This window comes from Maniola hyperantus, chromosome 18, assembly GCF_902806685.2.
Source record: "Maniola hyperantus chromosome 18, iAphHyp1.2, whole genome shotgun sequence".
NCBI lineage: Eukaryota > Metazoa > Arthropoda > Insecta > Lepidoptera > Nymphalidae > Maniola > Maniola hyperantus.
This window is the reverse complement of record NC_048553.1, coordinates 11,667,675-11,911,467: the sequence shown is the minus strand read 5'-3', so window position 1 is coordinate 11,911,467 and position 243,793 is coordinate 11,667,675. Positions and strand designations below refer to the sequence as shown.

At 40.0% G+C, this 243,793-nt stretch overlaps 12 protein-coding genes and 1 pseudogene across 63 annotated transcripts; 6 read left to right on the top strand and 7 right to left on the bottom strand.

Moving 5' to 3' along the window:
* The first annotated feature begins 540 nt into the window (after positions 1-540).
* On the top strand, positions 541-7,895 carry LOC117990872 (CLIP domain-containing serine protease B4-like). Its single transcript, XM_034978367.2, has 7 exons — positions 541-680; positions 2,558-2,736; positions 3,504-3,819; positions 4,732-4,828; positions 5,570-5,754; positions 6,260-6,364; positions 6,912-7,895. The coding sequence occupies exons 1-7, from the start codon at positions 623-625 to the stop codon at positions 7,226-7,228; spliced, it is 1,257 nt and encodes a 418-aa protein (XP_034834258.1). The 5' UTR covers positions 541-622; the 3' UTR covers positions 7,229-7,895.
* Positions 7,896-15,031: 7,136 nt separating this feature from the next.
* LOC117990487 (protein FAM161A) lies at positions 15,032-24,028 on the bottom strand. Its single transcript, XM_034977938.2, has 6 exons — positions 23,220-24,028; positions 21,451-21,615; positions 18,020-18,241; positions 16,813-17,089; positions 15,864-16,159; positions 15,032-15,359 (listed from the first exon to the last, which is right to left on the bottom strand). Exons 1-6 carry the CDS (start codon positions 24,014-24,016, stop codon positions 15,032-15,034), a joined length of 2,085 nt encoding a protein of 694 aa, XP_034833829.1. The 5' UTR covers positions 24,017-24,028.
* Positions 24,029-26,040: 2,012 nt separating this feature from the next.
* Positions 26,041-73,343, top strand: Coq6 (ubiquinone biosynthesis protein COQ6, mitochondrial). 2 transcript variants are annotated; one of them, XM_069504691.1, is made up of 9 exons: positions 26,041-26,415; positions 26,709-26,899; positions 27,754-28,011; positions 67,565-67,675; positions 68,463-68,630; positions 70,131-70,333; positions 70,868-70,983; positions 71,961-72,127; positions 72,831-73,343. In XM_069504691.1, the coding sequence occupies exons 1-9, from the start codon at positions 26,235-26,237 to the stop codon at positions 72,858-72,860; spliced, it is 1,425 nt and encodes a 474-aa protein (XP_069360792.1). In that variant the 5' UTR covers positions 26,041-26,234; the 3' UTR covers positions 72,861-73,343. The 2 variants fall into 2 exon arrangements, with proteins under 2 accessions (XP_069360792.1, XP_034833848.1); XM_034977957.2 differs by having other exon boundaries at positions 26,042-26,415; positions 67,565-67,672; positions 68,460-68,630.
* On the bottom strand, positions 28,479-62,563 carry pyx (transient receptor potential channel pyrexia). Its single transcript, XM_034977956.2, has 14 exons — positions 62,427-62,563; positions 60,048-60,210; positions 46,256-46,472; positions 45,386-45,542; positions 39,049-39,183; positions 37,104-37,332; positions 35,425-35,670; positions 34,815-35,044; positions 34,097-34,235; positions 33,123-33,316; positions 32,517-32,676; positions 31,110-31,405; positions 30,395-30,592; positions 28,479-29,662 (listed from the first exon to the last, which is right to left on the bottom strand). The coding sequence occupies exons 1-14, from the start codon at positions 62,466-62,468 to the stop codon at positions 29,270-29,272; spliced, it is 2,799 nt and encodes a 932-aa protein (XP_034833847.1). The 5' UTR covers positions 62,469-62,563; the 3' UTR covers positions 28,479-29,269.
* Positions 73,344-93,168: 19,825 nt separating the features above from the next.
* LOC138403560 (uncharacterized) lies at positions 93,169-104,507 on the top strand. Of its 50 annotated transcripts, XR_011237817.1 has the most exons (11): positions 93,528-94,650; positions 95,114-95,340; positions 95,752-96,359; positions 96,569-97,427; positions 97,532-97,589; positions 97,858-97,959; positions 98,166-98,419; positions 98,611-99,082; positions 99,185-103,222; positions 103,473-103,585; positions 103,757-104,507. XR_011237817.1 is itself a non-coding variant. In XM_069504651.1 (10 exons), exons 1-10 carry the CDS (start codon positions 93,528-93,530, stop codon positions 99,226-99,228), a joined length of 3,606 nt encoding a protein of 1,201 aa, XP_069360752.1. In that variant the 3' UTR covers positions 99,229-104,507. The 50 variants fall into 50 exon arrangements, 40 of the variants coding, with proteins under 40 accessions (XP_069360740.1, XP_069360752.1, XP_069360749.1 ...); XR_011237812.1 differs by having other exon boundaries at positions 99,185-100,411; positions 100,487-104,507; XR_011237811.1 differs by having other exon boundaries at positions 99,185-101,822; positions 101,930-104,507.
* LOC138403595 (uncharacterized) lies at positions 103,799-107,118 on the bottom strand (the record flags this gene model as incomplete). Its single annotated transcript, XM_069504772.1, has 1 exon — positions 103,799-107,118. A coding segment is annotated over one exon (1,074 nt), but the record flags the coding sequence as incomplete, so codon positions are not given.
* Positions 107,119-112,713: 5,595 nt separating this feature from the next.
* LOC117990870 (zinc finger protein 420-like) lies at positions 112,714-125,372 on the top strand (annotated as a pseudogene).
* Positions 125,373-128,039: 2,667 nt separating this feature from the next.
* Gnpnat (glucosamine 6-phosphate N-acetyltransferase) lies at positions 128,040-144,451 on the top strand. 2 transcript variants are annotated; one of them, XM_034978133.2, is made up of 7 exons: positions 128,040-128,290; positions 129,409-129,625; positions 134,429-134,556; positions 138,853-138,914; positions 139,522-139,662; positions 140,918-140,974; positions 144,174-144,451. In XM_034978133.2, the coding sequence occupies exons 1-6, from the start codon at positions 128,261-128,263 to the stop codon at positions 140,934-140,936; spliced, it is 597 nt and encodes a 198-aa protein (XP_034834024.1). In that variant the 5' UTR covers positions 128,040-128,260; the 3' UTR covers positions 140,937-140,974; positions 144,174-144,451. The 2 variants fall into 2 exon arrangements, with proteins under 2 accessions (XP_034834024.1, XP_034834023.1); XM_034978132.2 differs by lacking the exon at positions 144,174-144,451 and having other exon boundaries at positions 140,918-143,950.
* Positions 144,452-148,813: 4,362 nt separating this feature from the next.
* yata (N-terminal kinase-like protein yata) lies at positions 148,814-164,872 on the bottom strand. Its single transcript, XM_034978129.2, has 13 exons — positions 164,259-164,872; positions 163,504-163,733; positions 161,664-161,840; positions 161,204-161,432; positions 160,631-160,774; positions 159,645-159,826; positions 158,434-158,662; positions 157,681-157,768; positions 156,170-156,331; positions 152,867-153,007; positions 151,582-151,706; positions 150,696-150,909; positions 148,814-150,149 (listed from the first exon to the last, which is right to left on the bottom strand). Exons 1-13 carry the CDS (start codon positions 164,634-164,636, stop codon positions 150,001-150,003), a joined length of 2,448 nt encoding a protein of 815 aa, XP_034834020.1. The 5' UTR covers positions 164,637-164,872; the 3' UTR covers positions 148,814-150,000.
* Positions 164,873-165,333: 461 nt separating this feature from the next.
* mRpL11 (mitochondrial ribosomal protein L11) lies at positions 165,334-167,487 on the top strand. The gene is made up of 4 exons (XM_034978134.2): positions 165,334-165,599; positions 165,848-166,037; positions 166,755-166,921; positions 167,340-167,487. The coding sequence occupies exons 1-4, from the start codon at positions 165,465-165,467 to the stop codon at positions 167,436-167,438; spliced, it is 591 nt and encodes a 196-aa protein (XP_034834025.1). The 5' UTR covers positions 165,334-165,464; the 3' UTR covers positions 167,439-167,487.
* A 783-nt stretch (positions 167,488-168,270) lies between these two features.
* On the bottom strand, positions 168,271-175,581 carry LOC117990662 (N-acylneuraminate-9-phosphatase). Its single transcript, XM_034978131.2, has 2 exons — positions 173,450-175,581; positions 168,271-172,768 (listed from the first exon to the last, which is right to left on the bottom strand). Exons 1-2 carry the CDS (start codon positions 173,681-173,683, stop codon positions 172,601-172,603), a joined length of 402 nt encoding a protein of 133 aa, XP_034834022.2. The 5' UTR covers positions 173,684-175,581; the 3' UTR covers positions 168,271-172,600.
* Positions 175,582-179,757: 4,176 nt separating this feature from the next.
* On the bottom strand, positions 179,758-182,709 carry Neurochondrin (neurochondrin). Its single transcript, XM_069504690.1, has 2 exons — positions 182,529-182,709; positions 179,758-182,414 (listed from the first exon to the last, which is right to left on the bottom strand). Exon 2 carries the CDS (start codon positions 182,200-182,202, stop codon positions 179,989-179,991), a length of 2,214 nt encoding a protein of 737 aa, XP_069360791.1. The 5' UTR covers positions 182,203-182,414; positions 182,529-182,709; the 3' UTR covers positions 179,758-179,988.
* A 5,149-nt stretch (positions 182,710-187,858) lies between these two features.
* Positions 187,859-189,256, bottom strand: LOC138403527 (ommochrome-binding protein-like). The gene is made up of 2 exons (XM_069504448.1): positions 189,170-189,256; positions 187,859-188,742 (listed from the first exon to the last, which is right to left on the bottom strand). The coding sequence occupies exons 1-2, from the start codon at positions 189,170-189,172 to the stop codon at positions 187,897-187,899; spliced, it is 849 nt and encodes a 282-aa protein (XP_069360549.1). The 5' UTR covers positions 189,173-189,256; the 3' UTR covers positions 187,859-187,896.
* Between the last annotated feature and the right edge of the window lie 54,537 nt (positions 189,257-243,793).

The window sequence follows — 243,793 nt, the reverse complement described above, 5'->3', positions numbered from 1 at the left end:
ATCTGTAATTTGGCATGGGTTTAATTAATATTAATCACGCCGACAAAGTGGTGAAAAAAAATTGTGATAAATATTTTTTTTAGGGTAGCTCCCTCCCCTACATGTGAAGTAGGGATGAATTTTTTTCTCGTTTACCCCATATTGTGGGGCATCGTTGAATAGGTCTTTTGAAAATACTGTGGGTGTGCCGAACATCATTTTTCGATTTCTAGATCCATTTGTAAAATATGATGTTTTAAAGTGCTAATTTTTATTAGAGTCAAGTGTCGTCGTGCCCCCCCCCCCCCCTCACGTGAAAAAATTCGCAGCAGTAGCATAAACATCAATTTTAAAGGAAAACTATCATGGCTAAGTTGTGATTACGGAACCCTACACTGCGCGTGGCCCGCCAAGCACTTGGCCGGTTTTTTTTATTATGTACTTTCCAGAGCCACACACATACGCAAAAAGTTGCCGTACGAACACAGTCATGATTCAACACAAACGTAGAATATAATAAGCTTTTGACATCGCAAAACCAGTCAGTAACTTCCTGTCATCGTACAGAGCGGCAGTGAATTATAAACTAGTTTATTTGTGGTTAATTATAATAAAATTTACGATAAATATTTCAGTTACTATCATGGATTACGTAACTAGATCAATAATATTACTCGTCATACTCTCATCTGTAGCATCTCGTAAGTTATTATTTATATTCATAATAACAATTCCATTAATAGAGTTAGTTGTTCTTAAATCTTAACAGGTTTCGCCTTCATGTCGCAAATGCATTTATTTATGAACGATTCACACGTATTAAGTTATTCTATTTCTTATTGTGTTAATGTTAAGGTACAGTTTAACGGTAGGTATTAACGCGATTGTTTACCTACGTCAACTGTTTTGTGTTGTGAGTGTTACGGAAAATCGCGGGATATTCAAAACTTGTGTTTTCTATACCATATTATTAAGCAGCATCACAATCCAGACAACCTTCGGAAAATCAAAGGACGTTTTAACGACGTACCTACCTTTTAAAATTATTCATATAGGTACCTAGGTACTTATATAAATAAATAAATAAAGCCTTTATTGCTGAATTTACAATTAACAATTACATAATTTAAATCTACAACCTACTTAGTTATATAGGTAGGTATACGTAAATATTGATACTTGATAGCAATATAAAAGGAAATGAAAATCAGAATATTTTAGTTATCACAATATATAACATACACAATAATAGGTATAATTATTAATATAGTAAAACAAAACAAAAAGACCTAGGCAGTTAATTTGAAACTTAATCCGCGTGGACTAGGTAGGTACACAAATTTCAAACCCCTGTTTACCCACTTAGATGTTAAATTTTCAAAATCAGTCAGTCAGTCAGCCAGCTTTTCCTTTTATATTATACGTATACTTAAATATTAACACAATTATTAAGCTCTTAATTCTATAGCAACACAATCCAGATAACCTTCGGAAATCCAAAGGACATTTCAACGACGTATTTAAAAATATTGATAGCAATAAAAATAAAAGAAAATGAAGATCAGATATTTTAGTCATAGCAATAATAGAAATAAATGAGAAAATTAAATTTATAGGTAGAAATTTAAAGATTTTTGTTCAAGTTTTTTTTTTCAAAAGTATCTACATTTGAATCGTCAAATAGGTATACTAAACAAAAATTATTACTGAGAAGAACCAAGAAAAAACTCTTGCTCTAACTAACTAGGAATTAAAAATTTCATTCTTGAGAGTAAGAGCCCATTCCCACTTGTCGCCTGTCGGGTCTGGATTTTAATCGGATGTTCCAGCAGAGCATTATTTTTATATGAAGCTATTCATCACATTTGGCTGAAACTGAAATTTTGTGTCGGCGCCGACAAGAAATCATATAAAATGTTTAGCCACTGGAACATCCGATAAAAATCCGAGCGCAACAGCCGATAAGTGGCAACGTTCGGGAATTTCAAAGTGGTATAGCCATCGATATAAATGACAAGATATGGTCAAGCGAACACAATTTCTCACAGGAACCAAATAAATCAGCGCCACCTCTTAGATACTAATGAACGACCCGTTTGAAATCCAGACGTCACTGAGGTTGCCATTTTGTTTGTTCAATAACCCTGTCCATACGAAGTATCTCTACATAGTAAGTATAAAAGAAAGTCGCTTCCCGCGTCTGTATGTATGTATGAACGCGTAGATCTTTTAAACTACGCAACGGATTTTAATGCAGTTTTCACCAATAGATAGAGTGATTCAAGAGGAAGGTTTATAGGTATAGTTCAATTCTCAAAAAACTAGAAATCCCTAGGGAAATTGAAAAAATGTGAATTAGTTCGGAAAAAATCCTCTCATTTGAGAGTTTCCGAGTCGTGCGCTGCCTAAATGGTCAAGGTTACACGAAAACAATGTATTACACCATATTAGTATCTACGTTGCACCCATGCGAAGCCGGGGCGGGTCGCTAGTATTATATAAGTCAATGGGTATAGCTCATAACATTGAAGATGAATAATCAGAAAGAAACTTGATGTAGGTAATTGTCTTGTTTCAGAATCGACATTCAACATAATGGAGTGCATTAAACGTAATGGAACGTGCAAAGTTATTTCGGATTGTGAATATGTCTTGAAGTTAATTAATAGCTTAGCATCAGCCAATGACACGAGGAACCACAACACAACAACACAGCTACGAAGTATGCTTTGTGGATTCCAAAACCAGCTCCCAGTGGTGAGTTGCAAATAATTTTTTTTGGTTCGTCCAATGCATTTTTATTCTTTAATACTACAGTAGAAAATCGATTATCCGGCCCTCAGATACTTACTGCAATGGATTTTTGAAACAAGAATACCATAAATTAAGCCAATCACAACAATTGAGATTGCAATATGACTGATGCAGTTTTTCCGCAATCGACCAGCCGGTCAAGGTGTACTTGGTTTTCAAGTATTCGTCAGATCTTTACTAAAAGCGTAGACATTTATGTATGTATAGAAAAGTAGTCTTACTAAATTATACTATTACTTAGAAACTGCAAAAATGTTGTCTCAATATTTTGTATATATATATAGTAATAATTACTAGAAATTATTAACACACAAAAAGCTGTGATAGCCTAGTGGTTAGGACGTCCGCCTTCTAATCGGAGGTCGGGGGTTCGATCCCGGGAACGCACCTCTAACTTTTCAGAGTTATGTGCGTTTTAATTAAATATCACTTGCTTTAACGGTGAAGGAAAACATCGTGAGGAAACCTGCATGCCTGAGAGATCTCCATAATGTTCTCAAAGGTGTGTGAAGTCTACCAATCCGCACATGGCCAGCGTGGTAGGCTATGGCCAAAACCCTTCTCACTCTGAGAAGAGACCCGTGCTCTGTAGTGAGCCGGTGACTGGTTGATCATTATGATGATTGACACACACAAACAATGCGTAAAGTTTCTAGTAAATTCTAAGCAAATGTGACGTTTGGCACAGCATAATAAAATTATTTATTCAGGTTTGCTGTCCCGATACTCCACCAAACTCTGGCTTCATCGTGTACAACAAATCCGAAGAAACCGCCACGAACAGACCGAAGACTTCCACCACTCCCCTTGACGACCTTCTCCAAAAGATCACGTCAACGGCACGGACTCCAGAAGCAGCAGCCATGACTGAAATACCAATAGAAACGGAACCTCCAATGGAGAAGGCTGACCCTTTCCCTGATAGGACGATATGTGGCCAATCAGCAGGTTCTGACAAAATCATTGGTGGAACCATTGCTGCTATTGATGAGTTCCCATGGATGGCCCTCGTGAAATACATAGATAGTAAGTTTACATTCAGCATTATCATCATCATCGTCAACATATAGACGTTCACTGCTGGATATAGGTCTCGTATAGGGTCTTGCTCCGCTTGAATCCAGCGCAAGCGGCTCCCTGTAACTCGTTCGATGTCGTCCGTCAATATAGTGGGAGGTCTGCCTACGCCGCGTTTTTCGGTGTGACCACGCCATTTAGCACGATGGAACCCAAACGACCATGTGCCCTGTTCAACTGTATCGATTATTCTGGTTCTCCTGTGATCTCCTCATTCCTGATTTGATCACACAAAGAAACTCCAAGCATAAATATCTGACTGAGTGACTCTGAGCTTTCTTAAGAGGCCCTTAGCGACCACGTTTCCATTGATATCACTATTGTTTACTGAGAACTTCGCATTCTTCCCAACTCTTCTTCAAATTCTTCGAAACCGTAACATTTTATAAAAAATTTAACGATCGCTGATGCTCCAAACGCCTGCTGCACAAAGCTGATATTCCAAAATAAGGATATCATGATAGCACCTCCTAAGATTGCTTCCATCTTAGACTACCTCGTTTTTAACTTCTAGTCCCTGGACGAAACCTGTCTCGCAGCCCAATCTAGGTCATAGAAACACGAAGTCGGGCATATGCTAGCAAACGATATCCATGAGAATTTTCTTCCTCCAAAAAAAGGTCTCGCAATCTAGAGCTAACCCATCATGCAATAAAAATATTTAGTTATAAGTCCCGCAAATTCCAACCATGTCTCATTTACATCGAAATGACGTTAATGCGATGTTAATGAGAGCGAAACGATCAGTCGAAATAAAATTATACCATCAGCTCGAAACTTCACTTGCTGACGTCACTGGCGACCATGCGCATTAGCAATTTGCGGGACGTATAACTACAATTTAGTGCGTTTATTTTCCAGATGAGAATAAATCCGAGTCAGCTTGTTTAGCCACTCTCATCACAGACCGCCATCTTGTATCTGCCGCGCACTGCTTTGTGAGCCATTCTCGAACACCGTAAGTCACGTAACATCTTACTTCCTTCGAGACTCTATAGAGACGCCAATGGAATAAATAGTATTAGAATGTATGTTTGTATGTATATACTTTATTGCACTACAAAAACACAAATGACAGGTTACAAAAAGAAATCTTTAAAAGTAGGTACAAAAAGGCGGTCTTATCGCTAAATAGCGATCTCTTCCAGACAACCTTAACGCTAGAGAGAAAACGAACAAATGGACAATGGGATAGAATTCACGTCATGCATTTCCAGAGAGTACCACGGCTTCCAGATTTTTCCCCTCAAGTCTGCTATATAAGACTTACCTTCCTGCCAAATTTCATGATTCTAGGTCAACGGGAAGTACCCTATAGGTTTCTAGACAGACAGACAACAAAGTGATCCTATAATATAGAGCTACTTTAGTATTACCTGCGTCAAAACTACTAACATTTGAAGCCTGCCAGTGACGTCGAAGCCTCGACGTTTTGTTAAAAGTGGTTAAAAGTTTTTAAAACCATTAAAACTGTCGTGAAGTGTGCAACTTCACCTCGATTGCGGAAAACCTGCATCAATCATTATTACAATCTCAATTGTTCTGATTGGCTGAATTTGTGTGCGATTCTTGTTGCAACAATGCGTGTAGCCAATGTGTCGAGCGTCAACCAATCGGAGGTGATTGCGATCGTGACATTGTAGCTGTCAATCTCCCGCAATCGCGCAGCTGGTAAACTTATCCTCGAATTTGTTTACAGTGTCAGCGTTCGCCTGGGTGAGTGGAATACTCAGTCGCCAAATGAGTGCTTCGACGGGGCATGTGCTGACCCGCCGGTTGAGGTTGACATAGAGAAAGTATCCGTCTACCCCAAGTACAACAGAGGAGAGCTGACTTTTGGGGACATTGCCGTAATAAAACTCAAGCAGCCAGTAACTTTTACAGGTATGCCTTTTCAAATTTTTCTAGACTTCTGTTTTTTTATTTATACAAGTTAGCCCTTGACTGCAATCTCACCTGGTGGTAAATTATGATGTAATCTAAGATGGATGCGGGCTAACCTGGAATGGGTATGGCAGTTATTATTAAACCCATACGTCAGCGTTCGCCTGGGTGAGTGGAATATACTCAGTCGCCAAATGAGTGCTTCGACGGGGTAAGAATGCAATGCAATCTAAGATGAATCAAAATAAAAAAATCATCAAAAAAAATCAAAATAATTATCAAATTAAGTATTTTGGAGTTGAGTATCGTTTTAATCTCTTTGGGTTTGACGCTAATATAATCGCTTTATAGAAATACATACGATGTAATATATACTAGTATGTAACATAAAGATCCTGTTAAAACCTATTACAATTTTGGACCTCAACCGAATAGAGACCCTAATCTGGAACTTTTCAGGAAACTCTTCAAAACAAAGTTGCTAAACGCTGCTTGTTATTTACAGATTTCATACAACCTATCTGCCTGCCTACAACCGAATACGTGAAAATGCAGGACTACACGCGAGATATCTCCTACTGGACTGCTGGCTGGGGAGTAACTGAGTTTGGTAAGCTTTTTTTGGAAATAGATGATGCCCGCGACTTCATCCGCGTGAATTTAGGTTTTTCAAAATCCTGTGGGAACTCTTCAATTTTCCGGGATAAAAAGTAGCCTATGTCCTTCCCCGGGATGCAAACTATATCTGTACCAAATTTTGTTAAAATCGGTTGAACGGTTGAGCCGTGAAAAGCTAGCAGACAGACAGACAGACACACTTTCGCATTTATAATATTTAGTATGGATGAATCGCTGAATGTGTTGCTTATCGCAAATCTCGACAACAGCTGAACCGATTTCGCTAATTCTTTTTTAATAATGTTCCTTGAAGTACGAGGATGGTTCTTACGGAGAGAAAAATTTAAAAAAAATCCTGAAAAAGAATCGGCTCGGAAAGAAGAAAAAGGTTCGCCGGGTCAGCTAGTCAAGGATAAAAACAAATCTTAACCACAGAATAATATAATAGTACTAACGTATCTTAACCAAAATGTGGGGTTTAGCTAAACTTCAGGATTATTTTAAAAATAACGTATTCTCATAAGTTATTATTGTTCTAGGTGAAGTATCCATGGTAAAACGGAAAGTGGATGTCGAAACCGTGCCAATAGACATCTGTCGAGCTGCCATACCCTATATCCCAGAATCATCCTCGCAGGTCTTGATATGTGCTGGAGGTAGAGGGGGCAAGGACTCGTGTAGGGGAGACTCCGGAGGTCCTTTGATGAGGGAGGTCAGAGAAAACTACAAATCAAACTGGTTCCTCTATGGCATTACCAGTTTTGGGCCTAGGATGTGCGGGCAAGCAGGCGTACCTGGGGTCTACACAAGGGTCTCGGCATACATGGATTGGATACGCGACGCTGTTCAGACTTGATTCCTTCTTCCCCTGTTCAAACAAATTTGACCCAGCTTTTGAATCATCGATGGCAGAGTGAGAAAACTCCCGTGGGTGATTACGTAAAACTTTGCAGTAGCGACAGCAACGCGACAGCAGTAGCAATGTGATAGTTCACTAATATTCCCCTTTCCCCTCCAATTAAGCGTAAAGCTTGTGCTAGGAGTAGGTACGACAATAGTGCAACGGGTGGGATTTGAACCGGCGACCTTTCGGTTTTCAGTCCACACCTTTAACCGTTGAGCTATCGAGGCTCTTTCTTCTTCTTATTTTGCTTTGTGGCTATTGCTGTCTCTCTCTAGTGTGACGTTTGACAGGAATGATCGCGAGATTTGCGCCTGTCGCAAGCCTGTCGCGAGATACGTAATCACCCCATCGGATTGATCCTGAATCGACATCTGTCGAATATTAGGCTAGGGGTGACATGAAATCGAATATAGGTACCTATCTAGCGTACCTACATTCGACGCCTGCCAGTGTAGGCGAAGCCCTGACGTTTTGTTACAAGTTTCATATTTGTCGTGAACCATAAATGGTTTATACAGAGTGTAACTAGAACGCTAGCAAAAACGAAGACAGGCGACAGTAGTGATGATTGATATCACAAAAAAACGCGAAAAATATTTAAAAATCCTATCTATATTTTTAGGTACAGAAGTAAAATTCAATTTAAAAAAACACAATTTATTAACACAAAACCAAATACTTTTACAATTATCAAACTTTTAATGATTGGAACAAAATTTAACACGAAAGACACAAAAAGTAAAAGTCAGTAATAAAGAAAAACATAATTCAAACCAGACCACGATGAATACAGCACAAAAATCAGTAGCGAAATGAGCCTCGTACTTGGGCGCACCTCGCTTTTATAGGCGACTACCGCCTACAATCTAAGACGGCCTCTCCTGACTATGCGGCGTCCTCGTCCGCCGTCATAGCCAGAAAAGGTCGTGAGATCTTCTCTGCGGAGACTTGCAGCTGGTGCCGCAACGCTGTCGGCGTGCGGTGCGCGAGGGGAGACCGGTGAGGAGCTCGCCGAATGGAGCGATGCCTCTGCCTCTACCGCTGGAGGTGCCGGGGCAGACTCAGGTGCGAAAGGGGGGACCAGCACCTGGGCCTACTACTTCATAGTCATCACCTGAAATTAGTTTCGATATAGCACAACTCCATAGCTACAAATGTTAACACAATGGGTAAGCAATTCGAAATGCGACTTAGCATTAGCTGGACATGTAGATAAATCATTTTGTTTTATGGGGTGTCCCTATCACCCAGAGGAGGTGACACCTATCAACCTATGAGACGTCTCAAACCTAGCGCGCGCTTCTTCTCGTCATCTTCAGACCGCCAGACTCGGGGAACGGTCTCAGACCGCCAGACTCGGGGAACGGTCTCAGACCGCCAGACTCGGGCAACGGTCTATGGAGCAGGAACTTGAGATGACCTTCATCAGACCACCAGACTCGGGCAACGGTCTCAGACCACCAGACTCGGGCAACGGTCTATGGAGCAGGAACTTGAGATGAACTTCATCAGACCACCAGACTCGGGCAACGGTCTCAGACCACCAGACTCGGGCAACGGTCTATGGAGCAGGAACTTGAGATGACCATCATCAGACCACCGGGCTCGGGCAACAGTCTATGAAAGTGCATCTCAACCAGCCACCGTTGAACTTCCCTTGAGGAGTAAAGCATTACCGTGATTTGTTTAGTCATAGCACAAAAATAGATGTCGTGGATCAGTCCGTCAGTAGATAAGTACGTAAGGGAGCAAGCAAGGCCTTTTTAGTAAGGAGGGTGAGAGTTTTGGGGCTATGATTAACAAAATCACGACTTTCATCTTCACCACCACAAAGTAGTCAACAAGCTGAACTTACATTCGAAGAAGGCACCACACGCATCCGGGCACCACTCTCCTTGCCAGGGCACCATGCCCTCCGCCGCCACCTGAGCGGTCTTGCCATACGACCCACTCAGCAGCTCCAGCTCGTAGCAGCCGATTCAGGACCTTGTATGGACCTCACATGCCAGAGTCAAACTTCCCCGTTGACTGGGAATACTTGATCACCAACACCATGCCTCCAGCCTTCAACACGCGAGGCGGACGACGATTCTGGTTAGCATAGGCATCCTGCCGGGACTGATTTTACCTCAGCAGCTTACTTGCCCTGGAGCGTCACATTTCACGCCATGCCGCTCGATCAAGCCGTGCAGTTTCTGCAACCACATTGTTGTGTGCTGGTGAGGAACTCTGGAGACCTGCTTGTTTGATATACAAACCAGGCAGTGAACCACATGCTTGACTACGAACTCACGTAGCCCAAGAAACCAGAAGTACTTCAGGGTCAGGTCCAGAGTCTTTTCGACAAAGACTTGCAGCAGACTAAGACGGTATCACGAAAACCACGCTTCCGCTCCTACTGCTGAGTAGCGGTAATAGAGCGTAACACTTTAGTACACATACCGATGAGAGTCTAGCTGTCCCACTTACAGATACTCGACGAGGGTGTCCTGATCTGCGACCTGCACCATCTAAACCCAGTTGCTCGGCTTGGCGATGCCGTTGACTTAAAGGGTTGCAGATAGTCGCCACAACACATCATCGTGCGCTTTTAGTACTCAAAGGCGAAGATGAAGTCATAAATCCACTTACGGGTAACGCGCAGTAGCAGCAGCGCTCGGTGGCTGTGAAAGCGTTGTAGACGGTCACACCCTTAAACTGAAGACAAACCAAATGGTGGCGGAAGTGTTGACTGCCAACGCTTCTAGCACGTAGGAGTACTACCTACTCACTGCACCCTGGGTAAACGTTGCTAAAACAGGCGACCACACGCTTCTTGCCGTCGTTGTGGATCCACCTCAGCGCCGGGCCATAGCCGATGCTGCTGAAGTCAGTGTGCACCTCTGTTTGGCAAATCTGTCAAGATACCTTGCTACCTTCTGCTCTGGCCTCAATCAAAAGGAACCTCTTTTTCCGACAGACGTGCAAGGCAGGCTGTCTGGATAGCATACTCCTCAACGTAGCGCCTAAAGTACTGGGTACTAGACTACTAGTAGATCTTAGATTGCCAGATTTGTTTAATGTACTCAAGGGGTAAGGACTTTAGGTAATGGCCTTGTCTTTAAGACTCGGCCCCGCCTGACCCTAACAAATGAATCTAATCAAAATGGCAAAATCGGAAACAATCGGTAACGGGAATTATCAGATTTTCTAAAAGAGTTGAATCTACCCACGTTACATAATTTACGAACGCACTACAGTGCGTCACTGACTCGCATAATATACGAAACACCTTTAAGTCCAAGACGGTATGCGTAGGTAACGTGATTTACTACAACACATAGGTACCTATCGAAATCATGGACACTAACTTTAAAAAAGAACATTCTCACCAATCAGCTCGTACAAGGGCTCGGCAGCACTTATGTTGCCCCACGATGCGCGCGGCATCGTGTCACAATACCAGTGAGCTGCAACGTTTGCGAAGGGCGCCGAAGCTTGGAGCAGGATGCGCGGTTTGGTGCCGCGACACCAGTGAGCCCCATGCTCGCGAGAGGCACTATAGCCCACAGCGGCGCACGCAGCGCAGTACCACCAGCGCGCCGTCACGCTCGTGCAGAGCGCAGAGAGGCGCAGCAGCTGCGCGACACGTCGCAGCAACGCCAGCGCAGCGTCACGCTCATGCAGAGCGCAGAAAGGCGCGGCGGCGGCGCGGCACGGCGCAGCAACGCCAGCGCACCGTCACGCTCGTGCAGAGCGCAGAAAGGCGTGGCGGCGGCGCGGCACGGCGCAGCAACGCCAGCGCACCGTCACGCTCGTGCAGAGCGCAGAAAGGCGCGGCGGCGGCGCGGCACGGCGCAGCAACGCCAGCGCACCGTCACGCTCGTGCAGAGCGCAGAAAGGCACAGCAGCGGCGCGGCACGGCGCAGCAACGCCAGCGCAGCGTCACGCTCGTGCAGAGTTCCAAAGCCCGCAGCCAAGCGTGCAGCATTGCGTCGGAACATTCGAGAAAAGAAAGATAAATGTGAGCACTATGTTCGACTATGTTCGACTATGTTCGAATCGTGTTCGAATATAAGTATTTCCCAGTTGGTTTAGTACAGTCCTTATTACGACAGATCCACCTATTCATACAACGATCTAACACCACATGAAGACTGATTTCTAATCTTGTGGAAACTCAATTTGTTATCTCGTGGCAAAAATAATTGTTTAGCAAAAACTCATCTACCTACATTACGGTTACTCTTTTTACAAAAAGAACAAACTGCATCAAAACCGATGTTTTTGGTTTTCGATAAGTTTTAAGTTTTCGTACAGTAGGTACACTCTGTGATCCTAATTTTCACTCAGAAAACAGCGTGATTGGAAAGTACTAGACTAAAACTTTAGACTTTCGCAGTTTAAGACTACGCTTTCTAGTCTTAAACTGCGAATTTAAATTGCGGATATCTTGGTGAGATACTTCATGAAGTGACTAATGGACCGACATAGACGTGTTCTTAATCTCAATATCAACCTTTCGTGGGCACAGCGGAATAAATTCCGTTTTAAAATTGATCTAAGACTGATCATAACAAAACCCTTTTGTACAAGTTCCAATACACGAGACTACCTCCCGGCTATGCCATCGGTTGAGGTTATGAACATGATTAACTTTTTCTACACCATGCATCAACATCATTAAAAATCGAGACCAAAAATAAAGACATGGTTATTACCATGACTTCATCTTGTGCGGAACAAGGTGCGGAAACGGGAGTGTTGCATTCTGTTTGAACGGTCATAGTGTTACAGAGACGTTTAATATTACACTCGCGTGTAGTTACTACCGAGGTTAAACTATTTTCGACAAGTCTCGACGTGTTTTTCCTATCGCGGAGTATTGATTCATTATTGAGTGTAACGTTTGGATAAAAACACGACTAGGTGCGTGATCTCGCGACCTATATCTAGGCCCTGCTGGTTCACATCAACGTGGTCTGCTTCGAGAACTTCGAGTTTGATCACGGCACATCACGGCTACGATCGCGGTTACGATACCCGCGATCCGACATTGTACAAGAAAAACAACAAAAATTTAAAGGTTAGAATTTTGTTCCAATTTAAGCAAACTGATTGTCAGTGACTAGATTTTAACTATAGTGGGCTATTGAATAGGAATCCCACTTCTGATTTTAGGTACAGAAGTAAAATTCAATTTAAAAAAACACAATTTATTAACACAAAACCAAATACTTTTACAATTATCAAACTTTTAATGATTGGAACAAAATTTAACACGAAAGACACAAAAAGTAAAAGTCAGTAATAAAGAAAAACATAATTCAAACCAGACCACGATGAATACAGCACAAAAATCAGTAGCGAAATGAGCCTCGTACTTGGGCGCACCTCGCTTTTATAGGCGACTACCGCCTACAATCTAAGAATATTTTAAATAAAACATCTGACTGACGCTAGAGGTCAATGATGTAGGTGGGGCATTGACCCAAATTGTGCACATTGCGAGTTTTGAAAAATGCTAAATCGCTAAAACTACAAAATGAGGCAATGATATTCGTATTGGATTGTGTTTAGACTAGTATAACAATAACGCTAAGTTTTTGCTAGCGTTCTGGTTACACCCTGTATAGAGCGACAGATTTATGGCAGACACAAATCTGTCTTGTTTTTACTCTAAGGTTGAGATCTATAGAGCGCACTTTGACTTTGCTCAGACTTATGATTGAGTTAATACGAGACAGATTTATGTGAGAGATATAGCTCTGTCTTAAGTCTAAGCTAAGTCAGAGTGGGCTCTATAGATTACACCCTAAGTAATGAAAGTTTGAGCAAAGTCAAAGTACGCTTAAGCTGTGCTAAAGATTTAAAGGGCAACGATTTACTCAAAGAAGAAACTACAAATCTGGATGCCCTTTGATATGGGAGGGTAGAGAACATGGTAGATCACACTGGTTCCATGATAAAAAAATGGAACCTCAATATTTCAAATGAGATAAATATTTGTAACGGTAACTAGATTTCGTCCGTAAAAGTATAAAAGAGAATTAACTAAAAATATTTAAATACTTAAATACTAAAATAATTCTCCAGCAGAAATTTTATGTTAAATAGGTAGGTAGTTGAAAAATATTTGTCGTTTACGGATTGTGACGTCATTATTCGCTTTCCGTACAGCGTAATTTTAATAATTAATTATGTTAAAAAATCATGTTTTTTTAAATTATTCTCTTTAATATTTAATTCTAGCCCCACAAATTACCGCTATACAAAAAAAACGCATCATTTTATTACTACCTACAGCCCAAGACCATATTATTACCACTTCAATATTCAGGCACCAATCCATACTACCTAGTTAATATTATAAATGCGAAAGTGTGTCTGTCTGTCTGTCCGTCTGTCTGTCTGCTAGCTTTTCACGGCCCATCTGTTCACCCGATTTTGATGTTTTATATAGATAGCTTTCATCCCGGGGAAGGACATAGGCTACTTTTTATCCCAGAAAATCAAAGAGTTCCCACGGTATTTTTAAAAACTTAAATCCACGCGGACGAAGTCGCGGGCATCATCTAGTACAATATAAGGTCAGATTTTTGAGAAATGATGTGATAAAATTATTACGTCATTTATCATTGTCAATTAAATTATCGCTTTGTGGACAGGCACCCTAAAAGGGCAACTAGTTTTAGTACATGAACGTGAGTAGGTGTTACTATTATTATATTTAAGTCATCAGTCAGTATTATTTGTTTTGTAATTGTAAGCGAATTGTAGGGTACCTATGTCATATGAAATAAAATAAAACTTTTATCGAATATAGTTTTTGTTTTATTCAATTTCAATCATAATCTGAGCACTACCTAATTTTAGAGTATTCGCACCCTTTTCTTACTAATGTAATATGAAAAGGACAGACGCAGTTTGACAGTTTTAAATTTAATTTTTAGATGGTAAAACCCTTCGATGAATGGTGAACCCCTGATTTTAGCGCACAGTCGCGAGCCTACTGTTTTAGCGTGCACTAAAATTTAGAGTCTTTAAATATAAAAGTTAAAAAGAAAAGGATGCAGATATTCTAAATTTAGTTTAGAGAAAGATAACGGAATCGGTGCCCATGAAGAAGGGCAATTTTTCTACTATAAATTCTCTATACTAAAGACTAGATTAAAATAATTGTAAATTGTAAATCTAATGAATTGAAGATAATATTACAATTTTAAAAATACTAGGTACTTTTTAATTTGATAAATATTATTACTTCATTATAAACTAGGATAAAAAAAATTACGTACCTACACTGAAAAAAATATTAAAATCCAACAAAGATTTACAAAGTTACAGGCATTTTAATTTTGGAGTGGGAGGGTCTTCTATCCGTTACAACTTTTTGTTATTTGATCGATTTAATTGGTTTCATTTTTTTTATCCTATGAATGAATGAATGAATGTTTTATTCAAAAAAATGCAGGTACAATAGGTTGGAACAATGTCTGTTGAGCCTTATACATTTTACCTAGTTTTACCTAGTTTATAATAAAGTAATAAAAAAATTGGAGTCAAATACCCAATTTTGTTATGTACCTACCTACTTAAAAATTATTTTCTTAGTGGTTTTTTTACGATTATTGTATGAAGTCTATAGAATGTGGTGTGCACCTTTAATAGGTGTATAGCTACTCTTTTGAATCTTTAACTTTCGTAGAGCATCTAGTTCCAATAGTATTTTCTCTAACTTCATTCCAAATTGTCAAATTATTGACTGCCTAATCATCATACATCATCATCATCGGTTAGACTGGATTTTTTGTCTGAATATTTTATGAAATCTCCACGCAACTCCGGCGATAGACAAGGACTTCCTAATCGATATGTTTTACTCTTTCTACTGCCCCGTTTCTTGGTAGGGCTCTTTCTTGGGGACAGTTGTATGGAGTCCACGGTGGTGGCGCCAGATCGCGGTGCGTAGTACCTTTCGAATAGCATCGGTTGTTGCTGGACCCTACCGTACATCAGCTCCATCTCGTGGAGAAACTCTTCCCGTCTCATTCTTTCTTCATCGCGTCTTGTTTGTAACCGCATTGCTATGTCCTCTTCATGGCTATAGTAAAATTGTTAACACATTAATAATGTCACGTAGGCGAAGGTAGGTACTGCGTGGCCTTTTCTCAATTTTGACAAAATTTTAGCCAAATAATATGTTCATTCGGTTATCACTTTCTACCACAGCAGCAAATAAGCCAGGGTCCACAACAAGCGTGGGGCAACTTTGTAAGGTTTGCTTTGATTTGATCGTCTACGTCTGCAAACTATTGATTACTAGTCTTCTCTCAGAATGAGAAGGTTTCGTCACGGTCCACGCTGTCCAAGTGTGGTTTAGAAGACTTCACACACCTTGGGGAACATTATGGTAAACTCTCAGACTTGCAGGTTTCCTCACGATGTTTTCCTTCGCCGTTAAATCAAGTGATATAATCCACATAACTCAGAATAATAAGAGGTGCGTGCCCAGAATCGAACCATTGACTCCTGAACTTACCGCCGAAGTCCTAATCATTAGGAAATTGCCGTAAAAGATTTGCTACTGCACAATGTGTAAGCTTACTTGTTCTTAACAAGATGCCAAGCGGGTTTAGACCTGAGCAATCGATCCCGGTGCCTATTATCAGCTCTTCTACGCTGCTCCATTAATCTTCTAGCTGATTCCATTTCAAACTTCTGTCTGACTGCCTCAGCTCGCAACAGTGCAGCTAAGTTGGACCTTCCAGCTGCTATGCCCTTTAAGTCTAGGGCAGAGTATGCTTGCGTTTTGTTGAAGATATCTTCTGGTTTACTGCTTGTGCCATTCCTGCTGTCGCTACTTTTGCTGCCTTGGTAGATTTTCTTTGTTATGTCGTTCATCTAAAATTAATAAATTATGTGTGACTAAAAAATTTAGGCCTCCCTACTGTTGTTGTTATCCAGGTACATATTTTATGTTAATGTACCTAGATTCCCCCCGTCTCGCCTTCACACCAGAGTCCTAATTATTTAAGTTTTGTTTCCTCATTTCTGATTCGCACTGCCAGGTGACTAGTATATTCTCTTTGACTAGGATATGGAATGCCCTTTAGGCTGCCGTTTTCTTCTCTACTTATAACACGAGTGCCTCAAGCGCGCTCTACCTTATACTGCATCATCACTCAGTCATCACTTACTCGTAAGTAGGTATGTTTGTCTGATTGCAGCCAAGCGCTAAAAAATTAAATCAAACACACAAGAGTTTCAAACCATACATCATCATCAACAATAACCCATGGCCAGGTCACTACATTGAGCAGGGGTCTCCTCTCAGAATGAGATGGGGTTGGCCATAGACCACGCTGGTCAAGTGCGAATCGGCAGACTTCACACACCTTTGAGCATATTTATGGAGAACTCTCAGGCATGCAGTCTCCTTCAGTCTCACGGTGTTTTCATTCACAGTAGTCCTAAAACAAGGCCACCGCGTTTTTTATAGAAAAATTAATAAGTAGGTATGGGTAATTATCTAACCCTGTAACTTTAAGACAAACCTTTTTCGACGCTCTTTCAGCAGTATTAAACCTGAATGGCTGAGGGCTTGTAGTAATAAAATCCTCTTTGTCCTTCGACTTCCTTGCATCCTTTGTTGGGCTAGAGCAGCGATGCCTATCCGAGGAGGTACTTGAGGGCACTGCCGGGGATGGGTCTATAGGCAGATCGCTGTGGGCTGCAGGGGTGGACAGGCGGCTTCGGTCGCGTACCGCCATGGTGCCTGGGAAGCTAGAGGTCCGTAGCAGTTCTTCTGCCCTGACACGACGATTCATAGAGCTGAAATAAAGGTATTCACGATACTGGAACTGAAGAGTCTTATAGGATGCTTGAGCTAAGGTTATGGTCATGTCATCTAACTCTATGACAGAAAAAAGTCCGATAGTAGGTAAGCAATCCGGTGATAAGATTGTACTGAAAAGTTGTTTACCAGCCAATATGCTAAAGAAGCCAAATAGGAGTATAGTTATCTTAACTTAGGTTAGAATGCTTAGGTCAGCATCCTTGGAGAAGCAGAGAACAAGTAACCGACATACAGAGTGTAACGAACTCTAGCAAAAACGAAGACAGGTGATAGTACTGATGATTACTGATGATATGATACCACAATAAAATGCAAAAAAGAAAATAAGAAAAATCCTGTATTTTTTAAAAGTTCACAATGTTTAAATAAAACATCTGATTCACGTTAGAGGTCAACGAACGTTCCGTAAATAGGCCATTCGGAGGCAACGCCGCGTGATGCCGCCTCGTAGGTGGGGCACTGATTTGAGTTTTGCACGCCATACATTGCGAGTATGAAAAATACTAATTCACTAAAACTACAAGATAAGGCAAATGCATGGCATTGGATTGTGTTTAGGTTGAATAATAATGAAGCAAGGTTTTTGCTAGGTACCATTCTAGTTACACCCTGTTTATCTCAACAAGTTGCGGACATAGAGTCGCGAAGCGAGCCTCAATAGCCCAACGGGTAAAGGAGTGGACTGAAAACCGAAAGGTTGACGGTTCAAACCCCGCCCGTTGCACTATTGTCGTAGTAGGGGAATATTAGGTACCTAGTCATTTAACATGGCTAATATTCTTTAAAAAAAAAACTATTATGACAAAGGGTGGGGCACATAGCTCGAAGAACCCAGGCAACTTAACCAGCATACCATACATACTTACCTAGAGATAGTAAAAAATATGAAAATGCTAAGATTTTACCGAAAAAAGTTGTCCTCCTTCATTTTATCGTAGAAATAGTTGGAGAAGAGGTTCTTCGGCACCGGGCGGGCTCGGAAGCGCTTCTTCTTCTTGCTCTTCGGCAACGCGTTGACGGCTCTCTCGCACACTCCAGCTATGGAGCCTTCCTCGCGCTTCGTGAAGCTGAACGGCTTCATCTGCGCTCTTAGCTCTGCTTCGCTGTTTATCTTTGTTATTGCTCGTCTGTAAACCAATAATAGCTGTAATAGCCTAGTGGTTAGGACCTCCGCCTTCTAATCGGAGGTCAGGGGTTCGATTCCGGGCACGCACCTCTAACTTTTGGAGTTATGTGCGTTTTAAGTACCTAATTAAATATCACTTGCTTTAACGGTGAAGGCAAACATCGTGAGGAAACCTGCATGCCTGAGAGTTCTCCATAATGTTCTCAAAGGTGTGTGAAGTCTACCAATCCGCACATGGCCAGCGTGGTAGACTATGACCAAAACCCTGAGAGGAGACCCGTGCTCTGTAGTGAGCCGGCGATGGGTTGATCATGATGATGATGATGAAACCAATAATCGTTTACTAACTGACACGGGTATTCTCCAAAAAAGATATTGTGTTATTATAAGTTTGACATGTGTTCATCTGTTTGTCTGTGTATCTGTCTATGGCATCGTAGCTCCTAAACGATTGAACCGATTTTGATTTAGTTTTTTTTGTTTGAAAAGTGAATTGATCGAGAGTGTTTTATTTTTCATGTACCACAATTGTATGTATAACTACAATTAAGTAAGAAGGGCTGGCTCATTTTTTGCGCAGCGGATCAGCCTGGCTGTCCAGCGCGGAAATGCAGCCAGTATTCTTGGCACCATTCCACGCGGTCATGATTTATATAGTAATTAGATAAGGCTAGCTTTAAGTTTTATTGTATTAAAAAAAAAAAAAAAAATATAAAAACCTTAAAAAAAAAAAAAAAAAAGTAAGTGTAGTAATAAATTTAGTTACATTGGAAATGCTTATCTTTGCTATGATCCAAACGATATCATATCCTATTGCTTTGGTCCTGATAAAGCTCAAAAATCATACCAATATTCTTACTTATTACAAAAGCAGGATTCTTGCTAACGGTGACAGATTAGCAGTTTAACACTTCGGCCTCCTGTTCGGAGGGTCCAGGCTTCGGTCTTGGGCACGCACCTCTTAACTTTTTTCGGAGTTACGTGCGTTTTAAGCAATTAAATATCACTAAACTCGCTTTAACAGTGCAGAAACATGTCGTGAGTAAACCTGTAGGTACGTGTGTGCCTGAGAGTTCTCCATAATGTTCTCAAAGGTGGGTGAAGTCTGTTAATTCGCACATGGTTAACGTAGTGGACAATGTCCTAGACCCAAGCTCAGTAGTCAGCGGGCGATGGTTTAAGTAAGTTGATGATGATAATGATTGAATGATGAGATTCATAGTACCTACTACATTATAGTTGTCTTTAGCAGTCATTGCAAAAACCTAAAAAAATTAGGTACCTATTATTATGTCCATATCTGGTTCTCACGGCCAAAATGGCGAAAACAAACACAATATAAAATAACTTTTTTTAATTACTGCACGATAACAGTAGAATATGGATGTAGATATTGGGTTTTTCCAAGTCAGTATCAATAACGACCACGCGGGTCGTCTGGTGACATAATATTTAGCGTGACCAGATGACCTGGATATAGAAGGACTGTCCTGGAGTTTAGGTTCCTGGAAAACAGTCAAATTGCTAAAAATATGCTGCGACCTGTCTTCTTCTTTTCTCGTTTGGTGGCTTTTTGTAGTGCTCGACCAGCACAATGCACTTTGGGAATGTCAAGTAGCACATAGGAGATTGGCCGATTTCGGGCATATAAGACTGCCGTTCTGCCAGATAATATGTCAAAATCACAGTCAAAGCCTTTTATTCAGATTGGGTACCATTGCACGTACCTACCATGTACCTAATATAGGCATAATTGCCGCAAATTGCTAATGCGCGTGGCCGCCATTTTCGTCTCACCAAACGTTGCTAGAATTCGAGAATCGAAACACAATAACATCAAAGTAAAATGGACCTAAAGAGCCTTGAATTGAAGTCAAAAATTCAATGCCACTGATTTTAATTTCGCAAGGTTTCCGCATGGAGCGCTGGCTGTAGATGTGTAGACAAACTTGAGCTTTAAAACAAGGCTCTTAAGATCTAGTTTACTATAAGGCAGAAGTGTTTCGACTCTCGAATTCTAGCAACGTTTGGTGTGACGTAAAATCTTATGACTACAGGTACAGCACTAGACTGAAGTTTCAAGCTGTTTGTTTTGAAGTTTCCCTAGATTTAGAGAGGCTCTTCAAGAATCTAGATGAGGAATCCTCCCTTAAACGAGTGTCCTGCATTATGCTGATAAAAACCTGGTCGTATTAGTATGTTAAAACAGGATGTACTGGTATGTATCCACTTGGCATCGATTATATTATTATCATCTAACATTGAACTTCTGTCGGAAGTTGTGAATGCCCTGCCAACTTCGAACTGAAGTTTGAAACGTTGTGTACTTACCTACAAAAATGTATAGATATAAGTCCCGCAAATTGCTAATGCGCGTGGCCGCATTAGCAATTTGCTTTTGAAATTCTCTGTTACGTAATCAGTACCCTTATTATAAATGCGAAAGTGTGTTTGTTTGTTGGTTTGTTGGTTTATTGGTTTGTTGGTTTGTCCTTCAATCACGTCGCAACGGTGCAACGGATTGACGTGATTTTTTGCATGGGTATAGATAAAGACCTGGAGAGTGACATAGGCTTACTTTTCATCCCGGAAAATCAAAGAGTTCCCACGGGATTTTTGAAAATCTAATTCCACGCGGATGAAGTCGCGGGCGTCAGCTAGTGGAGAATAAAAAGGTATGACTTTGGCGATTAAGGCGCAACGCACACTGCCGGTAGTGGCGAGTGGACTGTAGAACAGAGGCCTAGTCCTATATAATTAATGAAAAGGGACAAAAAAGTCAGCGGGCGTTAGCCATTTTGAGGCACCAACTAATCACAAACCAAACTTATGTTTTCGAATTGAATTTCGAATAAAAACATTGTTTGCGATTGGTCGGTGTATCAAAATGGTTAACGCCCACTGACTTTTCGTTTCTGTCATTTATATGGGACTAGCTTATGCTCGCGACTTCGTCCGCGTGGACTACAAACCCCTATTTCACCCCCTTAGGGGTTAAATTGTCAAAAATTCTTTCTTAGCGGATGTCTATGTCATAATAGCTATCTGCATGCCAAATTTCAGCCCGATCCGTCCAGTAGTTTGAGCTGTGCGTTGATAGATCAGTCAGTCAGTCAGTCAGTCACCTTTTCCTTTTATGTATTTAGAAGATTAGGTAACAGACAGAGCCCCATACGAACCTCTCTTCGCGGGTAGAGTATAAGTTGTTACCTCATAGCTTGATCTTCGAGTATTTTGTCGTATAATGGTATACGGGACTCAATGGGCACCGGCCTGGCTCGGAACCGCTTCCTCTCCCTCTTCTGATGAAGCATGTCCTCGGACAAGGACTTCTGTAGGCCTCGGAGTTCACTCATTATCCGGTCTTCTTTGTCTCTACAATAAGACATTAAGAAGATGCTTATAAGCAGTGGCGTGCAGCAGTGGCGTAGCTAGGTAACCAAGGGCCCTGGGGCAAATCAAAAATGGGGCCCCACTGCTCTCTAAACTGAGGTTTTATCAAGTAAAAATATTAAATATACAAATACATTCACAGAAAGAATTTAGGGGAATTCCCTAGTAAGTTTCGAATTATAATATTTAGGTATTTTGAAAATGGGAGAAATTTTTAAAAATTTAGTTCGATCGAGAATATCTGGTACCTAAGGATTCGAGGGCCCCCTGAGCTTTAGGGCCCCGGGGCACTGCCACGCCTAGCCTCTAGGTAGCTACGCCACTGGCGTGCAAGTCACAGGCATAAATGCACTGCTTACCCCAGTTGTAATAGCTCAATGCATATTTTTCATTATGACCTGCCAGTAAACAGATTCCTAGCTAACTAATGCCTACCCTGGCTTCAAACCCTGTGCACGCAACTGCTTATAAGTCCCGCAAATTGCTTATGCGCGTGGCCGCCATTTTAGTGCCGTCAGCTGCACTAGACTGAAGTTTCGAGCTGATGGTATATTTTTATTTCGGCTGACGTCAAAATGACGTCATTTCGATGTTAATGAGACATGGTTCCAGCTCAATAGCAATTTGCGGGACTTATACCCACTATGCACTTCAAATGAATGTAAAGTAATCTTCTCGACGGTTAGTGAAGTCTGCCAATCCGCACTTAGTCAGCGTGGTGGACAACTACCATTCTTATTCTAGAGGAAAACCGTGCTCAGTAGTGGGCGGCTATGAGTTGAGATATTGAAGATAATGAATACAATTTACGAGTATTTTTCACATTTCTCTACTGTTTCAATAAACAGCTAATTTAGACTCTTGGTTTACAGAAAGGGCATTATTTTTAACTAGTTGATGCCCGCGACTTCGTACGCTTGGATTTAGGTTTTTAAAAATCTCGTGGATACTCTTTGATTTTTCGGGATAAACATGAGCGACATAGGCTACTTTAGCCTATGTCGCTCATGTTCTCTCTCAAGGTCTTAAACTATACCCATGCAAAAAATCACGTCGGTCCGTTGCTCCGTTGCGACGTGATTAAAGGACAAACCTACAAACAAACCAATAAACCAACAAACCAACAAACAAACACACTTTCGCATTTATAATATGCGTAGGTACTTAGTGATTTTGAATAATAAAATTACCTAATAGGTACCTACTATCAGTGTTGACATTTTTTTTAGGAAACGCGTTCCATCTTAGGCCGCATCATCACTTTCCATCACGTGTGATTGCGGTCAAGCGTTTGCCTCCTAATGAATAAAAAAAATTAAAAAAAAACCGTAAAAAATAGGCATACCTAGCTGTACTTCACTAAATATAAATAATATTAAAAATTAATGAAGAAACATAAGAGCATAACAATAAACAAATCATCAATCTTACCTAGGTACCTGCTGAATCAAATAATAATTTGACATTCCGCAATAGGTAAAGGAAGAAAAATATATAAAACAAAAATTCAATTAAGTACGGTTTTACCAGTTTGAATGGGTAAAACCCAATATATTTTCTCTCGTGAGACGTGACCATACACTTACCTTTCTGTCATCTTAAAAGGCTTAGGTATCGTAATACTTTTCCGTCGCCTCAACGAACCAGTTCGCCTCGTCCGTAGAGGACTAGACGGCATACTTTGCGTTTTAAACAGCCCATCGTCATTTATATCATTTGAGTATTTATCCCCTTCGAAAAACTTATCGAATTTATCGTCCACTTCATTTTTAGTTTCCACTTTATCATCATGCCAAGAAATAGAACACGCTGAATGATTCCTTTTAGGTCTATCCAATTTAGATCCTACACCTTTTACCGTTAAACTACTGATTTTTATAGGATCTACTTGTCCATTGTCTAATCCATCATTCTCTATTTTACTGAAAGATCTATTAGCGGATGCTTTAACGACATTAACTTGAGGAATTTTTTGTTTATCTATCACAGTAAGAGATTTTCTTCTATTGTAAGATCTTCTTTTAACGGTTGAAACGATTTCTTCCTTATCAAATCTACTAGTATCATCGCAAACTTTACAGTCGTCTATGTGTTCGACCGCTAAACCGAGCATTAGTTTCTTTTTGTCTCTCAAACTTCTTAAAGTAGAATAAAATTCTGCTTCTGACAAATGGTTTATATCGTTATAATCAGGGATGCTTCTGTAGAATTCCTTTAGTTTCTCTGCTTCGATATCACCAGCCACAGAGCCACAAGACGATTCTATGGAACACTGTTCTACTAAATTCTTTTCGGTACGTTCGTATGCAGTCCTCGGCATTTTACTAATAGGGTCTACTGGTACATTAATACACGCGTTTTTAAACACACTACAGCGATGCATAACTTAATGATATCATCGTTAATCACTTAAAATACAGTGGTCTAAAGCAAAACAAGTGAGATTCGTAGATTGTGTTATGATTCTTGGTCTCCATGGTGATACTGTCGGTAATATGGCTTTGACTCGAGTCATTATGTTGCTGAATTCGGTTTAGATCAAAAATTAAATCCATACTAATATTATAAATGCGAAAGTGTGCCTGTCTGTCTGTCTGTCTGTTTGTCTGCTAGCTTTTCACGGCCCAGCAGTTTAACCGATTTTGATGAAATTTGGTACAGAGTTAGCTTACGTCCCGGGGAAGGACATAGGCTACTTTTTATCCCGGAAAAAATATCCCGGGATTTTTAAAAACCTTAATCCACGCGGACGAAGTCGCGGGCATGTAAGACGTGTTCCTACGTAAGTAAGATACCTATATAAAACAGAAGGAAGCTATGTTTGCCAATCTACCTAAATCCTCATAGTTTATACGCACTGAAGACCATGGTCCGTAATGGGTCTAGAAATATTACAACATATTGACGTTGGAGAAGATGCTGTAGTCATCATAATATTATGTATTATCGAGGAAATGTGGAAATATTTCGAGGGTTTCAGCACGCACGCCACAACATTCAAATGGCACGGCGGAATAGAGCGAGATACGATGTCTTCTTAAAATAAGCAACAGCCAGAAATCGAACCCCAACCCCTCTGGTAGCAATTGAGAGCAGGTCAAAATAATAATAATCCTAATTCCAAATCCTAATAATATTATAAATGTGAAAGTGTGGATCTGGAATCACGCAAAAACTGATTTGGATGAAATTCGGAATGGAGATAGATTAACTTACTGACAAGTCGCAGGGAGTCGCTAGATTCAGGCGGCGCAGGACCGTGGCGTGTGGAAGTCCCTACAAGATACATATTATGTTATGTGCAGCAGTAGACGTCTATCGGTTGATGATGATGATGATGACGACATATCTCCGCTAGTGGACAGACATCTTAACTCCGCACTTTATTAAATTAAAACACGCGTCAGGTTTTTCCAAACCACAATTTATTATTACCGTCTACCGATCAACCTTTGAGAATAAATCGTTACCAGATGCAACACTCAATTCTCTGTTTTTGTACATAGACACATCTATACCTACCAACCTGTTTTATTGGGTCATTCATTGATATAATTGTAGCCTCAATAGCTCAACGGTTAAAGGAGTGGACTGAAAACCGAAAGATCGGCGGTTCAAACCCCGCCCGTTGCACTATTGCCATACCTACACCTAGCACAAGTGTAATGTTTAGTTGCTGGGGAAAAGAGAATATTAGTCATTTGGCTACTTGACTAATATTCTTTAAAAAATACAGCGAAATAGTAGGTATAGTACGTGACCTAGGTCGAGATGGCCATCAGGGTATGAGGCGGAGGAACGTCCGGCGCACCCGCACGTCAGCCGCGCTATCCCGCCCCGGGTTAGCTCGGGGGCTGTGCGGGTGTGCGGGGCGTCCCCACACCGATTACCATCTCGACCTGTCGCGTACTATAGGTACTGAGATAGCTGCCATCTTGACTTTGGAGATATTCGATATTAGACTAAGGATTGGACTCCTTTGCGGAGCGTAGTTGTGGAAACCAATCCTTAATCTAAGCCAAGATACTTTTTATCCCGGAAAATCAACGCAACTGGCTTATAACTAAACATGTTAATCGGTCCTAACTTGTACCTATCCTACGGTCTACTTCAAAGTTTTTAATTACCTATAGGAAATAAGTTGAGTAAAACCCAAGACCATGCGGAAGAAGCAAACAAAAACAAGGCAAAACCTCAAGTATCAACTCAACAGTGAACATCTACTGATCTACCCATATGGAATATTGAGATAATTTAATTAGCTAGAGAAAGTTTAGCTGAAGTTATAAAAATAGCAAGACATAGTATAAATCGCTAGAGGCCTTAAAAGACTTGTATCCAGGGCCGCAAAAAAGTATTACAAAAATTTTCATTGACATTGACATTTATCAAAGTTGAAGTTGTTCGTCTGTGGACCAAAACAATAATTTTAATTTTTCCATGTCCGAAAAATCGAAAAATTCGATAACAAAAATTGTATTACAGCAAAATCCTAGATAAGTAAAATGGTAAAATAGCTTGTGAAAATAATACGGTACTTATTTGCACTCTATAAAAAATACATAGATGTTTATTAGTGGTTCAAACTGAAGAGTATCACAATGTTTATAACCAAAACATCTTCCCTAAATAACTTTATATTAGCGCGAATTTCGACTCATGTGAGATATGCCTCGACTATCCGGGTGTCTAGTGAACAAAAACATGAGAAGTCTAAAGGAAAGTACGATGTTATTATCGCTGGTGGAGGCATGGTTGGTTGCACCTTAGCCTGTGCTATGGGTAGGTCTAAATTCTATTTATATAATGTTACGTTCACAGACTGAAAAAGCTCATTGAGCAAAAAACAGCTGACGCGCGTTGTGGCAGCCGCAGGAAGGCCACGACCTGAAATTCTTGTTATGACTTATGAAAATCCGACCTTTCGGTTTTCAGCCCGCTCCTGAGCTATTGAGCTATTGAGGCTCTATCAGTTGGTAATGATGATGATGATGATGATGATGATTAAATAGACAGGCTGTTATACCCAGCTGGCTATCTTCGTGCTTACTAAATTTTCTTTGACTACTTGTCAGGTAAAAACTCATTACTATCAAAGATGAAGATCCTCCTGCTGGAAGGCAGCGCAGACAAGAAGTTTGTTTTAACACCCGACTACAGCAACAGAGTGGTAGCTTTGAACCCAAATACTAAGTCTCTTATGGAGTCTTTGGATGTGTGGCAGAATGTGGAGAAGATGAGGCTGCAACCCGTTAGGCATATGCAGGTAAGAAACTCTTTGATTTGTAGGGTTTCATATCTTCACAGAAAAGAAGGAACCCTCAGAGCGGTTACGCACTGCATCCGATCGGAGTCAGTCAAAATACGTTCTTTTTTTAGGGTTCCGTACCTCAAAAAGAAAAACAACCCTTATAGGATCACTTTGTTGTCTGTCTGTCTGTCTGTCAAGAAACCTACAGGGTAGTACCCGTTGACATAGAATCATGAAATTTGGCAGGTAGGTAGGTCTTATAGCAGACATTAGGGGAAAAATCTGAAAACCATGTAGTTACATCACACAAAAAAAATTTAATTGTTGTCATAAACTAAAAATTGATATTTTCAATTTTCGAAGTAAGATAACTATATCAAGTGGGGTATCATATGAAAGGGCTTCACCTGTGCATTCTTAATCAGATTTTTATTTATTTTTATGCATCATAGTTTTTGAATTATCGTGCAAAATGACGAAAAATACGACTGTAGTATGGAACCGTCGTTGAGCGAGCCTGACTCGCACTTGCCCAGTTTTTTGTTTTGTATGGGAGCTTATGACATGTCATAGATAAGCGCTGGTATTCTCACGGATAGAACTCGGATGACGGAAGTGTAGTGTGTAATCGCCGTTATAAGATCACTTCGTTGTCTGTTATATCTCTCAAGATCAAGATAATTAGAACCTGTAGGGTACTTTCCGTTGAACTGGAATTGTGAGGCAGGTAGCAATTTTGTTATAGCTCAAGTAAAGTCAAAAATCAAAACCAAAGTTTTTTAAAAATCATGTAGGAACTCTTTGATTTTCTGAGATAATACAAATGAGTCTAGCTCAACCTTACACTCAAGAATGGCTTTATTTTTCAGGTCTGGGATGCCTGTTCTGAAGCACTTATATCATTCAGCAGTTCCGACATCTTGGATGATGACGTAGCATACATTGTTGAGAATGACGTCCTTATGGAAGCCATTATCACTGAGCTGAAGTCCGATGCAGTGAAGAATGTTGACATAGTGTACGGAGCTAAGATAGCGGGATATGTCCTACCGAAGTCTGTGCAAAGTGCTGGAACGGGCAGTGTAGTGCAGATGGAAAATGGTGATAGCTATATCTGTGATTTATTGGTAAGTACAAACCTTAATATAACTAACTAGATGTAGAAGAAGAAGAAGAATCATCATCATCAACCGATAGAAAATCACAGATTTTACCATCTAAAGATTAAATTTAAAACTGTCAAACTGCGTCTGTCCTTTTCATATTACATTAGTAAGAAGAGGATGCGAATACTCTAAAATTAGGTTGTGCTCAGAATCAGTACTTACTCATTTATACCTTTAATATGAGTAACATTTCGTTTGCCAGGCTTGGTTTTTTTCCCATACATTTTGAGCATTATCCTTTAGGTTTTTTTTTAAATAGCATAAGATTATCCTATGTTCTCGTCCAAAGTGCAAGTTATATCTGTGCCAAACGTCAATGTCAGTTAAGTGGATGGACCATAGGTAATGTATTTTTCCTTAGTGAAATCAAAGATTAAATTAATTACGGGTCTAATAAATTCTTAGTTGAAAGTTAATGAAAAAAATCTTTTCACTCTTATTTTTATTAATAAATAGAACATTAAAAAATCTTTACAAACTAAAATAATACAGTCTTAAACTAATCTCCAAATTAAAGCTTCCTCAAGGAGGCTGCCTGTCATCTAATTTTGAATTTTGCATCTGTGGTTTCTATCAACTTATTAACTCTCTTCGTCAATTGTGCCAACTTAGTTTTTATATCAACTGTGCATATCTCTTATATAGCATTATTATTGAAAGATATGTATACTTAAACCTTCCTGAAGGTAATCTAGGTTATTATGATAGTGAAAAATGATCTAAATCAGTTCATTAGTATTTGAGATGATTGCAAACCCATACGTAAATATGGGTTGAATACAGAACTTTCTTTTTTAAGATCTGTTAAAAAACCTTTTCACTCTTATTTTTATTTAAAAAAAATTGCAAACTAAAATAATACAGTCTTAAACTAATCTCCAAATTAAAACTCCCTCAAGGAGGCTGCCTGTCATCTAATTTATTTTCAATTGAACTTAACTTTGCATCGGTGGTTTCAATCAACTTATTGACTCTCTTCGTCAATTCGGCCAACTGAGTTTTAATATCAACCATACATATCTCTTATATAGTATTATTATTGATAAACTTAACCTTCCTGAAAGTAATGTAGATTATTATGATACTGGAAAATGATCAAAATCAGTCCATTAGTATTTGAGATGATGATGATTGCAAACCCATACGTAAATATGGGTTGAATACAGGTTTACAAACTAAAATAATACAGTCTTAAACTAATCTCCAAATTAAAACTCCCTCAAGGAGGCTGCCTGTCATCTAATTTCTTTTCAATTGAACTTAACTTTGCATCTGTGGTTTCAATCAACTTATTAACTCTCTTCGTCAATTCAGTCAACTGAGTTTTAATATCAACCATACATATTTCTTGTATGGCGTTAATATTGAACGACATTGGTCTGGTTCTGGTTTCTACGGTTGCCGAAGTGGTTCGTTTCCTCCGTTCGACATTTTCGTTTGAGAACCGGTCGTACAAATAGCTCTTTCTCTTCACGACTTGTCTCTCTAGGTCTTCTTCGCCTTTGCACTGTTTTATTCGGCATTCGTAGTTGTTGTTCTTTCGTACGCTCTTCTTTTTCGCTTTGCGGCTGACCACCATTTTGTATATTGATGCTATTAATTCTCTTGGTATCTGAAAAAATGTTTTGGTTCTACAAGAAACTGATAAAAAGGCAAGAGTTATTTTCTTGCAGTTGTCAGTTAAACTCTGCTTTATTTAATTTAACATACAGTTGAAATATGTAAAATGACAATGCCTTTTGATGCCACGTGGCATCGTCAAAATAGGGTCTTGGACTGTAGTAATAAAATGAAGTGGTTTTTGTATAACGGTAGTTTATGTGGCTAGGATTCATTATTAAAGAAAATAATTTTAAAAAATCACGATTTTTATTTATTTTTAACATGAACGTCACGCGCGCCGCTGTACGGAAAGCGAATAATGACGTCACAATCCGTAAACGACATTTTTTTTCAACTTTTAACATAAAAATAGATTAATTTCTGCGGGAAAATATTTTTAATGTTAAAAATTTAAAAATATTTGTCGTTTACGCCTTGTGACGTCAATAATCAATGAGTGTTTACTTTAGCGTTTAAACTATCGGGAGTGATTTCATATATAGTATATTTCTACGGCCATACTCACGTATCAAGTCGACGTTAGCCCGACTAGTTTCGAACCCATCCGGGGTCCTTTATCAAGGGGGTCAGTCTTAAACGCGACGCGTGCGTGGTCTGACCCCCTTGATAAAGGACCCCGGATGGGTTCGAAACTAGTCGGGCTAACGTCGACTTGATACGTGAGTATAGCCGTAGAAATATACTATTTAAATATATATAAAGGGAGTGTTAATTTCCTTACCCTGTTTTCCCTGGGGTCGTTGGGCCTTATGTTGAGCGTGCGCATATGCGAGGCGGCCAGCAAGGCTCCCCAGCGCAACACCGACATCAACTGCTGCGGAGCGCATGATAGCAACGAGCTGAACAGCATGCTTTCCAAATGGGCTACCAGTTGCGTTTGACGCACCAGGCGGTCCAAGCCTGCGCTTTCTTGTAGTGCCTTGAATTGGGAAAATATCGTTATGGACAGTCAATTTTAGTGAAGATATCCTGTGAAAAACTACTGAATACAGTTAAACCATGATTCAAGTCAAGACGTCGGGCGAGTTTCCATCCTTATGTCGTCGACATCACATCTACACGCACGAAACGTTTTGCGTCATCATTCCTCATACGTATATAATTGGCAGGAAACATTGATCTCGGAAGAGTATTCTAGACCCTAGCCATGCATATAAGGAACTAGCTGATCCCCGCGGCTTCGCCCGCGTGTATATAATATAGCCTATGTCACTCAGGAATAATGTAACTTTCTATTGGTGAAAGAATTTTCAAAATCGGTTCAGTAGTTCCAGAGATTACCCCCTACAAACAAACTTAACGACATTACCCCTTTATAATTTATTAGTATAGATGATGACGCAAAGCGTTTCGTACTTTAGACTAAACCAACAAACTCCATTCGTTTGATATAGTCAGGAGCAAGTTATTATAAAAAATTGAAGTTATTTATTTACCTGGATATCACTGACAGCCAATCCCACCAGCAAATTCGTCAATATAACAGTCACAAGCAACACAAATATCAGAAACATTGCGTGCGCTGTCAACGGGTAGTATATCTCTGAATTGGTGCAGTTGTTGTAGAAGATGTCCTCGTACTCCAGTTCACCAGACATCATCATGACAGTCTTGACCAGACCAGCTGGTAAATGAAAGGCTGGATAGTTACTGAACAGCACGCTAAATGCTAGACCGAATGCTATGAGCAGACAGCTGTAGGCCAGGAGAAATGTTGCAAAGTTCACCGTCACTGTAAAGAAATAATTGGGTGAGGTAGCGATGCCAATCTAAATATATAAAAGGAAACGGTGACTGACTGACTGACTGACTGATCGATAACGCACAGCTCAAACTACTGGACGAATCGGGCTGAAAGGACAATGACAGAATTTCTATAGAACCGTGACCCATTTTATTATATAAAAGTCGTTTACACGTATGCTTTATGGAGCACCGCTGGATTTAACACCTCTAGAACTTGCGGTTTTTCATTAAATCTAAGTTTAAGTCACAATGATTCTAGGTCATATACAATTTACCTATAATATTGTGAAACTAAATGGAAACTAATAAAAACATCCGCGTTATTTGAATACTAGGATAATTATCATTAATTTATATTGTGTGTAAATTGGTGGGTCAGGATCTGTCTTTCTCACATTGTAGCCAATAGTGATCGAGCGTCAACCAATATGTGGGGCGATTTCTTAAAACCTGCATCAATCATTATTACAATCTCAATTGTTGTGATTGGCTGAATTTGTGCTTGTTGCAACAATGCATTGTAGCCAATAGTGAGCGAGCGTCAACCAATGAGAAGTGATTGCGATCGTGACATTTAAGCTGTCATTCTACCGCAGTCGTGCAGCAGAGGCGATTTCGATCGTGACATTGTAGCTGTCATTTTTCCGCAATCGCCTGCACGAGTCTGGTGACATATCCTCCCTCCTAAAATTCACCCGTCCTCTAAATGGTGAATGTGTCTTAATGTTAGTGTATAGTTCTTATATTAAGTATCTATGTAATTTTTTTTAAAATGAACAAACTAAAGCTATAATTTGTGTATTTATGTTTCATTATTGTCTTTTCCGTGTGTGTGTGTCTGTCTCTGTGATTCCAGTTGTAATATTTTATGTAATGGTATATTATGTCACTAACAATAAATTAACCCTTCTATTACAGTAAACAGTTTAAGATTTTAACTGCTCATTTTTACCGGCCAATCTCCTCTGTGTCTCCTTCAAGCTACTTGAGACAGGCAAAGTGCATTGTGCTGACATGGCACTGAAAAAAGCCATATACCTATTAAGAAAAGAAGAAGAAGAAGAGTCTGGTGACGGATTGATGACGACATAACGTACCTGTAGTAAACATTTGCACGTACAACCCAAAAGTTGGGAATCGTCCAATGATCATCATCAACTCGAACCAACAAAAGAAAATAGTAATGGCCGCCACATCGTGTTGCCAGTTCGACGTGTTGGAATTTGTCACACCATTATCTCGATACCACGTTGGTATCTGAAAAAGAAACACACATTGTCATTGATGAAAAAGTTTAAAAAGAATAAAAAAAACCGGTCAAGTGCGAGTCAGGCTCGCGCAACGAGAGTTCCGTACTGCAGTCGTATTTTTGCGACATTTTGCACGATAATTCAAAAACTATGATGCATAAAAATAAATAAAAACCTGTTTTAGAATGTACAGGTGAAGACCTTTCATATGATACCCCACTTAATATAGCTATCTTATATTGAAAATTGAAAATACTAATTATTAGTTCATGACCACAATTTTTTTTGTGTGATGTAACCACAAATTACCCTGTAGATTTCTTGACAGACAGTGAGACAGACAAAGTGATCCTATCCGTTTTTGCTTTTGAGGTACGGAACCCTAAAAAGGTTCCAGCTCAGCATATTTCTTGTACTTACATGCACAAAAATATCTTTCTATTTTTTACATACCGTACATAAGAAAACTCCTATAACTATGAGCAGTTGTAACCAATTTTCCCATTGTCGGATGTAGGCGGAATAGTCGAGGCACGCTTGAAATATTTCTTTGATCATAAAGCATATATTCAAGAGTACTATGACGTATTGTACTGGTCGTAGGTAACTTGGCACGCCGCAAGTCGCGTCTTCACATAGGAATATCTCTAAAACCACACAAAAAATGTTTAAAAAATTAACAGCATTTGCAATACAGAAAAAAAGTATTTAAAATTGCTTGAAAACTTAATATGGAAAATGAAACATTTTAAAAAACGCAAAAAATAGCTTTTTTGATTGCAAAATTTTTGCAACACTTTTTTTCCTAAAAGTTACCCTATTATGGTTGATAAAATGCATACGCTTACTGCGTAGACCGTATTTATTTAAGTCTGATCTTGTTTTAATATTATTCTCAAAAAATATTTTTCTAAGTTGACTAATTAAAACATCGTTAAACTTGTGTGATATACCTACTTGATTAATTTCAGAAAAATAAATCTGACTAGGTAGACTAGGTATATTGGCTATAAAAAGTACAGAGTGTAACCAGAACAATAGAAAAAAAATTAAAACAGGTGATAGTACTGATGAATACTGATAACGTAGGTACCACAAAAAAACGTGAAAAAAATAACCCTGTATGTTTTAAAAGTTCACAATATTTGTATTTCAAATAAAAGATCTGACTGACGCTAGAACGTTACGTAAATAAGCCTCTCGGAGTCAATGCCACGTCGTAAGTGGGACATTGACCCAAGTTTTGCACGCTATACATTGCGGGTTTGAAAAATACCAAATCACTAAAACTACAAGATAAGGCAAATAGTAATTCGCATTGGATTGTGTTTAGGTAGTAGGTATAATCATAATAATCCTAAGTTTTTGCTAGCGTTCTGGTTACGCCTTGTATAGGTGCCATATAAATAAATAAAAAGAATACATACGCAGAATATAAAGGCTGTACAACGTGATGAATATCGCGTGGTAAACGAAACTCAAAACGAAGAACTTTCTTATTCTCCGCCACTTCAGAAAAAGGAATGTCTCTGCTACCGGATGCTTCAAAAGGTCTTTTCGACCCACCTATTAATAAAAACCTTTTATTAAATGTATGAAATCTAATTATATAAAAGGAAAAGGTGACTGACTGACTGACTGACTGATCTATCAACGCACAGCTCAAACTACTAGACGGATCGTGCTGAAATTTGGGATGCAGATAGCTATTATGACGTAGGCATCCGCCAAGAAAGGATTTTTGAAAATTCAACCTCTAAGGGGGTGAAATAGGGGTTTGAAATTCCACGTCCAAGCGGACGAAGTCGCGGGCATACGCTAGTGTATCAATACGGGCAGACCCACATCTAACTTTTCGGAGTTATGCGCGTTTTAAGTATTTGAACATCACTTGCTTTAACGCTGAAGGAAAACATTGTGAGGAAACCTGCGTGTCTGAGAGTTCTCCATAATGTTCTTAAAGGTGTGTGAAGTCTGCCAATCCGCACTTGGCTTGGGTAGTAGACCCTAGCCAAGTAGGGTGGTAGATCCGCACTTGACTTGGGTAGGGTGGTGGCCAAAACCCTTTTCATTCTGAGAGGAGACCCGTATTCTGTAGTGAGCCGGCGATGGGTTGATCATGTTGATGATGATGATGACCATTACCTCAACAAAAGCGAGCAGCAACTCAGCCTCTCCTCGCGACAGACAAGGCACCAACGGTCGGAAGTCGATAGTCAGTTCGCAATCAACATCGCCTATCTCGTGCTCGCTGACATGCACGGCGTCGTCCAGCTTGCTGATGTATCGCGGGATCACATCCGGCACTCGTCGCACTATGAACGATAGAACTGATACTCCGCCGTTGGTGCGCAAGGTCACGTCGCCTCCGTAATCTGTAATTATAACGTTCATCGGATTTACTATCTCAAAATGAACCAGGCCGTATATGTGAACTAACGATATTCTGGTGTCATCAAATTACATGAACTATCCTCAATTACAAGCATTGTAATTCTCATGTATTGCACAGGGAAAACCATCAACGTAGCGCAACTGGATAAACCTAACCTAACTCTACCTAAGTCGCCTCCAACCACCCCTTACAGCGACCCCTCACCTCACTCTAACCTAGCTATCCTAAGCTAAACACACACTTTTAGGGCGCAATTGCTATTGCAACCTCTAAATCATGTTACAGGTCATTTCTTTATTTGAACATCTAACGACAATCTACCAAAGTGAGGAAAAGCGATTTCCTCACTTTAAATCTTACCTAGAAGCAGCAAAACACACGCAGAAAACTCATTTAAAGCGGCAATATGGAGTGGAGTATATCCAAAGTTGTCCGGCGCATTAGGGTCCGCGCCCACCGACAGTAACAGCCTCGCAACGTCACACGCTCTCGCGCCCCGTACGATCGCTCCGTGTAGTGGGGTCCTTCCGTCAACGTCTCTTGCTCGAACATCGGCTCGCTTGGCCACTAGTAGTTCGACTACCTCCACTGATTGGGCTAATGCCGCTGTAAGAAATAGTTTTACTATAATTATTTAATGTAGATAACAGATACATATAAGTCCCGCAAACCATTGCAATGTCTAAAACCTGACTTCTTGTCTTTGTCATTTTTATGGGATTACGTAACAGAGAGAGCCCTATACAGGATGTAACCAGAACGCTAGCAAAAACTTAGCGTTACTGTTATACTATACCTACACACAATCCAATACCAATAACTATTTGCCTCATTTTGTAGTTTTAGTAATTTAGTATTGTACGGGAGCGGTGTGCAGGCTCGACCGTACCAAAGGGGAGATCTCCCACCGAGCGGTTGGTTGTGCTCGGTAGCGCCAGCTGGGCCGACGGTTATGTCTTGAAACTTCTATATATAGTCCAGATTGCAGAAAACTCCGTTAGTGCGATTACTATCGGCGGTACATTTGTTCGGGACTACGTCATCGATTGAACAGCGCCATCTAGTTTCTATTGTGGTAACCGCCACATCACTCCCCTCCGAGACGAACGCGTAGTGTGAAGCAGTGAAGAGAGGTGGCGTTGTAGCGTGAAGGCGTGTGAAGGGCAATGGCTGCTAACCATCCAGAGAAGCGGTAGACCAGGACGCTTGTAGCTGGTGATGGAGTGCAGAGCCATTGTGCCCCGAAGCGGTGCTACATCCGTCTTACAGGCCTCGATCTGATTGCTGTTGCTGCTTGTAGACTTGGAGTTTGGAGGAGACGTCGGCTTGCGGTGTGTGATCCAAAGGTGTTGCGGTGTATGCGATCACCCTTGATCACGTTGAGTGCGGTGCGGAGTGCGGCGGTATGCGGTTGATCTTCGATGACGTCGGCTGTTGTAGTGTGCGACCATTCTTGTTTTCGTCGGTTGTTGAGGTGTGCGACCGTTCTTGATCACGTCGGGGTCACCAATGTACGGGAGCGGTGTGCAGGCTCGACCGTACCAAAGGGGAGATCTCCCACCGAGCGGTTGGTTGTGCTCGGTAGCGCCAGCTGGGCCGACGGTTATGTCTTGAAACTTCTATATATAGTCCAGATTGCAGAAAACTCCGTTAGTGCGATTACTATCGGCGGTACATTTGTTCGGGACTACGTCATCGATTGAACAGCGCCATCTAGTTTCTATTGTGGTAACCGCCACAGTATTTTTCAAACCCTCAATGTATAGCGTGCAAAACTCGGGTCAATGCCCCGCCTACGACACGGCATTGATTCCGAGTGGCCTACTTCTGGAATGTTTGTTGACCTCTAGAGTCATTCAGATGTTTTATTTGCAATTTATCGTGAAATCTTACAAAATATAGGATTTTTTAAATTTTTTAAGCGTTTTTTTTGTGGTATCACATTACTGATCATCAGTACTATCACCTTCATTAACTTATCTTTGTGGAGAGAGATGCAAGGCTCAGTATTTACGAATACCTTCTAATAAATGCCTTACCTAGATGAAGACTAGTCTGTCCTCTCGAATTCGGGCAGTCAATATGTGCCCCGTGTTCCAGTAAAAGGCCCGCGCACTCCGCATGGCCGTCCACTGCTGCTAAATGCAAGGCCGTTGCTCGCCCCGGCCCTAAAGCTGCACGCACATCTGCTCCTGCGTCTAACAGTAACTTCATACATGCCGGTGAGCCTAACGATGCTGCTACGTGTAGTGGCGTTTCTGTGAATACCTGCAAATACGATATTTGACTAGGTCAACAATAAATTATTTCTCAGTGATTATTAAATAAAAGGTCTTCCAAAATACGTAAGATCCACGTTCTTTATTAGTTTTATGTGTGATAACCATTTTAAAATATTGATTTAAGTAAAAAAGGACGTCAAATGATTGTGACATCACATACCGGTATCTCATAGAATCTCGCATACTAAGCGCGCGTTTTGACGTTTGATAAAAAGTTACTGATTTGACTAGTTGGCAAATACCGGATTGTAAAAAATAGCCTTCACGGACACAAAGACAAGAGACATTTCTTCTTATCTATACCACAGAATACAGGATGTAACCAGAACGCTAGCAAAAACTTAGCGTTATTGTTATACTACCTAAACAAAATCCAATACCAATAACCATTTGCCTCATTTGGTAGTTTTAGTGATTTAGTATTTTTCAAACCCGCAATGTATAGCGTGCAAAACTGGTGTCAATGGCCCCACCTACGACGCGGCATTGACTCCGAGTAGCCTACTTACGCAACGTTCGTTGACCTCTAGCGTCAGTCACATGTTTTATTTGCAATATATCGTAAACTTTTACAAAAATTTAAATATCAAGCTAATTCCCTAACAAAAACACATTGAAGTCGAACACATGGACAGAACAGGTTAAATAGTTGCCTGTAGTCATTATAATTCTAGTAATGTCTAAAACCTTAAAACCTTAATCCTAACAAGATCTACTAATCTCAATGAAGGACAAAACCAGTTTATTTCATGCCGTAATGACGCATCTTTTGTTTGAATTTGATTCTACAACAATGATTTTCAGTTTTTTGGTGTATTTTTTGTTCGCCGCAGGTCGGTCGGTCATTGTCATTATCAATAACTAGCTTATTCTCGCAACGTCGTCCGCGTGGACCACACAAATTTCAAACCCCTATATTACCCCCTCAGGGGTTAAATTTTCGAAAATCCTTTCTTAGTAGTTGTCTACGTCATATAAGTACCTAATTGAATTATGCATCCCAAATTTCAGCCCGATCTGTCCAGTAGTTAGAGCTGTGCGTTGATAGGTCAGTCAGTCAGTCAGCTTTTCCATATATTGATTGAGGGGTAAATCATCAGCCTTTGACTTCGGGTTTGTTAGTATTGTCTGTCAAGGTGATGATGTATGCTATAAAGCAGACACACTTCTGGGTGTCTGTGGGTAATGCGCGGGCTTCTAAAAGGGCGCTTACGACTTCCGGTGTACCTATAGACGACTAATAGCCGGACACCCGCGATCGCCCTTGCAGCTGCTTAGCATAAACGTCGGCCCACGCTCGTTCGGTACCCTCATTCCGCACATTGTCTTGATAACGTGACTTCCGAGTCCACCAATCACAACAAAGCATTCTCCCCTGTCCCCCGCCGCCCTCACAAGCGTGGACCAGTGGGTGCTTGAGATGAAGAAAGGATCCGGACCGCAGGGCACGCGGGGATCTGCGGAAGACTCATAGGGACAAGGATCAGATAGAAAGAGTTTGTAAGGAGTCAAGAAGAAAGAGCCTCTGAGCAAGTACCGAACGGGAGCCCTCCCGCACTTCGGCCCATATAACTGCAAGGTTGGTGGAGCCATGGGATGTGGAGGGTTGTCCCCCGCCAACATTTTACGATTTTTTTTTCATGCCAAACCTTGGATATGCGTACTCTTGAGGGTAAATAATGTATGACTGTGTATGACGCACCTGCGGAGTATCAGGACACGCGCCAGCTTCCAACAAGGCGCTTACGACTTCCGGCGCGTCGCTTAGCACCGCGTAGTGTAGTGGGGAATGCTCGTTCAGACCTGCGTTGACATCCGCGCCGTAGCATATCAATAACTGAAAATAATTTTTAACCAACTTCAAAAAAGGAGGAGGTTCTCAATTCGTCTGGATCTTTGGTTTTAGGGTTCCGTACCTCAAAAGGAAAAAAGGAACCCTTATAGGATTAGTCTGTTGTCTGTCTTACCGTCTGTCCGTTGTGTCTGTCAAGAAAACCTGTAGGGTACTTCTGAGTCAGGCTCTCGCAACGAGGGTTCCGTACTACAGTCGTATTTTTTCGACATTTTGCACGATAATTCAAAAACTGTGATGCATAAAAATAAATAAAAATCTGTTTTAGAATGCACAGGTGAAGCCCTTTCATTTATGATACCCGACTTGCTATAATATAAATAAATTAAATAAATTATCTAATAAATTTTAGTTCATGACCACAATTTTTTTTGTGTGATGTAACCACAAATTCACGGTTTTCAGATTTTTTCCCCTAATGTCTGCTTATAACACCTACCTACCTGCTAAATTTCATGATTCTAGTCAACGGGAAGTACCCTGTAGGTTGTCTCGACAGACAGACAACAAAGTGAGGTGAGTGAGTGAGTGATAAGGGTTCCGTTTTTCCTTTTGAGGTACGGAACCCTAAAAATTATCTAAAAGTTTAAGTTTCAAACGAGCTTTCATCACATGGCCTTGACTAATATTTCCTCGAGTTCCCCATTGCCTAAAATAAAAACTCATTGGTACGCACACCGTTTCTAAAGTACTAACACTTTGCACGTTTCCACATAAATAATCGTGAGTAAACAAATGTCACTCCGATACAAAGTTTACCTTACCTCGCGAAAACAAGTTGTAGGAAGAAAAATATTTAAATGCCAGTTTCCGATAGAAGCGAGGTTTTTTTTTTTTTTTTTTTTTTTCCTACCATAAAGCACCATTATAAAATGGCAGCTTTATTACTACTACCATCTAGCCTATGGGCTAATAAGTAATATTATTCTAGCTTAAACTTCTACTTATGATTAATTTTTAAATCTAATTTACAGTCCAATAACTGTCCTTAGTTTATTCTAACACGTACTTACAGTTCACTATGTTCTTGTGACCTAGAAAAATAAAGTAGCACAAGCACTATTACACAAACGCTGCACTTTTTTTTTTTTTTTTTTAAAAGAATATTAGCCATGTTAAATGACTAATATTCCCCTTTCCTCTCCAATTAAGCGTCAAGCTTGTGCTAGGAGTAGGTACGACAATAGTGCAACGGGCGGGGTTTGAACCGTCGACCTTTCGGTTTTCAGTCCACTCCTTTACCGGTTGAGCTATTGAGGCTTTTAAAGTATGTACTTATGTACTTTTTAACACTAATTCGAACGGCTTGGTTCTTTTGAGCCTCCTTTTGATATCCATGTTATCTAGAAGCTTCACAGCCTCCAAATTAACATGATGGCGAAGTCGATGTTGGTGAGCTTCTGCGTACTTTTGGATGATTTTGTTTACGAACTCTATCTTAAGGTCCCTGTGGAGATCGTGATTTCTTACATACCAGGGTGCATTTGTTATTTCCCTGAGTACTTTGTTCTGGAATCTCTGTATTACTTGAACATTGGTCGGTTTAGTACACCCCCAGAGTTGTATACCATACGTCCATACAGGCATCAGAACTTGCTTGTATAGCATAAGTTTATTATGTAATGAGAGCGTGGAATGCCTTCCAAGCAGCCAATACATTTTTTTGTAGCGTAATTCTAACTCCTCACGTTTCTTTTTAACATGAGCTTTCCACCGAAGCTTTGCGTCAAGCGTCATACCCAAGTACTTCGCTGTATTTACGTAGGGAATAAGTTGCCGATTTAGATAAATTGGGTGATATTTTGGTAACTTATTGGTAAAATCTATATGCATAGATTTCGACTCATTTAGCTTAATTCGCCACTTTATAGTCCAATCGTTGACTTTATTTATGGCAGCTTGAACTTTTTCTACTGCTTCTTCGTGACTTTCTCCAGTTGCTATTATGGCAGTATCATCAGCGAATGTTGCAATAGTGTTATTTTCTAGTGCTGGAATATCACAGGTGTATAATAAGTACAGGACCGGACCTAAGACACTTCCTTGTGGTACCCCAGCTTTAATTTCCTTGAGTTCAGAATACGCATCTTCTTGACGAACTCTAAACCATCTATTTGAGATGTATGATTCAAGAATATCTGCAAATGACTTTGGTAGCATATTTCTGAGTTTATAGATAAGCCCTTCGTGCCACACTTTATCGAAAGCTTGCGCTACGTCTAAAAAGACTGTAGAACACACTTTCTTATTTTCTAATGATTTCTCTATTATGTCAGTAATTCTGTGGACTTGATCTATCGTTGAGTGTTTTTCACGGAATCCAAATTGGTGATCTGGTATTAATTTTCTCTCCGCTAGTATAGGTTTTATTCTTTTGAGTAACAGTTTTTCAAATAATTTTGAAATAACTGGTAATAAAGAGATTGGTCTGTATGTTGTTGTTTCATGGGGTGGTTTCCCCGGTTTAGCGATCATTATAACTTCAGCAACTTTCCATAACTCAGGTACATGTCTTAGTCTAAATGATGCATTTATGAGATTGGTAAGTTTCACTAAAGCTTTCCGAGGTAGGTTTTTTAAAATTTCTCCGGTAATGAGATCATATCCTGGAGATTTTTTTTTGCTTAAATTGAACTTTATTTCTTCAGATACTTCCTTTGGTGTCACAAGTCTGATATTTTGCAGGTCATCTTGTCTTTCTTCATTCTCACTGAAATCAATTGTATGGCCCTCATTTGGTTGGAATATATCTTCCAGATGCTGAGCGAATCTATTAGCTTTTTGAATGTTATTGATAGCCCATTTTCCATTTGATTCTTTAATAGGTGGTATATGTGTGATAGGTCTTTTTAGATTACCTGTTACTTTCCAAAGAGAATAGTCAGTTTCTCGGTCATTGGTCAAGCTTCGTAGGTAATCATTTAACTTAGTGTCATTATGACTTTTGATTGCTTTCTTGATTGTTTTCGCGAGTTTGTTCAGTATTCTTTTGTCTTGTGGCGATCTCGAGGCATGCCATTTTTTTCTCTGCTTTCTCTTTGTTCTAATGAGCTGTATAATTTCCTTAGGATAGGTGGTACCCTTACTCCTTTTTTTTATCGATGGCGTATTATTCCAGGCTGATTTTTGTATGTCTGTTATAAATTTAGCTACTTCCATATTGAGCTGGTCTTGGCATTTTAAGGGGACCTTTAGGTTTATAGTACTGTCTAACTCTATTTTAAAGCTTTCCCAGTCTGTATTGTTATTCACTAGAGTTATCTTGGTTTCTTTGAATGCAATGTTATGTTTATTCAATATTAACAATATTGGTGAATGGTCCGAATTCATGTCATATTTTCCTTCAATATTTAGGTACCTTGGTGAGATGTTCTTAGTTATAAAGAAGTCTATCAGATCTGGGGTTTTTTGAGGATCAGTAGGCCAATAGGTCGGCATACCTGTACTGATCGCGTCGCATCCCAAGTCTTTGATCGCACTCAGCAATTCTTTACCTTTTGTTGTTGTTAGTCTGGAGCCCCAGAAAATATTTTTGGCGTTAAAATCTCCACCAATTATAAATCTGTGTCCATATTGTCTCAAGAAACGCACGTATTCATATTTTTTTAGAGAATGCCTTGGTGGGCAGTATATGGCTACAATTGTAATTGGGTATCGTTCTGTTTTAATATTTACTGCCACTGCTTGGATTTCAGACTCTTCGTATTTACTTTCTTCGTAGTGACAAATACTCTCTTTTATTATAACAGCACTACCTCCTCTGGCTGAATTATTAGGATGTAGGGCGTGATATACTTTATATCCATTAAATTTGATGTAGGATTCTTTTGTGAAATGTGTTTCGGAGATCAAACATATGTCGATATTTTCAGTATCTAGGACTACTTGTAGCTCATGTTGATGTTGGAATAGTCCATTAGAATTCCATGCCAATAGTTTTAGTTCTTTTTCCATTATTTGGTTTTAAAAGGGGCTTTGTTAGTGCCATTTTCAAGTTTTCGCAGGCGATCATCGAATGATGACATAAATTTCAAGATCTCATCTAGTTTATTTAAGGTAGGATCGCTCGTGTTATTACTGTTGGACATTTTGTTTGAGGCTACTTGTGCATATGTTACCTTTTTACTAGGATTTTCTTTGTTAATTTCGGGAAGTCGCACATTTTTAGCAACTGGAGTTTGTTTTGTAATACCACTTGTTGCTTGAGTGTTTTGAGAAGATGGTTTTTTGTATTTCCTGTTCCTGATGGATTGCATTTCCTTGGCTACTATGCAGCCTCTATAGTTAGCTGGATGAGCTTCCCCACAGTGTACACATTTAGGTTTCTGCTCAGCTGGTTTTTTGCATTCAACACTTAGATGTTTTCCAGTGCATTTGACACATCTTGGCTCTCTGGAGCAATACTTCTGGGTGTGCCCATACGTTTGACATTTTTTACACTGTGGTATGAGCTTCGATGATCTCAGTGGATGTATTTCCACTTTGCATCCAAGAATCGAGGTGATTCCATAAATTTTGTCGATGTCTTCCCCATTCGTAAAACTTAGCAGGAACATGTTTAGTGGTTCCTTGTTTTTCCACCTTAGCTTATTGACGGCATTTTCAACCTTAAACCCTTTATTCTGAAGGTCTTCGATTATTCTTTCTGGCTTACAGGTAAAATGCAGCTTTTTGGCCATGACTTTAATGGGCCTATCTTGCTTGTTTTCAAAAGAATGCCACAGGAATTTCCCTGCAGTCAATGTTTTAGTGATTGACCGATATGTATCTTCATTGTTAGCATTTATTTTAACATTGTTGCCATTTAACATTTTAATTCGAAAAGAATCTCCAGAAGGACCTTCTGTTAATAAGTCATAGAATGACTGATAATTTGTTACGTCATCTACTATTATTGGCGGGGGTGGTGGAATTTTCTTTTTCCTTTCCTTACTAAGACTGGTCGAGGAATCATCATGCTGATTGGTGGATGTGGACTGCTCGGGGGAGGTGTTCAATTTTCTTTTCTTCCTGCTTTTAGCTCTAATCCATTCTGTCTCTCTGGCTAATTCTTCTTCATCCGTTTGATATTCCGCTGGTTGCGGTGAAGTTTCCTTGGTGGTATTATTCTGGCTAGTATCCATTGTATTTTCTTTCGACAGAAATTTTATTTTATTTTTTAGCTCCAATATTTGCTTCTCCATAGATGTAATTATGAGCTGAAGCTTCTCGTTTTCCGCCTTTTTCTCAGAGAATGCTTTAAAAAGCATATGCTCTGTTTCGGTGATTAATTTTATTTCTGAACCCATAGTTGCAGTATAATAGTAGTATAGCTGCGATTTATTATTTTACAATTTATTCTGACACGACAAAACGCAAAACTAGGTCATTATGTCGAACGCGGTCGACCATTGGCGGCCGAGACGCGGCGTCAGCAGATTACGCTGCGATGCGCGTATTGCGATTAAGACACGGTTGTTTTCGACGAAAACCAAACACGGACTGAATAGAATGAATAGAAGCGAGGTAACAAAATATATGTTGCCGTCCTATAACTAAAAAACTGTTTTGAATTTTCGTCAAAAAAGTGGGAATTTTCAAAAACTAGTTATAGTTCTTGCATTTCACGAAGGCGAGTGACTCATGCTTGTGTTTAAGTTGTATCGGTATACGTGGTACAGTAAATGTGTGCGTTTGCTCGCGACTGATTGGTCCGACATGCACGCAAACGTACGTAATGTCCGCGTATACGACGTAACCACAAGTAAAGTTCACTCGCCTTCGTGAATTGCAAGAACTGTACTAAAAAAGAATGGTTTTAGTTCGGTTCTGAGCATAGCATGCTTTTTAGGGTTTCGTACCCGTATGGGTGCCAACAGGACCACTAAGCCTCCGCTGTCCGTCCGTCCATCCGTCCGTATGTCTCTCAGCAGCAGCAGGCTGTATCTCGTAATATGTAGTGAGTTGAAATTTTCATAGAATTTGTGTTTCTATTGCCATGCTATTATATAACTACCTCTATTATAAATGCGAATGTGTGTTTGTCAAAAGTGTGAAAATCAAAGAGTTCTCACGGGATTTTTAAAAACATAAATCCACGCGTACGAACTCGTGGGTTTCAGCTAGTGTTATATATTCTGTGGCCAAAGTGAAATAATTTAAACTAACTAGATCCCACTGAACTAGACCTAGTTCTGAAAATGCTCACCTTGACACAAGACAAAGACTTAGCGCTCGCCGCGCAGTGCAGCGGCGTTGCCTTTCGGTCAGTGTTGGAGTCCCACAGGTTCGGGTCGGCCCCATGCTCTAGTAACAACTTCACACATTCCTCCTTCGCCACTAAACAGCTCAGGTGTAAGCATGACCTTAAAAATTAAAATTTGTTAAACACAAATAATTAAGAAACTTAAAAAACCGGTCAAATTAGAGTCGGGCGTCGCTTTTTTAGTTACCGAAACCGCGCCGAAACCGCACTGAAATGTTACCGAAACCTCACCGAAAGTGCATCGAAATGTTACCGAAACCACACCGAAATGTTACCGAAACTGCACCGAAATGTTACCGAAACCTCACCGAAATGTTACCGAAATATCTCTTAAACAACACTGAAACTTGCCCATCCACCATTAGGCCTAGAGTGCTGCTGTACGCATTGCCACATCTTGTGATACGAAGTCGATGGCGTTTTCATAGTGCTCTGTTTCTACTAACGCTGATATCTCATCGGATATATTGGATAATAACGCCCCTCCGGCATCCGTTTTCCCCTCCTCTTTTAAGATCTCAGCTGCGCTAGTGACGTCTAGCCCCCAAGGGGTAAGCATAAGGGACAAGGTAGAGACAAAATAATTTGTAGGGAGTCCAGAAGGCGCCCCGGGAAAATGCCAAGAGCAAGTACCGAACGGGCGCCCTCCCGCGATTCGGCCCATATAACCGAGAGGTTGGTGGGGCCATGGGAGATGGAGGGTTGTCCTCTTTTAATATGGGTACCTTTAAGTCAAGAGCAAATAGATATCACTTGCCACCAGGTCTGATTGCAGCCAAGCGCTAGTCTATAAATTAAAAAAAAGATACATACCTCCCAGCATCATCAGCGCTATTAGGATCGGCTCCGTTCTTCAGTAGCTTGGAGAGAAATGAGCATTTGCCCATCCAGCAAGCCCAGAGAGCTGCTGTGCGCATTGCCACTTCATCTTGAGATACAAAGTTGATGGCGTCTTCATAGTGCCCTGTTTCTACTAACGCTGATATCTCATCGGATAGAGGAAGCTTATGTAAGGACTGTAGAATTTCTTCTGGAATGGTAGAATATTTAGTCTTTATTTATTTATTTATTATTTAATTAGAACGGCCATAAAGCCCAATTACACTAATTAAACTACGAATACTAACTAACTATACTAACATAAATATACTTACAAAAAAATGTGAAAAATTATAAATTTTCACAAAAGTGCAAGATCTGACCCATGAGGTCAGCCCATTTGTCAGCAAATATGTCACAGCGAGGGGACTCCTTCAGCAGCGCGTTGAGCGCAGCCAAAGTGCGTGGTATGGGTGACCTGGAGCGCGCTACCGTGCGACTAAACGGACTTACGAAAAATTTGGAGCGGTGGCGGAGGTAGCTGTAATTAGAGGGTGCATAAACGCAGCAGAGCTTGTTGTGTAGTTCAGAGCAGTCTATCACACCTTATATAGTCTTGAGTTCAAATGATTAAGAATTCAATGTATAATGGGTAAGAATCCAGTTGTACTGTGCACATTGGTAGAATCACATGTAGGCATTGATATAAATGACAAGATAATAATATAAGTCAAACGAACAAAAAATTTCACGGTTTAGAAACCAAATAAATCAGCGCCACCTCTTAGATACTAACTAGCGACCCGCCCCGGCTTCGCATGGGTGCAATGTAGATACTAATGTGGTGGCAATCCTACTGTTTGTTAATTTTGGATGGAAGCTTGATTTCTTCCGACATTTTGTTCAAATATCGTCATATTTCAAAAAATTAACACAAACCAATATTAAACTATACCTATAAACCTTCCTCTTGAATCACTCTATATATTGGTGAAAACCGCATTAAAATCCGTGGCGTAGTTTGAAAGATCTACGCGTTCAAACATACAGACAAAGGGAAGCGACTTTATTTTATACTATGTAGAGATGATAATGAACGACCCGTTTGAAATCCAGACGTCACTGAGGTTGCATCGGTGCATAAGCACCAATTAATCGGTGTACGTACGTATGTATGTACGTTAGGGTGTCCCTTATATGGACGAAAAATTTTTTTTTGCAGTTATCAAAACGCATACCCTCCAATTTTGTTTATTATACTAAGCTTAACTTAAATACAAAATTTTAACTTCCTACGTTCATGTTAACCCGTGCCGACAGGGTCCCAAAGTTTATGTAAGATGGTGTCTTTGAGTACTTCTTAATAAATAGCTAGGTCGTCGTAAATATGAATGTTGTATGTAAATATTGATGAAAAGACAAATTTAAGTAACACTTTTATTTATTAAACAGTTAAAGTTACATAATTTATTCACAATACTTTCTTCTTTTTTACAGACTAGAATCATCTTTTTGTGTTCTTGAACACAGCGTAATAAAAACTGCTTTTGCTGAATTTTCAAACTCGAAAACAAATTTTGCGCTTGATGGATACGAAAGCACTCAATGATTCAGCTAAAACAATAAGTAAAATTATAGATAGTTCGATCAGTTCCCGATAATCATCACGCATAATACATTATTGGAGTTTATGCTTAAAAAAACGTCGCCAATGCGTTAATAGTTGCGTCATAAAGATATTGTTTTACAAAATCACTGCATGTTACGATAGAACTAAGGTCACTGTTTTTCCAGTTGTCTTTAAACTTTTAACTAGGTGGATTTTTGATTAAAATACACTTAAGAACCAATTCATAAACATAATAGCGGCAAAGAAGAGTATCATCTCTCTATGTAATTTTTGTTCCAAAAGTACACAAGTTCCATTCAAGCTGCCTGTATTGGATGATGTCGTATCCCAGCACATTATTTGTACCTAACTTATCATTGAGGTTCTAGTCACAAAGTGCGTTTACAACTGTTTTAGCTTGATCTTTGTCAAATGAGATGTCCAGTTTTAGTACTGCAAGAAAGTACTGCTCCTTTTCTCCAAATGAAGTAAGGATTGGCAGGCATTCTTTTTTAGAACTTCTCACAGGCCAGGAAACAGTTTTCCATCCCAGTAATGTAAGGGTGGTACATTGGGCGGAATAGAAATATACCCGGATACGGAATAATCTACCACCTTACAAAGATTAGAGGAAAAAAAAATAATTTTTAATTTACTTTACTTGATCTATCTACCTAGTAAAGAATAGAAGCTAGCCGTCGACTCCCTTGTAATGCATATGAGGTGTTATAAATGAAATTTGCTAGATGTTAGGCAAAATTGTTTTTAATGTAACTTTTACCGGGGTCGCTTAATACAGAATGATGGCTAATAATGCTTAGTTATTCTAGCTTAATGCCAAGACTTAATTTAGATACATTAGAATGACTTAGGTAGATAGTACATAAGATCTATGTTTTAAATTTAAGATGCCATTGGCATGGAATAGACAATGACACAGTAAAATTCATAAAATTGTTTCAAAATAAAAGCTCAGTAGTAAAGACAGGGTTCTTACTGTACACATACACTAAGAAGGTTCACTAAACTGTTCCAGGATACAAACATTTGCTTACTTGTAGGTGCGAAGACTGCAATGTAGCTGGACGGCATCGGCCAAGATCCAAAACTCAATTTAACTTGATTCTTCACAACCGAAATGTTTCCTTACAAAGATTTTCACCAAGTCTTATCCATAGAAATTAAGTTGCCAACGTGAATGTGCAAAAGAAATAAATACGAAAACCGAAAACTAAAAACGGAAACGCAAACGGAAACTAAACGGAAAACTGAAGCTAAACGTAAAACGTAAACGTAAAATTAAAAACGTAAACGTAAACCCTATTGAACTCCTGGCCACCAATGGTTTTCAGAAGTCCACCCACAACCCATTATCCTCATTTATTTGGGAAGTTAAAATAACTGGAACATAACTGATGAAACATTGAAAATACGTTAGGATGACTAAAATTTATGACTATTGTATTTTCCCAGGCGAAGCCATGGGCGAAAAGAAGTGAGATTTTCCTGGAACGAAAAAAATTCGTCTTCACATGTTGACTCCAGGAAAATTCTAAATCTCACCAATCGGTGTTGCCAGACGCAACCCGAGTGTAGCCGCTGTCATTTAGTTTGATCATGAAGCCAATTCATTTTTGAATATTTGCGGAACCTAAGGATATATTATAAGAACCGTTTTGTTAATGACTTAACAATAAACAAATGATATTATGGTTTTATTTAATTATTTTGTTTTATTTTTACGACAATTGACAACGAAGCAAACGCCATCTATTGTGGCTCGAATGAACTCTGAACATCGACCCACGCGTAGTTCTGCACCTTGATGCTAGGTGGCACCAACATACTTTGAACAAAATAGATTTTAATTAAAAGCGAAACGCTAATTAGTAGTTCAAAATTTACAACGTCACAATACTTCCCCTCCTACGAAAAGGTTCAACAGGTTGAACCACGCTGCCCTCAGCGTCATCCAACAACTACTAACAATTTGCCTGAAACAAACAAACAAAAAAACACAGAAGTTACGCGTGAACGCACATCTACTACTAACAAGGAAAATTGTCTAACAAAATAAATATACTGAAAACAGTGTAAGGTTTTATACATTATACTTAACTACACAACCCTAACTTCTAAAAAGAATATATACAAAAAAACTTCATGGTGTCTAAGACACTTGAGTGGAAACATCTTGGCATCATTCTTCAGCTGACTGATAGAATGCGTCTAGGCCTACGGTGGTTCACTCTTTTAAACTACCATCTTAATATTTGTTACTCAACAAATACGGAAAATCTGGTTGTGAACGGGTCCATCTGATATGGCAACCGTTCTCTATCCCATTCGGAAAAATAAAACCGAATCAAAATCGGAATATGAGAAAAAAAAAACGAAATAACTCTCCTAGAAAATAGATCTCGGAACAGAATCGGAAAAATAACAGAAATGATCCATTATCTAGAAGGAAAACGAAAACAAAACACAAAACCCCCCCCTTTTCGTTATCCCCAAAGTACGATATTTGCATTTTTACTTTCTCATCCGGTTGGTCTACCACAAGCATTCCAATCATCACATATTCATCCCTACATACATCCACTACATTCCTCCTCAACTGAACCATGGTAATGTAACTGTTAACTCAGAACATCACTACACTCATTCAAATTCCTAATTGAATATTGATAACTTAAATATTCAAGCAGTTTAGACCAAACTAAGTAATGGCAAATATCTACTTCTTAATATCCTTAATATGCCAAGTGCCTATTGGGTGGTTGTCAGCTACTCTAACTAGTTCATAAACCAAAGGTGACAAAACCTTGACAACCCTGCACTTTTCATACTTAGGTGCCAGCTTAGCTGCGAAAAAATTTGTAGCGTCGCTTTGTGGATAGGTCTTTTTCCACACTATATCCCCAACAGAATAGCTTGCAGACCTACGCCTTAAGTTGTAATGCGTTGCATACTCTGCATGAGCCTGAAACAAATTTCTCCTAACCTGACCAAATATGTCCTCCAAAGTTCCAAACTTTCCTGCGTATTCCTCCCTTGGAATTCCGGCCTCGTACTCCTTATCCGTGTCCTTATAGAAGGAACCATTTAAGACCGGTTCTCTAGCGTGGACAAGGAAGAACGGGGAGAATCCAGTGGATTCATTAACCGCACTGTTTATGGCGAACTGGACCTTGTACAGGTTTTCGTCCCAGGACCTGTGGTTATCTTTCACAAAAGCGGCTACAGCAGTCATAACAACCTTATTGTACCTCTCAACAAGGTTAACTTGCGGAGTGTACAGTGGTGTGTAGTGTAATTTCGGAATATTATAACGCTTAATGAGATTACGGAATTCAGATCCTGTAAATTGGGACCCATTGTCCACAATCACAGTCTCTGGAACACTATGGTTCAAAAATACAAAATTCTCTAGCGCTTTAACAACAGCGGCACCTGTGGCACGCCGTAACGGAAACAACATTGTATATTTCGAAAAACAACACGTCACCACAAAAAGAAATGTAAATCCTGATTTAGACCTAGGCAAAGGTCCGACTAAATCAGCCGAAATGACCTGAAAAGGTCTCTCGCAGACTTTAGGCTTCCCAAGCAGACCTGGAGTGGCTGATGTCGTGTGTTTATACGCAGAGCAAGTATCACAATTCTTAACGTACTCAACCACGTCCTTATACATACCACGCCAAAAATATCTGAGGGATAATCTGCGATGAGTTTTGAACACACCAAAATGACCTGCAGTTGCATCTGCATGGTTTTGTTGCATAATTCTAAGGATGTCGTTCTTGTGGACTACCTCTTTCCAGTCGAACTCACTGAGAAGCTGGTATTTACATTTACTGTAACGATATAGTTTATCGTTCAAAATACAAAAATTCGGAAAATTTGCTGGATTGATTTTACAGCCATTAAATGTTTTGTCATACCAGTCATCTACCAAAACTTGTTGACTAGAGTTATCATTACGATCACCAACTACATCTACGTGTATGAGTCTCGACAAGGTATCCGGAACTACATTATCACAACCCTTCCTATGTTCGATAACAAAATTATACTGTGATAATCTACAACCCCATCTGGCGAGTCGTCCTGAGGGATTTTCTAAATTTAAGAACCACTTTAGGGATGCATGGTCTGTGATAATTGTGACTGGCTTGGAACCAAAATAAGCCTGAAATTTCTCCACTGCAAAAATCACAGCTAGAGCCTCGCGTTCCGTCGCGCTGTAATTCCTTTCGTTTTTATTTAGGCTCCTACTGACATACGCAATGGGATGATCGCAACCATCGGTTTCTTGCGTCAGCATACCGCCAACACCATATGCAGAAGCATCACAATGTATTTTGAATGGTTTTTCAAAATTCGGTACCGCAAGAACAGGTGCGGTTACCAACGCATTCTTCAATGTATTAAATGCTACCTCTGCCTGTTCGCTCCACTCAAATTTAGGTGCGTTCTTTCCTTTACTCGTTAGTCTATTGAGTGGTGCAGCGATGGTTGAAAAATTCCTAATAAAGCGCCTGTACCAAGAACAAGTGCCTAGGAAAATCTTTACCTCCTGTGCAGTTTTTGGGGTCGGAAAGTTCAAAACTGCGGCAACTTTTCCAGGATCTGTGCGTAAACCAAATTCATCCACTATATACCCTAAATATTTCAAAGAGTTTCTAAAAAAATTACATTTATCAAAATTTATGGATAGTTGAGCCATTTTTAGTTTATCCAGAACTCTGTTTAATAAAATTAAATGGGTTTCAAAATCAGCAGAACAAATAACAATATCATCTATATAACAAAATACTATTCCATTTTCAATATCACTACAAAAATTTTGATTAAATAACTGGTCCATTAACCTCTGCTGTCGTGCTGGTGCACCGCATAGGCCAAACGGCATGACTTTAAATTTGAATAACCCTCTACCAGGAACTGTAAAACTGGTTTTTTCCTGAGAGTCGTTAGCTAACGGAATTTGCCAGAAACTTGAACTTAAATCAATCGATGATAAAAACCTTGCCTCTTTCAAGCTATCTAGAATTTGTGGAATGTACGGTATTGAGTATGAATCCCCCTTTGTCACTGAATTTAATTTCCTGCAATCTAGGCAAAATCTCCAGTCTCCATTTGCCTTTTTCACTAAAATTGCTGGGTTATTCCAAGGGCTTTCACTCGGAGTAACTACGTCCATTTCCAGCATCCTATCTAACTCTTTACTTAAAGCTTCCTTCTTTTCGGGAGAAAGTGGATATTGTTTTATTTTTATTGGCAAGGCATCACCGGTGTCAATAACATGTTCAATTAATTTTGTTCTACCCAATCCAATTTTCTCTGAAGAAATATCTGAAAATTTATTTACTACAGACTGGGCTAATTCTTTCTGTTGAGATGATAAGTTTTCAAAAGAAGTGATGGTATGAATTTGTTCATTATCAATCGCACAAATATTGTAAAATTGAGAAGGTGCCTTAATTAATTCTAAATTATCAAAAATGCCAGGGGCTAACTGAAATGTTTTCCAAAAGTCACAGCCAAAAATAACATCCGCTATTATAGAGGGTACTACAAAAAATTTTATTATGTGAGTTACGGAATTATAAGTAATCGGAATAAACATATAACCCATGCAATCAAGTTTGTCTCCATTTGCCACTGAAAATGTGGTATCAATACTGCTATGCAATTTATAACCGAATCTCAAAAAAACCTTGTGCGCCTGGTTACCCAAAATTGACGCGCAAGCACCGGAATCTAGTAAACCTGTAATCTCAAAACCGTCAACAAAAACCTTTAAATGTGGCCTAAAGTCTCGTTTATCCACTGAATACAGAACTGTGTCAGGTAAAAGGGATGTTTTGTTGTTAATGACCAAGTTCTTTACTTGTGTCTCTGCACAGTTCTTACTAATTAGTTTTTTGAGTTTTTGTCCGGAGCGGGTTTACTAATCGCCTTTTTACTACAACTTGGACATGTCTTTACTGTAAAGTTCTGACGTCCACACGAAAAACATCTAATAAATTTCGGAACTGTCCTGCAAAATTTAAAGGAATGGTTACCCTTGCCGCACTTGTAACATAGTTGTTTATTTGTTTTCGTAAAATCAGTGCCTTTACTTGTATCAACCTTAGGTGCAGGTGTGACTGAAAGTGTGTTTATCTGTTTTGTCACTTGTTTGTAAGCAAACTCTGAACTTAAAGTTGCCTTACTGTTAGTAGGCTCAGAAAATAAGGCGGAACGCTGCCTCGCAGCCTCTAGTTTGCGACACTTTTCCTTCAACATTGCGACAGACTTAATGTCAACAAGAGCTAATTGTTCTGAGTAAAAAGGGCGAATATTATGTAATAAAATTTGTAACTTTTGTTCTTCGGAAAGTGGTGTTGACAACCTTGAAAACATGCAAAACATTACAGCGAAATAGATAGACACAGGTTCTTCAGAGCCTTGTGTTCTTGCTCGAATTTCACCTAGCAACCTGTAGTCATAATCTACTGCATCAAATTCCTCTAAAAATAAAGTTTTCAATTCTGACCAAGACGAAACTTGACATTTGTTGCCTCTGTACCATAACAATGCTCGGCCTGTAAAAAGATGAAATGCAGAAACAAATAATTTTCCATCTGAAACGCCATAAGATCTTTTATATTCCTCAACGCGTTCGATGAAACTGCGCGGATCACCCTGTCCGTTGAAATTTAACTTCCACTTGGCAACATTTTTATCACCAGTGCAGTCAACGGCGGTACTCTCGGAATCCAGTGATTCGTCGTGAGACGACTCATTGTCAGCATCTAATCTGGAAATCAAACTCTGCAACTTTGTATGTAATTCACTCTTCCTACTTATTAAGCTGAGTTCGGAACACTGTATTCTCAAAATTCTAAAGTACAAATGTGAAGCTAAAGCTTTAGACCTACAGAGGGCATGTCTATCTTTAGTGTCAGAACACTTTTTTAATAAATCTTCTAAGTCTTGAAGTTTTTTAGTAATAACCCCTAACTCACTTTCAGAAGTGAAATCCGTCTCTAAAATTGATTCAGAAGGAATTTCCTGAATTAATTGTTTTAACTGTTTCTTTAAACCTAGCACTGTAGGTGCTGGAGTTTCGGAACGAATGGATACCTCATAACACAATTCGTCCTTCAAAAGTGAATGAAACTGGGCAAAAGTCTGTTCCATTGTGTTAAGTCAAAACACATTTAACAAAATATCGAGCTTGTGTAACTGTCTATGTTTAGCCTTATACAAATTGGTTAAACACAAACACAAAAGAAGTTATTTAAACTATTAAATATACACAAGCAAAATACACAACAAAAACAATATTCTTAAGTCTATCCTAACCTATTTTATCAATTATGTTCCTATTCCAAAATATTGTTAATAATACAAGCACATATTATTACTATAGTAAACAAAATATAACAAAATAAACTTCCCAAAATTGAATAAATGATTGTAAGGTGCAGTATCACCTTTATGAGTACACAGTGTGTTACAACCTTTACAATTACAAAAGTAAACAGGCAACAAAGTTGCAATGAACTCTGAATAGCATATTATCTTTTAAAAAAAAACAAAGAGATTGTGCAATGGTTTGATGACTGTTACTTTACACTTTTAACACATAACCTAAAATACAACAAAATCTGTTTCTAAATGTCACTTTAAACTACCAGCATTCAATTAAACTTAACATGTTTTGTGTGTGAAGTAGCTTTTATCATAACCTTAACACAGCTCTAAACAAAATTTCAACAAAATAATGAAGTATCAAGTCACTGAAAAAAAAAATTGTTCATAACTTCCTACTTGAACTTAATGTAATCTCTGAATATAGTTTATATATTTAGTTTCACAAGTTGTAACTCTTAGTATTTATAAATGTATGTGTGTAACTAGTTAACAGCACATAGCGTTTCAAAACTTTAATTATACTAAGTTACCGGAATTTTCAAACATAAGATGTACTTACTATTGAAAGCAATACCCAACAACAACTCAGTTAAGCAATGTTTATTACTAAACTGAAGGCAAACATTCACTTATACACCTCCAAGGTAAGTCAAATAACATAATTGAACGGCATAAACACCATTTATAATGTGTTATTTAAATAAGAAACAACCACTGTTGGACTATACTCAGAAAATTACTTAAACTATCAAACAAAATTTCTAACTATCAGTTATTATTTAGTTAGTTAACCATAAAAACAGCTTAGTGCTCTTTGCAATGTGTCACTACTTAGAAAATTGTACAATCAGCGGAGTACATTTCATAAAATTCACAAAATTTCTCAAAATATACTGAAATAACTATATAAAAAAACGTTCGGGCGCCATTTGTAAGGGTGGTACATTGGGCGGAATAGAAATATACCCGGATACGGAATAATCTACCACCTTACAAAGATTAGAGGAAAAAAAAATAATTTTAATTTACTTTACTTGATCTATCTACCTAGTAAAGAATAGAAGCTAGCCGTCGACTCCCTTGTAATGCATATGAGGTGTTATAAATGAAATTTGCTAGATGTTAGGCAAAATTGTTTTTAATGTAACTTTTACCGGGGTCGCTTAATACAGAATGATGGCTAATAATGCTTAGTTATTCTAGCTTAATGCCAAGACTTAATTTAGATACATTAGAATGACTTAGGTAGATAGTACATAAGATCTATGTTTTAAATTTAAGATGCCATTGGCATGGAATAGACAATGACACAGTAAAATTCATAAAATTGTTTCAAAATAAAAGCTCAGTAGTAAAGACAGGGTTCTTACTGTACACATACACTAAGAAGGTTCACTAAACTGTTCCAGGATACAAACATTTGCTTACTTGTAGGTGCGAAGACTGCAATGTAGCTGGACGGCATCGGCCAAGATCCAAAACTCAATTTAACTTGATTCTTCACAACCGAAATGTTTCCTTACAAAGATTTTCACCAAGTCTTATCCATAGAAATTAAGTTGCCAACGTGAATGTGCAAAAGAAATAAATACGAAAACCGAAAACTAAAAACGGAAACGCAAACGGAAACTAAACGGAAAACTGAAGCTAAACGTAAAACGTAAACGTAAAATTAAAAACGTAAACGTAAACCCTATTGAACTCCTGGCCACCAATGGTTTTCAGAAGTCCACCCACAACCCATTATCCTCATTTATTTGGGAAGTTAAAATAACTGGAACATAACTGATGAAACATTGAAAATACGTTAGGATGACTAAAATTTATGACTATTGTATTTTCCCAGGCGAAGCCATGGGCGAAAAGAAGTGAGATTTTCCTGGAACGAAAAAAATTCGTCTTCACATGTTGACTCCAGGAAAATTCTAAATCTCACCAATCGGTGTTGCCAGACGCAACCCGAGTGTAGCCGCTGTCATTTAGTTTGATCATGAAGCCAATTCATTTTTGAATATTTGCGGAACCTAAGGATATATTATAAGAACCGTTTTGTTAATGACTTAACAATAAACAAATGATATTATGGTTTTATTTAATTATTTTGTTTTATTTTTACGACAATTGACAACGAAGCAAACGCCATCTATTGTGGCTCGAATGAACTCTGAACATCGACCCACGCGTAGTTCTGCACCTTGATGCTAGGTGGCACCAACATACTTTGAACAAAATAGATTTTAATTAAAAGCGAAACGCTAATTAGTAGTTCAAAATTTACAACGTCACAGTAAACAGTAACAAATTCGGGCACGTTATACTGAAAATTATTTTTTATGAAATCCGCTTTATCCTTTCCCATTTGTGTTCGAATTCGTTGAATAGAAGGTCCGTTGATTGGATAATCGTGGCAATTAAGACCTATTATTGGCAGGCATATCGTGTAGTTCTACTAGTTCTTGAGGTGGTATAATGCTGTGTAAAAGGACGTCAATTACCTCTGTGAAGACGTTTGCCTGAGCCACTTTTTTCTCTTCTTCAATCTTTCTCTGTCTTGCCCTTTCATCCTTTTCATGTAACTTTTCTCTACACCCAATAAACAACCTGGACATCACCACCACACCAGTGTGAATGATATCGAATAAATTATCCAAATCTTTTTGAAAACTCTCCTCGCAGCTTTTATAAGCATGTTGTGCTTTTTTGCACCCCTCGCCAGACTTGGTAAAGATCCACAAGCTTCTTTATACAGTTAGGAAGAGCTTTGGTGGGTATTTCAGCCTTTCCTCAGAATGTAATACACTCTTGAATGATAAGATTCGTGATTTCACTAACACTTTACATGATTTCGCAAATGTTAAAACAGAACTGTGAGAACTTGACGGTTAGACGGTAATTTCGTATCAGTTATTTGGTGATTTACCTGAACAATGCAGAAAATACTTATTTACAACGCTTCTCCATTTCACTGACATCTTTAAAATATCAAACAATACGCGTTAATAATGATAGGTCGAGATAAATCGACAAATAGAGCGAGCGTGGGGCGGCACTTGCAGCGCAACTTGTATGAACATTTTTCCAACTCAAGTCGGCACGGGTTGCAGTTATCCAAATAAGGAAAAAATTGATATTAGAGTGTTTTAGGGTCAAATAAACAAAACTAGAGCCTATGCGTTAAAAAATTCAAACTTTGAAAAATAAGGGACACCCTAATGTACGTATATGTATGTATATATAGTTGTTTTATATAATATTATTACTTGGTGTTAACATTTATTTTAAGTTAATATGTATATAGGTACCTATAATATAATTATGTAGGTGTGCTTAGTCTGTTTTACTATTATTAGACATTGAAATATGTATGGTGCTAAATAACTAAGTATAGTTGTTAGTTAGTGATTTTTTTATGTTTCCGTGTATTTTATTAGTTATGTTTAGTTATCATTAGTTTAGGATTCCGTGGCGTCACCCGGTTCAGGGTACCAGCTGAAAATCAGCACTGTATGTTCTTGTGCAACAAGGCATACAGCATAATGCTGAGCTCGGACCCTTTTTTCGGGTTGTGCCATACAATATGACAGTTTGTTCCGGCGCTTCTTTTGCTTGTTCTTAGGTGGAAGAAGCGCCGGAATAACCAGCTCTTAGCTTTAAGTTGTGATGTGTGGCACAATTGTATAAATAAACGTCTTTTCTTTCTTTCGGTGCCATTTTGTTTGTACAATAACCCTGTCCATACGAAGTAGTATACATATAAGTCAATGCGTGTATGCAAGCTAATAAAGCATCTAACAAAATATGGGAGTGAATAGACAAATGGTAACTTTAAAATGATAATAAAATAGTTAGGTACTTAAGATTCTGGTTACATATTATGAACAAAGGTATTATTATAGATCTACATATAATAATCATTCTTGAGCGTGGGAGAATTTTGTTAGAACGTGGCATGGGTAAAACTTACGACATCAATATAAAGTTTGAACGAATAAACTTAAAAGCAAAAATTTTTTTTTGACAATTATAAGTTTTTTTCTAGCTCGTCTTCTCAGTGTTTGATCTAAATACTTTTATTGTTGTTTATAGACGGTTTTCTTCTACGTTGAGATTGGCTTCAGTTTTGCAGGGCTTGGTGTAAGTGTAACCTTTCGTTAGTTAAAGGTTCACCTTGAGGCCGATTTTGCGGCTAATCTCATGCCTCGAGGCTCCAAGAAATTGACGAGAAACTCATGTACAGGCACCTTAATATTTTGTATGCCATAAAAGATCTTCATCATCATGATTAACCTATCGCTGGCTCACTACTGAGCACTGGTCTCTGAGAAGTATTTAGGCCATAGTCCGCTATGCTAGCCCAGTAAATTGGCAGATTTCACTTCAGGTTTCGTCGCGATGTTTTCCTTCACCGTTAAAGCAAGTGATATTTAATTGCGTTAGAAGTGCTTGCCCGGGATAGAACCCCCGACCTCCCGAATAGGAGGCGGATGTCTTAACCACTAAGCTATCACGGCCATCAGTACCCTTATTATAATAATGCGAAAGTGTGTTTGTTTGTTTGCTGGTTTGTTGATTTGTCCTTCAATCACGTCGCAACGGATTATCGTGATTTTTTGCATGGGTATGGATAACGACCTGGAAAATGACATATGCTACTTTTTATCCCGGAAAATCAAAACCCACGGGATTTTTAAAAACCTAATTCCACGCTGACGAAGTCGCGGGCAGCTTGTAAAAGATAAGAGCACGCACCTAACTCCCAGATATCCCTCGACTTGACCCTCAGCCGGTCGCCCAGGTCGGCGGCGTGCGCGGACTCATCGCTGGAGATGTAGCCAGCCTCCACCTCGTCGGAGTCGTCTTCCGTCACCTCGCTGATCTCGTCCTGCCATCGCGCGCTGCCTTCGTGGAAACCCTACGACAATAAGGGCTCATATACACATTACACAAGCGGCACGTTACCTACTTCAGAAACAACCAGGGCCGTCTTTACCCGGGCGTTCAAGGGGTGCGGTGCACCCAGGTGCAGAGTTCTAGGCGGCGCAATGCGAACTCCATAAATTTCGATAGGTCCTTATAATTTGAAAATGTAAACAAAGTAATGTGAAAAACAATTGCAAATAGAGGCCTGGGAAGCGCTAACTAACTAATGGAATCTTGCACCGCAGGCAAAGCTGACCCGCGGGGTAATTACGTATCTCGCGACAGGCTTGCAACAGGCGTAAATCTCGCGATCATTGCTGACAAACGTCCGGCTAAAGAGAGACAGCAATAGACACAAAGCAAAATAAGAAGAAAAAGAAGAAGAGAGACATCAAATGAACTGTCGGATTGCCACTGCTGTCGCTACTGCAACATTTTACGTAATCAGCCCGCCCGCGCCGGACTACCTCTGTTATAATTTATTAAAGTTGACACTAGGAACTGTAAAATGGCCAAGACCCCCCAAAAACTTGAGCTGCAACCGCGCCTGTCCACTACGCACACCTCTGCCTTTTTTTTGTTAACAAGAGCGGGGGTGGGCGCAGGCTAACTTTCTCACCCCGGCGCCGAATATGCTTAAGCCGGCCCTGGTCAAATGACCGTCGTCGCCGGTACGTCGACTTGTAGCCATGCTTGCGGTTATAGCATGCTGCGTCCAACATTTTGTCACTAGACTGAAAGCCAAAGACGCAGATCTTTGATGCTGACTTGTCGATTGGCGACCGTTGCAGCTGCTTTTGTCGTTGGCAACGTCGTGTATATGAGCCTTAAGGACAGAAAGACTATAAGGGCCAACGCATACCCACGGAGTGATGTAGAACCTTTGATAACTACTGAAATTCAGCTCTATGTATTTTGACATGTGTTTGATAAATGAAAACAAAACACGGAAGATACACATATAGGGAAGCTTGGCCGCCTGGGTAAATAAAGCTTAGTTTGAGTTGTTTTCAGAAAGATGTTGTCTCTCATCTTACTCCACTCTGTCGGTGTGCATTGTGCGTTGTGCAAATAAAACCAGAACCATTTTAACTGAAAAAAATTATAGGTTCAATGGTAGGTAAATAAATATATAAATTTTTTGCCATTGTAGTTATAAATGATGCCTAAAATCATTATCGAGTAACTAGTATCTCTACCCTATATGTATGTACTTAGTTAATTCATACATATAAAGGTAGGTACCTACGTGTTTTTGTCACGTAAGGTATATCAATAATCAAAGTTATATTAAGGACGCAGTAATAGAATTAAATTGAAAGTCAAAAGTCAAATGATTTATTCAAAATAGGTAATAAATTACTCTTATTGATGGTCTGGTGTTAGATTTGTAAGATATAGTGGTGATAATTATTACGCAAACTTAAAACTAAAGCTACGAGGGTTCCAAACGCGCCCAGGTCTGAGAAGAGCCCACAACAAACTCAGCCGGGTATTAATTGTATTAATGTAAGTATTAATTGATGAAGAGGCAATTATTAGTTAATTGTAATGGTCATTTAAAAACCGTTAATAATTTTGTAGTTTTGTCTAATAGGGTCTTGGACTGCAGTAATAAAATGACGTGATTTCTGTATAGCGGCACTCGATGCCGTTTTGTCTGGTGGGAGGCTTCGGCCGTGGCTAGTTACCACCCTACCGGCAAAGCCGTGCCGCCAAGCGATTTAGCGTTCCGGTACGATGCCGTGTAGAAACCAAAGAGGTATGGGTTTAATAAAAACTGCCATACCCCTTCCAGGTTAGCCCGGTATCATCTTAAACTGCATCATCACTTACCACCAGGTGAGATTGCAGACTAGGGCTAACTTGTATCTGAATTAAAAAAAAAAAAATGCGCGGCACACTAAATTTTAACTTGCAAGTTGCAACTTATTACTAAATTCACTGTTTACTTGCATTATATCATTCAAAATTAAGTTAAAATTTAGTTAACTAGTTAACAACTTCATGCGTGTAAATTAGGCTAAGAGACACTAGTTGTCCTACGTGAAATAAATAAAATTTGATTTGATTTGCCGGGTAACCATATTAATTTCGTAGGACGTTGTAATAAAGCATATTGAAATATCAAACTACTTTAATTTTGAACTCTTGAGCACATTTTCTTATTCCCGAAACACACTAACATACAAGGATATTGTTTAGAACCTTTTTGCTCGTGTCACTTTTGGTAGTTTTCAGAGAAGGCATGGGGCGCGTTTAACACAAACTCCTGCGCATGATCATAACGTGATCGGGCCGCGATTCGTCGGTAACTGAAATGATCGCTTGATTCCTAAAGCGTCTCGGCCCACCAAAATATTAATCACGGACTAACGAATATACATTTAAAAATATATACAAATTAATTGTTTAAGAGAAGTAATGCTATCGCGCTCACTAGTGCTTTCCATACAATCGTATAGTTCGAGACAGGTCGACATGGCAATCGAGGTATGAGGCGGGGGGACGCCCCACACCCGCACGTCACCGGGCTATCCCGCACCGGTTTAGCGCGGGGGCTTCGTGGGTGTGCGGGTCGTCTCCACTTCAATTTCGCGAAGTTATACCTAGTTTGATTCTCATAATTTTCAGCTCAATTAAATCTTGTAGGTAAGTTGTATTGTTTTAAAGTCAAAGTCAAAGTTTATTCTACGTGTCTACTGTTTTAATCGACTGCGGCGAAGTCCAAAGGAGGATTATATGTTTGACCTATTTGCATGTATGTCCATTGGTAATATTCAATGGCTCAACCGATTTTGCATAATAAGTATACGTCATTAGATTCGTTTTGATGGCGGATTTTATGCGCTTTGATGTGCGGGCTGATAAAGATGTAGTGCAGACCGCAATCGGGGTTTTTGAAAACTTTAAAATTAAGTAAGTACATGGGTACTTAATTGTTTAAATTGAGTGTTTTCTCAAAATATTATTTCATCTAGCGTCTAGTAGTCTACGTCCTTGATGACATTCCCGCGTGTCGCTATATCTTACCTCGTTTTATTACATTCATTTCTAAGCTTCTATTTTTATTTAAGAAAACTCTAATTTGACTCATGCATCAATTTCATAATCTGGAATAACTGCGTAGAATTGGCACAGTTTACTATAGTTAGGGAACTTGTAACAAAACTTCGATGCTTCACCTATAGTTGGCGACAGGTCGGCATGGCAACCGGGGTATGTAAGTCGTGGGGGGTGGGGACGCCCCGCACACCCGCACAGCGCACGTGCGGGATAGCGCGCCCTGTCGCGAACTATGCACCGGCAGGCCTCAAATGTTACCTATAGTACGCGACAGGTCAAAATGGCAATCGGGGAGGATGCTAAGTCAGTCTCAGTCAATCAGCTTTTCCTTTTATATATTTAGACTAGCTTATGCTCGCAACTACGTCCGCGTGGACTACACAAATTTCAAACCCCTATTTCACCCCCTTAGGGGTTGAATTTTCAAAAATCCTCTCTTAGCGGATGTCTACATCATAATAGCCATCTGCATGCCAAATTTCAGCCCGATCCGTCCAGTTATTTGCGCTGTCCGTAACAATCCGTTGATAGATCAGTCAGTCGGTCAGTCAGTCAGCTTTTCTTTTTATATATTTACACTAGCTGATGCCCGCGACTTCGTTCGCGTGGAATTAGGTTTATAAAAATCCCGTGGGAACTCTTTGATTTTCCGGGGTAAAATGTAGCCTGTCACTCTCCAGGTCTTTATCTATACACATGCAAAAAATCACGTCGATCCGTTGCAAAAACCGTGATTGAAGGACAAACCAACAAACAAACACGCTTTCGCATTTATAATAAGGGTACTGATATAGCCACCTACCTATTCCGGCAATCCATGACTAGCCGATGAAATTGTATGTGAACGCCAAAGTAATTGGTTAAGCCTGTCATAATTTTACCGGAACCGTATGTGCCGGTGAAATATGCAAACAATTGCTTCCAACTCCCATTCCATTATTAGACCGGCTTAGCCGCTGCAAATAGGGCTTTCAACTGAACTTCTATATTTTATGATTTGATACCGATTTGATAAAACCGGCCAAGTGCGAGTCAGACTCGCGCATCGAGGGTTCCGTGCTACAGTCGTATTTTTTCGACATTCTGCACGATAATTCAAAAACTATGATGCATAAAAATTTGTTTTAGAATCCATAGGTGAAGACCTTTCATATGATACCCAACTTGATATAGTTATCTTACTTCGAAAATTAAAAATACTTATTAGTTCATGAGCACAATTTAAGCTGAGCTGTCTGTCTGTCTGTCTTTCGAATTTTCACCGATTTTGACGAAAGTACGACATAGGATACTTTTAATCCCGGAAAATCAAAGAGTTACTACGGGATTGTTCTATCCACGCAGATGAAATTGTTAAAGGCACTGTGAAGTGAAGTGAGTGAAGCTGTGATAGCGTAGTGGTTAGGACGTCCGCCTTCTAATCGGAGGTCGGGGGTTCGATCCCGGGCACGCACCTCTAACTTTTCGGAGTTATGTGCGTTTTCATTAATTAAATATCACTTGCTTTAACGGTGAAGGAAAACATCGTGAGGAAAGCTGCATGCCTGAGAGTTCTCCATAATGTTCTCAAAGGCGTGTGAAGTCTCCCAGTCCGCACATGAGCAGCGTGGTAGACTATGGCCAAAACCCTTCTCACTCTGAGAGGAGAGCCGTGCTCTGTAGTGAGCCGGTGATGGGTTGATCATGATGACTGTCAAGTGTCAACCCTATGAAACATGCCACAGTGTAGTTATTGCCATAGAAATAGCGTTATGAAGTGCAGATGGTCGTCCTTCATACTTTAGTACCAGTTTAACTGGAAATCATATTGTATCACAGTGTAACGATGTGCTGTATAATTCCACTAAATTCTGTTTCATTAGAATTTAGAACAGCAAACTTTTTTCCCTGACCGAAATTTGGCCACAGTGGCCAATTCAACTGAGACTAGGTATAAACAGCTATTCAGGAGATACCTAATAAGTGTTGTGCAGGCGTTATTTTGTTGTCTGGTGGTTACCACCCTACCGGCAAAGCCGTACCGCCAAGCGATTTAGCGTTCCGGTACGATGCTGTGTAGAAACCGAAGGTGTATCATAAAGACTGCCATACTCCTTCCAGATTAGCCCACTTCCATCTTAGACCGTATCATCATTCATCACTTACCACCAGGTGAGATTGCAGTCAAGGGCTACTGGATGGATCGGGCTGAAATTCGGCATGCAGATAGGTATTATGATGTAGGCATCGGCTAAGAAAGGATTATTGAAAATTCAACCCCTAACGGGGTGAAATAGGGGTTTGAAATTTGTTTAGTCCACGCGGACGAAGTCGCGAGCATAAGCTAGTTGAAAGAGGTGCATTCCCAAATCCCAACACTTCAGGATTAAGCCTCGAAACATCTCTACAATCAAACTTTTGAAGTGGATATGAGGAACAAATCCTCCCAAAAAGGTCGAAGTGCAACCTCTTAGTACATAAAAAGGTACAAAATGTACAGGTTTGTATGAATGCTAGTAAGTATGAATGTTTTTGTATGAAAGGTAAACTAACATCTAATAAGTAGGTACCTACCTAAAAACATAAATCGTGTGAGGTCAAAGATCTTTGTCAGCCCTAGCACAGACTACGGTCTATTTGGGCTGCAAATTGCAAACACCAGTCTCGGTTTTTATCTAGTGATTTGGTCTAAAAGTGTGGTGTAAAATGTTCACTGTTCATTAAGTCGAAATAAAATTAAAATTAAAAAAGTAAAAACACCAGTGATGATAAAGAGCTTGTTATTCAGCCTCGCGATACAAACACCCTCTCCCATTTATTACGCGATAATGGTGGGCGTCTGTTTTAGCCCGTGTTTAGACATGCGTCTGACTGATGAGTTCCGTGCCTCGATATTTTTCAAGTCTGTATTTAGATAAGAACCTTGAACTATAGTACCTATTATGATGTAAGATTATTATAAGTATAGATTACCCGCTGCTTCCCGTGGCTCAAGGGAAGCATAATTTTTGGCATAAAGCAAAAGGAAAAACGGAACCCTTATAGGATCACTTTGTTGTCTGTATGTCGGTCTGTCAAGAAACCCGCAGGGTACTTCCCGTTGGCCTAGAATCATGAAATTTGGCAGCTAGGTATGTCTTATAGCAGACATTAGGGGAAAAATCTAAAAAAGTTGTGGTCATGAAAATAAAAATTAGTTTTTTTCAATTTTCGAACTAAGTTAACTATGTATATCAAGTGGGGTATCATATGAAAGGGCTTCACCTGTGGATTCTAAAACAGATTTTAGTTTATTTTTATGAATCAAAGTTTTTGATTTATCGTGCAAAATGTCGAAAAAATGCGACTACGCATCGTGTGACCTCAGTCTTAAGAGGAAAAGAAAAAGGAAAATCTTTTGACCAGCTGAAGCTGAAGAGCATTCTTAAACGAGAGCGTCATTTAAAACTTTCGTCTTCCCGCAACCGAAACTAATTTGTGCTAATAATTCCTTTGATTTCGGAGAAAAATGGCGTTTAAAATATATCATTTGTGACGTAGTTCCGCCATTTGCTCATATCGAAACTGGGGCGAGATATTTGTGCCAATGGGGTTAGACAAATATTTATATGTTTGGATGCAAAGGTGCAAGTATTGGGATGAAAAATTAATACATACCATCTGTGTCGATCGACTGAAGGACACAGGAATAGCATTTAGTCTGAGTGTACTAAATTATTTGCAGCTACAAGTACCAACCATCCAATTCGGTGCTCTATATCTACAAGAAAAAACCGACCAAGTGCGAGTCAGACTCGCGCACCGAGGGTTCCGTACTACAGTGTAATTTTTTCGTCATTTTGCACGATAAATCAAAAACTATCCCTCGGTACGCGAGTCTGATTCGCACTTGGCCGGTTTTTTGTAGCGCAGTCACACTCCTTCAGAATCGACTACCCACTTGTTTTGCGTGCACTATACCCGTCCTTTTATTCGAGAGGTCGGGGGTTCGATCCCGGGCACGCACCTCTAACCTTTCGGAGTGAGCGTTTTCAGCAATTAAATAGTATCTATTATGCTTACTTTGATTGATATACTTGCTTTAGCGGTGAGGAAACCATCGTGAGGAAATCTGCATGCCTGAGAGTTTTCCATAATGTTCTTAAAAAAGTGTGTGAAGTCCGCCAGCGTGGCAGACTATGGCCTAAACCCTTCTCATATAGAGAGAAAGAGGAGAGTTCTCAATAGTGGGCCGGCAAGGGTTTATCATGATGCCAGTTTAAATGAATGTAAAATTCAAGTTTTTTTTTGTGTTTTTCCAGATTGGAGCCGATGGTGCCAACTCCAAAGTTCGGGAGGCGATGGGGGTGCAGTACATATCCTGGAACTACGACCAGATGGGCATTGTGGCAACCCTTCATTTGGCTGAGGTACTTACTTCTTATCTATATATATAAAAGGAAAAGGTGACTGACTGACTGACTGACTGACTGAATGACTGACTGACTGACTGACTGATCTATCAACGCACAGCTCAAACTACTGGACGGATCGGGCTGAAATTTGGCATGCAGATAGCTATTATGACGTAGGCATCCGCTAAGAAAGGATTTTTGAAAATTCAACTCCTAAGGTGGTGAAAAAGGATTTTGTAAATTTTGTAGTCCACGCGGACGAAGTCGCGAGCATAAGCTAGTCTAAATATATGTATAAGACTAGCTTATGCTCGCGACTACATCCGCGTGGACTATACAAATTTCAAACCCTTATTCCACCCCCTTAGGCGTTGACTTTTCAAAAATCCTTTCTTAGCGGATGCCTACGTCATAATAGCTATCTGCATACCAAATTTCAGCCCGATCCGTCCAGTAGTTTGAGCTGTGCGTTGATAGATCAGTAATTCTTAGGTGCCTTCAAGTGAAGAGTGAATATGCATCTTCTAGGCAAGCGCGCTCCATCTTAGGCTGCATCATCACTTGCCACGACGTCTGATTGCAGCCAAGCGCTAGTCTATATTTTTTTAAACGTCAATCTCCACAGGACGATACTGTCGCCGACGATAGAAGGTCGAACTCGTTGCGATTTCCTCGCCCGTAGAGATGGCGTCCTCTTCACTTGTACCACGAGGTGTTTGATGGTACTACTCCTCGTAATATGCACAAAGAACTTGGACCAATACGGGTAGTGGATAATTTCAGTAAAAACCCTTGGTTGTAGAACAGTGAGAACACGACAGCTTGGCAACGCTTTTTACCGACCGGCCCCGTGGCGCTGTTGCCGCTGGACTTGGGACACAGCTCGCTCGTGTGGTCCGTGACCAAAGCGCAGGCCAAGGACCTGCTCAGTCTACCTGAGGAGAGGTTCGTCGACGCGCTCAACGATGCTCTGGTGAGTATATAACATCTAGTAAACTAGAGGTTTACTCCGAACTAAGACCTCGCGTCTTATTTATTTATATATTTTTTAACCGACTTCAAAAAAAGGAGGAGGTTCTCAATTCGTCGGAATCTTTTTTTTTTTTTTTATGTATGATCCCCGATTACTCAAAAACGCCTGGACCGATTTTGAAAATTCTTTTTTTGTTTGAAAGGGTATACTTCAAAGTTGGTCCCATTTCAATTTGGTGAAGATCTGATGAACATCTTCGAAGATAGATACTGGAACTCCTCAACGGATAAGAGTAAATTGCTCGCGATCAGTGTAATAGCTTAGTAAACAGTAGATTTTTAACCAGTCATAGCATAATTCCATGGGGCCACTAAAAATTGTGAAATAAAAATTTTTTACAAAAAAAATAAAAACCGACTTCTTACATAAACACTAAAAATTGAAAAATTATTTAATTTATTACCGAATATATTATTTATACAAGAGTTAATATAGTTCCATAATAATATTTTTTGGGGTCGGTGCCAATGAGGTGCCATTGTGGAGTCCCATAAAAATATGAAGTCTAGACGATTCACGCAGCTAAAGCTAATTGGCACCGGCACCAAAAAGTATTATTATGGAACTATATTAACTCTTGTATACATAATATATTCGGTAATAAATTAAATTATTTTTCAATTTTTAGTGTTTATGTAAGAAGTCGGTTTTTATTTTTTTTGTAAAAATTTTTTTTCATGTACTGAAATTGTAGTTACATAGTAGTAATAAATTAAGTTACATTGGAAATGCTTATCTCTAAATAGAGATTTCTTCCAGCTTCCCATTCAAGGAACACGTCCACGTGGCCGTTCCCCTACTCGTTGCGATTCCCTCGCCCGTGGAGATGCACGGGCGAGGGAATCGGAACGAGTTCGACCTACTAGCGTCTTGTCTCATTTTAAAATAAATGTTATTGTGTGGGGTATTGTCATAGAGCAGAAACAAAGAGGAGATGTTGTATTAAGATTTCCCTATGAAATATCGAGTGACATTTTGCGGGGTGAGGGGTTGTGGAACGCCGCCCACTTCTCAATTTTCCATCTGCGGGTTAGTAGCAAAACTACTCGCTTAGCGACCTAACATCGATATATTGATGTCACTACATAGTTCAGCTATCTCACACTAGATGTCAATAATCTAGAACTATTTTAATAATTACGTATAAAATTACTTACAAATGAAATGTGATACCATTCATAGCATCAGAACGTCTGTCTGAATAACTTTGACACGATAAAACACAACACTTCATCCTTTTGTTCTTAAAAACGCGAAAACACACCGATAATACGAGTCTCAATATATGTGAACCTGACGAACGCAGACAGCATACTAACTAAGGCCCCGCCCACAGTGATGACGTCAGGACCTAGTTGAAAATCACAGTGCACAGTTGCTTAGGCCAACTCCTCTTTGTTTCTGCTCTATGGGTATTGTTATACGCATCTCTGTCCCCAGTGGAAACAACACCCTCGCAGCAGTACAGTGGACGCGTGTGTGTCGTGGGTGGGCGCCGTGCTGCGGCGGGCGGGCTTGCCGGACGGCGCACAGAGGCAGCTGCCGCCCAGTGTACGCGCTATCGCCCCCGGCTCCAGGGCGGCTTTTCCCCTGGGCTTCGGACACAGCACCAGATATGTGGCACCAGGAGTCGCTCTTATAGGGTAAGTTTTTTGAAGCAAAACTTCTTTAGGTGTGACTTATGAGTAATTCAGCGGGGCGATTGTCTAAAACCTGCATCAATCATTATTACAATCTCAATTGTTTTAATTGGCTGAATTTGTGCGATTCTTGTTGCAACAATGTATTGTGGCCAATAGTGAGCGAGCGTCAACCAATCAGAGGTGATTGCGATCGTCACATTGTAGCTGTCATTCTACCGCAATCGCGCTGCAGATCTTTTTCGGACGGAAGTAACGTTCGCGTTTCGTCCGTATTTAAAATGGTAGCCAAACAAAACAGCTGTTTTGAGGTCGCCATCTTTTCTCGAAGTTTTCGAGCATTAGAAAAAGCACCTAAAGTCGCGAGGTTTGACAGTTCTAAATTAAGATAAGTTTGTCTGTACACTTTTCTTGTTACACTGGTGAGAAAAAGATGCAAATACTCTAAAATTTAGTTCCCATGAGAATCAGTACCAATATTTAGAATTATTTCAATTAATTTGATTATGTATTTTTACGATAGTGTTTTTTATATAGGGACGCCGCTCATCGAGTGCATCCACTGGCGGGTCAAGGGGTTAACCTTGGGTTCGGAGACATCAAAGACCTTACGCAGTTCCTGTCAGACGCTCTTTACACTGGATTAGATATTAGTAAGTTTACATTATATTTCAGCATATTTTAGTTAAATCGATAATTTAAAAAAGTTAAAACTAGCAGCGAATGTAGATTTTTCGAAATTTGGAAGACCCTCTATTTAATAATTACTAAGAAATAATTTATTTTTGACATATTCATCATCCCCACATGCCACAATTTTTAAAAAAAACCGCCACAATTAAAAAAAACCGGTTCAAGTGCGAGTCTGACTCGCGCATCGAGGGTTCCGTATTACAGTCGTATTTTTTCGACATTTTGCATGATAAATCAAAAACTATCATGCATAAAAATAAAGAAAAATCTAAATAATATTTATTCTTGAACACATTTAATTCTGTTATGTAACTAAAAATTCACGGTTTTCGGATTTATTTCTTTAATTGTGCTATAAGACCTACCTACCTACTAAATTTCATGATTTTAGGTTAACGGGGAGTACCCTATAGGCTTGACAGACGACGGACGGACAGACAGACAATAAAGTGATCCTATAAGGGTTCCTTTTTTCTTTTTGGGGTACAGAACCCTAAAAAATCTATTCTGTTGTATCGTTGGCACTTCCTTTAATTAAAAGACAGAAAGAAAGTTTTAATTTAACTAATTTTATTATTTATTAAAATATCCTCATATAAAGCCTGCACGTGGATATACATAGATCACAACGAGTAGAGGCTTATCGAGAGTGTTAATCTTTATAATAACCTAACTGCAATATTAACTTGATTAGGGCACAATTGCTATTGCAACCACATAATCAAAATAGCGAGCGAAACACAAAATTATTTAATAGTTGTCGAGTCTCGAGTCGGAACGAGACTGGAGTAAAAACCGTCAAACACCCGTATTTATACAAATCGATTCAAGATGGCTGCCCCACCGCATATTGCGTGACATCGGATGAGTCAAATATTGTCTAATTCATTAAAATACCTTCAATAAGCTAACATTTCTAAAACCATTATATTTCCAGCGCACTCCAGCTGGTTGCAGCAGTACGAGAGTTCCCGGCAGCGCCACAACGTGCCCACGCAGCTAGCCGTGGACGCGCTGTACCGGCTGTACGGCGTCGAGCTGCCCCCTATCGTGCTGGCGCGCAGCGTCGGCCTGCAGATCACCAATGCGTTACATCCCATCAAGGTACAACCCACCACCCCCCATGCCCCCACCAACCTGCGGTTATATGGGCTGAAGCGCTGAGGGCACCCGTTCAGTACTTCCTCGATGGCTCTTTCCCGGGGTGCTTTCTTGACTTCCTACAAATTCTTTTTATCTAAAGTAGATATCCTTTTTAGTGCATTTTCCAAATTAAAACATCGTTAGAAATGTTATGTCGGAAATTGGAACTGTTTCATCAAGCGATCTATAGATCTTTCAGCGCCATCTATCGGGACATGGCCGAACGAACAACGATTCCCGCTTCGCAAAACTCTATAAGCACCATAGATGGCGCCACTAACGAAATATATATTTTAGTTTCATCATCATCATCATCATCATCAACCAATAGACGTCCACTGTTGGACATAGGTCTCTTGTAGGGACTTCCACATGCCACGGTCATGCGCAGCCTGAATCCAGCGGCTCCCTGCGACTCGTCTGATGTCGTCCGTCCACCTAGTGGGGGGGTCTTTCAACGCTGCGTCTTCCGGTGCGAGGTCGCCATTCCAGCACCTTGGGACCCCGCGGTCTATCGGTTGTACGAATCGGTTGTATCTTAGTTTACTGAAATAAATACCTATCAGCCTGCGTTATCAGTACCATGATAAGAATAATCGTCAGTTCTAACACAGTTGATCTCTTATCTCAATTTTAATTGTAATAATAATATTGTTTGTTTCAGAAATTGATAATGTCTCACGCAACTACATGAATGCGATGGAAAATTGTAACATCGGAGTTTTTTTTTAAATCCTGTTGCGTAGTTTGATTTTGTGCTGAGTATTATAATGTAGGTACCCTAATTAGGGTTCCGTAGCCGAATGGCAAAAGACGGAACCCTTATAGATTCGTCATGTCTGTCTGTCGTCCGTCCGTATGTCACAGCCACTTTTTTCCGAAACTATAAGAGCTATACTGTTGAAACTTGGTAAGTAGATGTATTCTGTAAACCGCATTAAGATTTTTACTCAAAAATAGAAATAAAACAATAAATTTTGGGGTTCCCCATACTTAGAACTGAAACTCAAATATTTTTTTTATCAAAATGTCGATAAAATACGATTGTAGTAGGTACGGAACCCTCAGTGCGCGAGTCTGATTCGCACTTGGCCGGTTTTTTTTATTTTTAAGGCTGATTGTTACAACTGTAAATATGTTATTTTTTCGTAAATAAAAACTTATTTTTTAATTCGCATTGATTTATTTCATCTCCAAAGTTTTGAAGAGCAGCTGTTATCACTTTAAATTACAACAATAACAAGTCAAATCAAATCATCTACTTATTTGGAATGCAGATTCTACTGAGAAGAGCCGGTAAGAAACTCGACAGTAGCTCTTGTTAAATTTTAAAAAGTTACTATGTAACAAAACTAGGTGCATAATATACAATGACTTCTATGTATATACCATTTTGTGGGCAACTGAAAGCTCAGCCGGTTGCTTCCACGCATCAACTGTACCAACAATATTATATAGGAATGATCTATATCCATACTAATATTATAAATGCGAAAGTGTGTCTGTCTGCTCACCTTTCACGGCCCATCCGTTCAACCGATTTTGACGAAATTTGCGATAGCTTTCATCCCGGAAAATCAAAGAGTTCCCACGGGATTTTTAAAAACCTAAATCCACGCCGACGAAGTCGCGGGCGTCATCTAGTCATCTATATGAAAACAATTCAGACTATTTGACGACCTCCCTGGCGCAGTGGAGAGCGCTGTGGTCTTAATAGTGGGAGGTCCCGGGTTCGATTCCTGGCAGGGGTTTGGAATTTTATAATTTCTAAATTTCTGGTCTGGTCTGGTGGGAGGCTTTGGCCGTGGCTTGTTACCACCCTACCGACAAAGCCGTGCCGCCAAGCGATTTAGCGTTCCGGTACGATGCCGTGTAGAAACCAAAGGGGTATGGGTTTAATAAAAACTGCCATACCCCTTCCAGGTTAGCCCGCTATCATCTTAGACTGCATCATCACTTACCACCAGGTGAGATTGCAGTCAAGGGCTCACTTGTATCTGAATAAAAAAAAAAAAAAAAAAATTTAGAGGAAGTGTGATTGGTCTCGAACGGCATGGAAACGCCGGCTATGAAAGTTCCTTAACCGACGTTCTATTTCCGTAAATAAAGATGGCGGTCGCATGAAACAAAAATGTCGAAATTCTATAGTCGGTTGTTGGATTTATATTTCCGGGAGTAATGGATTCTCAAAGGTTGGTCTTGGACCATTTTATTATTTGTCTTGGACTAATTGGTCGATTTGCCCGATTTGGGTCATTGACTCATTGAATGTCACTTCTTGATAGAAGCAATGTCTGTATAGGTACCTACCAGTAATATAATCGTAATCGCTACAATTTCAACAGAAGGTACAATATCTGTACCTGTTTTACCTATTTTACCTATACTTATTACTTTAGTAAGAAGTAGTTACATAATCTATCCTATGAAATATGAATAGAACAGGATTCAAAATAGCTATTTTTCTGAAAAACATGAATCATTCCTTATCACTTAGGTATCAATTTAATTTATGAAGTTATGTGGATACTTATAAGACCAGCGGAAAGACCAGGCTACCTAAAATCAGTCTACCTATACCTACTCCGTAGGAGAACTAGAGTGACCGACATAGCTCAACGGGTTGAAGTGGCAATCGGCAGGGCACATAGTTCGTAAAACCGATAGACGTTGGTGCCTCAAGGTGCTGGGATGGCGACCTCGCACCGGAAGACTCCCCACTAGGTAGACGGGCACCGAGTAGTAAGCATAGACGGGCGACATCCATCAGACGAGTCGCAGGGAGTCGCTGGTTTCAGGCGGCGCAGGGTCGTGGCGTCTGGAAGTCCCTACAAGAGACCTATGTCCAGCAGTGGACGTCTATCGGTTGATGATATATTCCCCGTACCGTGGGTAGATATACATATGAAATGGTAGGTAACTATAAAATAGCAACTTTTCAAAACACATTAGGTACCTATATTATTCAAAACAGGTAGGTAGTAAAGACGTTAAACGTATTTTTCAACAACAAATAATACGGATGTGAGAAAGTTCGTTACTTCCTATCGACACGTGCGTCGAGATACCTTACAAACGAGGCCGTTCACGCTACAGAAAACGCCCCTCATGCGTCGGGTGTAGGGTGACCACCCGTAGCGATGAAACGGGAATGTCCATTACTTTGGTATCAACAATCAACGCACAGCTGAAGCGACGGACAGATCGGGCTGAAATTTGGCATGTAGATAGCTATAATGATGACGTAACTAGATCTAAGAAAGGATTTTTTTGGAAATTTAAAATAATATAGTTTGCGTGGTTTAGGTTGAAACAATCCCGTGAGACCTCTTTGATCTTCGATTTTCCGGAAAAAAGCAACCTAGGTCACTCTCAGTCTCTAGGTACCTACCTACTTGAAGTATCCAAAAAAAACTGATCCTTCTTTCTTCACTCTGGGCTGGTTTCCGCACTTAAACTTTTCCGTCTGTTGTGCGTGCATCGCCCGTCCCCGCCGAAGTTTTCACTCCAGCCATCCAAGCTCGCTCCAGAAGCCAAGAAGACCGCCCAGGTTGCCAAAGGCTTCATGGAGTGAGGTCGGGGAACCCAAATGGCGTTCGCGTTGTTCTGCCACGCCCGTGCACTCTAATAGGAGCACGTGCGTCGGTGTTTCATCGACCTCTATGCAGGCCCTGCACAGAGGAATGTCGGTGACACCTAAGTAGGTATAACGAAAAGGTGTTTGTTTACAACAAAAACTGATATCCGACATCCGTGTTTCTGCCAAGTTCAATACCTACCTTCAAGGCAAAAGTGAATAGGCATCTTCTAGGCAAGCGCGCTCCAACCTAGACCTCATCATTGCTCTGTTTCTCAGGCATGATTGTCGTCAACCGCAAGCCATTAATATTAATAAAAAATCGCAGGCGTTACTTTGTGGAAATCTATGAACAATGAACCAAACGATTGATTTGCTATAATCCGCTGAAACAGGTCGAATCTGTATGGTGCAACATGCAGCATGCGACATGCACCGCCCGCCCTCCCACTGATAAACATGCAGGAACACACCGGAGCATGTACATCATCTCCACATCTCCTGATGATACTCCAGAGTCGAGACGAAACGTGCGTCGAGTGTGTTTTTGGATTTGTGTGGTGGTGCGTATTGCTTGCCTGGTGGCTGCTTTTCTTACATGTTCAGCTGTGGGAGGGCGGGTGGTGCATGTTGCATGCTGCGTGTTGCACCATACAGATTCGACCTGTTTCAGCGGATTATAGCAAATTAAGCTTTTGGTTCATTGTATAAAAAATCCTGTTATGAGTGGAAATTAAATGGTCAGGTTAGTTTTGCAGCTGGCTTGAAATATCGACCGCGCTAGCATATTGCGCGCGCCGCGGAGGGTTGACGTCACTAATAACAATGGCCGTTTACGGCAGCCATTTTGTTTTCAAAGCTTGTCTTAAGCAATTATAGACTTTAGGAGTATTGAAATAAAATTGATATTCAAACGGCTTAGTTTAGAGGTTATTACTGGTTTTACAAAGACGTAGCATCTGCGTCTGTGTTTTTTTTTAATTCTTTGAAGGGGACGCCTCGAAACTGTAAAATGTACATAAGTACCTAGAGCTACCTGATGGGAATTATTCGTGATACCTATCTAAACAATGATTTTCTATTGAAATGAGTGTTTAAATCTTTAGGTAGGTATCTGGTATCCACTAATGACTTCATTTGATATTAATGAGTAGTTTACCTATTTGTAGTTTGGGCTAATGAGTTTTGGTAATTTGGAATTCCAATTAGGTACCTACTAATTAGGTAAGTACCTAGGTACCTATACCTAGGTACCTATACCGACTTACCTAGGTTTTTCTTCTTATAATTATTTATGAATCGTTCTTATTTTGCTAATCGGGCAAAATCTGCTAAGTACTTACCTACCTAGCTACCTACTAACCTAATGAAAGTACCTACCTACCTATTGCTATTTTATTGATGTATGGTAGGTAGGTAGGTACTAACGTAAACTTAAGTAGATACCTACCTATAATAAAAAGAACAAGGAGAATAAAGAAGATCCCAAGTTTAGAACTATTTAGGTATGCTGAGCACGGTGGCCCTACCGCGGTTGTTTGACAGCTACAATGTCACGATCGCAATATCTCTGATTGGTTAATGCTCGCTCACTATTGGCCATAATGCATTGTTGCAACAAGAATCGCACAAATTCAGCCAATCAGAACAATTGAGATTGTAATAATGATTGATACAGGTTTTAGACACTCGCCCTACGGGTCTTCTCTCAGAATGCGAAGGGTTTGGCCATAGTCTACTAAGCTGGCCAAGTGCAAATTGGCAGAATCAATTTTAGGTTTGGTTTAGGTAAACACCTAACAAACAATGCTACTTAATGGAATGACTAATGTATGAGTCATCTCATTGAGGAATCATCGTGATGACTAAAACATACAGCAATGAGCAACGCCTTCCTACCTACATATTTATCTCTCTAGCCTTTAGATAGAGGTAATGGAATGATTCTGAGTGAAACGAGCCGTACTGAGAACCACCTTCTTTTTGGAAGTCGGTTAATAATGCATACCGACCTAGCTTATGTGCATTCAGCCAACTCTCACGTATGGTGCTTGGTCCCTGAACAACTCTCAAAAGTCCAAGCTCAAGGTTTGCCAAAGAGTGGAACGCAGCATACTTGGTATAAAACTAGCAGATCGCGTAAGGAATTCTGCTAGGCATACGTTCCAAAACGCGAGTAGCTGACGTTGGCCTTGCAGCCGCTTTACTCAAATGGGACTGGGCAGGTCATGTGTGCCGTATGCCAGATGAGTTATGGGCAAAATATGCTTCTTTTTGGACGCCCCAGAATCATCAACGCCAGCGTGGTCGGCCGAGGCGACGTTGGCGTGATGAATTAGATAACTTTACTGTTACGTGGCCTGAGCCCTGAAGAGGCACGAAATAGGAAATGGTGGAAGGATCGGAGGGAGGCCTTTGCCCAGACGTGGTACAGCACAGGCTGATTTAGATTTAATAGATTTAGACCTAGCTTAGATTAATATAATAATTAATCTAAGCAATCTAGGCAGACTACCTGCTAAACGGGATCCTAAAATACCGTTAAATGCACGGCCCGCACATTCTTTGTGTAACTGAACATAGGCACACATAGGTAGGTTTTATTACATTTATTGTCTGGGTCTACTACCTGAGGGTCCTTCCAAAGACATAATAATATTTTACTTGTAAAATGTCTTTGGGCTCTTCCTATAAGGTAAGCTTTTGACCACATATAGGGTTGCCAGGTCTTAAAATCGAAAAGCAAGACAGACCAGCCAGTTTAGCCGGACATTTGGGTAAAAAGGCCGGACAACCTTTTAGTCTTAATTTTTTACACTTAACACGACAAATTTTTTTCACACTAATAAAATAAGGCTTTTTTATCATTTAGTACCTACTATAAAATGTTCTTAGATTCTTATGAAAAACCAGTAAAATTGATTGAATCAGTCTTCTTTTTCAATAATAATGATAATCATTCATTACTTAACTAAGTACTAGTTACTATCTATCAATTTTCGCAATGAAATAGAATATTAAACACAACTATAAGTAGGTACCTACTTAATTAATTTTCTTAGATTTTTATAAAATAACAATAGAATTTAATAAACCGTCTTATTTTAATTATCGTTCTTTACTTTAGTTGGGTAGGTACGGTTACAGAAAAATTTAAAAATATTATTATCTTTAAAAAGCCTCGGTCACCGTCTAATTTTGGTCGCACATGCAACCAAAAAGCCCGACTGTGTCCGACTTTATGCAGACGCCTTACATATCATTACCTATACAGACCTAATTACCTACGGTATACCTACCTAATACTATTATACCTACTGTTTGTATTGGGCTTCTTCTCAGAACAGGGCGCGTTTGGAACCTAAACTAAAACTAGGTAGGTACCTACCTACCTAGTTTTAGCACACGAGGTGGTTTTAGTATGGTTTAATTACTTCTTATCTTATCACCTAGGTACCTACTTACCAATGTACCTACCTACTTTGACTAAATTCTAAAAAGTAGCTGATATTTACAGTAGATATAGAATAGATCTAAATATATAAAATGAAAAGGTGACTGACTGACTAACTGATCTATCAATGCACACCTCAAACTACTGGACGGATCGGGCTGAAATAGCTATTATGACGTAGGCATCCGCTAAGAAAGGATTTTTGAAAATTCAACCCCTAAGGGGTGAAATAGAGGTTTGAAATTTGTGTAGTCCACGCGGACGAAGTCGCGAGCATAAGCTAGTATTGTCTCATATTTTAATCTTCGAAGCCCCGGTCGGTCGGTCGGTGGCATGTCCCCCTCCCTCCCCGCTCCAGTCTCCGATCGATGACGCGGCGGCGCGGCGGACGGACGGTTGGAATTCCTTCCCCCCTGCCCCTCTAAACCCAGCTTCCCCCCTCCCCCTCTATACCCAGCTTCCCCCTTTCACTCCGCTCGTCGACGTGCTTATCCAAGAACACGAGTAAACGTTTAGTTTAACTAGCCTCTGCCTGCGACTTCGCCTGCTTGTCGTTTACATTTTTGTTTCCCATAAAATCAGTACCTAAATAAGTAAGTAGGTACCTACCTATACATTTATTAATTTATATAAATATTATTTAGGCAAGACAATATGAATGAATATTTTGAACTCAATATAGGTAATATGAAGCATAATTGACGGAATATAAATTATACCTATTATAGTCGTCAATGTTCGCGTTTCCAACATAATGTTGGGAACGCGAAATTGGTACGAATGTTGCCAACATTCGTACCAATTTATAGGAATAAGTTTCAAATTGATGCTGACCAAACAGATCTATCGCAGTGAATTTAATAATGGTTAACTATGTATCTTAACTTTTCCTTTTTGTCAAACAAGAGTATCAAACTGTAGAATTTTATGCCTACTATACGACCCGCCCCGGCATCGCCCGTATGGTTTAACTGTTTCATAGAAAGAAAAGAAAACACGTTTATTTATAATTGTGGCCACACACAGAGGCGGATTATCCCTAAGACAAACTAGGCACATGCCTAGGGGCGCCAGGTTACGAAGGGGCGCGTGGGTCCAAAGTCCAAACTATATCTGAATAGTAAGAATATGAACTGTGAAAAGGTAACAGGTAGATAGAAACTATCGCATTTAGAAGTTATAAGGCGCTGACAGATAAACTGACGGACAATAATTATTGCAATTTCACTCAAGTAGATTCGGAGTCCTCGCTTCGCTCGGCCAATAGATTCAGGGAAAATATCTACGAATACACATAACCAAGCAAATAGTAGGTATCTGTAACAATGACTTGTAATGTAGGTATAATGACCGTTTGCAACAGAATTAATTCTCAGTCAATAATTATTCTTCCTCCGATAAAAAAGTAGGAGACATCGTCCTGTGGCTGTGATTCGTCTAGTACAGTTTTTTAAGAAGGTATTAACGAAGATAGTAAAGACTTTTTGCTGATTTAAATGCAATATCTTTTATTTTTTAAATCATGACATAATTATAATATATATAAAGTATCAATCATAATTTGATGATGAACTCAAACAATAGCACGATTTTATAATAACTTTTGATATCCTATCTAGTTACAGAGTACAGAAAGAAAGAAAGAAGAAAAACGTTTATATTTCTTAGATTGTAGGTACAGTACAGTACAGACAGATATTTTATATAGTCATAATTCAATAGCGAGTTTTCCTGGGAATATCATTGGAACTACGCCATTTTGTGCCACAACTGCGCAGTTGCGCGACCCCGATAGCGTCGGGTATATAAAGCGGGTATGACGTCATGCGCAGCTCAATAGATTTCTCATCGTGGTGCAGTGCGGACGTCTGTGATGTGATGTGTTGAAGAAGTTCTACAAAGTTCTATTGTGCCTGATCTGATACAGGTGTGTAATCTCTCCGCTCGCATTGCGAGTCGCAATATCTAAAACCCTTATTCTTAGAAATGGGCTACAGTGTGCAAGAAAAGTCAGTTGTCGACTTTTGTGAAAGCAAAACGGAATCTTTGTCCAGTTGGGTCCGCAAAGTTAAATGTAAGTCATTAAATGCTAAGACAAAGAGAAAGCGCGACCTCAGAATAATCGCCATATTGAGCAACTCCCTGTCCCGCGCGGAAAGCGAGCTCCTTACTAAACAAAGAGAACGCGCTAGAAGGTGGGCTCAGATGCAAGCCGATCTCGGATTAAATAATAAAGAAGAGGAGGTCGCCAAGCAGCAGCGCGAGACTATCGATAATTTATGGAAGAATGATCTCAGCGGCCTAGATAATTTTTTCAAAGAATTAGACAATGTCAAACCTATACTCAATCAACCTATTTGTGTTAACCAAGTAGCGTAAATATTTAGGTAAAGTAATTGTATTTGAATCTGTGATATATGTAGGATATTTTCTAAATTACAGTCCCATTGCGTTTCGCGTGGGTCTGCATCAGACGGCCGCCATCTTGGCCGCCATGTCGGGGCGCGGACGCGGCTAGCCACAAAATGGGTTTGTAAAACGGTATCATGCATTTATTTAGTTGAATTTCATTTTTAAAATATTGTGTTCACTGTTAAATTAATTATTTCAGTTTTCTATTGAAAGATAGGCTATTGGAATTAAAGTTTTATTCATATTGAATAAGAAATTGTAACATATGTTTAAGTATGATAATAAAAAGAATTTCAAAAGAATTACATTCACGGATTTTATTTCATCTCTTCTTATTTTTTTTGTTTGTTGGTATTTCACCCGCCCGTGTATTATTCCATGAGTCACCACCGACTTCATGAAGAAGACCTACGTAGCGACGGCGTGACGCGTTGGAGTTTCCAGAGCTGCAGCGACGCGTCGACGGTTCCTGGTTTGCGAGACTGCCAAGTCGGCCGCGCACCGAAATAGCTGCGAAATGCGCTTCCAATCCGGTATCAGCCCACATTAGGTAAAAGTTAGGATGTTGCGTCATGATTTCATAACCTATAACCAATACTTGGCCCTACGCGGGCATTTGGCATGTTTGTTGTTCTTTTCGAGCCTCAGATCATCGGTCCAAACCGCTGACGCGAGTCGGCAGCGCACGGACCCCCGCTGACTCTGCTAACTCGTGGAGTTAGCACCGAACACGATCGCCCAAGCCTGTGGCGTGGCTGACGAGTGGTGGAGTTAGCACCGCGCACGATGCCCAGCGAGTTTGGGCCTGTGGCCTGGCTCTGACGACTGGTGGAGGTAGCACACGTTCGCCCAGCGAGTTTGGGCCTGTGGCCTGACTGACGACAGACTTGTGGTGAAAGGCGTGTCGTGGCCGTTCCGGTTCATGCATAGGTGGTTTGTTCGCACGGTTAGCGTCGGTGAGTCAACTGTTGTTCAGACTAACTTACGATTTCATTGTTGCCCTTGAAATTAAACTATTGGCTTTTAAGGTCAAAAGGCAATAATGTACCTATCTAAAACAATAATTTTTTGCATTTTATCATTGTTGCCAATATGCATAAAATTTTTTTTAGTAGGTACAAAAAGCATTTGCAATAGCGGGACATGTACCTATAAAGTATAAACTTTTATTATTAATTGCTGCCCATTTAGAGATTTATTTGCGAATACCTACTCAATACACTGTCTATAAAGTAACTGTATATCAAATAAAGGGCAATGTTGTGCAATAACATTGATTTGAACAGGCTCCAAACTATGACATGAACCTTGGAACAGGCTACGATTCTGCGAGGTTATAAACTATAATCTGCTGATGGAGGACAACGCAACGTCATCCGACTTTGATCATCTCCTCTAATCTTAATAGGTAACTCGCCTAGTCATACTTGGAATTTATACTATGAAAGCTAATCTTAAAAACTTAGGAAACCATCTTCAAACTTGAGGACATGTTTTGATGTGTGGGCTGATTTATCCTGGAAGCATTTCGGACGTACAACTAGTCAGTATACAAATATTATACTTACCTAAATATCTGCTTAGCTATCTATTGAAAAATTTGAATATGATGTTGAAGAATATTACTTTACCTATAACTTTATCTACAAAATATTTAAACTTATGCAATAAGATATACCTATCTACTACGTATTATACCTAAGGGTATGAGTTAGCTATCTAACCAAACTTCTCAAAAATAAAGTTGAAAGCAAACATATAAGTAATGATAGATGTAAACTTCACAGCTATCGTCTGGGTGCAGTGAAGGTGAATAGGCGAGATCGAATAAAGTTATATGGTGGAACCTTCGAGAGGGCCGACCTATGGCTTTGTAACAACCTGTCACCGACACTTCATGGGCGAATTGTACCAAAAATATCTTCGAAATAGAATTTAGGGACTCCCCAAACAAGACAATCGGACCTGCATCGACTGGGTATCTACCTAAGCGAGAGATCCAGGCGTCTAGAACGAGTTTAAGTTACCTGAGAGGCAGGTAAGTGGTCAAGGGATGCTGCTGATTTTGATGATTGATCACTTAATTTTCTAAAACAACTGAACCGATTTATAATTTTTCGTATTAAAAACTTTATTTTACGCTTTTAAAAATTTACGCTGAAGTTCTTATAACATTGAACTGAGTTTTATACTTGATGATTCAAATATCTCGTCAACTTTTAGATATTTTCTTACTCTATTCGTACTGCACTCCATGCAAACATACGTTGGCTTTCATTTGAATAGGTAATAACCAATTAAACTTTGTAGATGTGGTTTTTCAGATTTTCAGTAAAATATTCAGTAACACGGTCCCAAGAATTTACATTCAAATCTTTCAACCCGTGTAACTTTCCCTCATTCCCACTATTATACCTACCTACAAATTTCCCAGTAGCTCAACTGCATCTAAAGAGTTGAACTACTGTGACTAAATAGTTGAACTTGGGATACAGGTAGCGCAGGGAATTCAAGGAAATTGATTAAATTAAATCAAAGTTATAATTATTTTAAAACTAGTTATTTTTACGGAAAATCTAGCAATCTCAGACGAATACTACTTTCTAAATTGTATACATCGAGTTTTATTGGTTATTATCCAAATGAAATCCAAACTACGTGTGTATGGAGGAGTTACGGAGAGACTACCGTTAAATGAACCTATCACCACCTGCCTAGAGGTAGGTTAGGATAATAATCGTTTGAAAGTTGAAATTTCAGATCTTTACAATCTCAAATGCGCGATATTAAATGAGGTGACCTAAAAACCTACTTAATATCACTCACTCTCTTATTATTTTCACTTTTCATTTAACTTATAATCAATGAAGCTGTTTTTGGTGACGAGGTCGGTGCAAACTTTGATAAAACTTCGACAATTTTAATTTAAGTAGGAATACGTCTAACAATAATTGCAAACCGACTAAGGTCAATGGAAGGACAAAGGTATTAATTATATTTTATACTGTAAGCTATTATAAATTCAATTCGTATATCTAAAGAATGCTTAATGATTGTACCTACATTGATAGAATTGCATGTTTTTGTGGCGAGGATTCGCCTTTGTTTTTTAAGTACCTATGTTCAGGAATCCTAAAGCGGGTTGCATCGGGTGGCAAATTTACTGAGAGCGGTCAACCTACTGAGCACATTAGCAATACCCTTCTCCTTTCACCTATGGTTGCAATCTCATAAATATTGGAAACCAGCACAAGACAGCTTCTTATAAACTGCACCTATGGTTGCAATCTCAAAAATATTGGAAACCAGCGCAAGACAGCTTCTTATATAAAATATTATCCATGACGTATCCTGAAGACTATAAATTTTCCAAACTAGCTGAGCCCAATTCAAGTGGATCAACCAAAGTGTAACATACAGGCTTTGCAACATACTTATATTGTTTGCTAATTATCGTGTACTCTTCATGTATACAAGTATAATATGGACTCTGCTTACGTAATCGTAAAACTTGAAACTGTCGACAACGCAAGACTTAATATGGCGTAACGTACGTTCGACTTTCTCAACATGAGCGAAACCACATCGAAAACAAAAGGCAATAATAGGAACGCGTTTGATGTAATAATTTGATATGTTCACAACACTCTATAAATGATGCAAGCCACAATATTTGAACTGGAATATTTTGTTTCAAAACGTCTTTATTCTCTGAAAACTTGGATCGCTGCATTACCAATATATAATTAATAACAAAAATGTTCCTGCCGCATACATCAAAATATATTAGAGACAAAAATTTACTCAAAATAGGAAAAACGTAGGCTTGAAAACCGTGGACGTCACACGAATTAGGTAAGTGGGGACTTGTGAGGAAAATAGAAACCAAACAATCATTTTTTTTTGATTAAATGATGAAACTGACTGATACTTATTAACGTTATGTACATTTCACAGCTGTCATTGAATATCATGGTGAAAACGATCCTATGCGAACACTCGTAGTGGAAACCTTCTGGAAGAAGCGTTGCCACGTCTCCAAGTTGCGACAATCATTTATTAACCTCGCTGACAGTAAGAACGGATCGTGAAACTATTGAATTATAATCCGGTGTAGAAGTTTAAAATCTTCGTGATAATACACAAGATTCTCCCAACGCCCAAGCGCAAGGTAAAATTATTCGGGTTGTGATGGGAGGTAAGTGGATTAATATGAAAATTTCCAAAATAGATGACGCTCCGTCAGTCGTTCCATTTAAAAGCAGTTTAATTCTTTTTTGAATACCAAGCAATCAAAGTCAATGCATTTTTGTAGACACGTTTTAGAACTTTAATATAATTATTTTGTGTCTGGTTTGTCAAATTTCTGCAAAAATGTATAGTAGGTAGTTACCAACTTATTCTAATTTCATTGTTCGCTCTGCCTTTTAGGCGGGCTGCCTATACATACGATGTTCAGGTTTTTCAGATCTATTAATCATTTTGTACAATCAATATTATTACAAATAGATACGGACAACAAAATGTTTATCAAAAGTTAGGAGAAAAATTTAAAATTCATATAACTACTTGGAAATGAACACCGACAGACGAAAATGGAGGGAGGCTAGCCAACTTTTTCAGCATTTGCAGATTAATTTATCAAATTCATACTTACTAAAGTCGCATCGGCAAAATTCGTTTGCGCAGAAAAGCGTAACGCTTACTAAAACCGAATGTACACCAGTGAAATACAGACCTTATTGCTTGACCTTATGGTTTTAAACACAAGGACAACAGAGACTCGTGCTATCTCGCTCATAATTCGCGCGTACAAAACATGGCGCGTAAGCAACAACCAATAGCGGACGGACGCGTGCTGTGATGACGACTGAAATATTTTCGCGCCTTCATAAACTTCAAAAATGAGATTTTTGCGCGCAGATACATCGGTAACTTGGAAAAGTGGTAGTGCCTACTGTAAATATGATTATTGTATTGTATCAATAAATGAGGACCACTGTGAAAAATGTAAAAATTCGAACAGGCAGCTCAACAAAAACTGGAAATAATTAGTTCTTAGTTCATAAAGCCGAATATGAAAAATAAGTTAACCACAAGTATTTTGAACGACCGCGATGAATCAAATTAATGGACAAATCAACAAAATTAGTAAGAAAAGAAATAGGTAGGTACCTACATAATCCTTTTCAGCGTTTCAGGTTTTTTTTTTTTTCAAAACTAGGTACGTGCCTAACAAAAAACTGCTCATTAGAAATATTTACTTGAAATTTTTTTTCTGGTTGGATAGCCACTACAAGAGAAAATTCTAAGTTTTAATGTTTAAATCGATCAATTTAAAAAGCATTACTTATTTATGTACCTACATACGTATTAAACAATCATAACATAATTAAATGAAAGACAATGCGAGGAACAAAGCGGGGAATCGTCGATGAAAACTATAAAAGGTACTTATCTAAGCTTACCACTCCACTTTAAATTTCTGTAAAGACCTCAATTCTTTGAAAATTAAAACCCAAAACTTTGCATACTTAATATTTTTGGGACAGTTCTGTATAAAATATGAATACGATAACCCTCTAAATGTATCGTACCTATTGGCTGTGCCACTGAACTTCATGAATTATTTTCTCTTATTTATTTTTAGATGACTACATGCGTAAGGACGAGAAATGTTTCCTATATATACACCCACCCTTATGACTCCACTTATACAAGAAATACAACTACAACCTACAATGATAGCTCATCTTATTCAACCAAGATTGAAAATAAAAATTCATCAAACCCATCATCCTACTATGATCTAGCTCAGGTTACATATTCCGAAGAATATATCAAAGGTACCTATACCTATCTAATTTATAGGCCAATATCTACTCGACTTTAAGAATCTACGAAGAACTACAAAACTACTACTATATTTCAACCACATTCTATGATCATATCGAAAATAAGAAGCCGAGAAAGAACCGAGGAGAAATCTAAGGTAAGTACGTATAAATAATAAATATATAGGTAGGTACATGGTCTCAGCACAAAAACTTAAACAAGGTTTAAAACTTTAAACGAACGTTAAACACGCGTTTGTACTAAACGAATTTAACGTTGGTTTAAAATAAACCGCGTCAAAGTTTTGTGGTAAGCCAGTCAAAACTTATAGGCAGATTTTTCGACCGTTAATTATAATCTTTAGCTGGTTAATAATTGTTGTATTGTTGAAGATTTCCTATAAATCTGTCAAAAGTTCTCAGTTATCTAACGATTGAAAAATTTGCCCTAAGATCCAGTTGCTTGACATATGGTTTAAAAAATTAGCTTACAGTTACGGTTAAACTTTGACCGTCATATAAAGCAAAAATTAGGATTTGTTAACTTAGGACCAATTTAGACATCATAATATTATTAAATTGTTCAACCGAGTTTGCTTTTTATTGGTGGTCAAAGTTTAACACGAACTAACGTAACTTTAACAACCTGTCATGTACTGGACTGACAAGCGATGAGTTGATTGCGCAAGCGCACAAAATAAATATATTTTCTAGTACCTCATCGTGTCAGTTTGGTATTGGCTAGATCACGTAACTTTTGATATATCTATTTCAATGGTGGCAACCGTTATTATTGAGAGATTTTGCGATATTTTTTTTGAGAAATTACCTATATCCGCTAGCAAAATCACCAATAAGATCGTTTGCAACGACTGAATTATAGGTACCTACCACATTAGGTATAGTTTGCGACAGGTCGAGATCGCAATCTGAGAGGGAACGCCACGCACAGCCCCCGATTTAACCCCGTGCAGGTGTACGGGGCGTCTCCCGCCGCCTCATACCATCGCAACCTGTCGCAGAAGTAAAGTTGAAACAAATCTTTTTAGGATAGATAGTTAAACTGCGATTACTTTTAATAATGGCTAGAGAAAACAACCCAATCTAAAAATCAAACTGATTTGGATGCTGCAAACTGCAATAAGTACGGGAATTATTGCGAATGTGTTATGAAGCAATGACAGAACTATACTTTTGTATTTAACTAGCTAAATACTCATACTAATCTATCTATATGAAACTCAACTATGATTAAGACTTGGACGATTTAACCTAGATTAAGATGAATGAATTCATGCGAGCCTTGTACAATAATTTTTAGATGTTTGTTTGCTTAGAATTGATCTTGCTTTAGCTCTATTTTAATTTACCGATTTTTTTGACGCCGCAAAATTATCTTTTGGATGTTTGTGTGTTCTGTGTATTTATCTAGTTGCCTATTTGCGAATCTTCTATGGAACCCATAAAGAGGAGTGCCATATATACGAAAATGAAGAATGCTAACGCGACCTCCCTGAATTCCGATTGTGATAATATGATGGTGATGGGAAAAAGTCTTATCAGCTAACAATTTGATACACACTTGAATTTTTTGGATGCTTACTGCTGAGGTAGAAAGAAAGCGATTAGCGTTGTCACGTCGAATCGTCGAAGTATTGCATGATAATAAATGTCCCAATGGTTCAAGTCAACGGTATACCTACCTATTGAACATTCAGTAAGTATTGGCAGTGATAAATCATCGAGAAATCCAAGGTACAAATACACAGGTTCAAAGCTGAGAAGTACCTACCTATCTGCGAATAGTCAATAGTAATAGAACAGTACGAGGTTTCATGAAAGCGAGTAAGACTGAAAGGTATTCAAATAAGACAGTGGCAGCAAAAACCATGCCATTCGTTCACACACCATATAAACACATTCACCATCAAACGGGATCCTGCAAAAAACTGGACGCATTGTGAAAGGGCTGTAAGGCAAACATTTTTTCAATAGGTACCTACCTACATATCTGGGTTCGTGTCATGGCCGTGCACCTGCAATGCTTGTCTTCTGGCGCTACTTTGACTCGACATCTTTGACGCGCAGAGCATCGAAGATGGCAAGTCAAAGTGCTGTCTACAGAGCCTCGAGAAACGTCTGCATACAACCTGCCGAATCACCCATACTTCAAGCCTGGTGCCTGCCAACCTGCCTAATGCATGCTTTAGCGAGCCATCCTGAACAATATCATATTGCCTGACTGAATTGTGCAAGTTAAAAGCCTTATCTGTACAAACCACATCTCTACACCTCAAGGTCTTCGAGCCCTGCTGAGCTTCGAGCTGCCAGTCTATTTTCTGCAGTCTTACGGCGTCTTCGAACTACTGAAGAGCTGCCTGTATCTAAGCCATGCAATGCATTTCAAGGTCTTCATGCCTAGCTGAGTTGCCTTCCTGCTTGCGGGCTTTCATTCGTCTTTAGCTGTCATTCTTCGCAAGTCTCTTGGTCTAAGTATCTGGTCAAGCTGCCTACCAGTCCCCTGCAGACGTCTCATCCTGCCGACTGCATGCCCGGGAAAACTGACTGCCAGTCCTTTGCAGGCTTTTCACGCTGCCGCCTTTCTGCCAGAGAGAGCTGCCTGCCCTCTGCAGGCTTCCCATCCAACCGACTTCGTGGCCAGGAGAGCTGCCTTCCAGTCTTGTCACCCTGCCCACTTCGTGCCCAGGAGAGCTGTTTTCCGCTCTTGTCACCCTGCGGAGTGTGTGCCCAGGTGAGCTGCCTGCCATTCCTCTGCGGGCTTTGCACTCTTGCCGACTTCATGTCCGGGAGAACTGCAGGCTTTTCACGCTGCCAACTTTCTGCCAGAGAGAGCTGCCTGATGCCAGTTCTCTGAAAGCTTTTCACCCTGCCAAATGCGTGTCTGAGAGCGCTGCCTACTAATTCTATTCGGGCTTCTCACCCTGCTGACTTCGTGCCTAGGGAGCTGCCTGCCAGTCCTCTGAGCGCTTCTCCCACTGCTGACTTCATGTCTGGGAGAGCTGCCTGCCAATCCTGTGCAGGCTTTCCCCCTGCAGACTGCGTGCCTGGGTGGGCTGCCTGCCGGTCCTCTGCAAGCTACTCACTTTACCAACTTGGTGCCCGGGTGAGTGCCTGCCAGCCCTGCGCAGATTCATCAAGTTAACGTCTTCGAGCCCGAGAAAACTGCCTGCCAGCCCTCTGCAGGCTTCTTACCCTGGCGACTTCGTTTCCGGGAGAGCTGCCTGCCAAACCTCCGCAGCTTTCTCACCCTGCCGACTTCCTGCCTGGGGAGGTGCCTGCCGGTCCTCTGCAGGCTTCTCACCCTGTCAACTTCCTGCCTGGAGAGCTGTCTGCCAGTCCTCCGCAGGCTTTTCACCCTACCGACTTGGCGCCCGGGTGAGCTGCCTGCCAGCCCTGTGTAGATTCATCACGCAGCCGTCTTCGAGCGCGGGAGAGCTGCCTGCCAGTCCTCTGCAGGCTTCTCACCCTGCCGATTCCTTGCATGGGAAGTTGCCTGCCAGTCCTCTGCAGGCTTCTCACCCTGCTGACTTCTTCGTGCCTGGAAGAGCTGCCTGCTGGTCCTATGCAGGCTTCTCACCCTGCCGTCTGCGTGCCCAGAAGAGTTGCCAGCCAGTCCTTTGCAAGCTACTCACCCTATTGAATTGGTGCCCGGGTAAGCTGCCTGCCAGCCCTGTGCAGATTCATCACGCAGTCGTCTTCGAGCCCGGTAGAGCTGCCTGCCAGTCCTCTGCAGGCTTCTCACCTTGCCGACTTCGTGTCTGGAAGAGCTGCCTGCCAGTCCTCTACAGGCTTCTCATCCTACAGACTTCGTGCCTGGAGAGTTGCCTGCCAGTCCTGTGCAGGCTTCTCACCCTGCCGAATTCGTGCCTGGGGGACTTCCTGCCAGTCCTCTGCAGGCTTCTCACCCTGCCGACTCTGTGCCTGGGGAGCTGCCTGCCAGTCCTCTGCAGGCATCTCACCCTGCCGATTTCGTGCCTGGGGAGCTGCCTGCCAGTCCTCTGCAGGCTTTTCACCCTTCCGACTTCGTGCCTGAGGAGCTACCTGCTAGTCCTCTGCAGGCTTCTCACCTAGCCGACTTCGTGTTTGGAAGAGCCGCCTGCCAGTCCTCTACAGGCTTCTCATCCTACAGACTTCGTGCCTGGAGAGTTGCCTGCCAGTCCTGTGCAGGCTTCTCACCCTGCCGACTTCGTGCCTGGGGAACTGCCTGCCAGTCTTCTGCAGACTTCTCACCCTGCCGACTTCGTGCCTGGGGAGTTGCCTGCCAGTCCTCTGCAGGCTTCTCATCCTGCCGACTTCGTGCCTGGGGAGTTGCCTACCAGTCCTGTGAAGGCTACTCAACCTGCCGACTTCGTGCTTGGAGAACTGCCTGTGCGTCCTCTGCAGGCTTCTCACCCTGCCGACTTCGTGCCCGGATGAGCTGCCAGCCCTTTGCAGATTCATCACGCAGCCGTCTTCGAGCCCGGGAGAGCTGCCTGCCAGTCCTCTGCAGGCTTCTCACCCTGCTGACTTCGTGCCTGGGGAACTTCCTGCCAGTCCTCTGCAGGCTTCTCACCCTGCCGAATTCGTGCCTGGGGAACTTCCTGCCAGTCCTCTGCAGGCTTCTCAACCTGCCGGCTTTGTGCCTGGGGAGCTGCCTGCCAGTCCTCTGCAGGCTTCTCACCCTGCCGACTTCGTGCCTGGGGAGCTGCCTGCCAGTCCTCTGCAGGCTTCTCACCCTGCCGACTTCGCGTCTGGGAGAGCTGCCTGTCAGTCCTGTGCAGCCTCCTTGTCCTGGAGACATCGTGCCTAGAGCGCTGCCTGCCAGTCCTCTGCAGGATCTCACCCTGCTGACTTCGAGCCTGGGAGAGCTGCCTGCCAGTCTGCAGGCTTCTTGCCTTGCAGACATCGTGCCCGGGAGAGCTGCCTGCCAGTCCTCTGCAGGCTTCTTGCCTTGCAGACATCGTGCCCGGGAGAGCTGCCTGCCAGTCCTCTGCAGGCTTTTCGCCCTGCAGACATCGTGCCTAGGGTGCTGCCTGCCAGTCCTCTGCAGGCTTCTCATCCTGCTGACTGCCTAAATTCTGCCTTCTGCCAGCCGTGCAACGCATCTGAAGAGTCACATGTCCGGTCGATCTGCTTACCTGTAACTTCGGCCTGCCTCCAGCGTCCAAGACTTTCGAGCCAGTGGTGTACGAGGCAAGTCAGCTTGCCAGCTATCGTGTGTCCAGGTCTACGTAACGGATCGACCTGCCTTCCATCTTCGTGCAATGCGTCCCCAAAAATTTACGAGGTTGCTGCCTGCAATCTGACCAGTCTGATTCTTAATGCTAGCGAAGGTGCTGCCTGCCTTGCTTGTACTAGCGTATAATGTAATAATTTGTGTTCCTCTTGCAGCAAGTTTAAAATAACTATTACAATGCGCATAATATTTCTAATAATCTAAATATATAAAATTTTATATAATATGAAAATAAAGTGTCACATCATCGAGACCACGGGGCACCTGTCAGCAAATTAAACTATTCTTACAGGATTCACTATCGCAAAAATGAATCACTGGGCTTACACCAGCTGCCTTCCTCGGCGCACACACCAAGGTATTTGTACCTGCCTATCTTCCTGCCTGCCAGTGCCCGCCTGTCTTGAGGTTAACTACGAGCCGGGGTTGAGAGCCGTCGGGTCTCCAGCACACAGCGCGTTTCAAGGTGTACGAGCTGGATTCAGCTGCCATCCAGCCCGACAAGCCATCGTGTCTCCAGGTCTACGAGACGGATTGAACCGCCTGCTAGCTCAACAGCCATCGCGTATCCAGTGTGCAACGTGTCTCAAGATTTACAAGGTTAGAGTTGCTTGCCGGCCTTCGGTAATTTGACTATTCTAATTTCTATGAGGCGAGCGAAGTATGTGCCTCCCTAGATTTTAAACGTACGAGCTTAAAAATTACAATTTTTTCCTTCCAGCACTAATTAAAATTCGCATACTATTTTCTAATACTTTTAAGAAAAAGTTCAGTGTTCATCATGAAGACAACGAGACACCTGCATGTGAGCTTTTAAGTATTTCTTACAGGATTATATCAATCGCTAAATGGATTATGTGCCTACACCAGCTGCTGCCTTCCAGTCTTCGGCGCAACGCATCTCAAGGGTCTTCGCCTGCCTTCAGTCTTCAATCTCTAGCATGCACCACATTACAAGGTCTACATGCCTAGGCGAGCTGCCTGCCAGTCTCTGCCATTGCGCATCGCAAAAGTCTTGTCGTCCCTGGTCGAGCTGGCCAGCCTGCCAGTATTCTGCAGGCATCCGTTCGTTGCCGAGGCGAGCTGCGTGCCATCTCCTTTCATCGCGAGGTCTCCGTCCCTGGTCGAGCTGCCAGCCTGCTTGCATTCTGCAGGCATCCGTTCGTGCCGGGGCGAGCTGTGTACCATCTCCTTGTCATCGCGAGATCTTCGTGCCTGGTCGAGCTGCCAGCCTGCCTGCATTCTGCAGGCATCCGTTCGTGCCGGGACGAGCTTCGGTGCCATCTCCTTCCATCGCAAGGTCTTCGTGCCTGGTCGAGCTGCCAGCCTGCCTGCAAGTCTGCAAGCGTCCGTTCGTGCCGAGGCGAGCTTCGTGCCATCTCCTGTCCTCGCGAGGTCTTCGTGCCTGTTCGAGCTACAAGCCTGCCTGCATTCTGCATGCATCCGTTCGTGACAGGGCGAGCTGCGTGCCACACTTCTGCCATCGTGCATCACAAAGTCTCCGTGCTTCGTCAAGCTGCCCAGCCTGCCTGCATTCTGCAGGCATCAGTTCGTGCCGGGCGAGTTGCGTGCCATCTCCTGTCATCGCAAGGTGTTTCGTGCCTGGTCGAGCTGCCAGCCTGCCTTGCATTCTGCAGGCAACCGGTTGGTGCTGGGGTGAGCTTCGTGCCATCTCCTATCATCGCGAGATCTTCGTGCCTGGTCGAGCTGCCAGCCTGCCTGCATTCTGCAGCATCCGCTCGTGCTGTGGCGAGCTGCGTGCCAGAATCCTGCCATCGCGCATCGCAAGGTCTCTGTGCCTGGTCGAGCTGCCAGCCTGCCTGCATTCTGCAGGGCATCCGTTCGTGCCAGGGCGAGCTGCGTGCCTGAATCCTGCCATCGCGCATCGGAAAGTCTCCGTGCCTGGTCGAGCTTCCAGCCTGCCCGCATTCTGCAGGCATCCGTTCGTGCCATGGCGAGCTGCGTGCCAGACTCCTGCCTCGCGCATCGAAAGTCTCCGTGCCTGGTCGAGCTTCCAGCCTGCCTGCATTCTGCAGGCAATCCGTTCGTGCCAGGGCGAGCTGCGTGCCATCACCTGTCATCGCGAGATCTTCGTAATCTGGTCGAGCTGTCCAGCCTGCCTGGCATTCTGCAGTCATCCGCTCGTGCTGTGGTGAGCTGCGTGCCAGACTCCTGCCATCACGCATCGCAAAGTCTCCGTGCCTGGTCAAGCTACCAGCCTGCCTGCATTCGCAGGCATCCGCTCGTGCTGTGGCGAGCTGCGTGCCAGAATCCTGCCATCGCGCACGCAAGGTCTCCATGCCTGGTCTAGCTGCCAGCCTGCCTGCAGACATCCTGCCATCACGCATCGCAAAGTCTCCTGCCTGGTCAAGCTACCAGCCTGCCTGCATTCTGCAGGCATCCGCCTCGTGCTGTGGCGAGCTGCGTGCCAGACTCCTGCCAATCGCGCATCGCAAGGTCTCCGTGCCTGGTCGAGCTGCCAGCCTGCCTGCATTCTGCAGGCATCCGTTCGTGCCAGGGCGAGCTGCGTGCCAGAATCCTGCCATCGCGCATAGCAAGATCTCCGCGCCTGGTCAAGCTGCCAGCCTGCCTGCATTCTGCAGGCATCCGCTCGTGCTGTGGCGAGCTGCGTGCCAGAATCCTGCCATCGCGCATCGCAAGGTCACATGCCTGCTGGGCCGAGCTGCCAGCCTGCCTGCATTCTGCAGGCATCCGTCGTGCCAGGGCGAGCTGCGTGCCAGAATCCTGCCATCGCGCATCGCAAGATCTCCGTGCCTGGTCAGCTGCCAGCCTGCCTGCATTCTGCAGGCATCCGTTCTGCGCTGGGGCAAACTGCGTGGCAGAATCCTGCCATCGCGCATCGCAAGATCTCCGTGCCTGGTCAAGCTGCCAGCCTGCCTGCATTCTGCAGGCATCCGCTCGTGCTGTGGCGAGCTGCGTGCCAGAATCCTGCCATCGCGCATCGCAAGGTCTCCGTGCCTGGTCGAGCTGCCAGCCTGCCTGCATTCTGCAGGCATCCGTTCGTGCCAGGGCGAGCTGCGTGCCAGAAATCCTGCCATCGCGCATCGCAAGATCTCCGTGCCTGGTCAAGCTGCCAGCCTGCCTGCATTCTGCAGGCATCCGTTCGCGCTGGGGCAAACTGCGTGGCAGACTCCTGCCATCGCGCATCGCAAGGTCCTCCGTGCCTGGTCGAGCTGCCAGCCTGCCTGCATTCTGCAGGCATCCGTTCGTGCCAGGGCGAGCTGCGTGCCATCACCTGTCATCGCGAGATCTTCGTATCTGGTCGAGCTGTCAGCCTGCCTGCATTCTGCAGTCATCCGCTCGTGCTGTGGTGAGCTGCGTGCCAGACTCCTGCCATCACGCATCGCAAAGTCTCCGTGCCTGGTCAAGCTACCAGCCTGCCTGCATTCTGCAGGCATCCGCTCGTGCTGTGGCGAGCTGCGTGCCAGACTCCTGCCATCACGCATCGCAAGGTCTCCGTGCCTGGTCAAGCTACCAGCCTGCCTGCATTCTGCAGGCATCCGCTCGTGCTGTGGCGAGCGGCGTGCCAGAATCCTGCCATCGCGCATCGCAAGGTCTCCATGCCTGGTCGAGCTGCCAGCCTGCCTGCAGACTCCTGCCATCACGCATCGCAAAGTCTCCGTGCCTGGTCAAGCTACCAGCCTGCCTGCATTCTGCAGGCATCCGCTCGTGGCTGTGGCGAACTGCGTGCCAGACTTCTTGCCATCGCGCATCGCAAGATCTCCGTGCCTGGTCGAGCTTCCAGCCTGCCTGCATTCTGCAGGCATCCGTTCGTGCCAGGGCGAGCCTGCGTGCCAGAATCCTGCCCATCGCGCATAGCAAGATCTCCGCGTCCTGGTCAAGCTGCAAGCCTGCCTGCATTCTGCAGGCATCCGCTCGTGCTGTGGCGAGCTGCGTGCCAGAATCCTCTGCCATCGCGCATCGCAAGGTCTCCATGCCTGGTCGAGCTGCCAGCCTGCCTGCATTCTGCAGGCATCCGTTCGTGCCAGGGCGAGCTGCGTGCCAGAATCCTGCCATCGCGCATCGCAAGATCTCCGTGCCTGGTCAAGCTGCCAGCCTGCCTGCATTCTGCAGGCATCCGTTCGCGCTGGGGCAAACTGCGTGGCAGACTCCTGCCATCGCGCATCGCAAGGTCTCCGTGCCTGGTCGAGCTGCCAGCCTGCCTGCATTCTGCAGGCATCCGTTCGTGCCAGGGCGAGCTGCGTGCCATCACCTGTCATCGCGAGATCTTCGTATCTGGTCGAGCTGTCAGCCTGCCTGCATTCTGCAGTCATCCATCCGTGCCGGGGCGAGCGTCGTGCCATCTCCTATCATCGCGAGGTCTTCGTGCCTGGTCGAGCTGCCAGCCTGCCTGCATTCTGCAGGCATCCGTTCGTGCCAGGGCGAGCTGCGTGCCATCACCTGTCATCGCGAGGATCTTCGTATCTGGTTCGAGCTGTCAGCCTGCCTGCATTCCTGCAGTCATCCGCTCGTGCTGTGGCGAGCTGCGTGCCAGACTCCTGCCATCACGCATCGCAAAGTCTCCGTGCACTGGTCAAGCTACCAGCCTGCCTGCATTCTGCAGGCATCCGCTCGTGCTGTGGCGAGCTGCGTGCCAGAATCCTGCCATCGCGCATCGCACGGTCTCCATGCCTGGTCGAGCTGCCAGCCTGCCTGCAGACTCCTGCCATCACGCATCGCAAAGTCTCCGTGCCTGGTCAAGCTACCAGCCTGCCTGCATTCTGCAGGCATCCGCTCGTGGCTGTGGCGAGCTGCGTGCCAGGACTCCTGCCATCACGCATCGCAAAGTCTCCGTGCCTGGTCAAGCTACCAGCCTGCCTGCATTCTGCAGGCATCCGCTCGTGCTGTGGCGAGCTGCGTGCCAGACTCCTGCCATCGCGCATCGCAAGGTCTCACATGCCTGGTCGAGCTGCCAGCCTGCCTGCAGACTCCTGCCATCACGCATCGCAAAGTCTCCGTGCCTGGTCAAGCTACCAGCCTGCCTGCATTCTGCAGGCATCCGCTCGTGTCTGTGGCGAGCTGCGTGCCAGACTCCTGCATCGCGCATCGCAAGGTCTCCGTGCCTGGTCGAGCTGCCAGCCTGCCTGCATTCTTGCAGGCATCCGTTCGTGCCAGGGCGAGCTGCGTGCCAGAATCCTGCCATCGCGCAATAGCAAGATCTCCGCGCCTGGTCAAGCTGCCAGCCTGCCTGCATTCTGCAGGCATCCGCTCGTGCTGTGGCGAGCTGCGTGCCAGAATCCTGCCATCGCGCATCGCAAGGTCCTCCATGCCTGGTCGAGCCTGCCAGCCTGCCTGCATTCTGCAGGCATCCGTTCGTGCCAGGGCGAGCTGCGTGCCAGAATCCTGCCATCGCGGCATCGCAAGATCTCCGTGCCTGGTCAGCTGCCAGCCTGCCTGCATTCTGCAGGCATCCGTTCGCGCTGGGGCAAACTGCGTGGCAGACTCCTGCCATCGCGCATCGCAAGGTCTCCGTGCCTGGTCGAGCTGCCAGCCTGCCTGCATTCTGCAGGCATCCGTTCGTGCCAGGGCGAGCTGCGTGCCATCACCTGTCATCGCGAGATCTTCGTATCTGGTCGAGCTGTCAGCCTGCCTGCATTCTGCAGTCATCCGCTCGTGCTGTGGTGAGCTGCGTGCCAGACTCCTGCCATCACGCATCGCAAAGTCTCCGTGCCTGGTCAAGCTACCAGCCTGCCTGCATTCTGCAGGGCATCCGCTCGTGCTGTGGCGAGCTGCGTGCCATCACCTGTCATCGCGAGATCTTCGTATCTGGTCGAGCTGTCAGCCTGCCTGCATTCTGCAGTCATCCATCCGTGCCGGGGCGAGCGTCGTGCCATCTCCTATCATCGCGAGGTCTTCGTGCCTGGTCGAGCTGCCAGCCTGCCTGCATTTTTGCAGGCATCCGTTCGCAACCGGGGCGAGCTGCGTGCCAGAATCCTGCCATCGCGCATCGCAAGATCTCCGTGCCTGGTCAAGCTGTTAGCCTGCCCGCATTCTGCAGGCATCCGTTCGTGCCATGGCGAGCTGCGTGCCAGACTCCTGCCATCGCGCATCGGAAAATCTTCCGTGCCTGGTCGAGCTTCCAGCCTGCCTGCATTCTGCAGGCATCCGTTCGTGCCAGGGCGAGCTGCGTGCCAGAATCCTGCCATCGCGCATCGTAAGGTCTCCGTGCCTGGTCGGAGCTGCCAGCCTGCCTGCATTCTGCAGACATCCGTTCGTTGCCGGGGCGAGCTGCGTGCCAGACTCCTGCCATCGCGCATCGCAAGGTCTCCGTGCCTGGTCATTCTGCAGGCATCCATTCGTGCCGGGGTGAGCTGCGTGCCATCTCTTGTCATCGCGAGATCTTCGTGCCTGGTCAAGCTGCCAGCCTGCCTGCATTCTGCAGGCATCCGTTCGTGACAGGGCGAGCTGCGTGCCAGAATCCTGCTATCGGGCATCGCAAGATCTCCGTGCCTGGTCAAGCTGCCAGCCTGCCTGCATTCTGCAGGCATCCGTTCGTGCCGGGGCGAGCTGCGTGCCGTGCGTATATAAAATGGCTCAGTTAGTATCTCACAGCAAAAAAATTGGTGAGTAACATCAATCAACAGGTGTCAGGTTTACAGGTCCCAAGGCCAAGTGATAAATAACTACAGGGAGATGTTTAGAGACTGCAAATATAATTGCCGCGGCTCGGGAGTATCCTAGACCAATAAACAGCAAAATCTGAAACAGCAAATCTGTAATGACTGAAGTAAGCAATTTAAAAGGATCTTTTACAGATACAATGGACAATAATTACTTCTGGAAGACAAAATTCGGACAACTGAGACAAAATTGCCTCGAAATTATAGGCAACAGACTGAGCAGAGTTGGTGAAATGACAACAAGTAAGCAACTAAAGGGTTTCTTGCAGGTTTCGAGGTAGAGGTCATTACTGAGAAAACTAGATTCAAATAAAAGTGCGCCTCAAGTACTTTAGGCCAGTACAGATCAATAGAATTGGTGAGATGCTAAACGATCGTTTACAGATTTCAAGGACAGATGGCAGTGATACCAAGAATGAAATAAAAAACACCACAATGGTGATGCGAGGTGAGAAGACTGCAAGCAAACTAAACTATCTCTTGCAGGTTTTCGAGGTCAAAATTTAAAGGACGAAATTTTAATTAAAGAGAGCACAGCACAATCGATTCGGTAAGATGACAAATAAATAAAGGATCTCTTACAGGTTTTTGAGGTCAAAATCTAGAGGAAAAAAATTTAAATTAAAGAGATAGAACAGCATAATCGAGTCGGTAAGATAGCAAGCAAGTAAAGGATCTGTTACAGGTTTTCGATATCAAATACACTAGAGGACGATATTTAAGATAAAGAGATAGAACAGCACAATCGAGTTAGTAAAGTGACAACATGTAAGCAACTAAAGGATCTCTTACAGGTTTTCGTGGTCAAATACACTAGAAAAGAGCTAGAACAGCACAATCGAGTTGGTAAGATGACAACAAGCAACTAACAGGTTTGCGAGGTCAAATGCACTAAGAGGACGAAATTTAAGATAAAGAGATAGAACAGCACAATCGAGTTAGTAAAGTGACAACATGTAAGCAACTAAAGGATCTCTTACAGGTTTTCGAGGTCAAATACACTAGAGGACGAAATTTTAATTACAGAAATAGAACAGCACATTCAAGTTGGTAAGGTGACAACAAGTAAGCAACTAAAGGATCTCTTACAGGTTTCGAGGTCAAATACAAGAAAAGAGCTAGAACAGCACAATCGAGTTGGTAAGATGACAACAAGCAACTTACAGGTTTGCGAGGTCAAATACACTAGAGGACGAAATTTAAATTAAAGAGATAGAACAGCACAATCGAGTTGGTAAGATGACAACAAGCAACTTACAGGTTTGCAAGGTCAAATACACTAGAGGACGAAATTTATATTAAAGAGATAGAACAGCACAATCGAGTTGGTAAGATGACAACAAGCAACTTACAGGTTTGCGAGGTCAAATACACTAGAGGACGAAATTTAAATTAAAGAGAGAACAGCTCAATCGAGTTAGTAAGATGACAACTAGCAGCTAAAGGATATCGTACAGGTTTTCGAGGTCAAATGATCCTTACAGGTTGACTACTGAGACAGCGAGAAAAAAAAAATGAAAATTTGCATCGAGTATTCTAGAGTCTAGACTAACAGATATATAGAATAGGTGAGATTTGTACAGATTCCAAAGACAGAGATACCAAGATTAACTGATAAGTGAAACGGTATGGTCCAGTTGGAGAGCTGACTACAAGTTAGCACCTAAAGTATTTCTTACAGATTTCAAGGACAGATAACTAAATCGTCACTGAGAGTCTGAGAAAATTCAAATGAAAACTTCGAGTCTTCGAGTATTCACTATACTACTTACTAGACCAGAACAGCGGAACCAAGTGAATTGACTACAAGTAAGCGACTCAAAGATCTCTTACAGGTTTCAAATGTGAAAGTTACAACACGGTGATATTCATAAAAATATAAGCTGACAGCGAAATCCAAATGAAAGTGTACCTCGAGTATTCTAGACCCAGAGCAGAGTAATAGAATTGGTGAGATGCAACGTAACGATCTTTTACAGATGTCATGACGAAACGACCAAAATGGACGGCAAAATTTACACCACTGAGATAACCAAATTCAAAATAAATGTAGCTCGAGTACACCAAAACAACACAATCGATTTGGTAAGATTACAACAAGTAAGCAACTAAAATATCTCTTACAGGTTTCAAAGATAATGCCACAGGTAGACTACTGACAGCGAGATTCCAATGAAAATGCATCAATTGTTTTAGACTAGAGCAGATCAATAGAATTGGTGAGACGCTAAAGGATCTTTTACAGATTTCAAGGACAGATGACCGAGATACCAAGATTGAGATATAAGTGAACAGCATGATCAAGTTGGTGAGATGACTACAAGTAAGCAACTAAAGCTGGATTTCTTACAGATTTCAAGAACAGATAACCGTGATACCAAAATTGACATATAAGTGAACAGCATGATCAAGTTGGCGAGATGACTACAAGTAAGCAACTAAAGCTGGATTTCTTACAGATTTCAAGAACAGATAACTGTGATACCAAAATTGACATATAAGGTGAACAGCATGATCAAGTTGGCGAGATGACTACAAGTAAGCAACTAAAGCTGGATTTCTTACAGATTTCAAGAACAGATAACCGTGATACCAAATTGACATATAAGTGAACAGCATGATCAAGTTGGTGAGATGACTACAAGTAAGCAACTAAAGCTGGATTTCTTACAGATTTCAAGAACAGATAACCGTGATACCAAAATTGACATATAAGTGAACAGCATGATCAAGTTGGCGAGATGACTACAAGTAAGCAACTAAAGCTGGATTTCTTACAGATTTCAAGAACAGATAACCGTGATACCAAAATTGACATATAAGTGAACAGCATGATCAAGTTGGCGAGATGACTACAAGTAAGCAACTAAAGCTGGATTTCTTACAGATTTCAAGAACAGATAACTGTGATACCAAAATTGACATATAAGTGAACAGCATGATCAAGTTGGCGAGATGACTACAAGTAAGCAACTAAAGCTGGATTTCTTACAGATTTCAAGAACAGATAACCGTGATACCAAAATTGACATATAAGTGAACAGCATGATCAAGTTGGTGAGATGACTACAAGTAAGCAACTAAAGGATTTCTTACAGATTTCAAGAACAGATAACCGTGATACCAAAATTGACATATAAGTGAACAGCGTGATCAAGTTGGCGAGATGACTGCAAGTAAGCAACTAAAGGATTTCTTACAGATTTCAAGAACAGATAACCGTGATACAAGATTGACATATAAGTGAACAGCATGATCAAGTTGGAGTGATGACTACAAGTAAGCACTTACAGGAATTCTTACAGATTATGAAAAAGGACAAGCAACCAAATCATCAAAACGTGACTGAGATATCAAAATTTTAGCTAAACTGAGGCTCCAGAGTCGTACCAACAAACAGCCAACAGTATCAACACGGCGCAGTCGAGAATATGAGATGACGACCAGTAAGCAAATAAAATATCTTTTACTCAAGACCTAATGACCATTGGAAGACGGAATTAAAACCGCTGAGATAGCAATATTGAAAATGAAAATGTAGCTCCAGTAGGTGCTTATACCAAAACAGCACAGTCGATTTTATGAGACTACGACAAGTAAGCAACTAAAATATCTCTTACAGGTTCCAAAGTTAAATTATCACTACAAGTTGACTACTTAGAGAGTATTCGAATAGATCAATAGTATTGGTGAGACGCTAAACGATCTTTTGCAGATTTCGAGGACACATGACCGAGGTACCAAGATTGACATATAAGTGAACAGCATGATCAAGTTGGTGAGATGACTACAAGTAAGCACTTACAGGATTTCTCACAGATTAAGAAGACAAGCAACTAAATGATCCAACCAACAGCCAACATTATCAACACGGCGCAGTCGAGAAGATGAGATGACAACCAGTAAGCAAATAAAATATCTCTTACAGGTTTCAAAGTCAAATGATCACTACAGGTTAACTACTGAGAGCGAGATTCAAATGAAAATGCAGATCAGAAAATGAAAATCAAGAACATATCAATAGAATTGGTGAGATGCTAAACGATCTTTTACAGATTTCGAAAACAATTAATGATAGAGATGCCTAAAAGTAAACGGCATGATCAAGTTGGCGAAATGACTACAAGTAAGCAACTAAAGGATTTCTTACAGATTTCAAGGACAGACAACTAAATCATCAAATGTCAAGGTTTCAAGTGAGCCTCCAGAATCGTACCAACCAACAGTCACAGTATCAACACGGCAAAGTCGAGAGATGACTACCAGTAAGCAAATAAAATATCTTTAATCAAGACCTAATGACCATTGGACGGCGAAATTTAAACTACTTAGATAACAAGATTCAAAATGAAAATGTAGCTCGAGTACCTTCACCAGAACAACACAATCGATTTGGTAAGATTACAACAAGTAAGCAATTAAAATATCTCTTACAGGTTCCAAAGTTAAGAAAGCAAGATTTAAATGAAAGTGCATCGTGTATTCTAGACTGGAACAGATCAATAGAATCGGTGAGACGCTAAACGATCTTTTACAGATTTCAAAGACAAATGACCGAGATGCCAAGATTGACATTAAAGTAAACAGCGTGATCAAGTTGGCGAAATGACTACAAGTGAGCAACTAAGGATTTCTTGCAGATTTCAAGGGCAGACAACTGTATCGTCAAATGTGACTACCCAGATATCAAGGTTTCAAGTGAACTCCAGAATCGTAACAGCCAACATTATCAACACGGCAAAGTCGAGAAGATGAGATGTCAACCAATAAGCTAATATAATATCTTATACAAATTTCAAGACCAAACGGCCACTGGATGGCGAAATTTATACCAATGAGATAGAACAGCACGATCAAGTCGCTAAAGATGACAACAAGTAAGCACCTTAAAGGATCTCTTACAGGTTTCATAGGCAAATTATCACTAAAGGACGAAACTACAGAGACGGAAAGAAATTCAAATGGAAACTTACTTGGAGTATACTAGGCTTTACTACACCAGAACACGCTATAAAAATACGTTTTCATCAGAAAAAATAGTAAGGAGTTTACGCTACGCAATAAAACAACCTTTTGCAGGCTATCATCAGTAAACCAATAATGTATTTAAAACAGACTCGTATAAGAAGAACAATAAAATGGCACATTGGTAAGTTTACCATAAAACAATAAAACATTTCTTACAGGTTTTACAGGAAAAATAGATACTTTCAATCAAACAAAGCATTGATAATACCTAATTGATATATAAATTAAAAAGACTAAATCCTATCGCTGGCGAAAGTAATAAATAACAGCAACAAACAGACAAGCGAATGACAATATTTCAAGGGAATATAAAAGTCAGGGTTAAATTAAAATAGTTTTTTAGAGCAAAAAGTAACCTGGTGAGATTTATAAAATTAAATTTGTAGTTACCTACCAAAGCCAAATAATATAGGTAATATACATACCTATTAGTTCGGAATAATAAATATCTAAGCTAATTTTCTTGTTAAGGTTATCTGTGTGCAATAAAGGTTTATTTTCTAGGTTCAGGAAAAGTTGTAAGTGATTATTTTTTTCATAAAAAAATTGCGATTTCCCAAATAAAAAGCATTTATTTCAGATTTAGAAATCTAAGTAAGCATTTAGCATTTTATGTGTGTGTCTTAACTTTTAGTATCAATATTATTTCCTTTCAGATGCACGGTAATGTAAGTTCGATTAGATATGTCTTTTGATAGTTAAAATCTATAAAACCCATTGATTCACAGGAAATATTAATGAATATGTTTTTACAGAAGGATTAATAAGTATGACCCATAATTGTTTAATAATTTAATGTATTTCAAAACATAATTATAATAATAATAAAGATATAATTATAATAATATGTATTTGACTAGGCTAATTAAAATTGTCAACAGGTCTTTTCAAAAAGCAGTTCATAATATTCCTATAATATGTTAATGAGTTAGGTAGATACCTACTGTAAAGACTAAAATCACTTGTGAAATTCAACTAAAAGAGATAAGAAGGGAGAGAAAGATATAATGGTTCAAAAAGTACGCACAAACAAAAAAGGTAGGATTTTAATAAGTATTGTTCACAGATAACTATTAAAGGAACTTCAAATAAAAATCAGTGAGGAATCTGTTCAATATTGATACCTATGAAACTATGGCATATACTTAATTAATTTAAAAATGTATGTAAGTAGTGAAAATACCTGCACGTGCACAACCATGGTGAGATTATAAAAATTGAAAGATGAATCATGATAGTGACGTTAATAAGCTATGGATAAATAAAGGAATTCAAGAATGACAAGTGCAAAGTTAGACTGTATAAACTATCCATAACAATTAAATTATCTACTCGCAATTGATTCTTAAAAACGGTGTATAGACGAAGATGAAAACTGAAGAGAGCGAAGATGAAGATCGAAGAGGGCGAACATGAAGACGAAAGAGGGTGAATATTAAGACCGAAGAGGGCGAACATGAAGACCACGGAGGGTAAACATGAAGACGGAAAAAGGCGAATATGAAGACCAAAAAGGGCAAACATGAAAACTGAAGAGGGTGAAAACGAAAACCAAGGATATAGGAGATCGAATATTTAGTTTGTAAGTTGACGATTAATATTATTATTACTATCGCTTCACTTCAGTGAAAACCTAAATATATTCACGATTCATAAGTTTTTACAACAGCCAAATTGAAAGCCATTTTTGTTTTTTTTAAAGATAATGACTTAAGACGAAGACCGTCAACGAGGACAAAGCTGAAGTTTGGACCGAATACCAACCGAGGGCAAAGATGAAGAACGAAGACCGAGGGCGAAGATGAAGACCGGGGGCGAAGATGAGGAATGAAGACCGATGGCGAAGATAAAGAACGAAGACCGAGGGCGAAGACGAAGAACGAAGACCGAGGGCGAAGATGAAGAACGAAGACCGAGGGCGAAGATGAAGACGAAGACCGAGGGCGAAGATGAAGAACGAAGACCGAGGGCGAAGATGAAGAACGAAGACCGAGGGCAAAGATGAAGAACGAAGACCGAGGGCGAAGATGAAAAACGAAGACCGAGGGCGATGATGAAGAACGAAGACCGAGGGCGAAGATGAAGAACGAAGACCGAGGGCGAAGATAAAGAACGAAGACTGAGGGCGAAGATGAAGAACGAAGACCGAGGGCGAAGATGAAGAACGAAGACCGAGGGCGAAGATGAAAAAACGAAGACCGAGGGCGATGATGAAGAACGAAGACCGAGGGCGAAGATGAAGAACGAAGACCGAGGGCGAAGATGAAGAACGAAGACTGAGGGCGAAGATGAAGAACGAAGACCGAGGTTGAAGATGAAGAACGAAGACCGAGGGCGAAGAAGAAGAACGAAGACCGAGGGCGAAGATGAAGAACGAAAACCGAGGGCGAAGATGAAGAACGAAGACTGAGGGCGAAGATGAAGAACGAAGGCCGAGTGCGAAGATGAAAAACGAAGACCGAGGGCGATGATGAAGAACGAAAACCGAGGGCGAAGATGAAGAACGAAGACTGACGGCAAAGATGAAGAACGAAGGCCGAGTGCGAAGATGAAAAACGAAGACCGAGGGCGAAGATGAAGAACGAAGACCGAGGGCGAAGATGAAGAATGAAGACCGAGGGCGAAGATGAAGAACGAAGACCGAGGGCGAAGATGAAGAACGAAGACCGAGGGCGAAGATGAAGAACGAAGACCGAGGGCGAAGATGAAGAATGAAGACCGAGGGCGAAGATGAAGAACGAAGACCGAGGGCGAAGATGCAGGCCAAACATCAGTTTGTAAGGTGACGATTTACTATCAGCACTATCGTTCACTAGTGAAAAATATATATTCACGATTTACAAAAACTAAAAACTTAATAATAAGCCAAATCTAAAGAACATTTTCAAGTTCAGCGGCAAAGATAAAAAAGAAAAGACCGAGGGCGAAGATGCAGGCCAAACATCAGTTTGTAAGGTGACGATTTACTATCAGCACTATCGTTCACTAGTGAAAAATATATATTCACGATTTACAAAAACTAAAAACTTAATAAATAGCCAAATCTAAAGAACATTTTCAAGTTCAGTGGCAAAGATAAAGAAGAAGACCGCAAACTGAGGGGTGAAGATGAAGACCGAAGACCGACGGCGAAGATGAAGACCGAAGGCGAAGATGAAGACCGAAGGCGAAGATGAAGACCGAAGGCGGAGATGAAGACCGAAGACTTAGGGGTAAAGATGAAGACCGAAGCCGAAGATGAAGACCGAGGGGTGAAGATGAAAATGAAGAACAAAAACCAGGGGCGCAGATGAAGACCGAGGGCGAAGATGAAGAACGAAGACCGAGGGCGAAGATGAAGATGAAGACCAAAGGCGAAGATGAAGGTGAAGATGAAGGCCAAAAGCGAAGATGAAGATGAAAACCGAAGGCGAAGATGAAGACCGAAGGCGAAGATGAAGACCGAATGCGGAGATGACGACCGAAGGCGAAGATGAAGACCGAAGGCGAAGATGAAGACCGAAGGCGAAGATGAAGACCGAAGGCGGAGATGAAGACCGAAGGCGGAGATGAAGACCGAAGACTTAGGGGTGAAGATGAAGACCGAAGGTGAAGATTAAGACCGAGGGGTGAAGATGAAGACCGAAGGCGAAGATGAAGAATGAAGACCGAGGGCGAAGATGAAGAACGAAGATCGAGGGCGAAGATGAAGAACGAAGACCGAGGGCGAGGATGAAGAACAAAGACTGAGGGCGAAGATGAAGAACGAAGACCGAGGGCGAAGATAAAGAACGAAGACCGAGGGCGAAGATGAAGAACGAAGACCGAGGGCGAAGATGAAGAACGAAGACCAGGGCGAAGATGAAGAAGGAAGACTGAGGGCGAAGATGCAGAACGAAGATCGAGGGCAAAGATGAAGAACGAAGACCGAGGGCGAAGATGAAGAAGGAAGACTGAGGGCGAAGATGCAGAACGAAGATCGAGGGCGAAGATGAAGATGAAGACCGAAGGCGAAGATGAAGAACAAAAACCAGGAGCGCAGATGAAGAACGAAGACCGGGGCGAAGATGAAGACCGAAGTCGAAGATGAAGACCGAAGGCGAAGATGAAGACCGAAGGCGAAGATGAAGGTGAAGATGAAGACCAAAAGCGAAGATGAAGATGAAAACCGAAGGCAAAGATGAAGACCGAAGGCGAAGATGACGACCGAAGGCGAAGATGAAGACCGAAGGTGAAGATGTCTTGACCGAAGGCGAAGATGAAGACCGAAGATGAAAATGAAGACCGAAGATGAAGGCGAAGGTGAAGATGGAGACCGAAAACGAAGATGAAGACCGAAAGCGAAGATGAAGACCGAAGGCGAAGCTGAAGACCGAAGGCGAAGATGAAGACCGAAGGCGAAGATGAAGACCGAAGGCGCGAAGGCGAAGATGAAGACCGAAGGCGAAGATGAAGACCGAAGGCGAAGACGAAGATGAAGACCGAAGGCGAAGATGAAGACCGAAGGCGAAGATGAAGACCGAAGGCGAATATGAAGACCGAAGGCGAAGATGAAGACCGAAGGCGAAGATGAAGACCGAAGGCGAAGATGAAGACCGAAGGCGAAGATGAAGACCGAAGGCGAAGACGAAGATGAAAACCGAAGGCGAAGATGAAGACCGAAGGCGAAGATGAAGACCGAAGGCGAAGATGAAGACAGAAGGCGATGATGAAGACGGAAGGCGATGATGAAGACGGCAGGCGAAGATGAAGACCGAAGGCGAATATGAAGATCGAAGGTGAAGATGAAAACCGAATGCGAAGATGAAGACCGAAGGCGAAGATGAAGACTGAAGGCGAAGATGAAGACCAAAGGCGAAGACGAATACCAAAGACCGAGACGTGAAAATCAAGACCGAAGGTGAAGATGAAGTCCAAAGGCAAAGATGAAAACCGAAGATCGAAGACCGAGGGGTGAAAATGATGATCGAAGATAGAAGGCGAGATGAAGACCGAAGATAGAAGGCGAGATGAAGACCGAAGACCGAGTTAAAGACGTTCCAAGACACATCGACGGGGAAGATGAATAATAATGAAGGCAAAGATGAAGAAACAGGGATCAGCGAAGCAGAAGTCGGGATCAGCAGGGAAATAATGCAGCGAAGAATAAGATGAAGATCAGCGACGAAGAACAAGAGGAAGACTAGCGACGAGGAAGACAGTAACCAGCGGAAAGAAGACGATGCCAGCGACAAAGAAGACATTTACCAGCAGCAAGAAGGTAAGCCCAGCCGCGAAGAAAACAGGGACTAGCGACGAAAAAGACGGCACCAACAGCGAAGATGAGGACCAGCAGTGAAGAAAATGGAAACCAGCAGCTATGAACACATACTAACGGCGACAAATACGAGGACCAGCATTGGACAAGATGGCGCCAGAGACGAAGAAGAAAAGACAAAATGCAAATGCACAAAAATAGAGGTGAGAATAGAAATGTACCTTTTAAAGTAATTTTTTTTTGAGTAAAGTAAAATATTTTATAGTGGTTATAGGTGCATACCTTATAGTTGCCTATAATAAATATAAAATATCTACTTATCTACACTAATATTGTAAACAAGTTTGTAAGTTTGTTTGTTAATCTCAGGAACTACTGAACCAATTTGAAAAATCTTTCACCAGTAAAAAACTACATTATTTTTGAGTGACACTGCTATATTTTATTTTCAAAAAAATTACAAATCCCTACGAAAATTAAAAGCTGCCCGTGCGAACCCTGGCGAGTCGTTAGATATTTATAAAACCAATTTTATTACAGGTAGGAAAGAAACGGCTACAGGAATGAAATCTAATCCAAGAAAACCAGAAATAGTTGTTAAGTAGACGAGAATTTTCGTTGCTAGAAGTTATTTTGGACATTTTTTGATGATTGATGATAATAAAAGTATTGCCAAATAACAGGATTTTCTTTACCTACCCATACATAGTACGCGACAGGTCCAGATAGCAATCGGGGAGGGAACGCTCCGCATACCCGCGCTAACCCGGTGCGGGCGAGCGGCGGTAACGTGCGGGTGTGCGGGGCGTCCCTTCGCCTCATACACCGATTGGCATTTCAAGCTGTCGCGGCCTATACTTACGTACCTAACTACCTAGTATTCCTGTGGGATGATTGATCCCTACTGGTTAGGCATATACAGTACCCGGCAGAAAATATTACAAATCGCATCGACCTTTAGAAAAAGATAGCGGCTCTACGAAGGCGAAATCTTTTTCTAGGGTCGATGTACAATTTATTCCTGCCAGCTACTGGTGCTTCAATTTGGAGAGCACTAACATAGAAGAGAAGAACCATATTAGAAATACCTACTTGCACGGTGGCCATGTACAGGCAGCAAGCAGTCTGGCCTCATGATATCGTATTTTTAGGGTTCCGTACCTCAAAAGGAAAAACGGAACCCGTATAGGAAGAACTCAAGGAAGAATCACTTTGTTGACGATCTGTCAAGCAATCTACAGGGTACTTCCCGTTGACCTAGAATCATGAAAGTTGGCAGGTAGATAGATCTTATAAGTAAGTTATAACATACGTAAGGGGAAAAATCTGAAAACCGTGGATTTAGGGTTACATCACACAAAAAAAATTAAATTGTGGTCATGAACTAAGTGAACTAAATAATTAGTATTTTCAATTTTCGAAGTAAAATAACTATATCAAGTGGGGGTATCATATCAAAGGCTTGACCTGTGCATTCTAAAGCAGATTTTTATTTATTTTTATGCATCATAGTTTTTGAATTATCTCAAAGTGTAAAATGTCGAAAAAATACGACTGTAATACGAAACCCTCGTCGGTGCGCGCGAGCCAGACTCGCACTTGGCCGGTTTTTTTAAAATTCAGATACATTTAGTTAGCCCTTGACTGCAATCTCACCTGGTGGTAAGATTGCAGCCAAGGGCTAACTTACAAGGGACTGATGAATGATGATGCAGTCTAAGATGGAAGTGGGCTGACCTGGAAAGGGTGTGGCAGTTTTATTAAACCCATAGGTACCCTATTGGTTTGTACACGGTATCGTACCGGAACGCTAAATCGCTTGGCGCTTGGCTCTGCCGGTAGGATGGTAACTTTTTTTTTGTTTTTTTGGGTAGGAGGAAATCCTCATGGATACCAATTGGCATGCCCGACTTCACTGAGGCTTTCTCAGCGACCTACGGACTAAAACCTCCTCCCTTCGCTGGCCGTCCTTCCCCGGTACTGCAATACGCAAATCTTCAGGATAGGGGCTGTCCGGTCAGGCCTCGTTTGCCCTTTGCCTGGACCATTCGTCGTTCACACGCTTCCTCATTATTTCCTGGAGCATTTTGCACCCTTATTCCACCCCTCTTCATCGTTTAGCATCTGTGGCACCAAACTGTCCTTCGTGAGAGGTTCTCCGTTTCCACGTGCTTCGTTCCTTATTTCTGCGAACATGCTGCACTCAAAAATTGCGTGGTGCGGTGTGTCCTCCTCACCGCAGTAGGGACAGTTGTCGCTGGGTGCCTTGCCGATGGCATGCAGGTAAGTGTTGAATACTCCGTGCCCGCTCAGTGCCTGTGTGATTAATTTATCGACTTCCCCGTGTTTCCTATTAATCCATTTTCGGAGGTCCTGTATGAGGTCTCTAGTCCATTGCCCCTTTCCTCTTTCCTTCCACTCCTTTTCCCACTCTCCTAGGGTGCGTTGCCGCTGTTCCTGTGGGGTTTTTTGGTCTTTTCCTTTGAATATCCTCATTCTTTCCATGACTAGCCTTTCTATGGGTATCGTCCCTGCTATGACCATGACAGCTTCTTTAGATATTGTCCGGTATGCACCACAGATTCGGATAGCCAGTCGCCGCTGTATTCTGCCAAGCATGTTGCTTTATTTAGCCATTTGGAGTGCTTGGCCCCAGACTGGTGCTCCGTACAGCATCACCGAGTGTGCCACTGATACTAGGATCCTTCTTTTGCTGGCTCTTGGTCCTCCTTTCCTGGGCATTAGCTGGCTTAGTGCTGTTGTTAACAGTTTGGGCCACATGCTTGTCAAACTTCAAGCTACGGATGGTAACTTGCCGCGGCCGAAGCCTCCCACCGGACCGGAGATTTAGAAATTATAAAATTCCAAATCCCTGCCGGGAATCAAATCTGGGATCTCCCATTAATAAGACCACAACGCTTACCGCTGCGCTAGGGAGGTAAAAAATCATCAAAAATAAAAAACTCTGATAACTATCAGTAGTCAGTACCCTTATTATAAATGCGAGTGTTCTGTGGTCTTTGTCTGTGGTCTAGCTATTTTATGATTTTACATAATGTACTCTGTGATTTTACCCATCTCAATTCTCATTTTCGTTTCTATAATATAAAAATTGTTGGAAAAGTCCTGTCTCAACGTAGTAGTTACCCACCCATTTACAGTGATTACTTAAAATAATTATAATTGCTTCGCCCGCTGGTTGCTCCTTGCTAGCTGCTTGAGATAAAAGTTATAACAAGAGTCCTTGAAAATGCGGTGTTGTGTACCTTTCTGCAAAAATACTTCGGACAATGTATCAGAAAGGGAGGGTAATGGGATTAGTTTTCATAGGTAAGTATAATGTAACAATTCATTGATTGAATTATTTGAATTGACTCGTAAGTCGTAATAGCCGTAGTAATTAGGTGTCTGAGCAGAATCAGTACAGCTCGGTTAGTTACGCTGGTGGTCCTTGACTTTGTAGTCCCGTGGTACCTCCCTGGAATCTTATTAAAAACTACTGAATTAAGGTGCTACCTAAGTTAATTTACATTAGCATTGTAACACATTAGCAATGTATTTCTCGGAGGGACCAGAAGTAAAAAAAAACCTTCCATGGACTTCTAGACAGGTAAATATTGGTCATTGAAACACTGCCCTGCAGTTTGCAGCAAAGCAAGGGCTTTCAAAGGGTGTGTGTACTCTATATATGACTGCTTTCTGTGTATAAAACTTGGAGATGTCTTCGTGTCTAAAATTCCTCTTTGTTTAAGACCAAAGTTATCAGACAGTGTGTGTTGCTAGTAATGACATAATCTGACACATAGTTGCTAATATTATAGGCTTCACGAAAGTATAGAGACACTCAGTGGAGAGAACTTTGCGTTGAGTTTCTCTACATAATCAAATCGGATATGAGAAGATCTGTAGAAGGACCAGAGTAATTGACAGCTCAATGGGTTGCATAGTTTAAGGCACATTGATAAACCCATAGAGGATGGGGTCCCAAGGTACTAGAATGGTGACCTTGCATCTGAAAGCACAGCTTTAGTGATTCCCCCAGTGGTGAATAGACGATAGCCAACTAGTAGCATAGAGCTGCTGGATTGGAGCGGTGCAAGACTATGGTGTGTGGAAATCCCTAAACGGGACATATGTCCTGCTGTGCATGTCTATCGGTTGACAATGATGTTGATGACTGATGACTGGTGAAGTGGTAAGCGCTGTGGTCTTGTTAGTGGGAGGTCCCGGGTTCGATTCCCGGCAGGGCTTTGGAAATTAATATTTTTAAATTTCTGGTCTGGTCTGGTGGGAGGCTACGGCCATGGCTAGTTACCACCCTATCGGCAAAGCCGTGCCGTCAATGCGATTTATCTTTGCGGTACGATGCCGTGTAGAAACCAAAGGGGTATGGGTTTAATAAAACTGCCATATCCCTTCCAGGTTAGCCCGTATCCATTTTAGATTGTATCATCACTTACCACCGGGTGAGATTGCAGTCAAGGGCGAACTTGTATCTGAATAAAATAAAAAAATGGGTATAGATGGTTCAACTGTGTAAAACAAGTTCCTATGGTGCAGGTTTGTTTGCTTATGTTCAACTTAAAAGTAATTTCCAGATTCCCCAGTGAAGTACATCTCCGTGTTGCTTGGCTTAGAGCCCTCGGCAAACAAGACGACCTGCCAGACACTGCCGTGGTGTGCTCACAGCATTTCCTAAATGAAGACATTCATGAAACAGAAAGTGGCTTAAGGCAAATTGGTACCGGTGCTATTCCTTCAATGGTGCAGGTAATTTATAATTTCTTGTTATGTGTTGTTACCTAGCTAATGCTTGCAACTTTGTGGGTTTAGATTTTCAAAAATCCTGTGGGAGATAAAAAGTAGCCTCATGTATACAAGTAGCATTCAACTAATTATATTTATTGCTCCACTACAGTGTGATTGAAGGACAAACCAATAAACCAACAAACACTTTCACATTTATAATATTGGTGGTGATAAGTAAATTAAAAGTAACGGATTGAGAAGAATATAAGATGTAATATTTATTAGATCTTAAATTACCTTTTTTCGTCACATACCTGTTGCAGCATTATAAGGAAATAGTAATGTAGAAGCAACTAGTAGTAGGAATAATAAATCATAATATAACATGACCTATGAGGTGTATAGTACCCATATAGTTAGTGCCGTAGATTCTTTTACCCCCTGTGCTGCTTGACAAACATTCCAATGAATAGAATAGAATAGAATAGAATGTTTTTTTATTCATGTAAACTTTTTAAAAGTGCTTATGAATAGTCAGGTTTAATTTACCACTGGTTCGGAATGCCGTTCCTACCGAGAAGAACCAGCAAGAAACTCGGCGGTTGCTCTTTTTAATTTTTCAATTTACAATGTTATTATACCGTACTATACAAGCCATTGCAGCCCCGTGCATTGCTGGAGCGAGTCAAATCCAAGCTTTTTTATCGTTTACATAGTCTGCGACTGTATAATATGCTTTTTTTAGGAGCATACTTTTAACACATTTTTTAAACTTGTGTAAAGGCAAGTCTAAAATTGCTTGTGGAATTTTATTATAAAATATTACACTCATTCCCACAAATGACTTTCGCACCTTCCAGAGGCGGAGCGCAGGAGTAGCTAGCTTATTTTTGTTTCTAGTTTGCCTATCATGGAGATCACTGATTTTTTTGTAACTGTGAATGTTTTGTCGTACAAAAATTATATTATTGTAAATATATTGGGAATGGTCCTTGGAGTTCACAGAAGTTGTTTATGAGTTCATTTCTGCGATCAGCTGTTTGCAGGGTTGTTACATTGGAGTTTTAAACAAATTCTTGAAGTCGTCAAATCTCCCATGGGTTGATAAGGCTCATTTTTTTTGATACATCCACTCACAGGTTCTAACCTCAGCTTGCAGGGATATCACAAACATTATCTAACTCCTTGAATATTTTCAGGTATGCATGATATGCCTAGACACTGACAGCAAGCTATTTCTAATGAGTAAACACAAATTGGAAGATGCATATGAAAAGTTAACCGGACATCCTGTAAGTTGTAACGTAGCGGGCTAGATCTAGCCCCACTAGGTACATAAGGGAGAAGGGCTCGAACCTCCGTCCCGTTAGATATTCCTAACCGGGTTGTGGGAGATTAAATCAAACAGCAATGAACACACGACACACACGCCCTCGGGCGTTTAATACAATTAACACAATATCCTTAATATCAAGACCACTGCAACTACACACTTGTCTTAGTCGCTAAGTTCGGGACGTCCCGAACCCGGGGCAGAGTCCTGAGGGAACCCTCCCCGGTGAGGTGCGCGGTCGGATGGATCGGGCGAGCCGCCGGCGGCTCGTAAACGCGGACGGGGTACGCGAGGGTGCGGAACGGTCTGACGGACCCTAGTGAAGCTGGGGTACGATCAGAGCCTCCTGTTGCGTCTGCTGGTTTCACCACCCACCCGTCGTAAGCGTGAGCCACGTTCCGACGTGTGCGGTGAGTAGTGTCCCCAGACGGACTGCCGGCTCGGGCGGCCGGCTCGGCTATTTATCGGCGCAGACATCAGGAGGCTTGGAGGAGAAGCGATGCGCGCGCACCGGCGCGCTGATTGGCTGGCTTGGTCACACCACCGTCGCGTCGCGCCTGATCGCGGCGCGCCCGGTGGACGAGTCGCTCGGCACGTAGGCCACCGATGACTCATCCTGGAACCTTCTAGTTATGTATTGTATACACACCCAGGCTAGAGCCATGTATACACACCCAGGATAGAGCCATGTATACACACCCAGGCTAGAGCCATGTATACACACCCAGGATAGAGCCATGTATACACACCCAGGATAGAGCTATGTATACACACCCAGGCTAGAGCCATGTATACACACCCAGGATAGAGCCATGTATACACACCCATGATACAGCAATCTATAACAAAAATGTTATACCCAGTTTGCTTTACACTGTCAAATGTTTTTGATAAATTTATAAGCAGTACCGGGACAAACAAGGATTGTTTCATTTTGATTCATTTTGTTTCAGTTGTGTGATCAAGGAAACTTAAAACAAACACTTTGTGTGCAATGTGTTCACAATTTGGTATACTTTGGTAGATTTAGAGACAAGAGCTTGAGAGCCCGTGCACTGATGATGGACTTAGTTGAAAAACATGAATTAGTGAGTATGGTCCTTGAGTAGACACTTTAGCTGCATCCCACATTCAGGCGACCTCTATGGCGGGTGCAGCGGCCATCAGCGCCGAACAGGCCAAGAGGCGCAAATATGAAAATCTCGATGGGAGCTTCGTATTCGTGCCTTTTGGTTTAGAGACCTTGGGGTCGTGGGGCCCGGGGGCTCGAGCTCTTTTTGAAGAATTTGCGAAACCCGAGAGCTGGCAGCTACCTTGGTCAAAGAATTAGTTTGGCCATCCAAAGGGGTAATGCTGCCAGCATCTTGGGTACAATGCCTCGCTGCGGTGGTCTCGATGAGATTTTAGATTTAATTTAATTTATTTTAGTTTTAATTTTATGTTTTGTTTTAGATTTAAGTTTATTAATAGTTTATTTGTCAACTTCAGCTGTTGATTAAAATACACGCACTCACATTAGTGAGTACTGAATTATCTTTTAAACTTGTATTCTTTTTATATTTATGATTAATAATTGTTTTCATGTAAATTGTGTGAATGTGCATGTAGTGTTTGCTTTCAAATGATTTTACAAACAACGTCATGTAACTTAACTTTATGTAATTTAAGATCATTTTTGTAAAAATCGCTAGCGAACCTTTTCAATAAAAATAAAAAAAATAAAAAATATATCCTTGTAATGTACATTAACTTGTTTCTCAACAGATAACAAGAAAACATATCAAAATGATAAACCGCTCAAAACACCAACTAAAGAGTGATATGGTGGTCACAACGCTAGGACCTGACCACTGTGACTTACACGTACTGGAAAACCTCTCAGAAGACAATCAACCAGAATTACAGGAAACTGGACCCATCATAGTGAAAACTGAAGGAAGTGATGACTCTATGTCAGTTGATGAAGTCATGGAAGTGTCCAATGAAGATGACAATATTGTAGACAGTGTCAAAGATGAGTTTGTAGCTTCTAGTGATGATGACATATCCGACTACCGCATTATGTTGGAAACAAAATCACTGGATGAAGCTATTTGTAAAGCTCTCAAGACGAAACATACATATATGCGACATAAAAGCGCTAAAATCGAGGTGAGATTGTTTTCCACTATTAACGGCCCATATGAAAAAATTGCGACTTTTTATTAAAAACAATAACTTTAATTTTTCACTATATTTTGCTTTTTAGGATTCCTTACTCAAAGGGTTCCTTTTTTTTCCTTTTGGAACCCTAAAAACGGGATTCCATTTTTCAAGTTCTAAATCTTTAGAGAATAAAAGGAACCTTTATAGGATAACTTTATGTGTGTCTGTCTGTCAACACCCGTCAAGGAAATCAACACCCATAGGGTACTTCCTGTTGACCAAGAATCATGAAATTCGGCAGGTAGCAATGTCTTATAGCACAAGTAGAAAAATCCGAAAACCATGAATTTATGATTACATCACAAAAAAGATTAAAAAGTGTTATTTCTTGTACGATGGTATAGATTACGGAACCTTTCGTGTGCGAGTCCGACTCGCACTTGATCGGTTTATACTTTTACTTAAATCGTGCATAAAGGTTACATGCATTTATTATTTTTTGGCAGACCGGTGACGTCGAAGTGGAATGTGACACGTCACAAGTGTGCAAGCCTCATACAGCTGTGAGCTCCAGCTCTGCACACTCCTCACTCCTCACTGAGAACAGGTCAGTATACCAGCCAGTACCAATAACGTTTAGTTCCAGTTAAAGTTCAGTCATCATGCACCCCCCGCTGGCTCACTACTAAGCACGGCTCTCCTCTCACCGAGCTGGCTTGATATTTATTTTTATTTAATCCACTGTAGGTTTTCTACGAAAAAATATTTATGCTTATCACTCAATGAAGCAGCAATGTAGAACTAAATAAAATAAATAAATAAAAATAAAATAAAATAGCCTTTATTCACTGATACACTAGTTTTACATCTTATATTACTAACTAAACGTATTACTAATTTCTTATTTCCTATTATTTAATTATCCTATCCTACATAATTTATTCTAAAAAAATTAGTAACACCAGCAGTTTACAGTTTAGGTTGTGCTCTTTGGACATAGGCCTCCTCTAGACTTCTCCATTTTTTCCTATCTAACAGAGGAGATGGGAGGATGACCTGCCAAAGGGTTGGCGCGGACTAGCGTTAGATAGGAAATGTAGAACTAACCAATGTCAAATGAGCTTGGTGGCTATCATTCAGTGTTAGACACTGAGTTAGCGAATCACCCCGCTGGTCTGTCCAGCGTCTTGGGGTACATCCGCTTGGCTTCGTTCCTTCGTCTTCTGTTAACATGACCTTTTATACTTTTTTTTTTATATAAGAATATTAGCCATATTAAATGACTAATATTCCCCTTTCCTCTCCAATTAAGCGTCAGGCTTGTGCTAGGAGTAGGTACGACAATAGTGCAACGGGCGGGGTTTGAACCGTCGTCCTTTCGGTTTTCAGTCCACTCCTATACCGGTTGAGCTATTGAGAAACATATTATATACACTCTAGATACAATCTGATATATTTCACAGGCAGGCAGATCCCAGCTCTTCTACACATACACACGCGGCTCAGACCTCTGGTAAGATAAACCGTTAATTATCACTTTACACATATTTTATAGAGCAACGTTATGTACAAGGAAATAGTCAAAATGTTTCGTTTCAGTCGCTCCTCTGCCCGCGAGTCTTGCCACAAATAACGAAATAAAAGTGTTCCCAACTGATGAAGCCGATACAAACGTCAGTTCCCGATACAACATGTCCACACACAGTGTTGTGAAGTCATACGATGTTTTATCTGAGAAAGTTGTATCAAAACGAGATGGATCTCTGACAGAAACACGTAAAGATGTTAGGTGTTATTTCAATAGAAAAAAACATAATATCAGTTATCAAAAAGCAAGTCAGAATGAACACATTGAACCAGTCATTAATGCAGTAAAAGTATCGAAAACTTTTCAATGTGAAACTGATTGTTTGAACAATGTAATCAATAAACAATGTAATAATTCGTTACAAAATAGTTCACACACTGGGGGAAGGTGTTTCATTTGTAGAATAATGTGCAAACGAAAAAGTCTCTTAGTTAAACATATAACGACTCGCGCTGTAGTACGACGGTTCACTTGCAAGATTTGCCACTACAAATGTAAATATCAAAGTCAGTTGAAGAATCATATGCGAACTCACACTGGTGAAAAGCCATTTGTTTGTATGTTATGCAATTACAAATGTGCACAAAATAGTAGTCTAGTGAGGCACATGAAAACCCACACTGCTGAAAAGCCATTTTGCTGTAAGTTATGCGATTACAAATGTGTACGAAATTGTCATTTAGTGTTGCACATGAGATCTCACACTGGTGAAAAGCCATTTATTTGTACGTTATGTAATTACAAAAGTGCACATAACAGTCATCTAATGATGCATATGAGAACTCACACTGGTGAACAGCCATTTATTTGTACGTTATGTAATTACAAATGTGCACATAACAGTCATCTAGTGATGCACATGAAAACTCACACTGGTTAAAAGCCTCATTATTGTAAATTATGCAAATATGTGCCAGAAATAGTGACTTAGTTATTCACATGAGAACTCACACTGGCGAAAAGCCATATTCCTGTACGATATGCGAGTACAAATGTTCACATAGAAATAATCTGATATGGCACATGAGTCCACACTGGTGAAAAGTCTTCATCACGTTCATGAACCGCACGTCTCACTCCGCGACTGGAGAATGCTGAAGAATAATATTGTGGAGTAAGAGTAGGTAGGTACGCGGCAGATAACAATTTACATCAGCCTTTAGAATGACGTTTCGGATTTCTAGAGCGTTGTCTCTGTCACCTATACCTATACGACGTTTTGTCGGTCTCAGAGACAGTGCTTTATATAACCGCTATCTCTCTGTAAATATCGATGTACATTATTTTTTGCCGCGTACTGTATATGGGTAGGTACTACTGGGTAGGTAGATGGGAGCGTTTTGGGATGCCCTGATATTTATACTACATGTTGTATAGTAAATAAAAAGTAATTTAATTTTAATAATATGTACCTATTGTATTTTAATTATTACAGTGTACTTACCTATAATATTTTGATATTTGCAATAGATGTTAGCTTTAAGGCCGGATCGCACTACAGCGGCGCGGCGCTGCGCAGCGCGGCACTAAGCGCCATGCCAGCGTCCATGTCGCACTAGAGCGGCGCTGCACTGCGCTTTGCTGCGCGTCGCGGCATAGAGGACTTTGACGCGAAGTGACGCGCCGCGCAGCGCTGCTGTAGTGCGGTCCGGCCTTCAAGCATCCACCATCCAACTGTACATGATCGCAAATAAATGAATATGAAATACTTAACCACTGGTTGTGTGTTGTAGTAGTAGTACCTAAGCACTGTACATAGAAATATCAACTAGTACCAAGTTGGTGACAGTGACAGCCTAACGAGTGGCTGCAGCGGGGTGATTCTCTAAACTAAATGATAGTCACCGATCTCATTTGACAGATTGGTTCTACATTGCTGCTTCATTGTTTGAATTTATATGGAAAGCGTTTAATGGATTAAAATAAATGTCAAATGCTGGGATATTTTGTAGCGGCCATTATTTACAACATAAGAACTGAGAACGCCTTAACATTATAAGGCCTTGTCATAAAGCGTCACTCTATGATGGAGTAAAAAAGAGACCTTCACATTATAAGCGTACTGATCAAGGCATGCATTTTTTGGCGGCTTTTGCAGTCCATAGACGACCGATGTCTAAAACTTGCGAGTGTCTTAGAAAGTTGTTAATATAATGTGAAGGAGTCATCACATGTTAGTTGGACGCCACTTATGGCAATAGCGTGCCATAAGTGCGCAGCCAGAGCGACAGATAACGTGTCACGTGATTATGAATGATCAAAGTATACGGGCATGGAGTTGAACTGTTGATTGATTATGAATCAGCTTGTCCCACTTAATGTATGAAACAAGAAATATTCTTTTGTTTCAGTCGCTCCTCTGTCTGCGAGACTCGCGACATATAATGAAGATAAAGAGACAGAAAATGAAGATACCGATGCAGTGCGGGAAAGTAAACCAGGCTTTCAAATTGACAATGGCGAATTCGAAAGCCAGACATCCGATATCAGTTGTAAATGAACGTAAACATTAATAGATTAACAAATTGCGTAGTTAAATTATACGATATTATCAAAATCCCTAAGAAGTGTGTCAATCAGAATATTGTGTCTAAAGATTTCAGTTATCATGCAACAAGTCAGAATGAAGTCGCTACAACACAACACGTTGAACTAGACATTAATGCAGTAAAATTAATTGTATCGAAAAGTGAAACTGATTGTTTGAAGAATGTAAATAACAAACAATGTAACAATTCATTACAAAATAGTTCACACACTGAGGGAAACTGGTTAATTTGTGACATTTGTAGAATAATGTGCAAACGAAAAAGTATCTTAGTTAAACATATAAAGACTCACGCTGCAGTAAGACGGTTCACTTGCAAGATTTGCCACTACAAATGTAAATATCAAAGTCAGTTGAAGAAGCATATGCGAACTCACACTGGTGTGAAACCTTTTTCGTGCAAGTTATGCGATTACAAATATGCACAACATAGTAGTCTAGAGAGGCACATGAGAACCCACACTGGTGAAAAGCCATTTCTGTGTAAGGTATGCGATTACAAATCTTCTTCTTCTTCCTTACCTTATCCCACGCTACGTGGGGTCGGCTATTACAAATGTGTAGAAAATAATAAACAAGTGGGGCACATGGGAACCTACACTGGTGAAAAGCCATTTTCGTGTAAGTTATGTGATTACAAATGTGTAGACAGTAGCAAGCTAGTGAGACACATGAGAACTCACACTGGCGAAAAGCCATATTCCTGTACGATATGCGAGTACAAATTTTCACATAATAGTCGTCTAGTGTCGCACATGAGAACTCACACTGGTGAAAAGCCTCATTATTGTAAACTAGCTGATACCCGCGGCTTCGCCCGCGTAGATTTAGGTTTTTAAAGATCCCGTATAGCCTATGTCACTCAGGAATAATGTAGCTTTCTACTGGTGAAAGAATTTTTAAAATCGGTTCAGTAGTTCTAAAGATTACCCCCTACAAACAAACTTAACGACATTACCTCTTTATATAATACGTGCAGCAGAAATCGTATTATTTTAATATCGCCATAACTTCAAAACCAAACGTCCAATTTTAATCATTCAAAGACCAAATATTATCTCCATAAACTGTTCTTAGTGATGAAATCATTTATTTTGATAAGGATTAATAGCATGAGTAAATTAAACGCGTTTAAATGTAGTCCAAAAAAAATTCAAGATTTTTAAATAAAAAAATGGTTGCTGTGCCTCACTCGACATAGATGGGTATAGTGTGTCGCGGACTTTTTTGTAGATATTTATAAGATCTACAATTAATTAGAACATTTTATGGTTCTATCTTTTATAGTTTAGGCAGCGTACGCAAAATAAGTAACTTTTCTGGTTGATTTTTTACACCTTGTGTCCGAAAAACCCAAATATCTTACGGAACCCTATTTTTTTCCAAAATAAAATATAGCCTATGTTACTCGTGGATAATGTAGCTTTCGAATGGTGAAAGAATTTTTAAAATCGGTCCAGTAGTTTTTGAGCCTATTCAGTACAAACAAACAAACAAACAAAGTTTTCCTCTTATAATATTAGTGTAGACAACGGGCCGTGCAGCAGAAATCGTAATATTTTAATTTCGCCATAACTTCAAAACCAAACGTCCAATTTTAATCATTCAAAGACCAAATATTATCTCCATAAACTGTTCTTAGTGATGAAATCATTTATTTTGATAAGGATTAATAGCATGAGTAAAATAAACGCGTTTAAATGTAGTCCAAAAAAAATTCAAGATTTTTAAATAAAAAAATGGTTGCTGTGCCTCACTCGACATAGATGGGTATAGTGTGTCGCGGACTTTTTTGTAGATATTTATAAGATCTACAATTAATTAGAACATTTTATGGTTCTATCTTTTATAGTTTAGGCAGCGTACGCAAAATAAGTAACTTTTCTGGTTGATTTTTTACACCTTGTGTCCGAAAAACCCAAATATCTTACGGAACCCTATTTTTTTCCAAAATAAAATATAGCCTATGTTACTCGTGGATAATGTAGCTTTCGAATGGTGAAAGAATTTTTAAAATCGGTCCAGTAGTTTTTGAGCCTATTCAGTACAAACAAACAAACAAACAAACAAACAAACAAACAAACAAAGTTTTCCTCTTTATAATATTAGTGTAGACAACGGGCCGTGCAGCAGAAATCGTAATATTTTAATTTCGCCATAACTTCAAAACCAAACGTCCAATTTTAATCATTCAAAGACCAAATATTATCTCCATAAACTGTTCTTAGTGATGAAATCATTTATTTTGATAAGGATTAATAGCATGAGTAAAATAAACGCGTTTAAATGTAGTCCAAAAAAAATTCAAGATTTTTAAATAAAAAAAATGGTTGCTGTGCCTCACTCGACATAGATGGGTATAGTGTGTCGCGGACTTTTTTGTAGATATTTATAAGATCTACAATTAATTAGAACATTTTATGGTTCTATCTTTTATAGTTTAGGCAGCGTACGCAAAATAAGTAACTTTTCTGGTTGATTTTTTACACCTTGTGTCCGAAAAACCCAAATATCTTACGGAATCCTATTTTTTTCCAAAATAAAATATAGCCTATGTTACTCGTGGATAATGTAGCTTTCGAATGGTGAAAGAATTTTTAAAATCGGTCCAGTAGTTTTTGAGCCTATTCAGTACAAACAAACAAACAAACAAACAAACAAACAAACAAAGTTTTCCTCTTTATAATATTAGTGTAGACAACGGGCCGTGCAGCAGAAATCGTAATATTTTAATTTCGCCATAACTTCAAAACCAAACGTCCAATTTTAATCATTCAAAGACCAAATATTATCTCCATAAACTGTTCTTAGTGATGAAATCATTTATTTTGATAAGGATTAATAGCATGAGTAAAATAAACGCGTTTAAATGTAGTCCAAAAAAATTCAAGATTTTTAAATAAAAAAATGGTTGCTGTGCCTCACTCGACATAGATGGGTATAGTGTGTCGCGGACTTTTTTGTAGATATTTATAAGATCTACAATTAATTAGAACATTTTATGGTTCTATCTTTTATAGTTTAGGCAGCGTACGCAAAATAAGTAACTTTTCTGGTTGATTTTTTACACCTTGTGTCCGAAAAACCCAAATATCTTACGGAACCCTATTTTTTTCCAAAATAAAATATAGCCTATGTTACTCGTGGATAATGTAGCTTTCGAATGGTGAAAGAATTTTTAAAATCGGTCCAGTAGTTTTTGAGCCTATTCAGTACAAACAAACAAACAAACAAACAAACAAACAAACAAACAAAGTTTTCCTCTTTATAATATTAGTGTAGATTATGCAAATACAAATGTGGCAGAAATAGTGACTTAGTAAGTCATATGAGAACTCACACTGGCGAAAAGCCATATTCCTGTACGATATGCGAGTACAAATGTTCACATAGAAGTTCTCTGAAATGGCACATGAGAATCCACACTGGTGAAAAGTCTTTATCACGTTCATGAACCGCACGTCCCACTCCGCGACTGGAGAATGCTCAGGAGAATGCTGTAATGTGTTTTGTGTAGAGTGCATGTATGTATAATATTGTGGAGTAAGAGTAGGTAGGTACGCGGCAGATAATAATTTACATCGGCCTTTAGAATGACGTTTCGGCTTTCTAGAGCGTTGTCTCTGTCACTCATACCTATACGACGTTTTGTCGGTCTCAGAGACAGTGCTTTATATAACCGCTACCTCTCTGTAAATGTCGATGTACATTATTTTCTGCCGCGTACTGTATATGGGTAGGTAGATGGGAGCGTTTTGGGATGTCCTGATATTAATACTACATGTTGTATAGTAAATAAAAAGTAATTTAATTTTAATAATAATATGTACCTATTGTATTTTAGTTAATTATTGCATTGTACTTACCTATAATATTTTGATATTTGCAATAGATGTTAGCTTTAAGGCCGGATCGCACTACAGCGGCGCGGCGCTGCGCAGCGCGGCACTAAGCGCCATGCCAGCGTCCATGTCGCACTAGAGCGGCGCTGCACTGCGCTTTGCTGCGCGTCGCAGCATAGATAACTTTGATGAGAAGTGACGCGTTGCGCAGCGCTGATGTAGTGCGGTCCGGCCTTCAAGCGTCCACTATCCAACTGTACATGATCGCAAATAAATGAATATGAAATACTTAACCACTGGCTATGTGTTGTAGTAGTAGTACCTAAGCACTGTCCATAGAAATATCAACTAGTACCAAGTTGGTGACAGTGACAGCCTAACGAGTGGCTGCAGCGGGGTGATTCTCTAAACTAAATGATAGCCACCAATCTCATTTGACATTGATTGGTTCTACATTGCTGCTTCATTGGTTGATTTTAAAATATTTCTTTTTGGAAAGCTTTAAAAACTACTTAGTTATTTTTTTTGCTATCAAGTGGATAAATAAATTGAATGGATATGATCATTATAGAAAATGCCGTCCACGTGGGTTTAGGGTGTTTAAAATCCCATGGGAATTCTTTGGTTTTTCGGAATAAAAAGTAGTCTACCTATCGTCTCCGGGATGCAAGCTATTTCTGTACCAAATTTCGTCAAAATCAATGAAACAGATGGCTCGGGAACGCCCCGCATACCCGCACAGCCTCCGCGCTATCCCGGTGCGGGGTGCCCTACAACAAATAATAATAATATCAACTATTTTCTATAGGAAGGACATTAGGGCAACTCTCTATATATCCATGCTATGGTGAAAACCGTCGAAACGCATACCGATTAAAAAAGCTAGACTAAAGTACTGTGTAACCGCGTGTGAGATAGCGCGACGTAACGATGAATAACACGACAATAAATTGCTATTGTTTAGTAGTCATTTGTATAAACCGCTCAACAATATTTGTATTAAACGTTTTTTATGTGAAAACAAGTAAATAACTAATGAGAAATACAATGGCGCCACGAATTCTCAAAGTTTGTTTTGCAACTAAAGTTGTATTCCTTGAAAAAATCTGTTACACGATAAGGGACAAAACATAGGTTAGCTGCGTCTCTGTTTATCTCATTAGTAACTTTATCTGTGCTCTCTTTTTAGTGTGAATGAGAAAGCAAACGTTCCTTTGTCTAGATTTTTTACTCCGTCTACGCGTAGAAATCAGCTGTCAGATAGATAATCTGTGGTCAAAATGTCACTTTGACACAGATCACTTTGAGGTTTAAACTATTTTTTAAATACTTAAGAGTATCTTCAATTCCACACGACATTGGCGAAGTCAATTGCGCCCGTTTCGTGCAGCCGCGCGCCATATAATAAAATTGAATTGAAATACTTAAGAGTATTTGAGTATATAAATACTCCGTTCATCTGTATAGTCCGTTCATCGTAACTTGACGCGTGATAATTGGCACCATTGTTACTTTGTTTGCTTTATTCCTTAGAAATTAGGACTTATTATTGTGTGAGTTGCAATGGTGCCAACATATTTTTACGCGTCAAGTTACGATGAACGGACAATAAATGATTTTGAAGCTTGTGCCACGCTTGTGCAAAAGCATAGAGATAGAAATTAGAATTCAAAAGCCTTTGGCCTTTGCAAACTCAAATGCAAAGCATACATCGATGAAAGTACCATATGGTACCATGGTCTGTGCAAAGCACATCACAATTCACCTTGGATGAATGATTAGGTACCTACCTTAGATGAATGATTTTAGGTACCTACCAATTCACAGTAATTGACACTTCTTGACATCGCTCGTTGACATTGACATAACCACACACATAACCAAAGAGTATTATAATATATAGGGCACATAACATAGAGGTGACTTAGAGCACAGACTACAGTGTATATAGGGAGACATAGAGCAAACATGACTGACAAGTGCCCTTTCTCAATGATTAAATAATAATTAAACTTATTTTTAATAATGAGTAACTTAACGTGTGAATTGTGATTAACATTATATTATATACTAATGATATACAAAACCTACACCTCGGCTTGTCGACATACCTGCTGTTGGAATTTTACCAATTTACTTTCACTTTTGGTAGTGGACTTCACAAAGTACATTATATTATATACTGGAAGGACTTGTGGCAGACCAATGGCTTTATTTCGCAATCCAAATCTTACATTGACTAATGCAACCAATCAATAAGCTGACCGCGACATTCCTTAGTTACTTCCTAGCTGCCACGCGACGCGAACAAAAGTAGAATAATTAGGTACCTATAGTAGGCATTCTTATTTCTGTGAACCGTGTTTGCGCGCGCCACTCTTCTATGGTTTTTTCTTCAATAATGGAATAGCAGTGTTGTAGGAGTTCTATAAAAATATTCTTCATAACATATTCTCGGATTCACAGACATCATGGGTTTGGAGAAGCGACATAGTAATGAGGTAATTACTTAAATATTTAAATTCTTGAAAAGCCAGCAACGCATTGGCGATTCTTCTGGTGTTGCAAATGTTCATAGGCGGCGATAATCACTTAACATCAAGTGCGGCTCGCTTTTTTTATTTAAAAATCTAATTTCTTCGGGACCTCTACACTATTCTCTCTCTAATATATTGATATTGTAGTTCCATATCATGGCATTGTCAAATCCATTACAACACTTTCTGACCAACAGAGTTGTTCATAGGTGCATGGAATAAATTGTCTAAAGCAAGGTTTAGATTAGCAACAAAACTTGCAGAAGTTGACTTCCGCAAGCTACTTCTGCCGTGTAAACAATCACGTCAAGCACACTCAAGTTACAAAACTTGCTGGACTTGCCGCAAGTCACAAATGTATATACATGTACAATATTGCTCATAGTGTAAACAATTCTGCAAATACTTGCGGAATAAGTTGCAAGAAGATCTTGCTAGTCTAAATCCTGCTTTCGGATGTGATTATGTCAAGCTCTGTTACAAGAATTTGGAAAACTCAAAGCACTTCTGATATAGACGCATCAGCAAAAGCTGCTTACTGCTTAGTCTATTATAAATAGTAATAATATTAATTTCTTGCCTAGTGCTACTATTTACTATCTAGATGTGTAGCCCATATACCTATAATGCAATTTTTTTTACTGTTTTATGTATCTCAAAAGGAATCTTTATATGATCACTTCGTTGTCTGTCTACCAATCTATTGTGTCTCTCAAGAAATCTTTAAAGTATTCCCTGTTGACCTGAAATCATGGCCAGGTAGGTAGGTCTAGCACAAGTAAAGGGTGATATCCGAAAACTGAAAATTTGTGGTTACATCACCAAAAAAAATTAAATTGTGGTCATGAACTAATAATTAGTATTTTCAATTTTCGAAGTAAGATAACTATATCAAGTGGGATATCATATGAAAGGCCTTCATGTGTGCATTTAAAAAAAGATTTTTATTTATGTTTATGCATCATGGTTTTTGAATTATCATGCAAAATGTCGAAAAAATATGACTGTAGTATGGAACCCTCGGTGCGTGAGTCTGACTCACACTTGGCCGGTTTTTTGGTATAAATAACTATAATTTACAGGATTCAAACTCGGAGTACCTCTACCAACCAGATATTCTTCAGAAGCTGGACTTCAGACGGAGTCCTGCTCGGTTCAGTCCTCAGATCAGCGCAGCACAGCCCGGAGAGGACTGGATGGTTGTGAGGCCACTCCAGCGAGCTGATTTTGATAAAGGCTTCCTGCAACTGCTTAGTCAGTTGACGAGCACAGGCGATATCACCAGGAAACAATTTGATGGTTAGTATTTTTTTTTAGGCTTCCGTACCTCAAAAAATCACTTTGTTGTCTGTCCGTCTGGTTGTTTGTCCGTCTGTCTGTCTGACTGTCGGTCTGTCAAGAAATCTACAGGGTACTTCCTGTTGACCTAGAATCATGAAATTTGGCAGGTAGGTAGATCTTATAGCTGACTTTAGGGGACTCTATTTATCCACATTGGCGTTGATTCAGTTCAGTTTGTTTTTCTCTAAACTAAAGGAGAAATGGCAGATCCTGACCCACCAATTTACACACAATATAATAACCACTATTATTTTATTTATTATTTATGAAAATTGTGATTTTAAACTTGCAGATGTTTTTATTAGTTTCACAATATTATAGGTAAATTGCATATAACCTAGAATCATTGTGGCTCAATCTTAGATTTAATGAAAAACCGCAAGTTCTAGAGGTGTTAAATCCTATGTTTAGTTATCACTTATCAGTGATGAAACAGCAACAAAATGCTCCATAAAGCATACATGTAAACGACTTCTATATAATAAAATGGGTTATGGTTCTATAGAAATTCTGTCATTGTCCTTTAGAGTATCTGCATCCTTTCCTTTTTAATATTGCTAAAATAGGACGGAAACCCTAAATCCATGCGGACGAAGTCGCGGGCATCATCTAGTTAATAATATAATCCTGTCTACCATAATTTGTATAAAAGGATATAAAAAAGGACATCTGACATGAAACTTTGACCTTTCAAACTAGTATAGGTGTAGTATAATGACATTTAGAACTGGTTTTGTACATGCTCAGTGTTGAGCATGTGAAATATATGTCATGTAATGCATAGTAATTACCATTTTTTAGGGTTCCGTATCTCAAAAGGAAAAACGGAACCCTTATAGGATCACTTTGTTGTCTGTCTGTCAGGAAATCGACAGGGTACTTCCCGTTGACCTAGAATTAATGAAATTTGGCAGGTAGGTGGGTCTTATAGCAGACATCTGAAATCTGAAAAATGTGAATTTGTGGTAACATCATACAAAACAAATTTAATTGTGGTCATGAACTAATAATTAGTATTTTCAATTTTCAAAGTAATATACAGGTAAAGCCCGTTCATATGATACCCCACTTGGTATAGTTATCTTACTTTGAATATTGAAAATACTAATTATTTGTTCATGTACACATTTTAATAATTTTTTTATGATGTAACCACAAATTCTCGGTTTTAAGATTTATTCCTTTATTTGTGCTATAATACCTACCAAATTTCATGATTCTAGGTCAACAGGAAGTACCTTATAGGTTTTCTTGACAGATACGACGGACAAATCCTATAAGGGTACCTTTATTCCTTTTGAGGTACGGAACCCTAAAAAATTTAAAGTAACAAACTTATATCTTGTACAATGGTACGGGACCCTGCCTTTGTGAGTCGTAATATTTGTAGAGTAGAGTTTGTAATATTATCTTGAAAACTGTATCTCAGAGTTTTCTTTGAAAGTATTTTAATATGGTAAACTAATTAAAATAAACGTTTCTAACAGCATCACTGTATTAAAATTTAAAATACCTATTTGCTAATTAGTGCATGACCAAGAATTTTTTACTTTTACATACTATTCATACCATTGACTTATATATTACTTCGTATGGACAGGGCTATTGAACAAACAAAATAGCACCGATTCAGTGGTGCTTTAGCACCAATGCAACCTCAGTGACGTTGATATTTAGTTGCTTAAAACGTACAAAAATTTGAAAGTTAGAGATGTATACGCGGGATCGAATCTCCGACCTCCCGAATAGGAGGCGGACGTCTTAACCACTAGGCTACAATGGATTTTTCAATAATGGACGTAGTGAACTATAATAGAGCGATATATATAATTTCTAAAAATGAAATTAAAACACTTATGATGTAAGTACGTATTTCGTAGGTATCACTTTTCTTATCATTTAGTCATTACATATTTTGTAATGGGTACATACTTGCTTTATAACAAACCGACAGTGAATTACGTAGATTTTTAGGGTTCCGTACCTCTAAAGGAAAAATGGAATGGATCCTATAAGGATCACTTTGTTGTCTATCTGTCTGTCGGTCTGTCAAGAAACCTATAGGGTACTTCCCGTTGACCTACATAGAATCATGAAATTTGGCAAGTAGGTAGGTCTTATAGCAGACTTATGGGGAATAATCTGAAAACCGTGAATTTGTGGTTAAATCACACAAAAAAATTTAATTGTGGCCATGAACATTAGTATTTTCAATTTTCGAAGTAAACTAACTAAGTATATCAAGTGGTGTATCATATGTAGGGCTTTACCTGAGCATTCTAAAACAGACTTTTATTTATTTTTATGCATCATAGTTTTTGAATTATCCTGCAAAATGTCGAAAAATACGACTATGGTACGGAACCCTCGGTGCGCGAGCCTGACTCGCACTTGGCCGGTTTTTTATTAGTTTATAGGTACATAATTATAGATTAATAGATACAACAAGATAAAGTTCAAATACTAAAAACCCGACGATACAACGACCTCCCTGGCGCAATGGTGAGCGCTGCGGTCCTATAAGTTCGAGGTCTCGGGTTTGATTCTCTGCAGGAGCAATTTGGGAATTTGTTCTAAATTATCTCTGGTCTTGTCGAGTGGGAAACTGGTAAGGCTTCGGCCGCGCCTAATTACCGCCCAAGCCGTTCGGACATGCAAATTGCAGGTTCCTCATGAGGTCTTTTTTCAACTATATTTAAAATACACATAATTCTGACTCCCCAAATCTCCGACTCGGACTCCCTCGACTCCTCTTCCCTCCCTCGTTCATGCAGACGTCGTCTGCCTTTTTTTCACCTGGCAACGACACGGACAAATTTTGCCGAAAATGCGCCAACCCTAAGAGCACTCACCTTGCTCAGCACCACAGATATGTCCAGATATGCAACTTGCGTGGCCCCCTCAGTCCCTCTCGCTCAAGCAGAGGTACTTACTTGTGAAATGTTATTCCGTCTATTTTACGTTCGCTTCGGCTATTGTAGCCTAGTATACTGCAACCCACCATTTCACAATAACTTCAAAAACAAAAAACAACAAAACAAATTAATTATTTCTATAAAATACTTGTGTCAACATAACCTCACTTCGCGTTGTTTGCCAACGTCTCACGTAAAAATACGTTTTGGCATACAAAAAAAAGTGGCCACGGTGATAAGGACAAAACATAATCATTTTGTCACGTTCTAATAAGAGCTTAAATGCATTTAGCTATCTCGCTCTAACAGTAAGTGTCACAATAGGACTACTTCTAATAGTCCTTGTTCTGAGCTCAGCACAAACTATTAGATGTTTTTTACAAAACCTTGTATTTGAATAAAAAAGTCAATAAGTCGTAGATAGAATAATAGTTAGATTTAAGTACCTACTGTGTAACCGCGTATGAGATAGCGATAGCACGACGTAACGATGAATAACACGACAATTATTACCATTGTTTAGTAGTCAATATTTGTATTAACTGATCAACAATATTTGTATTAAACGTTTTTTATGTGAAAACAAGTAAATAACTCATGAGAAATACAATTACGCCAGGAATAGGCTACTTGACTCATATCTAATTTCGTCCAATAAATGATTATTTATTATAGTATTTTGCTTAAGACAACGAAATATATCAATAACAATTATTAAAAACGCAGGATGGATATATAAATCCAATTTAAAAAAATACAGTTTTTATTTTTATTTGAAACGCAGAAAACGCTGTCAGCCATGATGTGACGTCATTAAATATGTAAACAAAGAAATGTCATCCCGATGTGACGCGGGGACTAACGTAGTATCCATATATATAAAATTTAGACTCGTGACTAACTTATATATCAACGCACAGCCTAAACATCTAAACAGCTGATCCTAGATACATGAAATTTGGTGGGTGTGTTCTTTGTAAGTAAAGAGAAGGTATCCACTAGGAAAGGATTTTTTGAAATTCCACCTCTGAGTGGGTTAAATGGAGGTTTGAAATTTATGAAGTCCACGCGGGCGAAGTCACGAGCATAAGCTAGTTTTTATATATTTCTAAAAACTCATAGTAAACGTAAAAAAATATCGTTTTCTCTTTATAAATTGAATAAGTTATTAAGCAAGACTTACAACAAAGTGATCTTTGCAAAAATAAATTTGGGTTGAAGTCGTTAGTCATATAGGATCCCTTTAAGCAAGTCTTCGCGTGTTACGTATATTTATTTCACTGGGCACTCTAATCCACAACTTTCCTGTGGTCTTTATCGATGCGTTTTTTACATTCTCGGATGATACAATAACGATAATTACTATATTTTTCATGTAAACTAGTATAATAGAAGTCATGTTTATTAACTTTGGGAGGTTATGCTGTTGTTTACAAATGCATGACGTCAGAGCACAGATAATCTATCGGCCAAACATGGCCGACAGTGTTTTCACCTGTCTAAGAAAAATATATTTTTAAATTAAAGTTTTATGGTTTTTAGGGCGCAATAAAATATAGTGTTAATTTTTTTGATATAATAGGACAAATATTAACCATTTAAGACCAACTTTAAAAAAGTTTCAAGTAGCCTATTCTCAAAGTTTGTTTTGTAACTTCTTGTATGTATTCTTGAAAAAACCCAGTTACACGATAAGGGACAAAAAATAGGTTAGCTGCGTCTCTGTTTATCACATTAGTAACTTTATCTGTGCTCTCTTTTTAGTGCGAATGAGAAAGCAAACGTTCCTGCATCTACCTTTATTACTCTATCTACGCAATAAGTCAACATTTTTTTTTAATTTCAGAGCGCTTCACGCAAATGAAGGCTTCGGGCGGATATTACGTCACAGTGATAGAAGACAAGCGCATTGCTAAGATCATCGGCGCGGCCACGCTCACCATCGAACAGAAGTTCATACACAACTGCTCCGTGGTAAGTTACATCTAGATCTTATATCGAATGTGATAGAAGACAAGCGCATTGCTAAGATCATCGGCGCGGCCACGCTCACCATCGAACAGAAGTTCATACACAACTGCTCCGTGGTAAGTTACATCTAGATCTTATATCGAATGTGATAGAAGACAAGCGCATTGCTAAGATCATCGGCGCGGCCACGCTCACCATCGAACAGAAGTTCATACACAACTGCTCCGTGGTAAGTTACATCTAGATCTTATATCGAATGTGATAGAAGACAAGCGCATTGCTAAGATCATCGGCGCGGCCACGCTCACCATCGAACAGAAGTTCATACACAACTGCTCCGTGGTAAGTTACATCTAGATCTTATATCGAATGTGATAGAAGACAAGCGCATTGCTAAGATCATCGGCGCGGCCACGCTCACCATCGAACAGAAGTTCATACACAACTGCTCCGTGGTAAGTTACATCTAGATCTTATATCGAATGTGATAGAAGACAAGCGCATTGCTAAGATCATCGGCGCGGCCACGCTCACCATCGAACAGAAGTTCATACACAACTGCTCCGTGGTAAGTTACATCTAGATCTTATATCGAATGTGATAGAAGACAAGCGCATTGCTAAGATCATCGGCGCGGCCACGCTCACCATCGAACAGAAGTTCATACACAACTGCTCCGTGGTAAGTTACATCTAGATCTTATATCGAATGTGATAGAAGACAAGCGCATTGCTAAGATCATCGGCGCGGCCACGCTCACCATCGAACAGAAGTTCATACACAACTGCTCCGTGGTAAGTTACATCTAGATCTTATATCGAATGTGATAGAAGACAAGCGCATTGCTAAGATCATCGGCGCGGCCACGCTCACCATCGAACAGAAGTTCATACACAACTGCTCCGTGGTAAGTTACATCTAGATCTTATATCGAATGTGATAGAAGACAAGCGCATTGCTAAGATCATCGGCGCGGCCACGCTCACCATCGAACAGAAGTTCATACACAACTGCTCCGTGGTAAGTTACATCTAGATCTTATATCGAATGTGATAGAAGACAAGCGCATTGCTAAGATCATCGGCGCGGCCACGCTCACCATCGAACAGAAGTTCATACACAACTGCTCCGTGGTAAGTTACATCTAGATCTTATATCGAATGTGATAGAAGACAAGCGCATTGCTAAGATCATCGGCGCGGCCACGCTCACCATCGAACAGAAGTTCATACACAACTGCTCCGTGGTAAGTTACATCTAGATCTTATATCGAATGTGATAGAAGACAAGCGCATTGCTAAGATCATCGGCGCGGCCACGCTCACCATCGAACAGAAGTTCATACACAACTGCTCCGTGGTAAGTTACATCTAGATCTTATATCGAATGTGATAGAAGACAAGCGCATTGCTAAGATCATCGGCGCGGCCACGCTCACCATCGAACAGAAGTTCATACACAACTGCTCCGTGGTAAGTTACATCTAGATCTTATATCGAATGTGATAGAAGACAAGCGCATTGCTAAGATCATCGGCGCGGCCACGCTCACCATCGAACAGAAGTTCATACACAACTGCTCCGTGGTAAGTTACATCTAGATCTTATATCGAATGTGATAGAAGACAAGCGCATTGCTAAGATCATCGGCGCGGCCACGCTCACCATCGAACAGAAGTTCATACACAACTGCTCCTTGGTAAGTTACATCTAGATCTTATATCGAATGTGATAGAAGACAAGCGCATTGCTAAGATCATCGGCGCGGCCACGCTCACCATCGAACAGAAGTTCATACACAACTGCTCCGTGGTAAGTTACATCTAGATCTTATATCGAATGTGATAGAAGACAAGCGCATTGCTAAGATCATCGGCGCGGCCACGCTCACCATCGAACAGAAGTTCATACACAACTGCTCCGTGGTAAGTTACATCTAGATCTTATATCGAATGTGATAGAAGACAAGCGCATTGCTAAGATCATCGGCGCGGCCACGCTCACCATCGAACAGAAGTTCATACACAACTGCTCCGTGGTAAGTTACATCTAGATCTTATATCGAATGTGATAGAAGACAAGCGCATTGCTAAGATCATCGGCGCGGCCACGCTCACCATCGAACAGAAGTTCATACACAACTGCTCCGTGGTAAGTTACATCTAGATCTTATATCGAATGTGATAGAAGACAAGCGCATTGCTAAGATCATCGCCGCGGCCACGCTCACCATCGAACAGAAGTTCATACACAACTGCTCCGTGGTAAGTTACATCTAGATCTTATATCGAATGTGATAGAAGACAAGCGCATTGCTAAGATCATCGGCGCGGCCACGCTCACCATCGAACAGAAGTTCATACACAACTGCTCCGTGGTAAGTTACATCTAGATCTTATATCGAATGTGATAGAAGACAAGCGCATTGCTAAGATCATCGGCGCGGCCACGCTCACCATCGAACAGAAGTTCATACACAACTGCTCCGTGGTAAGTTACATCTAGATCTTATATCGAATGTGATAGAAGACAAGCGCATTGCTAAGATCATCGGCGCGGCCACGCTCACCATCGAACAGAAGTTCATACACAACTGCTCCGTGGTAAGTTACATCTAGATCTTATATCGAATGTGATAGAAGACAAGCGCATTGCTAAGATCATCGGCGCGGCCACGCTCACCATCGAACAGAAGTTCATACACAACTGCTCCGTGGTAAGTTACATCTAGATCTTATATCGAATGTGATAGAAGACAAGCGCATTGCTAAGATCATCGGCGCGGCCACGCTCACCATCGAACAGAAGTTCATACACAACTGCTCCGTGGTAAGTTACATCTAGATCTTATATCGAATGTGATAGAAGACAAGCGCATTGCTAAGATCATCGGCGCGGCCACGCTCACCATCGAACAGAAGTTCATACACAACTGCTCCGTGGTAAGTTACATCTAGATCTTATATCGAATGTGATAGAAGACAAGCGCATTGCTAAGATCATCGGCGCGGCCACGCTCACCATCGAACAGAAGTTCATACACAACTGCTCCGTGGTAAGTTACATCTAGATCTTATATCGAATGTGATAGAAGACAAGCGCATTGCTAAGATCATCGGCGCGGCCACGCTCACCATCGAACAGAAGTTCATACACAACTGCTCCGTGGTAAGTTACATCTAGATCTTATATCGAATGTGATAGAAGACAAGCGCATTGCTAAGATCATCGGCGCGGCCACGCTCACCATCGAACAGAAGTTCATACACAACTGCTCCGTGGTAAGTTACATCTAGATCTTATATCGAATGTGATAGAAGACAAGCGCATTGCTAAGATCATCGGCGCGGCCACGCTCACCATCGAACAGAAGTTCATACACAACTGCTCCGTGGTAAGTTACATCTAGATCTTATATCGAATGTGATAGAAGACAAGCGCATTGCTAAGATCATCGGCGCGGCCACGCTCACCATCGAACAGAAGTTCATACACAACTGCTCCGTGGTAAGTTACATGTACATCTTATATCGAATATGGTAGAAGACAAGCAGATTTCATTTTTTTTAATCCATAGACTAGTGTAGTGCTTGATTAGACTTGCTGGCAAGTGATGATGAAGCCTAAGATGGAGCGCGCTTGCCTAGAAGATGCATATTCACTTTTGACTTGAAGATACCCATATTAAAATTGGAGGGGAAACCTGATGTAAAGAAGGGCATTTCATATCCTAGCGGTTAGAGTTAGAGAAACGAGGAGGCAAATCGCTTCGTATGTGTCCGTGGATTTCGACTGCGTACGGATGCAGACCTTGGCGATGCCTTTCGGATTGAATATTACAAAGATTTTTTTAAATTCATTATAGGCAAACGCTTGACCACAATCACACCTGATGTAAAGTGATGATGCGGCCTAAGATGGGACGCGTTTACCTAGAAGATGCCTATTCACTCTTGTTTTAAAGATACCCGGGTTGTAATTGGTAGGAAACACATATCGCGGAAGAGTATTCTAAACCTTAGCCATGCGTATGAGGAATGATGACGCAAAACGTTTCGTGCGTGTAGATGGAATGTCGACGACATAAGGATGGAAACTCGCCCGACGTCTTGCGGTTCGGTGGTAAAATGGTGAAGGGGGGACAAGATGGAAAAGTTCCTACGCACATTCTCCGAAATAAATCCTACAAAACACCGATAGGCCGGCAACCTTGCGGCGGTGATCGAGACTTTTGAAGTTTTGCCAGATTTTTGAGTGCGAAAATGTAATTTGGTTAAAATTATATTGTTGTATTTTTCAGCGAGGCCGCCTTGAAGACGTTGTCGTGAACGATACGTATAGAGGGAAACAATTGGGAAAATTGTGAGTCGCATTTTTTATTACATAGAACATAACTGACCACGCCGGAAATAAAGCAATTTACGGCCCAGCGATATTGAATAGCCTAGTGGTTAAGACGTCCGCCTTCTAATCGGAGGTCGGGGGTTCTATCCAGCGCATGCAGCTCTAACTTTTCGGAGTTATGTGCGTTTTAAGTAATTGCTTGCTTTAACGCTGAAGGAAAACATCGTGAGAAAAATGCATGCCTGAGAGTTCTCCATAATATTTTCAAAGGCGTGTGAAGTCTACCAATCCGCACATGGCCAGCGTGGTAGACTATGGCCAAACTCTTCTCACTCTGAGAGGAGACCCGTGCTCTGTAGTGAGCCGGCAATGGGTTGATCATGATGATGATGATGAATATTGAATACGTTCGTCCGTCCGTCCGTCTGTCAGCGGGCTGTATCTCGTGAACTGTAACAGCTAGAGAGTTGAAATTTTCAGAGTTGTATTTCTATTGCCGCTACAACAACAAATAATAAGTATTTCAATATGGCCGCAATAAAAGTATTATTTCTTTTACAATGGTACGGAACCTTTCGTGTGTGACTCCGACTCGCGCTTGACCGGGTTTTTCGTTTTATTCCAGGATCGTGGTGACAGTGTCACTATTGGCGCAGGCGCTAGGATGCTACAAGATGTCTCTGGACTGCAAGGACCACCTCGTGAAGTTCTACAACAGTCTCGGCTACAAACTTGAGCCTGGCAACTCTAACGCCATGAACATGCGGTCAGTGTAACCATCATCAACCCATCCTGAGTGGAGACCCGTGCTCAGTAGTGGGAATGAGCACGGGTCTCCACTCTTCTCTCAGAATGAGAAGGCCGGCAACGCATCAGCGGTTCCTCTGGTGCTGCAAATGTTCATGGGCGGCGGTAATCACTTAACATCAGGTGACCCGCCTGCTCGTTTGCTCGCTATCTCTATTTAAAAAAAAAGTATTTGGCCCGTGGGATTTTGTCCTAACCTGGGATGCAAGCTGTAGCGTGCAGGTCATAGAGGCAGAAATGCACTGCTTACCCCAGTTGTAAAGCCCAATGCATATTGTTCATTATGACCTGCCAGTAAACAGGCTCCTACCTAACTAATTAATGCCTACCCTGGCTTCAAACCCTGTGCACGCCACTGGATGCAAGTTATCTCTGTACCAAATTTCGTCGAAATTCGTTGAACGGATGGGCTGTGAAAATCTAGCTGACAGACAAACAGACGTACTTTCGCATTCATAATATTAGTACATACTAGTTTATTCTCGCGACTTCGCAAGCGTGGACTGCACAAATTTCAAACTCTTATTTTGTCCCTTAGGGGTTGATTTTCCAAACATGCTTATCGGACGTCTACGCCATAATAGCTATCTGCATGGCAAATTTCACCATAATCCGTCCAGTAGTTTGAGTTGTCCGTTGATAAATCTAGTACGCTGTGATAGCCTAGTGGTTAGGACGTCCGCCTTCTAATCGGAGGTCGGGGGTTCGACGCCGGGCACGCACCTCTAACTTTTCGGAGTTATGTGCGTTTTAATGAATTAAATATCACTTGCTTTAACAGTGAAGGAAAACATCTTGAGGAAACCTGCATGCCTGAGAGTTCTCCATAATGTTCTCACTCTGAGAGGAGACCCGTGCTCTGTAGTGAGCCGGTGATGGTTGATAAATCAGTCATTCAGTCAGTCAGCTTTTCCTTTTATATACTACTAGCTTATGCTCGCGACTTCGTCCGCGTGGACTACACAAATTCCAAAACCCTATTTCACCCCCTTAGGAGTTGAATTTTCAAAAATCCTTTCTTAGCGGATGCCTACGTCATAATAGCTATCTGCATGCCAAATTTCAGCCCGATCCGTCCAGTAGTTTGAGCTGTGCGTTGATAGATCAGTCAGTCAGTCAGTCAGTCATTCAGTCAGTCAGTCAGTCAGTCACCTTTTCCTTTTATATATATAGATATAGATTATATTAGTATATGGAGTACGGTTTTGTTTTAGTTTCGAGGAGCCATCCTGACAATTAGCCGCTGGGGCATCCGACCTGCGCTCCAAACTGTAAGTACACCACCGGCGGCGTCGCGGCGGCCATCACCACCACCACCACCACCACCACCACCACCACACACCATCCCCAACATTATGTGATCAGTCATCATCCTGTATATAGTCCGCCACAGGTCGAGGTGGCTACCGGCGGGGTGATTACGAATCTCGCGACAGGCGTAAAGGTATGATTCCGAACCACGCTGCACGCAGCAGTGCTGCCGCAACAGTGCTGTCGCGGCACTACTGGTCCCCATACAATCTCTATAAGCTTATATGACATTACATTCCGACCTAGGCAGCAATGTTCCGCTACATTGCTGCCGCGACATTGCTGCCTAGCTCGCAATGTAATCTCATATAAGCTTATAGAGATTGTATGGGGACCAGTAGAGTCGCGACAGCCCTGTTGCGGCAGCACTGCTGCGTGCAGCGTGGTTCGGAATCATACCTTTAATCTCGCGATCATTGCTGTCAAACGTCCGGCTAGAGAGAGACAGCAATAGCCACAAAGCAAAATAAGAAGAAGAGAGACGGCAAATGAACTGTCGCAATGCTACTGCTGTCGCGTTGCTGTCGCTACGGCAACGTTTTGCGTAATCACACCGCGGGGTATGAGGCGGGGAGACGCCCCGCACTTTAGCCGCGCTCGCCCGCACCGGGTAACGCGGTGTGCGGGGCGTTGCCATCTCGACCTGTCGCGTGCTATAACCATACGTTTCAGATAACAATAGGACTGTTTTTGACGTTTCTAAATATACAGGATGTAACCAGAACGCTGGCAAAAACGAAGGCAGGTGATAGTACTGATGATTACTGAAAAAACACAAAAAAACCTATAATTTTGTAAAAGTTTACAATGTATTGCAAATAAAACATCTGACTGACGCTAGAGGTCAACGAAACTAGAAGGTGACTGATTGACAGACTGGTCTATCAACGTACGCCTCAAACTACCAAACCACGCGTATTAGCAATTTGCGAGACTCAACGTTCTTATCAAAACCTTCTTATCATTATCTGAAACGCATTTTCATCATTCCATCGAAAATCGAAATAGTGCTTTATGTAAAAATATGTGTATAGTCTGTAGAAAATGATTTCTCACGCGCCATTTTAACTCTATGGGTCAACTGTCATGTCAAAAGTACTGTAGGGCGATTGTCTAAAACCTGCATCAATCATTATTACAATCTCAATTGTTCTGATTGGCTGAATTTGTGCGATTCTTGTTGCAACAATGCATTGTGGCCAATAGTGAGCGAGCATATACCAATCAGAGATGATTGCGATCGTGATATTGTAGCTGTCAAACAACCGCGGTAGGGCGACGGTTCACCTTTAAAATACAATGCGACAAAGCTCTCTTGGCACTTGAATGACATTGACAGGGGGGCGCTGTTGGAGAACAAAGGCTTAGAATATTCAAAAAAGAACAAAGAACGTTAGTTCCGATTTTCGCCACGCGCCAAGATAGCCTTGTCGCACTGTAAGCACTAAAATCGTACTTTTGACATGAAATTTGACACAAAGTTAAAATGGCTCGTGAGAAGTCATTTTTACAGACTATACCTATAATACCATTGTATGTTGGTTTGTTGTGATACCGCTTGGTAGTCGTGTCGGTACAGTTAGCAGGGTCGATTGGTTTATCCATCAAACACTGCGTTTTACATAATATAAACTCTTAAATTTTTTTTTATATTAGTTGTAGAGTATATTATCTAATTTAATTGAACCAGTTGTTTATAATTCTAGCCCTAGCATTAAACTCAGATTATATCTAATCTCTTAGTTTCTTACGGCCGAAATTAGTACCTAATATGTGTTTTCTCTGTTCTGTATATTACGTCGATAAGTTACTTAGCAACGTTGTTATTTATAAAATTAAAACATTGGGGCCGATTCTCTTAGACACAATCTCTTAACTAAACTAAAATGACATATCTAAATCTATTGCTATCCCTGTCATAATGTTTCTTGCGGAAAAGGATAGCACTAGATTTAGATCTGTTAGTTTAGAGATTGTGTACAAGAGAATCGGCCCCATTGTTTTAACAAAAATGTATAACGCGTTAAATTTAACTCCTCACGCGCCATTTTAACTTTGTGTCAAATTGTATGTCAAAAGTACGATTTTAGTCCCCATTTTAAAATGTGAACCGTACTTTTGACATGACAGTTGACCCATAGAGTTAAAATGGCGCGTGAGGAGTCATTTTGTACAGCGTGACACTTCACAAGATGGCGGCGGTAGTTCCGATTTCCACGTGGCGAATATCGGAACTAATCCGATTTGCGTAACGGCCACGCGCCAAAAGAGCTTTGTCGCACTGTAGAAACTTATCGATTTATTGATTAATTATTATTAATTTTGGCCATAATTACAGTTTATAAAAAATAATCCGACGAATTCAGAATTCCTCCTCCTTTTTTGAAGTCGGTTAAAAATGTAATAATCCCAAGGGACTGATGCTAGGGCATTATTAAATTAGATCAACTGTAAAATTTTGTATTTGATGGGGTAATCAATTGATTTGGATTCCCAGCACATAAGTGTGTGTTTAGTTTATAAGATTATGATTTTACATTTTATAATACAGGGCTGTAGACAGGTAGGAATCGGGGGGGTTATAACCCCTCTCTTTACGTTCTCTGTGATTGGAGTTTTTTTTTTATGTAGTTTTAAAATGAAAACGTTACATTTTATCAAAATTCCTTTTAAAATAATGTCTGAGCTGTTAAATTTCTTTATTTTTCCTGTGTCGATATAACCCCTTGATTTTATAACTGCCTGATTGCAGCCTAGTACTTATTGCCATGTTTATTTTGCTGTTTATTTTGTACTTATACCTAAAAAGTTTTCTAATGCTTTTATAATATATCCGTGAATAAATTAGCTTAATACAAAGTACTTAATAGATTCTAAAAAGCTAAGCTGCATTCTGTGTTACTAACATTTTATTGAATAAAATATTTTTGCTTGAATGTTTTGTTTCATTTAACATTTGTTTGCACACGTATAGTTGGTGTCCGCTAAATACCGTGACCTTAAACCTGCGCAGTGTGTGATTTATTGATAGTGCCGCCGCGTTATATTTCTCGAGTCAACCTTTCGCTTGCCGTGCTGTAGAAAAATACCAATTATTGTATTTTAATCTCAAAATGTATGCAATATTATACTTATATTTAAAATAATTGCTTTTTACAGATTTATTTCAACCTCGGAGTAAAGTTGGATTGAACTTGATAAGGCCCGATTTATCAAATTAGCCAAATTGTACATTTTGCACTATTGTGATTACCAGTGACTGTGATTTTTAAATTTAACGTTGTGCGTATATTTCTGTAGGTATTTATGATGCTACTTACCAGTAATATAAACCTGTGTTTTTATTAATAAATATTTAAAACAAATCTGTTCAATTTTTTAATGTTATTCGATCGATTTTTGACTAGCTCATGCTCGCACTTCGTCCGCACGGATTTACTATTGCTAAATATACCGTTGAAACTTTGATTTTCTGGGATAGAAATATCTCTATGATACAAGCTATCTCAGTAGCCTGTGACCTGTGTGCAAATCAGATCAGTTTAGTTAAGACTGGATCAGCCCGATCAGCGATTGCGTTGTAAAAAAGACATACACTTTCACAATTATTATTTAAGTATGGATTTACTATTTTTATATGTACTACTTTTACACCAGTATTTTCGTTTAAAATGCGGCTAAACTATTTTGGATCCTCTGATATTACTAACAGGGAAAAGGAAAACAAAATGGCAGTTACTGAAAATTATATATAATTTAATAATAAATTTTCATAAGCATTGGAAATGTATAATTTAAATAATAATATCTTCAATTATGTATTTGTTAATTAGAATAAAGACGAGTGCATAGTCGAAAGTCATCACATGTCTTGCAATCGATATGCTTCCTTAAAGAGCAAGACCCCAGTGTCGCCAGACGTTACTTATTTTCTGAGAAACAAAATGTGCCACATAGAGTAGTGCTAGTGTGTGTATTAACGTACGCATATCTGCTAGCTTGTGGCGTGGGCCAATTTACAGGTATCAGCTACTGAAAGTACCTATTCAGAAAATTTACAAACTTTTTTTTAAATAGAGATAGCGAGCAACGAGCAGGCGGGTCACCTGATGTTAAGTGATTACCGCCGCCCATGAACATTTGCAGCACCAGAGAAACCACCGATGCGTTGCCGGCCTTTTAGGAATTTGTTGGTCCGCCCCTTGAATAACCCCATGTTGTAATCTAGTGGGAACACCGCCGACGGGAGTTGGTTCCACAGTTTGCATGTGTGTGGAAAAAAGGATCTGGCACAACGGGTGGTCGAAGTGCTCCAGAAACCCAGGTGGTGAGGGTGGAATTGCTTGCGGTGGCGTGCGGTGCGGTTTCTTAAAGTCTGACTGCTGATTTTCATGTATGCTTTACAGAATATTCTTAATAATTAATATTCAATACTGCCTGACACTTCCTGACAGTGGTAATTTTCGCCAGATGCTAAGCTCACAAAAAATAACATAGTTAATCTTACTCACAGTCTGAGTCGTAATTTTTATATTATGATACTCAAATTCAATTTTTTTTTCAAATCCTTATTGCGAATAAGGGTAAACAGTGGAGATGTTACAAAAACAAAAAGGTACAGCCAAATTCTGCCTATCAGCATGCAATATGTTATGATATACCTAACAACGTGAACATAGTCTTGATAAAATTAGTCACATTAAATACTTAGTCACAAAAATACTCAGGAAGTATAGTTACATAAAAATCAGTACTCAGACATTAAGAAAAGTGAGTAATGTTTTTACGTGCCTTTAGCAGTACTTTAATCCCACACATTTTTGTCTCTCAGAAACTAAGAAACGTCTGGCGGCAGTGAGACCTTAGACCATTACATTATGTGCCGCAGGGCCACGGGCTTAACGACAGCAGAGGAGCGACAAGCGGTAAAAACAAATGAGTATACATTATAATTTTGCAATGCCCTGACTCATGTTGTAATAATATATATTTTATGATGTAAGACATGAATGTAAATAAATAAAGAATACATTATTACAGTCTATTTTTTCTTAGCTGACAAACAGATTTTTTCGGAGAAATGAGTAAGTTTCACGCTCTGTTGTTTGTTACAGTTTTATTGTAGCTTATTCTGTTAAACACAATCTCTAAATTGACAGATCTATACCTAAACTTATGCCGAGTTGTTCGAACAAATTCGAAAATTTAATCGGAGATCTAATTTTATCACGAGATTCATGAATAAATTAGTTTAATCTCCACTTATATTTTTAAATTTGTTAGTATCATAATTAGTAATAAATAATTATTAATAATTCTAGCTAATGCCTGGACCACCTGAATATTATACACTTAAGTGCTGCACAGGTCAATTTTAAAAATTCATATAATCCGCTTATAAATCAGGTAGTAGTGTAGTTTTTGTTAGGATGTCGACCAAATACATAAAGAAAATTATTTTATTTGTATTAAAAACGAATAATATTTATGAAAAGAATTTGTATTAAAAACAACAAAATAAATGCAAATCTACTGCCCTGCATTAAAAATATTACCTATTAAATAATTTCCTAACACGATTGAATTCAATGCAGACCTACAGCGAAAATATAATACAATTAACTTCATCTTTACCAAAAGCTCTGATTTAGATAAAAGTTAGTAAATAAAAAAGATTGTTATATAAATGACTAAACCATGATAAATTATATAATTTTTCACTTTTAATATAAACCCCCCTAAAATTATTTCTGAATACGTCCCTGGATAAATTCGCCATTTTGGGATTGTCCCGGTTAAGCTACACAGTAAATATGCAAATAGCTCATAGGAAGTGAGTTTGGGAATGTTGTAAGAGAGATTAAAATGTATAATGTATTTATCACATAAAACTAGGTAGGTATAGTTCACGACAGGTCGACATGACAATCGGAGTATGAGGCACCCCACACACCCACACTGTCCCGCACCGGGTTAGCGCGTAGGCTGTGTGTGGGTATGGGGGGCGTCCCCACACCGAATGGTATGTCGACCTGTCGCGAACTATAAAATATATTAATAATAAAAAATGTTTTAATTTTGACGTATACCTATACCTACATAATACAATGTTTTATCATTGATAAATTTTTTTTCGTACGCAAAGATACTAAATAAAATACAACTAAACTAAACTATATTAATAGGAGTAAATTACCAAATAAGAGTAAAGTCACACTATGTGTTGCGTTAGCGGTGCCGCTGCGTCATTCTACATAGAAATCGCTGTGCCATGCCCTAGGCTTTTCGAAAAAATATCGATATTATTTGTTCCATATAGGTATCGATATTTTTGAGCGATATTTAATTTTTTGATATATCAATGTATCGATATAAATTTCCAACTATCGAAAAGATAAAACGATATTCTTTTAGACCGTCAAACAAAAATAACTTAGGTTTTTATTTACGTTTTCAATTTTAATTTTTTTTTTCATGCAAAATATCGATGCTCGATCGGATTAGGCTCAAAAAGGCTAGAACCCAGAGTCGTTAAAAGAAAACTATTGCGATTATTGTCCCTTTAAAATTATTATTTTCAATGTACTGCGACTTTCTACTAAAAAAATTAGTAATTGTACGGATATATCAATATTTTTTTGAGAAAATTTTAATATCTATAGATTTGGATATATTATATTGATATTTTTTGGCGCTTCCGAGTTCCAACATCTCCACCATGCCCCACGCGTTACGACGTCGAGCGGCGCCGCATCGCACGCGCAATGATCTTCGGACCAGAGAGTGGGGAGTGGTATACCCAATACTCAAAATCAGCCCTAACAAAAAAAAACAATTTATTAATCTAATATCAAATACAAATTCTAATACACACACTACATGACATTTTGGTCCAATTATCTAATATTTTGCATATTTTTTGTCATTTTATTCACATTAGATCATACAATGTGATAAATACATTACATAGCCTAATGGACTCGTATGATAAGATTCGAGTTTGAACTAAATTTTCTAAATAAGTCTTATGACAAATCTATAGGAATGCGCGAAAAATTTTGGGTTCGACCAGATTCGGTCAAAAACCCAGTTTGGTTTCGACGAGTTTCGGTCAAAAAAAGCCAGTTTCGGTTTCGACGAGTTATAATATTATATTTTGTGGTATAATACATGTTAAAAAAGTTCCGGCTTCGTTTCGACAGAAACTAGAACAGAGGCCGAAATTCGGTTAAGGGTTTTGGCCAAAAACGAATTTCGGTCAAAAATCTAGTTTCGGTCGATATCTAATTTTAATATAAGTATTATTATGTATGTCACTTTGTAGCGCAATATCGTTAGATTTGTCCCTAAACAAGTGTAAGTGTATCCACTAAAGCGGAGCGGAGCGGAGTGTTTTGAGCAGACCAATGAGAATACTGATAGACATTGGCGATTCTGATGTCTTTCTAAACTGAACTAAATTGTATCTACATCTTTTTCGTATTGATATTGCTAAAAAAAGACGAAAAATGAATTTTAAATTAACAACTTTTTAATACGGTATTTGCCTATATCAAAAATCAATTATTTCTCAGTGATTATTAAATAGAGGGTCTTCCAAAAAACGTAAAGTATACGCCCTTTGTTAGTTTTAAGTGTACCTAATAACTATTTTAAATTTTTGATTAAACTAAAAAAGTACGTCAAATCATTGTGACGTCACATGCTAGTATTTCATAGAAACTTGCATACTAAGCGCGTGTTTTGACGCTTTATAAAAAGACACTGATGTCAAATCAGTGTCTTTTTATAAAGATTTTAATAATTGTCAAATACCGGATTACAAAAAAAAATGTACCTACTATTCTCAAGACTGGCAACTAAAATCACTAGGTTTGACAGTTTTAAATTAAAATAACTGTCTTTTCTCTTCTAATTACATTAGTAAGAAAAAGATGCGAATACTCAAAAAATTAGTTGCCATCAGAATTAATAGCATTGTAGCGATAAAATTATCACGTCAGTTTCCAATAATCTGATTGATCAAAGCACACACGTCTCCGCTCTAATGGACAGGCACCCTTACGTCTATTGAGTTGGCAAAAAATGAGAATAAGCCTTTCAATAACCGTAGTCCGTTTTATGATCAAAATAGAACTTTTCACTATAACATTGATATATAAAAATCAAAGATATACCACCACGCTACCGCCCTTTCGTTAAAAAGCGGCTAAATCCCAAAAAGTAGTTTCGGAGTTATCACCAAAGAACATGGGAATTTAAAAAAAATATATTTAATAATGTAGAAAAACAGATTTTATTTTTATTTATTATTATATATTGCACGTACATACACAGGAAAGTAATATAAGATATGATAATAGAAGAAAGACACTTTACAGAAGAATGCAAAGGTGGTCTTAATAATACTGTTCTGTTACTGATGTTTCTAAAAAGTATGCTACATAGGACGAAACTAAAATCTTATTCCTATGTAGTAGACTTTTTTTTAGGAAAATCAGTTTTTCAAAATTTTAATGTTTTTTCGGCGAATTCAAACACTACTTTTTTGGAGTTAACTGCTTATTAGCACGTCATAACGGTCCCAAATTAATAAAAGTAAATCTAGAACTCATCATTGCTTTTTAACCGACTTCTAAAAAGGAGGTGGTTCTCAATTCGGCCTGTTTCTTTTTTATTAAGCATGATTGTCGCCAAGTGCAAGCCTATGTCGTACTAAAATAAAAGGTGTGCATTCATTTTTCAAAGCTTTGACCAGATTGCCAAATTTCATCAAAAGTGAAGTTAAAAGACTCTTAAAAATCAAAAGCGAGCTCAAAATTTTTCTGCAGACAAGATTTTCAAACAGTAAAAAAAATACGCAAGCGCAGCGAGCTATACATTTTTCGACAATCTATGATACATACTTCAGTTATCTATGATTTTTTTATATCAATGTTTTTAATCACACTGCGTAACTTAGAGGGTGTGAGTGAGGGAATGTAGTCTAGAAGGGTGGTGGGGCGGGGATTTTGGTGCCTAGCTTCATGGGTCCCTGTCCGCGCGCGCTGCGCCTAGCTTCCATCTCTCTCTGACGTTGCAGCTTTCTCTCTTCTCGCTTACGACGTAGTTCGTCCATTTTGGATGCGTTGTTTTCTGTGAAGTATAGCAAAGGGTGTAAACTGTAATTAGAACGAGGACAAAATATGATAGTATAGTACGCGACAGGTCGAGATAGAAATCGGGGGTGGGACGCCCCGCACACCCGCACAGTAGTGCGGGATAGCACGAGTGACGTGCGGGTGTGCGGGGTGTTCTCCAGCCTCATACCCTGTCCCTATCTCGACCCGTCGTGTACTATACTGATCATTACTAAAGGTCAACGAACGTTGCGTAGATAAGTGCCGCAAGGTCAATGCCGCGTCGTAGGCGGGGCCATTGATCCCGAGTTTTGCATTGCGAGTTTGGAAAACGAACAAGCGAATGTAACAATCGAATAGTTATTTTTGAACAATTGAACTTTCGATATTCGACTTTCGATTTTTACTCGAATGTTTTTTGTGAAGACGAATAAATCAACAATCGATTGTTCGATTGTTTTGTCGATTTATCATTCGAGTGTTGTTTGTTTTTGCAATCGCTACTTCGTGTGCGAGTCCGCACTCGCACTTGACCCGTATTTACTCAAGAAAGTCATAGTACCGTCCGCGTTCTCCTCGATGGGCTCAAACTCGCCGTCCTCCCAGCCGCCGAGCGAGTCGTTGCTGTTCTGATGCGTCGCCGGCCTGTGCTCGGCGCGCTGCGTGCCGAGCAGCGTGCCGCGGACCACTGTTGCGTTCGCGTTGTTAACGTTTGGTTCCACCCATGTTGAGTTGTTCCACGTTTCTGACGGACTCGCTAGTTCTGCTTCCGCTGCCTGTAACAAAAATTTGGTATAAGTCCCACAAATTGCTATTGCGCTGGAACCATGTCTCATTAACATCGAAATGACGCCATTTTGACGTCAGCCGAAATAAAAATATACCATCAGCTCGAAACTTCAGTCTAGTGCTGACGTCACTAAAATGGCGGTCACGCGCATTAGCATTTTGCGGGACTTATAACAGCTATAGGATTGGCTCGAGGATTGTCAGAAATTCATAAAATGTTTAATACCACTGGTAAGGTCAGAGAACTGATTTTAAGGGTGGACTATTAATAAAATCGAATGAATAGAACAATTCCAACAATCGATTGTCGATTTATACGCCTTCATAAAAACAATCGAATTAAAATCGACTATTAATTGTTAAGTCTACATATTCGTCGCGCGCGGTCTAGAACGAATAAATTAAAAATCTAAATCAACACTAAAGGGATTCAATTTTTTTTGGAAAAACATAGAATTCCCCACGGGATTTAAAAAAAACACCTTTCGGGCTAACCATTCGGGTTCATGCGAATGTGAACGAAAGAAAAACGTTTATTTCTTAAATGAATCTAACAATCGAACAATCGATCTATCGATTATAGATTTTTTTTCGATTGTTTTTTGGGAAAATCGATTGTTAAATTTTTCGATTGTCCGTGTTTTCTAAAGTGAACATACCGGCTGCTCCTGTAACGTTCCCCACTCGTCGTTGTCCCACTCGTCCTCGCACAGCGCGGCCAGCCCGGGCGTCGCCTGCGCGCTGCCGCTACTGCCGGGAGATTTCGCACTAGCCGCTGTGGTACCTAAATGATAATAAACCCCAATGATAGCCCCACCTAAATCAATTCCACCCTCACCATCCGGCGGGGTGATTACGTAAAACGTTGCAGTAGCGACAGCAACGCGACAGCAGTAGCAATGCGACGGTTCATTTGCTGTCTCTCTTCTTCTTCTTATTTTGCTTTGTGGCTATTGCTGTCTCTCTCTAGCCGCTGTTTCGTTTGACAGCAATGATCGCGAGATTTACGCCTGTCGCGAGATACGTCATCACCCCGCTGGAGTATAAAGTCTGTTCGCTTAGATACAGTCGCCCTCTGTGTCGCGCCGCGTTAGCACGTGTCGAATCTTGTCAAAAGCGCTGACATTAAAAGCCATCGCGTGCGGCGGTACACCCACAGGAGAATTTGGCATCCGCCATTTTTCATTAAAAATTTTAAAAATCAAAATGCGCTTTTTCATTAAAAAATTTAAAAATCAAAATCTTGTCAAAAGCGCTGACATTAAAAGCCATCGCGTGCGGCGGTACAACCACAGGAGAATTTGGCATCTGCCATTTTTCATTAAAAATTTAAAAAATCAAAATGCGCTTTATTCCATACTAATATTATAAATGCGAAAATGTGTCTTTCTGTTTGTTTGTCTGCTAGCTTTTCACGGCTTAACCGTACAACCGATTTTGACGAAATTTGGTACAGAGGCAGCTTGCGACCCGGGGAAGGACATAGGCTACTTTTTATCTCGGAAAATTTAAGAGTTCCCACAGGATTTTTAAAAAACCTAAATCCACGCGTACAAAGTCGCGGGCATCAGCTAGTGTACTATAAGTATAACTGATAATGTCTTCGGACAAATCCTTCGTATAAATTATGATCGAACTTCATTTACAGGTAAGTTCGTTTAATCATTAACTTTATGCGCTTTAATATGAGGGCTGAAAAAGTTGCAGTGCACCCAGCAGTCAGGGCTTGTTTTTTAAATTACTTTTTAGTGACTGACTGACTGATCTATCAACGCACAACTCAAACTACTGGACGGATCGGGCTGAAATTTGGCGTGCAAACTGCAAATAGCTATTATGGCGTAGCCGTAGGCATCCGCTAAGAAAGGATTTTTGAAAATTCAACCCCTAGTTCACGCGGAAGAAGTCGCAAGCATAAGCTAGTTTGTATAGATAAATTCATACCAGCACTGGAGTCTATTTCTCCCCACGCCGTCATGTCCCAGTGCTCAGGATCATAGTCTGAGGCGGACTCGCTGTGCTCCAGTGACGTCATCGACGTGACCGATGACGTCGTTGTGGACATACTGCTCGACGACGGTTGCTCTGGAAAATTGAAAATGTATGATCTTTTAAGGATTTGGCACCCGAAGGGTACTGAAAGGGACCTTATTGCTAAGCCTCCGTCGAAGCGTCGTAATTATAGGTCGGTCGGCTATCTTGGCGCGTGGTGAAAATCGGAACTAGCGTTGCCGTCAAGTCAAGTGTTCTTTGTTCTCCAACAACCGCGGCCGATATAACCGCGAGGTTGGTGGGGCCATGGGAGGTGGGGCCATGGGAGGTGGTGGGTTGTTCTCTTACCTAGCGAGCCCGGTTTGGACAGTACAGACTTCGGCGCGTGTTGCACCCTCGCGGTGTCGGAATGCGAGCGGTAGAACTTTGCCGTGACGGCGGTGACCGCCCAGCCCGCCCACGTCGCGGCCGCGTTACTTAGAGATGGCGTTGTGTGTCTGTGAGTGTGTGTACTCTTACCTAGCGAGCCCGGTTTGGACAGTACAGACTTCGGCGCGTGTTGCACCCTCGCGGTGTCGGAATGCGAGCGGTAGAACTTTGCCGTGACGGCGGTGACCGCCCAGCCCGCCCACGTCGCGGCCGCGTTACTTAGAGATGGCGTTGTGTGTCTGTGAGTGTGTGTACTCTTACCTAGCGAGCCCGGTTTGGACAGTACAGACTTCGGCGCGTGTTGCACCCTCGCGGTGTCGGAATGCGAGCGGTAGAACTTTGCCGTGACGGCGGTGACCGCCCAGCCCGCCCACGTCGCGGCCGCGTTACTTAGAGATGGCGTTGTGTGTCTGTGAGTGTGTGTACTCTTACCTAGCGAGCCCGGTTTGGACAGTACAGACTTCGGCGCGTGTTGCACCCTCGCGGTGTCGGAATGCGAGCGGTAGAACTTTGCCGTGACGGCGGTGACCGCCCAGCCCGCCCACGTCGCGGCCGCGTTACTTAGAGATGGCGTTGTGTGTCTGTGAGTGTGTGTACTCTTACCTAGCGAGCCCGGTTTGGACAGTACAGACTTCGGCGCGTGTTGCACCCTCGCGGTGTCGGAATGCGAGCGGTAGAACTTTGCCGTGACGGCGGTGACCGCCCAGCCCGCCCACGTCGCGGCCGCGTTACTTAGAGATGGCGTTGTGTGTCTGTGAGTGTGTGTACTCTTACCTAGCGAGCCCGGTTTGGACAGTACAGACTTCGGCGCGTGTTGCACCCTCGCGGTGTCGGAATGCGAGCGGTAGAACTTTGCCGTGACGGCGGTGACCGCCCAGCCCGCCCACGTCGCGGCCGCGTTACTTAGAGATGGCGTTGTGTGTCTGTGAGTGTGTGTACTCTTACCTAGCGAGCCCGGTTTGGACAGTACAGACTTCGGCGCGTGTTGCACCCTCGCGGTGTCGGAATGCGAGCGGTAGAACTTTGCCGTGACGGCGGTGACCGCCCAGCCCGCCCACGTCGCGGCCGCGTTACTTAGAGATGGCGTTGTGTGTCTGTGAGTGTGTGTACTCTTACCTAGCGAGCCCGGTTTGGACAGTACAGACTTCGGCGCGTGTTGCACCCTCGCGGTGTCGGAATGCGAGCGGTAGAACTTTGCCGTGACGGCGGTGACCGCCCAGCCCGCCCACGTCGCGGCCGCGTTACTTAGAGATGGCGTTGTGTGTCTGTGAGTGTGTGTACTCTTACCTAGCGAGCCCGGTTTGGACAGTACAGACTTCGGCGCGTGTTGCACCCTCGCGGTGTCGGAATGCGAGCGGTAGAACTTTGCCGTAACGGCGGTGACCGCCCAGCCCGCCCACGTCGCGGCCGCGTTACTTAGAGATGGCGTTGTGTGTCTGTGAGTGTGTGTACTCTTACCTAGCGAGCCCGGTTTGGACAGTACAGACTTCGGCGCGTGTTGCACCCTCGCGGTGTCGGAATGCGAGCGGTAGAACTTTGCCGTGACGGCGGTGACCGCCCAGCCCGCCCACGTCGCGGCCGCGTTACTTAGAGATGGCGTTGTGTGTCTGTGAGTGTGTGTACTCTTACCTAGCGAGCCCGGTTTGGACAGTACAGACTTCGGCGCGTGTTGCACCCTCGCGGTGTCGGAATGCGAGCGGTAGAACTTTGCCGTGACGGCGGTGACCGCCCAGCCCGCCCACGTCGCGGCCGCGTTACTTAGAGATGGCGTTGTGTGTCTGTGAGTGTGTGTACTCTTACCTAGCGAGCCCGGTTTGGACAGTACAGACTTCGGCGCGTGTTGCACCCTCGCGGTGTCGGAATGCGAGCGGTAGAACTTTGCCGTGACGGCGGTGACCGCCCAGCCCGCCCACGTCGCGGCCGCGTTACTTAGAGATGGCGTTGTGTGTCTGTGAGTGTGTGTACTCTTACCTAGCGAGCCCGGTTTGGACAGTACAGACTTCGGCGCGTGTTGCACCCTCGCGGTGTCGGAATGCGAGCGGTAGAACTTTGCCGTGACGGCGGTGACCGCCCAGCCCGCCCACGTCGCGGCCGCGTTACTTAGAGATGGCGTTGTGTGTCTGTGAGTGTGTGTACTCTTACCTAGCGAGCCCGGTTTGGACAGTACAGACTTCGGCGCGTGTTGCACCCTCGCGGTGTCGGAATGCGAGCGGTAGAACTTTGCCGTGACGGCGGTGACCGCCCAGCCCGCCCACGTCGCGGCCGCGTTACTTAGAGATGGCGTTGTGTGTCTGTGAGTGTGTGTACTCTTACCTAGCGAGCCCGGTTTGGACAGTACAGACTTCGGCGCGTGTTGCACCCTCGCGGTGTCGGAATGCGAGCGGTAGAACTTTGCCGTGACGGCGGTGACCGCCCAGCCCGCCCACGTCGCGGCCGCGTTACTTAGAGATGGCGTTGTGTGTCTGTGAGTGTGTGTACTCTTACCTAGCGAGCCCGGTTTGGACAGTACAGACTTCGGCGCGTGTTGCACCCTCGCGGTGTCGGAATGCGAGCGGTAGAACTTTGCCGTGACGGCGGTGACCGCCCAGCCCGCCCACGTCGCGGCCGCGTTACTTAGAGATGGCGTTGTGTGTCTGTGAGTGTGTGTACTCTTACCTAGCGAGCCCGGTTTGGACAGTACAGACTTCGGCGCGTGTTGCACCCTCGCGGTGTCGGAATGCGAGCGGTAGAACTTTGCCGTGACGGCGGTGACCGCCCAGCCCGCCCACGTCGCGGCCGCGTTACTTAGAGATGGCGTTGTGTGTCTGTGAGTGTGTGTACTCTTACCTAGCGAGCCCGGTTTGGACAGTACAGACTTCGGCGCGTGTTGCACCCTCGCGGTGTCGGAATGCGAGCGGTAGAACTTTGCCGTGACGGCGGTGACCGCCCAGCCCGCCCACGTCGCGGCCGCGTTACTTAGAGATGGCGTTGCTGTGTGGACGTCCGCCTCTGCAATATTGAAGTAGAGAGGCGTTGTTTTGGAGTGAAGTATCGCTTCTTCTTGAGTACTCTCAAGAAGAAAAAAAACTGAGTTACTAGTCAGTTTTTTTTTCGTAAGCCGTACTAAAGCAATGGTACAGTAGCAGGCAAGAAATATTGTACATCGAACTTTAGAATGAGATTTCGGCTTTGTAGAGCGTTGTCTCTGCCACTCATACCTATGTGACGTTTTGTCTGTCTCATCAGTCTCTTCTAGTTTCTTCAGAACTTCAAGTTTCCATAACGTAAGTACCGCATTTTGCACAGTTTGGAAGTTGGGAACAAAAATAATTAAGATACAGTGCGACAAGGCTATCTTGGCGTCAAGTGTCCCCGTTTGAATATTCGAATCCTTTGTACTCCAATAGCGCCGCCGTGTCAATGTCATTCAAGTGCCAAGAGAGCCTTGTCGCACTGTAATGCATTCCCACTATCCAACCTGGCAGAGGTTGGAAGATGACACATAAAGTTCCCAACTTCCGACCTAGGTTCGAAAGCTAGGTTGGAAGATGGGAATAAGTCAATGTAAGAGACAAAAAGTACAAAGTCAACTTACCCATTCCTTCTTTCAGACTGGGGTCTTCTGATACTTTTTCTAACTTTCCAAGAAATCCTTTTATGGGAATAAGTCAATGTAAGAGACAAAAAGTACAAAGTCAACATACCCATTCCTTTTTTCAGACTGGGGTCTTCTGATACTTTTTCTAACTTTCCGAGAAATCTTTTTATGGGAATAAGTCAATGTAAGAGACAAAAAGTACAAAGTCAACATACCCATTCCTTCTTTCAGACTGGGGTCTTCTGATACTTTTTCTAACTTTCCGAGAAATCTTTTTATGGGAATAAGTCAATGTAAGAGACAAAAAGTACAAAGTCAACATACCCATTCCTTCTTTCAGACTGGGGTCTTCTGATACTTTTTCTAACTTTCCGAGAAATCTTTTTATGGGAATAAGTCAATGTAAGAGACAAAAAGTACAAAGTCAACATACCCATTCCTTCTTTCAGACTGGGGTCTTCTGATACTTTCTCTAACTTTCCGAGAAATCTTTTTATGGGAATAAGTCAATGTAAGAGACAAAAAGTACAAAGTCAACATACCCATTCCTTCTTTCAGACTGGGGTCTTCTGATACTTTTTCTAACTTTCCGAGAAATCTTTTTATGGGAATAAGTCAATGTAAGAGACAAAAAGTACAAAGTCGACTTACCCATTCCTTCTTTCAGACTGGGGTCTTCTGATACTTTTTCTAACTTTCCGAGAAATCTTTTTATGGGAATAAGTCAATGTAAGAGACAAAAAGTACAAAGTCGACTTACCCATTCCTTCTTTCAGACTGGGGTCTTCTGATACTTTTTCTAACTTTCCGAGAAATCCTTTTATCGTTCTAAATGCTGCATCTCGAACCTAAAACAATATTTTTGTAAAACGTTTACTGACGCTATAGGTCAACGAACGTTCCAAAAGTAGGCTACTCGGAATCAATGCCGCGTCGTAGGCGGGGCATTGACCCAAGTTTTGCACGCTATACATGGCAGGTTTGAAAAATACTAAATCACTAAAACTACAAAGCTAAGTTTTTGCTAGCGTTCTGGCTACATCCTGTATACTTAGAAATTGTTGGAAAAACTAGGCTCGCTTACTTTTAAGTGGCTCGAAAAGTAACTATCAAAACTTTATTGCATTATGCCGTAAAACTAGTTGTCTATTTTATGCCAGCGAATTTCCCAGTAACTTGCATATAGTCTCAATCGAGCTGGATCGATACAAGTCCAGGATTTTCAGCTATTTTCACATTTCCATTGTTACGGAATGGCTATAAATTGCACATTACCGTACATCTAGCCAGCTATATAGCCCAGCAATTTTTTTGTACCAACTTGTTTCTTCTGAATGTCAGTATCTGCTTTCAAAGGCTATAAAAGTAGCATGCTGCAATATAAGTAGTCAGTCGGCTATATAGCCCAGCAATTTTTATGTACCAAGCTGTACCATATCCGCTTTAAATAGTTACAAAAATTGCATATTGCCGAAAATCTAGCCGGGCAATTTTCCCAGCAATTTTCACGTACCTGTTTCTCTGGATCCGCAGTCAATGGACACAGCGCCGGCAACACTCTGTTAGCCACCTCAGCTAGTAAGAAGTACTGTTGTGTAGCGGCTAGGGCGAGCACGCCGGCTTGCCTGGCCGGTGGAAACGCGTCCCGAGTCGCACGAACGAACGCAGACACTAAGACTTTTTGTCGTATTTGCGGATGTAGGTGTGCTGCTATTTTGCCTAGGCAGACGGTTGTGTTCGTTCTGTGGACAATTGGGTTGTTTTAGAGCGATTGTGCACTGCCGCCGATACGAATCCGGTACAGCAGGCCGATTCAGAACACTTCGATAACATAATTATCGATCGATTCGGTAAGTTGTCGTACGATAAGATGTATTTTCAATTCAGAATAACCGTATCGACAGTAAAGTTGTCGAAACCGAAACCGAATCGAACTTACGTAGATATCGTACGACTACGACTATCAAACGCTATTCACAACAACTTAATCGAATAAGATTATCCGAACGTCCGATAATTTTGGATGATTACTTATCGAAAAAAAAATTCGATACGAGATCGATACCAAATCGTATCGACACGGTATGTTATCGAAGGGTTCTGAATCGCCCTGCAGATTTGTTACCAGTTCGCCGTTTTTGGAGAAATATTAATGTGAATAAGTCTTAATAGTGCTATCCTTTTTCACATAAAGTGTTGTGGAAAGGATAGAACTACTATAGAATTACTAGACTCTTAGATGTAAGATGTGATGTACCTATTTAAGAAGAGATTAAAGATTATAGGCACAATTTAAGAAATAAACGTTTTTATTTCTTTCTTCATTTATTTTCAACTAGCTTATGCTCGCGACTTCGCCCGCGTGGACTTCACAAATTTCAAACCCCTATTTCACCCCCTTAGTGATTGAATTTTCAAAAATCCTTTCTTAGCGGATGCCTACGTCATAATAGCTATCTGCATGCCAAATTTCAGCCAGATCCGTCAAGTAGTTTGAGCTGTGCGTTGATAAGTCAGTCAGTCACTCAGTCACCCTTTCCTTTTATATATTTAGATTATTTTCAATTTAGTGTGATGTTTGAAATTGTCTCAATACTTGCAAAAAATTGGTACAACAATAAATTTATTAATTTCTCTGATTATGGCGTTCGTGTCTATGAACCCGTGCACCCCTTGAGAGAATTAGCCACAGCCGAAGCCTCCCACCATAGACAAGATCCATACCTGATGCCTCCCTGGTCGTCCTTGGACTGCAGCCTGGCGAAGTGGCGCAACACTTCCACGTTGATGTTGTTGTAGTTGAGCTTAGGCGCTAAGTGCACTATCGACTTGACTGTCTGTTCTCTGATTATGGCGTTCGTGTCTAGGAACCCGTGCACCACTTGTGGGAATATTTGGTCGTTTACCTGGGAAATAAATGTGGTAAATAAACTTTATTAGTTCTACGCACAGGTTCTACGATACCACCGCGATTAAATATCGTCGCAAATATTTTGTCCGGTGGAAGGCTTCGGCCGTGGCTGGTTACCACCCTACCGGCAAACCGTGCCGCCAAGCGATTAAGCGCTCCAGTACGCTGCCGTGTAGAAACCAAACGGGTGTGGGTTTGATAAAAACTGCCATACCCCTTCCAGGTTAGCTCGTTTCCATCTTAGACTGCATTATCACTTACCACCAGGTGAGATTGCAGTCAAGAGCTAACTTATATCTGAATTAAAAAAAAAAAATCGCGAGAAGCCGATGGGTTCGAGCAATAGTGTTTCGCCTGATATATAGTTACAGATTAGGCCGATATCGTATTTTCGATATTGGCGCCATATATACGAGTAGATTCAATAACTATATACGGTTTAGCCATTTTTTAAATGACTAATATTCCCCTTTCCTCTCCAACTAAGCGTCAGGCTTGTGCTAGGAGTAGGTACGACAATAGTGCAACGGGCGGGGTTTGAACCGTCGACCTTTCGGTTTTCAGTCCACTCCTTTACCGGTTGAGCTATTGAGGCTCGAGATTGTTCGTGTGTAGTCGTGCGTGTATGCACGACTCAAATTCGCACGAAAACGAATCCAAAGTGCGGTCTTCTAAGGCTGTACCTCCACGAGCGAGTAGGTATATCACAACGAGTCTACTAACATCAACGAGATGACGATTATTCCGCCACGTGGAGGTACAGCCTAGGGTTGAAATGGTATGGTAGGTAGATTCTTACGGTGGAGTTCTGCAGATGGTGTATGAACTGATCCAGCTGCTGCAAGAGACGCGAGCGCGTGGTCCTGTCGTTGGACACGAACAATTTGACCACGCACGGGACTATCTGCTTCTGGTAGTCTTCTTCACTTAACAGCTTGCCTAACTGAAATAAAAATAAATAAAAATCTGTTTTAGAATGCACAGGTGAAGCCCTTTCATATGATACCCCACTTGATATTATAGTTATCTTACTTCAAAAATTGAAAATACTAATTATTAGTTCATGACCACAATTTTATTTTGTGTGATGTTACCACAAATTCACGGTTATCAGATTTTTACCCTAATGTCTGCCAGTCAAATTTTATGATTCTAGGTCAACGGGAAGTGCCCTGTAACCTTCAGGCTGTAGGTTTCTTGACAGACAGACAGACAACAAAGTGATCCTACAAGGGTTCCGTTTTTTCTTTTGAGGTACGGAACCCTAACAATGCATCATTACATATGAAAGCATATAGAAGAACTTTAGAAGTGAAAAATACATTTTGAAGAATCGACACGAGCGAAGCGAGCGCGAAATATTTAAACTTACCTTAAACATAGGTGCTAAAACCGCAGAACCAGCATCACCATAATGAAAAGCCGTGAGTAACTGAGGCAGTATCTTGTGAACACACACCGCCTCAGGAAAGCTGTCTAGATAGCTGCTCAGTGTGGAGAAGAATTTGGCTTTCTCCACTTTGTCCTTGATTTGTATTTCTTCTAGGAAAAGCATTGTATCTATTAGGTCATTCTTGAAGTAGCCACCGAGCTTTCGACATCTGTAACCAATAAGTTCGACTTATTGAAATTAAAAAAAATATACAGGTTGGGTTGGGCTTAGAAACGGTGGGTTGGGCTTAGATACAGGATGGGTTGGGCTTAGATACAGGATGGGTTGGGCTTAGATACAGGGTGGGTTGGGCTTAGATACAGGGTGGGTTGGGCTTAGATACAGTTGTTTGAAGATCTAATACAGTTTGTTTGAATAAGGGTCTCTATTATTACTTTACCTTGTAATAATATCGGCTGGGTTGGGCCTAGACGCAGGGTTGGCGCTGACTAGCTCACAGTACAGCGTACACAGTTGTTTTGGGATCTTGTCCACAGTTTTGAGCGCGGGTTGGTTGGACAGCGGGCCGTTGAAAGCCTCCCAGATCAGGCAGCCCAGACCCCACATGTCTGTTGAACTGTTGACACATTTATTTACCGTTTTACAGAGTATCAAAATCTATATTACATTTATATATTATATCTACATAGTTCGTAAAACCGACAGACGTTGGGGTCCCAAGGTGCTGGAATGGCGACCTCGCACCGGAAGACGCAGAGTTGGAAGACCCCCCACTAGGTGGACGGACGACATCAGACGAGTCGCAGGGAGCCGCTGGATTCAGGCGGCGCAAGACCGTGGCGTGTGGAAGTCTCTACAAGAGACCTGTATAGGCGTTTGAAATTTGTGAGGGGTACTTCTAATTCATGCCAATCAAGTCACGCGGACGAAGTCGCGAGCACAAGCTGTCGCATATATGATGACAAGCTGATGCCCGGGACTTCGCGTGGAATTAGGTTTTTTAAAAATCCCTTTTTATCCCTTTTTTTCCCTATATAAAAAGTAGCCTATGTCACTCTCCAGGCCACGTCAAGCCGTTGCACCGTTGCGACGTGATTAAAGGACAAACCAACAAACAAACACACTTTCGCATTTATAATAAGGGTACTGATTCAAGTAAGTTGTTCAATCAATTTGTGTGATAAAAACCAATCAATGGTCAATGACTCTGGCCTGAATTAGAAACAATTAGGACTTGTTACTTGTTACTATCAAAGCCAACCATGATTTATCTAATGACAATGACTCATCTTCCTATATGGACTAAGAGTTAGCGCGTGCCAGACCTTCGTTATTTTATAAAAGCTGAAAGTTTATCTGCGTATTGTTTCCAACACTAAGAGAAACGTTCGTTTGGATCATGGTGGCTTTGGGAGATAACAGGTAATAAAGGTGTAAAAAATCTTACGTCAAAGTGTAAAGTCTAATTTTTAAGTTTTCTTCAGAATAGTACTAATTAGAAATCATGTCATGCATTGCTAGAGACTTAGTATCATGGCAACCCTCTGCCATACACCCTTAAAGTTTAAGGTTAAAGGTGTCTGGCAGGGGGTTGCCACGACACTAAGGCCTGGCAATGCATGACGTGACTTCTAATACTATTCAGAAGAAAATTTAAAAAAAAAATTACTTTTTACTTTGAAGTTAGATTTTTACACCTTTATTACCTCTCAAAGTCAACATTATTCAAACAAACGTTCCTCCCAAGTGTTGGGGACAATACGCAGATAAACTTTCAGCTTTTATAAAATCACGAAGGACTGGCACGCATTGGCTCTCTTTCTAATAGTGTTGTAACTATTAAGATATAAAAATATTTTTTTGGATTGAAACTTTGGTGTGTCGTCAGTCAAGACTCACATTAATTATTGATAAATTAATTTAATCAAGTAAAAGTATAAAATAGCAACTGACTCTTAACATACGTTGTCTTTGCTAAGACATATGTTTGAGCTCATTCCAAAACACATTTTCAGTCCAAGGTAATCTTTTTTACCTACTAAGTATAACTTTTAAACTATTCCTGTAAAAATAAAATTCGTTATTTCAAAATATACATAACATGATTATTTCTATTTATAATTAAAAAAAATCATTCATGGACAAAATTAGATTTTTTTTTAATGTAACAAATAGATGCAGCTTTTCCGGAATCTCCTAGCAGGTCTCAATACTAATGTTTGATGATATTTCAGAATCCAGTAACTTATAGTTAGTCCCATACAGAACAGTAATCTTACCATTTAGTAACAGACTTCAATTTGCTAGGATCCTTCTTCTCAGGCGGATCATATATCTCTAAAGCAGGTAATATCTTAATAGGTAAGGGATTGTTGGTGTCCTGTCCGTGCGCAGTGAGGAACTCAAACCCGCCCAGCTTCCACTCACCGGCGAGGGTGACAAATACAGAGTAAAGGCACACATTGTTATGTTTCACGTTGCCATCATTGTTAAAGAATGATAATGCTCTCTGTAACAAATAAAAAAAATCTCTACTAATACAGGGTGTAACCAGAACGCAGGCAAAAACGAAGACAGGTGATAGTACTGCTGCTTGATTGCGGTAGAATGACAGCTACATATTATGATACAATGTCATCATCGCAATTACCTCTGAATGTTTGACACTAGCTCATAAATGGCTACAATGCATTATTGCAACAAGAATCGCACAAATTCAGCCAATCACAACAATGGCGATTGTAATAATGATTGATGCGGGTTTTACGAAATTGACCTACTGATGATCATTGATATGATACCACAAAAAAACCACGAAAAAATAATCTTATATTTAGTGAAATTTTGGTTTCCACACAGCATCATACCAGAACGTTAAATCGCTTAGCGGCACGGCTTTGCCAGTAGGGTGGTAACTAGCCACGGCCGAAGCCTCCCACCAGATTGCCACCACACATACCACATTAGTATCTACACTGCACCCGTGTGAAGCCGGGGTGGGTCACTAGTCTTGAATAAAATGAATACAACTTACAGTAATTTGGAATATTCCCCACGCAAGGAACAGATCCCGCTGTTGGCCGTCCAGCGTCATATTCTCTATGTGTATCGCTAAAGGCTCAACATATTCTGTGGCTACATATAAAAATTTCTCAGTTTCACAGCTATCTAAATAATGTAAAAGGCTTGGGTGTCGCATAGTCTTCAGTTTCTTCAACGAGGCTTTAGCTATATCGAATAGTGTCTCAGAGTTTTTAGTTACGTCGAATAAAAATATGGATACTTCATCTTGGGTACCCCTTTTCTTGCCTTTGTGCAAAGTCCACACACTTCTGTCTTCCAAACCTGGTACAGGGTCCCCTACTTCGTAAGGAAAGTCCTTAGTAGGATCCCGTGAGAAGAAAGACCACATATTGGATACGTTTAGCTAACTACACAGTACAACTATTTACACTTCATTCTCTTCACCATTGTGCATGGTACACGTATTTTCTGATATTTTCATAATACAAAAACTTTTAAACCTTGTATATCGATTTATTAAAAACGTACACTTAATAGGACAATTAGAGAGCGAAATTTAAAAGCATTATTACTAATTTATTACGTTTAATCTATTTTTCTTTGTAAATACGACGACGACGGTGCAGTAAACTGTGGCAGTAAATATCTGTGAATTTACAATTCACGAATGACATTTGTTACAGTCTACAGACGAATAATAATAATAATAAACTATAAAAATTCATAGTCTGTTTTACTGCTGGGTTCTAAGTTCTATTGAAGTGAACAATGCTGTAACTTGTAAATAAAATACGTATGTGTGTATATACCTACTTTTTAAATGAAATAACGAATTTTAAGCAAGTTAGTTAACCGTTTTTAAATTATTGTCGTATATTTGTAATGGCATTGGATAAAATTCAATTTTTTTTCGTGTTTCAGTTTTATGAGCACTTTATGACGGTATAAAAATTAACAATGAATGCTATTAGCAACGCAACAATAGTAATCGAAAGTTTAATAATATCTGTGAAGTTTCGTAATATAAGCACTTTCTATTATCTGTCCGCTCACCGCTGTCACCTGTCACTTGTTAGTGCTTGTTAGTGTCAAAGTGTCAAAATCGGTTGTTTTAGGTTATGTTATTATTTTTTGAACTCGAAAATTAGAATTTATTTTTCGTAAGTCCCTAAATCCAATAAATAAGAATTTTCGCTCTAATTTACCGCTAAGCAAAATGTCAAAGTCCGTAGCTCGGTTAAAATCCATGAAAAAAGTGGCGGACAAAATAGACCATTCCTCGAAGTTGAGAACCGATGTTCCCGCTGGAATGGCTGCGCCTGGGCCACCACTGGGTCCTATGCTTGGTCAGGTATGTTTGATCTCCATTATATTATCACCACAGCAAGTAAGTAAACTTTAGTCGCTGCCAAATTGCCATTGAAGCAAAATATCTTCATTGAAGTCATTATAGTATTATAGTATGTCTTTTTTGCACTTTCATGAATCAAATTTTATTACATAGTAGTCGGGTGATAGTGATAATACTTACGTATGGCTAGCGCGGCAAACTATGGCTATCCTTCTCATTCTGAGAGATTAGTTACCTATTTCTTTTAGCGCAACATCAATGTAGCAGCGTTCTGCAAGGATTTCAATGAACGCACCGCGAACATAAAACCCGGCATACCTCTGCCGACCCGCGTTAAGGTCAACCTGGACAGGTCTTACCAACTTGTGATACACCAACCTCCTGCGTCATACTTCTTGAAGCAGGCTGCTGGAATCAACCGAGGGGCCATGGAACCAGGTTATTACTTTATTCCTAGATTGTAAGGTCTGTTTATTTAATTTTTCAACCTAATAATATTATATACAAAGCATTAAGGCCAAAGACACGGGTCTGCCCGCGAAATTCAAATTTAATTTGGTTTTTCACAATTTGTAAACAAATGCGACAAAGTGGACTTTTGGCATTCAAAATTCGCCCCTAGCAATATCATCTTCACAGGTTTATATAAAAAAATTTACTTGAAAGTGTCCAGTTTAAGAAATTAGTAAAAATAATGACTAATTTGTGAGTAGCTCACGTCAAACTCATTATTTGCCATTTTTAGGATTCTTTACTCAAAGAGACCTAGAATCATGAAATTTGGTAGGTAATTTGGTAATATCAGGTAATTTGGTAGGTAGGTCTTCTTAAGGGGAAAAATCCGAAAACTGAATTTATGGTTACATCACAAAAAAAAAAATTAAAATGCAGTCACGAATAAATAAATAACAGTATTTTCAACTTTCAAAGTAAGATAATATACCAAGTGGGGTATCATAATAATGAAAGGGCCTTACCTTTCTAAAACAGATTTTTATTTATTTTTATACATAATAGTTTTTGATGTATCATGCAAAATGTCGAAAAAATACGACTGTAGTACGAAACCCTCAGTGCGTGAATCTTACCCGCACTTGGCTGGTTTTTTTTATTTAATAAAAAATATTCAAATGCTCATAAACACTTTCATTTCAGTAAGAGAAACCAGTGGCAGAATAACCCTGAAGCACCTATATGAAATAGCCAAAATAAAGTCTCAAGACCCAACCTTGGAATGGAAACCTTTGAAAGAGATCTGCACAATGCTTATAGCTACAGCAAGAACTTGTGGTATTGAAGTTGTGAAGGAGCTGGATCCAAAGGTAACGCGTTCAATATAACAATGTGTTGAGGAAGCCTCGACACTGCAGTGCGTCGGCCTTGAAAAGCTAGCAGACAGACAGACACACTTTCGCATTTATAATATTAGTATGGATTGGATCACGTGCCCAAATAGCTCAGCCTGAATGATGGCAAAAGGTTTTAGGCAGGTACAGTACGTGGCCGAAAGTAATGTACATCGGCCTTTAGAATGACATTTCGGCTTTGTAGAGCGTTGTCTGTCACTCACACCTATATGACGTTTTGTCGGTCTCAACGACAGAGACAGTGCTCTACAAATCCGCTATGTCCTTCTAAAGGTCGATGTACATTACTTTCGGCCGCGTACTGTAGGTAGGTATAATACTTCTTAGGTTAAATTTTTAATTATTTAAAGAATATTGTACTTCTTATTTTCAGGAATATGGTGAATTTCTCAACCAAAGGAAAGCTACTGTGGAAGAACAAAAGAAACTGCTACAAGAGAAGAGAGAAGCGAAAATGTTACGAACTGCCTAATTTTATGACAATGTACCTATTTAGATTAGATGTAAATAAATTATAGATACCTACTTAAAATGTTAATTTCGTTATAAAAAATTCCATTAACTAGTCTTTCTAAATAAACGAAGAAAATGTGGCTAATTCTGGTTGTACACAATTTCTAAACTAAAATGACAGGTCTAAATATATTGCTATCCCTTTTTAATGGTCCCTATGGAAAAGGATAGCACTAGATTTAGATCTGTGATTTTAGTTTAGAGAATGGCGTCGATTAAGACGTGAGTATCCATATCTTTTTCTGTTTAATATTGTTAAAAAAGGACGGAAAATGAATTTTAAATTTAAATACTCCAAATTTCAGTGCACTCTACAAAATATTGAAACAATAGGCTCACGACTGGCACCTACAGTCGAGGTTTGACAGTTCTAAATTATGACCTTAAGTAGGTACTAGAGAATGCCCGCGGCTTCGTCCGCGTGGATTTAGTTTTTAAAAATCCCGTGGGAACTCTTTGTTTTTCCGGGATGTAAGCTATCTCTGCACCAAATTTCGTCAAAATCGGTTGAGCCGTGAAAAGCTAGCAGACAGACAGACACACTTTCGCATTTATAATATTAGTATGGATTACATTTGATAGGAAAAATATGACTGAATACCTACTTTAAAATTTAGTTGCGCTCTGAATCAGTACCAATAATTAGCTACTAACTACTGACAGACCGGTCAATATACGACTCAAATTGTTGAGGTCTAGAAAGAGAAATTCGAAAAATTCGGATCTTCAAAAAACCTAAAACCAAGTGGGAGAAGCAGCTGGAAAAATCTAGTTCAAAATAAAACACTATACAATTTAAAGAAAAGTGTATTCGAACAAAACGGACGCTTTTTCAATAATAATTAAACTTAAAATTAACTTTTCTACGTTATAAGTAGATATCTCAATTAAAATTTGTATCTACCCATTTTACATTTATGACATAGGTATGTACCAGGTAGATACCAACATTTACTAAACTACAGAATTAAAATAATCACAACACCCAATAAACTTTTTTATACATCAACAAATTAGCACCTAAGTTATAGCAAATTTTCTAAACAAGTGATTTTTTTAAAAGTAGTAAGTAGGTTTGTACGGGATTATATAAAACATTCATATTTACGACGACCTAGCTATTTATTAAGAAGTACTCAAGAGTAAGACACCAGGATTATTCACTATTACTATTACTAAATTGATCTGCGATATTATTTTTTATTAGCTGACTCTTAATATGTTACCTATGTATTTTTACATTTTTCAAGAGTACCAAATCCAATTATCTCTAAAAACTAAACAAATCTAAAATTATTACATTAAGACCTGTCAATTTTACTATATTGATAGGTTTAAAATTGCTCTTGATTTAAATTTAGTTTAGAGATTAGAGAAGGTTCAATGTATACAACCAAATAAGAATTGCTATTCTTATTGTGAATTCATATACATAGGTACCTACTTATAGTCCGTACAAAATGAGAACCATATGAGAACTCACTCGCTAATTTAACTCTGTGTCAACTGTGATGTCAAGAGTGCGGTTCACTTATAATTGTAGGTACTAATCGTTGACATATCATAGAGTTAAAAGGGCAAGTGAGATGACATTTCTACTCATTATACCTAAGTTTCGTGATACAGACGTCGACTAATTTTGACAGGATTATTACTAAACCTAAATAACTTTTTAATTTAGTTTAATCCTAAATGACATGAACTTTTGGTTAATTTTATCTGTTTATGTAATAATTATGGACACTTAGGTATTTAAAAAATATTCTATTATTTACTGGCCCTTCTTAATTACAAAATAAAATAATTAATATAAGTAATAAGTAGAATTCTTTAAACATATTTGCAGTTTTACATAAGAACGCCTCTATTATCCTATATTTTATCACATCACCCAGTCTATCAAGAAGATCTAAGATAAGCTTAAACTTAGCCAGTTTCAATAGAACCAACTTTTTATAAAACTTTATGCTGTTCCGGAACTAAACTAAACGCGGTCTCTAGTCCGTATAAAATGAAGCCTCATGCGCCATTTTAACTCTATATGTCAACTGTCATGCCAAAAGTACGGCTGCGCGATTGCGGGAGAATGACAGCTACAATGTCACGATCGCAATCACCTCTGATTGGTTGACGCTCGCTCACTATTGGCTACAATGCATTGTTGCAACAAGAATCGCACAAATTCAGCCAATCAGAACAATTGAGATTGTAATAATGATTGATGCAGGTTTCCCGCAATCGAGGTGCTGTTCACCTTTGAAATAAGGACTGAAATCGTACTTTTGACATGCAATTTGACACATAAAGATAAAACGGCGCGTGAGGAGTAAAATTTTACGCGTTATAGGTATTTTTAATATAAAAGTATAGAAACTTCCATAACCATTAGTCTTTAGACAATGTGGCTAATTCCTTTGTACACAATCTCTAAACTAAACTAAAATATCACGTCTAAATCTATTGCTATCCCTTTCATAATGTTGCTTGCGGAAAAGGAAAGCACTAGATTTAGACCTGTTAATTTAGTTTAGTTTAGAGATTGTGTACTAGAGAATCGGCCCCAATGTGCTATTAACACGCCTTGCTTACAGTAATTTCTATTGAAACTGATTAATAATTACAAAATCAGACACTAAAGCTAAGTATAAAAATAACTCTATAATTGTTTAAACCAACTATTCTACGGATACAATAATAAGAAGATAAAAAAATAAAACTTTTAACATTTCTAAGTTCATAGCATAAGTCATAACTAGGCTTGTTTACTATATGCCCACTCTTTAGCTAAGAGTTAACTTTAGCGTCGATATTTCTAAGGATATAGTAATATACATAGTTTTTCGTAATATAAAATGTCTATTTAAAGCTTAAGTAAAGCGTGAAGTATGTTCACAAAAGTTTAAATAGCGTAAAATTTAATAAGGAACAGAATATCACTGAATATTTTTCATGAGGTATTAAGATTAAAAAGTAACTAGGTAATTTTTTTTCTTGGTACCTAATCAAATATCAATTATTACTTATTTTTCTTGTATTCATTAAATATTAGACTAACCAACAAAGAAAATGGATCCAAGATGGTTTTCATTATTTTTTAATCAGCAACTGAAAATATTATTTGTACAATAGAAAATTGTATAATATACAAAGGCGTTACCCCCTCACATTACGCCACTGTTTCATATAAATGACTGATTGAAAAAAATGCTATAAGACAAGCCATCACATGCCGCATTAGCATGCGACAGGTAATTTCACGGTACACTTGTACCAAATCGTTCATTAAAAAACTGATATATATCTACAAAAAACTCATAGATATAGACAAACTCATTTATCAACCGGAAGAAAATAGCGAAATATTATGTTCTGATTAACGTGACATGGCAATTTCCAAATGAACATTCATAATTACTAAAGCACTTTACCTAAGTTGACAGGCTAATCATCTATCAATCATATTTTTATATTTATTTTTTCCCAGTTTAAAAATTATATCAAAATTTGAAATTCTTTCATTGAAATAAAAGATATATATATATATCAAGATATGAGTTATTAAATAAATACACATTTTATACACTTTGTACTGTAGGTAAATTAATCAGTTTTGTACTTTGCATTTGGTAAGATTTTTGAATTTATACATAATATGTAAAGTCACACAATTATAGTATAACTTTCTAAGAACTTCCGAATTACGTTAATATCAAAAGTTCTTTGGTGCTTTTACACAAGTTTAAAAAATTATAACACATTTTTCATTTCATATTATGATATTAGAGTGTAGACTCTTACTGGTTTCAGTAAGTATAAAACTTTCTTACATTTTTTGTCATAAAACGACAAAACAAAATATTTTTTTTTGCAATGTAAACATATTTTTTTTCACCTAACAATAGAAAACATTTTAAATTTTGTGAGCACTAAAAAAAAATAAGAACAAAAGCAATGCGATTCGAAGTCATTCACTTCAGTTGTCACCACATTAAAAATATCGTGGTAAAAAAACGGTCATGTTGACAAAAATATATGCAATCGTAAATAATAAGAAGTGCGTTCAAAATTTTGAAAGGAATGCATTAGCACATATAGGATTTATAAATAAACTTGGCAGATCCAAGACGTCGCGCTGTCACAATAAACATTATTTACAATAATTTGTATGTTCGTGGTAAACAACCACTTCTCCACAACCTTTAGAACACGACAAAATAAATTATTACCTACCTACACTAATTTTAGTTTGTAGCTCTAGTGCTAACTCAGTTTGACATAAACCTCTTAAACTAATTTCAATAGACAGCTCTAAAACATCGATGCTCTAAAAGTAATGTCCTATAGGAGAGGTTTACCTAGTGCGCTCCCCATATGAAAGTAGTTTGGCTCTCATTTGAATAATTAACCAATCAAACTCAATGAAGTTTTATACACGTTCTAGAAAATCCTTGAGCCCTTGTAATTTTTAATCTAATATTTTAACGAAAATCAGTTAATACCATTATATTGAGAGGTACAATCCGTACAAAATGACTTCTGACGCGGCATTTTAACTCTGTGAGTCAACCGTTATGTCAAAAATACGGTTTACCTTTAAAATAAGGACTAACATCGTACTTTTGACACAAAGTTAAAATATCGCGTGAGAAGTCATTTTTTACGCATTAGGATACTATTTTTATTCTTATAAAATCTAAGGTAAGCTTAAAAAACGATGTGTTGTTTTTAACCTCTTCAAATTTTTTGTAATTTGTTTAAACTAGTCGCATACGTTGATGGTACCATGTCAGAAACCTTCAACCAAGTGCTAACAACAAATGTATAAAGTTTCAACTCCCGATGCGCATAGAATACGAACGCATAAACATGAATTCTTACATAATAAAAAGTATATAAAACATAGGCAAGCGACAAAGAACAAATTATAGAAACGTTCAAAGATTTCCACGACTCATTGCGTGCGACGCGACCATAGCATTTAAATTCATTTGTTTGTTTTGTCGCCTGTCATTCCACACTAAGCCATCGCTTTAAATACGACAAGGGCGTGCGATTAATCCGTAGCCACCAAGGCTATTCACCTATCATTTCCCACATTATGTTCCAAGAACCTTCCTACCGTCAACATATTTTCGAGGTTTGTGCGGATCTCTTGAATTTCGGCGAGTTCGGTAGCACCTCCGGTAGTTCTGTCACCTTGTGGATTGTGAAGTCGGGTAAGTCGGACTCCATTTCGTCAGATTGCAATGGAATCCAGACCGTGCCGCCTAATTCGGCTTCTTTACCACCCTGAAAGACAACATTAATCTTTAAAGGCTATTTTACATATTTTTTCAAATATTTCCCCTCCAACTACTTAAACGTAAAGCTTGTTGTAGGAGTAGGGCACAATAGTGCAACGGATGGGGTTTGAACCGGCGACCTTTTGGGTTTCAGTCCGTTGAACTATTGAGGCTGCAGGAGCAACAATATGTGACAATGCGGCATGCCACAAATGAAAACATTAAATTATGCTGCCTCATGCAATTATGCAGCATGACGTGGCAATCTGTTTTACGCAAAGACAACGCCGTGCTATAGAACTGGAATATTGTAGCATGCGGTTTTGAAATTGCTCTAACTAAAACAGCCTTTATACCTACTTAAGGAATACAACCGATAAAATGCCACGCTACAAAATATCATCCTAAAAAATATAAATACCCAACATCTTTGCATTTTCTCGGGTTGAGGCGCATGTTATTAACTTACTAAAATGTTCTACTGCCTTTATTTATCTACCTAACAGCGTTTATGTATGTCAATGTCAATACTAATTGGTTTCATAATTAACTATCTATTATACCTACTAGTGTATAAGTGAGGAATGAGGATACTAGGTGATATAACGATCTTCCGCGTTTGAAAGAAAGAATTACCTAAGTTATATAATATAACAGTCACCGAGTTGCACATTTGAAAAATGTTTACCTTAATATCTGTCTCCAGCTTGTCTCCGACCATGATGCAAGTTCTAGCTTCGACCCCTAAGAGCTTGCAGGCTTCCAGAAATATGTTCTGGTCTGGCTTCTCCCACGGCAGGTCTCCAGAGACCAGCACACAGTCGAAGTACTTCCTCAGGTCAAGACGTTCAATCTTCTGCCACTGGGCTCGAGAGGGCCCGTTCGTGATCAGACCGAGTAGATAATCCTCCCTGTACCACATTTAGCCGGCCCTTTATTGCCAGGCGACGACATGCTGACAATCAGCATGTGACCGCAGGTGGAGTCACGTAATTTGACATCTGACCGTTTCAGCAGTAACGATAACGAGTTGCGTCACAGGTTATCACTAATGTTATCGGGTGTTTTAATGTTGTTGATAAACTTTATTTACGAAAAAATATTGCGTGGCAGATGTTGAATCAGCAGGCCTAGCAATGAGTTGTGATAACTCACATAGCGATTACACTTTGCGATTGTTGTTATTGACTATTTAACTGCGCATTTTGGCTAATAGCCAGATCATCAGCCAATCGGTATTGGCTGGGATCGTCACATTGTACCCGTCATAATATTTTGTTGCTACGGTCACGGTGATCAAAATCTTTGTACGCAATATGTAATAGTTTTACTTAATACTTATTATTACTGTTCAGGTCTCAATTTACGTGATAGCACCAGTACAAGAAATAAAAATGACCTCGCACACTCTTTCTCAATCTGGTATAATTTTTTACCGTGCGAGAACATTAAAAAAATAGGCATGATAAAAAACCAATTCACATATAATTTATTTAAACGTATTATAAATTATACGTAAATACACACTTAATAACTAATGCTAAGTTGACAATGTATGAAAATCACTTTCGAAAATAGCAATTCTGGTCAACATAACATAACTTATCAATATAAAATGGAGATATTTTTAACAAAATAAAACACTGATTAATATTGAAAAAAAATCTGATATGTTTTTAAACATGTTTTAATCATAAGCCAATCTAAGTAATTTTGATACCTGTCGACTCATACGCACCACGTGACACGTCTACCTCACTCGACACCCGAAACTTGAATGACTAATGAGCGCAATTGAGTACATAAATAATTATGCCTCCTACCCTCATATGTGGTGTTATGTATGAAGCGATACATATACTACACAATTTTATTTTGAAACTGTAATATTTATAAATTAATGTAAAGTGAATTTATGGTTAAAATTACCTCCACAGTTCATACTTATTAAAATTGTTGAGGCAACAATTATTACCTTCTCGGTGCACTCCCTCATATATTATAAATACAATTCAAACCTAAGTGTTGCGCACGCGGCGCCCAGAGTTTAGTCACTCCTTGAGCAACAACTGAACTGTTGAAAAACAAGTCATTTTATTAGCAAACATGCGTTTCAAGCCAGCCCAAATACATTAGCAGAGGTAAACTTCGCAAAAAAAACCGTAATTTTTCTCAAAACCTTTTTTATTAACATTCTCTAAAAAAAATTTTGTTTTAGAGACCGACTTAAAAGAAATTGTTATATATAATTTCGCCGATATCTTTTTTCATCTTTACATATGATTTGTCTTTACCTCTACAAAACTTTGGGGCTGACTTTCATGACATGAAAGTTTCAAAAAAATTCAGTAGATCTAAACATTGTAACTCGTACACAGTATTATGTGGCATGCATGCATCCAAATGATTGAAGGATGGTAGCTGACAAGCGAACTCAAAATTAGAAATGTCAATGAACATGAGAATTTGAAAAATTATTTATTACGATGGTCTTTTCGAGTCACCACATAACACCATGCAGACACCAATAAAGTTGTTCTAAGATTACATTTTATGTGTCTATTTTGAAGATCTGCCAAATGGAGATACAATTGTTTTGCAATTGTTCTGCATAGGTATAGCATACAAAAATCTCACAACATCTTTTTCATGTGTATAAAAGGCAATCGCTTTGGCTATTAACATTTATATATTTTTAAATCAGCCATCTTATGAATCCTCAAAGTAATTGCCCCGCTTAAAATACTTTTTGTTACATCATGGAGAAATATTTTCCCAAATATTATTGAGTGGGAACGCGTGAAACATAAGGAAGGTGATATTAAATATTTCTGCATAATATAAAATTGATATTGTACTGGATGTAGACATACCTCAAAGTTTCTAATAGATGTATTACATCGGGAGTCAATGCTAAATAATGAAACCTTAATTTTAGCCATTCGGCTGATATATTTTCTGGAACAATACAAAGTGCGTCATATAAGTAAAACTAGCTTATGCTCGCGACTTCGTCCGCGTGGACTACACAAATTTCAAACCCCTATTTCACCCCGTTAGGGGTTGAATTTTCAAAAATCCTTTCTTAGCGGATGCTTACGTCTTAATAGCTATCTGCATGCCAAATTTCAGCTCGATCCGTCCAGTAGTTTATTTGAGCCGTGCGTCGATAGATCAGTCAGTCAGTCAGTCACCTTTTCCTTTTATATATTTAGACTATTAACTAATTAAGTATAGTACGCGGCAGAAAGTAATGTACATCGGCCATTAGAATGACATTTCGGCTTTGTAGAGCGTTGTCCCTGTCGCTCATACCTATGTGCCGTTTTGTGGGTCTCAACGACAGAGACAATGCTCTACAATTCTGCTATCTCCTAAAGGTCGATGTACGCGGCAGAAACTGAATTTGCTGAAATCCACAGTTTAAATCCCGACCAATTCAAAATAAGTTAAAATGAATACAGTTTTTAGCGTACGTCCCATAAAACTATTGAAAAAGTTACTGAAGATAAAATGCTGTCTTTAGATGAGATTAACTGGTAAGTTTTTTACGGCTCTTTTTAGTAGAATCTGCTTTCCGAACTAGTGATAAATCTTGACATGTCATCATAAGCGTCTTTAGGTAAACAGGCCATACGTATGGCTACATTAAAAAATTATTTGAGTTCACGCATTCGTAGAAATGGCATGACGTAAGTTGTTATGACGAATGTAAGACGAAAAGCCTACGCAATAATGTGAGTTGTAAACAATGCCTGCTCCAAAACGTGTTTATTACGAACCAATTAGTTAGTACCTATAGGAAAATTAAATCTGTTACGTACTGGAAATTACCTACCTAGGTAATATTTTTCGTTTTGGGGAAACCTGAAGCTCAAAATGACTGTAAAAACGACACCTATGTTTCCTGTTATTAGTAGGTACCTACCTAAGTATCTATTTCGTTTACTAAACAATAAATAATCCTTGACCTTTTTCAATCCTGATCCAATCTAAATATATATGTAAGTAAAAGGAAAAGGTGACTGACTGACTGACTGATCGATCTATCAACGCACTACTAGAAGGATTAGGCTGAAATTTGGCATGCAGATAGCTATTACGACGTAGGCACCCGCTAAGAAAGGATTTTTGAAAATTCAACCCCTAAGGGAGTTAAATAGGGGTTTGAAATTTGTGTAGTCCACGCGGATGAAGTCGCGGACATAAGCTAGTCAAGTATCAAAGTATCAAGTAGTAAACAATCTAATACCTACATTGTATATTATGTAGTAAATTCAAAGGCGAAAAAGACATTAAAAGTTGGAGCGTCAAATGGATCCACTCCAAGAGGGAATTTATTTATACGCAAAAGTAAGTACCTAATTATATTAATGTGTCACGAAAGAAATCACCGACAGAATTTTTAGGGAAGGAAAAATAAAAATATACTAACTGGCAATATGCCTATAGTTCTTGGGCAGCGAGTTCCGCCATAGGTGCGTGGGCCACTCGTATATCCCGTAGGTATCGTCATCTGGCCTGGCCCTGAACGCTCGGAGGAAAGAGGATGCACTCTCCGCTGCGGCCTCCCGAGGCAACCCATACTCGTGCTCTAAAACTTCCACGAGCTGCCAACAAGGAAACACATTCATGAAAAAAAAACCTTTAAAAAGATTCCCGAAGATAGAAATAGAAATAGTTTTTATTTGCCAGAATGTGGTACAATTTGGTCTTAAATCTATTTTGAGCCCTTGACATTCAACCAATAACTTGGTGTGCAACTTATTATAGTAACTACATTATCATAGAATAATAAAGTGTGAAAATTAACAATCAATAATCTACTTAACTTATTTATATAAAATGTATAATGTGTATGATAAGAAGAATAGTCCGGAAATTCCACTAGCAAAAACTTAGAGTTGTTATTGTTATACTACCTAAACACAATCCAATACCATTTACCTCATTTTGTAATTTTAGTGATTCAGTATTTTTAAACCCGCAATGTATAGCGTGCAAAACTCGGGTCAATGCCTCGTCTACGATGCAGCATTGACTCAGTGTGGCCTACTTATGCAACGTTCGTTGACTTGTAGCGTCAGTCAGATGTTTTATTTGCAATTAGCTGATGCCCGTGACTTCGTACGCGTGGGTTTAGATTTTTAAAAATCCCGTGGGAACTGTTTGATTTCCCGGGATAAAAAGTAGCCTATGTCACTCTCCAGGTCTTTAACTATACCCATGCAAAAGTCACGTTGATCCGTTGCTCCGTTGCGACGTGATTGAAGGATAAACCAACAAACAAACACACTTTCGTATTTACAATATGGGTAGTGATTAGTTAAAGTATCGTCTTACAACACGGGATGCTGTGCCAAGGAACAGGTGAGCGTACTGAATCCGAGGTGCATTGACCCCGGACTATTCCTGGACCGGACAGATAGACAGTTCCTTATTGCTTATCTTATACTAATAATCTCTCACTAACAAAATTTACATGCATACATCTCAAGTTACTTTACACTGGTTTGAACTGTTTGATATTTCAGCTATACTCTTTCCACGGAGAGAATTTGGTATATATAGGATACTCTGAGGTATACTCTTTCTGTTACGTAATCATACGTTAACCATTTTGAATGGCCAACCAACCACAAGGATGCTTTCAATAAACAGTCGAATTCCAATTCAAAAATTTAGGTTTGTTTGTGATTGGTTTGTGACTCAAAACGCCCACTGAGTTTTTTGCCTTTGTAATTTTTATGGGATTACGTAACAGAGAGAGCCATAGGCTACTTTTTATCCCGGAAAATCAAAGAGTTCACACTAGATTTTTAAAAACGTAGATCTACGCGAGCGACGTCTCGGGCATCAGCTAGTGAACATAGTGTCATCATGATCAACCCATCGCCGGCTTACTACAGAGCACGGGTCTCCTCTCAGAGTGAGAACTGAGAAGGGTTTTGGCCATAGTCTACCACGCTGGCCATGTGCGGATTGGCAGACTTCTCACACCTTTGAGAACATCATGGAGAACTCTCAGGCATGCAGGTTTCCTTCACCGTTAAAGCAAGTGATATTTAATTACTTTAATTAATTAAACAAAAAATCTAAAAAGTTCTAATTTTCACAAGAAAAAATTCAATCTATATAGCTATGTATCAAAACCGGTCCAGCCAATTGGGCATTTAATTGACCAAGAATTTATTGTTTTAGGGTTCCACACCTCAAAGGGAAACGGAACCCTTATCGGATCACTTTGTTATCTGCCTGTCTGTCTGTCAAGAAACCTATAATAGGGTGCTTCCTGTTGACCTATGGCAGGTAGGTAGGTAGATCTTATAGCACACCTTAGGCCCTTAGGGGAAAACTCCGAAAACTGTGAATTGGTGGTTACATTACAAAAATAATAATTAATGTTCATGAACAAATAATTAATATTTTCAACTTTCAAACTAAGATTAATATACCAAGTGGGGTATCATAATGAAAGGGCTTTACCTGTACATTCTAAAACAGATTTTTATTTATTTTTATGCATTATGGTTTTTGATTTATCGTGCAAAATGTCGAAAAAATACGACTGTATTATGGAACCCTCGGCGCGTGAGTCTAAATCGCGCTTGGCCGGTTTTTTTATCATTTTATTTTTAGCAGGAAGTAGGCAGATAATAATGTGCTGAACAAGTTTTATTCTCATAATATAGGTATTTTATTTTTATAATATTCTTAAAATATCAATCAAGGACACATTATTATTAGGAGTCCAAAAATATTTTTATTTTTTATGATAGGTACCTCTACTGTGATGCAATTCTTTAAAAAAACATGAATTGACAGTTTTTACTTACTTACCTACTTATATTTTTTATAGTCAGTAAATTACTTCAAATATTTTCTTTCTGAAAGTTAGAGAATTTAAATTCAAATTTAATTTTGAAAAATCTAACAATTAAATTAGAATGCAATGTCGGACTTAGTTTACAAAATAAAAGTAATTTAAACAAAATGGTTAATGTAACACCATTTATTATAATTTGTCATATTTTACAACAGAATTAAGGTATTTTAGACAGTGACATTTTAAAAACTTATGATAAAATTAAAGAAATATTTACAGAGACATGAAAAAATTGTAATATGTTTGACAAATACTGATTTTAAGTACTTTCGGTGAAAAAAAAACAAAGACATTTCTTATTAATACAAAAGTAAAAAAAAACCACAAAGATGTATTTTAATTTAATCGCCAAATAGTTTCTTTCCCAAATCCATTAACCTGTGGTTTCGGCACATTTTTAAAGCTCCCCCTTTCTTAAGTACAGGGATGGCACTTTCATTTGAGTCTACTAGTCTACATAGGAAGTCTTCAAACGCCGACTTAACGTTTGGCGGTAAAGTGCCAATCTTGACTTTCGTCAACATTTCAGCGATGCCATGTGCCCAGCCACTTTCTATGGCGAACTCGGATATCCACGGTATGGTAGTTAGTACTCCACTTAAAGTTTGCATACCGAGGAACCATAGATCAGCAATCTCACTCCAATGCTCTTTATAAGTCATAGAAACGACTAATGCACTCGGGTCGTTTGACTCGTCAACATTGTATGCATCCCAAAGGAATCTAATCGTCGATTGTATATATCTGCATATAGAAAAATCATTCTGCTTCACTTTACTCGCTTGCTGTTTGAGTAATAGTAACCCAAGTACAGCCAAATGGCCGTGTAAGACAAGATTTTCAGGTATATTTTTTAGCTCCGGTAGATTGTTAAATATGAATTTGAGTAGCGTGTTGAATAACATGCTGTTTTCAACTATCTTCGGTTCTAAAACTGTTAGGTTCATAAATATGTTGCACAGGCTGACCATAGCTGCTCTAGAATCTTTCATATCTTCCAGAACTCTTGGATCTAACTCCGGTTCGGGTTGAGTTCTAGCTTTTCCCCTCTCCGATTTAGGGATAGGTGGCTTCTTGTAATGTACGATAGACCAATGGAAGTTCATAGCTTCATACAAAATGTCTTCTTGTTTAAGATTCATAACAATGTCTCTGGCTTTATCTTCTACCACTAAATGACAAAGCGCTGGTAGCATTAAACGTAGCAGGTCTACCTGGCCCATCAATGGCGCGTCCAAATCCATAGGTTCACCTTCCCCTTTATTTTTCTCCGTCAATTTCCTTGCTCTGTAAGCATGGAAAGAATCATTTGCCAACGTAAAAATAAAGGGGAGTAAAGCGTAGATTTGTTCTCTCATGGCTGTCGTTTCTTGGGCAATCCATGCGACTAGAACTCGAACCATTGCACATATGAAAACTTTTTCTGCGTCAGGAAGTTTGTCTCTGTTTTTGTCGTTTGATACTTTGGTTAGTATTGATACTACAGCGTTGAAAGCTCCTTTGAGACTTGTGTATACGGACTGTTTTTCTTTTTGTTCTAAGTCAAGTTGGTCCTGTCCCATATAGTTAATTGACAGTTCGAGTACGATGAAGCAAGCCGTTATTAACTCAGCATTTGCGAAAGCCTGTTTAAAGCTCCTATCTTCAAGTTGCATTCTAACTTCAATAGCGCATAGCTGGAGGAGTAAAAGGAAGAATTTCTTTGGATTTTCTTCATCATTGAATGTCCATTCAACTCCCAGCAGCTCGATGATGTTAGCCGCTAGTTTCAATGCAGGATCTCTTTGGTTCTTACCGATTTTACTTGTCAAGATGTCATATAAAGCTTTGTAAATACTGAGCGGCCACGTTTCCTCTCCTGATCCTGGGATGACGGTAGCTTTGTTACAGCTGTACAATAGTGCACTTAATATAGTAGCTAATTCGAATTTACGTTCAGATTGGTCGGTGGCGAAATCTAGTGCAATCTTATTCACTAATGCGTGGAACGGTTTCGGGTCATTTCCCCATGCTGTAGGTCCATAACGACTTACTAACTTAACAAGGATATTAAGAGCTTCGTCGGTTTGAAAGCTTTGATGTGAATAGATCTCAGACATTTTTGTGATGGCACCGACTTCTATCAGAGCTTTTTGGCCAGCCTCCTGCTCTGCTATACATTGTAAGCATGTGTACGCCTCACTTATAATAATTAGGTTATCGTCATAGTCTTCATTGTCAGAGGTCTGCACGATATCGAGGAACACCGGTATATTGGCCAGCATCTCAGGATGGGTGGCCAGCTCTGGCTCATTGCAGAAGCATGTGAGGATAGATAAGGCCACGGATTTGTACACGGACGGCGGGCAGTCATCTTCCACGTTGTTCCCAGTGAGTAACTTCTTCAAAAACTTAAATCCTATCGCTTCGAATAGAGCCTTCTTGGCTGCTGTGTTGCAATCTTTGCCCTTGACTAGCTTCGTCACCATGAACAAGGCGGCGAACTTTTCCGTGTCACTTTTCGCAGACTTCAAGATCAGTACGCATTTTTTTATCGGCTCTGATATGTCACCCATCGTAACTAATAAATAGTTAAACACCCGTGTGCAACACAAAACGCAGTAGACCGCACTCTACTGAGAGCGAAAGGCGAGATCGGGCGAAACACTGTCTACATCACACTTATTATTAGCGCGAGTTCTGTTCCAAAATATCTAAATCTGGATGTCGAGCTCACGTTCTCCAACTATGAAAGTTCTATTTATAAACCCACACTGGAACGTGAACGCTGAAACGTGCAATGAAACGAAAATTTCAACGGCGTAGGCAAATGACAGCGCGCGCACTTCCCATGACCGTGGCAATGTCAAAATCGAAAAATGAAAGAAAAAAAAATACGCACCTTATTGCAGGCTTTACTATCGCCCTTTCTTGTCTGAATTAATGTATTATCCAAGTCGAAAAATATAGCCGACACATCATTGTTGTCCTCATAAAATCTATCCATAATTTTTTAGTAAAAATATATTACAACACAATTGCAGTAAAACGTAAAACACAGCCTCAATTTTTGCTGTATTGCGTCAAATGATTTTGATTTGCGTACTTGCTCGCTCTTATTTAAAGACCCCATATCCTTTCTCGTACTAATTACTACTGCCATCTATAAGTTACATTGGAATTACCACGTCAGGAGAAAACAGCTGACGCATGATGACATTCGATATTGTGCGCTATTGTTGCTCTGTGGTCATTTTCAAGTTTTCAACTACGTTCTAATCGATCGCACTAGATGGCGCTATTTACAAATATATATTGTGAAAATATTAAAATTTTCTTTGTTAATTGTAAATTTTTAATAAACATAATATTATAGAGAGAAAGAGAGTCAACGCGTGCCAGGACCTTCGTTATTCTATAAAAGCTGAAAGTTTCTGTGCGTATTGTCACCAATACTGGGAGGAACGTTTGTTTGGAATTTGGATCAGGGTGGCTTTGGGAGGTGTAAAAAATCTTACCTACGTCAAAGTATGAAATCTAATTAATTGTATATTTTCTTCAGAATAATATTAGAAATCACGTGTCATGCATTGCCAGACACTGGACTTATTGTTCCGAAAAAAGGCCATGGTTTAAAATATCCATGAATATGAATAAATGGTTCAATGGAATTAATGGTGGAAATTAAGTGCCATGTGCCGTGTGGTAGGTACCTAATAATGAAACTTTGAAAGGCATAATTATTTCGCGAAACGTTTTAGCGCCATCTGATATCGAAAAGCAGAATTATTTCATGACAAAACTTTTCTTTATTTTTCTCAGTTTATACCTAGAGCCTTTAAATAAAATATAGTGCTGGGGGCAAAAAGGAGAGTAATCAAATCACCATAGCCACACGAGGTGCAAACGAGTATATCTACTCATGTGCAGTAGATACGGATAACTTTTGAAACGTGTTAAACATAGTGAGTGCTTAGCGCCATCTAGTATCGAAAGGCAGATTTATTTCGCGAAACTTTTCTATATTTTTCTGTTTTCGAAGCCTTAAGACCCCTGAAACTTTCTTATCTGAAAGAAAACTATAGGATATAACAATTTCAGGAATAAAACAATCTTTTTGACACCTAAGTAAGCGCCCATAGTTCTTCTACTGGTCATGTTCTTTCAAAATGACCGCCATGAAAATTTCAATAAATTAAAAGGTGTTTTTCTTGTACGATAATGGTGCTATTGGTAACTGGTAATTGGTAATTGGTAAAAATGGCTAATGGTAATTTTTTTTATAGGTAAGTAGTTACCTGCTTAGAATATTGTTTAGTTTGTGAAAAAAAGCAAAATGAGTAGGTACCTAGGTAGGTCGTATCTAAGTAGGCAGAAAGAAGCCCTAACAAAGTAGGTAGGTAATTATAGCAATAGGTAATTAGAAACAGCAACATTGCGGTTCGCGATGCAGCCTGCACAAGGCAAATAACAGCGATGGCTGAATTGATAGCTTGACGTCTAACTTGATAACTGCTGACTGGCGTTAACTAGACAACTTACTTATTTGTGAGTCGAGCTAACATAGGGAACTCGTTAAAGTGAAAAGGACGAATGTAAGTATTTTAATTTTTTTAATTTGCATGGCGGCCATTTTGCAATTTTTATTACCTACTAGCTGATGTCCGCGACTTCGTCCACGTGGAATAAGTTATAGAATACGGACACGTAGAATACGGATGAGTGCACAAACACCTTTTTTTTTTTTTCGTAGACTCCTACCGACTAAAAACCCCTCCTTTCTTCAAGCAATAACGTTCCCGCCTTGTTGGCCTACCATTAACACCCTTACGGTGCAACTTTTTAGGATTCCCTACTTAACTACCTATTACTAAGCCGTCTATCCATCTGTCTGTCAGTCCGCCTGTCCGTCCGTCAATCCGGCCGTCCGTCTGTCTGTCAGCAGGATGTATCAGCTCATGAACCCTAAAACATAAATAGAGAGTTGAAATTTGCGCACACTATGAAAAATTTATTTTTATCGCCGCTGTAACAACTAGTTAATCAGTACCCCTATTATAAAACGTGAAAGTGTGTTTGTGTGTGGGTTTGTTGGTTTATCCTTCAATCACGTCGCAACGGAGCAACGGATCGACGTGATTTTTTTATCCCGGAAAATCAAAGAGTTCCCACGGGATTCTTAAAAGACCTAATTCCACACGGACGAAGTCGCGGGCATCAGCTAGTTATTTTATATTTGCAAAACATTCGCAGTAATTTCACGGAATGCGAATGCGAATGCGAATATGCAAATATATTATGCGAATATCCGCAAATGCGAATGCGAATATTCGTTACATCACTATCTACTACCTATATCTACAACTGAAATTGCATTGCTATATTCGCTACAGAAGAATTACATTACATTTGTATGACTATTGGCAGAAAATTGGAGCCGAGCACATTTTGTGCTGATCGAATCGGAATCTATTCGCGTTGACATTTTCATCTGCCTAACTGTAATTTACGATTTTGATTACTCACCAATATTTCAAACCTCGTACAGTACGCGGCAGAAAGTAATGTATATCGGCGTTTTTTTTTTTAATTTATTCTTATTAATTTTACAGGGCTCTTACATTTTCTAACTCGCAAAACTGGTGGGCCAGTTTGTTGGCGAGGTGGCGCTCTTAATATTATTTACATCACTAACTTACTTCTAATATTTTCACTAACGCTATCCATACACCTTTATCTATACTTATAATAAAACTATACTACATACTAATACTTTAGAATAACATTTCGGCAGCCGAAGCCACGGGGGATCGTATAACTAAATATACTATAAAAGAAAAAGGTGACTGACTGATAGGCTGAATATTCTATCAACGCACAACTCAAACTACTGGACGGATCGGGCTGAAGTAGATAGCCTCACTTGGTGGTAAGCTCAGCGGGCTAACCTAGAAGGTGTATGGCTAGTGCTCATACCCCTTTGGTTTCTACACGGCATCGTACCGGAACGGCAAATCGCTTGGCGGTACGACTTTGCCGATAGGGTGGTAACTAGCCACAGCCGCCTCCCATCAGATCAGACCTGCAGATTCCAATTTTTTTTTTCTTAAATTCCAAATTCCAAACCCCTGCCGGGAATCAAATCCAGGACCTCCTGCTATTTAGACCATACAGCACTTACCTTATCGAGAGTTTTACCTTTTATAATAACCGAACTGCAATTTTAATGATTAGGGCCCAATTGCTATTGCGACCACTCAATCAAAATAGCGACCTAAACACAAAAAGCATTTAATAGTCGGTCGAGTCTCGCGTCGGAACGAGACTAGTTTAAAAACCACCAACCACCCGTATTTATACAATCGACTCAACATGGCTGCCTCGCAACGCGACTTTCATTTAAAAGGCGCCAAATACAAATGCGATAACATACCACGCGCCGGGGAGGGCGACAAGATATATTCCATATCCATGGAAAGACGGGGAAATTATCAAGTGATATATACCATTTTTGGAAGGGTAGATAACACAATGGCCACGCTTCCGGCCAACGAATGCGAATTCTCATTGTGTAGTTAATTACACGACTGTCTTTGAGATATGGCGGTTCCCTGCACAAAGCCGCTAACAAATCAGTAGGTAACCTTATTATAAATGCGAAAGTGTGTTTGTTTGTTGGTTTGTCCTTCAATAACGTACACCATTCTGAACCATACAATGTGACAGGTTCTAAAAATTATACCCGTACAGTACAAGGCTCTCTTGGCACTTGAATGACATTGACAGGAGGGCGCTGTTGGAGAACAAAGGCTTAGAATATTCAAACAAGAACAAAGGGGACACTTGACGGCAACGTTAGTTCCGATTTTCACCACGCGCCAAGATAGCCTTGTCGCACTGTAAATGCTTATCTAAAGGAAAAGCAATACATTTCAAAGCAAATTACAGTCTAAAAGGCACCACAGCCGCCAAGCGTTTGTATTTGAACAGAAATTCGTTTACCCGAGCCTTTTCCTAAGAAGATGGTAAAAGGATGCATTAAAAGGTTCCCAAACGTAGACATACAAATCTGCAAACCGCGTGGTAGGTAACCAAGCCAAACGGGAAAACGGCGGCCTATTTTATATCCATTACCTATTTACATACCTACAATCTACATACCTATTGTTTCTACCCACATATTGAGCTGGTACTTCAGAACACGTAGTCATCAGAGAGAGCTAAACTTTAAGGGCGTCTGGCAGAGGGACCCACGACACTGTGTCTGGCAATGCACGACTTGATTTCTAATAGGTAGGTACTATTTCGAAGGAAATACATATTATTAAAAAAAACCGGCCTAGTGCGAGTCAGGCTTGCGCAACGACGGTTCCGTACTACAGTCGTATTTTTTCGTCATTTTGCACGATAAAACAAAAACTGTTATGCCTAAAAATAAATAAAAATCAGTTTTAGAATGCACAAGTAAAGCCCTTTCATATGATACCCCACTTGGTATAGTAATCTTACTTTGAATGTTGAAAATAGCAATATTTGTTGTTAAATAACAAATATTTGTTATTTAACAACAAATATTGCGTTGTTTGTTGTTGAACACATTTGATTTTTTTTCTTGTGATGTAACTACAAATTCACGGTTTTTAGATTTTTGCCCTCATGTCTGCTATAAACCTACCTTCCTGCCAAATTGCCTGCTAATCCGTAGGTTTAACTGGTAATGTGTAGCACAGCTTTAAAAAATAAAAATTTTTCTTTCTTTCTTTCTTATTAATTTTACAGCTTTTAAATGAAATGAATTATTTCCATGCATCATTGTCATAAAGATTTAGAACAAAAAGGCCCAAGTGTGGTGAGCTAATTTGTGATTGAGACGACAAAAGGGTTCCGTTTCAGTAATAATTAATTATCTCATCAACAATGGGGACAACAAAAGGTAATTGTTTGATTCCACAGCGCTGAGTCGACGCAACCCAACGTTTGGGTAATTTCCCTCAATTCATCAAACGCAAATTCTTCTAAATATATAAAAGGAAAAGGTGACTGACTGACTGATCTATCAACGCATAGCTCAAACTACTGGACGGAACCGGCTGAAATTGGGCATGCAGATAACTATTATGACGAAGGCATCCGCTAAGAAAGGATTTTTGGAAATTCAACCCCTAAGGGGTGAAATAGGGGTTTGAAATTTGTGTAGTCCACGCGGAAGTCGCGAGCGTAAGCCAGTATATCATATAGGAAAATTGAGCACGAGATTGTTAGAAAATATTTCACAGATTTTTATTATCATTACTAAAACAATATGTCTTAGTAGGTTTAAGTCTAAAAAGACTATCTTCGGCCGAGTAAATTATGCTCCCATCTGCTTCTATGGCTACACCATACAAATCATCGATTGAAATAAGTTTTTCCACTTTTTTGGTTTTGTCGTTGATGTAATATATGCCTTCATTAGTAGAAAAAAATAGTTCACCATTTATGTTACGCGTGAAACCATTAATGTCGTTGTGATTTCCAACGAAATAGATGAAACCCTTGGCCTTCTCATGAACGAATAATCCAGACGTGTTCGAAAAATAGATGTTGTCAAAATTGTCGATAGCAACCAGCCTTGCTTTTGTGCCTGCTAATTCGGGCACTCTATGATAATTGTGATTTTTAAATATATACACATTTTTTTCAAAGCTTGTGTAATACAAATCTTTTTTGTAGAACAGTTCCCAAACGTGATGATCAGTTCCATCGAGGTGAGTGGCAACTTTGGTTTTATAATCAAACGTGTATATACCATCCATGCCGCCCAAGTAAACAACCTTACTTTGCTCATCTACCGCATTAGCAAACCCTTGTCGGGGTCCTTGTATGATTTTGAATTCATTTGTTTTAAGGTTAATGTATGATGACTCAAAAGTTAAATTTTGATAATTGCTAAAACTGAAGAATAAAGTATTCGTATTATAATCGATTGCTAATTGGTACGGAGTCCTCATATAGTCTTCACTTTTCAAAACTTGCTTCTCATGTATAATATTACGAACTACAGTACCATTACAATTTTCACGAGTGATTCGTGCTTCTGCATATACTAAAAGTGCCAAAACTAGTATGGCCTTCATCTGAAAATAAAAAAGAGTGATTTAATCATCGATATAATTAATGACAAGATATGGTCAAGCGAACAAAATTTTTAACGGTTTAGAAACCAAATAAATCAGCGCCACCTTTTAGATACTAACTAGCTTATGCTCACGACTTCGTTCGCGTGGACTACACAAATTTCAAACCCCTATTTCACCCCCTTAGGGGTTGAATTTTCAAAAATCCTTTTCTAGCGGATGCCTACGTTATAATAGCTATCTGCATGCCAAATTTCAGCCCGATCCGTTCAGTAGTTTGAGCTCTGCGTTGATACTGTAGATCAGTCAGTCAAAAATATTTTTAAGTCGAATAATTTTTTAAAGCTTTATTTATATTTTATATTTGTCTGAAATGTATTAAGGCATCTTAATTCTTAATTTTCATGAAAATAAAAATGATACATACCATTTTATCAACAGTTGACCAGCAAGAGTACACCCCTACGAGTAACTATAACAAACTGATAAGTTTGTTTTTAAACGAACAACTAAGTAGTTTCCACAAAGGCCTATTATAGTACAAATATATAGTCTTTGACAAAGGTTATAAATGTTATCAATTTACAACAATTAATAATAATGTTCTTCATAAATGTTTAATCAAAAATGTGCTTTAAATGGTAAGATATTGACTGCATCAGAAGATTTAAAATTGAATGAAGACATTTCTTTAACTAGAACCTAAGTAGAACAACATTTTATTACTATTGGGTATCAATGGCCTCATCAATCTGTTCAGACTGGGAATACCAAATGCAAGATTGATTTCACTATTTAAGGCTTTAAAAGTTTAGTTAATTTTTTTATTTTAAATTTAGTATGAAATATTCGATCGAATAAGCTATGATATCCTAGTGGTTAGGGCGTTCGCCTTCTAATCGGAGGTCGGGGGTTCGATCCCGGGCACGCACCTCTAACTTTTCGTAGTTATGTGCGTTTTAATTAATTAAATATCATTTGCTTTAACGGTGAAGGAAAACATCGTGAGGAAACCTGCATGCCTGAGAGTTCTGCATAATGTTCTCAAAGGTGTGTGAAGTCTACCAATCCGCACATGGCCAGCGTGGTAGACTATGGCAAAAAACCCTTCTCCCTCTGAGAGGAGACCCGCGCTCTGTAGTGAGCCGGTGATGGGTTGATCATGATGATGATGATGATGAAATATTCGCCGCGTATGCCGCCTTAGCTGTGCTGCTGTGAGTAACCGTCGAATTGGAATTCATTATTTACTAGCTGATGCCGGCGACTTCGTCCGCGTGGAATTAGGTTTTTTAAAATCCCGTGGGAACTCTTTGATTTTCCGGGATAAAAAGTAGCCTATGTCACTCAAGGTCTTTATCTATACCCTTACAAAAAATCACGTCAATCTGTTGCACCGTTGCGGCGTGATTGAAGGACAAATCAACAAGCAAACACAAACACAATTCAATATTGTGTGTTAATATTTCCTTTATTCAATAAAAAAAACATAAGTTGCCTGGGATACGACGAAAATTCGCTTAATACGAAAAAATACTTGTCAAAAACAAGACTGTAGGTAGGTATCTTACATTAATATTTTTGTTAAGTTTCGAGCTGATGGTAGGTATATTTTTATTTCGGCTGACGTCAAAATGACGTCATTTCGATATTAATAAGACACGGTTCCAGCGCAATAACAATTTGCGGGACTTATAAAGTATTATTATTAGAATACTACTAACTTTGTAGAAATCCTCCGATAAGGTGGCTTATTAAACAATTAGCTTTTGCTCGGTCTCTATTCTCTATTGAAGGCGATGTAATTAATTATACGGAACGATCATTTCACAGGATCGCTTCATCAGTGGAATATCGTGGGGCATTTACACAATACGATGCGGGGCACAATACGAGATTCGGAGACTCCAATGCAAAATGTTGTAAATCAGTTTTTGTAACTTTTAGCGTTTCAAACCTAAAGCACAGTCGAGCGTGCTAAGTAAGATGCGTCGACTAAGTATAGGGAACTTGAAACAACTGGAAGGCGATTTTCAGTGACGTTCAGTGGGCTACAGTAAGATTAAGCGACGTAGGCTGTCATGGCAATGAGTGTGGCAAAGAGTTGTGTAAAATACATTGAATATCTATAATAATAAAATTCAAAGTCCTGACTGACTTATATATACCAACGCACAGCCTAAACCGCTGCTGGTCCAGGGAAATAAAAGTTTAAGCGTGTGGTTTTTTGTAAAGGGTAGGTATCCACTAAAAAAGGATTTTTCGAAATTCCACCACTAAGGGGGTTAAATGGGGGATCGAAGTTTGTATGAAAGTCAGTCATTTTTCAAGTTATTTGCATAAAAATTTGTATTTGGGTTTTCGGTCACAAAATATGAAGAAATACATGTTCAGGATTTTTGGAAATTCAACCTCCCCCTCGATTTTCTAAATTCTACCCGAGCGAAGCCGGGGCGGGTCACCTAGTATTTTATAAATTTCAAATTGCAAAAATCACCGACTAGAATTTTAATTCTCTTATCTAAAATGACCTAAATTATTTTTATAATGGGCAGATTACACCTACCGAGTAGTGAAGCGAGACAGTAAAATGACACTCGGCCGTGACAGTGCTGTAGCTGAGCTGCGGCGAAATTGCACTCGTTAAAGTGTTTATACCAGCCGAGTACTCGATCGAGGTCACCTCGCCACTGTACTTGGTAAGTGTAATCTGCCCATTAGACTGCGACCAAATCCCGCTATTGCGTTAGCTTGGTCCAGAGGAATGGTTTTTGCTGCTCGGTTATTAATCACATTTTTTACTGAAAACTTGAAGGAACAACTTGGCATTGAAAAGTCTTTACGTGTAAATACCCTCGGATTTGCTGATTGTCTTCAGCCAGAGGGCAGACTCGCTCATCTTTCACATAATGCGATTAGAGGATGATTTTGAAAATTAAACCTATTCATTGATTTCTAAGTAGGTATAACCGAAGGTACTGTTTTAATTACTGAAGAAAGTCATGATCAACCCATCACCGCGGTTCACTACAGAGCACAGGTCTCCTCTCAGAGTGAGAAGGGTTTGGCCATAGTCTACCACGCTGGCCAAGAGCGGATTGGCAGACTTCACACACCTTTGAGAACATTATGGAGGACTCTCAGGCATGCAGGTTTCCTCAAGATTTTTTCCTTCACCGTTAAAGCAAGTGATATTTTAGTTACCTACTTAAAAACGCATATAACTCCGAAAAGTTAGGGCGTGCCCGGGATCGAACCCCCGACCTCCGATTGGAAGGCGGACGTCCTAACCACTAGGCTACCACAGCTTTAAGCTGAAGAAAGTATTACAGCCTAATTCATTAGACGTGTTTCTCTTGTACACAATCTCTAAACTAAACTAAATTGACAGGTCTAAATCTAGTGCTATTTTTTTCCGCATCATCATTATGAAAGGGATAGCAATAGATTTAGACGTGCCATTTTAGTTTAGAGATTGTGTACAACGGAATTAGCCACACTGTTTCCGTAATAGTTTGGCGATAAACTGGTACTTGCTTCTGAGCACAACCTAATTTTAGAGTATTCGCATGCTCTTCTTACTAATGTAATATGAAAAAGACAGACACAGTTTGACAGTTTTAAATTTAATTTTTAGATGTTAAAACCCGTGATTTTAGCGCGCAGTCGCGAACCTACTGTTTAAATTTGTAGCGTGCACTAAAATTTAGAGTCTTTAAATGTGAAAGTCATGTTTCGTTCCTTTTTTAGCATTGTTAAAAAGAAAAGGATGCAGATAGTCTAAATTTAGTTTAGAGAAAGACAACGGAATCGGTGCCGTGCTAGTAAACGATATACTTATAATACGCGACAGATCGAGATGGCTATCGGGGTACGAGGCGCGGGGGCCCCACATACAACGTATTAGGCGTCTCATGTATCCTGTATTCTATTCAGAATACAAGCTTAAATAATTGTGCAAAGTGGAGTGTTAATTAAATGTTAAGGAAATGGGGTTACGAGAGTCGAATGGAAACAGTCCACTAATGAGCATCGCCAGTTAATTGCTATTGGGGAGCTGCTATTCAGCTTAGGGCACCTGAATGCCGACAAAAACAATTGTGAATGACCAACTTCGGAATGAATGAACGAAATAGAATGGAACGGAAAACGTAGTTAGAAAAGAACGAATTCTATTCATGCTCGAAGCTGTACCTACTAGGTTCAGTGCGACAAGGCTCTCTTGGCACTTGAATGACATTGACAGGGGGGCGCTGTTGGAGAACAAAGGCTTGGAATATTCAAACAAGAACAAAGGGGCCACTTGACGGGAACGTTAGTTCCGATTTTCACCACGCGCCAAGATAGCCTTGTCGCACTGCAGGAGTTTCTCTATGTGACTAAATAAAAAATGAGTCAATATTTGACTGCGTAAATTGAGACAAGCAGAAAGACTTAACATCTATCTAGACGTGACAGTCGAGACTGAGATGGTAATCGGGGTGGGGACGCCCCGCATACCCGCTCAGCCCCGTGCTAACCCGGTGCGGAATAACGTGGGGGACGTGCGGGTGTGCGGGGCGTCCCTCCGCCCATAGCCCGACTGCCATCTCGACCAGTCGCGCACTATAAATATCGCGCACTCAATACGCCTGCTCAGGCTGAAAGGCCTACATGACTTAGGCATCCGCTAAGAAAGAATTTTTGAAAATTCAACCCCTGAGGAAGTAAAATCTCGTGATCCTACGTTTACTCGCTGAAATTTGGCCTACAGATTTATGACTTAGACATCCGCTAAGAAAGAATTTTTAAAAATTCAACCCCTGAGGAAGTAAAACAGGGGTTTGTTTGTGTAGTCCACGCGGACGAAGTCGTGGGCATAAGCTAATATTAAATACATGACCATGGTGATATGACATGATGATTATGATATTTTTGAGTTGTGATTTTTTAATTCATTTATTTTAAAATTTAGTTCTTCTAATTTTTGCATTATAGTCGACGCATTTTAAACTGAGTCGTCGAGTTATCTGTCTGTTTCGCTCGCACTTACCTACGACCTGTAAGTGCGAGCGAAACAGATAGATAACTCGACGACTCAGTTTAAAATGCGTCGACTATAGTAAGAATTTCTTTTGCGTAGAATAACGACGTCCATGCTATGGCAACTTTGACCAACAATGGGCGCTAACAGTGGCAGGCCGGGCACAAAAGCTTTTACCGAAATTTCATAATTCTCTCAGGTTTTCTTTGAATTTGGGCCGTTTCGGCGTTTCCTGCGCCGAGTGGCCTTTGTCTCGGCGCGTCTTTATTGCCTTACGCTGAATAAAATTAGCCGATGGTTTTGGGTCTATTCTTCATAGTAGCAAAAGAATGGGCGTCAAAAAAACTGGACTAGTGCGAGTTGGATTCGTGGACACAGCGTTTCGTATGTTGAATAATAAATAATAATATGTAATCTAAATAAATAAAAAAATAATAAATCTCCAGGCGAAGACGGTTTTACAAATGAGCTTCTTAAAGCAGCTGAACCTGTAATTACCGAAATCATGTGTACAATGTTCAACGCAATATTACAAAGGGAAATTGTACCCACGCAATGGACTCGATCTGTGATAAAGCTATTACATAAAAAAGGTGACCCTAGTGACATTAATAATTATCGTCCCATTAGCTTAACTTCAAATATATACAAAATATTTTCTAAAATAATTCTCAAAAGAATTGAAAGCAACTTAGATGAAAATCAGCCTCCAGAGCAAGCAGGCTTTCGAAGTGGATTTTCAACTATTGATCACATACATACACTAAACCAAATAATTGAGAAATATAATGAATATAATAAAACAATTTACATCATATTTATTGACTACTCAAAAGCTTTTGACAGTTTAGAACACAATGAAATATGGAAGGCACTTTTTGAGCAAGGAATACATACAAAATATATTAACATTATTAGAAATATATATGAAAATAGTACAGCAAAAATTAAACTAGAAAGCAATGGAAAATGGTTTAAACTGTCAAAAGGAGTAAAACAGGGAGATCCACTATCGCCTAAAATATTTAATGCAGTACTAGAGAGCGTGTTTCGAAAATTAAACTGGAATGAACAAGGAATAAAAATAGATGGAAAATACCTAAATAATTTGAGATTCGCGGATGACCTAGTATTATTCTCTGAGAACCCTGCCACATCAGAGAAAATGCTAAATGAATTGTTGTATGAGAGCAATAAGGTTGGCCTTGACATGAATATACAAAAGACAAAGGCGATGACAAACGGAATACAGGAATGCATTAAAGCAAACCATATAGAAATAGAATATGTCGATGAATACGTTTATCTCGGAGAAATTGTCTCAATGAAAGATTCGATGAAAAAGAAAGTAGAACGACGAACAGCAAATGCGTGGAACAGATATTGGATGTTAAAAGAAGTAATGAAATCAAAAGAAATGCCGATGAAAAACAAACAACAAGTATTTGATAGCTGCGTACTGCCTATACTAACCTATGGTAGCCAAACCTGGGCCCTGACACAAAAATTAGAACAAAAATTAGCAATCTGCCAGCGTGCAATGGAACGTAGTATGCTACATGTAAGAAGAAAAGATAGAATAGCAAACGAAACATTAAGAAATAGAACTAACATAGTAGATATACAAGTACAAATTAGAAAACTAAAATGGAAATGGGCCGGACATGTTTGCAGACAAAACCAGGACAGATGGGCAAAAACAGTAACAGAATGGTATCCTAGAGACGGTAAAAGATCAAGAGGGAGACAAAGAGTTAGGTGGAATGATGATTTTGTGAAAATTATGGGAGCAACATGGCAACGAATGACCCAAGATAGAGAAATGTGGAAACGACTGGAGGAGGCCTTCGTCCAAATGGGGCGTACTGAAAAATAAAAGTGGAAGAAGAATGTATATACCTAATAAAATATGAAAATTAGTAGTGATATACAGAATAGTATTGTGTACATATTAAAAAATGAAAATTTATACAGTAAAAAATTAATAATTTAAAAATAGCGGTGACATAAATAATAGTAATGATATATAAATATAAATGTAAATGTAAATAAGTATTATGTATTGATTCTATTAAAATATGTATATACTGAATACTATGACAAATGAAATTGCATGTAATGTTTTTCAGTAAATAAAGGCTATATTATTATTATTATTATTAATCTAAATAATTAACAAAGTCGCGGGTATCAGCTAGTATGAATATGAATTTTGCAGATAAGGGCGTAGTCAAGGTCGTAACTGTCATCGATAAAAAAATGGTTAATAAAAATGAATGTTTGGGGGGATAACAATAATTTGGAATGAGATCGTTTAGGCGGATAACGGCGCGGGTTATTATTTCCATAGCGCCGATAAACCTTGTAAATGGTTTTCCAAACGTCCCGGGCGCGCGGCGAGCCTCTTTATTGCGGTATTTGTCAAGATCCTCGCAGCTGGAGGGATCGTAATCGGAAATTTTACGTTTTGCTCGCCATGTGCCTTATGTTAAGTCCCTGTGAATTATTCGCCGGACGCCTTTTTAGATCGATGCCGGACGGTGCAAATTTTGTGAATGGATTATGTCCTATTTAAATCATTTTTCGAGAATTTTTCTTCTTAACTCGACTTCAAGTCTGCATTAAAGTAGATTGTAGCTTTACTATCGAGTACTCTAGAGCAAAGGCCTCTTTATTGCGGTATATGTCAAGATCCTCGCAGCTGGAGGGATCTTAATCGGAAATTTTACGTTTTGCTCGCCATGTGCCTTATGTTAAGTCCCTGTGAATTATTCGCCGGACGCCTTTTTAGAGCGATGCCGGACGGTGCAAATTTTGTAAATGGATTATGTTCTATTTAAATCATTTTTCGCAAAAAAGTCTGCATCTTTCTTCTAAACTCGATTCAAGTAGGTAGGTATATAAAGAACAGCCGAGCGATAGAAGTGCGAAGCGATTCCTTTTTAATAAATTTTCATTGTTTATAAAAGACTAGCACTACCTTTAGCTACCTTACTAGCCATTACTAAGTATATCGATTTTAATTTTTTTATATATCGATAGTTTTTATTACTTAGATATAGATATATTTATTAGTACTCGCAAAATTAAAATAAATCTAGTTAAGAAATGTGTAATATGAGCATCTTTCTCTATCAATATTAATTTTACTATGGTTACATCCAGCCGGTATTTTACGAATACGTCTACGTATGATAAAATATGCCAGCTCAATAGCTACCAGAAATGCTACGAGATGACAAAAGCGAGCGGGACACGGTGACAATTTCCGTGGAAAGCCGACTTCTGGCCGAGCCTGCTCTGTGATTAGGCCAAGCGATACTGTGCCAGGAAATGGACGTGTTTACACTGCAACGTGGCTCGGTGCTCAGGCCAATTCCTAAGTAAATTGTTGGAAAGTGGGAGTTGTTGAAAAACCACATCATCAACAAGAAACTCTAGATAACACACAAAGAGAAAAAACGATAACACACAGTGGAAAAATACAGCAACCAAAAATTATACCGTTTGAATCTAGTAGGTATTTCGTATGTTCTATGTAGGTACCCATGCTAAAATAATATGTCAGTTCGATGGCTACGAGAAATGCTACGAGATGACAAAAGCGAGTGGGACACGGTGACAATTTCCGTGGAAAGCCGACCTCTGGTCAAGCGTGCTCTGTGATTAGGCCAAGCGATACTGTGCCAGGAAATGGACGTGTTTACTCTGCAACGTGGCTCAGTACTGGGGCAAATTCCTGTGCCAACTAATGGAAAGTGGGAGTTGTTGAAAAACTCTATCGTCAGCGATGTGCCAACGAATGAAAAGTGGGAGTTGTGGAAATTTTGAAAAACTATATTATCAGCGAGAAACTCTAGCATAACACGTACAGATAAAAAACATATCAACCAGAAATTACACTGGTTAAATATGGGTGAAATATAGTATGTACCTATTTCATATTTGGGCTAAAATATGTCAGCTCGATAGCTACGAGAAATGCTACGAGATGACAAAAGCGAGCGGGACGCGGTGATCGGTTGGCGGATCAAGTCGGGGGGACAATTTCCGTGGAAAGCCGACCTCTGGCCGAGCCTGCTCTGTGATTAGGCCGAGAGATACTGTGCCAGGAAATAGACGTGTTTACTTCACACTGCAACGTGCTCGATGCTCGGGTATATTCCTGTGTACTTTGATGGTAAGTGGTAGACAGTTTGAGTTGTTGAAAAACTAATAGTCAGCGTAAATTAGTATTCTTAATCATCACCCTTATCTTGATCAACCCGTCGCTGGTCCACTACTGAGCACAGGTTTCCTTTCAGAATTAGAAAGGTTTAAGCCATAGTCTACCATGCTGGCCAAGTGCGGATTGGCAGACTTTACACCTACCTTACGTTTACCTTTGAGAACATTATGGAGGACTCTGAAGCATGCGAATTTCCTCACAATGTTTTCCTTCCGATAAATCAAGTGATTTTTTTTAATAAAGAATATTAGCCATGTTAAATGACTAATATTCCCCTTTCCTCTCCAATTAGGCGTCAGGCTTGTGCTAGGAGTAGGTACGACAATAGTGCAACGGGCGGGGTTTTGAACCGTCGACCTTTCGGTTTTCAGTCCACTCCTTTACCGGTTGAGCTATTGAGGCTCATATTTAGTTAGATATAGTACCTATCTACGCATCAGGTCGAGATGGCAATCGGGGTGTGAGGAGGGGGGACGCCCCGCACACACGCGCGTCACCCGCGCTATCCCTCATCGGGTTAGCGCAGGGGCTGTGCGTTTCTAGCAGTGCGTTTAAGTCCCGCAAATTGCTATTGCGCTGGAACCATGTCTCATTAACATAGAAATGACGTCATTTTGACGTCAGCCGAAATAAAAATATACCGTCAGCTCGAAACTTCAGTCTAGTGCTGACATCACTAAAATGGCGGCCACGCACATTAGCAATTTGCGGGACCTATATCAATAAGGAGGAAGTAACTCGCTTCGTAAGGCTCCGTGTGGACTGGGACAATGGGATGAGTTTTTAATAATTTTATTCAATTCCCGCTGTCCCCGTTAACAGGGACACGGGCAACGGGGACAACGGGACTACATGCTACCTAACTCTAAATTCCAAGCTGTTAAAATTTAAAAACCTAAATGAAACCCACCTAACAGATTACTAAATAATCAGAATCGTAAACTGCTGGCGCGCGAAATGTCAGCAGGGATAAATTCCAATTTTGCCGGATATACATTTATCCCGGATATACATTTATCCCGGCCCCAATACCTACTCCGATATGTCATACGACTCTAATATATTTTTTCAATAACGATGCAATTTCGATGAATCATCGATAGACGCCGAACATATTTTCATAGATAGAAAATTGTTTGCGCGGGGAAAACAAATGTGCGGGATTACTAAAAGTTCTGTTCTGGCCTTAATAATAATAATTTTTACACGATGTTAATTTAGTGTATGAAAGATATGAATGAAAACCTAATTTTAAACCAATCTGAACTTGACCAGCTTGGTGGAATATAGCTTTAAATTCTTCTCATTTTGAGAGGAGACTCGTGCTCAGTAGTGAGCTGGCGATGGGTTGAGAAATTAGTCTGTAAAGGCTACATACAGTAAGTACCTACCTACACCTTGGCCCAATACGTTTGACGAATGTTAGCCAATATCCACGCTGCTTGAACAATTATTTATTTCTCATGTTTTCCATATTTCATTTTATTGGTTGAAAAAAATGAAATATGGGAATAATGAACATCAAAGCGAGTTTTCCAGCAAAAAGATACACTCCGCAGCACAAATAATAATAATTAATTAAAAACACTTTGTTCTCAATATTTGCCTGTTTTTGCTTTTTTTAAAACGAAAGGAAGTTAATAATCAGTCGGAAGTCGGTATAAAAGCAGACAGCTCTCAACGCTGAATAGAATAAACAAAATAAAAAAACCAGCCAAGTGCGAATCGGACTCGCGCACCGAGGGTTCCGTAACTTGGAAGGACACGTGCAACTGTTTTGTTCGGTGTTCCCGTGACCCAGTCACCAGGCGACGCGCAGGTGCGCTGCTGGGTTTTAGGTAGGTACCTACCCTATGGGTTTTGATTTAGTCGCGGGTGTCAAAATATGCGGCATCATAATTGGCCGTATTTTTTTATTGCGTTGAAAGAAGAATTGCGTACGCTGCAGAAAATAATGTACATTGGCCTTTAAAATGACATTTCGGCTTTGTAGAGCGTTGTCTCTGTCACTCATACCAACTTATATGACGTTTTGTCGGTCTTAACGACAGAGACATGCTCTACAAATCCGATGTACCTACATTATTTTCTGTCGCCTATTGTAAACTAATGGTTGATTACCCCGACGCTTCCACCACTAGACAAAATGTCTCAAGCAGAAGAAGCGCCGGAATGAACTATGTCATGTGTGGTACAACCCGAAAAAAGGTTCTAGCTCAGCAGGCTGTGTGCCTTAGAGCGGTTCCACATTACACACGATCCGAGTCCAAAAAAACACGTTCTTTTTTGTTTTGTATGCTATGACGTATGTCGTAGATAATCGCTGGTATTCTCACGAATGACGGAGAGAACTCGGATGACGAAAATGTAGTGCGTAACCGCTCTTATATCTTTATACAGCTCCAAGAGACTCAATGCGTACCTGTGAAAAGATAGACAGGCAGACGAAAAACGAACCTAACGGTATAAGGGTTCCTTTTTCTTTGATGTTACGGAACCCTAAAAAGAAGAGTGGCGTGGCCGAGAGACAGCAGCTCTTCTAAAGAGGAAGGATGTTAAAAACAAATTTAAAGAGAAGTGAGCAAATTATGAAGTACGGAACGAACTGGCAACGAAGGTTTTTTGTTTGTTTACTTCTATCTGTTAATGCTAGGCTACAAAGTTATAAAGTGTAGTCTATCTCTCTCTGCATCGTATTCTTATTAGGGTTCCGTACCCGAAGGGTGCCAACGGGACCCTATTACCAAGCCTCTACTGTCCGTCCGTCTGTCTGTCAGCTGGCTGTATCTCGTGAACCGTAATAGTTGGAGAATTGAAATTTTCAGAGAATGTGTAGGTATTTCTATTGCCGCTATAAAACAAATAATAAAAATTTCAATTCGGCCATCGTGAAATTTAAAAATTATTTATTAAAATTAAAAAACCGGTCAAGTGAGACCCGCACACCGAGGGTTCCGTACAACAGTCGTATTTTTCGACATTTTGCACAATAAATCAAAAACTATCATGCATAAAAATAAATAAAAATCTGTTTTGTTATGTTCAATCTTACTTTGATAATTGAAAATACTAAAGTTCATGAACACATTTTAATCTTTTTGTGATGTAACCACAAATTCACGGTTTTCGGATTTTTTCCGTTTACGTGTGCTACTTATGTCAAATTTCATAGTTCTAATTCTAACTCAACGGGCAGTACCCCCTAGGTTTCTTGTCAGACAAACAGACAGAGAGACAATGAACTAAACCGGTGCAGGATAGCCCGGGTAACGTGAATAAATATAAAAATAAATAAAATAAAAATATTTTTAATCAAATAAACTTTTACAAGTACTTTCGAATAGTCGGATGCATCTACCACTGGTTCGGAATGCCTTTCCTACCGAGAAGAACCAGCAAGAAACTAGGCGGTTGCTCTTTTCAAATATTTGATATAGGTACAAGATTATGCCATGTATAAAATAGTATTTGCAGTCTTGTGCGTTTCCGGAACGAGCTGCAGGTCAAATCCACGCTCTTTTATCATTTAGATAATCTTCAATTGTGTAATATGCTTTTTTCAGGAGCATATTTTTAATAGATTTTTTAAACTTGTGCAAAGGTAAGTCCAAAATAGTGCAAAAAAGTGAGTTTGTGCGGGGCGTGCCCCCGCTCCGTACCCCGAGTGCCATCTCGACCTGTCGCGTACTTATACCTACATGTATTTATAGTCACATAGACATCCTTTACTATTATTTATTCTGCATGGAAGGCACAAAATTTGCATCGGTTCGTTGTATTCGGCCAATATGGTCGATCGTGGTGCGTTCGTGACAAGAAATCCTAGTGGCTGGGAACACCCCTTAAGCGACCGCCACGAATTCTTACGAGTACGTTTCTCGGTCCCTTTGTAAGATTTTCCTATGACTACATCATCCCAACAATACCGAGTAGGTAGACGTATATGCTGTATAAGCTATGATAGCCTAGTTGTTAGGACGTCCGCCTTCTAATCGGAGGTCGGGGGTTCGATCCCGGGCACGCACCTCTAACTCTTCGAAGTTATGTGCGTTTTAATTAATTAATATCACTTGCTTTAACGGTGAAGGAAAACATCGTGAGGAAACCTGCATGCCTGAGAGTTCTCCATAATGTTCTCAAAGGTGTGTGAAGTCTACCAATCCGCACATGGCCAGCGTGGTAGACTATGGCCAAAACCTGAGAGGAGACCCGGCCGTGCTTGTCCTTGCCTGAGCCGGTGATGGGTTGATCATGATGAGATGTATAATGTGGTTGAATTTTCTTCCTGCGAAAACAATATTTTTTCTTGAAAAGCATGGCAAAGGCAAGGTAAAAAGTCAAACAAGTAAGTAATAAAAAACCGGCCAAGTGCGAGTCAGGCTCGCGCAACGAGGGTTCCGTACTATGCACAGGTGAAGCCCTTTCTTATGATGCCCCACTTGACATAGTTATCTTACTTTGAAAATTGAAAATAGTAAAATACTAATTATTAGTTCATGGCCACAATTTAATTATTTTTGTGTGATGTAACCGCAAATTCACGGTTTTCAGATTTTTCCCCTTATGTCTGCTATAAGACCTATAGCTGACAAATTTCATGATTCTAGGTCAACGCGAAGTACCCTGTAGGTTTCTTGACAGACAGACAGACAACAAAGTGGTGCTATAAGGGTTCCGTTTTTCCTTTTGAGGTACGGAACCCTAAAAATGAATCAAAATCTAAATATATAAAATGAAAAGGTGACTGACTGACTGACTGATCTATCAACGCACAGCTCAAACTACTGGATGGATCGGGCTGAAATTTGGCATGCAGATAGCTATTATGACGTAGGCATCCGCTAAGAAAGGATTTTGTTTTGTTTTGTTTCGTTTCGTTTTGTTTCGTTTCGTTTCGTTTCGTTTCGTTTCGTTTCGTTTCGTTTCGTTTCGTTTCGTTTCGTTTCGTTTTTTGTTTTCTTTTCTTTTCGTTTCGTTTCGTTTCGTTTCGTTTTATTTTATTTTATTTGGAAAACCAACAGCTTAAATTAACATATTAAAATCTTAAAAATTAAATAACTAGAAGCTAATGAAAGGTTTTTGTAAATATACAAAATGAAAACTACTGGACGGATCGGGCTAAAATTTGGCATGCAGATAACTGTTATGACGTAGGCATCCGCTAAGAAAGGATTTTTGAAAATTCAACACCTAAGGGGGTGAAATAGGGGTTTGAAATTTGTGTAGTCCACGCGGACGAAGTCGCGAGCATAAGCTAGTAATTTATATGAAAAATATCTCTTTACATTTTGGCAGGACTACAAAGTTAACTTATAGACAGTAAGTATTGTTTTCAAAACATCACAAGAACAATACGAGTACGTTTCAAGAACAATATTAAGTACGGATAAGACGGCCTCATATACGGCATTAAAGTCGTAAATAAAAAGTTTCATCCTCTCCGAGATAATATCCTCCTAAACAATGTTGATAGCACAGACTATAGGAAATAATATGATAGACAGAAAACGGACCACCGAAATTCATTTATAAAGTAGACCAATCAAAAGTAATAAAAGTTAATATCCATTACGTTTTTTTAATGAATACTTTCTATCTTCTCTGTGCACCTATTCTACTCGCTCTACAACCTCTCGGGTCAAGACGTCATGTCGGGACCCAAGGGTCACTAGTAAAGATCTCTTATAGAGATAATTGCTTCCGCGTCCACTTTTACTTTATTTTTTTCTTTATTGTAAATGTTTGTGGTACAAAATAAATTAAAAACAATGTGTTTAAAAGCACTTCCTCAGAGGCGTTTTCAAGCGAAAACCAAACCAGTGTTTCAGTGTTTATTTTCACATGGTTAATTTAGTTGTTACGATGCCATAAAAAAATCTTGTCATAAGTGAGCGTCATAACTCATAAGATTTCGTAGCAAGATACCGATTACTTTACAACCTGCAACACCTGCAACAGTTTCACGAGTTGTGACACTGACGTGCCGTGCCCAATAGCTCCTTGCTGCCTGAAAGTTGTAATTTTTTTAACTGGATTTACGGCTCTGGGTTCTAGTCCCTTTGAGCCTCAGATTGTTAGAAGCAATTGTTATGATTAGCTGAACTTATGGTATTCTTGCTGCAACTGTGAATTTGTAATATTTCACAGTTGCACAGATTCGGTGAATGCGATTGTCAGACTGTAGCTGTCAAAGTATGACGATAGACTTACTTGCTTCACTTTTCCCCAATTGTGTAAGAATAACCATTTCATGGCTATCGCAATCGTCAAGAATTCTGCCCTTTGATTGGCTGTGAAAAAATGTAAACAGCGAATCAACCAATCAAATGGCAGAATTTCTTGACGATTGCGATAGCCATGAAATGGTTATTCTTACACAATTGGGGGGCAGGTTTGCTCGCAAGTTCAGTCCATGTCTATTATTTTAGTCTATGTTTGATATAAGGAATCTCTTTTCACTGTATCACGCGTCCCTGACTCGTTACTCATCGCTGTCTGGCTTATATTACACTTTTTAGACCCGATGTGCTTGCTGGAGGATGCCTACTTAAACTTTATTAGTATTGCTTCATTTTGTTATGTTAATGGCACGGTTAGGTACCCTTGACCTCAATTATTAAATTTAACTACTATAAGCCGTGATAGCCTAGTAATTAAAACGTCTCCCTCTTTTCGGGAGTTCGGATGTTCGATCCCGGGCACACACCTCTAACTTTTCGGAATTAGGTACCTATGTGCGTTTTGATCAATTAAAATCACTTGCTTTGAAGGTGAAGAAAAGCATCGTGAGGACACCCGGCATGCCTGAGAATTTTCCATAACGTAATAATAATAACAAATTTTTATTTTGCAAACATTGTGGGTAAATAACAGATAATTATTACACTAGTTAGAACCGAACACAACCTACTGCCGCAGACAGTAGGTTGACATCATTAAAAGGTCTATGGTTGACATGTATGTCAAAGGTGTTTGAAGTCTACCAATCCACACTTGGCCAGCGTGGTGTACTATCGTGGTGTATAGTTCTGACTGAATGACTTACGTCTTACACGTAATATAATATCAAGTTATCAATGCATAGTCTAAACCGCTGGTCCTAGACTCTAGAGTGATAGGAAGGTAGGTATGTTCTTTGTAAAGAGTAGGTGTCCATTAAGAAAGGATTTTTCTAAATTCCTCCTCTAAGTGGGTTAAATGGAGGTTTGAAATTTGTGTAGTCTACGCGGACGAAGAGGTTGCGAGCATAAGCTGAGTGTATACCTAAGTCTAGCAAATTGCTAATGCGCGTGGCCGCCATTTTAGTGATGTCAGCACTAGACTGAAGTTTCGAGCTGATAGTATATTTTTATTTCGGCTGACGTCGAAATGAAGTCATTTGATTGTTAAAGAGACATGGTTCCAGCGCAATAGCAATTTGCGGGACTTATACCTATGAAAGGCTTAAAAAGCACTCGCAGGTCCCGTTTTTTTCAAAAAAACGAACACACGAAATCAAGACGCCTCACAAATTGGATCCTGAATGGAATAAAAGCATGGAACCAGGAGTGGAGCGGCGAGATAGCGCCATTCAGATTTAAAAAGAAAAGTGAGCAAATTATAAAAGTACGGAGCGAAAGCTTTTGTCCGCGGACAGTTTGTTTTTGTCCACAAAAAATTGTTACGACTGTTGATAGTCATAGTGCTACTATTTTCTTTCCGCGAATATAGTGGGAGGTCCCGGGTTCGATTCCTGGCAGGGATTTGGAATTTTATAATTTCTAAAATTTCTGGTCTGGTCTGGTGGGAGGCCTCGGCCGTGGCTAGTTACCACTCTACCGGCAAAGCCGTGCCGCCAAGCAATGTAGCGTTCCGGTACGATGCTGTGTAGAAAATTTACAACTATAGAGTGCATAGTATAGTAGCATGGGAAGAGAATAAGGTCAGTGAGGGGGTGCTTAAGAAAAAGTTAAAGGAACACTTCCTTAGGGACCCCCTTACTGTTTAATTTATTATTATTATTTGTTTTTTATCTTAGTTTATTTTGTTTGTTACCTCTGATTGAGGATTGATCTCTGAAGCGTTCAATTCGCTGCAGCGATCAATCCTTAATCTGAGTATAAGTTTATAAGTTTACATAAATAAGTACAATTTAATACGTAGATTATAGTTATTTTTAAGGAGCGCCAGCTCGCCAACAAACTGGCTCACCAGTTTGGCGAGAAAAAAATAATGTAAATATTTGGTGTACCTGCGCTTGTTATAAAAAAAAAAAAAAATCCAAAGGTGTATGGGTTTAATAAAAGCTGCCATACTCCTTCCAGGTTAGCCCGCTCCCACCTTAGACTGCATCGTCACTTACCATCAGTTAAGATTGCAGTCAAGGGCTAACTCGTATCTGAATAATAAAAAAAAATAGTATAGTCATACTCTATCCGCGGAAAGTAGTTAGTATAGCGCTCTCTCTGTTAAGTAATCCCATACAAATGATAGAGACATAAATCTCAGTAGGTGCTAACTATTTTGAGGCTTCACAAACTTTTTTTAAACAAATTTGGAACACCCTTCCAGCATTAGTTTTCCCCTCCAATTATAATAATATGGGTACCTTCAAGTCGAGAGTGAACAGGCATCTTCTAGGCAAGCGCGCTCCATCTTAGGCTGCATCATCACTTGCCACCAGGTCTGATTGCAGCCAAGCGCTGGTCTATAAATTTGAAAAAAAAAACAAACGGAAAAATGTTTTCTAATTGAATTTCGAATGTTTTTTGAAAACATTTTCGAATATTTTTTGAGAACATGCTTGTGATTGATTGGTGACTCAAAATGGTTAACGCCCAGTCGGTTTATTTGGCTCTGTCAATTGTATGGGATCCCATGACGTACGTTTGTTACGTAATCACGTGACAAAGAGAACTTCTTCCGTGTAAGTATAGAGAATAGATAGTTTTTACTGATGACATCATTACATCAACATCTCGTCTCTCTCGTCTCGTCGCGTTTTTTAGGGTTCCGTACCTCAAAAGGAAAAACGGAACCCTTATAGGATTACTTTGTTTTCTTTCTGTCTATCTGTCAAGAAACCTACATGGTACTTCCCGTTGACCTATAATCATGAAATTTGGCAGGTAGGTAGGTCTTATAGCAGACATTAGGGGAAAAATCTGAAACCGCGAATTTGTGGTTACATCACACAAAAAAAAATTGTGGTCATGAAATAATAATTAGTATTTTCAATTTTCGAAGTAAGATAACTATTTCAAGTGGGGTATCATATGAAAAGGCTTCATTTGTGTATTCTAAAACAGATTTTTATTTATTTTTATGCATAATAGTTTTTGAATTATCGTGCAAAATGTCGAAAAAATACGACTGTAGTACGGAACCCTTTGTTTGCGAGTCTGACTCGCACTTGGCCGGTTTTTTCTTCAATTACTCAGCTACGATGCCTCCGACGAATCATTGGTATCGGGTATTCGCTACGGTGAGCATTTCACGCCTCGGCTCGTCGACCCAGATAGGTGTTTGAACGAATTTAAAGGTTTATGTGCTATCGAATTTTATTTTAAAAGGTCTACCCGTAATCCATTTTAGCAAACTAGATCATTCATCCGCGTGGATTTAGATTTTCTGAAAATTCTGTGGGAACTCTTTGATTTTCAAAATCAACTTTTCTATCTTCTTCCCTGTAATATAGTAAGGCAACACAGACCTTGTTCAATACAGAGGCAATCAGCAGCACTTGCGAGTCGCGCCGAGCAAACACATTTCGCCGCTCGTCGAAGTGTTTGCTTGTATTTCCTACTTCCCCATAAGTTTACTACTCACTTGACTATGTTTGTTGACACATTTTTAGGGTTCCGTACCCGAAGGGTGCCAGCGGGACCCTTGTTCTTCTCGAGCCAACGGCCACCTCAAACACGGGCAGCCAATAGTGAGCGAGCGGCAACCAATCAGAGGTGATTGCGATCGTGACATTGTAGCTGTCGTAATGACAGTGTCCATTCGCAATCGAGCAGAGCAGCAGGTGTCATTGGTCAGTCTGCAATCTGCATTTAGACAACAATTGCGCTGCAATAAACCATGCATTCAAGCTGCAATTTTGAATTCGGCTTGTAGTTCAAATACACCGTCTGCCGTCTGCCGTCTGCGTAGACCTTATTTTGTTTATTTTTTGTTTATTCTTATTTATTTGAAAGTAATCAACAGCGTAAATACATAATTATTATTTAAATTTAAATCTAGGTATAACAGAAGGCCAAAAGAGATTACTTAAAATTATAATTAAAACTATTTTAACAGAATAGATTTAGAATAAATGTAGGTATATACAATAATAAAATTACAACAGTGTGTGTATGCTTGTGTGTGTGTGTGTGTGTGTATGCGTGTGTGTGCGTGTGTATGTGTGTGTGTGTGTAAGTGGGAGTGTGTGATTGCATGAATATTTAGATGTTAGCGACTTTTTTTTACGATGATAGTTTCTTAATTCCTTTTTGAATTTATTGTTTGATAGGTAAAATAGGTAAAAATCAACTTTTCTATCTTCTTCCCTGTAATATAGTAAGGCAACACAGACCTTGTTCAATACAGAGGCAATCAGCAGCAATCGCGAGTCGCGCCGAGCAAACACATTTCGCCGCTCGTCGAAGTGTTTGCTTGTATTTCCTACTTCCCCATAAGTTTACTACTCACTTGACTATGTTTGTTGACACATTTTTAGGGTTCCGTACCCGAAGGGTGCCAGCGGGACCCTTGTTCTTCTCGAGCCAACGGCCACCTCAAACACGGGCAGCCAATAGTGAGCGAGCGGCAACCAATCAGAGGTGATTGCGATCGTGACATTGTAGCTGTCGTAATGACAGTGTCCATTCGCAATCGAGCAGAGCAGCAGGTGTCATTGGTCAGTCTGCAATCTGCATTTAGACAACAATTGCGCTGCAATAAACCATGCATTCAAGCTGCAATTTTGAATTCGGCTTGTAGTTCAAATACACCGTCTGCCGTCTGCCGTCTGCGTAGACCTTATTTTGTTTATTTTTTGTTTATTCTTATTTATTTGAAAGTAATCAACAGCGTAAATACATAATTATTATTTAAATTTAAATCTAGGTATAACAGAAGGCCAAAAGAGATTACTTAAAATTATAATTAAAACTATTTTAACAGAATAGATTTAGAATAAATGTAGGTATATACAATAATAAAATTACAACAGTGTGTGTATGCTTGTGTGTGTGTGTGTGTGTGTATGCGTGTGTGTGCGTGTGTATGTGTGTGTGTGTGTAAGTGGGAGTGTGTGATTGCATGAATATTTAGATGTTAGCGACTTTTTTTTACGATGATAGTTTCTTAATTCCTTTTTGAATTTATTGTTTGATAGGTAAAATAGGTAAAAATCAACTTTTCTATCTTCTTCCCTGTAATATAGTAAGGCAACACAGACCTTGTTCAATACAGAGGCAATCAGCAGCAATCGCGAGTCGCGCCGAGCAAACACATTTCGCCGCTCGTCGAAGTGTTTGCTTGTATTTCCTACTTCCCCATAAGTTTACTACTCACTTGACTATGTTTGTTGACACATTTTTAGGGTTCCGTACCCGAAGGGTGCCCACGAGCCCTATTACTAAGCCTCCGTCCATCCGTCTGTCTGTCAGCAGGTTGTATCTCGTGCATCGTAATAGGTAAAGAGTTGAAATTTTCAGAGAATGTGTATTTTGTGTTGTGTTATTTTCGCTACTAGCTGATGTCCGCGACTTCTTCCGCGTGGGATTAGGGTTTTAAAAATCCCGTGGTAACGTGGTAATCCCGTGGTTAGCAAATATAATGAATAACTTACCATTAACTCTGCAAAATACCTACAGTAAAAGAGCGATTTTTATAAGAAATTGTAAGAGGCACTTCCTGGATCTAGGTGCCTCTTTCGATGCCTAGTCCAGGTCCAGGAAGTGTTTCATGTCACGATATTAATACATACAAATATGCATTAACAGCTTTTATTTATATAACAGTTTTTTTACCTTTATTTTATTAAATTTGTATAACGCGAACTCGCCATCCTCACATACACTTCAACAGTTTCTAGAGGATGGCGAACTGTGTATTTTAAATGTATATTGAAAATTAACGTGATCAATAAACTAAAAAAAAAAAAAACTTTGATTTTCCGGGATAAAAGTAGCCTACGTCACTCTCCAGGTCTATACAAAAAATCACGTCAATCCGTTGCACCGTTGCGCCGTGATTGAAGGACAAACACACTTTCGCATTTATAATAAGGGTACTGATAACAAAGAAATAATAAAAATTTCAAAATTGCCCCCATTAAAATGATAAAAAAAATTACTTAAAAGTTATCTCTTGTACAATGGTACGGAACCCTTCGTGTGCGAGACCGACTCGCACTTGACCGATTGTATTTCCTATTTTCCTATAAGCTTACTTCTCACTCGACTACGTTTGTTGATACATTTTTCCTACGTCTGTGTGTCTGTGTGTCTGTGTACACAATAATTCCTTTCCGAGCAACTGGGAGGCGCGTTGTTTTGTTAGTAGATCTATCTTTCTACTTATGAATAGACTAGTACTGTACTTACTGCCTTGAGGTGCTGGAATGGCGACCTCGCACCGGAAGACGCAGTGTTGGAAGACCCCCCACTAGGTGGACGGACGACATCAGACGAGTCGCAGGGAGCCGCTGGATTCAGGCGGCGCAAGACCGTGGCGTGTGGAAGTCAACAAGAGACCTATGTCCAGCAGTGGACGTCTATCGGTTGATGATGGTGATGATGATGTACTACTGTCTCAGAATACATAATAATGCCCTAGTGTAGTCAAAATTAACGTTAACTTTGCCTAAATCCATAATATAGGTACTAATATTATAAATGCGAAAGTGTGTCTATCTGTCTGTCTGCTAGCCTTTTACGGCCCATTCGTTCAACCGATTTTGACGAAACTTGGTACAGAGATATCTTGCATACCGGGGAAGGACATAGGCTACTTTTTAACCCCGAAAATCAAAGAGTTCCCACGGACTTTTTAAAAACCTAAATCCACGCGAACGAAGTCGCGGGCATCACCTAGTAAAAAATAAAAGGAGTAGGTAACTGACTGACTGACATATCAATGTATTTACAGCTCAATTTGTAGTCCAGAAACTTCATGTTTTGCACGTAGGTTCTAAAAGGAAGGAAAACCCCGAGTAGATTGTACATTTTCATAAATTCCAGCTGAGAGATACTGGGGCAGGTCAGCTAGTGCCTAGATACACCCTACCACTAGCTGACCCGCCCCAGCTTCACTCGGATCCGACCAAACCAGACCAGACCAGACTCTCGTGAAAAATATTGAAGTGAATTCCGGAGTTAGCAGCACTGTACCACGGTAATACATATTATCATACAGTATTCCAACTTCATACAAACGGACGAAACGCGAGCTATACCTACGCGCCTCGATCTCGGGATGTGCTCGGGACACTGCCAGTCGCGACTGTGCCGCAGTGACGAACGGATGGTGTTTTGTTTTTTAATAACCGCGCGATTTTTCCACGCGCATCCAGAGATAAGTTTTTTTTAATTACCTGGAAAGGCGGGCAGCCCTATCGCATGTTTACGTACGATACGGCCGAGTTACAATACTGTATGATAACATTATCGTTACGTAGCACTGATGTCGAGGGGGGGGGGGGGGGGGGGGGGGGGGGATATAGGAGAGAGAGAAAATTGTAAACATTAAATGCGGAAACGGCATTTACATTTCCTTATTTCCTTTTATTTCTTGGATCCAGTTGTAACTCCCAGTCTGAAGGTATTCCGTAGAAGCCCGTATCGACAAGCGGCTTAGCTTAAATTGAAACACATTGGCGGAGGAGCGGATTCCTTACCTTTCCCGCACAATTCACCAAAGTACACCACACCCTATACCTAACACATCTACTTACATAGTTCTTATGACAATGACAATAGAGGCTAAAATGCTGTAGTAGATAGATAGATTCACATTGAGTGGTAGACTGTTTTGTATCTATGTTATTGATTCAAGAAAATGCTGTGTTAAATGTCAAAAGTAAACCTTTTTTTATACGAAACTAGCTGCCCCGGCGAACTTTGTACCGCCTAACAGTCGATTGAAATTTTTTAAATTTTTCTCTCCGTAAGAACCATCCCCGTACTTCAAGGAATATTATAAAAAAAAGAATTAGCGAAATTCTGTTCTCGAGATTTGCGATCAGCAACACATTTAGCGATTCATTTTTATATATAGAGAAGATTCTGGTCGTACTGATTCTGGTAAATGTAATTACTATTGTGACCAGAGAGTTGTCGATTACCTACTAGAGTCAGTGATGTCCCGCAAAATGGACTCAAAACTGACTGATGAGTGATGTAAGTATGCTATAAGTCTGTTTGAATTCATAAGCCTTATTTCTTGAAGACAGTAAAACTTTTATTTTGTTTTTTCTTTAACTTTTTTTTTGTTTTGGTGTTATGTCGTTAGGTTAATATTTTCTTTGTTTTGATTGTATATATTAGATTATAATGGGGCTGACATGCATATAAATATAAAAGCCCCTAAATAAATAAAAAAAAGAAAAAAAAAGAGGGGCTATACTTTGTTCACTGTGATAGACAGACAGACACACGAGTGATCTTTCCTTTTGAGGTTCCTCTTCTCCTTTTGAGGTCCGGAACCCTAAAAAGCACAATAAGAGCCTGCAGTGGCTAACATAAAAGCCAATGTAAATGTGGCGTAGTGATTCAAGTAGGTATCCTTGTGTAACGCAGAAAGGACGTGGCCTTTGTTTTATGTATGAAGTGAAGACCTTTCATTCATTTGCCGATATGCGGGGCTTCCCTTTGTTCCAAATTCAATATACCTACCTAATATTTAAGCTGAAGGTAAACAGTTACAAGTCACAATCGATAGAGCTTTTTTATTATCGCAGGATAGGCTTGCGCTAGACGAGAATCATGCTATAAGGAAAGCAATGAGGTCTTTGGAGCCCGCTTGCCTAGCATTAAAAAAAAATCCGGCCAAGTGCGAGTCAGACTCGCGCAATGAGGGTTCCGTACTACAGTCGTATTTTTTCGACATTTTGCACGATAATTCAAAAACTATGATGCATAAAAATAAATAAAAATCTGTTTTAGAATGTACAGGTAAAGACCTTTCATTATGATACCCCACTTGATATAGTCACTCACTTCGAAAGTTTAAAATACTAATTATTAGTTCATGACCACAATTTAATTTTTTTGTGCGATATAACCCTAAATTCACGGTTTTCAGATTTTCCCCCAAATGTCAGCTATAAGATCTTCCTACCTGCCAAATTTCATGATTCTAGGTCAACGGGAAGTACCCTGTAGGTTTCTTGACAGACAGACGGACGGACAGACAGACAGACAGACAACAAAGTGATCCTATAAGGGTTCCATTTTTCCTTTTGAGGTACGGAACCTTAAAAATCAATATGGTGGCTATAAGGCACTATTTTCAAATGCCGTTCTTTGGCAGGGCAGTCTGTATTTTTTTTTCGTTATACAACTTGTTTCCTTTTGAGATAGGGAACCTTAAAAAAGGGCAATAAGAGCCTACAGTGGCTAACATAAAAGCCAATGTAAATGTGGCGTAGTGATTCAAGTAGGTTATACCTTGTGTAACACAGGAAGGACGACGCGGCCTTTGTTTTATGTATGAAGTGAAGACCTTTCATTTATTTGCCGATATGCGGGGCTTCCTTTTGTTCCAAATTCAATATACCTAATAGCTGAAGCTGACGGGAAAGAGTTACAAGTCACAATCGATAGAGTTTAGAAACGGAGCAAATAGTACACTTCGATGCTTTTTTGTATAAAAAACTAGATGATGTCCGCGACTTCGTCCGCGTGAATTTAGGTTTTTAAAATCCCGTGGGAACTCTTTGAATTTCCGGGATAGCCTATTATCTTGTGGTTTACAATAATAGGTAGGCCTCGGATTAATATTGAGAATATACATATACTTACTAGAATATGGTACCTACCTAGTAAAGGAATAGTAGTAGGCCTGCAGAAGAAATGATTTGTTCACCTTCACCCTAAGAACCCAAAATCACTTATTTGAAAGCATTGTTCAAAAACTTGAATTTGCATTTCGACTTATACCAGGAGATAAGAATTCGTGATATAAATCACAGAACTTTCGCCATTTTTGATGTTATCACCTGCATAAGAGATATTGGCACTTAATCAAATGAAATTATCTTCCGGCGAAATTTATGCTCTATCGTAAAATTTTATCTTTAAATCAAATGATGTTTTACTTTGGCGAGATTGTTTTCCTTAACCTCTGCTTTTCGCCTCACATCTGTTTTAACCATTTTATATATTTTCATACATCCCTTTATTAGCCATCTTTTTCTTCTTTGACGGATCCAATTTCTGCATTTTTAGGGTTCCGTACCTCAAAAGGAAAAACGGAACCATTATAGGATCACTTTGTTGTCTGTCTGTCTGTCAGAAAACCTACAGGGTACTTCCCGATGACCTAGAATCATGAAATTTATCAGGTAGGTAGTGGGTAGGTAGGTTTTATAGCATACAGGGAAAAAAAGGAAACCGTCAATTTGTGTTTACATCACACAAAAAATGTGGTCATGAACTAATAATTAGTTGCCGTTTTGGGTGCCAAAGACTTCCTGAAGGAACCATTTTGCTGTTTGATTAAAACTTTACTCAATGTCTTTTAAAAATAAGATTGTGTTGATAAGTAACTACAGTTTTCTTCGAAGCGTTGCGAACTTTTGAAAACTTTTGTCTAGACTGCGTCGAAAGCCTTTTGTAAGTCATTTATTAAGACTTTATTAAGCTAAATGGAAATGGCAGAATATTCGAGTGCTTCTAGAGATACGGTGCGACGTAAATTGGACCATGTGACAAAAGAATTCTTAAGATATAAGATATATTATGAAGATAGGCGATAACATAACTTCGTTTGCATTTTCGAATCGTTTCTTCTCAATTCTTTGTGAAATTATTCTATCGTTTGACTTATTGAATTGAATAGGTAATTTGTCTGATCTTATCAAAGAAATAATCATAGGTTCTTGCTACCTATCTATATTTTTTTTTATTGCATCTTCGAAATATATATACCTAAATTTTTTGAATGAATTTTAATTTTTTTAGTAAATCGTTGCCAAGTGGGGTATAAGTCCCGCAAATTGCTATTGCGCTGGAACCATGTCTCATTAACATCGAAATGACGTCATTTTGACGTCAGCCGAAATAAAAATATACCATTAGCTCAAAACTTCAGTCTAGTATTGACGTCACTAAAATGGCGGCCACTCGCATTAGCAATTTGCGGGAGTTATACAGCAAAATTACTTTATTCGTATATTTTACAAAAATACTATTTTTTTGTTTTTCATAGATGAAAATATGTAGCCATGTCCGTTCCTGGGATGAATGCTACACTCTGTATTAAATAGACGATGCTCGTAATTTCATCCAGGTGGACTAAGGTTTTTATCCCGTTTTAAATCCCGTGGGAATACAAAAATAGCCTATGTCTGTGCTTGCGATGCAAGCTATCTCTGTACCAAATTTCGTCAAAATTGGTTAAAAGGATTCGCCGTGAAAGCTAGCAGACAGACACACTTTCGCATTTTAATATTAGTATGGATCGAGAATTTTTTTTCTTATGACGATAACATTTGCAAAACACATTATCTAATAGGTAGGTAGTAGCCCGGTAATGTTATCTATACAGTATTGTAACTCGGCCGTATCTTTGAAATAAATACCTACAGCAGCGCGGTACGTAAACATGCGATAGGGCTGCCCGCCTCCGGCATTTTAATTACATTTGCTTACTTTGTGTTTAAATATGTAATTGTCATTTGCCTACTTTGTGTTTAAATATGTACTTGTCATATTTAATATATACTTGAACTGATTTTTAGTGAAAAAATCGCGCGGTTATTAAAAAAACAAAACACCGTCCATTCGTCACTGCGGCACAGTCGCGACTGGCTGCACCGCGAGCGCACCGCGAGATCGAGGCGCGTAGGTATAGCTCGCGTTTCGCCCGTTTGTATGAAGTTGGAATACTGCATAGAATATAGATAACATTACCGTGGTAGTAGTTATATTCATTTGAGTTATTATAGTAAAACTATCTACTTCATGACATCATGAAGTAAAAGCCCGCCTTATAAATTAGGGTACGACGGAGCTCGAGTCATACGTGATGCTTCTTGCCAGCCACTTTATGACAGTTCTCTTTATCTAAAGACATAAACCGACAATAAAGCATCGTCGTTCCTAGTTTACGAGTTCTTTTGTCATAATGTCCCATATCGACTGTGAACTGGCGTCTGGCAACATGTCCTATCTCAAAATTGTGATGATTTCACTGTACCTACATGGTGTAACCAGAACGCTAGCAAAAACTTAGCGTTATTGTTATACTTTTTTTTTTTTCTAGGAGGAGGAAAAATCCCTAATGGACTTTTGTCTATCGACAGGGTGTGTCCGACTCGCACGGACTAAAAAGACGTCCCCCTCTGCGAGATCAGCACGGAACCGTGTAACATTACTTCGTGCTGACCCTCTGGTTGCTCTCTCTCCTTTTTTTCTTGTTTTTCGCTATCTTCCCTTCTCATCATTATGGCTCTCAACATCTGACCGTATCTGTGCCACTCATTCTCGCTTCACACCATACGGGCTACCAGATTTTGGGCGTTGACACTGTCCCTTGCTCCCTGCTGTGCTGCTCCTCTAAGATCCGCGCACGCAGGACACTCAAAAATCGCGTGTCTCGGGGTGTCTGCCTCTCCGCAAAAGTAGCAAATTTCAGTAGGTGCTATTGTTATACTACCTAAACTAATCCAATACCAATAACCATTTGCCTCATTTTGTAGTTTTCCTTTAGTATTTTTCAAACCCGCAATGTATAACGTGCAAAACTTGGATAAATTACCCGCCTACGATGCGGTATTGACTCCAAGTGGCCTACTTACGCAACGTTCGTTGAGCTCTAGCGTCAGGTAGATGTTTTACCTGTCTCTCTAGTCTCTACCACGAGGTGAGATCACACTCATGGGCTAATCGAAAAAAAAACCAATTACTTTCTTATCAAAGCGAAAGTTTATCTGTCAAAATCGAACCGGTCTACCCTCGTCTGTATGCGGCTTTGAAACAGTGGCCCTTTTAATTATAAACTTTTCTTTGTTATGTAAATGGGTCTGATCGGCATCTCCGAATTTTGAATTAGAAAACAATTTTGTTACGGTACTCATGAGGCACTCTCTTTGATATGATCCTATTTTAATTTACTAAGAAAATATATAGATGGTCAAAAATTTAAACGCAAATTCAAACTAACCTAAATTAACTGGTCTAAACTAAATGTTCCAGTTCCATCCATGTATCCAGTTGGGTAGGTCCAATTTCGAGAAAGAGGTCAACCGCCGAATCCTACTCGGTTGGGCAGCGTTCAGGAAGCTTCGAGATGTCTTCTTGTCCAAAATACCTCAGTGCTTGAAGACCAAAGTTTTCGAACAGTGCGCGTTGCCAGTGATGACAATATGGATCCGAGATATGGTCGCTAACTATGGGCCTCATAAGAAAGCTCAGAGTCACTCAGCTGGCGATGGAGAGAGCTACGGTTGGAGTTTCTCTACGTGATCAAATCAGAAATGAGGAGATCCGTAGAACTAGAGTAACCGACTAAAAAGGTGTGTGAAGATTGGCTAGCGTTGTGGACCATGGCCTAAGCCCTTCTCATACTGAGAGAAGACCCGTGCTCAGTAGTGGGCCGGCGATGAAAGAGGTAAGGTACAATGTACGAGGAGTTCATCAACCTCGAAGAGTTTTTTTGCAGTTCGCTGCAGTTCAAATTACATTGCGACAGAACCGTTCTTACTTCTTAGATTGAATACATTACTGCAATGAGATGCCAGTATTCATGAAAAAGAAATGAAATATCTTATTCTCAAATGAAATTAATGTTAAGTCTAGCCAATTTGAATATCATTTTTACTTACCGGGAGATGACATCGTGTCGAATGGATCCTTGGATTAATTGGGTATTTTACTACTTTTGAATTTGATAAATATTATTACTTTACTTACCTATTACAAACTAGGATGAAAATAATGACGTACGCTGAAAAAATATTAAAATGCAACAAAGATTTACAAAGTTACAGGCATTTTAATTTTGGAGTGGGAGGGTCTTCTATCCCTTTCTCGCAAAACGAAAATTTGTATGAAACCGTACGAAGCTACTATAATGGCATTAGTATAAGTTGTGACCAAATCGACAAGTTTTTGTACCTGCGGACTACAACAACTACCTCTATCGAGAATTTTCACAGACCAAAACTTGGGCGTCTCGTCAAACGGAACCTACTCACGAAGATTCATCCTGTTATTAATCACAAAAAAAACCACTTTGCGGCTGCTGGACTTTATTTTCAAAAGAAATAGAGATCCCTATGAAAATTGTAATAAGCCACACGTAGATAGTAATCGCTAGTCCAGTAGGTATCATATCGCTTATATGGTTAATAACCATAACATAAACTATAGTAAATGGTTCAGCATCCACATCAGGTGCTCACACACAACAACATTCGCCTGCGAGTGGGTTTACGTGTAATCGCTTCAAGCATAGCGTTTACATAGCCCTCATATATACACTTATCGATAACACACTAATCACCGCTTTAGTTCCATGTTTCACTGGTATTCAGTTCAATAAGAATAAGTATATTGCTCATTATAAGAGACTTTTAACGTTGCTCGGGCATGCTCAACGCCATTAGCTCGTACGTGTTACGTTACTCAACGCCGTTAGCTCGTACGTGTTAGGTTACTCAACGCCATTATCTCGTACGTGCATTACTCAACGCCATTAGCTCGTACGTGTTACGTTACTCAACGCCATTAGCTCGTACGTGTTACGTTACTCAACGCCATTAGCTCGTACGTGTTACGTTACTCAACGCCATTAGCTCGTACGTGTTACGTTACTCAACGCCATTAGCTCGTACGTGTTACGTTACTCAACGCCATTAGCTCGTACGTGTTACGCTTAGTACGCGATATTACGACAATTGCTCGTCCGTGTGACGTTTTACGTTCGTTTAATTTTATAAGGTTCTTTTTTGTATTATCTAAGCTCCACACAATAACTGTCTTATATTTAAAAAAGTTATTGTAACAAAGTACAGCCCGAGTCGTAGTCAAGTCGAGTCGTTCGTGGATCTGCAAGGTAATCACCCAGTACCCTATGCCAGTGTTCACCTCTGAATATCTAAATCTCTTAAAAAGGCTTATTTTACATATTGTGATTATTATTATTATACTATGTGGTCAAAGACATACATAGTCTGTTAGGTATCATATCGCTTATATGGTTAATAACGATAACATAAACTATAGTAAATGGTTCAGCATCCGCATCAGGTGCTCGCCCAGAACAACATTCGCCTGCGAGTGGGTTTACGTGTAATCGCTTCAAGCATAGCGTTTACATAGCCCTCCTATATACACCCATATCGATTACATACTAATCACCGCTTTAGTTCCATGTTTCACTGGTATTCAGTTTAATAAGAACTAGCTTATGCCCGCGACTACGTCCGCGTGGACAACACAAATTTCAATCCCCTATTTTAACCCTTTAGGGGTTGAATTTTCAAAAATCATTTTTTTTATAACAGCTATTATGTTTTTCATAACAGCTATCTGCATGCCAAATTTCAGCCCGATCCGTCCTGTAGTGCGTTGATAGATCAGTCAGTCAGTCATTCAGTCAGTCAGTCGTATTTAGATTAGTACCTACATTATTGGGACTGATATCACGTTGCTCGGGCATGCTCAACGTCATTAGCTCGTACGTGTTACGCTTAGTACACAATATTACGTCGGATGTCGGAAGTGCAAAAAATATCGATTTTTTTTTAAATTATCGATATCGATATTAAAACTTTCACAAAAAAATATCGATATATCGGTACATGTTTCTCTGGTGTTATTCAATAAGAATACATTACTCATTATTGGGATTGATCTCCGTCCAGTACAAAGAGACAACGCTAGATCACTTTGCGCGGGCATGCTCAATGTCTTCGTCATTTGAAGCAGGTAACCCTATTTTTCTTTGATTTGACGTCATCATAGCCTAATAACTAAGCTGTTATAGTGGGCACACACCTTAATTTTTTTTATTTTTTTTATCAAATATCACTTGCTTTAACGGTGAAGGAAAACATCGTGAGGAAACCTGCATGCCTGAGAGTTCTCCATAATGTTCTCAAAGGTGTGTGAAGTCTACCAATCCGCACATGGCCAGCGTGGTAGACAATGGCCAAAACCCTTCTCACTCTGAGAGGAGACCTGTGCTCTGTAGTGAGCCGGTGATGGATTGATCAGGATGATGATGATAGCCTAAAATTTGACATATCGTTGATTCAGGATTCAAACCGAGAGTTCCCTCACTCTAATTCACATTGGTATGAGGCTATGAGCACACCTCTCAATTGATGAAAAAAGTTACATTGAATTTTTTATTGTACGCCTCTGGAAAAGTGTTGAAACGACTTCGTTGTCTCGCGCAACAGTCGTTAAAAGACAACTAATAATAATAAAAAGTACCCAAGTTTACGTCCGCGGTGCGCCATTTTTACATCCTTTCAAAATAAAATTAAGCTTTCCGTGAAAAGTTTCAATGTTTTCACAAAAATGTGACAAAATCTTGAAATGCTGGGTTCGTTCCGCCAATGATAATATTCTGCAGAAGTGTGTATAAAAACTTAATAAGTGCGCTCTATTTCCTTACTATCATAGTTTCATGGGCCAGCAGTCCAACACGACCGGAGAGAAATCATGAATGATAGTCAGTAGTCACCGAGTTCATTTGACATTGATTGGTTCCACATTGCTGCCTCACTGAGTGATAATAAAAGAAATTCGTAGAAAACCTTCAATGGATTAAAAATATATGTCAAATTAGCTCGGTGGCTATCATTCAGTGATAGACACTGATTTAGCGAATCAGTAGGCTGGGTGCGAGTCCTAACCAGACCAAAAAGGTCATTGAGATTTTCTGCCAAGAAATTCTTGCTAAGTAGAAGAAGTTGGCGGTGTTTCGCTAAAAGCCGCCTGTCGCGTCGGTTCTGCTGCATGAGTAGATATCCTGGGACTCGATTACGGTAAAATGACAGCTACAGCGTGACGATCGCAATCACCTCTGATTGGCATGGTCTGCAGCCAAATAAGTTAGCCACTAGTGACTAGACCAACGGCCACTGAAAACTACTGGAACCTAGTAATTAACTCACAGCGCACCTAATTTACCCATTCATAATCGTAAACCAGTAAAATTCAACATCCAACGTTACCTTATGCCTTTAATCCTACATTAAACCGTTATAGTTCTAGGCAGGATGTTTTTAATGGCTACTAAATAATAATTAATCCGCTCAGGAAATACTAGCAAGGCGGGCCAACGTGATCTCACTACGGGAGTAATTAACGTTAGCTAATTAAACTTTGCTTAGGCAATCCTATGTTTTTGCTCTCATTAGGTTACCTACAGGGTGTAACCAGAACGCTGGCAAAAACGAAGACAGGGGATAGTACTGATATGATACCACAAAAAAACGCAAAAAAAAATCCTATAGTACATATTTTGTAAAAGTTGACGATATATTGCAAAATAATCATCTGACTGACACTGATGCATTTCGCTGAACTATTTTGAATTGAATTGGTATCATGTGAAAGGTAGCAATTAAAAGTATAATATAACCGGTTTTTCTTACGCACATAATAATTTTTAAAGCATTAAAAACGAAAAGATTCTTTTTTCGTCCCATATTTACCCCGCCTGACCCTACCCATGCAAAAAATCACGTTGAACCGTTGCTCCGCTGCAACGTGATTAAAGGACAAACCAACAAACCAATAAACCAACAAACCAACAAACAAACACACTTTTGCATTTATAATATGTAAGTATGGGTAGTGATAGTGATTCTGTGGTAAGATCAGCATTAGCGTTGCATCAGAAAATTGACCGTTTTGTATGGAAAACATGCAAGTTTAATAGCTGTGTGATGTGTCCATGAGGTGTCATATTGAAAATGAAAAGTATAGGCTGGTACTACAATTTATTTTAAAAATATTACAATAAGTACAACTGTAACATATCGTTAGTTCCCAACAACGATAACAGATGGCACCACTAGGTGGATATGTCGCGCAAGCACCCATCGCCTTTGAAACGTATATATATCTCAAAGCTGTAATTGTTTACTGTTCACGCGGAACATGTAGTAGTCTGTAGTATCGAATATACGCTATTACAATACTCGCAGCGTTACTTTGGCCGCAGCAGCCCTTCCCCTACGTTACAAGCGTTACACAATTTAAAATCATCCTCGCGTGGAATGGCGCCAAGAATAGGTATACTGGCTGCATGTGCGCGCTGGACAGCCAGGCTGATCTTTCCGATAATACGGGGACAATGTGTCAGCGCACGTTAGGACACCACATTAGGACCCGTCCCCGTTCTCAGGGAATTTAAAAAATACCTAATAGAAATAAACTAAATGATATTTATAAATATCGAAAAAATGGGAGGTCTTCAATAAGAGGAGATTTTTTTCTATGTCAAGAGAAACTCATAGATGCAGAAACTGCAATAGAATGAGCTATTAAACAAACGTCACGTACGGAAGCTGCTCTCGTAAAATAGTACAGCTTAGGTCGTTCTGGAAATAGGTTGTTATCACGTGGACAATAAAATAAAAATAAATAAAAATAAAATAAAAATCTTTTTTATTCGTATAAACTTTTACAAGCACTTACGAATAGTCGGATGCATCTACCACTGGTATATCTACAATAATAATTGTAGTGTGAGAAGTGAGAACAGCGGAGCTCACACGTAGCTCCTAATAGAATTGAGGATGAGGATTGGGAATAGATACTTTAAGCTCGTCCATTATTAACTTTAAAATAGAAATGGAAGTAGGAATATCCATTCTATAGTATCTCTATAGTACTAAAACCTATTATAAATAGTTAAAGTTGGTTTTGTGTTGGATATCAACTCTCAGGGATAAAATCCGAAACGAGCAAATTCGCCGAAGAACGAAAGTCACCCAAATTGGCATCTCGACCTGTCGCGTACTATGGGTATTTATTTTATTTATTTATTCAGATACAAGTTAGCCCTTGACTGCAATCTCACCTGATGGTAAGTGACGATGCAGTCTAAGGTGGAAGCGGGCTAACCTGGAAGGAGTATGGCAGTTTTTATTAAACCCATACACCTTTGGTAGAAACCAAAGGTGTATGGGTCTACACGGCATCGTATCGGAACGCTAAATCGCTTGGCGGCACGGCTTTGCCGGTAGGGTGGTAACTAGCCACGGCCGAGGCCTCCCACCAGACCAGACCAGAAATTTTAGAAATTATAAAATTCCAAATCCCTGCCAGGAATCGAACCCGGGACCTCCCTCTAATCAGTCTGCAACGAGCGCTTGTTGAATACGGCCGTATACAGTAGTGTTATATTAATTTTTAAACTACCGTCTATCGGTTTATGTAAGACGCAGATAAAATGGTTGTTAAAAAATGTGCATCGTGCAACAAAAACATTACGAGAAAGTCTCCTGGCCTGGAATGCAGCAGGTGCAACAAAGTGGTCCACGCTGATCCATCATGCACTAAACTCTCGAACAAGCAGCTGCATACCTTAAAAAACGCTACGGGTATAGAGTGGAGTTGTGAGGAGTGCCTACAAAACGTGACTCGCAGGTCGTCGTTCATTATCCCTGATGATGACGCGGACGAGGACTCGGATTCTGGGCACACCCTGCATTCAAAATCCGTCATCGACACACGAAAGCTGGTCCAGGATATCAGTCGAGAACTCAAAAAAACATTCCGTGAAGAAATTTCTCAATTGGAGACATCCTTAGAGTTTCTACATGATCAGCTCAACAATATGGAACAATCGATGAAAGCCCAAGATACTAAAATTAAAACCCTCGAGCACAAAAATCAAGACTTATGTAACAAAAACAAACACCTGGAGCTTCGTGTTGCGGTTCTGGAACAAGGCGCGAGGCAGAACGAGCAAAATGCGCTGTCATCATCACTTGAAATCGCCGGTTTGCCTGACTTTCCTCCCGTGGAACTCGACAACGTAATCACCGCGGTAGCATCTAAATTAAACGTAGATAAGGGCGTAATACAGTCGACCCAACGTTTGTCTAGTGGCAAGGATAAACCATGCACCATCTTGCTAGAACTCAAGACAAAAAATGTTCGAAACGAATGGATTACAGCCAGTAAGGAAAAAAGTATCTCAGTCGCGCAGGTGCTGCCTAATGTTGTTAAAGAAAAGGCTGACGATCGTGTGTTTGTGAGAGAAGCGTTAACAAAACACGTTAAAACCCTACTTTTTAATGCTAAACTAAAACTGCGCAACTCTTTTCAATTTGTATGGTGCAAAGACGGGAAGGTTTGTGCTATTTCCTAGCAATTTATTCTGGTTTCAGTGTATTCATTGAATAATCTTGTCTCAATTTTTTTTGTAAGGTACCACTCGTATATCTTCTTCTTCTTTTTGGACGGTTTTATTGCTTATTAGCGTATCTTAATTATTTTGATGCGATATTGCATCCGATTTATTCTGGTTGCAAAGCAAAGTATTGATAGAATAATTTTGTCATATATTTTTTTAAGATGCCACTCGTGCTTTTCTCTTTGGACGATTTTACTGCATTGATGTTTACCAGCGTATCTTGACTATTTTGTTGTAATGTTGCATCCGATTTATTCTGGTTGCATTGTATTGATTAAATAATCTTGTCTCACATTTCTTTGTATTGTTTTCACTTTGGATACTTTTATTATTTTTAATGTTTGGAACACCTCTCGAAAATTTTGCTTTTGTTAAATTCTTCCAATGGGACTTCAATGAAATATTTCATTCTGATTTCAAATTTCTGAAACAGTCATTGTAATTCCTTTATAAGACATCGTTTTTTGTACCTACTGTTTCCGCTTTTACTGCCTTTTTGAGTTATTATTTTTATGTTTGGAACATCCCAGCGACACCAACTAAAAACTGTTTCTTCTCTATCTCAAACATTCCTTCATTCTCTCAGAATTCTGATTTGGTTTCATTGTTTCATTTGTACTTTAATAAAATGTTTCAATTTGCCTTCGTTTATTTCTACCATTCCAACTTTAACGGAATATTTCATTCTGGATAAAGCGTATCTTAACCTTTTCACTGCCTTCAATTTCTGAAACATAAGGTCGCCATTGTCATTTCTTTGTAAGACGCATTATTCTATAGAGAGTATTATTCCTTATTAGTGTATCTTGGTTATGTTGTTGCCATATTGCATCCAATTTATTCTGGTTGCTGGCAGGTGTTGATTGAATAATCTTGTCTTGATTTGAATCAATGTGATTTGGTTTTGATATATTTCCATCTAACATATCTCGAAATTTTGATGGAACTGCTACAGCCTTGTACGTCAAAGGTTCTGAGAGCCTGAATGAAAATAGATTATTTAATATCAATTTGAGTTGGTGATAAGTTGAAGTTGATGTTAGTTGTTGTTGAAATTACTTGCTTTTTTTAATTTTTGCCGGAGCTTTATCGCATTGTGATTATGTCGCCCCCGTTTAATACAAATCAACTTATATTAACACTAAATCACTAATTAATGTCTATTAAATTTTATAAAATATGTTGAACTAAAATTCCTGGACCACAAATAGTAATGTGCCATCCTCGCCTACTCCGATAAGGATTTCCTGCCTCGAGGTGTAAGATTTAGATTATTTGCAGTAATACTTGGTTTGTTTAAATTACTTTGTAACACATAATTTTTTCTCGGATTTCTTTCGTCTGTTGATTTCCTCGTCAATGCTCTATCCATTTTAATAATCTGGCTGAGATACTAGTAAAAACCACTATAATACCAACTTTTTCGACGAATTAGAATTGATTGTTAACGTACTGATATTGTATAACATGTTTGAAACTTCCAAAAACAATAGTAAATAAAGAAACTGAGATTAATATACCTTTATTTTTTTCCTTATACGATTCGTCACGTTATGATTCGATTAGCAATAGAGCTATCAAAGTTAGGCGGAGAAACAAATAAAGCAATCGTTCAAATAAGTTTCTTTGGTGATTGATTTTCCGAGAATTTTCCGTATCCTACTCTGTATCGATATAACAAAACAATAATATTTCTTATTAGCTTTTTATTATTATTATTTATATTACTCTGCCAAATTGCAGTAACAATAGTAAAATCTTTTATATTCGTTGTCTTCAAGACATTGATCTAGTTTTAAGGGAAACTGCAATTTAATTTTGAAGCATACCTACCCGACGTCTCTCATTACAACTATATATACTTATATATATTACTTATATTATTTATATTTTTGTCAATAAATTATGTCTAAAGTTAATGAAATTTTTGATTGTAAATCTATTAATTATTTTTTTCAAAATATACCCAGCCATAGTAAACTCAACTTTTCATGCCTACATATCAATATTAGATCCCTTATTAAAAATTTTACAAAACTGTTGCAAGTAATCCACAGCTGTAGTTTTCCATTGGATGTTATAATAGTCACGGAAGCTGGAATTTCTGACAATATCGTTCATTTATATAATATAACTGGCTATAACATGTACCCAAGACTGCGAATAAACAAGAAAGGGGGCGGTATTATTGTTTATACCAACAACTCAATAAAATTCACACCCGTCCTGTATAAAAGTAACACATTTGAAAATCTTACAGGGATTCTTAAACTTCAAGGTCATGAGGACGCAGTCCTGTGTGCAGTTTATAGGCCACCGTGTACAAACAAAATTATCTTTGTAAAGGAATTAAGTAAGTATGTCTCACATTTCGATCACAAAAGCAATATTCTTCTCATCGGCGACACCAATTTCGACCTAAAAAACATATCATCATACACAGATTCATATCTGGACACACTGAGCGAGGCCGGTTTAATGTGCGGAATCACGACATACACTAGAATAGAACCGAGACTTAATCGAGTAACAAAATCATGTATAGACCACATTTTTGCGCGATTCCCCACACTACAACCGTACTCCGCTGCGCTGGATGTCGTACTGGCGGACCATCGCGCTATTGTGTTCGCGTGCGCAGGCGACGCCGTGCCTACTCCTAGCAATGTACAGGTTGTTTCGAAAACGTACGTTGACCACGAGGTTTTATTTAATGAACTAAATAAAGTTGACTGGGCGCAAACTAATACAATGAATTGTCCTAATCAAATTCTTAAATTTATTACTGATTCTCATGCGAAAGCTTGCGTCACGGCTAGTAAAAATCGCACCCATAAACAACGGAAACAACAATTTAGGGCTCCGTGGATCGACTGTAACGTAATAAATCTTTGCGATAGAAGGGATAAACTGTTCAGGTTGTGGAAAAAGAATCCTAATGATGACAAACTAAGGTTAGACTATATAAAATCGCGTAATAAAGCTAATAAAGTACTAGATGACCGGCGAAATTCATATTACCTTAAACGTATAAATACCAGCTTTAACAACTCTAAAAATATCTATAAAATAATAAATGAGATGATGGGTCGTGTATCGTTATCTATAGATGATTCAATTTTAAAAGCCTTCGAAGCACAAGGGTTGTCCTGTAAAGCCATTGCGGACGGCTTTGCAAACGAATTCGACATGGCTGTTAAGTCTATAATTCCAACCTGCACTAAAAAGCTTCTGGATTCTTATTTATATACAAAGTCCCTAAACTCCTCCATTTTGTTTCAGAAAGCGACAAGCACTAAAATTTTTAAGATTATTAAAAACTTAAACGTAAACAAAGCACCAGGGGCGGACGGCATCAAGGTTAGCCACATGAAAACGGCTAGTGACAAGATTTCTTTGGCCATAGCAAATCTTATTAACAGCAGTGTCAAAAGCGGCTCTTACCCAGACAGTCTAAAAAAAGGATGTGTGCGACCAGTTTTTAAAAAAGGGAAACGCAATGACTTTTCTAATTATCGACCGATCACGCTTTTGTCGTCGGTAGATAAAATTGTGGAAAAATTTATCTGCGAACAAATTCACGCGTTTTATAAGAATAATGAAGTCATTTACCACAATCAATATGGGTTTCAGCAGGGAAAGGGAACAATAGATCTTCTTTCAAAATTCAGTGACCAAGTAAATGAACACCTTAACCAAAAAAAGCACGTCCTTGCACTGTTTATTGATTTTTCACGCGCTTTCGACACTCTGAACCATAATCTTCTGCAAAGTAAATTAGAAACATGCGGCGTTCGAGGTCCGTTGCTCGCTTGGTGCGTAGACTATCTCCGTAATCGTACATTCAATGTACGGATTGGTAACGCCTACAGCGACACCCGTGTGGCTAGTGAAGGCACGGCTCAGGGCTCCGTCCTTGGCCCGTTGCACTTTTTGTCATATGTGAATGACATGAGAAACTGTATCCAGCATTGTTCATGCTACCAGTTCGCGGATGATACTTGCATCCTTTTCGCTGACCGGGATCCTGATAAGATCTGTGATGCATTGCAGACGGACTTCAACACCCTGACCATGTGGTGTCACGATGCGGGTTTAGTTCTTAATGTCAAAAAAACCAAATTAATTCACATCAGATCAGCCTATCTAAAATATCTCCCCTTTAAAAAAATTATAGCTCACGATCATGTCTGTCTACACAGTGATAATCTGAACTGTTGTAATTGCCCTTCGATTGAGCTAGTCGACCGCTATACCTATCTCGGTCTCACCATTGACTGTAAATTCAACTGGGGTTTGCACATAGATTATGTATGTAATAAACTAAGGCAATTTCTCGCTAATATAATTGTCTTGAATCGACGGATTCCATTTAAAACCAAATTAATGCTATATAACTCGTTTGCTCTAACCTACGTACAATATGGTCTCAGTAGCTACGGTCGAACTTATAAAACTTACCTCAATAATATATATAAGTTACAGTTAAGAATTTTAAAAACTATTGTCTCTAGTTCCATTAAATCGAAATACGACGGCAATGAACTAGGGCTATTTAAACATTGTAAAACATTACCCGTTCAGGAACAGTTTAAATGCTCATTACTAAAGGAGGAGTTCTTCAACGAGAAGATACTCCGAAAAATAGAACATCCTGTACAGACGCGTGTGATGACGGCTAACCGCCTGCACACTACGCGCGCTAACAATACTTACGGCGAGCGAACCACCGCGTACTTGGTTCCGCGATTCATAAATGAACTACCTCCAACGCTGATTAAAAAAATAGATATTAAAAACATTAAGTATAAATTAAAAGAATATTTTTTAGCAAAGTTAGATGGCTGAGTCTTTTGTGTCTATGTAGATTATATAATTATTTATATTAGTGCTAATCCTATTCACCTAATAAATTTAATAAACCTACTTACGATTATAATATTATGTTACATACTTACGTGATTCTTCGCGTTATATACCTACTGTAGATTATTTCTTTTAAGTAATTAGTTAATAGGTATCTTCGTTGCAGATAGGCACCGAGGACAAACCTCTGTGGTTTTTTCGGTGTTTTTAGTTTAAGCTTTTATTTGTATGTATTTTTATTTGATAATAAATTAAAAAAAAAAAAAAAAAAAAAGACCACAGCGCTTACCACTGCGCCAGGGACCCCTCCCTGGGTATTTACTAGTTATACAGCTATAGCTAAGGCTTTTAAAATGTTGACACAAAATATTACAGCACTGACTTTATTACTAAGTTTACATTAATTTTATTAGTTCGCGGCGGCCTTTACGGAGCTTTTACGAAATTTCATATTTTACTTTTAAAACTAAAATGCGGAGCGCATTGACTTTTATATTACTTCGTACGAACCGGGCTAATGAACAAACAAAATGGCACCGACTCAGTGGTGCTTTAGCACCAATGCAACCTCAGTGACGTCTGGATTTCAAACGGGTCGTTCATTAGTATCTAAGAGGTGGCGACTTTGACTTATACATATGTATATTACTTCGTAAGGACAGGGTCATTGAACAAGCAAAATGGCACCGACTCATTGGTCCTAAAATGTTTATTTAGCACCAATGCAACATCAGTGACATCTGGATTTCAAACGGGTCGTTCATTAGTATCTAAGAGGTGGCGCTGATTTATTTGGTTCCAAAACCGCGAAAATTTTTGTTCGCTTGACCATATCTTGTCATTTATATCGATGGCGGAGCGCAACTCAATTTCATCCGGGGTAAGTAATTACGCGATGGCCCAACTTATTTTATTAGTAATGGACCCCTTAATTCTTAAGTTTTACGTTAGACGAAATTACCGACCGGAAATTTTCTCAGCTATTCTGATGGGGAGATTGGCTAATCAGGGCGATTTCGAAGAACCTGCATCAATCATTATTACAATCTCAATTGTTGTGATTGACTGTATTTGTGCTATTCTTGTTGCAACAATGCATTGTAGCCAATAGTGAGCGAGCGTCAACCAATCAGAGGTGATTGCGATCGGGACATTGTAGCTGTCATTCTACCGGAATCGGTCCACTCGGAGTCAATGCCGCCTCGTAGGCGGGGCATTGGCCCGAGCTTTGCACGCTATACATTGCGGGTTAGAAAAATACTAAATCACTAAAACTACAAAATCAGGCAAATGCACCGTCAGGAATTTCACCCTCACCACCTGGGTGTCTGGTGCACTTCGACCGTCCGCTGTGCCAGATCCTTCTTCCCACGCACATGCAAACTGTGGAACCAACTCCCATTGGGGGTGTTCCCACTAGATTACAACATGGGGTTATTCAAGGGGCGAACCAACAATTTAGAGCCTCAATAGCTCAACCGGTATAGGAGTGGACTGAAAACCGAAAGGTTGACGGTTCAAACCCCGCCCGTTTTTGTCTATTGTCGTACCTACTCCTAGCACAAGCCTGACGCTTAGTTGGAGAGGAAAGGGGAATATTAGTCATTTAACATGGCTAATATTCTTTTTAAAAAAAAAAAATCCTAAAAGGCCGGCAACGCATCGGCGGTTCCTCTGGTGCTGCAAATGTTCATGGGCGGCGGTAATCACTTTACATCGGGTGACCCGCCAGCTCGTTTGTTCACTATCTCTATTAAAAAAAATGGGTATTGGGATTGTGTTTAGCTAGTATAAATTAACGCTAAGTTTTTGCTAGCGTTCTGGTTACACCCTATTTAACAGCGAATGGCGAAGCAAAATGCGTATTGGGGCAAATGTGTAAAAGCGGGGGCAGTAATGTTCAAGAAGAAGGCCGCCGAGCGGGTTCGCGAGCGCGCTGATCCTGCTCGAAGGCGGAGATATCAGGGCGGCGTTGATCAACGTCCTGATCAGTTAAACCACTAGTCCCTGGCGCTAGGACTTAGAAGTCGCGAGTGGCTGCACTTTCTCGAGGATGTGTCCAACGGGCGTCGCGCGAGAGAGGCACCGGCGTACGTTCTTTAGAGTTCCCGGAGCCTCTCAAAAACGCGCTGAGGAGAGCCACCGAGGGGGTTTTAGTGGGTAGAAATCCCACATAACCCGATTGGGTATCTTAAGAAGATTTCGCCTTCGAAAAAAAAAAAAAAAAAAAGGTATTGTTTGTTATAACGACGTAGTTTATTTATAACGCCGAAGTAGTGTATTCAAGCGAGCAGCGCTTGCCTTCAGCAGATTCCGCGATATTAATGACTGCAGAGAATGCAGTGCGCACAAAAGGCATTAACCAGATAATGGCGTCTCGAGGCGGAGACTTCCTGCCGTGGCAGCTATCATCAAGCGTTTATTATTTGTTTTGAAGCTGAAAATTAACCCAATCTTGCCATAATGAACTTGCCTTCACCTAACACTTCTTTTTCTTTTTTTCTTAAAGAATATTAGCCATGTTAAATGACTAATATTCCCCATTCCTCTCCAACTAAGCGTCAAGCTTGTGCTAGGAGTAGGTACGACAATTTATAGTGCAACGGGCGGGGTTTGAACCGTCGACCTTTCGGTTTTCAATCCACTCCCGTTGAGCTATTGAGGTACAACTTTTCGAATTCAGTTGAGTTTAACTTTAAAAATTATTGTCATTAAACTTACAGTGAAATTACATTATACGGTTAGAAAGAAAGAAAGGAAGAAAATCATTTTTTTTGAAAGTTGTAAGTATCACACAATTCGAAAACACGGATATAAAAAATATCTACGACATGTCATAAGCTTCCATACAAAACTAAAAGAAATGTTTCACGGGCTCGGATCGGATGAGTGCGGAACCGCCGTTACATAATCAGAAAATAATGTACATCGACCTTTAGAAGGAGATAGCAAATTTGTAGAGCATTGTCTCTATCTTGAGACCGACAAAACGTCATATAGGTATGAGTGACAGAGACAAGGCTCTACAAAGCCGAAATGTCATTCTAAAATCTAATGGCGATGTATGTAGATTGTAGGTACATTACTTTCTGTCGCGTACTGTGCCTACCCTACCTACCTGTACTTGTAAACAGTTAGGTTTAAAATGAATTAATTATCATCATGATCAACCGATCGACGGCTCACTACAGAACACTGATCTCCACTGATCATGCAAAAGGACTCAAGACTGTCTTGAAAATGCTTACCACGGCAGGCAGATCCCATTAGAACCGCTTACAAAATACCGATATTGGAACGTAACAAGTTTAGCGTTACCCACGGAAACGGAAATTCAGTGAAGTAAATCGAATTCGCCCACACGATTACACCATGTTACACCTATCACCGAACTTGTGTGGGATTGAGGGAATCTATTTCAATATAGATTGTCTATGGTAATACAAATTTTGTTTTCACTTCTCATGCTCGTAAATTGGGTATATTCCTACTTTTGAATTTGATACTTATTATTACTTTATTATAAACTACGATAAAAATAATGACGTACGCTGAAAAAAATATTAAAATCCAACAAAGATTTACAAAGTTACAGGCATTTTAATTTTGGAGTGGGAGGGTCTTCTATCCATTTCTCGCAAAACGAAAAGTATGAAACCGCACGAAGCTACTATGGCATTAGTAAGGTGTGACGTCAAAATTCTATATCGCCATCTCTGTCTAATCAGAAATATTTAAATGCTTATAACTTTTTTGTTATTTGATCGATTTAATTAGTTTTTTCAGTTTACGTCATTATTTTTATCCTAGTTTATAATAAAGTAATTAAATAATTGGAGTCAAATACCCAATTACCTACTTCTTTATGCTGGCTATAAGTGGACTAAAACTGGTTTTCATTCTCATGTGCATAAAGTATTTAAAGGTAAACAAGAATCTATCAGTACCGGTAGTAGGTACAAGATTTTACGTCTCACCAAACCAAACCAAATTCGAGAATCGAAATACTTCCGCGTTACAGTAAACTGGATCTTAAAAGACTTGTTTTAAAGCTCAAGTTTGTCTACACTTCTACAGCCAGCGCTCCAAGCGGAAACATTGCGAAATTAAAATCAGTGGCATTGAATATTTGACTTCAATTCAAGGCTCTTTAGGTCCATTTTATTTTGATGTTATTGTGTTTCGACTCTCGAATTCTAGCAACGTTTGGTGAGACGTAAAATCTTGTACTACGGGTACTGTACCCGTAGTACAAGATTTTACGTCTCACCAAACGAAACCAAATTCGAGAGTCGAAATACTTCCGCGTTACAGTAAAATGGACCTAAACAGCCTTGAATTGAAGTCAAATATTCAATGCCACTGATTTTAATTTCGCAATTTTTCCGCTTGGAGCGCTGGCTGTAGAAGTGTAGACAAACTTGAGCTTTAAAACAAGGCATTTAAGATCCAGTTTACTGTAACGCGGAAGTATTTCGACTCTCGAATTTGGTTTGGTTTGGTGAGACGTAAAATCTTGTACTACGGGTACTGATGACACATAGATGATGCTAAAAAATTGTACCACCCTGATAGAAGGTCGACATCCGGTAGTGCCAAGGCCATTACCGATTGACGCGTGAGTGTAGAGCTTGCTTAATGTAAACCCGGATATTCACATTTAAATACACGGGTTGATCACCTGCTATCTGTTTGGCAAAACATCCGCAGCCGGGCAGTTTTCCAACAGCCCTAGCACTATCAGTGTGACAACCATTTACAGTCCATACCAAACGCTAATCGATATATTATATAAAATTCCAAGTCCTGACTGACTGACTGACTGACATATATATCAACCTGTCTGCCAATCCGCACTTGGCCAGCGTGGTAGACTATGGCCAAAACCCTTCTCACTCTGAGAGGAGACCTGTGCTCTGTATGGGTTGATCATGATGAGGTATATATACAAAGCGTGGCAGAAGCCGCGAAAGAGATATCTCGCACTGGTCGTGCTTGGCCTGCAGTATAGATTTTACGTGCAATATACCGACACACATTTCGATTATTATTTTAAATGACATCCCATCGGATTGCTGACCGCAGCAGTTTATATACCATCAGCGACTCCTGCAAGTCCTATTTACATAAATATGTCGGTTTTACGTCAACATGGCCGTGTCCGAGCTATTTCTGTAAAGTACGCGGCACAAAATTACATTAGCCGAGACAAGAAATATTGCACATCAACCTGAAAGAGATTGAAGTTTCGTAAGAGAATTGTGTTTCCTACCAATTACAACCCGGGTATCTTTAAAAACAAGAGTGAATAGGCATCTTCTAGGTAAACGCGTCCCATCTTACACCGCACATCACTTTCCATCAGGTGTGATTGTGATCAAGCGTTTGCCTATAATGAATAAAAAAAAATTGTCTCTGTTGTTGAGACCGACAAAACGTCACATAGGTATGAGTGACAAAGACAATGCTCTACAAAACTGCTGTCTCTTTCTAAAGGTCGACAAAATTTCTTGCTGGCTACTGTAATAGCTTTAATAAACAAGCACAAGCGAGCTATTACCAACCATGTGATGGGATCTTGAAGAGACTATTTTTAATCGCTCGTCATACATCAATTAGTTCCTGCATAAGATGCACGAGTTTTTTGACCGCCAGAGAGCGTCGCTGAGCTAGTCGTCTGTCTGTCTGTCTGTCTGTCTGTCAAGAAACCTACAGGGTACTTCCCGTTGACATAGAATCATGAAATTTGGCAGGTAGGTAGATCTTATAGCTGACATTTGGGGAAAAATCTGAAAACCGTTAATTTAGGGTTAGATCACACAAAAAAAATTAAATTGTGGTCATGAACTAATAATTAGTATTTTCAACTTTCGAAGTGAGTGACTATACCAAGTGGGGTATCATATGAAAGGTCTTCACCTGTACATTCTCAAACAGATTTTTATTTATTTTTATGCATCATAGTTTTTGAATTATCGTGCAAAATGTCGATAAAATACGACTATAGTACGGAACCCTAGTTGCGCGAGCCTGGCTCGCACTTGGCTGGTTTTTTCTTTGATAGCTTTTGTCGCTGCGACAAAGTCGTGGAGAGAGAGAATTCTCGCTGGCAATGTGCACAGTCAGTGATGAATTAAATCTCTTTTATTGACACGGAATCATAAATATCGATTGTAGGTTTCTCTAGCGAAAAATATCGATAGCTAGTCGCTTCCTTGTCGGCGGTAGGACAATTACTGTTAGTTATATGCCGTAAAAGATTTTTTTTTAAATTCAGATACAAGTTAGCCCTTGATTGAAATCTCACCTGGTGGTAAGTGATGATGCAATCGAAGATGGATGCGGGCTAACCTGGAAGAGGTATGGCAGTTTCAATTAAACCCATACCCTTTGGTTTAATAAAAATTGCAGATAGACAGACAGACATACTTTCACATTAATAATATAAAGTATGAATATTAATTAATCTGGGAAAGTTACCGCTGCAAGCTTCATTAAGAAATTTAAATGTCACATTTATTATTAACGTGCAGCATCCCGGTATTCGGAGACCAAAATGGACTTTTCAATTCAACAGAGAAACTTGTCGGAATTTCAGATAACTAGGTTTAAAAATAGTTTTTGAAACAATAAGGTTTAAAAAAAATAAGTACGAGGAAGAAATTCGTAGCCGTACGTAACGGTGAAGGAAACCATCGTGAGGAAACCGGCATGCCTGAGAATTTTCCGTTCATGTTCTCAAAAAGGTGTGAGAAATCTATCAATCCGCTTGGACATCGTGGTGAACTATTGCTAAACTCTCTCTGAGAGGAGAATCGAGCTCTGTAGTGACTCACACTTGGCCGGTTTTTTCGCTTTAGGGACGATATTCATACGAGTGTGTATTTTGTGTGATGGATTGAAAACGTAGATTTCGTTATGAGTCGGCGTGAATATTAATGCATTTCGTTTCATCGGAATATCGGTATATGTTGCTGTCGGAGTATTGAATCAGCCATTTCATGATATGGGTCTTTTGTTAAAATGTCCCATTTTAAATAAAAGAATTAATGTTATGTAACTGGAAACACCATCATATTCAACTATGTATGATTCTCACTAAACTGCATGCTTTACAACTATAAGCACTTTTTTTAATGATTTTCTTAATGAGTAAGCTTTGTATGGGACGACTATCTAATATTATGGATCCACTACTTTAAAAAGATAGTTGAAAGAGGGTTTATGAGAAAGGTGTAGGAAAGTTTAAGATGGCGCTAATTCTAACAAGTCAATGTTTACGTCTCATGTAGTGGATGAGCGGTTGGATGGAGGGATGTCGGATTCAACACACTAGCTGCAACATGTCGCGTCGTCAACGATATCGCATCCCCAGCGATACGCCTTCCATCACGCAGACACTTCGCCGCCTTCAGATGAATGATCCATTGCAAGATACCAACCATACTCAATTATGATTCACAAAACTCCCATTTCTCACAACTATAAACATCATGTTTTACTGATTTTCTTTAGTTCGCTTAGTAAGACGTGTTCTGAAATAAAGACGTATATCAATACTAGTTTACGAATGTGACTGGAAGGTTTCATGAGAAAGGTGGAGGACAGCGTAAGATTGTGCTCATTCTAACAAGTCAATGTTTTCGTCTCATGTAGTGGATGAGCGGTTGGATGGAGGGATGTCGGATTCAACACACTAGCTGCAACATGTCGCGTCGTCAACAGTAGCGGAGCCCCCAGCGACGCGCCATCCATCACGCAGACACCTCGCCGCCTTCAGATGAATGATCCATTGCAAAATACCAACCATATTCACTCTCATAAGCATGCTGAAGATTTTTGCGAATTACTTTTTAGAGTATCTAGTTTCTCTTAGATACTAATGAACGACCCGTTTGAAATCCAGACGTCACTGAGGTTGCATTGCTAAAGCAACACTGAGTCGGTGCCATTTTGTTTGTTCAATAGCCCTGTCCATACGAAACAATGGCTCAATTTACAGTCAAACGATTGCGAATCAAAAACAATGTCAATTTCCAAGAGAGGTGCCCGTGACATGAACAAAGTGACTTGAAATAGATGCTTCTCTGCCACAACTATACGTATTCGTATGTAGATCGCATTTCTAAGGGATATTTGATAGTTGTCAACACTAGATAATACCCATAGAGTACCTTTGATTTTGATATCTCTCTCTGCCTAGTATAAGTCCCGGAAATTGCTATTGCGCTCGAACCATGTCTCATTAACATCGAAATGACGTCATTTGACGTAGTTATCTATATTTAAGTAAAAATATGCTGTCGGTTCGAAACTTCAGTGTAGTGCTGACGTCACTCAAATAGCGGCCACGCGCATTAGCAATTTGGGGGACTTATACCTATTTCTCTATGCTGCAGTTTACTAATTTTAATGCACTGATGCAAAAAGAGTGGTTTAAATAAGTTTAACTCCAACAGTCGGCTTGAATGCGGTAGTCTGCCAATCCGCATTTGGCCAGCGTGGTGGACTATGGCCAAACCCATCTCATTCTAAGAGGAGACCCGTTCTCAGTAGTGAGTCGGCAGCGGGTTGATATTAATATTTATTTTTGTATCAAAAACATTTACAATAAAGAGAAAAAGACAGTAAAAGTGGACAGGGAAGCACTTATCTCTACTTATGAGAGGTCTCTACCAGTGACCCTTGGCAGTGCGAGAGGTTTCAGAGGGAGTAGAATAGGTACAACAAAAGATAGGTCTTAGTTGATCATTATAATGATGATGAAAATAGAATAGAATATGTTTTTATTCAAGTAGACTTTTTATAAGTGCTTTCGAATAGTCGGGTAGTTTTAATTTACTACTGGTTCGGAATGCCGTTCCTACTGAGAAGAACCAGCAAGAAACTCGGCGGTTGCTCTTTTTAATTTTACAATTTACAATGTTATTATACCATACTATACAAGCCATTGCAGCCCCGTGCATTGCTGGAGCGAGTCAAATCCAAGCTTTTTTATCATTTATATAGTCTTCGACTGTATAATATGCTTTTTTTAGGAGCATACTTTTAACACATTTTTTAAACTTGTGTAAAGGCAAGTCTAAAATTGTTTGTGGAATATAGATGACTTTAAGTAAAAGAGCCTCCACAAAGCAACATAAGACAATAACACGAAAGGTCTCGTCACCGAATGAATGAATACAGATGCATTCCAAAAGATCCCTTCACAAAGCAGTTCGAAGACAATATAGGTACACAAGATCTAACAGAATGTCGCAAATAGTACAAACCTCTCGTTTACAACAATACGCTTTGTGTCGTATCTATCCGAAACGGATATTGAGTGCTACATTGAAGATTCTCTGACATACAACCAAGCGAAATGTCCGTGTACAAAATTTTTTGGAGACCCCCACTTTTTTTAATGTAACAATCCGCTAGATCGATTTTATTTATATAAATAACTAGCTTATGCTCGCGACTTCGTCCGCGGGGACTACAACAATTTTAAACCCCTATTTCACTCTCTTAGGGGTTGAATTTTCAAAAATCCTATCTTAGCGGATACCTACGTCTTAATAGCTATCTGCATGCCAACTTTCAGCCCAATCCGTCCAGTAGTTTGAGCTGTGCGTTGATAGATCAGTCAGTCAGTCAATCAGTCAGTCAGTCAGTCAGTCACCTTTTTCTTTTATATAATATTTAGATGAATGCATTCTAAAAGAACTCTTCACAAATTTAAAGCAAAACAATAGCGAATAGACGCAGAACGTCGCAAATAGTAGGTACAAACCTCTCGTTTACTACAATACGCTTTGTGTCGCGTCTATCCGAAAAGGATATTCCGACGAATTGAGTGCCAGATTGAAGATTCCCTCTTTTCGATCCGTCCAAGTGAAATTTCTACGGAAAAGGATCTAGTAAAGTCGGTCTATTAGACTGATTTAATTTGGATGTTTGTATCCAACTGCATTAGCATCCATGCTATAATATTATAAATGCGAAAGTGTGTCTGTCTGTCTGTCCATCTGTCTGTCTGTCTGCTACCCTTTCACGGCGATTTTGACGAAATTTGGTACAGATACAGCTTGCATCCCGGGGAAGGACATAGGCTAAATCAAAGAGTTCCCACGGGATTTTTAAAAACCGAAATCACAGGTTCTTCAGGTTCAAGGTAAGCAATCCTTCTTCACAGATCCATATTCGTGACTAGCTGATGCCCGCGACTTCGTCCGCGTGGATTTACAATACATCAATTGATCGAGTAATTGACTGGCTTGACAAAAATAACCTAAATATAATAATATAATAACATAGATAAGACTAAAATTATGACATTTAATTGGGATGTATTAAAAATATCTAATTATAATATTAACCATATGGGAACACAAATAAGTACAACTACAGAAGCGAAATTCCTGGGTATCATTATTGATAACCAAATAAATTGGAAGGCTCACACAGATATTATTTGTAACAAATTATATAAGTTTTCTTATGCCCTTTATAAACTAAATAAAAGAGCTGATATGCAAACGCTGCGTACATCATATTTTGGATATGTTGAGTCAACGCTTAGATACGGCATTATGTTCTGGGGTAACTCTGTTGACCGTGAGAGAGTTTTTAAGGCCCAGAAAAGGTGCATCCGAGCAATACGAAACCTGCACTGGACTGACGGCTGTCAGCCACATTTTAGGGACCTGCAGATATTGACAATTCCCTCGCTTTTTGTTTATGAGATAGCTGTTTTTGTACATGGCAACCTCGACTTATTTAAAAATATGAATAACAGGAGACACCCATTAAGATTGCGTGCACAATATTCGAAGACAGCGAAAATGCAAAAAAGCATAGTTTGTCTCGCAATTAATATTTATAACAAAGTATCAAATGAGATAAAGAAACTGCCCATGAATAGTTTTAAAACATCACTAAAGACATTTTTGATAAGCAAAGCTTATTATTCTATTAAGGAGTATCTTAATGAATCGAGCATAATTTAATGATTATTTAATGCACGATTTACTTTTATTTAATATACATGGGAACCCCATTACATTAACTTAAAATTTTGAATAATAACCTCATTTTAACTCAACATTGTTCTTATCCGACTATTTGACATTTTATTCTTATTTGACATATTTCACTACCAGACACATTTTTACCTTATTTTTAAAATATGTACGAGTAATATTATCAGAACTCGATGCTAGGTATAACATAACATATTGCATGCTAATAGGCAGAATTTGGCTGTACCTTTTTGTTTTTGTAACATCTCAACTGTTTACCCATATTCGCAATAAAGAAATTTGTATTTGTATTTGTATTTGTATTTACGTTTTTCAAATCCCGCGGGAACTCTTTGATTTTCCGAGATAGTCGTATGTCACTCTCCAGGTCTTTATCTATATCCATGCAAAAATAACGTCAATCCGTTGCACTGTTGCGATGTGATTGAAGGACAAACGAACAAACAAACACACTTTCGCATTTATAATAAGGGTACTGATTTACTACTAGATCTCTACAATACCTACCTCTATAGTCAACGTAGATCATTACTAAACCTAATTAATTACCATAATTAGTCAATCAGAACGGTGTAGCCACAAATCTAAACGATAAGATTATCTGGAGTGATGTATCGTGTTGTTAATGATAGTCTATAGAGTACCAGATATTAAGCATAGTTTAATTCTGCAATTTGAATTTTGAAAAGAGCAACCGCCGAGTTTCTTGCTGGTAAGTAGTGCGCTAGTAAAACTGACAATATTAAATACTCTATAGATTTCAGAGACTGCATCATAACACCAGCTAAAATTGCACTCAAGGGCTAACTTAAAATGGAATAAAAAATATACTGTCGTAATACTACAAGCCAAAATTTTAAATCCTATGAAATTTCTCCTTTTTCTAAATATATAAAAGGAAAAGTTGACTGCTTTTGAAGCTCAAACTACGGACGGATTGGGCTGAAATTTGGCATGCGGATAGCTATTACGACGTAGGCATCCGCTAAGAAAGGATTTTTGAAAATTCAACCTATAAGGGAGTGATATAGAGGTTTGAAATTTGTGTAGTCCACGCGGACGAAGTCGCGAGCATAAGCTTGTAATTGTATAAAAATTCAACCTGAAACAAAGTTATTTCGTCCAAGTTGCCATAATATTTTTCTTGTGTAAAGTTTCATTGCGGGGTCATGCAAACTTTCGCGACGGCTGTCCGTAGTCCATACTGTGACGGTGGCGCCTACGTACATTCCCAATTTATCGTTAACCTGCCAAACTTCCCTGTAGACTAGAGTAGTTCGCGCTGAAAGATAAAAGTGAACTATTTCTGTATCATATTGTATCACACTAATTAATTACCTATGTAACTATTCAAACAAATAAAAGAGACATTCTCACAATATTGTATTCTATTTGGTCACTTTTCTTAACTTCTTAACAATTTTACATTTAGTACTCTCGACCATATATACTATCTTATGATAGTATGCTATAATTTCATTTTAAATGTAAGTGTTTTATTCACCGGTTCACCGCACCAGTAACACATTTATTGTGAACATTGCTTGAATTTGTAGGTAGTAAAATGTACTGCTAGTCTAGACTAAAGTTTGACAGCTATTAAAGTGATATTTTTGTTTCCGTATAAAGGTTGTAACTAGAACGCTAGCAAAAACTTGCCGTTATTGTTATACTACCTAAACACAATCCAGTACCAATAACCATTTGCCTCATTGTGTAGTTTTAGTGATTCAGAATTTACCAACCCCGCAATATATAGCGTGTAAAACTCGGGTCAATGCCCCGCCTACGACGTAACATTGACTCCGAATGGCCTGGTTACGTAACGTTCGTCCCTCTCCTCTATCGTCAGTCAGATTTTTTATTTGCAATATATCGTGAACTCTTATAAAATATGGGGGTTTTTTTTGTGAAGTATATCAGTGCGCGAGTCTGACTCGCATTTCTCCGATTTTTTTTTGTGACGTGAAGAATACTACGCAAAGAGAGGATTTAAACAAATAGATATTTATATAAACGAATAATAAAGCCAATTCTATTATAATACACACAAGTATACCTACCGTGGGTATTTGTTGGAAGAAATTTCGTGCCCTATGTTATTGGGGCGATATAGTCATAGAAAAGGTCCTACAAAGGGACATAGGAGCGTATGTAAGAAATGTGTACGTGTCAGCCGCTCACCGGCCATTATGTTTCTTGTCACGGACAGACCTCGGGCTTAAACCTTGGCCCTTATTCGATTTGACATTCTTCACGTGGCCACGTGTAAACCGGAATTTCGATGAAATAAAAATAAATAAAATTAGAGTACGCGACAGGTCGAGATGAAAGGTACCCTCCTTCCACCCTCCTTTTCCTACAACCGCACCGCACGCCACCGCAAACAATTTCACGCTCACCACCTGGGTGTCCTGAAGAAGGTGGTGGGAAGCGGATGGATGAGGAAGGCGAAGAACTGTGTTTGGTGGCGCGCTCTTGGAAAGGCCTATTGTCTAGCAATGAACGCAAACAGGCTGATGGATTGGATTAGAGCTGGGTGTCCGCCCTTTGTGCCAGATCCTTTTTTCCACACACATGCAAACTGTGGAATCAAGTATCAACTCCCTTTGGCGGTGTTCCCATTAGATTACAACATGGGGTTATTCAAGGCGCGGACCAACAAATTCTTGAAAGGCCGGCAATACATTGGTGTTTCCTCTGGTACTGCAAATGGGCGGCAGTAATCACTTAACATCAGGTGACCCGCCTGCTCGTTTGCTCGCCATTTTTCTTTAAAAATAACTAGAACAGTAAAAAAGGAACACAAAAGAAACAGATCGAGAAAGCAATCGGGGTATGAGGCGGAAGGTCGCTCCGCACACTCGCACGTCACCCGCGCTCGCCCGCACCATGTTAGCGTGGGCAATGTGCGGGTGTGCGGGGCGTTGCCTCCTCAATTGCCATTTCAACCTGTCGCGGACTACACAAAATACCTCTTGCTCGCTGCAGTGTAGCAAATCGGCTTAGCTGTCGAGTAGGATGCATTGAAATGCTCGGTTAGTAAGACAGGTGCAAGGCGCTGATAGCGGCATGTTTGCGCTTCATCGGCTTCTGAGCATCTTTGTGATTGTTTAGACTGGCTCAAGCTTGCCACGTATGTGACCAATGAACTAAATTATAGAACAGTGAACAATAAAGCGTAGGTATAAGAACAGTGCATAGGTAGATACAGAAAGGGAGCGCAGGGCGATGGCGCCGGTCCGATGCAATATATGGTAGGGGGCATCCATAAATTACGTGAGGTGTTTTTTTGAATTTTCTGTCCCTCCCTCCCCCCCCTGGTGAGATGTC

Excerpts from the sequence above, each read along its gene's own strand:
- LOC117990872 (XM_034978367.2), top strand. The coding sequence starts at position 623 with ATGGATTACGTAACTAGATCAATAATATTACTCGTCATACTCTCATCT. Across the intron at positions 681-2,557 it reads ACTCTCATCTGTAGCATCTC|AATCGACATTCAACATAATG; the intron begins GTAAGTTATTAT and ends GTCTTGTTTCAG. Across the intron at positions 3,820-4,731 it reads CCTCGTGAAATACATAGATA|ATGAGAATAAATCCGAGTCA; the intron begins GTAAGTTTACAT and ends TTTATTTTCCAG.
- LOC117990487 (XM_034977938.2), bottom strand. The coding sequence starts at position 24,016 with ATGCATCGCTGTAGTGTGTTTAAAAACGCGTGTATTAATGTACCAGTA. Across the intron at positions 21,616-23,219 it reads CCTTTTAAGATGACAGAAAG|AGACAAAGAAGACCGGATAA; the intron begins GTAAGTGTATGG and ends GTCTTATTGTAG. Across the intron at positions 15,360-15,863 it reads TGGCATCTTGTTAAGAACAA|CCATGAAGAGGACATAGCAA; the intron begins GTAAGCTTACAC and ends ATTTTACTATAG.
- Coq6 (XM_069504691.1), top strand. The coding sequence starts at position 26,235 with ATGTTTATAACCAAAACATCTTCCCTAAATAACTTTATATTAGCGCGA. Across the intron at positions 26,900-27,753 it reads AACCCGTTAGGCATATGCAG|GTCTGGGATGCCTGTTCTGA; the intron begins GTAAGAAACTCT and ends TTTATTTTTCAG. Across the intron at positions 70,334-70,867 it reads CCAGGAGTCGCTCTTATAGG|GGACGCCGCTCATCGAGTGC; the intron begins GTAAGTTTTTTG and ends TTTTTTATATAG.
- pyx (XM_034977956.2), bottom strand. The coding sequence starts at position 62,468 with ATGCCTTCTCTGAAAACTACCAAAAGTGACACGAGCAAAAAG. Across the intron at positions 39,184-45,385 it reads AGTCTTTGTCTTGTGTCAAG|TTATTGATATGCTACGGCGC; the intron begins GTGAGCATTTTC and ends AATTATTTTCAG. Across the intron at positions 35,045-35,424 it reads GTGTGTTTTGCTGCTTCTAG|ATTACGGAGGCGACGTGACC; the intron begins GTAAGATTTAAA and ends TTATAATTACAG.
- LOC138403560 (XM_069504639.1), top strand. The coding sequence starts at position 93,528 with ATGGATTATGTGCCTACACCAGCTGCTGCCTTCCAGTCTTCGGCGCAA. Across the intron at positions 95,341-95,751 it reads CTGCCATCGCGCATCGCAAG|ATCTCCGTGCCTGGTCAAGC; the intron begins GTCACATGCCTG and ends GCGCATCGCAAG. Across the intron at positions 97,590-97,857 it reads CTGCCATCGCGCATCGCAAG|ATCTCCGCGCCTGGTCAAGC; the intron begins GTCTCACATGCC and ends CGCAATAGCAAG.
- Gnpnat (XM_034978133.2), top strand. The coding sequence starts at position 128,261 with ATGGGTTTGGAGAAGCGACATAGTAATGAG. Across the intron at positions 128,291-129,408 it reads AGAAGCGACATAGTAATGAG|GATTCAAACTCGGAGTACCT; the intron begins GTAATTACTTAA and ends TATAATTTACAG. Across the intron at positions 129,626-134,428 it reads CACCAGGAAACAATTTGATG|AGCGCTTCACGCAAATGAAG; the intron begins GTTAGTATTTTT and ends TTTTAATTTCAG.
- yata (XM_034978129.2), bottom strand. The coding sequence starts at position 164,636 with ATGTGGTCTTTCTTCTCACGGGATCCTACTAAGGACTTTCCTTACGAA. Across the intron at positions 160,775-161,203 it reads TTTTAGCACCTATGTTTAAG|TTAGGCAAGCTGTTAAGTGA; the intron begins GTAAGTTTAAAT and ends TTTTTATTTCAG. Across the intron at positions 158,663-159,644 it reads GACGACCAGGGAGGCATCAG|AACGAACACAACCGTCTGCC; the intron begins GTATGGATCTTG and ends AATTGTCCACAG.
- mRpL11 (XM_034978134.2), top strand. The coding sequence starts at position 165,465 with ATGTCAAAGTCCGTAGCTCGGTTAAAATCCATGAAAAAAGTGGCGGAC. Across the intron at positions 166,038-166,754 it reads CCGAGGGGCCATGGAACCAG|TAAGAGAAACCAGTGGCAGA; the intron begins GTTATTACTTTA and ends CTTTCATTTCAG. Across the intron at positions 166,922-167,339 it reads TGAAGGAGCTGGATCCAAAG|GAATATGGTGAATTTCTCAA; the intron begins GTAACGCGTTCA and ends TCTTATTTTCAG.
- LOC117990662 (XM_034978131.2), bottom strand. The coding sequence starts at position 173,683 with ATGTGGTACAGGGAGGATTATCTACTCGGTCTGATCACGAACGGGCCC. Across the intron at positions 172,769-173,449 it reads AGCTGGAGACAGATATTAAG|GGTGGTAAAGAAGCCGAATT; the intron begins GTAAACATTTTT and ends GTTGTCTTTCAG.
- Neurochondrin (XM_069504690.1), bottom strand. The coding sequence starts at position 182,202 with ATGGGTGACATATCAGAGCCGATAAAAAAATGCGTACTGATCTTGAAG.